This window comes from Macaca nemestrina, chromosome 9 (genome assembly GCF_043159975.1).
Source record: "Macaca nemestrina isolate mMacNem1 chromosome 9, mMacNem.hap1, whole genome shotgun sequence".
Lineage (NCBI taxonomy): Eukaryota > Metazoa > Chordata > Mammalia > Primates > Cercopithecidae > Macaca > Macaca nemestrina.
In genome coordinates, this window is record NC_092133.1 from 44,701,477 (window position 1) to 44,936,138 (window position 234,662).

At 38.9% G+C, this 234,662-nt stretch overlaps 2 protein-coding genes, 2 long non-coding RNA genes and 1 other non-coding gene across 10 annotated transcripts; 4 read left to right on the forward strand and 1 right to left on the reverse strand.

The window, feature by feature from the left end:
- The first annotated feature begins 29,532 nt into the window (after nucleotides 1-29,532).
- On the forward strand, nucleotides 29,533-29,633 carry LOC112426606 (small nucleolar RNA U13). Its single transcript, XR_003017983.1, has one exon. It is a non-coding gene; the product is annotated as a small nucleolar RNA U13 (small nucleolar RNA).
- A 45,212-nt stretch (nucleotides 29,634-74,845) lies between these two features.
- Nucleotides 74,846-216,232, reverse strand: STAMBPL1 (STAM binding protein like 1). 6 transcript variants are annotated; one of them, XM_024792418.2, is made up of 18 exons: nucleotides 216,094-216,232; nucleotides 192,746-192,828; nucleotides 188,797-189,014; nucleotides 185,401-185,476; nucleotides 182,854-182,949; nucleotides 180,317-180,470; nucleotides 178,909-179,033; nucleotides 176,809-176,946; nucleotides 172,259-172,371; nucleotides 171,215-171,314; nucleotides 87,487-87,652; nucleotides 83,046-83,183; nucleotides 81,885-81,993; nucleotides 80,277-80,338; nucleotides 80,063-80,125; nucleotides 78,806-78,879; nucleotides 77,523-77,544; nucleotides 74,852-76,778 (listed from the first exon to the last, which is right to left on the reverse strand). In XM_024792418.2, exons 2-18 carry the CDS (start codon nucleotides 192,773-192,775, stop codon nucleotides 76,447-76,449), a joined length of 2,016 nt encoding a protein of 671 aa, XP_024648186.2. In that variant the 5' UTR covers nucleotides 192,776-192,828; nucleotides 216,094-216,232; the 3' UTR covers nucleotides 74,852-76,446.
- LOC139356229 (uncharacterized) lies at nucleotides 99,279-133,583 on the forward strand. Its single transcript, XR_011607755.1, has 3 exons — nucleotides 99,279-99,570; nucleotides 106,442-106,575; nucleotides 133,379-133,583. It is a non-coding gene; the product is annotated as an uncharacterized lncRNA (long non-coding RNA).
- Nucleotides 145,055-158,517, forward strand: LOC105480757 (actin alpha 2, smooth muscle). Its single transcript, XM_011739934.2, has 8 exons — nucleotides 145,055-145,187; nucleotides 146,579-146,707; nucleotides 149,706-149,816; nucleotides 151,728-151,812; nucleotides 152,205-152,366; nucleotides 153,901-154,092; nucleotides 155,347-155,528; nucleotides 158,225-158,517. Exons 1-8 carry the CDS (start codon nucleotides 145,059-145,061, stop codon nucleotides 158,366-158,368), a joined length of 1,134 nt encoding a protein of 377 aa, XP_011738236.1. The 5' UTR covers nucleotides 145,055-145,058; the 3' UTR covers nucleotides 158,369-158,517.
- A 148-nt stretch (nucleotides 216,233-216,380) lies between the features above and the next one.
- On the forward strand, nucleotides 216,381-228,483 carry LOC105480717 (uncharacterized). The gene is made up of 4 exons (XR_986542.3): nucleotides 216,381-220,640; nucleotides 222,906-223,040; nucleotides 225,879-226,101; nucleotides 226,815-228,483. It is a non-coding gene; the product is annotated as an uncharacterized lncRNA (long non-coding RNA).
- Nucleotides 228,484-234,662: the final 6,179 nt, after the last annotated feature.

Genomic DNA, 234,662 nt, shown 5'->3' on the forward strand with positions numbered 1-234,662 from the left:
TACTCTTTCCATATCTTCTTATATGGGTGGACAATCTGTGTGCTCTGTGGGTGGCAACAGTTGGTATCTTTAAGAGAGCAGTACTAAATAATAACTTTAACCGGAACCGACAACATCTGTTTCTGAGGGCTGCATAGTGTAGCTGGGTGGAGGCAGTCGCGCTGGTGAGGTTTGATCTCCTACGTTCAAGGAAACGGGAAAAGCTTAGCAAAAAGCACTTACTGATTTGAATGAGTTCCAGTGACTGGAGAAAATAAGCATCTCTGACATCAGCTTTTCCCAGACCCACAGCAGTTTAGTCTTCATACGTTCTTCCGGAGACCAGAGCAAATGTTTGTTCCCACATTTCCAAAAGCACTTAGGGAGGGAGGATGCAGTCTGCCAGAAGTGGTTCCGCCTTTGGGACTGAGTCCCCTTCTGGGACATTTTTAGAACTTCTGCCTGCCATGTGTGAGGGTGGGTGGTGAAGTTCTGGTGGCCGGTTCTGAGGAGCTCACGTGACTCACTGCTGTGCCTTCTGTGGGTCTCCAGCTGCACTACCCACACCCTTGACTTGTATCATTAGCTGTCGTCATCCAAGAGGTCTGAAGATTCATCAGACTGTAAGCTCGCGCTCCATTTTCTTTTGATTGCATCATATCATTAGCTTACTGAGAAGACAATGACTATTTCCATGAGAAAGGTCCATTCTGCCACCACAGCTGTTACCAGTAAGCAGCTGGCACCCTGCTGGCAGGCAGGGTAGAGCCCTCTGTTGTGTATATAAGATGGTGGAGGAATTACCGAAGCAACTTCCTCACTTCAGGTTTCCTTGATTTTCATGATTACAATGGCCTTTATTTCCATTCTTCTCTGTTTTTCTATGGTCATACTTGTTCTTTACATCAACTGGAGATGTTCTACAGCAGAAACTAGTATACTATTTTCTGATCATAGCCTCTTCTCCTTTGAACTCTGTTGTTCATAAGATGTCACTTTAAGCAAATGAAGATTTCTAGTCCCTCTGCAACTGCCTTTTCTGTCCAAATGCCACCCCCTCCTACTTTACTTCTTTATGTGTGCAAGCCTTATCCATGAGGTATCGTTTAATCCACTTCATCCTCCTGCCAGAATCAAGCTCTTTTCTGCCCTAAACATCCAACTGTCTGCTTCTACAACCACTTATTGAAACACACACACACACACACACACACACGCACACAGAGTTATGGACATTGGTATTATTATAATTGCTTGTATCCAACTTGAGTGGATATTCACCACTGCTCCCCAATTTTTTTGTGTGTGAATGTGTGTGCCCCTAATAAGCTTCCTCTTTCAGTGCTCATAGTGGACATTCTAGTAAGTTATGGAATGGCGTACAAGGTGATGTTTCAATACAAGTATGTATTGTGGAATAATTAAATGAGTCAAATTGGCAAATCCATAACCTCATATATTTATCTTTTCTTTTTAGTGAGAACATTTAAAATCCTCTCTTTTAGCTGCAAGTGTCTCAGGACACTTGGCCTAGAGAATAATAATGACTATAGAGTCATGGGACAAAACTTCCTATCTTAGAACCTCTCTCCTATGCTTCCTCTTCAAGTCTCTACTCCTGCAGTCACCACTCCTTTTCTCTATTCTTAGGACAAGTTCTGATCTTCTCCCTATCCAGAAAAAAAATCTCTTTATCTGTCCTCTAGGCTCCATTCCTGCCTATCTCTTCCAGGACCTTACTCCATTAATTACTTCATTTCTCTTCTATAGTCAAACATTTTCTCTAATATCGTTCACTTTAAAATTTAAAAAACAAAACAAAACTTCCTTTACTCTGCATCTCCTCTAGCCATGCTTGTCTAGCAAACACATAAGGCATTTGTTCTGTGTCAGGGATTGTTCCAATTGTTTCACAACTCATTTAGTATTCATAGTGACACTATTAAACATTCCCTTTCTCAGTTTCATATTTGAGACATCTGAGATACAGAGAAGTCAAGTAACCTTCCTGAAGTTGCCTAGTTTATTAATTAATATCAGAGCTAGGAATCGAACCCAGGAAGTCTAGCCTAGATGCCGCTAGGCTGTTCTGTACTCCCCCTTCAACATTCTACCACCTCCTTTTACTTATCAACCAAGCTTTTCAAAACATGGGCACTACTTACACTTTCTACATTGCAAATTGTCTTCTGTTCCTGCAGTCCTCTGAAATTGTTGCTTAGGGTCACTGGTGACTAACTTCCGGCTTGCTTAATCCAAGAGACATGATTTTTCCCTTTCCTCCCCACTCTCTTGCCCTTTTTCTTGTTCCTTCAATGCACAGAATTGGGTCAGCCATAATCCTGGTTCATGCCATATTTATTATTGGTAATTCAATGCCCATTTACCTTTAGTTAATTTTGATAAAGTATTTTTAAAATATACCAGTGAAATAAAAGTCAAGGCCTCAAAAATAACCTACCCCTAACTATGCTCAAACCAACATTTCATTCCCCTTACTCCCTTTACCCAGACAACTCATTATATTAAATGCTATGTTCATCACTCCTTTATTTTAGTTTTGAACTTTTTTTTAAAAGAATATCATACTATATACAATTCTTCTAGAAACTGTTCTTTTCAGTTAATGTTATATTGCTAGGATTCATCCATACTGTTGCATGTCAATTGATTTCATTAATTTTTACTGCCATATAATAACTACTCAAATATATGCAAGTATAACACACTTTATTTATACATTTCCCTACTGATGGACATTTGAATAAAAGACATCTCTAGACCTTATGTTATTACTCTGGTGTTTGGTGATATTTGTTGATATCTCCTTCCTTTTTGAAAATCACCGCTCCTTTTTCATCTTCTTCCAGTTCTTCTTTAATGTGACTGTTTCTCTGTAGTCACCTTCATTGACTCATCTGTCTCCTCCTGCCACTTAAATGTTGATGTTGCTCAAAGTTCTGTCTTTAGTTCTTTCAGTTTCTATGTCATATATTATTCTGATGCAACCATGGAAAGTGAAAGTCTATAGTATCTGTGTGGGCTCTGAACTGCGAGTTTCTAAATTTATTTTTTTATTTTTATTTTTCGTTTTTGTTTTGGGTTTTATTATCTTTTTTTTTTAGACGGAGTCTCACTCTGCCACCAGGGTGGAGTGCAGTGGCATGGTTTACTGCAACCTCTGCCTCCTGAGTTCAAGTGGTCCTCTTGCCTCAGCCTCCCAAGTAGCTGGGACTACAGGCGCGTGCCACTTCGCCCAGCTAATTTTTTGTATTTTTAGTAGAGATGGAGTTTTACCATGTTGGACAGGATGGTCTTGATCTCTTGACTTTGTGATCTGCCCTCGTTGACCTCCCAAAGTGCTGGGATTACAGGTGTGAGCCACCGCGCCAGGCCTCTAAATTTATTTTTAATGCTATATACCTTTCCTGAGGTAGAGTCTTATATTAAACTACCCATCTGACTTGGCCTCAGTTTTCTCACTTGTAAAATGGAAGGGACTATAATATCCACCTCTTGGTGATGACAGTACTGAAGGAGATGGCCTGTAAACTATAGAGTATAGCTTCTAGAACAAAGAAGGGTTTCACAAATGAAAACTATTTTATTACTATTGTTCTGTAGTTTACCACATGTGCTCATGTCCTAGATTTTCCTCAACACAGACGACAGAAACGTAAGGGCATCATGCAGGAGTGCAGTTGAAGTGGATGGTCAGAGACTACTGCCTCAGTGACTAGTCTCAGTAATTGCATATGGGCTGCAATTCTGATCCCAAATGGGAAAATGAAAAATGCACTGTCCTTTAGCCAAGCTATTCAAGCTTGCATATCAGAACAGTGGGAGCCTCAAAAGGTGAAAGTAGTCTTTCCTTAATTTCCCTAAAGCTCAGCCCAAATTTTACCTGTGGAAAGATAGAATATTAGGAGATGCCAGCAACTGTACCTAGATTAACAGAAGAAACAAACTTGGATTCCAAATGCTTCAAATTATCTCAAAGTCATGACGTTTAACCATAATTTTCATAACCAGGCACAAGATGACTGAAGTTAAATTGGCCAGTGCTCCCATATCATTAGGTGCTAGCCAAGGAGGGTTATAAAGGATCTTTTCTCATTATTTCTTGCTATGAATTTGATGCTGTGAATGGATAGGCTACATTTATGACTTACCCATGAATAAGCGAGAAGACTTACCCATGAATAAAATTTAAAGGAGTATCTGCTATGCATTTCTTCTCTTTTCCCAAACTGAAGCCTGATGGGGCCATAGACTCTGGATGGGATGCAATATTGTAGAAGCCTAAGTTGATGGTCACTTGTCAAAGGGAATGATACAAAACATAGCAACCCGGTGATTTAAAAAAACAAAACAAAACAAAAAACACTTGGTTGACATTCACTTCTAAGACTTTGTCATAAGCAACCAATCAGAGATGGAGGCAAGAATTTACAAGCAAGCATGTTCATATCAGCATTCTAATATCAATAAATTGGTAACAGCCCAAGTGTCCAAGAATAGAATATAGATTAAATAACTTCTGGTATAGCTATATGACTGAAAAAGAATTGCAACCAAATGCTAACATAAAGACATGTCCTTAACTGTAGTTATTGCCATGATAAAATACTTATTATATAATCTTAAATAAGAAGAAAGCCATAAAGCAGAATGTAGAAAGTATGGCAGTTTGGTAATGAAAAAAAAGTATATATATATGAATCATTGGGGGATATAGCAAAATATTAGTAATGTTGGTCTCTAAGAGGTGTGATTGCTGGAGATATTAATTTTTTTCTGTATTTAAAATATCTTATTTACATTATTCATTAATATAATTTTGTAATTAAAATTATCTTCAAAATTAAAGTATGAAACATAATAAAGAAAATAAATAGCTGGGCAGAAGGTGAGTTTATAGGCACAAAACAGAAAGGATGAAGAGAGGAAAGACCTTTAAAAAGGGAGCACATTTCAAAGAGGCAGAAGTTGGAGCAACTTTCAGCTGAAAACAGGGTATCAGCAGCCTCAGCTGTAGTCAAGGAGGGGAACACCTGTTCATATTATTTTGCCAGCATATATGGGGGAATATCAGGTCATAGAATTTGACTGTCTAGAACTCCTATCAAAAAGTCTAGCCAGTGAATTGGAACATGTGTATGTGAGAGTTAAACAATATTTGCTAATAGCATACAACAGTATTAAAAGGACTTCATTTCTAGAAAAGGAAGGGGAGTAATGAGAAAAAGGAAGCACAATGATAGCACAACATAAAACCTGTCTAACATGAGTCATCCCAAATGCTCTCTAAACTTTCCAGAGTTAAAATTCGGTTTGTCCAGTGGGGAGGTATGTGTCTGTCTATGAGTGTGGATGTGTGTGTGTGTGTATGCGGATGTATTTGTGTGTGTGTGTGTGTGGATGTGTACATGCATTTTTTGGGGGATTATTTCCAAAACATCTTCTTCAGAGGGTAAGTGGTAGGAACAAGACCTTGAATGGGTGTAGCTGCCCAAAAAAGCGGTGTGGTTCCACTTATATCAGATGAAATAGACTTTAAAACAAAAATATGATTAGTGATGAAGAACATCACTATATACAAATGAAAGTTTTAAATTACTAAGAATATAGAGCAATCCTAACCATATATGCATCTAATAAAAGTATTGTCATAGATAAAGCAAAATTGATATAATTGTAGGAATAAAATTATTAACTCATCATAGAAGGTGATTCAACATGTCACTCTCCATTATTAAGTTAGACACATCAATCAGCAAAGATATAGAAGATCTAAATAATACAAAAAAACCATTCTTGATCTAATAGGCATATGTAGATTTCTACATTTGATAGAGAAAATACGTTTTTCTCAAGCACACATAGAAATTGATCATGCACTAAGCCATAAAGAAAGTCTCCACAAATTTCAAAGAATCAGAATCACATAGACCATGATTTTTGACCACAAGTGTAAATTACAAATTCATTTTAAATATATTAATAGGTAAACCTCACTTATTTAGAAAAAAACCAAATTTCTATATAATTCATGGTCTATAAAATAAATTATAATAAAGATTTTAAAAGGCTTAGTACTGTATAATATTTTAAAAGACTAACAAAATTTGTAGATATAGAAAAAAAATGTGTTTTGAGGAAAAGAGTAACCATAAATAATTGTATTAGAAAACTGAAGGAAGAATAAAAATATGAGCCAAATGTGTACGTTAAGAAACAAGAAAAAAAATAGAATAAACCCCCAAGAGTAGAAGGAAAGATATAATTAAAATAGCAGTAGAAATCAATGAAATAGAAAATAAATACATAATAGAAAAAAACACAAAAGCAAAAGGTTGGGTTTTTTTTCCTAAAAGAAACTAATAAAATAGACCAAACTCTGAGAAGATTAGTCACAAAAAATTAGAAAAAGCACACATTAATAATATGGGGAAAAAAGAGAATATGCAACTACAGATATAGCAGAGAGTTAAAAAAGATTAGGTCATATTATTAATAATTATAAGTGAACAACTTTTAAAACTTAAACAAAATGAAGAAATTACCAGAAAAGTATGATTAAACCAGAAATGACTCAACATGAAACACAAATGTTTATCTATTCCCAAATTGTTTAGGTGTGAGAGCACTTTCTTCCTACAATATCAACTCTGTTCTAAGTTTCTGGAGGGTAAGAGAGAGCTGTGAATGACTTAGGCCACAGAATAAAGAGCTATCAACAGGAGTCGGTAGATTGGGGGTTGGCGGTAGGTCCTAAGCAAAGTTTTGGAACATAGATGGGCATTCATACTGTAGGATGGTCAACAGGTGAGATGCTGGCTACCACCCATGGATGCTTCTTGAAGCAGTACAATGAAAAGGAAAGCCCATGCAGCTCCCCAGCTGCACACATGCGATGTCCTCAAATGGAGATCCTAAGGTTGATGGTTTCAAACTGAACCCCTACAAACTTTCCTGATGTTGGCAACTAGTGATGCTTAGTTGCATGAATGCATGAAGGTAGATTGCCTCTTCATGTTGACTTCACTCTTCTCCATTTATGCCTTTCCACTTTCTTGGAATCTCTCTTCTCTCCCCATTCTCCATTCTTGATCTAGTAGATGTTAGGAGAAGGAGGAAACAGTTCCTATATTTTTCCAAATCTTTCAGTTTACACCTTCCCCTCAGTTTTTAAATTCACAGCCCAGAGATCCTGCTTCTGTGTTTTTTCTCTGAGACTTTACCCTACCTAAGGCAACAGGTGACACATGATGTCCTAGGCAAGAACAGGATTGGGATAACCTCAGGATTTGGAGGGAGAGGAGGCAGGGGGAACAGAAGCACATCTATTAGTCTTTTGGAATAGCTTCCTGTCACATGTGTAAATAATAGCTAGAAGACGAAGTGTCATGTGCCATAACAGAAACATGTAAGAGATCATTTGGAACATTACTGAGAGAGCCAGGAAACATTAATCAATTTTAGTGTTTTAGATTTCTTTAAATGACTTCATCACATGCTACATATTAGGTCAAGTTTTAAGATCAATAGGCCCCCTTCAGTGATAAGACTGGAGGCCACTGTTCACCTAATGCAACTTTATCTTCATTTTTTTATTTATTGACTTATTTGTTTGTGTCTTTGTCACAGAATTAAGAAGACTGTTCTATTTAAAACTTGCTCATCAAGCAACTTGCTCATCACAAGCTTCTCTAAATGGATGGTACATCAAAAAACATTTATTTGAACACATTTATTTGGAGAAAAATTCTCTTTGGGAATTTGGAAATAATTAGATTTAGGTGCTAGGTATCTTGGGAATCTTAATTTTGGGAGTAAAACTTTCCATTTCTTGAAAAGAATTTGGCAAATATGCACAAATTATTTGTGATTTCACACATGGAGGAAAAATGTAAAATGCACTAAGTTATCTGAAATGTTTTCTTGGCATGGAGACAAAAATCTAGATTTGTTTAAGCATATGGATGACGACAAGAACTATTCATCTCCGTTGCAGTTATTCATATTATTCCTTCCTTTCACCACGATTCCTAATCACATTCAGGAGCTCAAGGCAAAGGCACAAAACTTGGTTAAGAGACATTTTTATGTGATTACGGTGGTAGTAATATGCCTTAAGAAGGGGAGAAGACAGAAGAGGTCTTGTCTGGGAGGTTCAGTAACTGAGAATGGAATACTGAATGCAGATTTTTTTCCTAAAGCAAGTTATATCCATATAAACTATGTAAGTTATTTTCTAGCCTGTTTCTACTTTTTTATATACTGCCATGACCTGCATTTTGTGTCAGGGCAGAATAATTTTTAAAAACACTTAGTGTTCAAGACCTTATTCTTGAATTCTTACTGCTCTGCCTTGAACCTGACAAACCTTATCTCTCTTTTTGAAACAGTTTTCTGTATTGGTTCCTCTTTCTAATGTTGGACTGTTGATATTCAGACTCCTCTTACGCCACCAGTTTTATTTCAGTTTGGTTTCCATACTTCCGACTTTAAAAACATTTTTTTTTTACCTTGGATGTCTGCTTTTGGTTTAATTATTCCATGAACAACTCTGTGAGTAATGATGTTTGTTTGCTTGTTTTGGTCGGGATTGAAGTCATGTCTCACTGTGTGTTGCACACACAGGCAGTTCCATGGGCAAGGCCTGGCCCTGAGCTAGGCCCAGGAATGGATTGTGCAGTGGTTGTAAAGCCGCCACAAGCCATTAACACTCTGGGTTGGCAAAAACTTGTTCCAAGAGATGAGGCACACCCATGGTCTGACTTTCACATGTTAACAATTATTTGCAGAGGAAACTTGCCCTAAGATGTGGTGCAAATAATGCTAATCTATATCAATCTTGGAAAAAAATAACTCTACTTCTACACTGGACTGAATATAGGTCAGTTGTCTGAACTTTGGCATTAAGACAACTGACAATTGAGGATTCAGACAATATGAAAATGGAGCAAATTCCAAACTCTAAATTATTATTTTCTGAGCTAAAAAGTTAAGATGCATATTAAAGCACTTCCCTGATTGATATAAGGAAGTGACATTGATTCTAGGAGAAAGAGAAGACCATCTTCTAGAGGCACTGGATATGCTAAGTGCTTAGATGTACATGTGGTATAACTTTAGCATTCATGACCTTAATTCCTACAGTTTTCTGCCAGAGTCAGTGACTATCCATCACATGTAGTAATTAAAAGTTTTAAATAATATGCTGGAGAGAATCACCCAGCTCTGAAGAGTCTGAGCCATTTCCCAGTCTGGGCAGCTTAAGTACCCACAAGAAAATAAGTTCTACGAGGACACAAACTGATTCTTTTTCATGATTTTATCCCTGGCACCCATCACAGTGTTTAACATGATAAACACCTGCTGAATAAAAAAGAATTCTGACGTTGCTGCTTATTGCTTACCACCATATAATTCTTGTTAAGTAATAAACTCTCTGTTATAAAAATGACCACGAGGTAAGGGGTAAAACTTGCTAAAATCAATTGACTTTTGTTGTGAAATTGCTCAGGAAACACTGAAGATTTTTCATGAAAATGTGGCAAGTTTACATTTTAGGCTTTCTGTATTTATACAATATTTATGACTTTGTCATAATTTATTTGAGAAGTTTTCTCTAGATGCCTCCTTTGTGTTAGGTATTATGCTAGGATATGGAGAAATAGTGGTGAGAGCATTGATTGTCTGCCATACTCCAAAAATCAGCAAGTCATGGATTTCTTCTCAGCTTAAGTTGACACTTGAAGGTTGTGTTAGTGTGTGTGTTGGGTTGGGGTTGGACAGTGGGGTGTGGGTAAAGCTGGCAAACAGGAAAGCCTTGGCAAATATTGCAGTTATCTGTTTAAACATGCTATGTGCTAGATGCACATGGGTTACTAGTGAGATTTAATTTCCAGATAGCACAGGTTATACTGCATTTCTGAGTTAAGGCTTGTGGAAGCCAAGTAAAAAGTCCCTTTCTTCCTTCAGGGAAGGATGGGAGAAGAAAGAGGAGAAAAAAAGGAAGGGAAGACAGGAAGAGGTGAGGGATTCAGTGGAGATGAGGGAAGAAAACAATAGAGAAGAGGGAGGAAAAGAAAAGAGGGTGAATAATTTATTTCTAGAGGTCAAAATTCCCACTCTCTTTATTTTGTTAACATTGTTAAAACTTTTTCATTGTGCTAAATAAATTGATATTACAGTTGACCATTAATCTGGGCAAAGCCAGAAGTCCAAGTAAAACAAGATTTTTTTTTGCATTTATTTTAAATTTTTATATTTGTTTGAAACATGTCTCACTCTGTCACCCAGACAGGAGTGCAGTGACATGATCTCGAATCCCTGAAACCTCTGTCTCCTGGGCTCAGGCAATCCTCCCATCTCAGCCTACCACGTAGCTGGGACCACAGGCTGTGTCACCATGCCCAGCTAATTTTTCTATTTTTTGTAGAGATGGGGTTTCACCATTTGCCTAGGCTGGTCTTGAACTCCTGGGTTCAAGCAATCCACTTGCTTTGGCCTCCCAATGTGCTGGGATTACAGGCATGAGCCATCACACTCCTGCGTTTTCTGCATTGTTATTCCTCAGAATTGCTTCTTTTTCTCTTGGTCTTTCTCAGTTTAGTGCACAGTAAACTTTTCCTCAAATTTTGCAAAAAGCAGAGCACCCACCAGGCTGCATCTCCTCACAGGGGAGGCCTTTTTGCCCTTGTCCCTTGTCTTGTCTCCATGTCTCAGGAGCAGCCACCTTCCAAGGGGCCTCCACTCTACCTCTCCGGCTTCTCCAGGGACCCCCAAACCTCCACAGCAAAATGAGCTCATCTCTGTGTTTTGAACTGGAAAAGAACAATTATTCCTTGCCTTCCTTATTCTTCCTCCGACTCCAAACAACCAGAAGAAATCCATACAATTTTAAAAAAACAAATAATCTGCGTAAACAAGGTACAACAGCAGCTGAAATGTCAACTTCTTAGAACTTTCAGTGCATGATCTGCCAGTCTGGGAAATCCACCTGATGACTAGGTCTATGTGTGTAACCAATAAGAAAGCAGGCATAACATGTTGAAGCTACTATTTCCAGGGAGAATGGGGAACAACAAAGAGGCTGCAGTTTCTACCCAGTGAAGAGCCATTTGGAGTGGGCACAAAATAAAAGTTGGCATTTTATCAAAAAGTCAAGGGCTTGTATATGTAGAAGTCTGCACATGACACTTTGAAATGTGGGTTATAGTGGTGGCCAGTTTCACTTTGCAGAGTATGTGGAAGGAGAGTAAGATTTCCTAAAACTCAGCATCACATGGAACTCTGCAGTAGCCAGAGACTAGCTACAAAGATGCTTTATGTAGCATCTGGTGCCTCTCTGCCATTTGTGGAAATGTTGAGATACTCCCTTATAGCTTGGTAGGTAGGTACTGTCCTGAGCCTGAACATTTGCATCATTCTAACACTGTAGCCCCCTCCACAGGACCTTTCTCTGAATTCTCTGAAGACCCAGAATATAAAGAAAGTACATCCAGATTAACAAGGGACACTCAGAATAGGGCTTCAGCTCCATGGCCTATGTCCCATTGTTGCCTGAGCTATACTGATTGTAAAATATATTTGAAAGTTATCCTGAAAATAATTATTCCAATGCAGATGGCTTGACCAAACTATACACAGAAGATACAAAAAGAGTTAGAAGAAAAGGAAGCAGAGTTATTTCAGATGAAACTAGGATCATTTCCCAAAGTAATAGCTCTCACCATTTCCCATCCTTAAGGAAAGATGATGAGGTAATTCCAGGGCCAGATTGCATATTATTTGATGTCTTTTAATAGTAAATGATACTACAGATATATACAGATATAGGTAAAAATAAACATATTTTTGATATGTGAAATGTAAACAGAATTTGTATAAATCAAATTATGTTTTTAAAGTAAGAGAAAGAGTCCTTTTCTAGGAAGGTATTGTGTCTTGCTTATATTGTGAGCCTCAGCACCCAGGACAGTGCCTGAAATGCAGGTGCTCAATAATTTTTTTAAAAGTTAATTAATGGATGCATATTCTTGTGGATCAACTAGGACTTTAAAAAACTTTCCTTCAATGCTTTCGACTCTTGTATTTGAGTATAATTTGCTCAGATTGTGAGAAGCAGAGGATGTTGTTATTAGGCTGCAGGCATTGTGTCTGATCTGAGCCTTCACTACTGACATACTAAAAAGTGTTACCATTTACCATTCAACATTCACAGCAACATGCTGAGCATCTTGGGCAGAATGGCGACCGCAAAGATGACATGGAGTGAAGTCTGACCTAAAGACCTGAAACAGTTTATATTTATATGTTATATACGGTTTGAGGTGGTGAAGAGTGAAGTAGTGGTATAACAGTAATCAAAGAAAATCATAGAATTCCATAGTTTTCAACACATCTGAGATCTCACCCCCTTACTAGAACTTGGATATCAGATTCTCTTCACGTACAAAGAAATTCCTTTAAATTGCTTTGGGATGAGGAAAATCCAGTAAATACAAAGCAACAACTTCTGAAAGACAATTTTTTGGTGCATCTTTCTTTTAAACTGCAGCCATTAGTTAGGGAAGGAAACATCCATGGATACATCCAGCCTGCTTCTTGTCCCAGCCTTATTTCTGACCAGTCACAATCAAGTTAAGGAAAATTTTATTTTGCTAGTAACAATGTGATCTCCTTCCCGGTCTCTATTCCCCAAACAACAAGCCCTAAGATTCCCAGATCTATGCTGACCTCCAATGTCTCCTTGAGCTTCAAAATTTTGCAAGGCCATGATTTCAAGCATGATTCCAAACAAAATTTTGATGGATAGGAATTCTGAAGTCTTAACAGACTCTTTTCCTAAATTAAACAATACTTATAAATGCAAAGTAGTAATCCTTAAAATAATTCATTCTCCAATTGAAAAAAAAAAAACTCACATTGCATTTCTTAAAGTAAGCCATACCTCAAGATGAGAAGAGCTTGTTACATGCTATTCACACTTCTCCACTCCATATTCTGGCCCTGAGTTGGACAGTAGTGAAGAAGTGATTTTTTTTCTCTTTCCTCAAAAAATCCAATAACATATGCCACTTTCTGTTATGATTTTGCTAGCACCATTGACTAACTACCTGAGCACCAGCTGTGACTTCCAATAAGAATCTCTTTTTGGATGTAACTAGTGAGCATGAGTCCAAATGAAATTACCTTTATTTGCTGTTTCCTGCCCTCTAACCAAATGTTCTGACCACATGTTTGGCTTAGAAAGGAGAGGCTGTTGCTTCACTCCCTAAAAGCCAGTTTTTGCTAGAATGATAAGTGTTCCCAAGGCCCTGGGTGGCGGAACCATTTGCCAGGTGTCACGTGCATGGCCATTATTTCCTTTCCAGGGATGTAATGCAATCTTAGCCTTTGAGTCATGAACCTTTTTTGAAACAACATTTTTAAATATAAGGAAACAGATGAAAAAGTACGTGTCATTTCAGTAAATGTTCTATTTTATTTTCTTTTTCTCTCTTGCCAGAAACAATAACCTTATCTGGGAGTCTCAGGCCAAAACTTTTACCCCGAAGGCTGCTGAGTTAGAAAATAAAAATCACAATTTGGTTGCAGATGTTTAAGGCTCTAAAGCTCTTTCCCAAGTATCCGTGTCCAGGATGCCATCCTGTCTCTTGAGACTACAATGCTGTCTTTAGCAAGGCTCTTTTCTTTCTGAGTCTGACCCCTGCCTTTTAGCCTTAAAGATGCTCTCCTGACAACCTAGTCTCCAAGACTTAATGGTGGTTCTTGGACTTAACCCAAAGGAAATTGCCATATTTTCTCCTGGCTAGGGAGTTTCATCTCCTTTCTCAGTTTCTTGAGTAGAGCTACCCAGGATAACAGGTGAACCTATCTCCTGGATTTTCTTTCCCCACTGCTCCTTCCTTTAATATTCTTTGCCACATCCATTGCCCTTGCCTTTAATGACAACAGCTACCATTTGTTGAGCTATTTAATGAGAGAAAATTTAGCATTGAGGTTAAACACATGGTATCTGGAGTAAGATTATCACATTGTGAAGCCTGAGGATGCGACACACAAACTGTAGGACTTTCATTATTTAACCTTTCTTGGCCTCAGCTTCCTCATTCATTAAATGAGGCTAATAACTTTACCTCCCTCACAGGACTGTGTGAGAATAATACGTACAGTGTGTTTTTCCTCGCAAGTGGTAAACCCACATTAAATGCTAGCTCTCTTATTGTTACCATGTTTGGGTACCGTGGTAGGCAGCCTCTACAAAGGGCTCCTGATCCCTGCCTCCTAATATTCATGTCCTTGTGTAATCTCCCTTTCTTGAGTGTCAGCAGGACCTAGTAACTCACTTCTAATAAAGAGAATATGGCTAATGAAATGGGGTGCCTGACAAAAGACTAATATCCAGTATCTACAAGGAACTCCAACAAATCAGCAAGAAAAAAAAATTATCTCATCAAAAAGTGGCCTAAGGACATAAATAGACAATTCTAAAAAGAAGATACACAAATGGCCAACAAACATATGAAAAAATGCTCAACATCACTAATTATCAGGGAAATGCAAATCAAAACCACAATGTGATACCACCTTACTACTGCAAGAATGGCCATAATCAAAAAATCAAAAACTAATAGATGTTGGTGTGGATGTGGTGGAAAGGGAACACTTTTACTCTGCTGGTGGGAATGTAAACTAGTACAACCACTATGATAAACAGTGTGGAGATTCCTTAAAGAACTAAAAGTAGATTTACCATTTGATCCAGCAATCCCACTATTGGGTATCTACCCAGAGAACAAGTAGTCATTATACAAAAAAGACACCTGCACATGCACATTTACAGCAGCACAATTTCCAATTGCAAAAATATGGAACCAGCCCAAATGCCCATCAATCAACAAGTGGGTTAAAAAGATGTGGTATATATACACCATGGAATACTACCCAGCCATAAAAAGGAATGAAATAATGGCATTTGCAGCAACCTGGATGGAATTGGAGACCATTATTCTAAGTGAAGTAACTCAAGAATGGAAAACCAAACATCCTATGTTCTCACTCATAAGTGTGACAAAACTATGAGGACGTAAAGGCATAAGAATAATACATTGGACTTTTGGGACTTGGAGGAAAGGGTTGGAGGCAGGTGAGGGCTAAAAGACTATAGGCTGGGTACAGTGTACACTGCTTGTGTGATGGGTGCACCAAAATCTCAGAAATCACTACTAAAGAACTTACTCATGTAAACAAACACCACCTGTTCCCAAAAAACGTATTGAAATGAAAAATAATAATAAAAACAAAAAATCTCCTCAGGTACATACAATGGCATATTATTTATAAAATTACCTTTAAAAGAAAGGGAATTGGCCGGGCGCGGTGGCTCACGCCTGTAATCCCAGCACTTTGTGAGGCCGAGGCGGGCGGATCACTACGTCAGGATCGAGACCATCCTGGCTAACAAGGTGAAACTCCGTCTCTACTAAAAATGCAAAAAAAAAATTAGCCGGGCATGGTGGCGGGCCCCTGTAGTCCCACCTACTCAGGGGCTGAGGCAGGAGAATGGCGTGAAAACTGGAGGCGGAGCTTGCAGTTAGCAGAGATGGCTGCACTCCAGCCCGGGCAACAGAGGGAGACTTCCTCTCAAAAAAAAAAAAAAAAAAAAAAGAAAGGGAATTCTGACACATCCTATGATATGGATTAACCTTTAGGACATTATGCTAAGTGAAATAGATCAGTAACAGAAAGCCAAATATTATATGATTCTGCGTATATGAGATACTTAGCATATTAAAATCCATAGAGACAGAAAGTAGAATGGTGGTTGCCAGGGACTTGGAAGAGATAAAAGGATTTCTTGTTTAATGAATACAAAGTTTCAGTTTTGCAACATGAAAAACGTTCTGGAGATTGGTTGCACATAATGTGAATGTAGTTAACACTACTGAACTGTACATTTAAAAATAGTTAAGAGGGTCAATTTTATGTTACATGTATTTCTATCACAAATAAATACTTCTAAAAGATAAAAAACTATGGTGTACAGTGATTAAAATCCATAATAAAGTCCTGTCTGTATTACAGAGGAAAATTCAAATGTTCATTGGATAGTAATGAATAAGTTTTCGCCTTCAGAGAACTTATATTTGGGCTAGAATCCTACCTCTAACAAAGAAAAATAGTATATTAATGAAAATATATTTTGGCTAACTTCAATTTTCTGAATATGGACTTTCCGAATGAGAGATTAATAACTTAGTGTATTGTTTGAAATGTGAATACCATTCATTTTAATTGATCTGAAAATGCTGTTAAGTAGAACCCATCTCATATATTGAAGATGAGAAAGACTGTGAGAGGCTGATGGAGGAGATTGTGGTGTGGGGGAAGGTGGGAAAGGAGAGAGGGGACAGAGGTCCAAAAGGGTCTTCCCATGACTGACATACTTGAGTTACAGCTGCTAAGATAGAGAAGAGGGTGCGTAATACAAAACATAGATGCCTTCAAAACAAATATTATATTTTGACTCGATAAAGAAACATTGGCATTTTTCAGCTTTAATTTAATTTATTACTCTCATGGAAATTTTGCCTCAGAATGCAAGTTCAGTTTCTGCACTCAATATGTTTATTCCTTATGCAGTAATTAAAGAGAAACATTGGCACTTTTTCAGCTTTAATTTATTACTGTCATGGAAATTTTGCCCCAGAATGCAAGTTCAGTTTCTGCACTCAACATGGTGGTTCCTTATGCAGTAATTAAAGACTTTTAGCTTAAATTAAATCCATCCCTGCAATATGTTCTGTGGGCTCTGGCATTAAATACAATGAATGTTATCTTTAATACAAATTAAGACCTTAAAATGTTTCATAAACTAGGCTAAAACATAAGCAATTCAACCTGAAAATAATCATTGTGGTATTGCAGCTGGTTCAAGCAGCTATATTAGAAGTGTCTACAGCTGGTCCTTTAAGCTACAACAAATGGGTTTGTTAAATACGTCATTTAAAAGTGCCCAATTTGACCTGTTTAATCACAGCCTAACACAGCCTCATATTGAAACGAAGGTACTCTCAGTCTCATTTAACAAATTTGCCTTCAGTGAGTTTGTAAGTTACAAGTGATATATTGAGTTTCCCCTGATAAAGTACCATTATTTGTGGACCCTCAGAATTCAGACATGTTTTAAGGGATCTCCTTTATGTGAAGGCCTTGTTGGGACTGGTGGCTGGATGTATGATGTGTATCATATATTAATATATATGGTAGGAAAGAGAGAGAGAGGGGGAGATTGAAAGAATTAGCTCACATGATTGTGGGGCTGGTAAGTTTGAACTGTCTTGTGTGGGTAGCAGGCTGGAAAATCAGGCAAGAGTTGAAAGCCTCTGTCTTGAGTCTAAAATCTGTAGGTCTGACCAGCAAACTGGATACTCAGGCAGGATTTCTACGTTTCAGTCTTGAGGCAAAGATGCTTATTCTTCAGTAACCCTCAGTTTCTGCTCTTAAATCCTGATTGAATGAAGCTCACTCCATTTTTCTGTAAAGTCAACTGATTGTAAAGATTAATCAGATCTACAAAACACCTAATTGCAAATCAGGCTAGTGTTCAACCAAATACCTGGGCACCATTGCCTCACCAAGCTGACACATAAAATTAGCTATCACAACTGGTCACTAGGACTAAAACCTCAAGTAACCAGGAAATAGCGGCTACCCCTTAACCCCTGAGACTGAACACCAGGTAGGCAAGGGGCTTATTTCTCAGGGACTCAGGGACTCTGTTAACACAATATGGCCTCCCAGTGTCCTACTTGAAATCCGGGGTTGGTCTCTGGGATCTCTTGCCACAGGTGGATCCTGTATTCTAGCTGTCTTATCAACACTTGGAAACTGCCCTAATGCCTCTCTGCTTCTCAGAGGTTTTCTGTTCAACTTCTTAGCCTCCTTCCATGTGCAACTTCAGAATTCAACAAATGTCTTAAGGAGAAAGATAGCAGAACACTGGACTCAGTTCGCTACCCTTTCCTTTTAAGGCGATTTCTTGGCCCTCGAGGTCTCTGATTTTTGTTAGTCTAACCCAAAGAGTCAGCCAAAAGCTTTGCTGGCTTTTCTCCTTCCTGGTAGGTGGCCTGAGGCTTCTATCCGCATACTCAGTTTCTTTCAGCAGCAAATGCCTTGAATGAAAAAATGGATTCAGAATGGCAGCCCATCTCTGTTGCACTGATCCCTTCTCCGTATTTTGTCTTAGGTTCCGGTTACTTTGAAAACTTTCTGGTGACTTAAAGCAGATGTTTTCTGCTAGTTTTTCTCTATTCTAATTGTTTTCAGTGGGAGTGTTTGTCAGCTATATACTATTCCATCATACTCCTTTTTATGTCTCTTTTGTAGCCTCTCTCCAACTTCTTAATACATTTAATCCTTCAATCCCTATCAAACTTGTTTTGTTTCAGATTAAGAGGTTAAAAAAATTTTATTTCCAAGTATCTGAATTCTTCAACATCATTTTCTCCCACTCTGAGCAGAATCACTATATCTCCATAGGTTCTCTTATAGACAAATTTCACTAATATTTTCTAGGTATTTTGTCATTTAGGTGTTGACTTTCATTTTGTTCCTAGATTTGAAGAAAGAGGGCTTTTTAAGAAAATTAATTTCCAAGTGATAAGCTTTTCCCCCTAGTTTTGTTTTTATGTTGTAATTTTATTATATTATGGAAATATCATGTGTCTGTTCTATTTGTTGGAATTTATTGAGTGTTATTTGTATCTTAATATATGATCTCTTATTGTGTTTCATAATCACTAAAAATATACAAATTCTGTGAATGTTTATGTGTTTGTGAATGTGTATGAACATATAATCTATTAAATTATTTTGTTCTCTATTTCTCAGATTTTTTAATTTGTCCTGTTGTAGGTCAATAGATACAAATTAACATCTTCAACTATGACTATATTTCTATTTCTTCTGTTTTCTACAATTTCACTTTATGAATATTGATGCTATTATTCATCTACATGGATTTGACATTTTATCATTAGATAGGGCACTTATTTGTCTCTTCTAATGTCTTTTGCCTAAAAATCAACTTGTCGCTGCAGTAGGTAGTGTTATCCTATTTACATTTTTTTGATAATACAGATATATTAGGTCTTAGTTTTGTTGTGCTTTCTCTTTACACTGCTTTAAAAAAAAATCTTTATCTGTGTTTGGCTTTATTTAGTGAAGATAACTAAAAGCCAAACACAATCAAAAAATTGTGTTTGTTAAATAAACATACATCTAATGTGTTTTTAATGGTCTTAATGGTTTTTAACGGTCTTAATGGTCTTTTAATGGTCTTTAATGTCCTATTGTGTTTCATAATCCTAATAAAAGAGCATTAAAAGAGAATTCTTTTAGCTATTAATATTACTTCTCCCCAGAAAACGAGGACAGCAATGTCAGAGTTGCTCAGAATTTAGTCTCTCTCCTTTCCCTGTCTCACTGACAGACACTTCCTACAAAGATTGTGGGTTTGTGTGTGTCCCCCTTCAGTTATCTCTTCTCTGCTCTTCCATGGAGCCAAAGAAGACCAAGGAAACTTCAGCTTCTGGCCCTCATGCCCCGTTCCGAACAAAGAATTGCTGACTTTGCCTCCTGGGTGGTAGGTAGCACTTTCTTTGGAGCCCCTTCTCTGCCAGCTTTAGGTATTCTCCTTCAGTGGCATTTCAAAGCTTAGCTTGATCTTCCCTACACTTGATAGTCTTTCTTCTGTAATGGCTTAGGTTACAGATTCTGTGTTTCATTGTCCCTTTTTTGTGATTTTGTATTGAATCACAAAGAAGGAAATGAATAGAATGTTAATCTGGAATCTTAAAAGAGAAAAATAATAGCTAACACTTAAATAGTACTCTGTATATGCCAGGTACTGTTCAAAGCATTTTTTTCATGTAATAACTAATAATCTTCACTTTGCGAATGAGGAAACAGTGACACAGAGAAGTGAAGTGACTAACCTTAGGTGAAAAATAATGAGAGTAAATAGATAAGCCAAGATTTGAAGTTAGGCAGGTGTGCTCCAGAGTCCACGGTGCACTTTGCTATACTGCCTTTCAATCTCATTTATTTAATAATTTACACTTTTCTTGCTGTTGTGTCATTTTCCTTTAATGTATATGTGAGTACATATACTCAAATTATTTTAATTGCTATCCTGGTCTTCCTGTTCAGTCATGAATCAGTGCCATTCTCTGTTTCTTTCTTTCTTTTGGTAGTTTCAAATGCATTTTAATACCTGTGAGGTAAATTCTCACTGTTTTAATTTTTCAATTTTGTTCCTAACTACTCCATTATCTTTATTTATACAGATGAACTTTGAAATCATTCTACCAGGTTTCTAAAAAATCATCTAGTGATATTTTCAATTAATTGTATTAAACTTGGAAATTATTTTGAGAAGAAATGATACATTTATAGGACTCTAGTTCACTACATTTATCCTTTTATAAATAGCATTCTTATTTATTTACAAGACTGATCAATAATAAAAAAGAGCAGGTATAAGTGAAACAGAGTGAAAAAGGATTTTGGACACAACACAAATTTAGAAATATTAAATGAGTACTATAAATAATTCATAAATATGGATGCTTATAAGAAGCTTTTGGTATTTAAAACTTGTAAGGGATTAATATCTGGAAAATACACGAAGCTCCTGCAAATCAACAAGAAAAACAATAATAGACTACTAGACAAAGGAGATGAGCAAGCTAATTACAAGAGAGGAAACACAAAAACAGATGAAGAACTAAATGCATTAATAGTTGGAAAAATTCAAATTAAAAAACATCAACTGTCACCTTACATGTTAGACTGGCCAAATTAGGAAGCTGGATAATATTACACGTGGGCACATATATGGGCATAGAATCACAACTGCTTCTGTGTGGTTGATGTTCATGCAGACAGCGACAGACAGTCATTCTAGGGAGCAACCTGGCATCCACATTAAATCAAATATATTCAGATCCTATAACTCAGTGTTCAATTCCTGAGATCATGTCCCAAAGAAATTTGCATACAGGTCCAAAAGGGGACATGTACAATGATGTCAATCTCAGCATTGTTCTTGGTGGCTTGGAATTACAGGTGACTTGTAAGTTCACCACTGGGGGATTTGAGAGGTAAAATGTGTGAGATCCAAACCGTAGAGTTTTAAACAGCAACTAGGACAGGTGCATCCAAGGCAACATAAATTTTATGAATGAATAAATAAATGTTAAGTAAATTAATGTAAACAAAAGGAAGATGTCTGTAAATAGACCAATAATGATAATGACAATATGGCATAAAGTGAAGACAATGATGGCTACAACTCTGCTCCTGAGATCCAACTCACCAAAAAACAAGTAGCAATAGAGAAAATCTCATGTCTGCTTGTGTATTGAGAAATTCCTTCCAAAATATAGCTTTGGTATTTTAGAGTCATACTAATCTTCTCCGTTCTGATAGTGAATTTTTATTATTTAAATTATTTTAAAATGTATAATGGGACAGTGAAACTTAAAAACTTATTAGCACAAAATGGCCAGGGAAATAATTTTGTTTTTTGAATTTCCAAATCTTTCCATCTCGAATGAGATAAAGTGGCCAGTAGTCAGGTCCACTCTCCTCTGTCTGTATTTTGGGAGGAAATATCCAAAGCCCCTCCTCCAGTTCTATTCCTATGGCCAGGAGCTAGGAAAAGTGCTGCAAAAAGACTGAGTTCTAGGCAGAGACCTTGTGTAAATCTTGTTTATTCACTGCATTCTTTAGGCCTGCCTGGATCCATTCTGGTAAAGTACAGGCCAAGTACCAAATATGGGAGCTCAGCCCAGTTTATTTCCAATTTATGTGTTTTGCTATAAGAATGTTAGTATTATCAGCAAATTGGAGGATTCGTCCAATCTCCAATCTTGGTTCTTTCTTCCTAATTATTTTATGAACAGGTTAAATAAAACCAGTCTCAGGTATGATCTTTATGGGGCCCCAACGCCTACCCTTCTCTTTACTTCTTATCTCAATCCACCACATCTATGTTAATGCTACAACCTCCTCTTATGAAGTGACATCATTTTTGTCCCCATCCATCCCCATATTGATTCCACACTTCTCCAAGCATGCACTATTGAGATTTAGATGTGATTTACTTTATCCCAAGTTCCAAGGTGTACCCTGGTTATATTAGGCCACTTAAGTCATTTCTGTCCTCTTCACCATAACGCTTGCCTAAGAGTCAATCTTGCAGGTCCAGTTGTGGTACTGCCTAGGACTTTGGTTTAATTGGGAAGAGATGCTCTCTCTGGCCTTGGATGTGAACAAGGAAGCATGTAACCATGATTTTTCTGGAACCCACGTTGAGGCATGGAAGAGGATATTGCTGAATTAATTTCAGAGAAATAGGGTTAGAGCACTGATCAAAAGATGCCTGAAGCCTGATTATCCACAGACAATTTTCCGTCATCATTTAAGTCATTTTGAGTTGGGTTTTCTATTATTTCATCCTAACAGATACAACTGCTTAGACAGACTAATCTTTATTTCCCAACTGACTTCTAGAAAAGGTCTCTAAGGATAACTCTTCTCTATCTGGGTTAAATGGTCTATTTCATCCCCAGACTTTGAAACAGGCAAGAAGTTCAGAGATTAAAAAGTCAGCAAGCCCAGATAGTAAACCATCTCTCTTGTTCAAAAACTCACTTCCTGGCTTTCTAAATTTCAGAGTTAGAGAATCTCACAAATGCAAGAGATTCAGAAGTCATACTTATCAGCGTGGTCGACTTGGTAATTCATGACTCCTGATTCAGCTTAAGGCTGGTAACCTCTCCTTCTTTATCTATGAAATTCTCTGGGAGGAGAATCTGCCCACATGTTAATACCAGATTTAAGGACCACTCGGGAGTTATCTTAGTTGATGGAACATAGTTTAATGCTGTAATACTATGAAATCATGGCAAATGTTTGTATAATGCCTACAATGTGCTAGACATGTTCTAAGCACTTTATATAACTCATTTAACTTGCATTTAATCCATATTACACCATTTCAGGTAGATGCTATTATTATCTACATTTTGTATATGAGGAAACTGAGGCACAGAGAAGCTAAGAAACTTAGGCAAGGTCAGACAGCTAGTAAGTGTAGACTCAGAACAAATCTTGAGAGCTGGGTTCCAGACTACATGCTTAATAAGTACATCAAGAGAGTAAAATGAATTCTATGTCAAGTATATAATGGTGAATTTTATAGAGATTACATAATCATAGAGTTCATAACTATGAGTTTTTGTGATCTCCTTGATGGTTTTGCAGTGATCCATCCACCTACTGTATTCCACAGTTCTTAAGAATGGCTGACCTCTATTTACAAGGTTGCTAGCAAACATTAGGTATGCCACTTCTGAAGAGGAAAATAATTATTTCATAGAAAGTTAACCCACTCATTTGTGGCTTCAGCCTACCTAAGCCTTGGTCTCAAAAGCTCTAAGCTGTGACCAATAGCTCACAGCTGTGCTGTGCTCAAATGTCTGCGTGAAGAATATGATGGTGGTTCATCTCTGTGGGAGTTTGGTTATTGATTCTAAAAATTCCTTCTCTGATTGCACTTCTTCAGGATCAGGATGATATATCACTTTTTTCTTCATACAAATAAATGTATTTGAAAATAAATACACATGAGATTTCTATATAATAACACTATATGCAAACAAGAATGGCTAATATTTAAAAAGACTGCTAATAGTAAGGATTAATGAATATGTGGATCAATCAGAATTCTCATATAATGCAGTTGAGAGTATATTTTGAAATAGCCACTTTGTACAGTTATTATTTATTATCTACTAAAGCTAAAGGCATCCTTATTTTTTGATCTGGCAATTCCACTTTTAGGTATATAACCAACAAAGTAACATGCGATATGCTCCTCAAAATACAATCACTGAAATGCATATTGCAGTATTAGTTGTAAAACTCAAAAACCGGGTGTGAGGGGGCAATCCCCAATACCCATCAGCATGATAGGTAAACAAATGTGATATATCCACACAATGAAATGTTACATCCATCTACAGATACATGCAAAAATATGGAGGAGTCTCACAGACATGGTGTTGAGCAAAAAAAGCCAGACCAAAAAAGAGCACATACCGTATGAGCCATTTTATATAACACAAAAACTAGGGGAACTCCTCTATGCTGCTAGGTTACCCTGGATGGGCAGTGCTGGAGGGAGCATGGGGGCGTTTCTGAGATCCTGTTGTTATCCTGATTTTTTATTTGGGTTCTGGTTATGCAGATGTGATTAGTTTGTGAAAAGTTGTTGTGCTGAACACTTAGGATGTACATACTTTTCTGCAGATATGTTGTACCTCAGTAGAATGTTTTTAAAGTACATGTATGCAGTTTTCCCTGCAGAGGCTCAGTGAAGAGGACAAACTGTCAGTCTCTCAAGACAGTGAGCTGTTTTGATCTTTCTCAGACAACGATCCTTGATTCCAGAGAAAAGCCTGACCAGATCCCATAACCTTTTAACCATGAAAGAACCAGACAGACCAAAGTGAATGTTTAAAATATAGTAAACCTATTTTTCAGATTTCTAAAATGGTTGAGTGGAAAAAAATCAATAGTATTTTTAACTAGAAAGATTGTCCCATGTTGACCTTTATATTAATTTTCTGAATAGTTGGATTTGGAATTTCAAAGCTTGTATTGGTTTTTTTGGGGAAAAATGTGAGTTTTCCAGTGATAGTGTTACTAACTATACAACTTGGAAGTCTGTGTCTATTTTGACAAAATAATTTGTGTTTAGTTTACTAACATTGTAACATATTCAGTTCTTTTTGGAGAAAGAAAAGAGACATATTATGGATAATTTGCATTGACTCTTCTCTTGAAGTTTTGCAAATGATACATGATCAATGTTCAAGATACCATTTCTGTTAGGAATTCAGATTCAACCATCATTGATAGAGAACTTCCTTTGCACAAAGCACCATTCTGGATATTTTATATTTTTCAATTAATTTAATTTTTATTTCAATTGTGTGATGTGGATATTTAACCCCATCATACGGATAAGGAAACTATAGCTATAGAGATTGATTTATCCAACTAGAATTCTGACTCTAAATCTAGGACTTTTAAAAAATCATGCTAGGTAACCTTCAGAGACTGTCTTCTAGAAAATGTCATTGCAGAGAAATCTAGGAGGCAGAGAGCCATATCCTATTGTCACCAAGGCATCATCCTATACTCATAAATCAGCAGATGTGAGGCCAGGAGAAGCAGGTATGGAGAAAGGAATACAGGCTCAGGAAGGTTACGGGCAGACAGGGAGAGCTTGCCAGGGAGAGCTTGCCAAGCATTTCCATTCTTTTCTACTTAGGATGAGGGCTAAACAAACAAAATACAGTCCACAGTTTTTTTCTCTGAATCAAACATGAGTTTGACTACCTTATTATAAGGAAATTTACCAGCCCTTTTTCATCTTTACCAGTTCTTTTTCATCTGCACAAGATATTGGGAAGGAGAAACAAACCACAGAGCCCTTTTGTCCCATGATCTTGACCTTGGAATTGCTAAAGAATGTGCTCATTTTTCTTTGTCAGAAGCTGTATTGGAACTGAAGAGTGAAGAAATTGAATTTTGTAAACAGAGTTCGGAAAAGACGCACTTTGGTTCCAGGAAAGAATTCACAGTGACTCCACTCAATGAGAGTTGAGTTGGCAGCTTCAACATCTTCTCTGGGAAGCCCCCGAGTAGCTTGGAGAATTGATGTTGCATAAAAGGATAATCACTGTCATTTAAAAGAATTAGTGTTTGGGTTCTTCAAGTGACATTGTGAGAAGAAAAATATTTATTAAAGATTGGCCTATAGAAGGAAAAACTAGATCCCAGAGACAATAACAAGAGAAAAGAGTAGTGATCTCAACTCTCCTCCTATTAGGGAAGAAAAAGCACACACACACAAAAAAAGTAAAAAAAAAAAAAAAGTTGGGGTGACTGATGTTTTATTCTTTATGCCTTTCCCTTTAAAACAAAAATAGACTTGGAAGTGGAATAGTGAGACCACTTAGATATGTACAAAATTTTGCTCTTAAAACTCTCCTTGACCCTTAGAACCTTAGCCCTAATTGCTATTTTCACTTCTAAATATCATTCTGCATGCATTCATTTATTTAATTGCTTGTGCCTACTGAGTCTTTTTTCTCCTATTACTCTATTTTGAATTTGAATTGAGCAAACACATAACTTTGGTTGGAAACGTCAGCTTTCAGAGGCTTTTAATTTTCTTCTAGATTCCTTGAATAACCTCTAAATTACTACCATAAAAGCCAATTGATGCACAGAAATTTTTCCAAAGAGCGGTCATGGTTTTGAAACTTAAGCCTAGGGCTATCATTTGAGCAAAATCTTTTGTTATTTGTGAATTTGTTTTCATTTGGTTTTCCACTTGAAATTAATTAAATAATTTAAATTGAAACAAGTTGAGGTACATGTGGAAAGAGCAGCTGCCAAATAAATGCTTGTTGAGTTAATAAATAAATGAATGAATGGGCTAATATGCTTAAATCTGATTCTGTCTCTGAATCTGAGGGAAAAAAAAAGTGGTTGACATTAACTCTTCCTTGATTGGTCCAAGACTTGTACAGGACACTGAAATCTCTAGTTACTTTCATCGTGAGGAGTCCTCTGGAATTTCTTTAATGAAGAGATCTTGAATATACAACTAGCCCTTAGAAGAGGTTACAAACTAATTGTCTCTGAGCTAAATCCAGCTCCAAACATATTTTATTTGACATTCACAGACTTTTAAATTGTTTTAATTAAAATTTACAAACTAGGAGATTTTACCTAAAAGCATAGGTTCTATCTCTTCTTGTATTAGCTCTGCACTTCTCCACAGTATCACACACATGGACGAGAATAGCAGCTACTTGCTGTAGATAAGGCATAGGCTCTACAACTTACTACAGTCCACGTTTGCCCTAAAAGGAATTACTATTAATAAGTATTTGCACTGTTATTTTTCATGTATGTAGTAAGCATATATTTCTCTGTGTTACAAACTTAGACTGAGAGCTATATAATTCTAGAAAAAAAATGGAAAAAATCATCTATTTTTCTTTTAATAGAAAAGTTCATTTTATATAAAAGTTAAACCTTTAAAAGAAAGTCTGCCTGGCTTCTTTGGGCATCTGTGCTTACAACTCTTGCCTTACTATCTTTTTTCTGTTATTCTTTGCTTTTTGTTTCTAACAAAGCAAATAATCTCTATCACAGAAAAAAGACAGTAAAGCAAAAGGTTTGTTTCTGCTTTTGTTTCTTTTATACAAGTCATAATGGAGAGAAAATTTATTCTTGTCTACAAAACAAACCTTTTCCAATATTTTGATTTTTTCTCTCAAGGTTTATCTGAAAAGTGATTTCATCAACCCATGTTGGAAGCTTATCAGAGACTGTTGGTGTGAGACAAAAACTGGGGAGATGAAACCATGAGTCGATTCAGACAAAAAGTCAGTCATGAACTGGGACCTGGCATCACACACTGGGGCTGAGCCAAGCTGGAGTCAGGCAGGAAGTCAAGGACCAGAGCACCAAAATCAGACAATTACCAAGAGGGGCCAAGTCAAGAACTTACTGGAAGAGCCAAGTCAGAGATCAGGAAACTTGAAGAAGAAAATATGTTTGGAACCTGTATCCTGTCTACTTCTTAAGACTTCAACACACATAGAAGCTTGAGGCCACATTGGGTTTTTGGCAAGTAGGTTTATCTTAAACTTAAAAAAATGCTTTTAAATAATGTTCTAACTAATTTTTCCACCAGGTAACTTGATATAAACATACAAATGATTCCTTTAGCAACTTCTTTTAAAGTATACATTTTATTAAAGTATAACACACATTCGAGTGTTCAGCTTAGTGAAATTTTACAAGTGAACATACTAGATAAACAGCATGTAAATCAGTACATAAAACATTATCAGTACCTTTATGCCCCTTACCAGGCACTACTCTTCCAAGGATAGCCACTATGCTCATGTACAACACACAGATTACTTTTTTCCTGCTTTTTATTTACACTAGTGAAATAATACAGTTTATGCTGGCTTCTTTTATTCAACATTATATTTGTGAAAATTATATATGTTACATGTAGCATTATTTTTCTGTTGTTGTAAGAAAATTCCACAATTTAGGCATTCATTCTATTCTTGATGGACATTTGAGTTAGTTTTGGTTTGATGTTAGCACAAAAAATTCTGCCATGCACATTTTTTTTCATGCTTTACGGTAATTATATGTATGCATTTCTTCTGGACATACGCTCACAAAGGAAATTGCCGAGTCATAAAGAATGCTCATGGTCGGCTTTCCTAGAAACAGTCAAATAGTATTCCAAAGTATTTATATCAACCTATATTCCCACCAAGAATTTAGGAGAGTTCTGTTTGATCCACAAAATCACCAACACTTGGGATTGCTTGTCTTATTCATTTTAGTCATTCTTGTAATTGTGAAATGATATTGGTTTCAATTAGCATTTGAACTTATCAAGTTGAACACTTTTCCTATGTTGGTTGGTCATTTGAATATCTTCTTTTTGTAAAGTGTCTTTTCATTTATTTTGCCTACTTTATCTATTATGTTATCTGATTTTTTTTCTATTCATTTTTGGGAGTTTTAAAATATACATTCTGTATATGAAATTTTTGGTGATATCTGTATTGCAGTATCTTTGTTCATTCTGTGGCTTGTCTTATCACTGCCTTAAAAATATGATTTGATGGACTCTCATTCTTAATTACAATGTCTTCCAATGTGTCTCTTTTTCTTTATGGTTAGTGCTTCTAGATTGCATCAAGGTCATAAAGACATTCTTCTAAGTTTTAACCTAGGAACTTCATTGTTTTACCTATCGTATTTCAGTCTACCATCTGTCCACCTGAAATTAATTTCTATTTACAGTGAAAACAAAAATTAGGAATGAAAATTTCTTTTGTCCAATATGTATATCCACTTGACCCAACATCATTTATTGAAAGCATCCTTTCCGTTCCCCCACTACACTCCAACAATCAAGTGACCTTGAATATGTAGGTCTGTTTCTGGACCCTCTATCTGTTTCATTGGTCTGTGTGTCTATTCTTGCACAAGTACCACACTGAAACTGCTTAATTACAACATTTCTTAATACCTAGTAGTGTATAAACCAGTAAGGTTTGTTTTTCCTTTGTAATATTATCTTAGTTATTCTTAGATTTTTGCATTTCTGATATAAATTATAGAGACATCTTGTTAATTTCTACATGTACACATTCACACACACATACACATACACACAAACTTGTTTGAAATTTTATTGAATTTTCATTAAATTTGTAGACATTTTCTCCATGTTGAGTCTCTTTATTCATTAGCATGGCTTTAGTACTTATTTATTAGGCTTTCAGCTTTTTCTCAAACTTACTTGTATTTCTCAAACTTACTTATATTTCTCAAAATAACACATTGATTCTTTTGTATCTCACACGTGTGACTGAGTTTTTAGGCTCATGTGTGAGATATGCTTCCCTCAAAAATTGTTATGACTGTGGCATGTTACCTGTGTGATGTGAAAATAAAAAGGCCACACCATCTTCCCTAGGAAATTTAAAGGAAGATCACTACTATTTTTAAGCTTTTTGCTATTTCGTTAATATATCCTTTGTCTCATTGCATAAGGAATAATTATTTAAAGTATAAAACTTTAAACTACTAAAAAAGAGGAGAGGAAGTCAATAAAATTTCATTCACGATCTCAACCATCTTGTATTAGTGTGTTGCATTACTATAAAGAAATACCTGAGACTGGGTAATTTGTAAGGAAACAGGTTTATTGACTCATAGTTCTGCAGACCGTACAACAAGCATGATGCTGGCATCGGCTTGGCTTCTAGGGAGGCCTTAGGAAACGTACAATAATGGAGGAAGGCAAACAGGAAGCAGGCCCATCTTACATAGCCAGGGCAGGACCAAGAGAGAGGTGCAGAGGTGCCACATACACACTTAACCAACCAGATTTCATGAAAACTCTCTCATGAGAACAGCACCAAGAGAGATGGAGCTAAACCATTGATGAGAAACTGCCCCCATGATCCAACCACTTCCCACCAGGCCCTACCTCCAATGTTGGGGATTACAATTTGACATGAGATTTGGGCAGAGTCACATATCTAAGCCATGTCATATCTTGTATACTCACGGTGAATATTTTGGTGTAAATATCTTCCATATATACCATTAAAAGGGTATCATATTATATATATATGTTCTTGTGTATCCTCCTTTGTCTCTTAACAATCTTTCAGAAGTATTTTCTTGCTCAAAAATTATCATTTAAACATGACTCTTTAAATTACTAAATAATACGATGGGTATCAAATGTGTGGGTATCAAATAAACTATTTAATAAAGTACTTATTGGTAGTTTCAAATTTTATTTTTAGATTATTTTTTCTATTCTGAGTAATGCTGTAGCAAACACCCTTGTAAATAAATATTTGGTTTTATGACTATTACAGCTTTCTAAAAATATTGAAATAGAGATGGATGCACTTCTAAATGTTTAATTCTCATTGCTAAATTACTATGAAATGTTAACACCAATTGATATAAACCACAACATTGTAAGAAAAGGCCCACTTCTCTGGAACACCAAATGGTGTTGGCAATAAACTACATTTGGTAATTTTCCCCCCAGAAATATAAAATGCATTTTTCCAGGTTTCCCCTGAAAACTTCAGTGCCACATAAGCTCTTTAGGAGATAGAGCTTAATGGTTAGTATTCCTCTAGTGTTTTTCTCATATTACAGTCATATGACAGGATGAAGATTTTAGGTATCTCAATCTTTATTTTTTCTCTCCTTTCAACCTTCAGACCAAAGAGGGCAAAACAGAAAAAATATGACTGATAATGAATAAAAAGATGGATTGCAACTCATAATGGGTAGGGTTGGGAAAACAAGCAGGTTTACTATTGGTGGAAATGTATATTGGTATCAGTTTGAAAGGCAATTTGGTGATGTCAGTATCTGTGAGCAGTTAAACACTTAAATGATACATATTCTTCACCAAGCAATTCCAGTTTTGTAAATTTTTTCTGAAGGGAAAATTACAGAAGTACACAAATACTCATAGAAATACTCAGTGCGGTATTGGTGAAATGAGGAGAAAAAAGAGAGAATGAAAGAAAAAAGAAAATGAACTACTATCATGTAGAGAATGCCATGCCATAGTAGATCCATGGCACAGAATACTGTATTGATATATAAAGAAGATGCTATATATATGAATGAATAGATAGTTAAGATACTCTGTAGCACAAAAAGGAAAATGAAGACCAATAGCTGTATCAATTAGGATTGATTCAAATCTAATACAGAAATCTACACAGGCAGGTTTAATTTCTTTTTTACATCGAGATACTCATACACAATTCTATTTTAATAAAGTATGGGAGGGGAGGGCTATTTGTGGACTGAAGAAGTCAACCAAGGACCTCTCTTCCCAGGCCCCCTCATCCTCTCTTTTACATTTCAACTCAGAGGGCTGTAAGGATCAATGTCTCTGCATAGCTGTAACCCAACTGTGGCCCTGCTATACATAATAAGACGTACTTTGCTTCTATAACAAGGAATCAAAGGGCAGAAACCCAGGGAGAACTCAGTGTAAAGCACCACAAATTTCATCAGGGACCCAGCTCCTTCCTATATTTCTTCTCTGTGCTCCTTAACAGGAAGCTTTGGTCATCACTAAGTGGTCACGAGTTTCCAGCTCTGGGTTTTCATTTTCCTTTCAGGTAGGAGGCAGAAGGAAAAATGAAGAGGCAGGGATGGCACCTACCTCAGGAGAGCAAAACTTTAGAAATCTTCAGCAGATTTCCGCTTCCATTTCATTAGCTAGAACTGTGTCACAAGACAATCCCTAGCTGTCAGTAAGGTTAGGAAAAGTAGTTTTTGAACTGGATACAAGGCTGCTTTGAACAAAATGGGAGTTTCTGTTAGTTAAGAAAAGGTAATAGACATTGAGTGGGCAACTGGCAGTGTCTGCCACAATATCTAGAATATTACTCCATTATCTTGAAAAAGTAAATTACTGTTTAGTTATACCAACACTTCTATATGTGATTTCATACACACACACACACACACACACACACACACACACACACACACAGAGAGAGAGAGAGAGAGAGAGAGAGAAAAGCCTAGAGGGAAATACAGGGGAAGTGGAATTATTGTTGAGCAGAGTGAACGTCTGTTTTTACCTTTTGTATGTTTTAAATGCTTTAGCTTTCTTACAGTGAACATTTATTTCTTTTATAAGGATACTTTTACAAATAAAAAGGTCACTCCTAAAATGAAATAAAGCAAAAGGGGAAGAAAAAGAGGTAAAAGCTACTAGGATTTCAGATTCAGATGTCAAGATGGTAGCTCTGTCATAAAAGAAAAAGACGGTCCTGGTCCGAAAGTCATTTATCTGGCACCATAGCTGTCTGAGCAGATCAAGTAAAACTTCGAGAAGCAAATTTTAAATCTTCAAGTGTTTGTATCTGTATGATTTCCCAAGTAGTTCAAAGAAAGCATTGGGCCAACCAACAATATAGAAAAAGCTCACATTCATCATCCACAATTTTTGTAGGCTCTACTAAAAAATTATACTGTGATATTCCATGGGAAAAGAAAGGACAAACAAAATGGCAAGATCTCTGCCTTCTAGCAACCAGTAGAAATGTTAAGGAGGAGACTTCCTGAAAAGGATCCATCTGGATAGGTTATACTGTCAGATATGTTGCTATTTCTGTGATGTGAAATGAGATGTGACATAAGTAATAATAAAAGTAATGAGACAAGTTAATATTTATTGAGTACTTACTATGTGCCAGGCAGTATGCCAAGTATAATGCAGGACTTCATTTGCTGTACTTTTCATTTTGACCTTATAGAAAAGGAAACTGGGAGAAACCAAATGACTTGCTGAAGTCCGCACAGTTAATAAGTGGCATATCTAGGATTTGAACGCAGTCCATCTGATGGGACAGCCAAAGTTCTTAAATGCTTTGTTCCACTATTCCTCCTCACTCAGTGAACCTTCTACACAATCCAGAGATAATCCTGCTTATACTGAACCGTCCCCAAAGACTCACACTTTTGAGCAGACAACAAAGTTGCTGGCCTTTCATTTGGAAGACTGTTGCTAAAATACTCTTGTAACCTCTGAGGAGAGTGAGGCCCTATGGCAAAAGTATAGTACCATGGATGAATTAAATCAGATTAGCCTTACTGAAGGCACAGAGAGATTGACTTAGATTGTGTAGGCCTGTAACAGGCCAAGTACCAGTGTTGCGGGGAAACTTGAGGGGCACGCAGTGAGAGACGGTAATCACAGAGCTGGAGCTATGCTGGGAGTGTTGGTACAGCTTAGGGATATAAGTTCTACGCTGGGGAAAGAACCCTTGAGAGAGAATAAATGGTTGGGTTTCAAGGACTATGGCTTAGTTACATGGTGAGCAGGCAGGACAGTAAATCCTCCTGCCTCACCTCACTCCTTTCTCTTTGAGGAAAAAGCAGCTGACAGGGCAAAGGACAACAGTGAGTCAAAGAGCTATGGAGCTGCTGTGGTCAAGGGTATCTGTGCTTTTTATGGAATATGGTGCTCATCTCCATGGGAGTTTGATTCTTCATTCTGAAAATTACTTTTTGCACTTCTTCTGGGCCTGGTGCCTAGGTTTATCATTAGTTCAGAGTTACCCTTCTGGGTGGGTTTATCATTTATGTATACCACATTCCACAGAATTATTTCTGAGGGATTTGTCTGGAATGGCATATTGATTTAATGCATATATCAACTCCTCTTGATGAGTATGGGTAGCTGGAGAACTAAGTTAATACACTGATTCCTGCTTTGTCAGAAAAGAATGCTAAGATGTTCATTATGGATGTGTGTTGGGGTAAGTACCGATTCTGATTCTGGGTCATATGTTCTTGTTGTTTATGGTACTGAATCAGAAAAGGCATGGGAGATAAGTGATAACCATTAGGAAATAAGTAGGGGTAAAAATTAGGTGAAAAATATTAGTGGGGAGATCCTGACTGCACGTTGGGCTGGCTGGATGTAAGAATGCTCCCTTGGACCAATCCATTTCCTGTTCTCTGAAGGACGTTTCTCCCAGCCCCAAATATGTGTCCTTAAATTGCTCCTGATTTTTTCGTAACTTCACCCTCATTTTCACTCCTCCTAGTCTTCTCTATTCTAAGAAGTTTACTTCCAATAAGTACATTTAAAGGGAGAAATTGCAAATAATAACTTAATTTAATTCAACACAATTCATTGGTCAGTTGAGGTGAATCAAATTCCTCTAGTTATAAATTTATAAATTTATAAACATTCACACAAGGTATACATACAAGCAAAAGCATATCAACCCTTTCTACCACTAACAGACAGTTTTCTCATTCACTAGTATGTCACTTTAAACTTTGAAACAAACAGCCTTATGAAGCTTCCTTTGTTCTTAAGCAGAAGCTTTCCTCCTCCCCCGGTGTTTTTGAGATGGAGTCTCTCTCTGTTGCCCAGGCTTGTGTGCAGTGGCGCAATCTCAGCTCACTGCAACCTCTGCCTCCTGGGTTCAAGCGATTCTCCTGCCTCAGCCTCCCAGGTAGCTGGGACTACAGGCATCTGCCACCACGCCCAACTAATTTTTGTATTTTTAGTAGAGACGGAGTTTCGCCGTGTTGGCCAGGCTGGTCTCAAACTCCCTGCCTCTAGTGATCTGCCTGCCTCTGCCTCCCAAAGTGCTGGGATTACAGGCTGAGCCACCGCGCTGGGCCCAGAAGTCCTTCTATTATATAATGAGAGAGCTCATCATGTACTAGATGTTGGAAGAATAAAGATGAATAAAACAGCCACTTCCCTTGAGGATCTCACAATATAAACTGAGTATTTCAACAAGTAAGATGAACAATACTATCATAAAAGCAGTCAACAGGGGGAGCATTTATCAAGAACTGTGAAGGATTTGGAATTTTATTTTCTTAGCAGGCTAACAAATTAACACAATTTCATAGAAGCTGGCAAAAGACACAAGACTATAGCATCAAAGACGAATAATTCTATTACTCATGACACAAACCTAAGTATCCTCTTTGCTTCAGTTCGTTTTTCCCAACCATTCCCACAAGAGCACTTTAGATAGATGTTTGACAAGCAGTAGATGTATTTCACAGTGGAGGGTCCCTGAGCTTAGGGAGCCTGCATCTTTCATACCATACGGTAAGGAAATCTGCCATTTCCTTCAGAGAGAAACATTACATCTATCTTCCAAAGCTATTTGCCATGTAAACATTCTTAAAAAGAAAGGACCAACAGGACAGCCGGTGCCTCACTCACAAGGCAGGCAGAAACACAAGACCCATGGAGAATTAGCTCTGCCTGGAAATTATGGAGGGTTTCATGGATGAATTGTTTAATTTTAAAAATAAGTAGGAATTCACCAGGTACAGAAGCAGAAAGAAAGATATTTTAGAGAGTGAACACTCAGTCAGCAAAGACCTAGAGATAGAATGACGAAAGGACAAGGACAATTTGAAATTACTTAGAGAGTAAAATAGTATTCTCAACTTCAAAGAGTTGACCACATTTTGATCTTTATTTAAATTTGTTTTGGCTATAAACTGATACCATAGTAGTCACAGCACTGTTTTTGAGACAAATCATTGAGCTGAACACAGTGAGACTTGGGTGTAGATCAGGATGCAATCTGCTGGGCTCATTGTGTTCCTGGCGCTGCACAGACAAATGCCCTGCCACCCACTCCAACTTCGCACAACATCGTGAGAACATTGGTTTAGCTATCTGAAGACAATGTTCTTCCCATGGTCCCCAGACCCTTCAGATCTGCCAGCCACTACACATATGTCTTGATTTTTTTTTTCCTGAACATATACCAGAAGTCATTGAGAGCTAGAAACTATTTTTAGGTAGTCATGAGTCTATCTTTTAAACTGTTGAAAATCCAAAAGGCTAAGTCTGTTGATTGCTTCTGGTTCTGCTAGAATTAATGTTGCCAAAGCAACCAATCAAATAGTAAAGATATCATATTGGCCGGGCGCGGTGGCTCACGCCTATAATCCCAGCACTTTGGGAGGCCAAGGCGGGCAGATCACCTGAGGTCGGGAGTTTGAGACCAGCCTGACCAACATGGAGAAACCCCGTCTCTACTAAAAATGCAAAATTAGCCAGGTGTGGTGGCACATACCTGTAATCCCAGCTACTCAGGAGGCTGAGGCAGGAGAATTGCTTGAACCCGGGAATCAGAGGTTGCCATGAACCAAGATCGCACCATTGCACTCCAACCTGGGCAACAAGAACAAAACTCCATCTCAAAAAAAAAAAAAAAAAATCATCCTACCAGCACAATTAGTATTATATGTGGCTTTGGGACTGACGTGGCCCTGCCAAGGAAAGTGCTGGCCAATGTGGAGAAAAGAATTATTGGTAGCCTGACAACCCTTCCTGAACTGGGGCCACCTGCATCAACATAATGGGCAGGGGAAAGAGTTGGGATTGTTAAATGCATATTCCCGGGTGATACTCCTCACAAATTAGCCCTCCTACGAGTGGGATCTGGGAAATCTGAATTTTTAAACAAATTCCTTTGGTGGTTTTTTTATGTATTCAAATATTAGAACACTCCTGCTAAAGATGGTCCTTGAGGAATGAGTCTGTTTGTTCTGAAGGAGTTAATAGACCTCTCTTGGGAGCAAATGCACTTCTAGGCCTTGGTGGGGAAATTTCCACAAACTCCTGCCAGGGACCCTCCAACACAGCCTCCCAGGGAAGGATAATTCATTCTCGGTGTCTCACCATAGGGTTGGGCTAGCAGCAGAGGTTGTTTCCTGTTATCCTGAGGGTGACTCACACAAGTGACCCAGGAGTACAGCCTATATTTAATCAGCCTGAAAGTGATAAGCCTCAGAAGAAGTTCCAAGTGGGTTGGCAGGCTCTGGCCAAGATACACATGGGTCATAGAGGTGAATGACACCGTGTGGTTGGATGTTTAGAGAAGCACACTGACAATAAAGTCCTAAGAACACCAAGAAATATGCATCAGGGTAAATGTCATGAAGGCAATAAATGGGGTACAATGAGGGAAGGAATAAAAGATGAATTGAGTTTATTTTCTTTCAAAGGCAAAAAGAAAGGTGTCTTGGGAATCCTAACAAAGAAAACACACTAAGTCTATGGAAGACGTAAAGGCAGGCAAATGCCTGTAGTATGTCCTGAAATAAACATATTATATGATAGATTATTGTATTTAACACAGTATGTCTCTTAGTCTTCACAACATTCCTCTAAGTTATGTACAATTACACCTGCTTAATAAATGAAGAAATTGAGACTCAGATGGTTTAAATTATGTATTCATGTATCCCACAAACATTCAGGGAGCACCTACTAGGCATCATATCGAGGTCCCATAACCAGTCAGTGACTGAACCATGGTTCCAAGCCAGGCCTCTGACTTTAGAATGTGGTATTTCTGCTGTCAAACTGCTCACAATACGGTTACAAAATGTGAAAATATAAGTTTTAATGCACTAAGTAAACTAAAATGTAAGATTTATCCTCCAAAAGTACATGATAAACTTCCAAATGAACTGTACAGATTAAAAATGTCAATGTCTGTGGTTTTGGAGGGCTTTAGAAGGCTTCATACAGAAGTATGGGCTTGAGATGGACCTTTAGGATTTAGAGATGGTCTCAGGAATAGAAAGCATTTGCTCTGAGTTAATACAGGAAGTTTAGAAAGAACTCATTGATCATGTAGATTAAAAATCCCAGTTCATTTAAGCAATATTTATTGATTCAATAAATACGATGTGCACAGTTTCTTAAATCAGTAAACTCTGAGACTCCAAAATCATAATAATACTCAGGCTCTTATTAAATAATTTATAACCCAGTTGAAGAGATAAGACAGGAAATTATAAAATGATTAGTGATGATACCTAATAGCATTATAAAGTTATGTAATAAACTATTTAACTGTCTAAATCAAGGAATATCGTAATAAATGATAAGGTGATGGTTGTTTAAACAGTAAGAGCCAAAGGAATTAGAAACAAAGTAAATTTGACCTCTTGATGATTTTGGAAGTTCCAGGAAGAAAAAAACACTGGAGCAAATTAGAGAAAGAGAGAGAGTGTGAGCGGGTGTGCGGGTGTGTCTGTGTATGTGTGTTTGCACCTCTATTGTTTTTCCAGGAAAGGTAGATCCAATATTGTGTTTTAGTGTTTCTGTATTTTTTTCAAGTAAATGACTTCCTAATACTCTAAGAGGAAACACATGCAATATTTTTCTTTTCTCTTAAGTATACAATTTTTAATAAGTTCCTATTTCTTAGAATTTTGTATTGTAATTGTCATTTTAATTTTTATGAGGCTGTAAATCTTAACTTCCTACTTGATTCAAGGCACAAGGATAAACTCTTAGAATGGAAGTTTTTGTGTGTTTTGTAAGTGTTTTTTGTAAGATGTGATCAATGATTCACATCACTTAGTATAATATCTTTATTTTAAAAAGTTTTGCAAATTACTTGGCAATTAAAATGGTTATTGTATATCTCTTCTTTGTCATTCATACAGACCAATACCTAAAAGTATAAAGAGCTAAGCCATTGTTGATGTACAGCTACTTAATAGAATATTACCAGTAGGATGATTATGACTTTTACTCAAAAAAAGAGATTCCAACCAATTGATGGAATGAAGAATGTGGCTCCAGAAAACATATTTCTCAGTACTGAGAATAAAGCAGAAGAGGAAAACTAAGTAAGACACTACACAGCCAAGCACTGGCCCCCAAACTCTAGAATCTTCCTAGCAGGGTCTGGAAATTTTAGTTTTAAATTGATGGTAAAGATGAAGACCTGTAAGGAATATGTATGTTTGCATTTTTATTCCTGATATTTTAATTTTAATAAATCTCTTTGCCATTAAAAGTTTACGTTTGAACCATTTTTCTTCCTAAAAAGTATATATGTCTATCATATTTTTTGAGTCTTTGCAAAATCTCGCAGACTATTCTTTTGTTGTCACCATAAATAAAATAACTTTAATTCTAATTGTAGTGGTTTTTCACTTGAAATTTCTATACTTTTAAAATTAGAAATTGAGTTTCTGATCTCCAGTTTTTGTCTTCGGAGGAAAGCTTTCAAGTTTAAATAAACTATTTGAAGCTACCTGAGTTTTAAATTAATATTCATTTATTATAGTAGAAATTTTAAGACCTAGTTTTTTTCAAGGTTTTATGTCTTTTGTCAATCTTATAAACTTATGTATTGAGTCAATGTTTTGCAAATAAGAACTATTACTTCTGGGAGAGGCTTTGATAAGTGTTCAATCACCTCAAGTTTTAAAAATTAGTATTTACAAATTTAGTAAATTAAATTATTTAAATATTTTAAATGCATTCCTAATAATTTTCTTTTTGAACACTTTAAAATTTGGAGCCCTATCATGTTTTTCCTAAATACTTAATCATACACTTAATAAATTAACTTACAAATATAGTTAATCTCAAATACCTTAAGCACACAATACAGTTTATTTATTTTGGCAAATTATTTTATAACATTCAATTTAAATCCAAAACTCTAAAATTAATTACATAGTTTATTAGGAATTGCAAGCCTTATACGTCACAATCTCTTAAATGCTACAAACACTTTAAATTCAAATATTAGGAGACTATCCCACTGATTACAAAACTTATTCTTTTTTTTTTTTTTTTTTTTTTTGACAGTCTCACTCTGTTGCCAAGGCTGGACTGCAGTGGCACGATCTCGGCTCACTGCAACCTCTGCCTCCTGGGTTCAAGTGATTCTCCTGCCTCCTTCAAGCTACAGGTGTGCGCCACCACGCCTGATTAATTTTTGTAGTTTTAGTAGAGAGAGGGTTTAACTATATTGGCCAGGCTGGTCACTTGTTCTTAAACCTAGCACATACAAGTTTGGCTTACCTTTTATTATTAATTTCCCAGGAATGAAAAACTATTTCCATAAAGAAAACCAGAGTAATACTATTAACATGACATTACCTGATAAGATGAATTGACACTACTTTCAGGTGGAATTGAAGTTACTGTCTTTGTTCTGGCTGCTATAACAAAGTAACATAAATTAGATGGCTTTCAAACAATAGAAATTTATATCTTACAGTTCTAGAGGCTGGGAAGTTCAAGATCAAGGGGCCAGCAGATTCAGTATTTGGTGAAGACCAGTTTCCTGGTACATAGATGGCCATCTTCTCCTTGCACCCTCACATGGTGGAAGGGGGTGAGAGAGCTCTCTGTAGTCTCTTTTATTAAGGGCACTAATCCTGTTCATGAGTGCATACTGTTATGACAAATACAGAGAATAGCACTTAGCATTTCTCTCTGCAATATTTATTACATTGTTTCAGAATTATTCTGTAATAGCAGGGGGTCAGGGGTTGGGGAATGGTCATAGAATGAGTTTAACCTGAGGCTTTCTGCAAAAGGCAGTGAGGGATTATTAGGGATTTGTTAGTAGAGGCATAAAGGAATCTGCCTTATATTTTAGAAAGACTGACCTGACAGCAGTTCGGAGAAAAGGGTCAAGTAGGGTGAGATGGGAGGCTAGCAGATCAGAAGGTCTGAGCATTTTGTCCAGAAAAGTGATGAGTCTGGACTATAATGAGACAAAGAACAGGGAAAGTATTAATAAGTTACATTGACCAGCATAGGTAATAAATAGGATGTGGAAGGTGAGAGAGAAAAAGGTGAGGATGCTTGAGTTTTCTAGCTTAAATAATTCCTCATTAAGATGAAACACACAGCTGGGATGTTTCTTTTCTATGTTACTATTTCCAGCTTTCCAGAGAGGCTAATCTGCAAAAGAGGTTTTCAGGAACATTATGAATAAGAAATGAGCTTTCTGTTAGTTTATCAGTTTGTGTCACGGGCCTTAGCAATTTCTTGCCTGAAATTGCATGAAAGCAATTTCATGCAATTTCATGAATCTGCATGAAAGCATCTTAGCCCAAGATGGGAAGTGATGGCAATATCATATAGACCTGAACTCTTCTGTAATGCATGTCTAAGTATTCCTGACCAGGCAGGATGTGCTCTGAAATGATACTGCCTACTGCTCCAAGGCAAGTGATGAAAATACATAAGTATTGCTCAGAAGGCATGTCTAATTGGATATTCTCCTTTTGGGTGGCAAGGAGAAACTATCCTGTAAGAAAATAGGATGTAGAGAGTATTTGTCTGCCAAGATTCTTCCCAACTGCTGTTTCCCAATGGTCAAATTTTTGTCCCACAAGGAGATAATGCCCCTGCACTTCTGGGTTGTGTCATCCAGTTTCTTCAGTGACATCTTGAGATACTAGGTCCCAAACTTTGCTGTGTAGTGTTTATTTAAAACCAGAACTGATGGTAAGAGCCGGAAACTCATGTGGTCAGCCAAGGCAAAAGATCCAACACACTCAGGGAAAGTTACTGAGTGTTCTCAGCAGCAGAACAATGAGGACTAAGGAGAAATTAGGGTCGTGACAGGTGGGGTAGTAGTTGTGAAAATAGGTGGAGTTGGAGGAAAATGAAGGGGTCAAAAGATTCTTGCCTCATACATAATTTATCCTTCTTTTTCACTGCCTGAGGTATCACACTAAGTGTTTGATACATATCACCTGACCTTCACATCAACCCTATACACATTTTACACATAAGGACATTAAGGTCCAGAGGCATAATATGTGTTGACAAAGGCCACATGGCTAGTAAGTGTTGAGGCTAGAATTCGAACCAAGTTTGCTTGGTTCTAACACCTGAGATTTTTCTATAGGTCACACTGATCTAGTAGATAACTAAAAGTTGTTTATGAGGCTTAAACTTCTATGCTTTTGTCCTCTTATAGGCTACATTATAACATACTTCCTATGTTAAAATTTAATGTCTCAGAAAACTAAACTAAAATCTCCTGCTCATTTTCATATATTTTCTACAAATGAAGTAGGTAGGAATCTACATAGTATGAATAAAAGAGTTACTTTACATATGCAATGATTCTTGGCTTCTGTAGTTATTAAAGAATTATGAAGCTAATGGTATCCCAAAAACTACACACAATGTTGAATCAGGAATAAATTGAAATCCCAAACAGAACAATAATGAGTCCTGAAATTGAATTGTTAATACAAAATCTACCAACCAAAAAAACCCTGAAACAAATCGAATTACAGCTGAATTCTACCAGACATACAAAGAAGAGCTAGTATCAATCTGACTGATGCTATTTCAAAAAATCTAGAAGCGACTCCTCCCTAACTGATTCAATGAGGCCAGCATCATTCTGATAGCAAAACCTGACAGAGACACAACAACAACAGAATAATAATAAAACTTCAGGCCAATATCTCTGATGAACATAGACACAAAAATCCTAAAAAAAAAAAAAAATACTAGCAGTCCAAATCCAGCAGCATATCAAAAAGCTAATTCACCATGATAAGTAGGCTTTGTTTCTGAAATGCAGTGTTAGTTCAACATGCATAAATCAATAAATGTGATTCATTACACAAACAGACCTAAAAACCAAAACCACATGATCATCTCAATAGACACCAAAAGGGCTTATAATAAAATTCAATATTCCTCTGTGTTAAAAATCCTCAACAAACTAAGCATCAAAGGAACATACCTCAAAATAATAAGAGCCATCTATGACAAACTCACAGCCAATATCATGTTCGTACTGAATGGACAAAAGTTGGTCACATTCCCCTTGAAAACCAGAGCAAGACAAGGATTTCCAATCTCATCACTCCTATTCAAAATAGTGCTGGAAGTCCTAGCCAAAGCAATCAGGTAAGAGAAAGAAATAAAAGACATGCAAATAGGAAGAGGAGAAGTCAAACTATCTCCCTTCACAGATGATATGATTTATATTTAGAAAACCCCATAGTCTCTGCCCAAAGGGTCCTAGAACTGATAAACAACTTCAGTAAACTTTCAGGATATAAAATCAATGTACAAAAATCAGTAGCATTTCTAAACACCAATAACATTCAAGTTAAAAGCTAAATTAAGAACAAAATTCCACTTACTATAGCCTTAAAAAGAACAAAATACCCAGGAATACAGCTAACCAAGGAGGTGAAAGACCTCAACAACAAGAATTAAAAAATACTACTGAAGTAAATAAGAGATCACACAAATTAAAAAACATTCCATATTCATCTATAGGAAGAACCAATATTGTTAAAATGGCCATGCTGCCCAAAGCAATGTACAGATTCAATGCTATTTCTATCAAATAATCAACATAATTTTTCACAGAATTAGAGAAAAAGACTCTAAAATTTATATGGAACAAAAAACAGTTCAAATAGCCAAAGCAATCCTAAGCAAAAAGAACAAAGCCAGAGGCATCATACTACCCAACTTCAAACTATGTAAGACTACAGTAACCAAAACAGCATGGTACTAGTACAAAAACAGACACATAGACCAAGGGAAAAGAATAGAAAATCCAGAAATAAAGTGATACACCTACAATCATCTGATCTTTGGCAAAGATGACAAAAACAAACAATGGGGAAAGAACTCCCTATTCAATAAATGATGCTGAGATAACTGGCTAGCCATATGCAGAAGATTAAAACTGGATCCCTTCCTTTCATCATATACAAAAATCATGCCAAGATGGATTAAAAAATTAAATGTAAAACCCAAGTCTATAAAAATGCTAGAAGAATATCTAGGAAGTACTATTCTGTACATAGGCCTTGACAAAGATTTCATGAAAAAGACTCCAAAAGAAACTGCAACAAAACCAAAAATTCATAAGCAGGACCTCATTAAACTAAAGAGCTTCTGCACAACAAAAGAAACTGTCAACAGAGTAAACAGGCAACCTACAGAATAGGAGAAAATACTTGCAAACCATGTGACAGAATAGGAGAAAATACTTGCAAACCATGTACCCAACCTACAGAATAGGAGAAAATACTTGCAAACTATGTATCCAACAAAGGTCTAATATCCAGAATCTATAAGGAACTTAAATTTACAAGCAAGAAAAAAAAAAAAACTACAACAACAAATAACACCATTACTAATGGGCAAAGAAAATGAACAGACACTTCTCAAAAGAAGACTTACAAGAGGCCAACCAGCATGAAAAACACTCACGATCACTAATCATCAGAGAAATGCAAATCAAAACCACAATAAGATACCATCTCACACCAGCCAGAATGGATATTATTAAAAAGTCAGGCCGGGCACGGTGGCTCATGCCTGTAATCCCAGCACTTTGGGAGGCTGAGGCGGGTGGATCATGAGCTCAGGAATTTGAGACCAGTCTGGCCAACATGGTGAAACCCTGTCTCTACTAAAAATACAAAAATTAGCTAGGCGAGGTGGTGGGCGCCTGTAATCGGGAGGCTGAGGCAGGTGAATCGCTTGAACCTGGGAGGTGGAGTTTGCATTGAGCCGGGATCGTGCCACTGTACTCTAGCATGGATGACAGAGTGAGACTCAAAAAAAAAAAAAAAAAAAAAAGGTCAAAAAATAGCAGATGCTGGTGAGGTTGTGAACACTTATAAATTGCTGATAGGACTGTAAATTAATTCAGGCACTGTTGAAAGCAGATTGGAAATTTCTCTAAGAACTTAAAACAAAACTACCATTTGACCCAGCAATCCTGTTACTGAGTATATACCCAAAGGAACACAAATCATTCTACCAAAAAGATACATGCATTCATATCTTCATTGCAGCACTATTCACAATAGCAAATACACTGACTCAATCTAGACACCTATCAGTGGTAGGCTGGAAAAAGGAAAATGTGGTACATATACAGCATATAATACTACGCAGCCACAGATAAAGCAAAATCATGTTCTTACCAGCAACATGCATGCAGCTGGAGGCCATTACCCTAAGTGAATTAACACAGGAACAGAAAACCGAATACCACATGTTATCACTTATAAGTGGAAGCTAAACATTGAGTACACATGGGCACAAAGGTGAGAACAATAGACACTGAGGCCTACTTACAGGGAGAGGGTAGGTGGAGGGTGAGGTTCAAAAAACTACCTTTCGGGTACTATGCTCACTACCCAGGTGATGAAATCATTTGTACACCAAACTATGGTGATACAAAATTTAACCGTCTAACAAACCACACAAAGACCCCCTGCATCTAAAATACAAGTTGAAAAAAAATAAAATTTGCTTGTTTTTAAAAAGTTATGCAGAAAAGGCAGAGCAAGATGGTCAAATAAAAGTCTCCAGCAATTAGTTCCTTCACAGGAGCACCAAATTTAACAACTACCTACAAATAAGAGCACCTTTATAAGAAGCAAAAATCAGGTTAGCAATCATAATACCTGGTTTTGACGTCAAATTAAGGAAAGAGGCACTGAAGAGGAGCGCAAAGGTAGTCTTGAATTGCCTATACCACCCTTCCCTGATTCCCCTACAGTGGCTGCATGGCACAGAGCCAAGTTCAATCTGCGAACTTAGGGGAGGAAGAGTATATGATTGGAGGACTTTGCATTGGAGCCCAGTGTGGACCTGTCACAGCGGAAAGCAATACCAGGCAGAACTTAGCCATCATATGCAGAGGAAGAATTTAGACCAGCTCTAACCAGAGGCAAATCATCCATCCCTGCTTTTGGAACCTGAGTTCTGTCAAGCCCTGCTACTATGACCTAAAATTCCCCAGGGTCTTAATAAACTTAAAAAATAGTCTAGTCCACAAAGACTGCAATTCCTGGGCAAGTCCTGGTGTTGGGCTGGCTGAGAGACAGTGGACTTTGGGAGCACACAACCTAGTGAGATACCAGCTGAGGCGGCCAAGGGAGTGCTTGTGTTTCCCTTCCCCAACCCCAAAAAGTGTAGCTCACAGCTACGGGAGAGATTCCTGCCCTCTGCTTGAGAAGAGAAATCAGAGAAAAGAGGACTTCGTCTTATAACTTGGATACTGACTAAGCTACAGTAGGATAGGGCACCAGGCACAGTCCAGGCCCTAGCTCCTAAGACAACATTTACAGATGTGCTTTGTGCCAGAAGGGAAGCCACTGCCTTGAAAAGACTGAAGCAATCCCGGCAGAATTCATTACCTGCTGACTAAAGAGTCCTTGGGCCTTCCATAATCAGCAATGGTAGCCAGGTAGTACTCGCTGCAGGCTTTGGGTGAGACTCAGAGCTGTGCTGGCTTTAGGTGTGACCCAGCACATTTCCAGCTGTGGTGGCTACAGGGAGAGACTCCTTCTGCCTGAGGAAAGGAGAGGGTAAAGGGGACTTTGCCTTGCAGCTTGGGTACCAGTTCAGCCACAGTGGGGTAGAGCACCAAGTGGATTCCTGAGGTCCCCAACTTTTGGCTTTGGTTCTTATATGGCATTTCTGGAACTGCCCTGGGTTAGAGGGGAGCCCATTTCCCTAAAGAGAGTCCCAGGCCTGGCAGCATTCACCAAATAATGACCGAAGAGTTCTTGGGCCTTGAGTGAACATTGGCAGTGTCGGGCAATACTCGCCATGGTCCTGAGTGGTGGTGGCCATGGGGAATTCTGCTTGAGGAAAGGGTAGGGAAGAGTGGGGAGGGCATTGCCTTGCAGCTTAGGTGCCAGCTCAACCAGAGTAGAATAGAGTGCCAGGTAGGTTCCTAAGGTTCCTGTCTCCAGGCCTTGGCTCCAGAGAGTATCTCCAGATCCATTCAGAGCTGGGAGAAACTCACTGCCCTGAAGGGAAAGACACAAGCCCGGCTGGTCTTGCCACCTGCTGATTGTAGAGTCCTTGGGCCTAAAGTAAACATAGGCAATAGGCAGGCATTTGTCACTGCAGGTCTTGGATGCATCCCAGTGCTGTGCTAGCTTTGGGTCTGACCCAGTGTAGTCCCAGGGATGGAGGCCACAGAGGTGCTGTGTCACACACTCCCACAGGTCCAGGCAGCTCAGCACACACAGAGAGAGAGAGAGAGACTGTTTATCAATAGGAAAGTAAGAGAAGAGAAGAAGAATAATTGTTGGTAAACCAGGCAATTATCCTGAATTTTACCCCAGACCACCAAGACAGTAAATTTATGAGTCTGCAAGAGCCACAGTGTTACAGATACAGCTGCAGTGGCCAAAACAGATACAGCTGCAGTGACCAAAGATTTCGATCACAACACCCAAGTCCCTTTAAATACTTGGAAAGCCTTTCCAAGAAGGATGGGTACAAACAAGCCCAGACTAAGACTACAATAAATAACTAAGTCCTCAATGCCCAGACACCAACATCCACAAGCATCAAGACCACCCAGGAAAACATAATTTCACCAAATGCACTAAATAAGACCTCAAGAGCAATCCTGGAGAGACACACATCTATGACATCTCAGGGAGAGAATTTAAAATTTTGAAGAAGCTCAATGAACTCCGAGATAATACAGAGAAGGAATTCAGAATCCTGTCAGATAAATTTAACAAAGAGACTGAAATAATTACAAAGAATCTTCATCAACACCAGACCTTTCCTACAAGAAGTGCTAGCTAAAGAGAGTTCTTCAATCTGAAAGAAAAAGACCTTAATGGGCAATAAGAACTCATCTGAAGGTACAAAACTCACTGATAATAGTGAGTACACAAAACACAGAATATTGTAAACTGTAATTGTAGTGTGTAAGTTACTTGTATCTTAAGTAGAATACTAAAAGATGAATCTACCAAAAATAACTACAGAAACCTTTCAAGAAATAGACAATATAATAAGATATAGAAAGAAACAACAAAAAAGTTTAAAAGTAGGGGGATGAAGTTAATGTGTGGAGGTTTTTATTCATTTTCTCTGTGTTTGTTTATGCAATCAGTGTTAAGTTCTTATCAGTTTAAAGATAGTATAAATTATAAGTAATCAGTTTAAAGATAGTATAAATAATAAGATAGCATAAGTTATAAGGTATTATTTACAAGCCTCGTGGTAACCTAAAATCAAAAAGCATACAACAGGTACATAGAAAATAAAAAGCAAGAAATTAAAACATACCAGCTGAGAAAACTGTCTTCACAAAAAAAGAAGACAGGAAGGAAGGAAAGAAGGAGGAGGAGAAGACCACAAAACAACCATAAAACGCATAACAAAATGCCACGAGTAAGTCCTTGCCCATCAATAATAACATTGAATGTAAATGTACTCAACCCTCTAATCAAAAGACATAGAGTGGGTGAATGAATAAATAAGCAAGATCTCATGATGTGTTGCCTACCAGAAACACACTTTACCTATAAATGCACACATATCTTTTGATATGACTATAAAATAGTTTTTGGTTTTTGGAAAAGATAAACAAAACCATAGAATAGTCATGCAAAAAGATATTCCACACAAATGATATTCAAAAAAGAGCAGGAGTAGCTGCAGTGATATCAGACAAAATAGATGTCAAGACTAACAGTATAAAAAGAAACAAAAAAGGTCATCATATAATGATAAAGGGGTCAATTCAGCAAGAGGATGTAACAATTTTGAATATATATTCACTCAACAGATATATAAAGCAAATATTATTAGAGCTAAAGAGAATAATAGACTTCAATACAACATTGAGCTGGAGACTTCAACACCCCACTTTTAGCATTGGACAGATCATCCAGACAGAAAATCAACTCATTTACTCTGATGTGATGATTTTCATGCATTGCATGCCTGTATCAAAATGTCTCATGCATCCCATAACTATATATACCTATTATGTACCCACAAATTCTTTTTAAAAAAATTAACCATGTGCACATACACACGCACACATACAAAATAAAGCGACAGAAGAAAAAAAGACTGAAGTTCAAATTCTGTCTTTACCTTATGAGCTATGTAACTAGAGGGGTGGGGGTTTCGGGAGAAGAGGAAATATTTAACTTCTCTAAACCTTAGTTGCATAACTTGTAAAATGGAGACATAAATACTTAGTTTACAGGTTTTTGTTGGAATAAGACAATGTATCTAAAATGTCCAGCTGTGGGCCAGGCACTTGGTAATTGTGCAGCAATATTTATTCTTCTTGGTGGTGATTTTTAACTTATTTTCAACGTGGATTTTAAAAAGCTGATGAACAAAATGCACTGCTTCCTAGACAAATTTATTTGCAAGCCAAATTTAATATATAATTTTAGAGGGTTCCAAGCTCCTTGAAGACCATCTACAGGTTCCTTATTTCTCAAGGGGTTATCAGTGGGAACACATTAGGGATTTAGATCTCTGTGCTGCACCTCTGCATTAAAATCTCAGGCATGAGTACAGTCCTCCATATTTTAAACATCCCTCCCACCAAGTAATTCATGCACACTCACTGCCTCATGTTAAATGACCACAGTTAAGATGCCCAACCTGCCAGCCTGGGTTGCTGCAGAAGAATGCTACCAACGTGCACTTGGAATGTGTTTGTATGTGCTTGGCTTGGCTTTTCAACCAGACAGCAAGCTCCCAAGTAGTGGAAACTCTCTTCAACATCTTCCTTTGCATGCACACATGGTATAGGTGCTCTGACTTGAGTGGCTTCTTCATTAAGGAGGTTCAGTTCTTGGTGTTGCAGGAAAATTAGCCACGTGTGATGGCTTCTATTAGAGTCCAGCAGATGCTGTCTGTATTTGAGTTTGTAATGAATGAATAGTTTGCAATCTGTTCCTTGGAAAAAATGCAGTATCTGAGATTTCCCAAGTCCCTCTGTGAGTATCAAATAGTTCCTGGTTAAGTCAGTGCTACAAAGTCAGAGACACAAAATCAGCAAAGTTTAAATCCCCTATAGATTTGATCCAACTGTGCCTTCAACAAATGCCTATGTACTTTATCTGCATAATAAATGCCTTTGAGGCACTATTCACAATAGCAAAGACTTGGAATCAACCCAAATGTCCATCAGTGACAGACTGGATTAAGAAAATGTGGCACACATACACCATGGAATACTCTGCAACCATAAAAAAGGATGAGTTTGTGTCCTTTGTAGGGACATGGATGCAGCTGGAAACCATCATTCTCAGCAAACTATCGCAAGAACAGAAAACCAAACACCACATGTTCTCACTCATAGGTGGGAACTGAACAATGAGATCATTTGGACTCGGGAAGGGGAACATCATACACTGGGGCCTATCATGGGGAGGGGGGAGTGGGGAGGGGGGAGGGATTGCATTGGGAGTTATACCTGATGTAAATGACGAGTTGATGGGTGCTGACGAGTTGATGGGTGCAGCACGACAACATGGCACAAGTAATATGTAACAAACCTGCACGTTATGCACATGTACCCCAGAACTTAAAGTATAATAATAATAAAAATAAAAAATTTAAAAAAATGCCTTTGAGGCCGGGCGCAGTGGCTCAAGCCTGTAATCCCAGCACTTTGGGAGGCCGAGATGGGCGGATCATGAGGTCAGGAGATCGAGACCATCCTGGCTAACACAGTGAAACCCCATCTCTACTAAAAAAAATACAAAAAACTAGCCGGGCGACGTGGCGGGCGCCTGTAGTCCCAGCTACTCGGGAGGCTGAGGCAGGAGAATGGCGTAAACCCGGGAGGCGGAGCTTGCAGTGAGCTGAGATCCGGCCACTGCACTCCAGCCTGGGCGACAGGGCCAGACTCCGTCTCAAAAAAAAAAAAGCCTTTGAAATATAATTCTTGTGGATATTGTTGGGATTCAGAATATACTGCCCCAAGATATGGCACCTTGGAACTTGAAAAAATAGCAGAAGCAGGAAGGTCACTCTCACCTTACACTGCCCTTCTCCCCTGAAGTAGGTCATAAGACCCTCATTCAAGAGGTACCTTCCCTATACCCAGAGGAAAGAAGCTTTCTTACCTTCAAAGACACAGAAATGTCAAGAGGAATCTGGACAAACAGGTTTTGCTAAGTTCTCCTCAATTACTACCGTTAGATCATACCACCATTGTCCAATCCTGCTTGCTCATGTCCATCCACCTCATCAAGCCCAGCATTAAAAATAAACAGGTTTACCTGTGTCTTTGGATTTTTTTTTTCTTTAGGACAGAGTCTAGCTCTGTCTCTCAGACTGGAATGCAGAGCTGCAATCAAAGCTCACTGCAGCCTCAAACCCTTGGCCTCCCCAGTGGCTGGGACAACAGGTCTTTGGATCTTCATTTCTGAAGGCTTCTGTGTCACATCAAACTTACATTAAATAAATTTGTAGTGTTTTTCTCCTGCTAATCTGTCTGTGTCAGCTCTGTCAGGGACCCTAAGAGGGTTGAGGAAAAACTTCCTCCCATATTATATAAATATATATGGAAAAAATAATCACACGTCGTTCCACTGCCTAGAGATAGTCACCTTTAAGTTTTCATGATTATCCGTTCGCGTCTATATAGAGATACATTTAGATATGGAAAGAAACATAGGTCATTTCCTCGGGAAGCCTCTCCCTGATCTTCCACCCACACCCCAGTCTAAATGAGGTTTTCCTGCTAGATCAGTTCATAGCATCTGTACTTTTTCTTGATATTCCTTATTAGAGTAGAAAATATTTGATTAATTATTATATTTATTTTCTGCTGCATCTATTCTTCGTGAGATAAACTGATTGTGGTAATGACATTGAGTATTGAGTACATGGCTATACGCCCAGCATTTAGATGAGTGCTAGGATACAGTTAGACAAATATTCAATACATATTTTTTCAGTTAACAAAATGTGACATTACGAGTGTGTACATATGTTTCTAAAGTCAGTGAGCTGCCATCTTAATCTTATTACCAAATGCCATAAAGAAAGAATCACCTGGAAACAAACGAGGCCAGTGTAGCTCTTGCTAGAAACCACTGGATCTTGCAAGCTTGAAACAGAATACTCAATAGGTACTTCACAACACACATGCACACACACACACACGCACACCACACATTTGTGAAAGACAGTATGAGGCACAGAAGGTACCTGGTTGACCTGACCCTGGTCTGTTCACTATTAAAAAAAGTATCAGTTGAGAACTGACTCAGGGTGGGGGACAGGCACCCACTCAGCTAACTCTAGATCTCAGGCCAGATGCCTGTTGGTGTTCAGTGAAAGTTCATGAGGCTTCCAGTGAAGGCATGACCATGATTTCCTAGAAATGACACTACTCATGATATTAGGAATCTCTCTGGAGTACAAGAATTCAGTTTGAATTGTTAGCAGAAAGACATGTGAATATGTGCAAGTCATCTTCCTGGAGCCTCAGTTTCTTTATCTTTAAAATGAGGGTAGTAAGACCCACTGCAAAATGGAATATATATATGGTACATGTAAAACACAATATTCGTCCTTGAGGATGCAAAGATGCCTTCAGCAAAGTCCTTGTCCTCCAGTATATACATATATGTGTATATTTATGTGTGTGTGTGTGTGTGTGTGTGTATGAAGTGATTTTATTATCTTGAATAATAGTATTATATTTATACTGCAGTTCAAAAAGGTAGATTAGTTTAGAAAGAAACTATTTTGTGGGCATGAAAAGCAAAACTTGATCCTTCTGTTGATATTAATTTATTTAACACCAGGTTTGTGCAAGGTGCTGTGATATATATGACGTATATTATGTCATATGATGTATGATATATGATGCATATTTAGATATATGTGTATGCATGTATGTGATATACAAGATACATACAAATATATGAATTATATATACAGATTAATATAAAAAGTTTATTGACTTATTTATATACACATAGATGGATTGATCTTCAAAACATCATATTGAGTGGAAATATCATGAGATATATTAACATACAATCAACCTGGGAGGCGGAGGTTGCAGTGAGCTGAGATCACACCATTGCACTCCAGCCTGGGCAACAAGAGCAAAACTCTGTCTCAGAAAAATAAAATTAGGTGCATAAGACAGCAATAAATAGTTCACATCACTACATACAAAGAGAAAGGTGCATTTAAAATACATTAGAATGGCTACCTATTAGGAATGCCAGTGGAAGTGGAGTCTGGGAATAAACTACATAAATGAAAAAATGTTTTCAAGTGTTCTTGCATGGACTGATGATAACACAGCACAAACTGAAGAAGAAGACAACCTCAAACCTCTCTTCACTCCCACCTCCCACAGGAAACCAGCACAGTAAACTTACCTCTTCTAACACTTGCTGTTATTAACAGTTAAGGACAGAACATGAAGGCTGTGAGGTGATCTATCAGAGCTGTTACTGATGTCGTCCATATTCTGCATCTCTATCCAAAACACACTGGCTCTAGGAAATAGAAGTCTGACAAGCATTATGTACATTTCATTTTCCTCATGTCATCTTCTTTGGAAGCTGAAGAAATCTTGAAAGCCTTGGACTGCTGCCATCAGACATAACTAGCTGCCATTGTATTACCTTTCTGACTACGCGGTAATTAAAAGTTGCGTCTTTACTGGATTGTTTTTAGAGTTAAGAAACGCATGTCTATGAATGAAACTGGACGCACAAGGCTACACAGAATAGGATTCTATTTACATAAAATATCTGGAAGAGTTTATCTCATTAAGACAGAAATCAGATTAGTGGTTTCCAGGGACTGAGGAGAGGGAGGGGTGAGGAGTGACCACTTAATGGATTTTTTTTTGAGGTGATGAAAATGTTTTGGCACTGGATGGAAGTGGTGATTGCACAACATTGTGAATGTGCTAAATACCACTAAATTGTATACATTAAAATGGTTAATTGTTATTTTATGTGATTTTCACCTCAATTGAAAAGAAAAAGGGGAAAAGGAGAAAGGGACTTTCCACATTCTGAGTTCTTAAGAAAGTCCTTTCTCAGTGAAAGGATGACTAAGGTGTTATGCATAGGTCAGTTGAATGCTGAGTGGGCAGGGGGCGGGGTGGAAAAAGGCCACAGGCACAAGTAGAATATGGGAGGATGGGGTGTAGAAAGTGCTGCAGTGGGGACCGTCCCTCATACTGATTCAGGGTCTCACTAATGAGCAAATGCTCTTCTGCAGCTCTCCGCACTGCAATTGAGTTCGGCATTCATGCCATACCCACTTCTCGTGAATTATCTCTTTTCCCAAAGGGGTGTCTATTTCCTGAAGGCTAGCCCTTCAGCTTTTTCCTGTGGCATGACCTCCCCCAAGGCTTTGTCCTATCCTGAGGCCAATCCATTTGAGCATCTGGTGCATGCGAAACACAACATTCGTCCTTGAGGATTCAAAGATGCCTTCAGCAAAGTCCTTGATCTCCAGTAGGACCAAGTCTATGTGGTCTGGATTCCCGTGATCTCCATGAGCTCATCCACTGCAGCTGTGCTGGCCTCTTTGCTATGCCTCCTGAGTGCCTGGCATGCTTTGGCCCTAGACCCTTACTCTAGTGATTTTCTCTGTTTGGACAACTGTTCTTCAAGTCTCTGTTCCAATCTCACAGAGGCCTCTCCTCACCATCCTATTTAATAATACACCTTGCTTCTTCCCCTCACTGACTTCTCCCCAATCTCCTATACGCTGCATTACTTACCAGATCATATATCCCTTCCAAACATAAAGTATTTTATGCAATCATTATGTTTATTATTTATCCATCTCCTGCTGCTAGAATCTCAGCCTCACAATAGCAGTCTTTGGATATTTTACTCACATTTTAATTACAGGTCTAGCATGGTTCCTGCTAAAAAAACAATTGCTGCTCAATAAATATTTGCTGAAAGATTTAAAAGCCCATGGTTCAATTTAAGCACTTTCTTTTCTCTATCAATGTGAAATTTGAATACAGCAAGTTTCTGTAGCTGCCTCTGACAACTTTGCTAACAGTCCTCTTTGCTGTTATCTAAGAGGAGATTTGAAAATCCACATCCAGGTGCTGGGGATATCACATTTGAGCTATTGCACCCTGGCCACAGGCCCAATGTGCCAGACTGCACATCTCTCCTGCTATATTCACCTTTAAACTATATCCTCTCTTAGGGCAACAGCTCAGCAGGTAGCACCCTCTAAGGAGTAAGGGGGCTAAGTCTCTCTTAAAGACCCTGAAAATGCTGCCAGTGCTGGTTGAAAAACCCTGGTGATCTGTGACATCTGTAGTGACAGAAAACTCTGGGAGGTTTATGGAACTTCATTGCTAAATTTCCTGCACAACTGTTTCAGCAGAGTGGAGCCCATGATTCAGCCATTACTAAATGGCACTGGCCACTTATTAGGTGACAAAAATGAGCCCATGGGGGTACAAAGGTAAAGCTCAAGTCAATTCTATTGAGTCTACTGGGTCCTATCACTAAATATCCCTATAAATGGAGTGACATTTCTAGGGATGCTCTACAGATTACCTCCATCAAAGATTCACATAACTATTGTTATCTGACTATTATCCAATTAACACCCCAACAATTGCTGTGAACATAAGGAGGTGAACAAAATATAGACTTCTGCCCTCAGTTAATCTAAGAGTAGTAGAGTGTTTGTAAAACTTTTATTCAAAATAGAGAAAAATAAATACCATTACATGAAAAGGTAAGAGAAACTGCTGTGCCTTAACCTCTCACCTTCTACTGGTAAGTATTCGCATAGTGTAGTTTCTCAGATTGTGGTCCCTGGGCCTTCATCATCTTGACACCTACAGATGAATATGTAGTAGTATACAAACTCTCAGGCATAGGCCTGGACTCCTTGAAACTTCTTTAGAAGATAGGCCTGAGGGTGTGTATTTTTAAAATTTCCTCATGTGATTCTTATATTAAAAGTTAAGAACCAGTGTTATAGCACATTAGAATTGATTGCAATATAGTTTATTCTTGTGCCTGACAATTATAAGAAGAGCAGGCGAGATGCATCTTCGTTTTGTGGATGAGCAAATTGAAACTCAGATATGTTAAATCCAGAGTTACACAGTTATTTCACGGCAGAGCTAGAATTAGAACCTGGACTACCTGATTTCACATTTAATCCTTGCCTTACCCCATGCTGGCCTGTTTCTCTGTTGGGGGGGCGGGGAAGAAACCAACATGTGAAACGACAGACATTATTTCCATAGGGAACAAGTCTTTTTTATACAAGCTGGGCAAATTTAGTACTAGGAGAAATACTGCCACCTTGTGGCCATCTGGAAGTGAAGCACAGCCCTTTCTGTCATTGGAGAAGTTGATTCCTCCCTGCCCCCACCCCCCTCGCCCCTGTCTTGGTTGCACTGCTTTCAGTGACGGATTTGTGTTGAGCTAACCTCACTCTCTACTGATGCAGCTGATGCGTCCTTTGGACTTTGGTCTTTGGTTTTGTAGCTAAGATTTTTTCTCCTAGCTGAAGCTAATGTACTCATTTAGGGCGCGGAACACAAGGTAATCATGCCATGTAACGGCCAGCAGAGCCAAGACCATTCATCTTGGTGGATACTTTCTGCAGCTGACATATGTTTAGATTTCTAGAACTTTGACCTTAAAATGAAAATTTTAAATATATATATATATATATTTCTATATTTTGTTACAAAATCTTCCTGAAGAAACCAAGGCTGATTTCAATGTTGGAAAGAGGGACCGCCCTCCCTTTCAATTCCGGGGAATATACAGAGATAAGAGGAACTCTTCTCCATTCAATTTCAACACACTAACCTCTGCAAATTCACAAGAAAATCTTCATGGGGGTTGCACTTGGCAGACACATGATACAGACCACAGAACTACATGGAGAGCCCTAAACACAGCTAGTGCTGTTTGGCTAGGCAGATGTGAAACATGAAATATTCAGCCTTCAAGATAACAAAAAAGTTTGCTCAAGCCATGCCAGGAATCTGTGGAAGTTGTCAGCTACTAATAAGTCCTCAGTTTGGGCAATCTTTACAAGTACTTCTCCTGCCTTGAATGGCAAAGCTCCCAAGCTGCTGTATAAGTGAAGCCACAGTCAGTGACCACCCCTAAATGCCCAGGCTTCAGGCTGTTCTTGATCGCCTTTCCTCCAGTCTCTGCTCCTCTTGCTTGCTCCTGCCAGGGAATCTTTAGCAACCTCTTCCTTTCTTGAGATCTCAGATCCTTGGTCACTTTCCTGACTTCACACACTAAGTCAAATCCTCCTGTTATGCTCCCGCATTACGTTTTCATCTAATGACATCTGTCAAAGTTGTGTTTAGCATTTAACTGTGTCACTATCCCATTAGTGTCTGCCTCTTGACTCATGGTTCCAGGAGGTAACCATGTATATAAGCCAGACCTAGCACAGCGCCTGGCACAGAGTAGAAATACAATAATCATTTACTGAATGAATGGAAAAAACCCATAAACAGGGCTAATTTTGATTCAATAACTTCATTTTTATTCCCCTCGAATCACATCTTCCAAACCATATCTTTGATAAACTTTCCGCTGCAGCCTCCAGAGTGAATCTGATATCATTTGTTGTTTAGCATCTCCAAGTTGCCGCTGAAGCTGTATCTATCAAACTCAAATCTCAAAGTGGGGAGAGGATACACACAATTTTATGTCCTAGAAAGACTTTAAAGATTGCAAATGTTCTTAACAATAGCCTCCTGATTTCTCAGAATTTTTTTTGTATAACTTTATACAAGTTAATTGATATTTTCAGCCCTTGCCTCCTCTACAAAGTGGGGATAACAGAACCATTGGATGGAGTAGTCAGATAACATACATTTAATTCTTTTCCATTAAGTCTGATGTTAGTCAATGGTTTTTCCTGGATGTTGTTCACCAAATTGAGAATGTTCCCTTCTATTTCCAGTTTCATAAAAATTTTTGTCATATGTAGATATTGAATTTTGCCAAATACTTTTTTGTGTAAGCATATACCATGGTACATAGTAGGCACTCAGTAAAGTTAATTTCCTCCCTCCTTAAGTACTTTTTTTTTTTTTTTCCTCCTCCCCATAACTTCCTGGCTAGCTGTTTGGCCAGTATTGAGTCATATGGAAACGACCTCATTCTGCCGAGAGCAGCTCCAGAACCTTCACCTTTGAACTTGGCTGAGGCTTATACTGGAAGTCGAGAGTTAGAGAGACCCAAAGCCCCAGACAGGGCCAACCCAAGTATATCTACCTAGAGAAGTCCATTTCAACATCAACCTGTTCTCTTTCATCCTTTGAAGAGCTCTCCCTTTCCTCAGCCATCTGGAGATACTCTGTTCACCTGAGCCTGCTAACATAGCAGACCTATGCCCAATTCCTGGGGCATTGCCTCCTTGTCCTCCCCCACTAAGTCTTTAGTTTAAGATTAAACAAGTCAAGTAAGAACTAAAGTGTTCATGACCTATAGTGGTTAAATGTCTTCACATTCTTTAATAACATTTATATTTCAACAAAATAAATTACGATAAGATTTGTATTTTACCAACATATGGTACCCTAAAGCAGTGAAATACTATGTACCAAAAAATAATATGATTGTATTACTCTGTTTTCACACTGCTAATAAAGACATACCCGAGACTGGGTAATTTATAAAGGAAAGAGGTTCAATGGACTCACAGTTCCACATGGCTGGGGAGGCCTCACAATCATGGATGAAGGCAAATGAGGAGCAAAGTCATGTCTTACGTGATAGGAGGCAAGAGGGTATGTGCAGGGGAGCTCCCCTTTATAAAACCTTCAGATCTCATGAGACATATTCACTATCCTAAGAACAACATGGTAAAGACCCATCCCCATGATTCAATTACCTCCCACCACGTCCTTCCCATGACACATGGGAATTATGGGAGCTAAAATTCAAGATGAGATTTGGGTGGGGACACAGCCAAACCATAATAATTATATTTAAAAGGAATATTAAAAAGAAATTATTTTTATTTACTAACATGGAATAGCAACCATAACCCATTGTTGAGTAAAAAGCATGTTTTAAGCACGTATGATGTGATCACCTTTCTTTAACTTTGTGTGTATGTAGATATCTAAAAATTCACAAGAGTTACCTTTGAACAGTGAGATTGGGATTAATTTGCACTTTAAAAAAAATAGATCTCGCTCTGTTGTCCAGGTTGGAGTACAATAGCATGATCTTGGCTCACTGCAACCACCGCCTCCCAAGTTCAAGCGATTCTCCTGCCTTGGCCTCCTGAGTAGCTGGGATTACAGGCACATGCCACCACACCCAGATAATTTTTGTATTTTTAGTAGAGACGGGGTTTCACCATGTTGGCCAGGCTGGTCTTGAACTCCTGACTTCAGGTGATCCACCCACCTTGGCCTCACAAAGTGCTGGGATTACAGGCATGAGCCACCTTGCCCAGCCTTTTGCACTTTCTTTTTAAAACTGTTTTGTATTGCTTGAATTTTCTAGATGACTGTGTACTGGCTTCATAATCAGGAGGAAAAACAATGATATACTTGCTGGGTTGTACTGCAGATTTAGAAACACACAGCACCAGAAGTCATTTGCACCTTATGTTGTCTCAGGGATGAGTTAGTTATCGTTTCGCTCATTAATTTATATGATCATTTGTACAGCGAACTTTTCTTGGATGCCTGGACCTATAAAATTAGTCACACGTAATTCTTACTCCCTTAAACTGCCTTTAGGATAATAAGCTCCATATATAATTAATTAGGATGAGAGTGATAATGACAATAATGTCTACCACTTTTGTGTAAGCCAGACACTGTTCTAGGTGCTTTTCAGAATTGTCTTTAATCCATACCACAAAAAATGAGGGAGGCATTGTTGGCCCTAATAAACAGATGGGGCCTGCAGTGTCTTTAGCCGGAGACACCGGAGAAGGTTTCATAAAGAGGTGGCCTCCAACTAAGACTTGAAAGAGGGGTGGCATTTGACCTTCACGGATGGGTAGAAGGGAATTCCAGGTCAAAAGAAAACGTATAGCGGAGAGGCATTCATGATGTCAAGTTACGAATCGTTTAGTTTGTTAGAATTGTAGGGAAGGCTTTCAAAAGAGACAAGGTTGTCGGGGGCAGATTGAGGAGGAGAAAGTTCCAGATTTAGGAAACAAATCTGAAATCCCTGCAATCCAGAGGTTAAGCCGTGCACTTTAGACAGAGGGGTTTGGATGGTTGGTGGGAGGGTGTCACACTGGAAAAGAAAGTCCATTTTGTTGTACTCACTTCAGTGTGCACTCACTTCAGCATCTTTTGTTTAGGTGACTAGGACACATTGCTCCCACTGATGGCCCTTTCCCGAATTGCTTGCTGCGGCAACATCCAGAAGAATGGAAGGAGAGCACACAATGAAGGGAGACTTTACCTGTGGCCATTTCATTTGTCATGACCTTTGAATGAGCCTTCTGGGTCACTTCCCTGCATTTTACTGCAGACTTGTGCTTTTTATTTATAAAGCAGATAGCTAGAAGAATTCTGCAGCTGGGGAAGTCAAGCCCAAAGCTCTGTATGAAATCTGATGTGTATTTGAACATCATTAGCTCTTTGTGTGTTCTCCTTAATCTACCAACTCTAGCATCAATGTCATACCATTCATGTGCCGGGCTGGGTCTGTGGAGCCCTGGGCGTTACTATAATTATAGGAAAGCTATATTTAGCACTTACCACGTGCCAAATACCATTCCATGTGCTCTAAGTGGAGTATCTCATTTAATCCTCAGAACAGCACTACATGGCAGATACTATCATTTTCCCTCTTCTAGAAGCGAGAAAACTAAGGTCCAGAGAAGGTAAATAAGTTGCCCAAGGTGACAAGGTCCCAAATCTAGGAATGGCAAGGATCCAAATGCAGTCTTCAGAGCCTACACTCCTACCCACTTTATGCCTCCTTTTCTGCCTTCAAGGACCTTACAATGTATATGGGGTGCAAGATCTTTACATACAGATCACAGGTCAAATAACATACGAGTGCCTGATGGAACGAGGACAAGCACAGGTGACCTCAGAGAGGACTCAGAGCTTTCAGAGAGTTGGTTACAGCCTACAGCCTCCTGTGGGAACTAGTGATTTTCCTCGGCCTGTGAAGATGGGTGGAATTTGGGTAGATTTTTTTGAGAGAGGAGAGCACAAGGTACAGATGATGAAGAGCAGGATTTGGACTGGGAGTAACAGAGTCAGAAACAAGAATGGGGGAAGCATGGAAGAAGAAGCTGGATATGACTGGAATTAAACACAGGGATGGGGGCAGGGAAACTCAAAGGAGCTTGGATACATGTGATAAATTAATGATACGATCTTTAAAAAAAAAAAAAAGTTCAACTTCCCTAACACTATGACTTTTCCATCAAATGCCAGTCATACAAGAACACAAATGACTACTGCACACACATGTTCCTTCATTAACTGATTCATCCAAGAAATGTTGACTGAACACCTATTCTGTGCTAATCATGATTTCTGCCCTCAGGTGGCTTATGGCCTAGCAAACGGGAGATAATTAAACACCTACAGAAGAGAATTATATGTGAGCGCTTATCAGAGGTGCATGGTTTAGATGGCATAAGGGTAGGAATTCCACAGGAAGTGGCCTTTGGACACCCACCAGAGTGGAATTCCCATTATTCCAAAGCAAGATGGTGGTTTGGACAATACGCATGTGTTATGGAGGAGAGGGGAGGAAAAGGGAGGAAAGAAAAGGAAGATTGGATGTCTGGATAAATCTGCACTATATTTTGTCACAGGGATGAGAGACCAGTGTTTTTCCAAGCTTTGTAGAATAGCTCTTTCAACTTTCTTTATTGATTTCTCTTTGCCTGGAACCCAGGCCTTCATCCATGGGCCAGAGATTTAAGCAATAGATGCCAATCTATACTGAAAACTAACGTCACCAACTAAAGTGTTCTTACTAAACAAAATTCACCATGCCCATTACCTTTTTCACGCAGAATGAGTTATCCCATGAGACAGCCCAGTCCTTCTATACTTAGACATCTCAACAGCCTGCTCTTTGCCATAGACACTATTGGACACTTGGTCATTGAGAGATCACCTGCTAACAAATGTGACACATGGCCTCCTGCATCTCTCTGCCTAAAGACGCCTGTCCTCAGGCTACCAAAACTGGAGGGAAGAAGATAGGCCAGAAGTATTAGGGAGTTAATGCCCTAGAAAGGCCCCTCAACCAATGAAAGACTGGGGTTGGTGTCAAGACTCAGCTTCCCTGTGCCTTGTTGGTGCAATGTGGAGGTTTGTCCTACGTAGCCTTTCAGAGGGACCCCAGTAGAATTGGGCCCCACTTGTCTATAGCAATAGCATGGTTATCAGGGCCTGCACTATGGGCTTTTCTTTATTCACTGTCTTACTTTACAACATCATCATCATGTTTCCTGGAATCACCTCTTAAATGAACCACGTGTACCCAAACTTTGCCTCAAGGCCTCCTTCAAAGATATCCAATCAAAAACATTTTCCAGCAGCCATGACTTGACCTAGACTCAGTTGAGAGTCATTTAAGAAGTGTAAAGATTCTTGAAGATCTCTTTACTTCATAAAAAAGTCCATGTGTCTATTTTGGGGGTTCTGAAACATAGTAAGGTCAATAACAATGAACTTCCTCTTGTCCTAGGATCCAGATTTTCTCTATAAGTGCTTACTCAACTTGTGAGGGACGTGGAGAATATGTGTAGTTGATATTGTTCATTCTTTTCTACAGAGGAAACTATCCAGCATCCATTTCACCCTTTTGTTTTCCTAGTAGAATTTCCATTTTGACCTACCTTTCCTATAACTCATAAAGCTTAGGAGAAACTGATCCAGTCCACAGCTCCAGAGGTGGCTCCTGAGTTGCCTAAGTCAATCAGTATATGGCAGACCACACAGGTAGGCAGATGACTAAATTTGGCTCAATCATACTAAAAGGCCAGGTATATATCTGAGGGAAGAATTTTTTTTTCCTGTTTTTCCCTCTTTTTCTTTGCTGTTTGATATGGAAAAGGAATCACACTGTTGATTCACTGATAAAGCCTTTGGATGACCGTGCAAAAACAAACAACTCTAGTCTAATGCCAATGTTGAAGCTACAGATTGGAAAACTAGAAAATAATCCTGGGTCCCTGATAATATCATTGAGGCACTGAATCAGCCACCAACCCTGACTTCTGCCCAGTAACCAGTAACTGTCTTTGTGGGGGTCGGGGGAGATTCCTGATCTGTAGCCTTTGACAATTTCTCTTGTGTAAATACTCCCAGTATGACAATATCAAGCTATCAACGATTTAACAACTGGCTTTCAAAATTCCTAAGAATGTAATAATTGGCTCTTGTGAGCTGGTACAAGCAGGCTTCAGTGAGCCACACCTTTGAACTGCCTGTCATATGAGGTAATACATTTTTTCTATAGTTTAAGCCAGCTTGAGTACCTAAATACATCCTGACACTCCTACCCAGAACCCTCTATCATCCTCTTAACAGAAGTCCTCCTGCCTCCCCACTCTTAATCTTTTGACACTCAGGGGAAATTGATTCTACCCCAGCCTCCAAGAATGAGGCCTGTGGATTAAGCCAATCAACTTATCCAATTCCCCAATCATAAGTCATTAATTCAGAGGCTGTTTGTGATCTAAACAGTTCAATAATAATGGCTCTCAGAAGCAAGGACCAGCAGGAGCAAGGGTCAGGGGAGGTGCTTGGAGGACTAGGGGCATAAGTGTCATTTCTTCTGGACTGTGATATGTAGATAGGTCGAGAATGGTTGCAGGCACCTTGTCACTATCAGTTTGGCAAGCAAATATATGAAGAGATGGACAAGAAGTAGATAAATGAAGAGGTTAGATTCAAGAAAATAACAAGGAATCTTGACTGGAGGCACTGGTTTAGGTTAGTCAAAGCCACCCCATATCTGAACACCTAGTAAGATATGTCGATAAATTTCCATTTTGCTTAAGCATCTGAGATTTTTTATTGTTGTTGTTACCATCTATCAAGGTCCAGAGCTAAATACTATGGTAGATACTTTATATATGCTTCAATCTTCACAAAAACTGAAAAATGTTGAAACATTTTTTTCCATTTTATATATAAGGAAATTAAGACTCAAAGAGATTAAGTCATTTGTTTCTACCTTTATGAAGAAAGTAAATATTTGATCCCAGATCTGTATGACTCTCAATTCACCACTATCATAAGACGCACATCTATGTGGGAAACCCCACAGTCTCTGTTCTTGTCTCTTGAGTCCTGTATTAGTCTGTTCTTGCATTGGTATAAAGAAATAACTGAGACTGGGTAATTTTTTGTTTATTAATTTATTTAAATTTTGAAATGGAGTCTCACTCTGTTGCCCAGGTTGGAGTGCAATGGCACGATCTTGGATCACTTCAACCTCTGCCTCCTGGGTTCAAGCAGTTCACCTGCCTCAGCCTCCCGAATAGCTGGGATTACAGGTGCCCGCCACCACACCCGGCTAATTTTTTGTATTTTTAGTAGAGATGGGGTTTCACTATGTTGGCCAGGCTGGTCTCAAACACCTGACCTTGTGATCTGCCTGCCTTGGCCTCCCATAATGCTAGAATTACAAGCATGAGCCACCTCACCCAGCTGAGACTGGGTAATTTATAAATAAAAGATGTTTAATTGGCTCATGGTTCTGGAAGCTGTACAGGAAGTATAGCTTCTTCTGCTTCTGGGAAGGCCTCAGGAAACTTACAAACATGGCGGGAGGTGAAAGGAAAGCATGCATGTCTTACATGACGAGAGCAGGAGCAAGGGTCAGGGGAGGTGCTACATGCTTCTCTTTTTCTTTCTGAGATGGAGTCTCACGCTGTTACCCAGGCTGGAGTGCAATGGTGCGATCTCAACTCGCTGCAACCTCCGCCTCCTGGTTTCAAGTGATTCTCCCTGCCTCACCCTCCAGAGTAGTTGGGACTACAGGAGTATGCCACCATGTCCAGATAGTTTTTTGTATCTTTAGTAGAGATGGGGTTTCACCATGTTGGCCAGGCTGGTCTCGAGCTCCTGACCTCAGATGATCTGCCTGCCTCAGCCTCCTAAAGTGCTGGCATTACAGGTGTGAGCCACTGTGCCTGGCCGGTGCTACACACTTCTAAAACAACCAGATCTCACACTCACTCACTCGCTATCACAAGAACAGCACCAAGGGATTGGTGCTAAACCATTAATGAGAACTCCGTCCCCATGATCCAATCACCTCCCATCAGGCCCTACCTTCAACATTAGGGATTACAATTCAACATGGGATTTGGGTGCGGACACAGATCCAAACCACATCAAGTCCTGTCGAAGGGCCCTATATAACTGAAAAACAACTTGATCCTTAGTTTTAATTTTAAAATGTAAAACAAAACAAAACAGTTTCTAGTTATCTAATGGAGCCTGGGGTTAATACAGAATTGTAAGTTCATTTCTTGAGGGCCACCTCCTACCAATCTGAGCAAATAGCAATGATACATAAAACATCTTTAAAGGAAAATAAAAAGGCATAGCCAAGCTCAAAAATAAGATCAATCCTTTCATGCTATAAGAATAGAAACAACTGCAAGATGATGACTTGGGCACAAGCCAAAGCTTAGTTGGATCAATGCTTGGAAGCAAAGCAAAGACTGTTTTTAGGTTTGGTAAAGAATAAATGTGCCCCACCTGAGGCAGAACAGGAACCAGGCTCCCTTCCTAAAACCATGGGCTGATGTAGAAGTGTGCAGTCTTGCCAGTGCAGCACAATGTTTCAGTCTTGTCTGAGATAGTACCCAGAGTTCTTTGTCTCATGACCAAGAAATTAAAGAGCCTGGACACAAGGGTGAGGTTGGAGTAAAAGTTTAATAATTGAAAGAAGAAAGCTCTCCACAGCAAAGAGGGGGCCCGGAAGAGGGTTGCCACTTTTACCGTTGAATCCAAAAGCTTTTATAAGAAAAAACTCCTTTCATCTCTGTAGCTGTTTGTGTAACTTCCCTTAACTGTGTAGTAGCTGCCTGTGTAACTCTCCTTACCTGTGCAGCTGCATGTATGTCTTAGGTAAGCACAAAGTATAACTTCTCTTGTTTGTGAAACTGTAGGTATGTTTTAGGTAAGCCCCTCTCCCTGTGCAAGTTCCCATGGAGCCCATCATGTACATGTCTGAAAAGGGGAGGAAACTTTTTCCTGAGAGCCTGCTGATTATCCAAAGAACAAAGATTTCTTTGTCAGGCCTTGCTCCCTTATCTCTGCAGCTAAATCTTAATTTTTCCCCAGGCTGCTCTATATGTGCCTGTAGCTTTGATATGTTTTTTTTCAGGCTATTTCTCTGTTTGAAGGAATTTTACCAAGGACCCATCCTAACTGTCTGCCTAACCAGTTTCTTTTCCTTCTTCTCTCTTAGAACTTTCTGTCTTGTGGAAGATGGCTAAGAGCTACTGCCAAACACTCCCTGGGACTGTGGCTTCTAGAAAGCTACAGGCCTAAGGATCTGGGAAGATTTGGCACAGCCTATGACCAGTGGCTGAGCCAAGCTGCCCCCAAATGCATGACTGAATCTGTGATAGTCCTGATATCACCAAAATGTATGAGCCTCAAGATTATCTCAGTAAATCCTGGCTCAGAACTGGTGACTCTGGAAGAACTGGCAAAAGAACACACAAAACTATTAGATAAGGAGAAGTGAGTGCAGACAGAAAAAAAACAGACTATTCAAGATGAGCCTACAAATTTCAAAAATTCATGAGGAAAATCACATGAGGAAAGCCAGGTTACAAAGTCAGCATGAAATCACTGCAGTTAAAATTAAAATAATAGAGCAACTCTAAAAAATACTTTAAAATAACTCAGTAGGATCTTCAAGAAGATAAATAATGGAATAAAATATATTAAACTATGATAAACTGTCAATAAAATAAAGAAAGTGTGTTGAGTCCCAGAGAACTAAATGGTGTGGGGTGGGGTAGGAGGTGTCTAAAGGATATGCCTAAGCCCAGGCCTCACAAAGTTGTCTCTCCCAAGTGGCTAGAGTTCCCTGCCTAGGGACTGGGGAAGGAGCAGTATAAACCCTTCAATGAAGTGATAACATTAGAGTTATGACAAGAGGAGCGAGAAGCAAGGCCAGCCCTGAGCTCTCCATTCTCATGTGTTTCAGGTGGAACAAGAGAAACTGGTCCAAGTCAGGCCCCATCCTCCTAGGGCCCAGTGAGGGCAGAAAGAGGAAGGGACAGATCCAGGCACTGATCCCTTCTGCCTGCTCTGTGGGCACCTCTGCTGTACTAATAAAGTCTGTCTGCATTGCAAAAAAAAAGAGAGAGAGAGAGAGAAAGAAAAAGAAAGAAGAAAAAAATTTAAAAAGCAGGAATGAAACATATGCAAGTAAAAATATAAAAGGGGCAATAAGAAATATTAAGAATGAAAAATACAGAAAACAAAATACATACCTCAGTGGATACACTATTCTAGCCTGGTTTAGTAAAAACTAAGAGTTAATTTAAAGAGGGTAATGAGAAATTCCCTAAAATGCAACATACAGAGACAATTATAGTTTAAAAAGAATTAAGAGGCCTAGAAAATAACTCAAGAAGTTTCAACAGATAATAATAACAGTTTCAGAAGAAGAGAATGAGAATGGTAAAGATGCTCTATTCAAAGAGAAAATAGCTGGAATTTTTACAGAAATGATGAAAGCCTCTGCCTTTCTAATTAAATTAAATCTGATTAAATAGATTAAGTAAAACTAAATCCACATTGAAAGTCGTTGCTGTGAAACTGCAGAACACATAAGAAAGTGGTAGGGGAAGCTTTAAAAATTACCAGGGGAAAAAAGTTAAAGATTACCTACAAAGGAATGATATTTACACCAACAGCAAACATCATCAATAGCAACAGATGTTAAGAAAACATAGTTTAACATTTTTAAAGTGCTGAGGAAAATTACAAATGGCCTGGTATAGAATTCTAAACCAAAACAAATTACCATTCAGGAGTGAGCATAGAAAAAATTCTAAATTTCATTAATTATGTGCCTTATTCAGATAGCTGTACAGAAACTGATGATTCAATATCTAAAAAGCATCTGATCTAATCAGAGGTCAGAAGACCCTGTGAGCGTGCCAATAAGGAAGACCAAGATGTTTGAATATGCAATGCTTTCAATGTGATCTGTGAACTCCTTCTGCAAATAGCCTTTTTTCTGAAGCTCATGGGTGACCTTTGAGTGATTCTCCTACCCAATATGCCCACCACAAAGAGAACCAGGTTCACCAGAATGAGGATGATTCTGGACCATGAGGTCACCTCAACTCGGGAACATGGCTGTGATCACTGACATGTGAGAAGTCATGCTTGGGGCCACTAGGTGAAGCCATGAGGAAAAAAGCCACACCACCAAGTACAAAGACTTCTCCATTGCCCTTCTCCCAAAGGAACTAAAAGTTCTTGCTTTGAGTTCACCAAAGTGGAATAGAGTGTTCTCTAACTTAATTTTGACTTGCAAAGTAGAACTTGCACTTCTGGCCATGAAGAATAACTAGTACCTGACGTGCCCTCCTTCTGTCTAGAGATACAAAACTGGAGAGCAGGCAGCACAGACTGTGATCGCTCAGAGAAGAGAAATTAATGAGCAAACCCTGTGATTGCTCAGACTTTCTGCCTAAAGACACTTTCCAGACCATAACACAGGAGGGAACCGTAAGCAAAGCACAACTATCTCACTGACATGCCTACATGTTGAAATGATAATACTTTGGGACTCATGGGTTAAATAGAATATATTATTAAAATTAAATTTTGGAAAAGAAAGTTGGCCTACTGGCCAGCATGTAGTTAGAATGGATAATATGCAGGAAAGAATATTTCAAAATCCACGTTTGGCTTCCTTAACAATAAAACTGAGGGGCAGTTCCAAGATGGCCGAATAGGAACAGCTCCAGCCTCTAGCTCCCATCGTGAGCGACACAGAAGATGGTGATTTCTGCATTTCCAACTGAGGTACTGGGTTTATCTCACTGGGGCGTGTTGGAAAGTGGGTGCAGGACAGTGGGTGCAGCCCACCGAGCGAGAGCCGAAGCAGGGCGAGGCGTCGCCTCACCTGGGAAGTGCAAGGGGGAAGGGAATTCCCTTTCCTAGCCAAGGGAAATTGTGGCACACAACACCCAGAATATCAGGTCACTCCCACCCTAATACTGCGCTTTACCAAGGGTCTTAGCAAACGGCACACCAGCAGATTATATCCCATGCCTGGCCCAGAGGGTCCCACGCCCACGAAGTCCTCCCTCATTGCTAGCATAGCAGTCTGAGATCCAACTGCAAGGTGGCAGTGAGGCTGGGGGAGGAGCGCCCTCCATTGCTGAGGCTTGAGTAGGTAAACAAAGCAGCAGGGAAGCTCGAACTGGGTGGAGCCCACCACAGCTCAAGGAGGCCTGCCTGCCTCTGTAGACTCCACCTCTGGGGACAGGGCACAGTCAAACAAAAGGTAGCAAAAACCTCTGCAGATTTAAATGTCCCTGTCTGACAGCTTTGAAGAGAGTAGTGGTTCTCCCAGGATGGAGTTTGAGATCTGAGAACGGACAGACTGCCTGCTCAAGTGAGTCCCTGACCCCTGAGTAGCCTAACTGGGAGACAGCCCCCACTAGGGGCAGACTGACACCTCATATCTCACAGGGCCAGGTACCCCTCTGAGATGAAGCTTCCAGAGGAACAATTAGGCAGCAACACTTGCTGTTCAGCATTATTCACTCTTCTGCAGCCTCTGATGCTGATACCCAGGCAAACAGGGTCTGGAGTGGACCTCGAGCAAACTCCAACAGACCTGCAGCTGAAGGTCTTAACTGTTAGAAGGAAAACTAACAAACAGAAAGGACATCCACACCAAAACCCCATCTGTATGTCACCATCATCAAAGACCAAAACAGTGCAGAAAAGCTGAAAATTCTAAAAATCAGAGCGCCTCTGCCCCTCCAAAGGAACGCAGCTCATCGCGAGCAATGGAACAAAGCTGGATGGAGAATGACTTTGACGAGTTTAGAGAAGAAGGCTTCAGACGATCAAACTTCTCTGAGCTAAAGGAGGAAGTTCGAACCCACAGCAAAGAAGCTAAAAACCTTGAAAAAGATTTGATGAATGGCTAACTAGAATAACCAAAGTAGAGAAGTCCTTAAATGACCTGATAGAGCTGAAAATCATGACATGAGAACTATAGTAACTGACTTGATCAACTGGAAGAAAGGGTATCTGTGCTAGAGGATCAAATGAATGAAATGAAGCGAGAAGTTTAGAGAAAAAAGAGTAAAAAGAAATGAAGAAAGCCTCCAAGAAATATGGGACTATGTGAAAAGACCAAATCAACATCTGACTGGTGTACCTGAAAGTGACTGGGAGAATGGAACCAAGTTGGAAAACACTCTGCAGGATATTATCCAGGAGAACTTCCCCAACCTAGCAAGGCAGGCCAACATTCAAATTCAGGAAATACAGAGAATGCCACAAAGATACTCCTTGAGAAGAGCAACTCGAAGACACATAATTGTCAGATTCACCAAAGTGGGAATGAAGGAAAAAATGTTAAGGGCAGTCAGAGAGAAAGGTCAGGTTACCCACAAAGGGAAGCCCATCAGACTAACAGTGGATCTCTCGGCAGAAACTCTCCAAGCCAGAAGAGAGTGAGGACCAATATTCAACATTCTTAAAGAAAAGAATTTTCAACCCAGAATTTCATATCCAGCCAAACTAAGTTTCATCAGTGAAGGAGAAATAAAATCCTTTACAGACAAGCAAATGCAGAGAGATTTTGTCACCACCAGACCTGCCCTACAAGAGCTCCTGAAGGAAGCACTAAACATGGAAAGGAACAACCGGTAACAGCCACTGCAAAAATATGCCAAAATGTAAAGACCATTGATGCTAGGAAGAAACTGCATCAACTAACGAGCAAAATAACCAGCTAACATCATCAGGACAGGATCAAGTTCACACACAACAATATTAACCTTAAATGTAAATGGGCTAAATGCTACAATTAAGACACAGACTGGCAAACTGGATAGAGTCAAGACCCATCAGTTTGCCGTAATCAGGAGACCCATCTCACACGCAGAGACACACATAGGCTCAAATTAAAGGGATGGAGGAAGATCTACCAAGCAAATGCAAAACAAAAAAAGGCAGGGGTTGCTATCCTAGTCTCTGATAAAACAGACTTTAAACCAACAAAGATCAAAAGAGGCAAAGAAGGCCATTACGTAATGGTAAAGGGATCAATTCAGCAAGAAAAGCTAACTATCCTAAATACATATGCAACCAATACAGGAGCACCCAGATTCAAAAAGCAAATCCTTAGAGACTTACAAAGAGACTTAGACTCCCACACAATAATAATGGGAGACTTTAACACCCCACTGTCAATATTAGACAGATCAACAAGACAGAAAGTTAACAAGGATATCCAGGAATTGAACTCAACTCTGCATCAAGCGGACTTAATAGACATCTACAGAACTCTCCACTCCAAATCAACAGAATATACATTCTTCTCAGCACCACATTGCACTTATTCCAAAACTGACCACATAGTTGGAAGTAAAGCACTCCTCAGTAAATGTACAAGAACAGAAATTATAACAAATTGTCTCTCAGACCACAGTGCAATCAAACTAGAACTCAGGATTAAGAAACTCACTCAAAACCACTCAACTACATGGAAACTGAACAACCTGCTCCTGAATGACTACTGGGTACATAACGAAATGAAGGCAAAAATAAAGACGTTCTTTGAAATCAATGAGAACAAAGATACAACACCAGAAGCTCTGGGACACATTTAAAGCAGTGTGTGGAGGAAAATTTATAGTACTAAATGCCCAGAAGAGAAAGCAGGAAAGATCTAAAATTGATACCCTAACATCACAATTAAAAGAACTAGAGAAGCAAGAGCAAACACATTCAAAAGCTAGCAGAAGGGAAGAAATAACTAAGATCAGAGCAGAACTGAAAGAGATAGAGACACAAAAATCCCTCAAAAAAACAATGAATCCAGGAACTGGTTGTTTGAAAGATCGACAAAATTGATAGACCACTATCAAGACTAATAAAGAAGAAAAGAGAGAAGAATCAAATAGACACAATAAAAAATGATAAAGGGGATATTACCACTGATCCCACAGAAACACAAACTACCATCAGAGAATACTATAAACACCTCAACACAAATAAACTAGAAAACCTAGAAGAAATGGATAAACTCCTGGACACATTCACTCTTTCAAGACTAAACCAGGAAGAAGTTGAATCCCTGAATAGACCAATAACAGGCTCTGAAATTGAGTCAATAATTAATAGCCTACCAACCAAAAAAAGTCCAGGACCAGACGGATTCACAGCCGAATTCTACCAGAGGTACAAGGAGGAGTTGGTACCATTCCTTCTGAAACTATTCCAACCAATAGAAAAAGAGGGAATCCTCCCTAACTCATTTTATGAGGTCAACGTCATCCTAATACCAAAGCCTCACAGAGACACAACATAAAAGAATTTTACACCAATATCCCTGATGAACATCGATGCAAAAATCCTCAATAAAATACTGGCAAACCGAATCCAGCAGCACATCAAAAAGCTTATCCACCATGATCAAGTGGGCTTCGTCCCTGGGATGCAAGGCTGTTTCAGTATATGCAAATCAATACATGTAATCCAGCATATAAACAGAACCAAAGACAAAAAACGCATGATTATCTCAATAGATGCAGAAAAGGCCTTTGACAAAATTCAACAGCCCTTCATGCTAAAAACTCTCAATAAATTCGGTATTGATGGAACGTATCTCAAAATAATAAGAGCTATTTATGACAAACCCACAGCCAATATCATACTGAATGGGCAAAAGCTGGAAGCATTCCCTTTGAAAACTGGCACAAGACAGGGATGCCCTCTTTCACCACTCCTATTCAACATAATGTTGGAAATTCTGGCTAGGGCAATCAGGCAAGAGAAAGAAATGAAAGATATTCAATTAGGAAAAGAAGAAGTCAAATTGTCCCTGTTTGCAGATGAAATTATTGTATATTTAGAAAACCCCATTGTCTCAGCCCCAAATCTCCTTAAGCTGATAAGAAACTTCAGCAAAGTCTCAGGATATAAAATCAATGTGCAAAAATCACAAGCATTCTTATACAATAATAACAGACTAACAGAGAGCCAAATGGTGAGTGAACTCCCATTCACAATTGCTTCAAAGAGAAAAAAATACCTAGGAATCCAACTTACAAGGGATGTGAAGGACCTCTTCAAGGAGAACTACAAACCACTGCTGAATGAAATAAGAGGACACAAACAAATGGAAGAACATTCCATGCTCATGGATAGGAAGAATCAGTATCGTGAAAATGGCCATATTGCCCAAGGTAATTTATAGATTCAATGTCATCCCCATTAAGCTACCAATGACTTTCTTCACAGAATTGGAAAAAACTACTTTAAAGCTCATATGGAATCAAAAAAGAGTCCGCATTGCCAAGACAATCCTGAGCCAAAAAGAACAAAGCTGGAGGCATCACGCTACCTGACTTCAAACTATACTACAAGGCTATAGTAACCAAAACAGCATGGTACTGGTACCAAAACAGAGATATAGACAAATGGTACAGAACAGAGCCCTCAGAAATAATACCACACATCTACAACCATGTGATCTTTGACAAACCTGACAAAAACAAGAAATGGGGAAAGGATTCCCTATTTAATAAATGGTGCTGGGAAAACTGGCTAGCCATATATAGAAAGCTGAAACTGGATCCCTTCCTTACACCTTACACAAAAATTAATTCAAGATGGATTAGAGACTTAAATGTTAGACCTAAAACCATAAAAACCCTAGAAGAAAACCTAGGCAATACCATTCAGGACGTAGGCATGGGCAAGGACTTCATGTCTAAAACACCAAAAGCAATGGCCACAAAAGCCAAAATTGACAAATGGGATCTAATTAAACTAAAGAGCTTCTGCACAGCAAAAAAAAAAAAAAAAAACAAAAAACCACACAAAAAACTACCATCAGAGTGAACTGGCAACCTACAGAATGGGAGAACATTTTTGCAATCTACTCATCTGACAAAGGGCTAACATCCAGAACCTACAGAGAACTCAAATAAATTTATAAGAGAAAAACAAACACCCCATCAAAAAGTGGGTGAGGATATGAACAGACACTTCTCAAAAAAAGACATTTATGCAGCAAACAGACACATGAAAAAATGCTCAGTATCACTGGCCATCAGAGAAATGCAAATCAAAACCACAAGGAGATACCATCTCACACCAGCTAGAATGGCGATCATTAAAAAGTCAGGGAACAATAGAGGATATGGAGAAACAGGAACACTTTTACACTGTTGGTGGGATTTTTGTGGAAGACAGTGTGGCGATTCCTCAAGGATCTAGAACTAGAAATACCATTTGACCCAGCCATCCCATTACTGGGTATATACCCAAAGGATTATAAATCATGCTGCTATAAAGACACATGTGCACGTATGTTTATTGTGGCACTATTCATAATAGCAAAGACTTGGAACCAACCCAAATGTCCATCAGTGACAGACTGGATTAAGAAAATGTGGCAAATATACACCATGGAATAGTATGCAGCCATATAAAAGGATGAGTTCATGTCCTTTGTAGGGACATAGATGCCGCTGGAAACCATCATTCTCAGGAAACTATTGCAAGAACAGAAAACCAAACACCACATGTTCTCACTCATAGGTGGGAACTGAACAATGAGAACACTTGGACACAGGAAGGGGAACATTACACACCAGGGCCTGTTGTGGGGTTGGGGTGGGGGTAGGGATAGCATTAGGAGATATACCTAATGTAAATGACGAGTTAATGGGTGCAGCACACCAATATGGCACATGTATATGTATGTAACAAACCTATACATTGTGCACATGTACCCTAGAACATAAAGTATAATATAATAATAATAATAATAATAATAATAAAACTTACCCCTTGAAATTTATACTTTCTTATCCACATTCCAGTATCTGGAATATGACGCTGTTTGACAAATAATCATGTGCTGTTTGGAAGAGGTCTTCTTGGCAGTTGCAACTTATGGAAATAATTATTTACCTGCTAAAAGTGTTCAGGTTAAAAAGGAAGTATCTTCTAAGAAACCCAAGAAGCATTAAAGATTCATAAACAAGTTATATTTAGCAGCATTTAGAGAAAAGGAACACAAAACCAAAAAGCAAGCCCCTACCAAAAAAGAGAAAACCAGAAAATTTTACCTATATTTTATAATTCCAAACACAAGGGGCAAAAAATCCTCTATAAATGGAAGTTCTTTAGGTGGTTCTAGGTATCTGCTTCAGTTTTTAACTCTCTTCACAGTTTACATTTATAGAAATATAAATATTATTTCTTAAAATTCACATTTAATACAAACTTTCAAAGGTATATAAATGTAGGATAGCAGCAATGAGAAGGCTTTTAAATCTAAGAACCTACAGGGCATGACAAGAGCAATTCCTAAATCCAGATAATGATTTTACCATTGCTATGTATAAGCTGCCATTTGCAGCAAGTTTTACATGGGACATTATTGAACATTTTGGGGAGTGGGGGAAAAATAAGAATCTGCTTTATCATCTTTGATTGCAGACATGGGTTCATGACATGTCACAAAGCTACTTTCTCTGAGAGCAGTTAGTATCTCCAAACCAGGCTAGAATTTCTAAGGGTAGTCTTGCCTTTTGGTGGATTAAGTAATTTTTTGATGATACTTCCATGTTTGGGGGTACATTGGGCCATTAAGATGAGCACCAAGGAGAAAATGGAGAGGTGGCAAAGCTCTAGCAATACTCTCCTGCTCAAAATGCTTTTGACATCTGAGAAAGAAGTAGGTGGTTTTGAGCCGGTAAAATGCATACACATACATAATAGTAAAACATTATAATTTAATGTTTTCTATGGGAATTCACAATTGAAATATTGTATTCTATGATACGATTAATCTATGCAAAATTCTTTGAGGTAGAGCCTTATTTAAATTCTTCATTCGAATACATATACTTTACATAAATATGATCCTCTCAGAGTTGTAAACAAAGTTTAGAAATATGGTAAAATCTCTAGAATGATCAGAGGTAATTTAGAGGCACAGTGGCCTGTTCAGTAACTGACATTCCAACAGAAGGTCATAGCTTCTTCTGTTGATTCATGGAATGGGGTTAGCCTGTGGATAGACATTTGTACTAATATACACTGATTACATTCATACTACAGAATCATATGTTAGATACCAGAAGATAATCTTAATCTTTCGTCCTCTGCATATACTCCTATTTGGGTAGTTAGCATGCCACTGCATTTACTCTTGATGACACTTGTCTTCCCAACTAGATTTTAAATATCCTTGGAGGCAGAATCATGAGATATTAAAAATCTATAAATATGTTGGCTCTTCAGAGCTAATAAATGATAAAATGTACCCAGTAAGAAACCAAGCAGTATTTACAGCCAGCTATTAAGAATCTTTTCAAACACTAATTGCATATACTCAGAACTGAATTTGTTGTTTTTTGCTCTAGACCAAGTTTTGGACTTCATTTCCGAAGTTCGAATTTTCTGTGTCACTAGTAATGTCCTTGAGGATGACAGCGTGAATTTTCTCTGCAAGAGTACAAAGATCGGCTGTTTTTAGACCTTTAATCAATGTGTCACATGCATCTTTCTTTCCATGAAGTTGATACCAATTACGAAGCAGTTGAACTTTTTGTTCTGCTGTGTCTTGGACATTGTCATTCTTGATCTCATCTATTTTGGCTTCACTGACACCATTCTTTCGAACAAAGTCTTTAACTTGACTTAGTGTCATGGCTCCAGCGATAGTGGTGATATATTTACTCAAGTCAACATCTGAAAAATAGAAAATAGTCTAAAAATTTGTTTTTCTAAATGAAATTCCCATTACTGAAAACCATGTTTATTTCTCTTTTTATAGTACTTCAGAATATAGCTAAGTCCTAAAGATCTGTGAAGAGCTGACTGCGGGAATACAGAAACAAGGCAATCTTGAGTTCTAACTCCAAATCCTGCCATGTACCCGGTAATTTGTTAAATAACCTGGGCACAATATATAACATTTCTGTGTCTTCTCATTTTTAAAATAAGAGGATTGGAAAAGATCATCTATAACATCTCTCATGGATCCAATGATCAATGATCCACAAATCTAAAAGTATAAGCAAAGAGTTTAAGATCATCTTATCCCTAAATCACAGATCAAAGAACAACTGAATGGAATCATGTATGTTGTTACAGAGTTGGGTACACCGATAATACCTGAGTCTACAGTGCACTTTAACCTCTAGATCCGTTTAGGCAGGAGTTCTGTAATACATCTCGCTGATTATGTAGGAGAAGCTTCTTAAGCCTCAGACTATTGTGTCCTATTGTTACTTGATTATTTTATCTATGAATATTCATTATAAATTTAAACAAATTGCCTGATAAATGCTTTATGCTGAGCACGTAAAATTGTATGAGAAATAACAAGATCCCACAATATGTCACTGAAAGTAGCAACATTATTTTACTCTGAAATTGGCCTATTACTCTAAAGGAAGCCATCTCTATGAAATAAAACAATAAAAGCCTTACCAGATAAATTTATTGCTGTTTCCTAGAAAGCAAAAAATGGAAGCAGAGAAAGACAAATAAAAATATATCTTTAGCATATTCTAAATGTAAACTTCTAATTTTTCCTTAATTCAGAAAGAAGTACAATCAGTTGCTTGATGTATAAAATTAGGAAGCTAGATTAAGTGATTAAGAAGCATACTTTTACCATTCAATTTTTATTCTGAAAGGTTCCAGCCTTGCCAGAAACTGAGCAATATTGTCTCAGTTTTTAAAGGCAAGAAACCTAAAGAATTCATAAAATAGGTTGAGGTTATTTTTCATGTAGACTTATTAAACGATAAACATAACCACTCTAAAATTTTCTTCCCTGTAACTATTCTTATTTTTAATACCAGAAAATGGCTCAAATTGAAATTTTTTTTACCATATTAATTTAAAGAATCCTAACTCCCACTGAGCCCTGGTCCCAAATAAAATAATTCCATCAAGCGCACCTGGTTTCTTTTCTCGGCGTATTTCTTGCTATCTGAAATGTATTGATACTATGTTGGGAAAAGATATGGTGAGACATAAGGTCAACCGGCAGCCAGAGAAAGTTAAGCCTTTATGACAAACTTTAAGAGCAATCTCTTTGCTCAGGCTTGGATACTGAACCCATGCCTGGTAAAGGCTGTTTCTCTGCAGGGATAACAACAACACGGACCATGGAGGTTGGCCATGTTTTTTTTTCAGCTCATTTTCAGCACACTCTCAATTCCCTCCTTTGTTGATTCTTACGGTTTTTGTGTAGAAGCTTACTTTTAAATTGGGTACCATATCATAATTCATCTGTGAGGCCCCTTTAACCTATGCACACACAAACACAAGCAATGTTTAAATAAAAAAAGTAACAGGCCAGATGTGATGGCTCACACCTATAATCCCAGCACTTTGGGAGGCTGAGGCAGAAGGATTGCTTGAGGCCAAAAGTTTGAGACCAGTGTGGGCAACAAAGTGAACCCTGTCTCTATAAAAAATTAAAAAACAAAAAATTAACCTGGCATGGTGGTGCATGCCTGTAGTCCCAGGGTCCCAGCTGAGGCAGGAAGTTCACTTGAGCCCAGGAGTTTGAGGCTGCAGTGAGCCATAATTGCACCACTGCACTCCAGCCTGGGCTATGGAGCAAGACTCCATCTCAAACAAAATGAAGCAAACAAACAAGAAACAAAAAAGTAAAAGGAAGTAACAAAAAGCCAAATCACTAATTTCTCTATTTTTCTTTTTTTTTTTTAAGGAAAGCTGATACCTATTTCAATACCTACAGGATTTAAGGTTGTAGATTCATGAGGACCTTGGTTTTCCTTTCTGTGCTTTCTGCATGCTTTCTTTATCACCACTGAAAGAACAAAGACATTTTATCAAACTCAGGTCTCAGCCTTGTAGAATGCATGTGAGAACATACTTTCATACTAAGAGAAGTATAAGGGAAAAGGAGAAATTCATTGAAACTTAAAAGTGGCCAAACACCACAGAAGGCAGCTGATTTTGAAACTTTCGTACCACTAAGTCAAGTGTTCTAGCGAAAGGACATATCTTAATTAGTCATCTAATTACCACGAGCTGGCCTAGCATGAAGATGGTTTTTGACTTATATGGCAAGCATCACTCCCTGTCCAGCAAAGATGTGGACGGCAAGACTATGGCAGGACACAGAAGCTGCAGAACAAGCAAGTCAACATCAACTTACTATGGATGCCCAGAAATTGAAATACACACACAAATAACTCAAGTATACATACTCAGTAGGTGTATGCATTAACGTCAACGTGAGATAGAAGAATCTGTATGTCTCTGAGCACAATTAGAGTGTTTAAATATCCCAAATGTATTTTCAGCTAAACAACTGCTAATGGCAAGGCAAACTTTCTTCTTCAACTGAACCGAAGAAACAGAGAATTGTTCTGACAGAGAAGGGAAAATTGGATATTTCTAAGTTACCGAAAGTTGGTGTGACCCTGTAGTTGATGAATGACTTAAAGGGATTTTTCTAGACTAATTATGATTATACCTAATTTTGGCTTTTCTACTGACTCTACTGAGTCACCTTTGTATAACATGTGTTCCCATAGTATTTTAAGTTAATGAGGAGAAATAATTAAAAACAAGCCATTAGGCCAAGGAAGAGGAGGCAGAGAAGTACAAGTTTTTTAACTGTTCCCTGCAATGTGTTTCTTGGGAATGCCTTTGCTTCTTGTGTTCTCTTTTTGCATAGGGAGATCTCAGTGAATAGTGAATAATTACTTCTGATTTTTGGCCAACTCCACTGCTGCAGAGAACCCTTATTCATAGGAAGGATTAGAATACCACTCAATGCCCCAAAACCGTTGCTCAGAAACTAGCTGAGGGATAATTTCATTTGTTCTTATCTATCAGCTCTCAAGGCTGCATTCGGAGGCAAGAAGTTAACAATACATAAATCTACCAAACTGGTAGCTTTTTATAGGTAAGAATAAGGCAAATCTTTGTGAACTACTTCCCAAGTTATTTCAATCTGCAGTTTGAACAAAGCAAGAACTTACCATAAACAATTGGTGGAATTAGGAGAAGAAGAAGACATAACCACGGCAAATCAGATCTGGAATCTGAAGGTTGGAACATTGGACATTTATATGAAAATAAGCAATCTTTAAGATTAAACAAAGGACTCTCAAATAATCAAGAGTGATTGGTTTTTCTTCACATCTTTCCATGGGGATGAGGGAAAGGAGAATATAACCGTCGAAAAATAATTACCTTCCTCTTTGCACTTGGTGTTGCTGGTGAGTGTGCATTCCTCGATGATTCCATGTTTACACCTAGAAAACAAAATACAGGGGAAATTCAAAAGCCTGGAGGAATGATTCCTTGATCATTTTCAATGGCACGTTATAAATTAGGGGCCATTTTATTCGTCTTTGCATCTCTGGCAAACATATTCCCTCAAATATTTCTAGAGTAGTATCTAAAGCAGGCACAAGTTGATATAATTTGGATGGCTGGATGAAAAATATCATAAGGAATGACTCTGTTTTAAGATTTCAAGAGTTAAAGAAAGATAGGAAAATAGTGACACACAAGAGAGATGAAGTAGACACAAAAATAAACTTAAACCTGGTAATAAACCGAACACATAAATCCTACAGCTTAAACTAGCTCTTAAACTGCCAAGAGTAATTCCAAAAAATTCCCATAGCTGAGAAAATGGCCAGGTGATAGCCATGCCCATGATGCGGCTCAGGGAGGGTACTCAGCTGGCCCTTAGAGGCTGCTACTTTTAGCATACGGTGGTGATCAGGAGACTCAAGAGGTTCATATGTGATTTCTTTCAGACAGACAGACATTCACAGTCAGGTTGTCTGAGTTCACAGCCTCTGCCCGTTACCTGACTAGGTGAGCTTGGGAAGTCAGACTGTCATGAGCCTATTATCTCATCAATAACACGGAAGTAATATTATCTATTTCAAAAGGTTATGATGAGAAGAAAATTAAATCAAGATTATGAAATATTTGGAACTACTATTATTGTTATTATTTTACTAAGTCAGTTGCTTCCCAAGTGCCTACCAAGCCTGTCATCATAGGGGCATTCTCAGACACTTGGGGCCAGGGGAGAGCCTGGGACAACTGTACATAAAATTTTCCTAGCAAATAAAACATAAAGCATCATGCCCTTAATTCTTAAGCCTATTAGCTTCCCAAGATGAATTACAAGTCAGGTTCTCTAATTTTGGGTCAAAACCAACTTCTTTAACCTGAAAGACAAGGCCCTTCATGATTCAGCCCTGACCCCTTCTTAGTCTTTCCTACACTCCAGCCATGTACTCTGTTTTCCTGTGCTTCCTTTGTCTCTTTGCAGCTGCTGTTCCCCTGCCTATAATGTGCATTCCTTCCGTGTGCACCTGTTAATGCTCTTTCTTTTCTTTCTTCAAGACTCAAGCCATGAGACACATTTATGTCTTCACCTCCATCTCCTCAGGCAGAGCTGAAAAGTTTTCCTGCATAATTTGTAACACCTGGAACATAAGTCTCTTCTGATGCTATTCTCATGCTGCTGAAATACAATAGCCATTGCTTTTCTTGACTACAATAATAGTAGTTCCAAATATTTCATAATCTTCTGGACTGACAGCTTGATACCAGGCATGTGTCTGGCTCACATCTTTAGCTTAAGTGGCCAGCAAAGTGTCACCTACACAGGAAGTGTTCACTAATGTTTAAATGAGCAAACAGTCATCTAGTTGCTTGGTGGCAAAGCAAGACTAGAACCCTAATTCTTAACTCTCAGTCAGTGTTACTTCCCTAGGAAAATGATAACTCTCATGTTATAGCTAGTGGTTTAATCAGAAAAAGACTACAACTTACTTGGTGCAAGGGTCACAGTGTTCACATACAGCAGAGTTACAAAAAAAGTTTGGTTTACATCTGCACTTGGTATTCTGGGTCCGGGTGCAGTTTATTTCCACTTCTAAGCCTAGAAAATCAGTTTGGAAACTATTAGTTATAGCGGCTAATTAAAAGTGGACTATGAAAATGGTGGGCAGGAGCTGCATGCATTTTTGAGATCCACTGCTTATATCAACAGTCACAGCATGACACCAGTAATACAGCTGGTGTTTAAACACAGAACAGGAAACCCCAGGTTGAAATGGCCAGCAATCATTTAGCAGACAAACCAAGACAAACCTCGCCATTGCTTAGATGTCTCCCCTGTTCCTCTAGTATCCAGCCTTAACACTCAATGGGTGACTTGGGGACTGGCAGCATCAGCATCACCTGGGAGCTTGTAAAAATGTAGAATGTTAGGCTCTACCCTAGATTTACTCAATCAAGCCAATACCAAGGCCCTCACTCAGAGACTCTGATGTAATTGCCTTGAGGTGGGACCTAAACATGAAACATTTTTAGTAGCTCCCAAAGCAATTCTAATGCACTGCCAGGGACGAGAAACACTGCTTTATAGGCTGAACAGGGAGGGGAAAAGCTTTATGTCCAGGGGTTTCTCCATGTCAAACAAAACTAGAAATACTTGTGTTATATTTTAATATGGGCCCTTAGAATACATTGGGATATCCATGAAAATTCAGGTCCCCAGCTGGAATTATCAGAACAACTAAATCTCCAAAGAAATGGGGAGCATTCCTACCCAACTGTTGGATTTCTATGTCCTTGTATCTGCAGGCTTCTGAGCTTTTTCTGGTCGTGAACAAGCACTATTATACAAGCATAAGTCAAGGCCAGAAACAAAATAATTTCTGAGATTTTGATTTGAGCTGATGAACCCTGTTCCTAGGGTTCATATTTAGTCATTCTCCTATATCTGGAAGAATTGCCTAGACTTACTCATAAAGGTCTAGACCAGTAATTAGCTCGGTACCTGGTCCTGCGGTACCCTAGTTACCTGTCCTTCCCTTTCCTGTGTGTCAACACAGCACCACAGTAGGCCCCAATTTCAAATTGTCTTATAAATGGTTCTACATGGAATTCCAAGATTGATCTCTTTCAATTGCTTTTTAAGACTCTTACCATGTCCTTCATCACACAATCTACATCTTCTGCATTTGGAAGAAAAATGGCCTTTGTCTGTGTACTCCTTCCCTTCTTGGCAGGGCACGCAGTCTGGTTCATCCTCATTGACTGTGCAGTCCCTAGCTTTCTTTTCACCTGCCCAAGGGAAAAAGGAGCAAGTGTATGAACAGGACATAGGCAGGTAACAGGGTGGGAAGTATGCAGGGATGATAGACAATAAAACTCTTCTAAAACACAAGGGGAGCGGAGTAGGCTAATGATATATAAATACAATGGGGGAGAAGATTATTGTAAAAGTCATGTCAAGAGCCAGGAAGTCTCCCAAGACAAAAGCTAAAAGAGTGATGAAAGCCCATAGAAATAGGATGATTAGCAACAGGAGCATACAAAACCAAGGAAGGTTAGAATGACAAAGTGCACTGCACGAAATGCCTTTGCCAACAACCAACTTCCTTGGAGAAAGGGGAGAGGTTGGTGGGTATATATTCAGAGTGGGGATAGCTGTTACTGGACACTGAGATTATCAAACTGACTCACATTGCTCTGACTTTTCGTTTTACTTTCCAAAGTCCACAAACCCTGATAAGAAATAGTGTAATAAGGAAAAGAACATTTGAAGTTTTAAAGGCCTTGGTCAAATCTTGAAGAGCTATAAAATCTTTAACAGTGTTGTTTTCGCCAAGCCTAAATTTCATCCTGCATATGACGGAGATAGTAATATTTCTCTTGCATTGCTGTCAGAACTGCACTCGGCCTGCCTAGTGAGCATGACAGTTCTCTTTGTTCTCCCCTTTCTATTACTTTTTCATCAAAAGACAGGGTATGTACTGATGAGTTTTGACAAGCATTAACATATTTATACCAAAATTTATTATCTATCAGGCTTGCTATCTTAAAACAAACAATTTTAAATAATATACACATTTGCATTAATTTACTTTAAAAATAAAGTGAGTCACTGTATTGCTATTAGTAAGTATCATGTAATGTGTTCTCTTAAAAAATTCATTTATCTGATAGGTGTTTATTAAATGCCTATTGAGTGCTAGGAACTTTTTAGAAGTTTAATATTATGCAGGAAATAAGATAAAGCCTTCATCACCAAAGACTTCACCTTCTCAGGATGGAGGCAGACAATACACAAATAAATATATTGATATCAAGTGCTAAAAAATGCTAGAAAAAGAAAGCTAGATGAAGGTAAGGTTATAGAGAATGAAGAAGAAAGTGACAGAAAATACCAAGAGAAGTGTCTGAGAAAAACATTACTAGTGACTCTAATTGTTAATGGTATAACTAGTTTAAAAAAAATAAGCAGTTTAATCTGCTCTGCTCACCCATACAGCAAAATTAATTTCTGCTGTGTTTCCTAGGAACATGAATTCCTTAATAACTTCATATATTCTTTTTTATTCTTTTTGACAAAATAAAATATTTACTACATGAGCAAATTATGACATGTAAATATATATGCTATTTTAGTAAATAAAGACAATAGTCTGTCAATAGAAAAAAGACAAACTGGAGATTCCCAGAACAAAATTCAAAAATAGTGCATGGGGCTATATAACATTGTAGCAATATTTAAAGAAAACACAGCCCAAGTCCAAGTATAATTTTATTTTTTGCTAATGGTATTATACTGGTCTCTGAATGAATTGGCCTCTTTAATAAATTATCTTGCAGAATGTGCCTAGCACAACATCCTTGGTATAATGGAGAGACAATAAACCACAAGTTCTTTGGTTCTGCCAAAGTATGAAAACAAAATTTATTAAAATAAGAAAATAAGTAGTTGTTTTATTAAAATCAGATTTTAAAATACTTTTTTAAGTATAATGGTACATATGCTTATTATAGAAATGTTGGATAAGGCAGGAAAGTATAATAAGAACTTAGGTATCAGGCCGGGCACAGTGGCTCATGCCTGTAATCCCAGCAGGTTGGGAGGCCAAGGCAGGCAGATCAAATGAGGTCAGGAGTTTGAGACCAGACTGACCAACATGGCAAAAACCCGTCTCCATTAAAAATACAAAAAATTAGCCTGGCGTCGTGGTGTGCTCCTGTAGTCCCAGTTACTTGGGAGGCTGAGGCTGCAGAATTGCTTGAACCCAGAAGGCAGAGGTTGTAGTGAGCCGAGATCATGCCACTGCACTTCAGCCTGGACTACAAAGTGAGACTCCATCTCAAACAAACAAACAAACAAAAGACTATATATCAACAACTTTGAGATACTGCCTGTTATTTTGTTGCATTCCTATGCATATACATACATACATACATGTATATGCATGAGCATACACATAACAGGTGTGTGTGTATATATATGTATAATGTGTATATATGAAATACGTAGGCAGTATACCACAGAATCCTTCTATTGAATATGATGATGTGGGGAAGACTTCTTTGATCATTTAATCAAAAATGTCAATTTACATAGGAAACAATTTAAAAATACTGTAAATATTTTATTTTAATTTATAAAATATAACTTTATAATCATTTGACAATTTTGTGATATAGAAGTTATTAGAATCCCAGTTTCTTTCTTACTTAAGTCACATCCATAATGCATCACTTATAATTTCCTGTTTGTCTGTTTTTCTCTTCCTTTCTTTGTTTCTTTTATTCTCCTCCCTCCCTCCCTCCCTCCCTCCCTGCCTTCCTTTTTGATGAAATGAAAACATAGACATACCAATAATCTGTATGAATGGCTTTAGAGATTTTTGTGATTTTTCTTACCACTTAACTTTTATTTTTCTCTCACAAAATTCATCAACAACATTTTAGCATCTCATCTTTACTAAATTCTCCAAAGCACTGAACCTAATTTTCATAGAGATAAAATCTGTCTTTTCTCTGTATTTGTATTTCATTAATTTATATAATATTCAATCAAATTACATATGAATATCACAACACCAATGAGCGTAAACAGATTTGGAGCAACTTAAATATTGATAAGCCTAAAATTCAAAAAAAGGGAATTGAAGTGGGAAGAGTATTTAACATGGTTGGATGCCATCCAGGATATTTTATAGAGGAATCAGGGAGAATCAGTGAATCCAGCCAGATCAGTTGGAAATCACTTAAGAAGATTTATATAATTGAGGATTATGTTAGAAATGTATCAGAAAATATGACTTTGTTTGATACATACTATTTCAGTCTTTAAATATTCCAAAATTTACCTAAGGAATCCCACATCATATTGATAATGAAATATCATGTGTACAATATTTTCCTTTATTTTTGATTACTTTCTCAAGGTATTTTCTTAAAATTTAATTGCTATCTTAGCGAGTCTAAACATTTTTAAATTTTTGACTCATATATTCAAATGTCTTTCTTAAAAGTTTATAAGAATTTACTTCACTTCTTAAATGAAAATAGAACAAAGCAAAATCAAAAAAGCAATAGACAAAAATCCTTGACAGTTTGATGTGCAAAGCATATTTTGCTCATTTTAATTTGCATTCTAGGTTTTAAAATTATGAACAAAGATTTCGATTCATAGGGCAAATTGATTGTGCTTAGCAGGTCATAATAAAGCCAGGAAGCCATTTTTTATTTGTGTCGGAGAAGATTTAAGTGTAAATGGATTTAAGTAAAACGGGTTGGGTTACAAAGGAGATATTTCCATAAGGGTTATTAAAATCTGGACAGGAAGCATAGGGAGACTGGTAGAATCTTTTCACAAACAGGACCCATCATGTTTTGCAGCTTGAGTGCTGGAAGCCTGGGAGGCCAACCATGAAACATACTACAGTCCTTTTTTTGTTCTACTAATCTATCACATGAACCCATGTGCTATTTTCCTTTTTTCGACTCTACTCAAAGTTGAAGAAATGTTTGCACAATTGTATTTTGCTTAGCTTTTAATTTACCAGTGTTTGAAGGATTTCTCATCTGAAATTAGTTTGCCGTTCAAAGTATTGATTTTAAAAAAAAAAGCTGTTGGTTTCTGCCTGTTGCTTTTCTTATTCATCTAGTTATTCAGCTGCAAAATGCAAATATATTTTGCAGGCTTCAGTGCCAGGACAGCTTTCTTAGAGACCTTCTGATTGAAGGGAAGTGCTGAGACATATCCCTTAAGAGTAGAAGTCTCTTGCTTTCAGAGTTCCACTATTGTTATGATAGATGCATCAGTTTTGACATGATAAGCTTTCATATTCACAAATGAGTCATTTTCTCTTAGGAAAAAAATGGAGCCAAATAGACCACTTGTAAATTAAATTTATCCATAACCACATCAAATAAGCATGCTAAATATAAATAAAACTCATCTTTGGAAAATAATTTCATAGTTGTTTTTCTCTCAGTTATGCTATATAATACAGGAGAACCAAAATCTGTAAAATTATTATAGCCATGACTATGTGCTATTCCTAACTGTGACTTTCACTGTAATCTCTGGATGTTTTGTGTAATATACCTGGAGGACAGGGGTTACGGCAGAATTGGCCCTCGTGATGCAGGCCTTCCAAGTTCTGAGTCTCAATTGTAGTAACGATCTTCCTCAATTCAAATCCCTTGGAGCTGATATCAGTCACTTGGGCATTAACACATTTGGACAATAATCTAACAACAGAGGTAAGAACCTGTAAAATAAAAGCATGAAGAGAATTTTATTGATTTCTGAAGTAAGCAACATGGTAAACAAGTTTTATTGATTTCTGAAGTAAGTAACATGGTAAACAAGTGTAACCCGCCCAAAATTGGCGGTATCTGCTGTGCACAGGCAAAGCCAATGTGAGGGCTCTGTTGTCTTTCAGATTTCTCTCCGAGAAGGCAGCAGGTCACCTGTATAGCAGTTCAGACCTCAGGTTCTGAGGGCGAGAAAAGATTTGTCCAAAAACTCACAGTTAAGAGTGGCTAACAAGAGACTCAGAGCCAGGACTTCTGGCCCAAATCTGGGCTGTTTCATATTTATAGAATAGTTTCCTAAATATTTTACTCCACCTAGGCATGCAAACAACTCCATTTGTTTATAGACAATTATTGGCAAGAAGACTGCAAAGAACCTTCAAAACAAATGGATACTGGGGAAAGGGGAGGTGTTTGGCAGGAATTCGCTAAGAACCAGAAGTCAGCCGGAAGACCTCCAGTCTGGGAAAACTGTAGCAAGACTCCTAAAGCCAGGGCTCTTGCTGGCAGGGAATGCAAAACTTGCCAGCCGCGCCCAGAAGCTTGGGAAGAAGCTGAGTTTGCATTTCCCTCCCTCCAGTTTTGGCACTGAATTTCTCAGAACAGCCGTGACCATGATTGTAACCTCTGGCAGGGGTGAGGAAATGGAATGCATAGACAAATAGTTAGAAGCTGGAAGTCATCCTATGCCAGAATCTGTGCATTCCCTTTGAACCTCTCAGAAACAGGGACACATGAGATTTGTTCTTTGTATCCCATGACAAGAAACTCAGAGAACAATTGGATATTCACCCATTGCCTGCAGCATCAGTGAGGAAGAATTACTCTTCATAGCCAACCAGGTTACAGAGTAGAAGAAATGATGCAAGAATTAGCAGACACAGAAGATAATGACTGACGCCCTGCCCCAGCACCATGCCAGTCTAAAACGATCTCCACACTTTCTCAGGAATGGTCAGCCCCGGATCTAGCATGGCAGTTACAAATACAGCAACAGCTCAGTGACTGAATTTAACTACTGGAAGAAATACAGACCCCCATTCAGGGCTTATTCCAGTGTCAGTGTGGCAAATGGATTTAAAAAGGAACCAAAAGAAGAAGAAGAAAAAAAAACAAAAAATAAATAAATAAAAGTATATTACCTTCTTAATATACTTTTTTTTAAAACTGTTCTTACTGAAGTTCAAAGCAAACAGGAAAAGATTTTTAAAAAGCAGAAAAAAAAAAGGCATTCAGCGGTGAGAAATGACAGCCCTCAGCATGGCAAGAATGAGTAGACAGATGCCTGGAACAGTCAGTGAGAATTCTCAATTTTGAGCACAGCATCAGACTGCAAACAGTTTGTTGTGACAGAGAGAGGCAAAAGCAAGCTTTATAGTCATCACCGTGAAGAGGGTTTTACTTTGGTGTTTTTTGTTTGTTTTTGTGGGTTTGTTTTTTTTTGTTTTTTGTTTTTTTTTTTTAGACAGAGTCTTGTTCTGTCACCCAGGCTGAAGTGCAGTGGCACAATCTAGATCTCGGGTCACTGCAACCTCTGCCTCCAGCATTCAAGTGATTCTCCTGCCTCAGCCTCCGGAGTAGGTGGGATTACAGGAATGCGCCACTATAATGGCTAATTTTTTGTATTTTTAGTATAGATGGCATTTCACCATGTTGGCTAGGCTGCTCTCAAACTGCTGACCTCAGAAGATCCTCCCGCCTCGGCTTCCCAAAGTGCTGGGATTACAGACATGAGCCATCACACCCGGCCAAGAGGATTTTACCTCTAGGCAAAGCCCCACAAGAGAATTTCTTCAATATGACCATTGTGCTCAGCTACTGCAGGAAAAAATGCCCTCTTGATGAGGGGGTATAACGGTGGTCCAGAAAATTCAACACTAGAAGGTTAGGGATTAAGAAAACGAAAAGCAAAAGAAAAGAGGGACATTTCAAGAAAAAAAAAATTCAGCAGTATATTATCTTTTAATACACAGAAATTTTAATGGTGCTTATTTCTAGTTGCTAAGACTATTTTTTTTTCATTTTGCTTAACTCATCTTTTCTTGATAACGCATATGTGTTTGTTGTATAATGAAAAGATTTAAAAGTTAGCAAGGTTGTGTTGAGCCTAAAGATCTATACTGATTTATCATAATCACCTGTGTTATTATTTTTTAGTAAAATGGAAAATAGGGGTAATAACGGTAGTAAATCTATAACAGCAACTTAGTATTCGAAAGGTGGAAAAAATTCTAAACCTTTGAATTATTAACATTTAATTCTTTATATAAATTTTGGGTTCTTTTGCTCTTCTGGCTTTCTTTGGTAGTCTTATAATTTTACTAAATCAAACATCATAAATATTAACCTTTGTTTAATCGAATATATTTTCTTAAACCAGCATAATCAAAGCCGTTTTATTTCTCTTTGGTCCACTAGGACTAAATATATCACCACTCATTATAGCAACATTGTTTGATGGTAAAGAAAATTCTCTTTTGTTTTTGAAGTAAAATTATTGGACACAAAAATGTTACACTAAAGAGAACTTTTTAATTTTTGAAATCAAAAGCTCAGTTATACAAATCACCAGAAACTGGTAACTACAGTTTGCAGTAATTTTTGTCTCTGATGAAATCTTGGTTTATTTTTTCTTAGAGAATACTTACCATGGAAATGTACTTTATTAACCACACCCTGATAGATTCCCATGTCAAAAATGCAACAGGAGTTGCTGGTTGCCAATGAGACAATAAGATAAACAAAAAGTGCTTCATAAATTAGCATCTCATTGTGCTGTTACTGAACTAGGAATAAACAGATATATCTCTCAGAACACTGCCTATTTTTATACTTCTAGAGATGACATGGGCTAACTTTCTTGTGTGGCTTATAAACTGAAAAAAATCTAATAATGCAGTATTGTTTAGGCACCCATAGAGACTACTCTGGGGAGAAAGACACATATAAGTTCTAGGAGGTTTGTCATAAAATATTATGAATATTATTTTATATTTGAACTATTTTTGAAAGTGCACTTTATTATATAAGTATAATGGTTACCCTTCTATACAAGCTTAATAAAATAAAATGCTTAGCTTAAAAGTCACTTAGAAATGTATGTTAATAGATTTATCTGAAAGTTAGACATCTCAAATTGAAAATGGACATTTTAACCCCTGGCTTTGAATTTCAAATAGATTGATGAAAATAGATGGGTTATGGGGTTCTACAGGAAAGAGTGCTCCCCACCCCAATCCTCTCAGAATGCAGCAAAGAAGTAACAGAAGGCAGAGGGGTACTTGAGAGGACAATAGAAACAAAAAGTGAGAATTTTTTTTTTTTTTTGAGATGGAGTCTCCCTCTGTTGCCAGGCTAGAGTGCAGGGCGTGATCTTAGCTCACTGCAACCTCCGCCTCCTGGGTTCAAGTGATTCTCCCGCCTCAGACTCCCGAGCAGCTGGGACTACAGATGCTCACCACCACACCCAGTTAATTTTTGTATTTTTAGTAGAGGCGGGGTTTCACCATGTTGGCCAGATGGTCTCGATCTCTTGACCTCGTGATCTGCCTGCCTCGGCATCCCAAAGTGCTGGAATTACAGGCATGAGCCACCATGCCCGGCCGAATTTTTTTTTTTAAAGGGGGGTGTTGACACCAGCAAAACATCCAATTAGCTTCTAAAATTTTAAACAATTAAACTAAAAGTTGGTATCTCATTATATTTACAATTTAGAGCAGAAAGGACTTTATAGATGACCTAGCCCAAACCCCTTTTCTGATAGAGATGGCAATGTCCCAACTGGTGAAGTGACTGGCCCGCAGTCATGCATCCAGCAAAGGAGATTCAGGACTGTCATGGGCTAAATCGTGTCCTCCCCCCACTCCCAAATTCATACATTGATACTGATACCCTAACTTCCTGAGCCTCCGAATGTGACAGTATCGGGAGATAGGGCCTTTACAGAGGTGATTAAGTTAAAATGGTGTTAATAGGGTGAGCCTTAATCCAATGTGACCTTTTAAGAAGAGGAAATTTGGTATATACAACTTCCAGAGCTCTTGTATTTGGAAGGCTGGAAGGGTCCAGACTTTGGAAGAGTGTCTTGGCTTTACTGTTTTTGTTTTGCTTTTTTTTCTATTTTTAGCTAAAGCTATATAAACCTTGTAGATTACACAGTATACACTTCTAAATTTAAAAAAGAAGATGACGACGAGGAAATTTGGACACACATACAAACAGAGGAAGATAATGTGAAGACACATGGAAAAGAAGCCCATTTACAAGCCTGGAACAGATCCTGCCCTCGTGGTCCTCAGAAGGAACCAGTCCAGCTGGCACCTTGATATCAGGCTTCTAGCCCCCAAAACTGCCGACCCAGTCAGCAGTCCTAAGAATTTAATATAAGGAATGAACTACAGTCTCTTGATTCTCTTGGATTCTTGATTCTCTTGGATTCTTGATTTGTGAGACATTAGTGGTACATATAAACTTGGGATCCCTCACAGCTGAGCCCAAGAATTTTCCATCTTGGATGATCACTGAGCTAAATAGGCAAGAGATTTCCCATGGTGTTCGGAACTAGAATTAGCAGGTGCCAATATGAACTGGAGCTACTTCTTTCCAGACTTATTGGTCCTGCTAGGCTGGGTTGAAATCTTACCACCCTCTACTGCTGAGGACAAAAACGGAGCAAGAAATGAAGTTCCACTGACTAATTCTTCTTGTCTGCTTGTAGACTTTCAGGTACTTATCAACACTTGAGGAAAAAGAAATTCTAAAAGACGAATAGTTTATTATTGAATAGTTTAACATTTCCAATAAGATCTCTAATATATCTGTGTAAAAAACAGGGATATAGTGATGCCATCTTGTCCTACTACATTACCAAAAACCTGAAATAGAAGCGAAATAAATTTTTCTACATGAAAGAGATAAGCAAAGATCCCATTTGTTTATATGTTTTTTAACATGTGTACATAAAAATATACATGGTAGTCTTATCCCAGGGATGTCCTCTTTCTTTCTTAAAGCGAATCTCTGGAAAGTCCAGGACAGAGGTAGTTGAAGCAACAGTTGCAAGTTACTGATTAGATCCATGACTGGCCAAGCCATACATAAAACAAAACGAATGAGCCTAGGAAATTCCATCTGAAATTACATTTTGATTTTAGTGCTAGAGTTAGAAAAATAGTTCTCAAGACCCCGACAGACATCAGAATCCTGTAGTGATGCATTATTTATTAAGGCCCCCACACAGACCTAAGGAATCAGGATCTCTGAGAATGGGGAAGTACCCTTGGTGATTCTGATGCTCATCACAGTTGCAGGGCAACTAAGTTAGAGGAAGCAAAATCTGAGGTTAGCAGGTTACTACATTTACATGTGAGAATATGAGTTTTACAGACTAAAGGCATCTGTGTTCAGCACTTGCAAATCAGAATTTGACTTCTCATGAAGAAATAATGACCCTTCCAAAAATAAGCCGGTAAGAGAAAAGAAATGATCTTTGGTAGAGGAAATGGGTAATGTGAGGGCTATAGAGCCCTAAAATACAGCCCCAGAGTCCTTACAAGCCTAGAGGGGCCACCTGGGTCATACAAGAATAAAGCAACCTGGGATAAGAGACTACCGAGAGAGGAGGGGCAAAGGAGCAACCATTGCTGAGCCCCAGGGGAACAGGGGCCATGTGGTATGGGAGCCCAGATCTTCCATTTTTCAAGTGAAAGCAAAATCCCCCAACACTTAGACGGTGGTGACTAATACTAAAAATAAATAAATGCACGTGTGCATATACACATACACGCTTTATCTGCAGGCTAACAAGACTGCCTGTAGGCAGTATAGGTCCAGGGTTTTTTTGTATTGTTTTTTATTTGACAAATAAAAAATTGTATATATTTATGGTATGTAACATGATGTCTTGAATTGTGTACATATTTTGGAAGATAATTAGCTAAACTGAGCTAATTAACATTGGGCATTCCTTCACATACTTATTCATTTTCTTTTTTTGTGTGTGAGGAGAACACTTAAAATCTACTCTTAGTAATTTTCAAGTATACAATACTTTAATATTAGCTATAGACATCAAGTTGTACACTAGATCTCTTGAACTTATTCCTCCTAACTGAAATTTTGTATCTTTTTGTATCCTTTGACCAATATCTCCCTAACTCTCCCAACTTTGCCCCCTACCAGCCTCTGGTAACCACTATTCTACTCTTTACTTTTATGGATTCGAATCTTTTAGATTCCACATATAAGTGAGATCATGCAGTATTTGTCTTTCTGTGAGTATAGGCCCAATTTTTAAAATCAAGCCTAAATCCTTACAGACATTCATGTGAAAAACAACAACAACCAGTTAATTAGGACCAATGATCTCTTTGTGAGAATGGCTAAAAACCAAAGCTAAATCCTCAGCAGAAAACAAGAGCCTTCACCCTCATACTCTGACTTCCTCTCACTCTCTTCTTCAAGATCTCTGCCCTCACAAATAAAAAGTATTCACATTTCTCACATCTTATATTTTTATAGCCTCACAAAACACAGAGGTGAATAGAAACACAATGCTGCCTGACTTCATCGAAGGACAGGCTGTCATTAATGAATCCAATGTCAAATTGTCAAATTTACTCTAATTTTGCTTGTTTATCCCAGTCCATGCCTTAACACAACCTACAGTAAGCTTGCTCACTTTGCTGGGCTGAGTATATCTGCTGATTGAATTTGTAGTCAGATTTGCTAATTTACAAGGCTGGCCTTGCTCTAAAGATACAATTTTTTGTTTGTTTGTTTTCTTTTTAGATGGAGTCTTACTCTGTCGCCCAGCCTGGAGTGCAGTGGCATGATCTTGGCTCACTGCAACTTCCGCCTCACGGGTTCCAGCAATTCTCCTGCCCCAACCTCCCGAGTAGCTGAGATGACAGGCATGCTACCACACCCAGCTAACTTGTGTATTTTCAATAGAGTCTAGTTTTCACCATGTTGGCCAGGCTGGTCTCAAACTCCTAATCTCAACTGATCCATGATCCAACCACCTTGGCCTTCCAAAGTGCTGAGTGACAGGTGTGAGTCAACTGCCCAGCCTAAAGGTATAATCTTATACTAAATTCACTATCATTTCTACTTAGTGGGACTCAGGCAAGTTGTCCTATATAACTATGATTGCTATTTCTAAATGCCTAAAGATGGGGTGACTGGGCTGTACAACAGTTTATTTCAAATCAAGAAAGCAGTTCTGATCAAAGGGAAGAACCACCTCATTTCCTTCCGGGGAAGGTGAAGTTACCAATCTTACAAAAGTCAACTTCTCTCTGATTTGGGCTTTACTACTCACACTGTCGTTTCAAAGACAATAAAGGTAGGCAAGTGGACTGAAGATTTGTTCCTGCTTGAGACTGAATTGAAGATATTTAATTGGTGTTAGAAGTCTAACTATATAAAAAGCTAAAGACTTTTTTTAAAGCAAGGATTTTCCAGAAAATAAAGAGGATTTATTAGTTAAATGCTATTTTTCCACTTTTATGAATACATATATAGCAAAAAGAAAACTATACACTAAGGTTCTTACAGTGTTGTACCTTATAAGGAAGTACAAGATACAACATATAATATTATGTTGCTTTTTATCAAGTTTTAAATTGTCTTATTTTATGATTTTTCATCATAAGTACTACAATTTTCATATGTAAGTTCTATGAGTAATTTTTGGGTAACAAGAAAAAGTCATATATATATATACACACACACATATATATACACACACACATATATATACACACACACACATATATATACACACACACACATATATATATCAGTACATTCAAGAAATGCTTTTTTCTAATAGTAAATTATAAAAATAAGTAATAAATAAATTAAAAAGTAATAAAAATTATAGTAATCCCAGCTCATTTAATAAATGCTCTCTCTATAATGTATCCAATAAAAAACACAAGATAAAAATTATGCAGAAATAGAAAAAGGTTTGTGTAACATTCAAAGGAACAAAAAGCAGACTATATATAGCTCAAATTAAACATGCAATTATGTATATGTGTAGACAAGACTAGGAATTTATAAGTCAAATCAAAATTCTTTACATTAGTTGGGTGAGATAAAGTATAAATGTAGTTTTTAAATATTTGCTTTTTATTTTACATTGTCTGGTCATTTTTTCTACATTTACCTATTTAAAAAGAAGAAACGGATGGGTTCACTGTCCTAAATTTGGTTTCAAGTTGCTTTTTGTCAATTTCAAGTTTTAAGTGGTGTTATTTCATTTTTCACCATAAGTCATTAGTCTTTAGTCCCTATTACAAAACATGTGCTCACCAAGGGACTTTTGGGGCCTAAGATAATTCGCCAAAAGCAATTAACTTCCTAGGGGCTTTCAAGTGGGGGGATTTCCTTACTTAGGTTTCAGACCATCTCTTAACAAACAGTTATTCTCTCAAACTGGCGGTTTACTCTGGTAATTTGGCACCCCTAAAGCATTCTAGTAGCCTTCAAAGAGGTTCCTTTGAAACATTGTCACTTCTTCTATGTGTTAATTTGAGAGTATTCAGAAGGAAATTACTTGTCCAGTGTCTCAAAGACCTTACTCAGAGACAACGTCTAAATTCCAGATCTTCTTTGCCTCTAATTATTTTATCTTTTCCCCTCTCTAAAGTCAGTGCAAGAAATTTTTTTTTTTCTAAATTAAAGTCTAATTTGCCACTAAGGGTGGTAACTGTATTTCAGGCACGAACATTAGAGGATTTTTCATTAGCCTAACTGTAGCTGGTAGTGGGGGTGATGCCATTTATCAATTTAATTTTTGCTTGCAAACCTTGCCATCATTTATAAATTTGGGTTTTTCCATCCTGGTTGCTAATGTCTTAATTCACATTTATTATTTTATTGTATTTATAAGACTTCTCAAGTCCTTTGCGATGTAAGTACAGCCCATTAAAAATGAAAATAAATAGCCCAATTTATGTTCATCAGGTTGGCTTAAGAAAAATTATTAAATTACAAATTAAACTACAAAAATGATTAAATAGTCCGTTTTATGTTCATTGGGTTGGATTAAGAAAAATGATTAAATTACAAATTAAATAACTTTCTTTGTTTTCCCCACAAAACTATTCTGTATGACTACTTGTAAATATACAGCTTTATTTTCCAAAGGCCCTCTCCCTTCCTTTGACCATAAGATAACCATTCTAAAAAATGTAAAGGAGATAAAACTGGCTGTCCAGTGATTGCCTGGCCAATGTCCTAAATAATGCAAGACAAAACCTGTTGGGGCCCAATTAAATAAAAATCCATGGACTCTCAGAGGCTTCGGAATTCAAATGAGCCTCATGGATCCACATCCCTTCGATTAGGCATCTGCAAGCTGGCATTTCTGAGTGAGGGACTTTCCAAAACAGGCTGCTCAAGTTTCTTGGCCAATAACAGGGTCATGCACAATTAAAAAAAAAAAAAAAAAAGCAAACACAGCTATTTCTCAAACAAATTTGTAAAGTAAGTTTGACTCTTTTTCTGTCTCCTTTAGAAATTTGCCAATATTTTGGGATTTCGAACTTTGTTATTGTTAAGTGTCGAAGTGAAAACACTGAGAAATAGGAAAGAGAAAACTAATACCAGGAAGGTTGAGAGAAGGAAAGAGAAAGAGAAGCAAAAGGGGTTAAGGATGGGGATATTTGTTGACTGTAGTTATCATCAGAGTCAGAGGACTAGGGAAAGAGGGGAAAAGCAGAAAAAAGCTCCCCACCCATCTACGTCCAGCCCATTAATAGAATTTAAAATTTGTTTCTGTATTCCAAGTAATTAGCATTTTGCATCCATTTTATTTATTGCTACTACTAAGAAAGCACTAACTGTGAAGGCATAAAAGCAAACATTTTCTGGAGACACATGAGGTGACACAAGAGTGTCGAAACTTCTTTAAGGATAAAGGCCTGATGTTAGGCATGTCCTGAGTGCAAAACCAATTTCTGTGTAACTAAATTTAAAAGAGTTCTATTAAAGGGGATAAATGGAAGATATACCGCAAAACGTAAAAAATGATTACTTAGGTGATAGGGTTATGTCTGATTTTTGTATTTGACTCATCTGCATTTATAAATTTTATTTAATAAGCCTTAATTTCCTAGGCCATATATCATATACAAATATTATAAATTACACCTAACATAGGTATTACAATATGTATATATACATAAATGTATGTGTATTTATATATGCGTGTGTGTGTGTGTGTCTGTATTCTTTCAGAAAAGCAAAGTTTTCTTTGGGCTTTAAACACACGCAGCCTCTGGTAAAGGTGCTATTGGTACAATAGTTCAATAAGCATAGCTCCAAGCTTTGGCAATTTTCTTACACTTTGCTAATACTGCTGTCCATGAACTAAGAGATTTTCAAAGCAGCCAACATTGCATTAGTGCAATGGTTAATAACAAGGGAGAGAAGAGTGTGGTCTGAGATTGTATAAATGGTTTCTCAATCTTGAATCATAAATTTTCTCCAAGGAAGTTTCTAAAGAAGCCCAAATAGTGCACATTATTTCTGAAAGGCACAGGAGGATTTTTTTTTTTTTTTCTAATCATAAAATGGACCCAGACATCTCAGCCTTTTGGTGTAATCTGGATATCAGTAATCTGGATATCAGATGCAATCAGGGAACAGCCTGAGTTTTGGAGTTAGATCTGAGTTCAATCCCATATCTGCCATTTACTAGCTGTGTGATCTTGGTTGAATTACTGAAGCTCTCTGAACCTCATTTCGCCATCTGTAAAGTGGGGATGTGGTCATCTTCCCTACTACATGGCTCTCCTGAGAATCCACGGAGAGCACATTTGTAAACATTTCTCTTGCTATGCTTGGCACTTTGTTGGGGCCAAAAAAAAAAAAAAAAAAAAAAAAAAATTCCATGGACTCTCAGAGGCTCCGGTACTCCAATGAGCCTCCTGGATCCACGTCTCTTCCTTCAGCCATCCGCAAGCTGGCATTTCTGAGCGAGGGACTTTTCAAAACAGGCTACTCAAGTTTCTTGGCCAGTAATAGGCGCCAGGTTCTGTGTGGTGGGAACGGGTACCACCCCAGCAGGAGACCAGGCAGAAACTACCATGGGAGTGCAAGCTAAGAAAGGGCAAAAGAAGAAAGAGAAGGGCAGAAAAACAAAACAAAATGAAACCACTCAGGCAGCGACTTACAGTGTTAAGGAGAGAATTCCCGGAAGGGAGACGACAGTTTCTTTTTCTGTATGACAATAAAAAAAGGTAAACAAGCCTCCAGAAACTCATTCAGCCCCCATATAACTTTTTCGAGAAAGAAACGGTGCCGTTCTTCCGAGCCCTCCGGTTTAACCACTGCTTCGGGGCTGACTTATTTCCTACGTCTGAGAACTGCCAGAAAATGAGCAATATCTGTTCTGAAGGCTACAGTCTCTCTCCCCGCCCCCGCGGGGCGGCGCGCGCTCACCCACCAGCGCCGCAGCGGACCTTTGGCTTGGCTTGTCAGGGCTTGTCCAGGAGTTCCGCTCCTCTCTCCAACCGGGGTCCTCCTTCAGGGACCCTAAAGCTTCCCAAACTTCCGCTTCAATTCCTGTCCGCCCCCCACACCCACCTCTACGTGGAGCACAGTGGTCTCCGAGGAGTGCCGGAACTGCCCCGCCTGCCCCGCGGGGTCAGCACTTTGCATCAAGTCCCTAGAAAAGCGAGTCCTCCAGCGTTCTGAGCACCCGGGCCCGAGAAAAGATCCCAACAGCCCCCGGGAGCCAGTCTCCAACGCCTCCCGCAGCAGCCCGCCGCTCCCAGGTGCCCGCGTGCGCCGCTGCCGCAGCAGTCCCGCACGCGTCCCGCGCCCACCCCACTTTGCCTATCCCCGGGACTAAGACCGAGTAAGCCTCCACCCGGGCAGGAGAGGGCTCACCAGAGGTAGGAGGGTCCAGGTGCCCAGCATGGTTGTTGAGCAATCCTCCGAAGTGAAAGAGCCTCCCCAATTCCGCGCTGAGCGGGTCCACCAACCGCGGGAGAAGCGGCAGCTCCGCCTGGGCAGCCAGGGCTGGCCTCAGGGTGTGTTCCGTGCCAGTGCCCGCCCCTGGCGCTCCAGCCAAGTCACTCGTAAACCGCTTCCCTCACTCCCCAGAAGCGTCTTTGAACACCTGTGTGTCACTCTTGCGCGAGATCAGAGACGAGCTCACGAAAAGCCCCCGTGGTCAGGAGGATGGGAAGGAAGCCTCGCTGGGGAACGCCCGGGTTGGGGAGGGCTCCATTGATTCAGCAACTTGGCCTGCGCGCGGATGGGGACGGGGAGAAGTCAGGGTGAGGAAGGAGTCAGGGTTTGTTGCACAAATGGGCATTCCCCGTCCCGGGGCGTTCCTGCAGTGGCTGGCAAGCTCACTTCAGGTGAGGACCTCGAGAGCCTGCCTGCTGACCCTTCTAAAGACTTCCGCTGCAGTTCAACCTGGGAATTTGAAGACGTCTTGAAGGAGAAAGCAGCTCAGAGTGCACAGGTCCTGCCTGGGTGCACAACCTTGGCTAATAGCTGGAGTCAGTCAGAGGAAGACTTGCGGGGCATTTGACTGAGCTGTCCATGTTGTGGCTGCAACAGAGGCTCACAGACGTTCCTGCAATGGACAGGTCGCCATATGAAAAAGTACAGATATTGCGCCATAGGGCTCTGAAAAGGGAGGGCCCCTTTTTATTTCTCAAGAGGAAAACAAAGCTAACAACTTAAGGCAGATTGCACAGCCCCAGCTATATTAAACATTCAGAATTACTTCCTGTCCTTCGTTACTCATTATTTCCTGGCCAGTTTTCTTTAAAGAAAAAAAAAAAACAACTTCTAATTCTTTCGTGCTCTGGTGAACACTGTTCAAAGTTACTATTCTTTTGGAATAGTAGATAGCTCTTAGGTAGTTTTGCATGAATTTTACAGAAGGTATGTTTGGATAATACCATCATTACTGAACCTGAATTTGGACACACTGAAGGTTTCAGTATTCCTTTGGCATCATCCACCAAGCTGTGCACCTCACTCTGCCGCCTCTCTCCCTTCCCAGTTAGATTCAACCCATTAGTAACACATTAATAACCCTTTGCTTGGCTCACTGTTCATCCTTCAGGCTTCCTCTTAGTTGACATTTTCTTCTGGAGCCTGTTCGGGCCCTCAAATCTAGGTTAGGTTACCCTCCTGAGTGCTTTCCATCATCCTGTGTTTTGCATCTGTCACTGCACTTACCAGCAGTCTTGTAGGTAAGTTTAATAACTAGTTTGTCTCTGTTCCACCCTTCAGTAGACTGTTAGTGCCATGAGGAAGACCCTGGGTGTGCCAGCCTTGTGCACACACTCTGAGCATCTAATAGGCACAGAAACAAGTGGGACAGGGAGGATGGTATATGGGCATTCTCTGTATTATCTTTGCAACTTTTCTGAAATCCCAAAACTATTCCAAAATAAAAAGTTCATTTAAATAAAAAATGTAAAAAGAAGGAAGGAAAAGAGGTGGGAAGGAAGAAAAGGAGAGGTAAGGGAAGAAGGAATGGAAGGAGGGAAGAGATTAAAAAGGGGAAAGGACAACTGACAAAATCAGTATCTCTTGAATGTGAATTATAAGCCAGAAACTCGCATATGTGGATCTTCCTTACTTAATACTTATCATTATAGCCCAGTGAGGTGAGTGATTATTAAACTGACTTTACAAATAAAAAAAAAGTAGCCAAAAAAAGCTTCAGCAACATTGGCAACGTTGGTTAGTTAATAAACAGCAGAGTCAGGAATTAAACTTGGTTATTCTTGCTTCCAAGGTCCTGCTCTTTCTATGCCATACCCCCTTCCCCTACCTCCTACCCTTGTACATCTAATTATCCTCAAGTTCAAGGAGATAGGAATAGGTGCTGTGTGGGGAGAAATATGTTTCATGGTCAAATAATCTTAGAAAATTCTGGGTTAATTTAATTTGAAAACTTTCTTAATCCAAAACTTCTCAGGGCCTTTAACATGCTAATATTAAAGGGTGGGGTAATTATGTATACTGTTCCCCAAACTTCTTTGTCTATGGAACTCTTTGAAGAATCTATTGAATGAACACCTAATAAATGCTGGTGTTTCTGGGGAAAACAGTTTGGGCATCTCTAAAGGTTATTTTTATTTTGCCAGCATATTCCTGAGAGTCCTTCAAGGGCAAAGTAATAAAATCTTAATAATAGAATTTCAGGCACTCTACCAGATGTTGGAGATTTTGGACAATCATCCTTTTTCAAACCATACCATATAAGTATGGTTTTTGTTTTTTTTTTAAGTCTTCAACTAATTGGATAAGGACTGTTGACATTATAGAAGGCGAATGTTTTACTCAGAGTTTAAAGATGTAAATGTTAATCCCATCCAAAACACAGCTTTACAGAAACATCTAAGATAGTGTTTGACTAAATAGCTGAGTTCCATGGGCTAGCTAATTTGATACATAAAATTAACCATCACAGTGGCATTGGTACCAATCCCAGGGCTTGGGTATACACGTAGGTGGAGGGAGGTAGTAGGTGGGAAACATGACTTGGCTTAAGTCAGTCAGCACATCGCATTCAGTTGGAGTAGATTTTGGGACCGTTATGGAAACACTGGGACACAAACCCTTTATTTTTCACTGGATTTGAAGTAGAAATATGTGAGATGTGAAACTGATGTGGTTGGTTGTGAAGGGAGCTTGTGGTCCTGCCAGAGCTGAAAACAGTCAGCTCATGCTGAGAGGAAACCACACTGAGAGGAAACCATGCTGAAAGATCAAGGTTGGTAGAGTCATCCAAGTTCTGGGTGCATTTGGTTCTGAAATTGAACTCTGGACCCCCCCCACCCGCCACCTCCCCTCCCCCCGCCACCCCCACCCCCTACCCAGTTACCCAACTCTACAAATTCTTAGTTTTTGCTTAAGCTAGATTCTTACAACTAAAAAAATCTTAACTGATAAATTATCAGAACTTTGATCTGTATAATAATTCTTTTGTTATAAAAGTTAATTGTTACAAATTAGCTACTCTAGTTTCAAGCTCAAGTGAAGATAATTGCATAAACAATCCTGTAGACGGCTGAGTATCTAGGGACATTACTTCTCCTACCAAAGAATTTTTCTGTCACTAGAGGGCGTCAGAGCCCACAGCAGCCAAGTGACAAAATCTATTAATAATTGTTTCTACCGATTAACAGAAATGTGTATGGGTTCTTGGGAAAGGAATAGAGAGGAGGGAGATCTTAGATTTGGATAGGTAATCTGTGAATCTAATCATATAGACATTTTCACTTCCCAGAGAACATATTCTTTCCTACAGGATTAAAGAAATGACATATGCAAAGCACCTAGTACACACAATAAATCTATTTTTTACTTTTACATTGCTTTTCCTAAATGAAGTGCCTTCACAAAACAAATTGATAATTTGGGGTCACAGTTCAGATGGAAAAAAAAGTAAGTTAAATGGCTTACAACCACTTTTCCTGAACTACTTCCTTCCTCCACTACTTCCTTCCTATACTTCTTCCTTCCTGCACTACTTCCTTCCTGTACCACTTCCTTCCTTCACTACTTCCTTCCTACACTACTTCCTTCCTGTGCTACTTCCTTTCTATACTACTTCCATGCTCACATTCCTGAAGGCTAGGGCAGCACAGGTCTAGTAAAAGTGTCCTAAAGCCTAACTGACCAGGGCTGGAAAGCTTGGCCACCAAGATATGGAGCAAATTATTAAGTCTCCTAATTTTTCCCACTATGAAAACTGGTATACGAACCTACCTGTTGAGCAATGGCTGAAAAATGCAATGCAGTAAAGAATGTTTAGACTGTGGCAACTAAGAAGCAGAGAGCAATTGGGTTAGTAGGGTGAAAACATCTGTTCTGTGGACCCTGGCTTCTTAATCCAATTGAGTACCCCTCCCCTGACATTTTTGCATATGGTGGTCCCCTGAAAACACAGATATTCTATGAAACCAAACATGAGAAGCATGCCTACGCCCTGGATGTTAAGAACTGACACAAGGAAAGATAGGGACCACTTTTCAAGAGGTGTTGATTTGGGGGCAGATAAAATTTAATCCTGAGTGGGCTTAGCTTAAGGCAATGTTTCTTCAACTTCAGTCTATTTTGCCATTTCTGTAGTCTACTTGTATATACTAAATATATATTTAACTAATATGTATTTTTAAATCAACTTATTTTGTTCCCTAAGTCATTTTGTTTTTAAAATAAAACATTACATTATAACCATAAATGGAAAATCAGCATTCCTTGCCAAAAATAGAAGGTATCCATAAAAATAAATATGCCACTATTGAAACAAAATATTTGCCTACATGCCAATAAAAATTGTTTCCCAAACTACTAGTGGCAAGGGCATTATACTTCTGGAAAGGTTGGCTTAAGACATGGCAGCGCCTTCTCTCTGCTTTAGACTTCCTCCCTGCCCCCAAACAACCTCCAGAGAAAAGACTAGCTAGTGTGGGCCTCAGGCCCTCCTCATGGGACTGGAAGGGAGGTGACTGGAAGGAACAGAATGAGGGAGGGGCAGTCATTGTCTCCCAAGCCCCTCTGGTGCTGGGGAGTGGGATAGGGGTGGGGGACTCTTTACCAGGGCACCAGCCTTTCCTTGTTAGAAAAGGCTGAGGGGACAGCTTGAGGGAGATAATGGATGGGTAGGGAGGACTACAGGGAGTCCTGCAGAAATAGAGAGAGAATGTGGAATGGGATGTTGGAGGAGAAAGGGCAGGGGAGCCCAGAGCACTTGGGTAGAAAGGAGACATAGATGGTTTTCTGCAGAAGGCAACCTTAGTCAACTAATACAATAGTGGTATTAATATCTAGTTAAACTGAGAAAGAAGAATGGGGAGTAAGAGTTTTTATTTGGATAATGTGTGTATATGAGCATATAGACATTTTCCTCTCCCTGAGAACATCCCCGAATTAGCAACTTGTCCTATGAAGGATAGCATCTCTAGATATAAATCCTAGTTCAGTTACTTCACTAGATGTGAGAAGCTGTGCATAATATTTAACATCTCTCAGCCTCAATTTTCTCACCCGGTAAATATAAGTCTCTCCAACAGTAATGATATGCCCAGATAGATTCTGGAAAATAAACTTGGATATTGTTATTTTATTTATTTTATTATTTTGTTGTAGCAATTTGCCAATGGCCCCCTAAAGACCATCACCAACACCTTTCATAGGTGACAACTGATATAGTCCCTGCCTATATTGCCAACTAAATGCCCTTTTATTTACCCATACTGCTTTCCTCCTCACTAGGCTAGACAGCATAAGCATTGCCTGTCGCCTAACATCTTGGCTTCTCCATGAAGAATACCATATTTGTAAAACTTTCCAGAAAATAACTAAAAATGAATCATTGGATCAGTCTCTCCCCTCCCATGGTCTCCCATTATTGCCTCTGATCAGGTCTGAAGGTGAGAAGGTGTCTTTCTCTCTCTCTCTCACTCTAGCTCTTGCTCTTGTTCTCCCTTTCACTCTGTCTCTTCCTATATGACTTGCCCATTTAGACAGGCCCAATGGTTTCATGAATAACTAAACACAAGAAGTCAAGAAAGGCCTGGCTCAGAGAGCATGGACTACGTCAGTCTTTTGAAGTTCCCTTAGTGTATTAAAGCAAAACAAAAATCAACACAATATTGAACCAGTTTGCAAACACTGTGGGATATCTTGTGTTTTCATAGAGCAAATAGATGCATTTAATACTTAGAACTTAAATGCAGAATCACATTTGGTGCTAGTGTCGTTTGCCACTTGACATATGACACTAGTGTGCTACTATCATTTAAGGCCCTTCATGGATGTGAGGTGTAACCCATTCCTACTCACTCTTAATAGATTCTGACCTATACAGGCAGAAAAGTAGTGTGGGAGACACCTCTGGGACCATAAGATCAACACCTCCCACTTCAGACTCTTCTCTACAACAGCCCTAGGAGACTATGCCAGCCTTAGCTTGACTCCTTCCAGCACTGGCTCCTACTATTTCTCAAGGCAATTTATTACATATCAGAACACTTTGCAGTGGTTAGAAATTCTCCCGATGTTATAACTTCCTATAGTTTGACAAGTGTTTGCTCAACATCCACTATACAAAGAACACTACTTATAAACAGAACCGGAATAGCTCCCCGGAATAGCTCCTTGTAAAAGGAATGATAGTAACCCTCCCGTCACCTGACGTAGGAAGAGGCATTTTACCGTCTGAAAACTCCCCACAAACTCTACACAAACCTACCTCTAAAGAGTTTTTTGTCCAGGCAACAAGGATATCTAGGCAGCCTGACTCTCTGATCACAGTAAACTGAGGGAGAAATTGAGGCCTTTACCAGCCTTTACACTGAGGAAAGACACTAAGCAGGCATTCCTCCACCTGGCTTTGACATCCTCTTAGAATTTCCAAGTCATTCAATGTGTTTATCAAAGTTCTTCCTGAAATTTCCTCAAATTTATTTTTATTTAAGTCAAGTAAATCAAATAAATGTTGAGAAGAATGGTTTAAAGGGACAGATATTTAAAAATAAACAAAAATAAGATATCAGTAATATCTAATGTTTACATAATGTCCAGAACATTTGTGTGTGTGTGTGGTTTTTGTTTGTTTGCTTGTTTTGGCATACCTGTTAACTTATCTGAACCTTACAACTCCCCATAAAGCAGATACTGTTACCATCCTATTTTATAGAAAAGAAACTGTTTTATAGAAAAGAAACTGTTACCATCCTATTTTACAGAAAAGAAACTTGGAATGACTTGCCCAAAGTCACACAGTTACTAGGTGACAGAGGTGAACTTCCAAAGCCTGTGCTGAATCCACTTCCTCTTCAATTACCTCAGTGGCCTTATCATCAAGATGTAAACTCCCTAAGTAAGTACAAAGCTTTCTTGCTTTGTTGTTCTGTTGAACACACGGTTTCCGGTTGATTAACACCATACTCTTGTCATATTATTTTCTTAAATTCCGGGTCATATTGACCAAGATCATAATACAGTGAGCTAAGGGAACTCTTTCTTGCACTGAGTAAGTCTGTTAAGTAAGAATTTTTGCTGTTAATTTTCACTCCTCTATCTAAGAATCATAGCTCACATAGCCATGCAAATTGGATTGAAATAAAGATAATCTAATTAAGATAGTGTGGCCATAACTCCACACTCTAACTCAGTGCATTTCAAACCTCAATATGGATATAAACTACCTGTCAATATTATTAAGATTAATATTCTGATTTGGTAGGTCTAAGAAGCGTGAGGTTATGAATTTCTCACCAGCTCCCATGTGATGTTGATGCCACCTTCTGGAAAGGACACATGAAGTAGCAAGAGTCTTTGCTCAGGGAAACCACCCGTCAGTTCAGTTGTTTACCTCAAACAGATAAGGACAAACCAACCCCACTTTTACCACTTTGGCCAGTTTTATTATTATTACAGCACTTCTTTAGTGGTAGTAGATGGGAAATGTGGGGAAATCAACAAATTCAATAATCTCATTATAAACATATTTGTATCCAGTTTCAATTTAGCTTCATATTATACTACTTAGGCCGAATTTTTTCTTAGCAGAAACAAGTCTTACTTGACCACATAAATACATTTTCCTATCAAGAAAAAAAAAAAAAAAAAAAAAAACTTAGTTCATTTTCAAAGACACTGAGCTTTTATTTCTGTGAACAGCAAGAAAACTGGCTAGAAGCCTGCTGAATTCCTCAGCCAATCAGGATAATGTGACCATAAATGTCCATGAATTTCCCCCCTCAGTGAATCTCTGCCTTTTTTATTTCTGTCGTGGGACATGTATTTTACAGTTCTGTACCACATATTCTGCCTTTTATGTCTTACTTTCCTCTTTAAAAAAAAAAAAAATTAAGCTCGGTAAGATCTCTCATCAAATAATCCATTGTCTTTTATGTTAAAAGCTGTTCACTTCATACACATACAACTTTTAATTGCTTCTTAATGATAATACCTCTCCATTTAGATCACTTAATATGAGCTGGGTACCATTTAGTGGGTATTATAAATATGATTTCATTCAATGCTCATAAAAATCTTGGGAGGTAGGTCTTCTTATTGTGTGCATGATATAGATGAAACAATCATGGGCCCAAGCGCTTAAGGATCTTGCAGTAATCACCCAACCAGTAAGCAGTAGAGCTGGGATTTGAACCAAAGCAATTGCTTCTCACATATAACATACTGCCTTCTTGAACCAACACATACCAGTTAATCGAGCATTCACTATGTGTTAGACCCTTTTATATATACTAACTTATCTAATTCTCATACCCACACCTATAGGGAAAGAATAACTTTCCTGATTCACATAAAGAGGTTACTCGATCAAGTTCATGTGTCAAGTAAAGGTATCAAGATTTGCCTGACTCTAAAGCCTGGGCTCTTTGCACAGTATCATGATAATTCCTATCTTTTTAGTGAATGGGACAGTTTGCCTCATTGCTGTTTTTCATAGAAAGCCCATCTGAAACATTTACATACCCAGCACAGACTGAAACACGTAGTTTCTGGGACTGGTACTAAATTACTTCGCCCAACTTTTTATCCACCGTTTCCCCCATCCAGCCTCTCTCTCGCTCCCCACAGTGTTCCTTTCCCAGGACATGATGCATCTCCCACCCTGCCCACCCCACTGCCTGTGGCACTGTTAACAAAGCAGCTGTTGGATTGAATTGGGAACTGTCCCCCTTTTGACCTTGGTTTTTCACCTGTCCTAGGATCACACCTCTTCAATTTGCCTTCCTTTCCATGGATACTAGTCTAGACCTCACCCAAAATGAATTTACTATCAACTTTTCCTGGTGTGAATATAATTAAAAAGTATAAATCACAATGATGGAAGATAAAGCAATGGCCAGTTCTTTAAAAAAAAAAAAAAAAAAAAAAAGTCATTTCTCTCTTAACCCCATGGTTAATAAGTAGCTAATATTTATCAAGGGTTTAACTGCACTGGAAAAGTGCTTTATGCATACAATGTCTCATGTGATTCTCACATAATCTTAACATCTAATATTATCCTCATTTTACAGATTAAGAAACATAGGTTGGGTGAGTTTAAGTAATTTGCACACAGCTAGTATGTGGCAGAGCTTGGGTTAGGACACAGGTCTGGAGGCTCCAAACCGAACATCCGGTAGTCTGGCCCCGCTCTCTCTTGGATGTTGCTGGGCCTGCCCTTTGCTTGTGCTGACTTCCTCGCAGTTGGCCTCCCCATGCCCTGTTCCTACTCTGTCATTCAAACATCCCCTCTGGAAGGACCCTCTTCCTCCATAGTCCAAATCCCACTTTTCATATTAGGCAAAACCAAAGCCTCCTCTGACTCACTTTATTCCTTTGTGACCTTTCCAAATTTAGAACTTTCTCAGCACTTTTGAGGAGGGAGTGAAACTGATTTAGCATTTGGAGTCTGGGAAAATTATCTCTCTCTTTTTAAATTTACACATCAGATAAATCCAGATGCATTTGGAATTGAGCTATCCCATTCTTTCTTATCATTGCATTGTAACTGTACTTGACTTTATATGGCTTGAGTCTCATTCCTAATCAGAATGCAACTTGCTCCAGAGGGGGGACATACTGGTCACTTTCTTTGAATGGAGGCTTCGAGCTTAAGTCTAAGATCCCAACAATTTTCCTTAACTAAACGAATACTTATGAGTACCTACTTTGTACCATGGACTGTGTTAGGCATCAGGGAATAGCAGTAGGCAGGATAAGAACATTCCTTGCCTTCCTGGACTCTACAGATTACTGGGAATGACAAATTAGATTAATTATAAGCATCAGGCCTGGCCTCTCTTTGCCTGTGAAATGCATCTCTCTTTTGACTCACCAGACACCACAGTTCTGGCTCTCATTTATCCCTGGCTGTTGCTTCCGTGCCACCTTCACTGTGGTTATGTTCAGTGTCCTGATGCTTCCTAAAGTGCTCTCCTTAGTCCTCAGGTCTCCTAGCTTCAAAGATGGCCTGAAGTGCCAACCATCACCTCTTCCCAGATGCTCTTCAAATCTACACCTCATGCCCTGACTTCTTAGTTTTACATTTAAAGTGCATTATGTTTAATTTCTGCTCATGTTCCACTCACCACCTTGAATTCTTATCGTGCCTAAAACTCAACTATTTCATTTCTATCCAGACCAGAAGGGTGAGAAAAGTAGAAGTGGTGAACAAAACTTAAAAATTAATAAATGAAATAAAATTTCCAGTGGAAAGAAGTCCACTTTATCTTTCGGCTCATCTGGCCATCTTCTGAAACTACAGACTTTGCAAATTCGCTTTGCCTTTTTCTGCATCTGTCAAGCTCCATAAATAGCTTGGAAGCTCTTTGAATGTAAGAACTATATCTTCTATTATTCCATTTTGCCAGGATCTACCCCAAAGCCTTCGTACGTGCTTTACACACGTGTGAGGAGGTGTGTGGTGAGGACACAGGCACTAGAAATGACTTTTGCTGTTGCTCTCTCAATCCTCCTGGCGTTTGATTAGAGAGTCAGGACTAAACACATGGCTAGCAAATTATACAGTCAAGCACATGTAACCTTTTCTGATTGAATTGAGTTTGGATTTTGTCCTGATTTTTGATAGAAAGATCAAAACCATAGCATCTATGCTGTCCTCACCCCATCTCTCAGGATGTATAGACTTGTTAAGGAAAAACAACGTCATCAATAACAATTAAAGAGAGGGAGAGTGAGAGAGAACAGCCCTAGTTTGAGACTCACATTCTCTTTCCCCATACTTCATGAGGGTTATTGCTGCCTACGCTTATTACTGTTTAAAATAATCCCAAGATAAGTAGCCTGCATTTTAAGGGTTCTTGACAATTATTTGGCCAGACTCCCATCTCTCCCGAATGCTGGCATCTTCTGCTTGTGAACATCTCTCTTTGAAGGCAGCAAGAATCTGGTCTGTGGTAAGTCACAAGCCTTCCCTTCCTAGGAGCCAAGGCTGGCAAGGCACCCTGCTGCAGAGCCAGGAAACTCACTGACCCCATTTTTTTTTACTGCATTTTTACCTCAGCGCTCACTTTCTTCCCTCCCTTATCTCTTCTCCCCAGACCCCTACACTTACACACAACATCATAACCCATTAAAACTTAAAGCTTAGTAGAAGCTAAAGAATCTATGCTTTTAACTGTACTTAATTTTTATCCATTTTTTCAGTGTTTCAGGCAGTGGACAGTGGTTCTAAACATAAAAAGGTTTTCTGAGCTTTCATTTTTCTGATTTGTAAAACAAATGTTAACAGAATAAACTTTACATGCTTATTAGGAGGATTAAAGGAGGTAATTCATAGAAAAGATGCTATGCAGTGCCAGAAACAGTAAATTTTCGATGAATATTAATTCCTATTAATAATAATAATAGAGAAGAGATCAAATTCAAGGACAGAAAGAATAAGGAAGGTTGCTTCTAATAGCTTCAGGTATTATAGAAGGCTTTTTGGAGAAATTACTGTTAGACGTGGAACAATTTAGCATGAATTTGTAGAAGAGAGGACTCATTTTAATAAACTCCCCCTCTCTAGGTGACCCAGACACCTAGACATCTTCGGTTCCCTGAAGTAGAGTGAGCTGGAGCCCTGGTGCAAATGAACTGAGCCTGGCCCACGAGTAGGCCCATCTCTCAGCATGAGCCTGACTGGTTGTCACTTCTTCCTGTTGAGATTGGCTTTCAATAGAACAGAATCTTTTCTCTCTCTTACCATTTTCTGACAGGTCAGAGCAAGGGTGATGAAAGCCCAAGCAGATTAGCAGAGTACAACAAATTTACTCACAGTTATGTTTTCTCAACTTCACCCACTTATGTGAAAAGAACAGTCAAGAGCTTATTTTAGATTTTTTAACAATTCAGTCCACACAACCGTTAATTCATTAGATGTCAAAAGAGCAGAAAATAAGCTTCTCCTTTGGGATATGTAGGTATACATTTTACTTCGAATCTAAAGGAATCTGGGGAATGTGGGCAAAAATTACCTCCACCAGATATAAGGATCTCAAGCACCATGCAACTTCTCTACAAACATCAGCATTGGTTTGAACCTCTAAGAAGTTCTAATAATATTTAATGAAAGAATTATTTTATTCAATTTTCAAACTTCAACTCTACCCAACACCTGGCACTTTACATTTGGTTTTATTTAGTAAAAATATTTTCAAGAAATGCTGTTCAACACTTTATTTCTATCATAGCTTCTTAATTATGAATACAATTGTGTTAATTTAAAATTATAATCAGTCTCAATACTTGGCATATATTTTAAAATAACACAATATCACTGAATTACTGCTCATTATGTTCAGGGTACGTTAGAGATATATTAGTCATTTTCAATTTAGTGGAGAGGAAGTGGGTTTTTGCTGTAAAACTACAAAATTTTAGGGTCAAAACACTTGAATTAGTTCAGTACAATGGAAGGACTTTTCAAATGTAATTAATGTACTGATTTTCTCCATTCTGCATGATCCTCATAATGAACTAATATATTTTCCTTGGCCATATCAATCCTTTTGTTAGAGACGAAATAGTTTCCCCTTGTTTACTCTGGCATTTGTGATAATATCGATATATTAATTATATGTTATCCATTACCCCAAGCTTGTCCAACCCATGGCCCGTGGGCCACATGCAGCCCAGGATGGCTTTGAATATAGCCCAACACAAATTCGCAAACTTTCCTAAAACATTATGAGATTTTTGGCTTTTTTTTTTTTTTTTTTTTTTTTTTTAAGCTCACCAGCTGTAGTTAGTGTTAGCATATTTTATGTGTGGCCCAAGACAATTCTTAGTCTTCCAATGTGGTCCAGGGAAGTTAAAAGATTGGACACCCCTGTACTATACATTATATTATCACTATAATTAATTGATAATAGAAATTATGGTTGGGTCTTAATCTGGATGGGGCATAAGATTCAGTGGCTGGGTCATTTGATCTTACCTCAAACTTGAGAGATACATCAGATTTTGGTGATCATTAATTTGTCAATCAAATGAAGAGGGACAAAATGAGGCTTCTATTAATCTCACTGCATAGCATTATGGTATAACACAATGAGAGTAGTACTATATCCTAACAGTGCACTAAAAACTCCCCAAATCTAAGCGTAGAGGACAGATTCAATGGAGATGAGCCTCAAAAGCTCAAGTCACCAAGGCACCTCCTGCTCTGTCAAGTATCTCCTAGTTTGTGGCCTTACTTTAATTCTCGAATATTTATTAAGAGGCCACTATGTGCCAGGCACTGTTTTATGACCTGGAGGTGCAGCATTGACCAATATTGAAAAAAAAAAAAATCCTACTCCCTTGGAACTTACGATCCAGTGGAAAAGTAGTCAGGGCCCCATTTTCCTAAGCCCAGAGCCCACACATTTATTTGCTAATAGCTCCCTTTGCCCTCAATGCCCCTTCCTATACCCTCTCTCCTGCTCCACCTGATTCTTTACATATTGGAGCACTGGGAAAGCAGGAATGACAGGAAAATTTTTATTATGTCTAGTCTGTAAAAAGAAAAAAACAAACACTTTCAGTACTTTCAGTTTTTAAAAAGTATGACATTACTATTTTCCTTCTCAACTAATTTTTCTGCGTGGAGCTAATACCTCATTCAAATGCACATGCTGCTCTGTACACGGTTTCTTCCACCTTTAATTTATCTCCTTCCTTTTGTATAAATTTAGCAATGTTTTCTTCACAAACCTTAAAATAGCCAAGTGTTCAAAGATTTGAAAAATGTAGAGGCAGTGTCATTGTCTGCTCTTGCTTGAGAGTTTTTTTTTTTTAATCGTTGACAGCATTCTGGTTCTACTTTCACTTCAGTTGGTAATTTAATGTGATACTAAAACAACCTGTAATAACAGTTAAATGCATGGAGCATGAACTACATGCTAGAAATTACAATAAACATTTTCATCATCTAATTGAATTCCAAAAATAACCTTATTATTTTCCTCACTTTAAAGATGCCTTTTGAGAGGTGAAGTAAATGACCCAGAGTCACAAAGTCAGCAAGTGGCTGATCTGTATAGTATTACAGTGGATCTAGGATTTAGGAGTTAGAGCTCTGTATAGTACTATAATGATCTCAGTTCATCTAACTGCAGGGCCACATTCCACATATTTTTTGGCCCCACAACATTAGAGTATTAATCAGGTTCCCAAAAATGCTTCATAATTAATGTGAAAGAGATTTATTTTGCCAAACAAAGTCTTAAGTGAACTATGCCAAAGTCAATGATCTGGTGGAATTCACAGAAATGTTTTTATTACTTAATAACCAGTAACTAGCCAGGCATGGTGGCTCATGCCTATAATCTCAGCACTTTGGGAAACTGAGATGGGAGGATAGCTTGAGGCCAGGAGTTCAATATCAGCCTCCGCAATATAGCCCAGGCTGTTTCTATCAAAATAAATTTTAATCTTGTTTCTATTAAAATAAATAAATAAATAAATAAATAAATAAATAAATAAATAAATAGCTGATCTCACTGGCTGCAACAGGAATTCATTTTTTAAAAGGCCACCAACTTAGATCAATATCCCTGATGAACATCGATGCAAAAATCCTCAATAAAATACTGGCAAACTGAATCCAGCAGGACATCAAAAAGCTTATCCACCATGATCAAGTGGGCTTCATCCCTGGGATGCAAGGCTGGTTCAACATACACAAATCAATAAATGTAATCCAGCATATAAACAGAACCAAAGACAAAAACCACATGATTATCTCAATAGATGCAGAAAAGGCCTTTGACAAAATTCAACAGCCCTTCATGCTAAAAACTCTCAATAAATTCGGTATTGATGGAAAGTATCTCAAAATAATAGGAGCTATTTATGACAAATCCACAGGCAATATCATACTGAATGGGCAAAAACTGGAAGCATTCCCTCTGAAAACGGGCACAAGACAGGGATGCCCTCTCTCACCACTCCTATTCAACATAGTGTTGGAAGTTCTGGCCAGGGCAATCAGGCAAGAGAAAGAAATGAAAAGTATTCAGTTAGGAAAAGAAGAAGTCAAATTGTCCCTGTTTGCAGATGACATGACTGTATATTTAGAAAACCCCATTGTCTCAGCCCAAAATCTCCTTAAGCTGATTAGAAACTTCAGCAAAGTCTCAGGATACAAAATTAATGTGCAAAAATCACAAGTATTCTTATACACCAGTAACAGACAAACAGAGAGCCAAATCATGAATGAACTCCCATTCACAATTGCTTCAAAGAGAATAAAATACCAAGGAATCCAACTTACAAGGGATGTAAAGGACCTCCTCGAGGAGAACTACAAACCACTGCTCAGTGAAATAAAAGAGGACACAAACAAATGGAAGAACATTCCATGCTCATGGAGAGCAAGAATCAATACCATGAAAATGGCCATACTGCCCAAGGTAATTTATAGATTCAATGCCATCCCCATTAAGCTACCAATGACTTTCTTCACAGAATTGGAAAAAACTCCTTTGAAGTTCATATGGAACCAAAAAAGACCCTGCATTGCCAAGACAATCCTAAGCCAAAAGAACAAAGCTGGAGGCATCACGCTACTTGACTTCAAACTATACTACAGGGCTACAGTAACCAAAACAGCAAGGTACTGGTACCAAAACAGAGATACAGACCAATGGAACAGAACAGAGCCCTCAGAAATAATACCACACAACTACAGCCATCTGATCTTTGACAAACCTGAGAAAAACAAGAAATGGGGAAAGGATTCCCTATTTAATAAATGGTGCTGGGAAAACTGGCTAGCCATAAGTAGAAAACTGAAACTGGATCCTTTCCTTACTCCTTATACGAAAATTAATTCAAGATGGATTAGATACTTAAATGTTAGATGTAAAACTATAAAAATCCTAGAAGAAAACTTCGGTACTACCATTCAGGACATAGGCATGGGCAAGGACTTCATGTCTAAAACACCAAAAGCAACGGCAACAAAAGCCAAAATTGACAAATGGGATCTAATTAAACTAAAGAGTTTCTGCACAGCAAAAGAAAAAGAAACTACCATCAGAGTGAACAGGCAACCTACAGAATGGGAGAAAATTTTTGCAAACTACTCATCTGACAAAGGCCTAATATCCAGAACCTATAAAGAACTCAATCAAATTTACAAGAAAAAAACAAACAGCCCCATCAAAAAGTGGGCAAAGGATATGAACAGACACTTCTCAAAAAAAGACATTCATACAGCCAACAGACACATGAAAAAATGCTCATCATCACTGGCCATCAGAGAAATGCAAATCAAAACCACAATGAGATACCATCTCACACCAGTTAGAATGGCAATCATTAAAAAATGAGGAAACAACAGGTGCTGGAGAGGATGTGGAGAAACAGGAACACTTTTACACTGTTGGTGGGACTGTGAACTAGTTCAACCATTGTGGAAGACAGTGTGGCGATTCCTCAAGGATCTAGAACTAGAAGTACCACTTGACCCAGCCATCCCATTACTGGGTATATACCCAAAGGATTGTAAGTCATGTTGCTATAAAGACACATGCACACGTATGTTTATTGTGGCACTATTCACAATAGCAAAGACTTGGAATCAACCCAAACGTCCATCAGTGACAGACTGGATTAAGAAAATGTGGCACATATACACCACGGAATACTATGCAGTCATAAAAAAGGATGATTTCGTGTCCTTTGTAGGGACATGGATGCAGCTGGAAACTATCATTCTCAGCAAACTATCGCAAGAACAGAAAACCAAACACCACATGTTCTCACTCATAGGTGGGAATTGAACAATGAGATCACTTGGACACAGGAAGGGGAACATCACACACCAGGTCCTATTGTGGGGAGGTGGGAGCTGGGAGGGATAGCATTAGGAGATATACCTAATGTAAATGATGAGTTAATGGGTGCAGCACACCAACATGGCACATGTATACATATGTAACAAACCTGCACGTTGTGCACATGTACCCTAGAACTAAAGTATATTTAAAAAAAAAAAAAAGACCATCAACATTTAATAAATTGCATTCTGTGGCAATCGCTTTTTCATATTTTCCAACTATTGGGTAGGAATTTAGTTTCAATATCACTTTTAGTAAATAAAGTACCAATTTAAAGTGCAAAATCTTTCGACATCTATTTTGGGGAAAATGTCAAGAACATTTTTCTATTTGTCATCGGTTCACTAAATTGAGTCCTTAAGAACCTGATTTTTTTTTTTTTTCCACCAAAGAGTCAAGCCAAATGAAATTCCACCGACTTTAGTCAGGGTATATTTCTGGGTTCTCTCAATGTCTAGGTTAGTCCTAGTTTTAAAATTTAAGAATTTAAAGCTCTGGAGACATGTATTTATGTAAATACACAGAACAGGGGCAGGGCACAGAGGCTCATGTCTGTAATCCCAGCACATTGAGAGGCCCAGGTGGGTGGATCACCAGAAGTCAGGAGTTTGAGACCAGCCTGGCCAACAGGGTAAAATCCCATCTCTACTAAAAATACAAAAATTAGCTGGGCGTGGTGGTGCATGCCTGTAGTCGCAGCTACTCAGGAGGCTGAGGCACAAGAATCACTTGAACCTGGGAGGTGGAGCTTGCAGTGAGCTGAGATTGTGCCACTGCACTCCAGCCTGGGCAACAGAGCGAGACTCTGTCTCAAAACAAAAACAAAAACACACAAGACATAGAGGTAAATATTTATGTACGTAAATATATATACCTGTTAATATTTGGCCTGGCAGAAACTAGTTTGCTAGATTATTTTTTGGGAAAAGACTGGTTCAGTAGCAGAAATGAATATGGGTGTTAATCAAATGTCTGTAAATTAATGAGGGCCCTTTAAGGTTAGTTCAGCTTAAGCATTTTGAATCTGAAGAATGAATGGTCTATGTTAAAGACACTTTTGGGGAATGGGGAGTGGTGGCAAGCACAACACTGCATCCCAAACAGAGCCAAGGTGACAGGGTACCTGGCCTCACTTCCATGAGTACTTGAGAAATTGATAATCAAGATGAAACAACGTGTTTTTCTTTAGACAGGAAAGGCAAAGATAATGGCTAACAAGAAAGAGAGTGTTTCATTGGGAACTCTATGAAAGGATTTCACAATTTTTCCCCTGGTAACTCTGGGATTACCTAATCACCTTCTCCATTCCACTTCTTGTCTCTCTCAGAGCTGTTCAGATGGTGATGATGACCTAGAAATCCCCAAGAGTGTGAATACATTTGGTCCATAGCCAATTTTCAGGGGCTCTGTCTTCAAAGCAGTGCCAGAAATTATCCCAACAAGGAATTTCTGACTCTATGGGTCACAAAAAAGAAAGGGAGGGTGGGAGGTTTGGGAGGCAAGGCCCAGGAAAAATTAAAATAGAAAAATAAAACATAGAAGTTAAAATTATTTTTTGAAAGACTAAGTACTGACAAGGTTAGCTTTTAGAATAAAACAACTACAAACTCCATATGGTTTCAATTTTGCTTTAGTATTCTGCAATGCTTCTTTTCAATAGATTGACCCGACATATAAACACATACACATACACAAACACAATCTTTGTATTTGCCATCGAAAACACCTAGTATCCTACAAAATTACCTGTAAGAGTCTCAGTTAAGTAGACACTGGAAAAACAATCAGAATCAGATTAAAAGATAAATGGGGTCTCACTTTGATAGCACATATTGTTAACTAGAAACAACGCAGAGAATATTAAAGTAAAAATCATCCCATTGTATGAGGCTTATAATATACATTATAACAGAATGAACAGGGATAAAATCGATTTATACATTTGTAAAGTTACAGTAATTTCCATGAAGTAGATGGTGAGTATTTAAGGATGTATATTGTAATCCCTAGAGCAACTTTGTAAAAATAATGCCAAAAGATACATTTAAAAAGCTAATAGATAAATTACAGTGAAATTTAGAAAAAAATTTAAACAGTATAAAAGAAGGCAGGAGAGAAGAAAGAGAACAACAAAAAAGGCAACAAATAAAAATAGATCAAAGAACAGTAAATCTAAATCAAACAATATCAAATATTACATTAAATATTAACAGACTAAAAATAAAAGATCATTTTTTCCCTTAAACTCCCTGTTCTCAAAACTCCTGTGACATCAATTACTATTACAAATAACAGTTGCCAATCCCTTAATTTCCTGCTGCCTGAAGAGCAGACAATACACTCCTCTCCCCTTAATCGTTAGCAATGAAGGACTTTGTTTCATTTCATTTTAAATGGCCAGTTAATAAGTAGTTCCTGGCTGGGCGCGGTGGCTCACACCTGTAATCTCAGCACTTGGGGAGAATGAGGCCGGTGGATCACAAGGTCAAGAGATCGAGACTATCCTGGCCAACATGGTGAAACCCTGTCTCTACTAAAAATACAAAAATTAACTGGGCGTGGAGGGGCAAGCCTGTAGCCCAGCTCCTCAGGAGGCTGAAGCAGGAGAATTGCTTGAACCCAGGAGGCAGAGGTTGCAGTGAGCTGAGATCAAGCCACTGCACTCCAGCCTGGTGACAGAGCAAGACTCCATCTAGAGAAAAAAAAGAAAAAAAAAAGGAGTCCCCTTGGACAGCAGCCTTCTAGCGCTTCAGAAACTATAAATTTGGCTTAAATAAACTGTTAGGCAAACTGTAGCTCTGCTCACCATCAGAGCATCACCCTCTGAACACCAATTCCTGGCTGCTTTCTAGGGGGAAAATATGCAGGAGGGACAAAAAGAGGGATATTGCACAAATTACTAAAGCCATTACATGCTATGACTCCTATTTGTACTATAGTCTTACTTTTACAAATGTCCTATTAATTACAAAAAGGTAGCAACAAAAAAGAGCAGCAAAAGAACTCTTAAAGTGGTTGGCATTATGACTTTTATTATAAGAAAAAAAGGCAAAATCCAAATCATCTAAAAAAAAGGAAGGAGTTAGTCAATGACAAAATCTGGATCTAAACCTGTATCAGATGGGATTTGAGGAAATATGTCTGCCACTCATTCTTAGCTTATTCTGTTTACCCAAACACTCAGATCCTAACTTGAATTTAAATGGGCCAAAGACTGCAACAGAATCAGATGGCTCCATGCCATTGACACCCTTTACAAAACATACTGCATGACGTTTTCTCATATTGTGCCTGTGTTTGTCCTTAGCTGTACTTATTTTATCAAGTTAACTCTTTGAGGATGGAAAACAGATACATCACCTGTTACTTCACACACTTGGAGATGAGATACCCATTCAAGTAGCAGAAGTTGTGAACTTTAGGAAAAGTGAGGTCAAGAAAAGTATCTGTCTTTTCCAGCTCAGATGCTCGGCACAAACCTTTTCTGCCCAAATCTACAGTTGGCTAAGCATTGCTTGGAAATCAGACTCCATTATTCGGGAAAATGTCTATTATTTGTGCCCTCTATAGATCGTGACAGGAGAAGACAAGGTTTGTCTTTACGTTTTAGTATTATTTTATTTATTGCCTTTGGGCAGAGGAATCCGAATGCCAGACATGAGCTCCGACATTCTTTTTGTTAGTTTTTGGATGTATAAATATTAAATGGGGAATTTTAATGCTATGCAAACTGTCTAATTTATGTACTATCTAAAATGCAATTTTAGTATCCTGGTCTAATGTCCTTCTTCCTACCTCCTAACATTCACTACCTCTCTGAGTGGTGAGTAGCTAGAATCAGACCTATTCACATAGTCTCAGCACTGCTAACTGCAGGGGCCTAAGCTCCTATGAAGCTGGATAACAGTGAAATGGAAGTCAGAAAAGTGCACAGCAATTTGCTGCATTCAAAAGGAACTCAGTGAAGAGGACAGACAATCAGGTCAATAAGACTTTACTGGAATTTCTGGGTGGTTTTGGAAGGTGGAATACAAGGCAGAGATTGAAGAGATGTTTCTTGGATGGAAACATCCCAAGACCTACTTAAACAGGGTAGTGACTTTGCCTATGAGCAGAAAAAAGTTGGTAGGTGCCTTGATCCAGGTACAGCAAAACCTTTCTTTAGGTATCATATCCTGAATTTTAACATTAAGTATAAGGGATTTATGGACTGCCTGAATATATTAGAAACATTGTTCTATCTTTATAAACCCATCTAAATTCATTTTTCTTTCCAGTTATCGGTGTGATTACATCTGAGGTCTGCCATGAGCATACTTTTTCCAAAAAGTGTTTATTTTATGAAGAGTTAGAGGCATTCATTCATTCATTCATTCATTCAACATAAATGCCTTGGCAGAGTTTACAATTAAACAACATCCTCTCAAGAGATATTTATCGAGCCCCTCCTATCCCCTAGGCACTGTGCTAGATACGGGGATACAATGGTGAACAATCAGAGTCCCTGCCCTAGGCTGGTGAGGAAGATGTATACAAAGGAAATAATTGTATCAAATGTATTACTACAAACTACAATAAGTACTATGAAGGAAAGATAGAGTGCTATTAACGTATATGAAAAGATACAGTTGGGAGGATGGTATGGTGGTCAGAGGAGGCTTCTTTCCTTGAGAAACTGGTTATCCCAGAGAGCCAGAAACAATTTGAGTAGGAGTAAACCAGTCAGAAAACAGTGGTGCTTTTTTGGTTGATGCTGTGAACATAAAACTGATTAAAAAAAAAATAGTCTGCTTGAAAAATGATCATGACAGATGGAGCCTAAAACTCTGAAAGTCTCCTTTGCACAACAGAGACTATGCCAATGGGGGCACGCTTTCTTTGGATTTATAGGCTTTTTCAAATGGAGACATCAAAAGCAGAGTGACCATTCAGCCTTACAAGCATGAATTTGGGCACAGCTGATGCCCTAAGGCATAGCAGAACGTGAAAATACTTCTTCCAAAGATTTTTTTTTTTAATGGAAAAAATTGATACTAAAGACCTTTTTCGGGAAAGGAAAGAAATGGCAAGGTAATTTGAACATTACAAAACTCTATGCTGATCCTATGGAAATAATAATGTGCTCCAACTTCCCCCATTCTCACTGCTTAGGATTATACTTCTTGCCTCAATATAATCAATAATAATCAAGATCCTACTTATAAAAGTATTATAAAATAATACTTGTCTTAAATATTATTTAATGAGAGAGAGAGAGAAAAAAAAAAAAAACCCACAAAGTTGTAATACAACCCAGAAAACAGCTTTCCAAACCCTTCCTTCTTATTTAGGAGGATCTTCTACCTAAACACATTTTTCTTCTCTGTGTAGTATTGCGGGGCAGAGGATGGGGGGGAGACATCAAATAATGTAATGTTTTATGAATACCAAACCTACACAAAGTTCTGAAAGACAGAAACTTTTCCAAGTCTAGGACTTCCTCCACATCTACTTTCCAAGAAGAAGGCTTTAAAAGGGGTAAGTAATGTATAAGAGACCTGCATAATCTCCTTAACATGCACACATTATGTTACTAGAAAAGAGGACAGAAATGCCTATATCAACAGCTGCCCAGAACATTTTTAGCAGAGCGTCATTCCAGGCCAGCCAGCGAGAATTAAGGCGGAAAAGCCTTTCAGTGATTCAGAAGCTGCCTTCCCTTATAAAGTCAAGGTTCTCTGGAGTGGTATTTTGACTACTTTTGGAGGAGGGATTGCCTACATCCACTTCTCTAAAGAAGCCAGAATTTTCTCTTCCTCTCTACCAAAAAAGTACTCTACCGACAAATATGTGTGCAAAATGCAGGCCGTGCCTGCATTCTTTCAGGTCAGCAGAGTGCCCGTGTTACCAACATTCACAGCTGGTTTTGGGATAAAGTTATTGTCATGGATTCAGGAAAACAAACATGGTTTTAATTGTTCCATTATGAGTTTTAAACCCAAGATGATAAAAAACCCTGCATATAGATTTGTCCAGCTCCCATCGCTGAAAGGAATCACCTGTATTACATATCCTGGCTACAAAATAAGAGCATTCATTAAATGCATAGCTAGGACCACTCCAAACATAATTAGGTGTCTGGTTAGTTAAATGTTCTGGATAAATGAGGATGTCTATACCTAACATTTATGAGTTATCAGTTTTTAAGTATTTAAATACGAATTAAATATGCAAAACACAAGTTAAATACAAATAACTGCAAACACAGAAACTGCTGAATTGAATAGTTTGTTTCTGCAGAAGTGTGAAGACCGTGACAACACACCTTAAGGTCACAAGCAGAAGACTCCAATTTTTGTTATATGTTACAGAAAAAAAAAAAAAGGAGTTTTATCTGGTTACTATAGTTGCTTGATTTCTGGATAAGCCATGAACGTTCAGTATGATAGTCATACTAACAAACTCTTGAGATATCATTCATGTAAAATTCAAATTCGTATGTATTTCAAGTAGTTTCTCCAGAGGAAGAAAGGGAACAGCTTTGCCAACTATTTTCCTGTTTTAAATTTAGTGATGATTCAAATGAGTTCAGGTGTGTGAGCCATCATTGCTTCTGAACCTACTGATGTAATTCACAGAGATTCAGCCCATTTTCCTTGTATTGGCCTTTACCAGACAGGGCTTACAGTAACAAAATCATGAAACAAAATATTCTGTTTTATATGTTTATCTTCTGTCTTTGAAAGTTCAAGAAACAAGTGCTCTGATACCTGATTTGGTTAGTGTTTGAAGGTTGCCAAGCTGTGTTGCATTTAATAATTTGGGCTTAGGTAATGTGGATTGTCATAAAATGCATGTAAGCGTGAGACAGTGCTGAGTAATAGAATATTGAAAGCCAGTATTCCACTGTATTTTCCCATCTGTCCTCATCACCACCTGATGAAGAAGGTGTTACATCCTTATCATTTTATAGTTGAAAAAACCAAGGTGAGATGATAGATGATTTGCCAAGGGACTCAAAATAAATTGTTGAAAACTGGGATCTGAATCCAACCTACCTCCAGAGTCCATACTCTTGCCCCTACCTGACGATGCCTTTTATTATAGATAATAAGAGTCTTGTCCTGTTCCAACTATCTCAAATTCCAATCAGGTTTAAAGAAGTAGGAGCTCTTCAGTATAAAATTACCCTATAGGGTCTCAATTTTGTTGGAAAAGGAAGTGAATGCTTTGAATTCCAAGTTGCAGCTTTTAAAATTCTTGACGCATCCAAAGATATCTCAAGGGTCTCTTCCTGTTCACTTTCTTTTCTAGGGGCTAAAGTATGTCTGATGCTAAAATAACTGTTGTGTAAACTCCCAGGCTGATCTTGGCACACAGCCTGCCCTCTCGGCGCTGTTCAAGCCATGTTGTTCTTTATGGGATCTTCTCACTCAAGCCTCAGGATCTCCTAACGTTATCCTAAGCTTCCAGTGCTTCCCATGTCACTCTGGACAACAAGGATTTAAACACCACCTGACACCTGATATTTGCCCTAATTAATCCAAGTTTGAGTGACAACTGATAATCTGATTGGCACTTTGTAGTTTTCAAAACATTTGAGCAGGTTATGTCTTTGACCTGCTCAGGAGCCCTGAAAAGTGGTGGCTGGCAAGTGCCATCGTCATTTTGCAGATGAGGAAACTGATATGCAGGTGATTGGCCAAACACAGACAGTCAGTAGGCAAGGAGGCCCTGGTTCCCGGGACACAATTTTAGGCACTCTATCTAAGTCATGCTTTCCTTTTGTGAAGCTATCAACCTCTTCTGCTTATTACCTCACAGACATCACAGATAAATAGAAGAGTTTATACTGCCTATTTATATTTTCAAATTCAGTATTCAATCAGAAATTATTAGAGGTAGACAGGATATTAAAATAATAGGCCCACACACTTATAGATTACAAAACGAGGGCCAAAGGGCTTAGTGAACTCTTCAAAGCTACACAGTCAGAGGCAGGGCCTAAAATAGACTGGAGACCCACAGTCCTGTCCAATCCACTTCCCTGTCTATAAATCTGCTCTCCATTCTGTTCTCTGAGATATAAGCCTGGGATCCTATAATGTAACAAGAAAAAGCTATGATAATATTGATGAAGATCATTCCTCACTATTGTTCTGTACTTTCAAGAGTTCAATATCACACTCCTTTGTTACCCTCTGTCCAAGTGCTTCTGTGTGGTTCTTGTTTAAATGCAGATCTCTTTATTTCTTTCTTTTGCCTGATTGTCCTGGCCAGAACTTCCAACACTATGTTGAATAGGAGTGGTGAAAGAGGACATTCCTGTCTTGTGCCAGTTTCCAAAGGGAATGCTTCCAGCTTTTGCCCATTCAGTAAGATATTGGCTATGGGTTTGTCATAAATAGCTCTTATTATTTTGAGGTACGTTCCATCAATACCGAATTTATTGAGCGTTTTTAGCATGAAGGACTGTTGAATTTTGTCAAAGGCCTTTTCTGCATCCATTGAGATAATCAGGTGGTTTTTGTCTTTGGCTCTGTTTATAGGCTGGATTATGTTTATTGATTTGCATATGTTGAACCAGCCTTGCATCCCAGGGATGAAGCCCACTTGATCATGGTGGATAAGCTTTTCGATGTGCTGCTGAATTTGGTTTGCCAGTATTTTATTGAGGATTTTTGCATCAATATTCATCAGGGATATTGGTCTAAAATTCTCTTTTTTTGTTGTGTCTCTGCCAGGCTTTGGTATCAGGATGATACTGGTCTCATAAAACGAGTTAGGGAGGATTCCCTCTTGATAGGAATAGTTTAAGAAGGAATGGTACCAGCTCCTCTTTTTACCTCTGGTAGAATTCGGCTGTAAATCCGTCTGGTCCTGGACTTTAGGAAAACAGGAAGTCAAATTGTCCCTGTTGGCAGATGACATGATTGTATATTTAGAAAACCCTATCGTCTCAGCCCAAAATCTCCTTAAGCTAATAAGCAACTTCAGCAAAGTCTCAGGATACAAAATCAATGTGCAAAAATCACAAGTATTCTTATACACCAATAACAGACAAACAGAGAGACAAATCGTGAGTGAACTCCCATTCACAATTGCTTCAAAGACAATAAAATACCGAGGAATCCAACTTACAAGGGATGTGAAGGACCTCTTCAAGGAGAACTACAAACCACTGCTCAACGAAATAAAAGAGGACACAAACAAATGGAAGAACATTCCACACTCATGGATAGGAAGAATCAATATCGTGAAAATGGTGAAAATGGCCATACTGCCCAAGGCAATTTACAGATTCAATGCCATCCCCATCAAGCTACCAATGACTTTCTTCACAGAATTGGAAAAAACTACTTAAAAGTTCATATGGAACTGAAAAAGAACCCGTATTGCCAAGTCAATCCTAAGCCAAAAAGAACAAAGCTGCATCATGCTTCCTGACTTCAAACTATACTACAAGGCTATAGTAACCAAAACAGCATGGTACTGGTACCCAAACAGAGATATAGACCAATAGAACAGAACAGAGGCCTCAGAAATAATACCACACATCTACAACCATCTGATCTTTGACAAACCTGACAAAAACAAGAAATGGGGAAAGGATTCCCTATTTAATAAATGGTGCTGGGAAAACTGCCTAGCCATATGTAGAAAGCTGAAACTGGATCCCTTCTTTACACCTTATACAAAAATTAATTCAAGGTGGATTAAAGACTTAAATGTTAGACATAAAACCATAAAAACTATAGAAGAAAACTTAGGCAATACCATTCAGGACATAGGCATGGGCAAGGACTTCATGTCTAAAACACCAAAAGCAATGGCAACAAAAGCCAAAATTGACAAATGGGATCTAATTAAACTGAAGAACTTCCGCACAGCAAAAGAAACTACCATCAGAGTGAACAGGCAACCTATAGAATGGGAGAAAATTTTTGCAATCTACTCATCTGACAAAGGGCTAATATCCAGAATCTACAAAGAACTCAATCAAATTTACAAGAAAAAAACAAACAGCCCCATCAAAAAGTGGGCAAAGGATGTGAACAGACACTTCTCAAAAGAAGACATTTATGCAGCCAACAGACACATGAAAAAATGCTCATCATCACTAGCCATCAGAGAAATGCAAATCAAAACCACAATGAGATACCATCTCACTCCAGTTAGAATGGTGATCATTAAAAAGTCAGGAAACAACAAGTACTGGAGAGGATGTCAAGAAATAGGAACACTTTTACACCGTTGGTGGGACTATAAACTAGTTTAACCATTGCGGAAGACAGTGTGGCTATTCCTCAAGGATCTAGAACTAGAAATACCACTTGACCCAGCCATCCCATTACTGGGTATATATCCAAAGGATTATAAATCATGCTGCTATAAAGACACATGCACACGTATGTTTATTTCAGCACTGTTCACAATAGCAAAGACTTGGAACCAACCCAAACGTCCATCAGTGACAGACTAGATTAAGAAAATGTGGCACATATACACTATGGAATAGTATGCAGCCATAAAAAAGGATGAGTTCATGTCTTTTGTAGAGACATGGATGAAGCTGCAAATCATCATTCTCAGCAAACTATCACAAGGACAAAAAACCAAAGACCTCATGTTCTGTAGGTGGGAACTGAACAATGAGAACACTTGGACACAGGAAGAACATCACACACCGGGGCCTGTTGTGGGGTGGGGGGAGGGGGGAGGGATACCATTAGGAGATATACCTGATGTAAATGATGAGTTAATGGGTGCGGCACACCAACATGGAACATGTATACATATGTAACAAACCTGTACGTTGTGCACATGTACCCTAGAACTTAAAGTATAATAAAAAAATTTTAAAATAAAATAAAATTCTGGAACAGACAAAAATAGTAGTCACCTAGGGCTAGGTGAAGAAGGGGATGCAAGGGTCAAAATAATTGTAGAGTTGATAGAACAAGATTAAAAAGATAAATGTTTATTGCTTAGCTACTACAAAAAGTAACCAATAAAGGAATTATAACCTTTTGGGAGGCGGGGATAGAGAAGCCTATCATGAGAGCAGGAAGTCTAGTGGATAAGGTCCAACACTGATAAGCAGGAAATGGTGGCAAACCCATGTCAGGTGCAAAATACAGAAAGTCATAACCACCAGAAGAAAAGACCAGAAGGGCTAGAAGCAGCCGTCTCTGAGGATCAGGACTGGGGAAGGGAGGGAGGAGGCAACAGGATTGCTTTGCATCCTAACCCCTCTGTTATTTTTTATTAACTATACCATTTTTATTTATTATGTGCATGTATTATTTTACCAAACATTAAAAACTACATTTAAGACAACTGTGCATGGTGCGTGAGTACCAATACTGTAAACCACATACAAATAAATTCACACAAAAAAACAAATGCAGATCTCTAGGCCCCATCCCAGAGAGCCTGGCTCAGGTGAGTCCCAGGAATGTATTAGGACTATTACTTTCAATGGCAAAAACCGTGATTACTTTTGCACCAACCTAATAAATGTTAACAAATTGCCCAAGTGATTCTGATGACTATGGTTCTGTAAATTCAGGCCATGCTTTAGGAAACTCTGCCCTAACTCACTATTTTCAAGGACTGGAGTGGAAAAAACATTGGTGTACCTCATTTAAGGAATATTTATTTTTGGCAGGGCTCTCTCAAAAGTTAGTCATTATAGTGATCAATAATTAGTTAAAAGCAAATCAGCCCAAACCAGCAGTGGATCATAAAGTTGACACTTCCATGGAGTCTGCTGTTTCTTTAGTAAGGGGCTCTTTGCTCAGCAATTCCTCGGAAAATCTGTGCTTTTCCAAAAAACCAGGAGGAAGCATGATGGTCACCCTTGGATCCTTTGCTTAATGACTTGACCTTGCAACTATGGTTCCACCTGCTTGCCTGAGGACCTCTGTTCTGTGCATTGGCTTTTGGTGGTCGATATGTTGATATACCTAATGTGTTTGACCTCCTAAAGCAAGTACACTAGGCAGCTGCATGCTGCTTAAGGAAAATAGGGCAAGGTTTTTCTGTTGTAATAATCCTGAAATGTGCTAAAGAAAGTCTACAGCCAGAGAACGTCCCTTTTCTTATGCATCTTATCTGTTCTTTCCTTAAAATAGATTAGGGAAACTTTCTGAAAATAACAACGTCTGAGATGGTCATTGCAGACAGCTCATTTAAGGTTTGGGGAAAATAGAAAGTTGTTTAACTAAATTCCTGAGTTTCTACTATATGCAGAAGGGCAGGGTGCCCTAAGGGAAAAATGAACACACTGGCTGCCTCCAAAAGTTTACAGCCTAGTGGTGAATATACTACAAATGTGAGAGAATATAAGAGCTTACATCAAGTAAGTGTGCTGATGAAATCACTGGAGCGATTGGAGAATTCTCCCTGTGGAAAAAATGCATCTAAGAAGGTTTGCCGTAGATGAATTTTGAGTAGGCTTTTAAGATAAGGCAGAAACATGGTCTGGCAGAAGAAGAAGAGGGAAGCTATCCCCAGCTCTGGAAATAGAATACACAAGGGCTGGACTACATGAATTTGTGTGTTGTGGGGAAGGAGGAAACTTAAGACACTAAAAATGTTTGTAAAGCTTGGAGTGAAGGCTGCCAAGGAGCAAAACAGGAGGGCAAAGGAAAAACAGGCGAGCAAAAGAAAGTTGCAAAGGAGCAGCAAAAAGGATGCCTCCTTTGAATGTTCATGCTTTCCTAATAGTTTAATTTGTATAGCTGCAGACAGGGAAAGAGACCAGTTGGTACAAGATATGTATACTATATGCTGAAGGGGTAGCTGAATATGTCACCCCAAAATATGCCTTTCTGGCATAAGGATTATTTTGAGCTGAAAGCAATCGAGAAGTAGATACAAAAAATCTCTCTGCCCTACCCCTATTTGCTTAAAAGCAGGACGTGCACTTACAAAGGTGTCCCTCCTTCCCTCTCTACCAAGAAGGACAAAGGTTGATCACCAGGGATGACCTCAGGCCCTTGCTTGCCTGAATATGGCAAGAGGAACAGACTTTACTATATAACCTTTTGTCTACCATTAGTTTCCCATGTATTTGTTTTCCCACAATTTGCCACCCCTAGAAACTCAATATCCTTTCCCCTTGTCTTGTCACTTCCCAACCAATCTGTTGTTCTTTGTTGACAATGCCATATAAAGCAGAGTTCTAAGTCACCTCTTTGAGAATTGCTCATTCCCTGGGTACTTCCCATATATATATATGAAGCCTATTTGTTAATAAACTTCTGTTTGCTCTTTTCTTTTTAATCTGCCTTTTTTTGCAGGGGTTCCAGATAATAATTCAGAAGAATAGACTGAGAATTATTTTTTCCTCCCATACAATGCAAAATAGATGAAACTAAACTAAAATATACTAAACTAAAGTAAATATATGAAACTTAATTAAAATAAAAAATATAACAAAAAATAGAAATTATAAAATAAAGTAAAAATAATATAAAAACATATGAAACTAAACCAAAGTAAACTTAACTAAAATACATAGAACTAAACTTAGACAGGGCCTGTTAGGAAAACTAGGAATACAAAATTAGATGCCAAAGTAGGAAAGAGCCTTTTAGTTCTAGCTAAAAGATGATTAGAAACTGTAGCATTGTAATAAAGTGTGGACATGCAGGAAAAAAGAGAAGTTTAAGACAACCTGCCAGAATGTATAGCTAAACGGAGACTGTACATCCTGGTTCCTTGAAAGTCAAACACGGATATCAGTTTGATTACTCCAGAACCTACTTCTTTTTTGACCCAAAATTGTAATGCCCAAGCTTGTCAACTCACCTTCTTCACTAGCCTCCAATGAGAATGGCATTTGTCTGCAGACAAAAATCAAATTCACCCTCCAGGGACAGAGACGTGCCAACACTACAGTGATCTGAAAGTATTTGCTATTGGTTTAAATAGGTCCAGAGATCCAAGCATTGGTAAGCATTGCTGAAACTGCTTAACTTCCCAGAGTGACCTTTAGGAGAGGGACAAAAATATCTTGATTAAATAAAATAAGGTGAGTGCAAAAATTTAAAATTTTCATGAGATTCTAGTCATTCTTTTCCTAGTAAGTCAGACTTACTGTTTAATCCCTTACTCCTGAAGAGTAAGAAATAAACTACTTTATTCATCTTATTATCTATGTAATAAGTACTATACTTGGGGACATGGTAGGCATTAAATAAATGTAAGTTCCATTCCCCTCTGAGAATCTCTGGAAATAAATTTACACTAAGACATTAGTAGGCATTTGCTCCAAACCTATGATCCTCAAAAGCTTCCCAGAAAATTTGCATCCTGGAAATTTCCCCAGATTTTCGTATTGATATGGTTTGGCTGTGTCCCCACCTAAGTCTCATCTTGAATTGTAGTTCCCATAATGCCCATGTCATGGAAGTGACCTGGTGGGAGGTAATTGAATCATGGGGGTGGGTCTTTCCTGAGCTGTTCTGACAGTGAATAAGTCTCACGAGATCTGATGGTTTTGTAAAGGGGCGTTCCCCTGCACACACTCTCTTGCCTGCTGCCATGTAAGAAGTCCCTTTGCTCTTCCTTTGCCTTCCACCATGATTGTGAGGCCTCCTCAGCCATGTGGAACTGAGTCCATTAAACCTCTTTCCTTTAAAAATTACCCAGTCTCAGGTATGTCTTTATTAGCAGCGTGAGAACAGAGTAATACACTTACAAAGTTTATTCCACATCATGGTAATCACGTGCTGATAAAATGGTCATTTCTTTTTTAGACACTGAAATAGTGTGTGACACTCTTATGTTAATACACTTGGGATATAACACCATCTGTGGTATTTGTCACCAAAGACAATTAGCCAAGAGCTTTTGTTACTACTTCCTTCCTAAGCGAAAGTTACAGAACCACATCTAAGAAGCTGATAACCAAGTAATGCAGGAAGATACCTGTCTGAAATATTCTAACTGAGACTATCTCCTCTCATCAATGTCCTTGATGACATTTCATACTTTTGTTTTCTTGTTATTTAATTACCTATTGAAATACTGTAGGTTGGGGTGTCAGGGAGCACTGGAGCTGTGATTGGATTGGATGTTATTGTTGTTTGTAGATCAGAGTTTACAAACTGAAGACCCAAAAAAACATTGATTTAGCCTGTTGTCCTCTTTTTAAAATGTTAGCTAATTGCCATCATTTTAAATGAAGGGATTTTTGCATAAAAGTTACAATTTCTTCCTTCTCATAAAAAGTGGAAGATCTGGCAACTCTTAACTAGCATTACAACACCAGATGGGGTTGAGTGGTGACCCATCCCTTGCAGGAGACCTAGGTCCTCTGTTTATCAGAAGTACCACTTGGCCTTTTCAGTTATCCCTGCTCCAATAGGCATCTGAATTTGTAAAACTTGTCTTAGATTTTGGAATATAGATTACTGATGCATGGCAAAAATATCATATAAAGGGTGTACACACTTAGAGAAGTTAAGAAGTAGAAAGGCAAATCAATGCAGCCATAATAATCCTGTCATTTATATTTTCTAAGGCACCATCAGTAAACACTAAGGTTTGTGATTTTCATTGAATAATAAAGACTAGCGCCTTTTCACTGAAACCTAGCAAACACCATTTAAGAATAAGGACAAAAGAAAGACTGCATAGAATGTCAGAACTAGAAGAAAACTGAGAGATGAATTAGCACAAAGTCTTCATTTTTGGAAAGATTATTGAGATTCAGAGATGTAAAGATCTTGTCCTCTTTCATAATAGCATCTTCATGGCAAAGTCAGGACTGTGGATCTCTACACTGAGGGTCTCTCTCTTACTCTGTGGCTATTCTTGCCTAAATTATGTCTTCCTTGATGTGTATAAATCAGCCAGTTTAAGAAAAGCATCACACTCTTCTAACTGCACATTGCATATGTGTAACAGCTGACATTGATGAAGAAACAGAGATGAGCAGTGACATCCCAGACAGTTGGCATGGTGTCACTCATCCTCTATCAACAGGATGGAAAGTGAAAGAATTGAAAGATCCTTAAAAGTCTCTTCACATTTTCTACATAGTACACAAACCTTTTCAACAATAGCCCTGAGGTCATCTTGCATCCACTTACTTAATTCAATAGACAAAACACTCACTATCCCATAAGGCAATTTGTCCTCTGTGCTGCTAGGTTGTTAGAAACTTTAACTTACGTTTCTAGGTGAAGGTGAAGGTGAAGGAAATCTATTTCTTTGTAGACATAACCCATGTGTGCTACTTATATTTTCACAGGGAACATGAAAGATGCTCACTTTTCTACCTCACATCGCTTCAGTGCATTAAGGCAGCCTTCGTGTCTCCTGGAAGTTGTCACTTCTGACGAAGCATTCTCAGTTACTCAGAGCTGCTACTGTGTGTGGCCAAGCTTCTGAACCTCCCACAATTCTCAACACACACTCCTTGAGTATTAAAATTGAACAATGCACTAATTAATGTTCTGAGAAACCAAAAGGTTGAGTCTCTAACTGTAGCTTTACCAAAGCCAAGCAGGGATCCAGAGAACAGAGACTTTCTGCGGCTTATAAACAGCAATAGTAAAACACTTTCCCCTTGGTAAGATAGCTTTGTTACTGGTTCAAGGAATCCACTAGTGACAAATGAGTTTCTGAATCACCCTTTACACTATAAACTAACTCTGCTAACGACTTAGTGAATGTTTGTCATTGTTGTCAATAATGGTATTGTAGCTCTGAAGTGTCCTGTACTGCCAATGGGTCATGGTGGTCCTCTTCACATGGCCATATATATCCCAAGATCCTTTGGGCCACCAGTTGCCTAGTTCTCTACCTGATACTACTGATATTTTTTTTCTTTTTTAGGGAATGCCTCTTGGTTGCTGTGATTTTGGTCCAAAGCACTATATGTATCCTTCTTGGTATGGCTTTTTTTCTCCTCCAATATGCTGGATTCCAACTCCAAAACACTCCTTGGTGGTAATATCAACAATTCTATATTTATTCACTGTTTTGTGTTTAGATGAGCAGTGATCTGGTTTCTAGACTAAATAAGTAACTATCAGCTAGTCTTCACAGAAGTCTAGCAAATCCGCCAGTTCACCATGTCATCCACACCCAGAGAATCAGGGTCAAACTGGATGTCATGTGGTTCTGCCTCCTTCAGCTGTTTGTCTGAGTGATTCCCAAATTTTGTTATGAATAAGAATCATTGAGGATTGTATCAAAAATAGATTTTTATTTTGGATAATTTATATAAATACTCTGTCTTCAAGGGGGTGAAGTGTAACTCCCTGTTCTTTAAGTGTGTACTGTACTTGTAACTTCTATCCAAAGAGTATAGTATGGAAGATGCTGACAGAAAAATAATTTTACAGTAGAGAAACGTGGCAAACATTAGTCCAGTGATTAAGATGAACATCTACAGTGATAAGTCATTCTGGTAGCATCTTGTCTTGATATCAAGGGATGAGAATAGCAACTTACCTCTAGGGTTTTCTTTCCAAAAACATGTGATCTCAGTCCAATCATGAGAAAAACATCAGACAAATCCAAACTGAGAGACAGTTTACAAAACATCTGACCAATACTCCCCAAAACTGTCAAGGTCATTAAACATAAGAAAAGTCTGAGAAACTGTCACAGCTAAGAGGACATGGCTAAAGAGACTTGACTTAAATGCAATGTGGTATCCTTGAACAAAAAGGAACATTAAGTAAAAGCTGAGGAAATCGGAATGAATTCTGAAGATTCCTTAATAATGTGTAAATATCGGTTCACTAATTATGGAAAATGTACCACAGTAATGTGAGATGTTAATATTAGGGGAAACTAGGTGTAGGGTAAATGAGAACTCTCTGTACTATCTTCACAACTTTTCTATTCTAAGATGAAAAGTTTATTTTGGAAAATTGACTCTAGGGTCTTCTCCAGGGATTATAATTATAATTTAGGAGGTGTGTTTAAGGGGAAAGAGAGTCAGCTCTGCATATTATTAATATACTCTTCTGTTGATTCTGATGCAGTCAATTCATAGGCCATATTTTGGGATCCCTGGTCTATTCCGAAGGTTCTTATTCTTGGATACACATTAGACATCTGTGTCCCATCTAAGATGCCCTGATTTAATTGATCTAGAGTGTAGCCTCTGCACTGGGATTTTTTTAAAGCCCCTTAGGCAATTTCAGTTGCAGCCAAATTTAAAACTTATTACTCCTGTGCTGTCCAATATGGAAGTCAGTAGCCATATGTGGCTATTCAAATTAAAATTTAATTAAGATTAAATAAAATTTAAAAATTCCTATAGACATTTCAATGATCAATAGTCATATGTATTGGACGGTGCTATTGAATTTTCCATCATTGCAGTAAGTTCTGTTAGACAACACTGGTCAATACCATTGGTATAAATGGCTGTTTGTGGTACTCTTCAAAGGCTTCTGAAAGGAAGAGTCCCTATGAGTAATATACAAGACAGGCTGCTCTAATCATTGGTAATTATTCAAATAATCAATTTGTCCTGGATTTCCTGGGACTTTTTAAGGCACTGCAAGTCCCATATCCTACCTTCCCCGCCAGGACCAAGGAAACCCCTTGGGTACACCAGCAACCTTGGTCATCCTGTAGATTCAAGGTCTTTTGTGAAGGAGAGCTTCTATCAGTAGGAAGCTGGGGCAGTTTGGTCTAGTCAGCTTGAGAGAAAAGAGCTAATATTAGGTTCACTTGAGCTAGCTGGTGCTAATATTGTCTTGTGTGCCCAGGCTTTCATGAGGCTGGGATGTTGAATAGTGAGGTAATCGGCTTTGGCTTGATGATTTAACCTCATGCTCCCTACCACCTTGGTGGAGCCTGACACACAGGCCACTACCCACACCTCTGTGCATGTGCTTGAACTCAATCTCTGGTGTCAGATGGGTCTGGGCTTGAATCCCTGCTCTACCACTTACCAGTTCCGGGGCCATGCAAGTTATTTGGCTTATTTGAGCCTCCATTTCCTCATCTGTAAATGGGAAAAATAGTATTCCTTATGGCTGCTCTGAAGATTAAATGAGTTTATGTATTTAGAGCAAATAGCTCATAGCATTGTCTGATAACTGTTAGTTGATTTATTTTTATTTGCCCTCTCTTCAGAACATCCTAGACTATTTGCTAAGCATTTTCTGCGCTTAATTCAGTTCAGTTCAAGAAACATTTACTGAATGTTCCAGGCTCTAGGAATGCAAATATGAAATCAATTTAGTCTGCCTTCAAACACATTATAGTCTAGCATAAAAGTTGGACATATTATTATAGAACAATATAGTGAGTGCTATGAGAGAGGCAAACACAAAGTAGCATGGATAAATATAGGAGGCACCCTTAACCAAAATGAGTGGGGTAGAAGTGGGTAGGGAGTCACGTCTGTAATCCCAGCACTTTGGGAGGCCGAGGCAGGCACATCATGAGGTCAGGAGTTCGAGATCAGCCTGATGGTGAAACCCTGTCTCTGCTAAAAATACAAAAATTAGCCAGGCATGGTGGCAGGCACCTGTAATTCCAGCTACTCGGGAGGCTGAGGCAGGAGCATTGCTTCAACCCAGGAGGTGGTGGTTGCAGTGAGCCAAGATTGCACCACTGCACTCCAGCCTGGGTGACAGAGCAAGACTCCAGCTCAAAAAAAAAAAAAAAAAAAAAAAAGGAAGTGGGTAGGGAGGGCTTCCTAGGGGAAGGGGACACTTAAACTGAGTTTAGGAGGATATGTAGAGTATGCTAAAAGAAGAGATGGCATTAGGAAAGGAGTTAGAGGAGTGAATGGGGGAAATATTGTTTCAGGCAGAGGATCAGCATGAGCAGAGGTCCTCGGTTATGAGCTTGTCTGACTTGTTAATGGGAAAGTCCATTGTTCCATATCACTGGGGCAATGTTGGCACATATGAGTTCTGAGTTGGAGTAGATAAGGTAGGTGAGGCAGGAAAAAAATGTAAGTGCAATTGACAAAGGAAAAATAGGTATTATCCTTCTTTTCCAGGAATTTAAAACATATTTTAAAGCTCTCTGTTCTTCATGGTTAAACCTAATTTCTCAAGTTATCTTTGGTGACAAAGAGGATGTTAAAAGTTGTTCTGTTTCTCAAATCTAACAGGTGCTATTCTGCAATCTGACATGTAATTTTGTTCTTTCATAAACAAAAATAAAATACAGTAAAGCTCTTGAAAGTGCCTTGTGAATCTTATAAATGCATTACATTATCTAGACACTCTGAAAAGCATAAAGGAGGGATACAAGTTTATTCCACTTTCCTAGTTGGCCATTACAGGATTATGGGCCTGTAGCTTTACAGTTTTCTGATCCCTTTCCTAAGATAAGACTTATGTACCATGTCTTAAGTGTCTGCTATGATCTTACTATGTCTTCCAAAATTCATGTATTGGAAACTTAAACCCTAGGGCAACAGTGTTGGGAGATGAGGCCTAATGGAAGGTGTTTAATTGATAAGAGCTCCACCTCCATGAACAGATTAATGCCACTATAAATAGGACTTGTGGGAGCAGGTCCATCCCTTTCTTCCACCATGGGATGGCACATCAAGAAGGCCCTCACCAGATGCTGGCTCCTTGATCTTGGACTTCCCAGCTTCCAGAAATGTGAGGAATAAATTTCATTTTTAAATAAACTATCCAGTCTCAGCTATTTAGTTACAGCAGAATAAACAGTCTAAGGTAGTGTTTATTAAGTGTAGTAAGTACATCTGATGCTAACACCATTGGTAGAAATACTTTTTGGAAACTGAGAAACTGGTATAAATGCCTTGACATGTAATGGCAAACACATTGAGTGGTGAGATGGGAGTATGTAATAAGTGGGATAATGAACCCTTCCCGCAAGATGTTCAACTACTAATCCCTTAAACCTGTGGATATGTTACCTTACACACAAAATGGTGACTTTGCAGATATGATTAAATCAAACTCTTAAAATGGGAAGATTACAATGAACTATCCTGGATTATCCATCAGAGTCCAATATATTCACAAAGGTCCTTCTAACAGGAGGATTAATGTCAGAAAGAGAGTTTGAAGACGCTCTGCTGCAGGCTTTGAAGAAAGAGGAAGCAGCCATGAGCCAAGTGGACTCTAGAGACTAGAAAATACAAAGACATAGACCCCCACAAGAGCTTCCAGAAGGAATGCCTTGATTTTAGCCCATTGAAAATTTGTTTTGGACTTCTGACCTCAAGAACTATAACAGAATACTTTTGTGCTGTTTGAAGCCAGTAAGTTTGTCATAATTTGTTAGAGCAGCAATAGGAAACCAGCACAGGGTGTCACAGTCTTCTGGGTAAGAGTTTACCTCTGCACTTTTGTTGTCTGAAAAAGTGTCTGTGTCACCTCTAGAACTAACTTCCTCATTACTGAGCACCCGACGATAATAATAGCTAATAATTACATCGTGCTCACCATGGGCCAGGCAGTGTTCTAGGTGCTTCCCATTAACTCCTCATATCTCATTGCCACCTTGTGATAAGGCATGAATATTAACCTTATTTTTCTTATAAGAAAGCTAAGGCACAGAGGGGATACAGTGGTAGTAAATGATAGCTTTGGAATTTCAACTCTGAATCATAACCCCCGTGTACTGATCCAAAATGTTTGCCTTTACACAAAGTAAAGGTCTGAGGGCCAATTGTCACTGCATTCCTTCCTCACATCCTCATGTTGCATGGTTCTTCTCACATTTAATATACCATGTATCTTCTCTCTGATCCTCTCACATTTTGAAATAAATGAAAACATGAAAATAAAACCCTGAAATACCAGCCTTTACACCCTCATAGAAAGTGTCCAATCAAATTTCCCATAAAGAATATTAACTATGCTCAAATGAGGGACAGAGCAGAGCCTGGTAAATCCCTGCAAATGTGGCGGGATGGCCATTGTGCCAGCATAGACTCCATGCCTTTGTTTTTGTGGGCTGTCTTAGGAGAACTGTTTGTGACTCTCCTGGAGAATTTCAAAGGTGGGAAACGGAAAGGGTGCCTTGCTCTCATTGTGTCTTCTCAGAAAAATGAATTTTATGAGCTGAAGAAAATAGTCAATGAGGATGATCAGTCTAGAAAAAAACAATTTCTACAGCCCAATTTTTCAGCACCAGCAGAAAATCATTTTTCTTACCAGACATCAATATTTTATGGATATTTGTCAGTATTTACATGGCCTAATCTAAATCTACACAGTGCTGCACCAGTGCTCAAGCAATTTACAATAAATCATAATGAAATAATCTTACTAAGATGGTGCATGATGTTTGTAGAACAACGTGTCTGGAAATTATTCTTGGATATGTGCTTTAGCTTGGAATTTATTTTATAGTGTCCCTGAACTGCAACCAAGTTACCAGACACCACTGTTTTTCTTTCTTTCCTTCTTCTTCTTCTTCTTCTTTTTTTTTTTTTTTTTTTTGACACTACTGTTTTTCTAACTGTTCCATAACTCCCTGGATACATGGCTGCTGGCCCCAGGAATTATCTGGCCGCTTGACTGGAGATATCTTTGCACACACACTCATACCCATACAGTGTTGGTTTCTCTCACTGAAGAGATTTGGGTGGGATGTGAAACTATAAATCTCAAACCCAGGCAATAAGATCATTTAATCACTTACTCAGAAATTTATTTTCAATTATAAGTCTTTCCTGGTTAAGCATCATAGATTATTTGAAAAAAAAAAAAAAACTTGCAAGAAAAACTAAACCTTGAGTCCTCTTTTAGTATGTCTCTTTATTTCATCATAGTCTGATTATTATCAGTGCTTTGGATATACACTACCATAATCAAGGAAGAAATGATGTAAGAATCATAAAGGTGAATGCAAAAACTCTTCTCTTTGGTGTTTAGATGAACAGTCACTTCATAAAGATCCCAAGGACTACACAGACACTGCGTGAGTCAGAAACATGAGGAAGGGGAATCCTTCCTCCATTCAAATTGCTCTCCTACACAAGAAAATATGGAAATTTTGCTTCACATGATTCCTGGGATGAAAACTAATGGATTAACCCCAAATGGCCAACTTTATGTTATACTGTGTAGATTTTATATTTTAACATTCAATGGCTGTGTTTTCTGGTTGGTAAAAGTTAGACAAATCCCAAGCAGTATAGAGAAATCCTGTTATGATCTAGTCTTATGCTGTTTAAAATTTTCTAATAATCAATAGTGCAATCTTCAAAGATATATATGTATGTATATGTGTGGGCACCATTAATCAAACAGATCTGACATAGTAATATGAGTGAGCAGCTGGTCATGGCTGTAAAATAAAGCCACTCATTCTGGGATTTTTCTCACATGTCCACAGTCCAGATACACTCATAGTGCCCACAAAAATATTTCTTTATGAGTTTAGTGAGAACCTAGTAGACAAATACAAAATCATCGAAGCTATTCATTGATGCTTGAGATGAGGGCTTATATCTTTGAGAAATGACAGGATCACCTAGTATCTTAGTCCATTTTCACACTGCTATAAAGACATACCGAAGATTGGGTAATTTATAAAGAAAAGAGGTTTAATTTACTCACAGTTCTGCATGGCTGGGGAGGCCTCAAGAAACTAAACTCATGGCAAAAGGGGAAGAGGTGTGTCTTACATGGCAGCAGGTACGAGAGAGCAAGCAAGAGCAGGGAAAATTGCCTTATAAAACCATCAGATCTCGTGAGAACTCACTCACTTTCATGAGAACAGCGTGGGAGAAAACGCCCCCATGATCCAGGCACCTCCCACCTAGCCTTTCTCTGGACATGTGGGGATTATGGAGATTAGAATTCGAGATGAGATTTGGGTGGGGACATCGAACCAAACCATATCACTTGGTCTCTCTACTTCCTGTCAAGTAGGTTAGTGGGCAAAGAGGAGGGCTAGAGAGGCTTCCTTTGAACAATCTCCTTTCTTTTCCAAACTACTTCTTTGACCGGCTGCTGGGTAGACTCTTTCGTCAAAGGATGGTCCCTACTTATGTTGCTAATTTGCTCAGTGACAAATTAGTAGACAAAGCTAATGCACCAAAAAACAAACAACAACAACAACAACAAAATGAATGTAGTTATAATAAAGCTAACAACCAAATTCCTCTTTGTAAAACATAGACCTGTCAACCTTGTCTCTAACTTCAATTCCTACTTCCACTCACATCCCTCAAGAACTTGATTTATAAACAGTGTGCCTACCATAAAATCATCACTCCCTCTATGTATTTATAGACGACTGAAGGAATATCTTTCTTCCTTGCATGCTATCATGGTATAAGAGTTTTAAAAGTCCGTGCTAGGCAGAGGCAGCCCTTTCTGCCCCTTTCTGTTCTCAGTTTATTAGAAAATGGCCTGAAATTCCAGCATGACGGCAAGCTGGCATCCTCCGTGGAATGTGCAAACCATGCCTGCATCTGCCCATTACCCTAACTCAGTGTCTCTGGGCATTTCTGCAGTTGTTCTGAAGGCTTGGCGTGTTTATCTCCCACAGGCAGCTGAGCCGCCTCCCGTTTCACGAACAGAGCAGTGGAATGCAGTGGAAGAGACCCAGGCCTCCGGCCACCCAGATTAGAGAGTTTTGTGCTGAGGTCCCTATATGGCTGTGTTAGACTGACGACAGGCTCAAGTCTGTCTTTGTTCCTTGTTTGGGAAGCAAGTGGGAGGAGAGCAGGCCAAGGGGCTATATAACCCTTCAGCGTTCAGCTTCCCTGAACACCACCCAGTGTGGAGAAGCCCAGCCAAGCACTGTCAGGGTAAGTGGCGCCAGCCCAGGGATATGACTTATAGATTCCAGTGGCTCTTTTAATTACCCAGAATAACAAGACATCATCTGCAGGGATTTGGCTGGGTTCATGCACTGATATTTCTGAATGAAGATTGTTCTACTAAAATGATTGTAGCTTTTGGCTTCAATGATCTAACATTAAAGACAAGGCTAATATGTAGTTTGGTATGATGGAAGGGGTGGAGAAGAATATGAAAATTTTATTAATGCATGTCACTTACAAAACGTTCATACTAAACAAGCAGCCCAGATCTTGCAGCACAACACAGGTATGCAGGTTAGCTGTGTGCAGTAAGTTATACATTTATTTGTATTTAGGCACTGGAAACTCTGAGATTTGTTTTTGGTTCTGATTTGGTGTAGGGATTTTTTTCACTGGGCTGTATTTTTGGTGCAGCTAAGGTGTCTGGAAGTGGATTTCGGAAGTGAACAGAGAATAGTTGCCTAGTCTTTGCGCCTGAATTTGTGTATTCACTTCTGGGTTTCCCTGGCTCTAACTGGTAGTGTCTTCTGTTGGAAATGTATATCTCTTTTTTGTTGGAAATGTGTATGTGTGACCTTACATGTTCGGATCTGCATCATTGGTCATTTGCAGCAGAGCACAGCAGGTGACCAACTGAATTTTTCTCTGGAAAGAAAGAGGGAGGGAGCAGAGTCTGCATCTGACAGCTGTGTGTGCCTCCCGGCGGGATATCTGGTTTGCATCTCTCTCAGCTTAAAGCTTCCCTCAGCCTGGTGAGGCAAGTGTGACTGTGGAGCCAGCCCTGCCACCCCAGGCTGAGCTTCACTGCAAATCAAGGCTTGGCAGCTTCAGCCCAGACTGGAGTTTTCATGCTGAGATTTTCCTAGCATTTTGTGATTCATGACTAAATATGGTTTGCGTTTCAAGACGAATGAGCTGGGAACTGTAATCTTCTTTCCCCTCCCATCGACGACTCATTTTTGGCACAAGATGAACTCTAGTCAGTTGGAGCAAACCCCCTGACCTGGGTGCAGTTCCAAAACCAGACACTCAAGCGTGTTTTACCTAATTAGGAAATGCTTTGCTCCAAACCGAGCTGCTCATTCAGGTTAGAGAAGAGTTCCAAACCACTGAGCGGACTCTTTCCAGGGACACAGTGACTTCTTCAATGACAGTGCTCCTTTTGGACATTATAACATTCTTCCTGGATTTTCTTTTTCTTTTCTTTTTTTTTTTTCTTTTGGCCAAGTAAAAAAAATTTGCTGAATTTTGAGATTTATTTTTCTGCATTCTTGCTGATGCTGAGAGTCAGCCTACTTTTTCTGAGTATAGTCAACCCCTCCTCCCAAGCCATCACTGCCCAACAAAACAGTTATTAAAAATATCCCAGCATTCATGGTCACCATACCTTCCCATTTTCAGAGACCATCCTAATTTGAAATGTTTTGTCCTCTTTTCAGCCCTTACTTTTGGTTTGGAAAGTGCACTCAGCACATCCATAGAGCGCCTGCTTATCCCCTGGGGCTGACTGCTTCTAACAGATACCCCAGGCTCTTAAGCTTCTTCCCTTTTGTCTCCTTTACAGTTCTCGCCTCTTTTCTAAAGCTTCTTAATCTGCTATGGGGGAAGTCAAATCACAGGAATGTCAAACATAATTCAGCATCTGGAAAGGGAAAAGAAGGGTGGGAAAGGAAAGGGCAAGCCATTCCTAAGTCCCATTTCCATTCTTGCAAGTGGAATCCACACGTTGATTATTTGTATTCTAAGCCTGGAGCAGTGTGGAAAGAAAGCAAAGGTTAGAAACAAAGAGATCTGGATAATGAAAATAATCACACAGTGATAGTAATAATAATATGATAAAATTAGTATTTATTGAAAACTTAGAGCATCTCTGCTGCTATAAATTATTTTAAATACTTTAAAAATCCAATCTCCATAAGAACTCCATGAGGTATGTCTCGATATCATTACTGTTTTATAGCAAGGAAATTGTGGTTTAGAGATGTTAAATAACTAAAATCACACAGCATCTAAGTGTTGGAGCCTGGACTCAAATCCAGGCAGTCTGTCACTGTGATCTGAAATCTTCGTTGTCCTAAATGTATCAGTTCAAGGTTCTTGGACAAGTAATTTAAACCAAACCTTAAGGCTTGGTTTCCCTGTCAGTTGAATACAATATTACATGCCTTGACTTTAAAATATGTCATCTCAATTGCAGTTTTATGTTCTTTGCAAAGAATTATTTTACATGAAGCACTGCTAAGGAAGTTTTAGGCCTTTGGCAAGACGCAGGTTTGATTTTGTGGGAATGGTTTGGCAGAACTCCAACTCTGTAATAGCTATTTTATTTCCCTACTTCTCAGACGTATCCTTAAAGAACTGCCTTTTTTATATATGAATTTGGAGGTGCAATCAGTTCACCCATTTAAAAGAAGAAATTTTCTCAATTTGAAATCCTAATTGAGATCTCAGTGCCAGGCAGAAAACTCTGGGTGTCCTTCTCTTAACGGAACATTTCAACCTAATTGTGATTAGAAAACTGGAAGAGAGCTTGAACTGGAAACCAAGGGTGGCTAAAGGGTACCTGATGTCTGGTTGGAGCTCTGCCTGTAATGCCCTGTGTGCTCTTGAGCAATCAATTCCTGATTTCCTTATTTGTGAAAATGAGAGCATTGGATGAAAATGTCCTCTAAAATGCCTTCAATTTCTCAAATTTATAAGTTGATATGCTGCTGCAGCCCTTCTAATTTTACAAAAGGATCCAAGTATAAAGTGGGTTATTTAAAATTTTGTTTTATTACCAAAGAAATACACATTCAATATAGAAAATTTTAAAAATATGACAGAACCAAGGGAAGATAATTAAAAACACCTACGAAACCCACCACTTCATCACAACCCCAGTCAACATCTTGCTAAATATGATTAATCTTTTTGCAATGCATAAAAAATACATTTTTAATGAGATGTACAATGTTACTTTTTCTAACCGATGACTTACATAAGAACTACCTTTTGCTTATCCTCTTACTCTACCTTTTTAATGGCAGTAAAGTATTCTACCATATGATATATAATCCATCAGGCTCACCCTCACTTGTTGAACTTTTAGTTTAACAGTGACTTTTATTAATGGTGGATAATTGCAGCCCCTAAAATTTAAAGCACCTTCTCCGAAAATTTTATTTCAAAGCTTCTCTGAGGGTAAAGTAAAAGTCCTTATGATTCAAAAAGCTTTCTCCATTAAACACTTGACATTTTAACATTTTTAAATTTTTACATGCTGCCTCTCCCTCAAAAATCTAGCTGTTTGAAAAAATTTCAAAAAGGTAAAGCATATCTAGAAAAATGTATATTTGGGTTGATACAGACAGGACAATCGAGATGCTTGTTTAACGTAAGGTAAGCAACTCTCTGCAAAGATCTGGTCTCAGAGTCTGGAGTTCCCATCTGTGCTCTGCAGTTTATTCATTCATTCACTGGCTCGGTCCACCTTTAAAGTGCTCACGAGAACACATGAGATGCCGGTCACTACACTAAAGTTGTATAAACACAGAAGTCAGTTTCGGAAGTCAGAGTTTCACCTTACTGAAACCTTACAGTCTAACTAAAGTACTTCCAGATAAGTGCTGTATTAGATAAGGGTGACGGGAGAGCACTAGGAGAACAGAGGAGGGCCCCCAAACCCAGCCTTGGAGGTGGGAGTTGTCAGGTAAGTGCCACAAATGCCCAATTACAGCTGAGGTTGCTTCCTCCCTGTTTTCAATAGAATCCTGTGAAGCAGCTCCAGCTATGTGTGAAGAAGAGGACAGCACTGCCTTGGTGTGTGACAATGGCTCTGGGCTCTGTAAGGCCGGCTTTGCTGGGGACGATGCTCCCAGGGCTGTTTTCCCATCCATTGTGGGACGTCCCAGACATCAGGTGAGGAAAATTATGATTGGAACATAACAGGGCACAGAGCAGGTTCCTCTGTGCCCATGTTTATCCACAGATTGTCTATCTCTTTCTGCCCAGAAGTTATGTATCCTTGTTAAAAATATACCTCTCATGATTAAGGTCCAGGAGTAAATGCCAATTTCACAAACAACGTAGACAGATTATCTGATGGGTGTCTATCAGATACAAAATCTGCCCCTTTTTCATGTGTCCTTTTTGTCTAAATATAGTCATCATCATCATCAAAATCATTTCCTCACCATCAGAAATGCTTATACATTATCCTGATGCATACCAAAGCTACTGTTTGGAAAGAAACTACAATAAAAGTCCAGGTCACTTAACCATACAGAGTTGATGTTAGATGGATACCAAATGCAATTTTACATAATATTAGCTGTCAACAAAATATATTTGGACAGCCACATGGTAATTCTACATATTATGTGTAAACAAAGCATTGGTGGCATCACATGGTAAAAACTCAGTAATTTCATCTCAGAAAATCTCCTTCACATCAGAAATGTATTTTGTGCATTGGGGCTATCTGATTGATGTTTATGCCTCTCTGCTTGGGATATACTCATGAGAATAAATAATAGAAACCTCTCCCAATGAATGCAGTCTGTCTGAATTCGTTGATCTTTATGCAGTGGAGATATTCTGCACAAGTCGCTCTTTTAAGGGTCCCTAGTAGCCACGGCTGTTTTGTAGTTCTGAAATAGTCACTCCAGTGCAATTTAAAATCTAGTAACAGTAAGTTTTTAAGAGCTTCACCATAATGATTTTTTTAAAAATGCAGCTGACTAATTTAGGCAAATGTCTTCACAGTTGATTGGTATGAACTTATCCATTAGAAATCAAGCCTCAAGTGGTTGTAGATGCAATGCTTTTGCTTATAATAGTTAGAAAATAATACTCATATTCTTTTGGGTAGGTGATGACTTTAAAAGTACAGTTTAAAGGATTTATAAGACACAAAATGCAATTTAACAAATATGTAAAATTTTAATCCTTCTCTCAACAAATAATTATTGAGTGCCACAAATATGCCATGCAATTTGCTATAGTGATGGACAAGACAGACATGATCTCTGCCCTAAAAAAGCTCATCAAGGAACATAGGAGATAAAAATACAAAGTAAAGTTGACTTTCCCCCAACATCTCCTTTTATTTGAAGGCAATTCTGGTCTTTTTCCAATCAACTACAGAATGTTGCTTAAGAGCATAGTGGCAATGAGACTCAATATGTTTATTGTTGCTGATAATCAGAAGAGAAACTTTCCATCTCAATGATTTAACCTTTTGTGGCTTGACTGTAATTAATTCACAAGTTCTAGAAGATGCTGACTCATAATGTGTTGAACCTTTTTAGGGGGTGATGGTGGGAATGGGACAAAAAGACAGCTACGTGGGTGACGAAGCACAGAGCAAAAGAGGAATCTTGACCCTGAAGTACCCGATAGAACACGGCATCATTACCAACTGGGACGACATGGAAAAGGTATGGGAGGTTTGCTGCAGCTTGGGCCCTCAGGATACATAATCCCTGTGTTCCCTGATACAGAACACCACGCTACTGCTGGGGAAATAACTGGCTCACATTGTTCAACTTTACTTTTACTTGTTAATGTTCATTGTGGGTTATTACCCATTGAAAAAAAATTCCTGAAATGTCTCTTTAAAAAAAATTCCCTTGCCAGGCACAGTTGCTCATACCTGTAATCCCAATACTTTGGGAAGCCAAGGTGGGAGGATCGCTTAGCCCAGGAGTTTGAGACCAGGCTGGGTAACATAGTGAGATCCTATCTCTACAAAAAATAAATGAAATTAGCCAGGCATGGTGGCACACACCTCAGTCCAAGCTACTTGAGAGATTGAGGTGGGAGGATCACTTGAGCCTGGGAGATGGAGGCTGCAGTGGGCCAAGATCCTACTCCAGCCTAGGTGAGGGAGTGAGACTCTATCTCAAAAAAAAGAAGAAAAAAATCCTGCAGGGCACAGTGACTCACCTGTAATCCCAACACTTTGGATCACTTGAAGCCAGGAGTTCGAGACCAGCCTGGGCAACATAGCAAAACCCTGTCTCTACTAAGAAGAAAAAAAAAAATGTTTAATTAACAGTGTGTGGTAGCATGCAACTGTAGTCCCAGCTACTCAGAAGGCTGAGGTGGTAGGATCATTCAGGCCCAGGAGATCGAAGCTGCAGTGAGTTGATCATACCACTGCACTCCAGCCTGGGCAACAGAGCAAGACTCTGTCTCTAAAGAAAAGGAAAAACAATGTCCTTGCCTATTAGGGTTTATTAACTAATTAGTGGATGACAGTTCTGTAGATGAGAAGAGTAGCCCTTTGCCACTGCAGGGAATTAATCATCTGTTGCTCATGTCAACTCGGTTGCCCTCCTCGGACAAGCAGTGCATGAGCAGCAGCTCAGAGAATAACCCTCCTTTCATTCTCATCAGGGGCTGTATGGCTATGCCTCTCAGTGCAATACAGCTAAAGAGGGCTTGAAATGCTTGAAATGCTGGACCTTAAACAGCCCATGCTTGAAAGGTGTTCATTAACTCACTCTAAACATCTAAATTAAAAATGTTTTTGTTTTCACTATAGTAAACAGGACTGTAACATTGCAGATTTGTTACATTTCTGAATGTCTCGCCACACACTGAAGCACAATAGCCACTGAAAAAAGCTATATGACAAATATTTTAAAAATTATTTCTCTGTGTTGTATTACATGAGGCCTTATCTCCCAAACACTTATAGAAGAGCTAATGAGAAGAAGAGCTAAATTCTAAGATTTTGATGTTTGGTCATTAAACATTACAGATACCAGTGATCAGAGAAAAAACAGAAGAAATAATGAGAAAGTGACATACAAATTTTAAATGCAGCAAGATATATCAGAATCACAACATCTGGCCTTTTATTTATCTATCAGCTCATTACTACTACTACTATTACTACTACTACTACACACACACAATTTGTCACTTAAAAAAAAATACACAATGTTGTCAGAATTTATCAGCAGTAATGCTCCAAGCTCCATCTTTCTACAAAAATTTCCTATCAGTAGGTTTGCTTAATTGAGGATTCTAGATTTGGTAAGATTGCAGTTTGCACAGAGAAAAAGATATCAATATCAACAGGAAAATATTATTTTAGAATTTCTCCATGGAGCTGACAACATCTTAGAATGTATCCTCCTAGAGAGAGACTATAAGAACAAAAAACTTCCCTTAGTTCTAAAATTTAAATTCAAAGTATCTTCTGGTGGGGGTGAAGAGAAAGCGAGAGAGAAGGAGAAGGGTTGCTTGTTGAGACTGGCAGGATTTTTTGAGCAGTCTGCTGCTTTCAATCCACTAAAGAAACAAAACTTTGAGAAGTTTCATTTCCTTTCCATCAACCACAAATCCAAAACAAAAGAAAGTGGAATAAGATAGTCTTGAAAGCTAATTTTGCTTTTGCTAATTTATAAGCTTTCATCAGCAGTTCTTGTTTTGCTCTGTTTTGATTTTGGGTGAATCTCATATTCATGGCTCTGGTGGAGAATTTTCAAGCTTTTAAAGATTAATCAATTTAGTCCTTTTTGCAATGGTTTGTTCTTTTCGGCATCTAGGAATTAAAGAAAGTGCTCAACCATAAAGCAAATGTAGTTATGTCCAAAGTACCTTCACATAGACACACTATACGTAGGTGTGGGCCTTTTGGAAACAGCTGAAGGCCAAAAGTCTCACTGTGAGTGAAAGATCCAGAGTGTGCTGATAGAGGAAGCTTTTCTCATCCCTCGAGAGCAAAAAGGGTGATGGAGGCAAGAGTCAGGGAGCCCTGTTCTCTTCTTCATATAACATTGCAAAGGGCAACTTCTCTAGAAGCATTAAAAGTGTCAATTAGGTTTCCAAGTAAGCGTCATTTATTCATATACACATTCATTTGTCTTTTTATTTACAAAATTAAATCATTTTCCCATGAACATTAAAATGGAAAGAGAGAACAAAGAAAATAGAGTTGAATGATAATAACATTGATTCTGGGCCAGACACTGGGCTGAACAATAACTCAAGGGTTACCTTATTCATTTGCACAAAGACCCAATGAGGTACACACTAATTATTTTCATCTCCCTATTACCAATCATGGGACTGATGCTGAGAAGGGTTAAAAACTTGCCTAAACTCACACAACCAAGAAGTGTCCGAGCTGGGCTTTGAACCCAAGGTTTGATCAAGGGTTGTGCCCTTAACCAGTATACCATCCTGCCTCACAGATCTGGGTTAGGGATTCTGCTCAGTCACTTACTAGATGTGAATCATTTGGGAAAGTACTCACACACTTAGACCTTCAGTCTCTGCATCTATAAAACCATGGACACATGATGAGTATTTGTAGCATTTCCTTTGGGCTTGGTGTCAAGTAGCTTCTGGTCCCTTTTTGGGAAATGCAGGGCTTCATGACAGCACATCATTGTGTTTCTTCTCTGTCCCCCAACTCACTAGATCTGGCACCACTCTTTCTACAACGAGCTTCGTGTAGCCCCTGAAGAGCATCCCACCCTGCTCACGGAGGCGCCCCTGAACCCCAAGGCCAATCGGGAAAAAATGACCCAGGTAAGTATGCTACCCCAGCACACAACACTTTGGGGTCTGGGGAAAGTTCTGTTAGAAGGAGGCTATGCAGGACAGCAGAGAGAAGGCCAGAGCTAGGAGTCCACCAACAGACTGATAACCTTCAATGAACTCAGGGATCCCAAAGGACAGGAACAGCTTGATGGTACTTGCATCCTTCCTGCAGGGACCAGCCCTTTGCCTCCAAAAGCAATAGGAAATTTAAAAGATTTCATTGAGAAGAGGCCATGTTTAAGTTAAAATGTCTAAGGAGAAGTCACTTCAAAATGCAGCATCACATACATTAGGAATTTGGGTTCGAGAGTCAGACATATCTAGGTTTGAAAACTGGATCTGCCACTTATCAGTTATGTAACCTTAAAGAATTCCGTTAATTTCTCAGAGCCTTAGTTTCCTTGTCTATAAGTTGGAAGTAATATTAATACTATTATTTTTCAAAAAGATTGATGTGAACATTAACAACAAGGTGAAACGACAGATGTATATCATGGTTCCTAATAAACATCCAACAAATAATAGTTATTATTGTCATTATTATTACTTGTTTGAAGCTAAAGACCTTATGATAGAATCCCATCCAGTCCACCAGACAGAGGAGTTTTCTAGTTTGGATGAGCTATTAAATAACAACATTATGGTCAGGTACTAGGCTCAGCATTTTACATTCATTGTCTCTTTAAGTTCTAGCAATGTGAAGCAGGAACAATGATTATATTGTTTATATAAATGAAGAAATTGAGGCTCAGATACATTAAATGATTCTCCCAGGGTCACATAGCCAGAACTGGCAGAGCCTGGGATTGATCCATGATCTTCCAGCATTGGAGAATCACAAATGTAAATAACTGCAAGGCCTTTTCCTCAGAAGAGCTCCTGGTGCTTGCACCAACCCACTAGCACTTATTCTCCACAGGGAAACATCTGTAGGCCTGAAAATCACTGCATGTCGCAAGAGATGTTGCTTCTGATGAATTATTGTTCCTGTCAATGGTGTGAAGGCAAAAAAAAAAAAAAAAGGTTGGAAATTATGGCTCGCTAGTGAATGATGTCAGACAGTTTGGTTAATAGAGTAGGAAGGGTCTTACAGAGGGAGAAATGAAGACCCACAGACATCTCCTGATGCACAAACTTCTCACAAGTGACCTGGAAGGGCTTGGTTCTAATCTTGTCCCTGGACTGCACCAACTGGGACACTGACATTCTATGTGGTCCTCTATTACCCGTGGGCAGGTCCTGTCTTCCAGGAATCAGGGCCTCTCCCACTGCAGCCAGAATGGCCTCAGATTCTAGGGTTAGCATTGACCCAGCAACTACATAAAAAGGTGGAATCGATTAAATGGAACCTCAGGCAAATCACAGAAATGGGGCTAATCCTAGCCAGCCTGAGCTTCAGATTTAAAAGTTTTCTTTCTTTATACCAGAGAAATCAAAACCTGAATGTTGTCTTCTCTTTTTCTTCTGGCTTTGACATAGTTAATAAGCCCTAGACTGTCTGCACTGGAAAAACTGGAGATCTCATTTAGTCCAAACTCCTCCTCTGTTTATAGTTAAGAGACCTGGAATGAAGCCACTAGTAGTCAACTATTAGTTTGGTGACTATTAGTCAAAGCCAAGACCACAGACAGAAGCTAGACTTTCCTTTCCCCTGGCCAAGCCTTGTGTGCACACTGCTTCTTCCCCTCCCCACCCTGTCAGGCCACTGATGTCATGGCTCCCCATTCACACCTTCATTTCTCCTCTTTATGTGACCAGGGCTGTTCTGATCCTCCTTACTTTGGCCTCCTCTGCCCAGAACAGGTCAGGCCCCTCTACATCCATCAACCAGGTGTGCTCTCCTGACCATTCTTTGTCAGATGGGCACCTTCACTAACAGCTCTTTGGATTGCTTTGCAGATTATGTTTGAGACTTTCAATGTCCCAGCCATGTATGTGGCTATCCAGGCGGTGCTGTCCCTCTATGCCTCTGGACGCACAACTGGTAGGTGACTGGGAGGGGCAGGAAGTTGGTCGGAGCGCACCACCAGAGATGGGACTGAATGGTCATTAACACGTGGGGGTGATGGACTGGGGCTGAGTTAGAATGGACACGGCTGAACCCAGCCCTAAAACACCTTCTCATGTTCAAAATAAGCCCTCGACCTCATATTTCTAGCAGAACTTTTTTCTACTGTTTTCCTCTTCCTGTTCTTCCCTTTTTTTCATCTTCCCCAAGCCCTGTCCCACCTCACCTCTCCTATCACATGCCCTCTTTTCTCTTCTTAAATAAGAAGCTCAGAAATTCCCTCTCCCCAAGGCTTCCCTCTACTTGGCCAGCAAGTAACCACATGCCAGCTGCCATGGTCACTTCTATCATGCCCAACTGTCTCCCAGGCATCGTGCTGGACTCTGGAGATGGTGTCACCCACAATGTCCCCATCTATGAAGGTTATGCCTTGCCCCATGCCATCATGCGTCTGGATCTGGCTGGCCGAGATCTCACTGACTACCTCATGAAGATCCTGACTGAGCGTGGCTATTCCTTCGTTACTACCGGTGAGGCCTGTGGGAGATAAGGGGCAGAGGGGATCAGTGTGTTGCTCAGCAACTTCCAGGACAATCCTCACTATCCAAGGAGATGATGGGATGAAGATTTGCAAATGGCAAGGCCTGGCTCTAATGCACAGAGCAAAGCACATCTTTCTTTGCTATGTGAAGTTGCAAAATGATTACACTATTTCCTTGAGGAGAACAGTTATAGACACCCAGTGTTATGCATTAGTCAGTGTTGCATACTTGATCTTTTTTAAATCCCCTCCATTAGCAAATAGAAGAAGATTGTGCAGAGACTGAAGATGGCACGGTGTGGTGATTGGCAGGAGACATTGTGATAGGACTTGAGTCCCAACTCTGCTACTCAGTAGCTCTGTGAGCTTGAACAAGTTAACCAACCACAGTCTCTTTATTTGTAAAATGCAGATAATAATAGATCCTGTATCACATGATTGTTAGGAGTATTAAATGGAAGAATGCATGTGGAATACTTGACATAGAGTAAGTATTCAATAATTGTTAGCTATTACCAGTGATACGTGTTAATAGCTAACACAGTGACACATATGTATTCAGATTCTAAGCCGGTGCACCCAGTCCTCCCTCACAAGAGGAAAGTGTCAGCATTGCCAGAAACATGGTATGTCCTCAGTGCTGGTGGCTCCAGCTACCTGCCCTCCCCTTAGCAATTTGGTATTGTCCACACGTTTAGGTTTCTGAATGTGCCTGTGGCTTACTTTATGCTCCAAATTTGAGGCTTGAAACTTGAACCCTGCCACTGTTAAAGTCTCCACTTGCAATATGAAGTTGAATAATTGCATTCCTCCTCTGCTCCCTACAAAGAATCTCAAGATGCCTCAAAAAGGTTCCTAGAGCCTCAGATAGAATTAATAGCCTGTAACTTGAGAGAGCAGAAGTCTGAAAGGTCTCTGCCTGCCCACCTCTTCCGTATCTCGTACAGGATGCACTGCTGAAAACCTCCGGACTGGGCCTGGTCCTGAGACAGCACCACCTCTTTCCTGGAGGTTGAGAAATGTGCCAAAGGGTTGAGCTGCTATTTACTGGCCCAAGCAACATGATCTCAGACTTTTAGAAAATTCTGGGGCCCCTGCGGAGCTGATTCAGCCTAAGACTTCCTGGTTAACTGAAAATACAATGTAACAAACTTTCTGTTATAAAATAATTATAATAGAGAATAGTTATCTTGCAAAAAAAAAAAAAAAAAAAAAAAGTTATGGTAAAAAAGGATCCCCTACTGTGAGCCTTTCTCTAGCTAGCTCATTTTATTCTTGTTATACATTTCCCAGACAACGCATACTGAGGGCCTACTATGCATGAGACAGTGTGCTAGGAACAGAGGTGATTCCCTGGTGGCCCTACTACGTCATTGTCATCATGGATTTTGGATTGAAGAATATTGAACTGACACATTTTTTGAAGGTGTATATCTTGAGGGAGAGACTGAAGTAGGGTAAGTAGATCTTTACCACCTGTGCAGACCCTAATGTTTGCCACAATGTTTGTATCTGGCTGACAGCTGAGCGTGAGATTGTCCGGGACATCAAGGAGAAACTGTGTTATGTAGCTCTGGACTTTGAAAATGAGATGGCCACTGCCGCATCCTCCTCCTCCCTTGAGAAGAGTTACGAGCTGCCTGATGGGCAAGTGATCACCATCGGAAATGAACGCTTCCGCTGCCCAGAGACCCTGTTCCAGCCATCCTTCATCGGTAGGCAACAAACGCCCTTTTCCTGGGAAGGGGAGTCATTGTCTTCTCCCGTATCAAGCCAGCCTCCAGAACATGGAGACAAGTGACGGTTGCCCCAAGACCAAAAGCATTTCTAAACCAGAAAAAGGGAAAGTGCCACATATTCAAGGTGAGAAGACATAATGAGGCCAGGAAAGAAGTTTTCTTTCGAAGAAAACAATATCTACGTTGCAGTTAAGCCCAAAGCATTCTTGGTGTATGATGAAAGAATTAAATAATGCCTATGCTTTGGAGACAGTGGAAAGGGTAGGGAGAGTGTGCTGAATGCTGAGAATTTGGGAATGCTGGGGGAGAGAAAAATAGAAGAGCACTCAAAGTGAGTCTGTTCCTACATCCACATTGTCTTGGAGAGACAGGTTTGTATAGTTGTTTACATAGGCAGGCTCTGAGAGGGATGAGCCTGGGTTTCAGTCTTAGTTGTCTTGATCTTGGGAAAGTCACAACCTTCCCAATTTGTCTCCTCATATATAAAGTGGAGACTGTAATATTACTTATGTCCTAGAATGGCTGTGAGAATTACATGAGATAGATAAAGAACATTTAGCCCACTGCCTGGCAAAAGCAAGCATTCAATAATTATCAGATATCACTAGTAATTAATAATCAGGTAGTGCTATTGTTAACGTTATCATTACATCACAGCACCGCAGAAGATGAAGGGGCACCTAGAGATTTTTTTCAAAACACCTGCATCAGAAATTAACAAAAGTCCAGACCCGCCCCCCAAAAAAATTTTAGCAAGATTGGAAAAAATGATCCTTTGTCTGAACAGGATAGAAAATTTTCCTGATAATCCAGCCCCATTAGCTTTGGGGGCTGGGGTAGATGCAAGGTAGCTGTCAAATGGAGACCTGGGAGAGCTCTGAAGAGTGGCTGCAACATTGGCTCAGCAAGGAAGCTTTACAGGGAATCGGAAGGCTTCACCCCTGATTTAAACCACATGGAGTGAGTAGTGAGTCTGTTAAAAAAAATCAGTGATACCGGTTGTAGCCTGTGCCTCAGGATGCTGCAGCAGGCCTTCCTCATCAGAAGGGAGTCAGGAAGACATAGAGCGTAACAAGACCCTTTAGTCTCTCAGACAGGTGGTTCCTAGATTATTATGTCATCCCAGCCTCAGTCCACTGCAAGATCATCCAGATGCTCAAGTTTGGTCTTCCATGTCTAGCCTGGGTTTTACTCTCCACCTAAGGACCATGGCCTGTGTCTCTTTTCCAGGGATGGAGTCTGCAGGCATCCATGAAACCACCTACAACAGCATCATGAAGTGTGATATTGACATCAGGAAGGACCTCTACGCTAACAATGTCCTATCAGGAGGCACCACTATGTACCCTGGCATTGCCGACCGAATGCAGAAGGAGATCACGGCCCTAGCGCCCAGCACCATGAAGATCAAGGTACTGTTCAGTGACAGACTCAGTGGCAATGATGCCAGCAGTGTCAGCCCTATAACCACAGACTAGAACTCTTCAGAGACTGTATTTTGGTGACACGCAATTGTGGGTTTTAGGGGTAGGTAGTGGACACAAATCCCATATTTTACAGGATGTAAGTCAATCCAGTTCATAAGAAAAATTGCGTGACTTTATACAAAATTTGATCTCTGTTTATCCTTATCAGCTACTTTCAGCAGCTGCAATCAAGATCAGCAGAGCTCCCCACATGTTCATATCTCTTTAAAATATGCATTTTGTTTACTCGACACAAAAAATAATGCATCGTGCATGTAACACATTTTAAAAAAATACAGATGACCTAGACTTATTTCTGAAGAACTTTAAACACTGTAGATTCAGGAGCGTTATACTCTTCTTCCATTACTAACCCCAATCCCGTGGCCAGGAATTCGAATTTTATCTTCATTCCTCTGTCTAGCACATCTTTTGATACAGGCGCTCAGAAGCACTGAATGACTCCAGGATGACCAAGCTCAGTCCCTGAGCCACCCAGGACCCCTGTATGTGGTGTGAATGTTGAGCCCTAGTGAAGGGAACTCAGGGATTAAATGGAGATAATTCTTTGGAGGCAAACTTAACCTGTGGCTGGTCACTTCTCAAAGGCTATTATCACTCTCTGAAGTAAGAAGGCCACACTTGGGACTTTCTGACTCATGTCACAGGAAGCAGAGGGGCAATTCTAGTGCAGTTCACACATGTGGGTATTTAAACAAATTCTCTCCTCTTTGCACTCCCTTCTGTTTTTTAGAAGGAGTATGCAGCTAACATTAGAGAGTGTGCTAGACTGAAACACGCACACTTTCTCTCTCCATGACAGGCTCTGACTAGTCCTGCCCTAAAACACTTCAGCGTGAGAGAAGAGAGACTGTTTTCCAACAGGGTTTGTGTTTCTTGGATGCCGTTCTGATCAGCTCTTACCTCCCTCTTATTTTCACAGCAGAGGGAGGAGAATGAAGCCAGCAGCTGGGCTCACTACAGAATTAATCTGGTTGAGGGTCGATAACAGAAAGAGGCTATTGCTAGAGTTGGGCGGTTCCTAGTTCTCTAAACTTAGTTTCTTGAATAGAAATGAATGTGAAACTCTGGGCCCCAATGTAGTGAGATAGTACAGAGCACCAGGAAAAACCTGGGACAATAAGATGATAACATTTGGTGAAAACGGAACTGGATGAGGGACCTATGGGAACTCCCATAGAATTTGCCATAGGCTGTTCTTGCATTGCTATAAAGAAATACCTGAGACTTGGGTAATTTGTAAAGAAAAGAGGTTTAATTGGCTCACAGTTCAGCAGGCTGTACAGGAAACATAGCTCTAGCATCAGCTTCTGGGAAGGCCTCAGTCTCAGAAAACTTCGAATCATGGTGGAAGGCAAAGCAGGGGCAGACACCTCACATGGCAAAAGCAGGGGTAACAGAGAGGGCAGGGGTTGGGGGGAGGGTGCCACACACTTTGAAATGACCAGATCTCTCATGTGAACTCGGAAGAAGAGCTCACTTATCACCAAGGAGATAGCCTAAGCCATTCATGAGAGATCCACCCCTGTGATCCAAACACCTCCCACCAGACCCCACCTCCAACACTGGGGATTACATCCCAACATGAGATTCGGAGGAGACATCCAAACTATATTAAATTCTTTACAACTTTTCTGAAAATCTAAAATTATTTCAAAATAAAAAGGTTATTTTTAAAAACAAAACAAAACAAAAAACCACCTGGGAGAACCCAGGTTTGAATATTAGATCTGACACTGATATAACCAGTGTTACCTGGGTCAGTTACTTAAACTGTCTCAGCCTCTGTTTCCTCATATGTAATATGGGAGTAATTTAAGACTTATTCTTCAAGATATTTATGAGAATCAAATGAGATAATACATGTAAAATGCTTAGCATAGTGTCTGACATATAATTACGTGTTCAGTAAATATCAGTACTTTGTATTAAGAAGTACATGCTCAAGCAGAGCTCAGAAGATAAAGATTAAACTGGTTAACCAGTTTTCACTGTTCTCTGTGCCTAAACCATTCATTTATTTAAGAAACATGAGCATGCCTTGCATGTTAGGCCTATGCACTGGGAAAGGCCAAACAGTGCAGCTTAAGAGGCACCTATTGCAAGGGAATGTCCCCAGCAGGGGACCCTGAATCCCCCATTGTTAAACAGAGCATCTGGGTGAAAAGTGGTAGTTCGCTTCACCAGGTCGAAAAACATTTGTATAGTAAGTCCTAGCACAATTACAACTTCTCCTTTGAATAGCCTAGAGTTTCTACAGAAAGTGTTTCGTGTTGAATTCTGAGGCTGAGTTCATGGAAATCAGAGGCATTGCCAGGGTTCTTAAGTGGGGGCCATGGCTAGATTTGCAGCCAACTCTGTTTGCTCAATAGTGTGGTTGAGGAGTTATACATGAGAAAAACGAATGTGCTTACTGAAGAATTTCTAAACCCGTGGCTCCCTCTGGCGGTCCTGCCAAGAACATGACACAATTAGGACACAATTGGCATCTAACAGACAAGCCTGTGTCCCTGCTGAACAAGAAACTACGCCATGGTAGAACACCCAGGCTCTGTCCTATCGCACTAACGACTGCACTCATGATGACATTAATGACCCTTCTTTTTCATCTTGACTGACAGATCATTGCCCCTCCGGAGCGCAAATACTCTGTCTGGATCGGTGGCTCCATCCTGGCCTCTCTGTCCACCTTCCAGCAGATGTGGATCAGCAAACAGGAATACGATGAAGCCGGGCCTTCCATTGTCCACCGCAAATGCTTCTAAAACACTTTCCCGCTCCTCTCTGTCTCTAGCACACAACTGTGAATGTTCTGTGGAATTGTGCCTTCAGTTCTTTTCCAAGTCATTCCTAGCCAGAGTTCTGACTCGTTACCTATGTGTTTTTTAATAAATCTGAAATAGGCTACTGGTAACTTCTAGCGTTGGCCTCTGATCAATACCCGACCGAGATCATGTTAGGTTGACCTCACCCGTTACAGGATGGCTCCCTCTAGTGGTCCAGCTGAGCACATGACAATTAGGATGGATATGTTTCTCAAGCAAAGGGTAGAATCACATTACCTAAAGTGGGGAGCTGCATTTCGGTTCTGTAAAGAGGAATAATTTGAGAATACATTGGAGATTTTAAAAAATAACATGGACTACAGTGTATCAATGGGATAATCTACAGTACCTCATAACTTGCAAAGTGATTATATTACTTTACACTCATAACCCCAGTACTGGTAACCTGATGGGCGAAAACAATTACACATACACACACGTGTATATATATACATATACACACATATATATATGTGTGTGTATATATATACACTATATATATTAGAGATAAGGTCTCACTCTGTCGCTGGAGTGCAATGGTGTAATCATAGCTCATTGCAGCCTTGAACTTCTCGGCTCAAGCAATTCTTTCCTCTTGGCCTCCCAAAATGCTGGAATTATAGGCATGAGCCACTGTGCCTATGTATCTTAAAAGTAATATCTTGTATATTAAAAATCACACCCACATATACATTTCCCATATGTATACACATGTATGTGTGTGACTTTTAATATACAAGATATGACTTTTAATGCATACACTATGTATTAAACATATATATATACACACACATATATATGTACATATAGAAACAGGTCTGACTTCTATGTTCATTGAGGGAAACATGGATTTTTTAAAAAACATTGAGAAACACTGCCTTAAAATCTCACTACACATCTGGACCATCTGTTTCCCTTCTCCTGATCTCTGTCTTTGAAAAGGATACTATGGATATATTCATGCCAGAAGGAATGAGAGAGATAACAATACTTTCCAAGGACTATTAGCATCAATCATCTGGCGAAGGGTTTTACACATAGCATCTCTCAGCTGTTCTTCACAACTATCTAGGGAAGTATTACTATCAGCCCACTTTATAGATGAGAAGACAGAGATTGCTCTAGAAACGCAACTGGATAGGAGAGTTACCAACTTCAGCTGTTCCTTTGCCCATTTGGCCTGAGGCACAAGGATATAAAAAAATACCAACCCTGCCGTTCAGGGTCTTAGCCTCAGACCACTCCTTGCCCAGGCTGTTCACCACCCTCAGTTGCTCCCAAGCTGGGAGCTGCTTGCCCTCCAGTGCATACAGTGTGTGTCAGCAGCTACTGGTTGTCCTGAGGAGCGAAGGTGGCTCTGTCCGTGGCAGCACCTCACTGCAGAGACCTCCAGGCCCAGGACTGAGTGTCTGTTTGGTCCAGAAAACCCAAACTTCCCTAGTATTCTCTGGCCCTGTAACTTGCAGATAATTAGGGTTAATACTACAAATAATAAGAGCTAGGATGTACTGGTGCCCGCCATGACCACAGCCTGTATCAAGCTCTTTATATGAGGATCTTATTTTCTCCTACAACAGCCCTATTATTTTGGTCTGCCTTTAAAAAAAAATAGAGATGGGGTCTTGCCATGTTGCCCAGGCTGGTCTTGAACTCCTAGGCTCAAACAATCCCCCTGCTTTGGCCTCCTAAAGTGCTGGGATTACATGCATGAGGCATAGCACCTGAACATTACTGCCTTTTTACAGAAGAGTAATTGAGGCTAGCAGCAGCCCAATGTCATGCTGCTGGCAAAGATATCAGCTTGCTCCTTCTTGTGCTTGGTTTCCAACTTATATTTTTAGCCAGTAGGCCAGCATCTCCCAAAGAATAGGCTATAGGGACCAACCTCATTGGAAGCTCATTTTAAATGGGTAGAGTCCTGGGTCACATCTAACACCCGCTGAGCTAGAATCTCTGGAGTTGAGGCTGGAAACTTGAACTTCAATCAGATTTCCCTGGTGATTCTTATGCACATCAAAATTTAAGAACTACTGGAATATGATCGAGGGAAATCTTTCAGCTGCAAATTCATGCTTCCCAGGCAAGGACACCTCATAGCCACTAGATTTAAACTTAAGGATTAGTGTGCAGATACTTGCCACCAGATCACTTTCATAACTGAAGCAGAAATTGCCAACCATTGCTGTCATCTCTACAGGGTTTCCTTGGAGTAAAACTGGTCAGTTGCACTGCTGTACTTCATATTTACCACCAGGCAGCATGAGCGCTCTAGTAAAGAAACATTCTTGGAACAGCCTCTCAGACTGAAACAGCCATGCCCAGAGGCAAAAATCAGGCAAACCAGAAGCACCCACTGAATATGCATTAGTGAAATGGTCTGTCCTTGTGAGCCACTCAACTGCAGTGCCTAAGCACCCTCCTCCCAGTTATCCATCAGTAATTCCTCCCCTGATTCCACTAGATGCCCAGTGACTTAAGAGGCTGGGCTTTGCACAGGTGGCTGAGTCCCCTTCATGAGTGTCACACCAATCTCCAGAGGAGATAAAACCAGCAACATATAGGTTTGACAGCCTTCGGAATCCTCTTCTCTCCTCTAACAATAGCAAACCACACTCTCAAAGGAGAGGCACATCCTGCTATGACTACCAAGTTTTTCCATGACAGGCTTCTGCAACTCTGGAGGACAGCATGGGTTTCTAATGACATTAATTCACATCATGCAGCCATTACTGTGAGCAGATGTGTGGGAAGAGGCATTATTTACTTAAAAATAATCCTCTGTTGTCTCAGGAGGCCGAGGCGGGCAGATCACCTGAGATCAGGAGTTCAAGACCAGCCTGGCCAACACGGTGAAACCCCATCTCTACTAAAAATACATAATTAGCTGGCCGTGGAGGCATACACCTGTAATCCCAGCTACTCAGGAGTCTGAGGCAGGAGAATTGCTTGAAACCCGGAGGCAGGGGTTGCAGTGAGCCAAAAGCGTGCCATCGCACTCCAGTCTGGGCAAAAAGGAGTGGAACTCTGCCTCAAAATAATAATAATAATAATATTAATAATCCTCTGTTGTCAATGTGGTATCCTTTGTGCAGCTAGGAAATTCTCTTTAGAAGAATTTCTAACACAGAACATCTGACTGTAGTTAGGGAGGAGGCTGTCTGGACCAACATACACTTGCAGTCCAACCAGAAGCCATTGCTGTAGTTCAGCTTATTCAGAAAGAGATAGCGCCCCCAAAAAAAGAGAGAGAGAGAGAGAGAAAATGGGGCAGCCTGAGATAGGGTTCTTCCTTATCAGAGTATGAAGTAATGCTTATTCCTGGGAGATCAGAGTCAACTTAAGTAATGTCTGAAGAACACTATGAGCTAGGACAGACAGCAGTGTCAAGGAAATAGAACTAGGCAAGGTTCTGCCTGGATGGAACCCTCAGCCAAGTGAGGAAGATGGGCATTAAATAAGCACTTGGGCACGTTGTAAGGGGTTCAAAAGAAGAATTTTATGGGGTACTGGCTTTTGTAGCCATGGGCTCTAACTTGAGCCAGGGGCTCAGGAGAGGCTGCCTCTCTGAGAAGATAGTGCTTAAGCAGAGACTTAAAGAGTAAGAATTGAGTAGACCATAAAAAGGGCTGGGGGCTAGAGGGGGTTGACGTTTGGGAAGGGGAAGTAGGACCTCCATGGGACATGTTCCCAGCAGAGTCCCAGAGATGTAAGAGTGCTGCACAGCTGGGAAAAAGGGAACCCCAAAGAACTGGACCACATACACAAGTGTGACCACGACTTCACTATGATTTTCCAAAGTAATATTCATAACATTTTTTCTATGAAAAAATCAGATACCAATTTCAAGCAATGGAGGCAATGTTGAATGAGAAGTATGGCATCTCTGGACCACCTGCTTTTCCTGAGCATTTCACCTTTCAGGTTAAATTAATCATCTTATATCTGGGAAATGAACATGCAAACTTCGCCACCTCTCAGTCTAATTTATTCATGGAGGCTGTAGTTCTTCCAGAATGTCCTCCTTAGAGCAATTTCTAGCCCCTTCTGGGCTAAAGGGAATAAAAATGATTACTACTTGTCTGGGTTTGAAACAATGCTGTCCTCAAGGAAAACTGACGATGGAACAGGCTTCCGTATCATGAGGTTAATGACAGTTTTCCAGAGGCCTAAAACTCAGGGGTCCTTAAGAGATTTCCTGATCCTAGGAGAAAAGTATGTGGTACTGCAGACATACCACGTCAAAAGAACTACTCTTCTTAGTTCTTGCCTTCTGTTTCTTCCCCTCCACATTTAGTTTTGAGACTTAGTACCCTATCCTTTCATTGAATCAATTATTTTTCCTCCTTTAAGACCTCTCTGCATATGCCACAACCTGAAATTCCCTAAAAAATGACCTAAAATCATGTAATTTCAGGCCTTCCTTTAAAAAAAAATAACATCCCCTACTCAGGCAAAAATATATTAAACAGGTAAATTATATTTTTCAAATTTAGAATGAGCCCTTGCTCTTAAAATTTAAAAAAGTCTGTGATTTCAGAGAGATGCCTCAACATAGTATTCTTCCTTACGAATGCTTAAACCACTGACTTTGATGGAAAGCAAGAGTAGTATTCTAAAGTGCTATGACTAGTGCCTTTTGTTGGTTGCTCTCTTTTTGTATTTCTAATCCTACCCAGCTGAAACAGCTGACCTAACCATCCTTGATAAAAATAAATTCTCCCTCTAAACATGGTGGTAGTGACCTTGATAAGGACTTGGGACTGGTGTCCCACAACACTAAGAGAGTGATGGGAGTGAGTGAATTCTGGAGGCCTCAGACATCTTCATCATCAACTTTATTTTACTATTAAAATTTGACTTTAGAGGAATTAAGCTGACCACACATTGCTCTGTCAAAAGGAGAATGAGATGCTACCTTTTTACTAGGATGGCTATAATAGGATGTAGATTAATCAGACACTTTATATGTTGCTGTTGGGAATATAACATGGTACAGCTGTTGTGAAAAACAGTTTGGAGGTCTCTCAAAAACCTAAGCCTAGAGTTACCAGATAACCCTGCAATTCCACTTCTAGGTATAGATCCAAAATAATTGAAACAGGTGCTCAAACAAATGCATGTACAAGCATGTTTAGAGCACTACTACTCACAATAACCAAAAGGAAATGCCTTTTTGTTTATTGTGTCCATTAATGGATGAACAAACAAAATGTCATCAATATCCATCAATGGATGTCCATCAATGTCCATAAATGGATGAATAAACAAAATGTGGTATATACCTAAATGGAATGTTATTCCATAAAGATGAATAAAGGACTGATACATACTACAACACGGATAAGCCTTCAAAATGATACACTAAGTGAAAGAAGCCAGACACAACAGCTAACATATTGTACAATTCTACTTGTATGAAATATCCAAAATAGATGGATCCATATAGAATGCAGATTGGCAGTTGCTAGGAGCTGGGGGGAGAGGGAGGGAAGGGGAGCAACTGCTTAGTGGGTGATATGGTTTGGCTGTGTCTCCACCCAAATCTCATTTTGAATTGTAGCTCCCATAATTCCCACCTGTTGTGGGAGGGACCCAGTGGGAGATAACTGAATCATGGGGGTGGTTCCCCCATATTGTTCTCATGGTAGTGAGTAAGTCTCACGAGATCTGATGGCTTTATAAGAGGAAATCCCTTTCACTTGTCTCTCATTCTCTCTTCTCTGCTGCCGTGTAAGACATGCCTTTTGTCTTCCATCATGATTGTGAAGCCTCCCCAGCCAAGTGGAACTGTGAGTCCATTAAACCTCTTTTTCTTTATAAATTACCCAGTCTCGGGTATGTCTTTATCAGCAGGGTGAAAACAGACTAATACAGTGGACAAGGGGTTTTACTTTGGAGTGACAGAAATGTTTTGGAACTAGATAGGGATGGTAGTTGCACAACATCAAATGTGCTAAATGCCACTAAATTGTTCACATTAAAATGATTACTTTTAAGTTACGTGAATTGAGCTTCAATAAGTTATTTTTTAAAAATAAAAAACATACTGCCTTGGGAAGAACCTTGATAAGTACAAAATTTTATTGCTGAAGAGAGCCAGATGAATCAGTTGATTCACATGCCTTATTTCTGTAGGTAAGGAAATTAAATTCCCTAAAAATGATATAATTTGCCCATGGCCTTTCCCAAAGTCAAGAGCACAGCAAATCTCTTCTAGTTGTTTGCTTTGCTTTCCTTGTCTGTGAGCCTTTATATTAGGAGGAAACATAATTGAGCTTTTTTTCTTTTTAAATCAATCTGTAAATGCCTTTTTCTCTTGGAGAAAATACAGAGGATAATTTTTAAACATCCTCTTCAGACTCAAGAATATGAATTAACCATGCATTCCATTGGTACATCTGGGACCCAGTGAGACAATGACTAATTCATGTAAACAACTGTAATTTTTCACTGCTAACTCTTGTTTACCTGATAGAGATGCACGGGTAATCCTCCTTGATAGAGAAAAAAAAATCTAATTATCTCCATTTGGTTTTAGAATGTCTTGTGGTCCAGATAATGTCAAGGCATTTACTTCTAGCAAACAAATTAAATAAAGACAGTTTGCAATGCTCTTAATCTACCTTCCCTCCCCCAGGGTCCTGCTCTGTTTTCTCCTCTCTCATCTTCTGCATCTCCTATCCCCATCCTGAAATCTAGTAAGCTGTAGTGACAGACCTTAAGAGTATCACAGGTTTCCTTTCTAAATAATGTTCCCTTCCCTGGATTTTCTTTCCCTTTTCCATTTCTGTATCTCTGGTTGTTCAAACATATACAGGAATATGGATTTTACTAAGTCCTTTAATTATAAAAACATTGTAAAATTAAAACATTATAATTATACAGCAACATTATTAATATGAAAAGATATGGCTTTAATTAAGAAATTATTTTTGTCAAAGAAATTTGTTTTTCCATGAGGCAAAATTTAATACCTAGTATGATTTAATCAACTGGCAATTCCTTTTGCAAAATATCCTTTTAATGAGTAATTTCTTAAATCTATTTGAAAGCATCTTCACACTAGATCAGAGGTAATATAATAAAAGCTATTCACATTCTCATTGGAATGTTACTTTTTAATATAGTAACTATGGGATCTCAGAAGATGTACAGCAGAGCCTCCATATGGCACAGAAAAAAGACAAGAAACTAACTAGTTGGCACTCGCCTAGTTATGGACTGAATGTTGGTGCCCCCACCATTAATATGCAGAAACCTCATCCTCATTGTGATGATACTTGGAGGTGGGGTCATTGGGAGATAATTAGGTCATGAAGGTAGAGTCATACCCTCATGATAGGATTTGTGTCCTTATAAGCAGAGACATGAGAGAGATGATTTCTCTCTCCCCCATTTGAGGGTAGGGCAAGAAGGCAGTCAGCTGCAAATAAGGAAGGGAGTTCTCATCAAGAACTGGGCCATGCTGGCACCCAGATATCAAATTTCCAGCCACCAGAACTGGGAGACAGAAATACAGTGTTGTTTAAGTCATCCAGTTTATGGCATTTTTGTATAGCAGTCCAAATGAAGACCTGTCTTTTGATACTTTAAAAACAACAACGTCTTCTTGGACATCAGTATGCTAAATCTCTAACAGCCACTAAATCGTATTTTTGTCAGTTGTCCTTGAGAAAGTATATTCTGGCCTTATGAAGAAGCAAAAGACTAGAAAAGAAAACAAATTTCTTAAAGGAGCAGAAAAGCTCTTTGCATCTTAGTTGTCTTCCCACTAACTAACAAGCCAAATTCTTTTAAGAACAAAGAGTTGAAGGTTTACCTTTCTTTCTTAATCATTGCCAAATGCATGACATTTCTCAAGCATTTTCTTCACAGAAGATATTCTCTTGCCAGATAATTCTGCAAGACATGCCAGAAGAGAAACATCTGCTTTCCACATTTAGGACCTCTTCAGCTGGTTTTGCAACAGAAACCTCAATCTAAGGTCAAATCATTGTAATAACACAGTCTCCAGCACAGTTGATGTGGTTGCAATGTGAAATGAATTGGGAGAAAACAGAAGTGAACCAGTGTGGCCTCAAATAAAATGTCAAATTTCCACAAGCAAAATCCTACTAAAAAAAAAAACTAGGAACAATTTGAGTAGCTGAAAATAATCTGCAAACATTCTGCTTTGCTCTTCTACAACTGACAAGGTCTATGGAAAGCATGATTTCTGCCCGGCATGACAACAAAGAAAGCCATTTCCAATTCAGTCTGTAAGGAAAAAGGAAATAAACAACTTCAGCAAATATTTATCGGGTACCACATTAGTTTGTGAGGGCTGCCAAACAGAATACCACAGACCGGATGGCTTAAACAACAGAAATTTATTTTCTCACAGTCCCGGAGGCTGGAAGTCTGAGATCTAGGTTTTGGCAGGGTTGGTTTCTGAGATCTCTCTCTTTGGCTTGTAGATGGCAGTCTTCTTTCTATGTTTTCCCATGGTCTTCCTTCTGTGTATGTCTGTCCTAATCTCTGATTATAAGGACACAACTCATACTGGATTAGTGCCCACTCTACTAGCCTCATTTTAACTTAATTATTTATGTAAAGACCCTATCTCCAAACTTGGTCATATTCTGAGGTACTGGGGGGTTAACGAACTCAACACATGAATTTGGGGGACAAAATTCAGCCTATAACAAATACATATACAGTGTCAGGCACTGTATGCAAACCAATTAGCATTGAAAAATCAAAGGAAGTTCTTAACTGTTTCATTTTTTTCTACGGAAACACAAATCTGAAAAGAAATGAAGAACCATCTTTGCCTTAGGATGTGGCAAATGGAGCTTTGGAACTGATGCATATTCAAAAGAAGGATCTCCTGCCCTAGCAACACAGCAAGACCCCATTTCTACAAAATAGAAAAAAAAGAGCCAGGTGTGGTGGTGAGTGCCTATAGTCCCAGTTACTCGGGAGGCTGAGATGGGAGGACAGCTTGAGCCTAGGAGATCAAGGCTGCGGTGATCCATGATTGTGCCACTACACCCCAGCCTGGGCGACAGTGTGAGACCTTGTCTCAAAAAAAGAGAAGGTGCTCTTTGCCTGTTGTGAAAGAGACCTTCCATAGATAGCTTATCCAATGAACACTGGTGCTCATGCACATGTGTGTGTACTGGCATCTCCAGGTTGGTTAACATGGTACCTGCCTCGTGACCAGTTCACTACTTAGTGATGTGGTCACATTTCTGTTGGTTCTTCTTTCAGACACAGCCCCAGGGCCTCATTCTGGCAGCCAAAGTCAGGTCCCTGGTTTGCCGCCTCCAACAGTCCCACTCTGTGAGATCCTGGTTAATTTGGTTTGTACTTAAAAAAAAAAAAAACCTACAAAAAAACTACAAAAAAAGTGCCAAGAATGTCTCCCTTATTTATGAAATGCAATATACTTTCTTAGTGAAAAATGGGTTCTCTTCTAACTTGCTATTCAGAAGGGACATAATGGTTTTGCATACTCATAGCTTCTCTTTCTAATCTTTCTGGAAATCTAAGATGCTAAATGTTCTTGGCTCTCAACTGAGTCCTTTCTATCTTTAGGCACCATTCAATGTCCCCAGCTTTTTCATCGGACAACTCTCATTTTATATCCTCTTAGTGTATTACTATAATTTTTAATTCTATACAGAGGATCTCACTCATTTCTCAACTATCCATTGTCCCAACAATTATTTTTACTTGAATAAAGTATATAATATTTTCCTTTGATCAAGTATATCAGAATATCATGGTGTGTTTAAGTGTTAAGACACTGAGGACAGCACCACTCAGGAAAAAGTGAGGTGTCTATGGAGCTAGCCTTGCAGAGTTAATCTGCTCTTAACTAGTGGTGGCCATAGACTAAAGTGTCCATGCACAAGGTAAGCCAAGTTCTACTTCTGAAGTCTGAGACCTAAGCTCTCCATAGCTAGAAGATGCCATGAAACAGAAACAAGCCATTCACCTGCCCATAGTAGGTGATTCTGTATAAATGAGAACAGGAACAGAATTCAGGTGACATGGTACCAGAATTGAGGACTAGACAAGCAGGGAGGGATGTTGTATTAGTCCATTCTCATGCTACTATAAAGAACTGACCAAGGCTGAGTAATTTCTAAAGGAAAGAGGTTTAATTGACTCACAGTTCTGCATTGCTGGGGAGGCCTCAAGAAACTTGCCATCATTGCAGAAAGGGAAGCAAAACACGTCCTTCTTCACATAATGGCAGGAAGAAGTGCTGAGCAAAAGGGAAAAAGCCCCTTATGAAACCATCAGATATCCTGAGAACTCTCTCACTATCATGAGAACAGCATGGAAGTAACCACCCCTATGATTCAATTACCTCCCACCAGGTCCCTCCTACTACGATTTAAGATGAGATTTGGGTTGGGACATAGCCAAACCATATCAGATGTTAACCCATCCAAGCACAGTGTACAGGAAATACCACTCTTTGGAATGTGGAAATCATTGAACTAAGCAGTGGAAGCTAGTACATGGAAACATGAGTCGTTTAGGCAACTCAGATACAATGTCATGAGGAAAGCAAAGGAAGGGATAGCTGAGGCTGGCACAGAAGACAGTGGGAAGACAGAAGGTTACATAGTTAGTTTGGCCCTGTTGAAAAGTCATGGAGATCCAGGAAGAGGTGGCTGGAGAAGGAAACTCAAGCGCTGAAAAGAAAAAAGAAGAAAGCTGGACTAGAGTAAGGTAAGGCCCTAAAGGATGAGAAGAGAGATTAAGAAGTGATCACAAGTTTCTTGATCAAGGAAAGGGTTGTCAGCCCAGGATTTCCCAACATGCCTGGGAGCAATGTCTTCCAAGATAAAGATGTCACCTGCAAAACTAGTCTTCAGTGTCCTGAAGGACCTATTCTCAAAGAACTCAACAATATCACTTCCATTCTGCCCTCTGTGTATCTGCAGCTAAAATTTCTCCACATTGTTTCCATCCTCAGGTTTTTCCCACCAATTCAGCTTGCTAACAGAGTACCCAAGTTTCTCATTCCTTCTATTTAATCTGTCTCTTTTTATCCAGGTAAATGCTTGTACTATCTAGGTAATAGCCACAAATGCCATTTCACACCTTACTAAAACATTACATTTATGTCACCCTATCAGTTTCAAACTTATTTGATTCTCTTTCTCTGGGGACTAATTTATATAGAGATACCTTTAATGACAAAACTTTCCAAACTATTTTCTGATTCAATCTTTTCGACTAAGAATTACCAGTTATTTCTTATGTCTCATTTCTTCTTCCTATCACCTCTGTCCATGTTCACAGTAACAGGCTTTGTACTTTTATCTGAGCCCTTTTTAAAAAATTCCTCTCTCAAGTTTCTCTACTTTTAGTCTTCTAAATCAAGTTAATGAATTGTCTGCTATCTCAGGCCCTCTGACACCTGATCCCCTGAGTAGAAGCCTGTTGTTCTTGTATCTTACACAATGATTCACTGCAGAGATGTCTCTCTGAGCCTGGGATTTCATGACACTGAAAACACAGAACGAGCTTTATAAATGGCAGCCATATTTCATCTACACACGGAAGCTGCTCACCTACCTCAGGGGAAGGTTTCAGAAACAGATGGTCTGCTTTGGGGACTACATACACTCAGAATTTCTTATTTGGAATTACATTTTACATGAATAAAAAATACAGTAAATCATCTAAAGCTCTAAAAGTGTATGCAGAGACCTCTATAAATACCAGACATGTTGTTTGCAGCACAATTTATTATCTGGTCATAGTATTTGGGCACATTATTAGGTACCGATTTAACACCATGTAACCTCTCTTGACACAGAGCAACCCAAAAAGAAAACTTCAAAATGTGCAACAGCAATAAATATCAAGCTTTCTGATCTAAAATGTATAAATATAAAATATCAGTCATTTCTGGAAACATCTTAAGAAAATCCGGCAACCACATGTCCGTGAGTAGGTGTCTGATGTTGATGGTGCTTACATTCAGAACATATCACCTCAGATCCAACACAATTATTTTTATGTCTTTTACCAACACATGTTTGCATATCTAGGAAAGAAAAAATTGGTTTTACTATATGTTTGATTTTAGCATAATGTTTACCATATGATTTTCTTTAGGGAGGGAGTACAGATTTCCTAATTTTAAATTGTTCCTGATTTTTAAAATATTTCCAATCAGAACAAATACAATCACATTTATTAATTTCAACAAAAACAAAAATATTTACAGGGGTTGCCAAATAATTTTCATTTTAAGTAAATGCTAATTTCAATATAATGTTCTCTGATGTTACAGCCACAGAACCGCCAAAAAATTAGGGGAAAAAAAAGGCGTAGTCAAATGTTTCTTCTGGACTATGCAAAAGTAATCAAGAAGTATGATCGTAGTTTTCATACAATTGCTATGAAAAAACTAATTTGGCCATATCAAGCAGAAAGAATTCATGCAACATTTTAAATGCCATTTTCTATGATAATTGTTTACTTATTTGGACTCTGAAGAAAACTTTTAAATATCATACATATATATAAATGGAAAGGTAACTTTGTGCACCATTAATTCTGCTATAGAAATATTGATGTTTCCTTGTAAATACAATTATTTTGAGAATAAATCAGAAATTAAGTATGCCGATAGATTAATTTTCTGAGATAAAACTCCAAACTAAGCAGTACAGTATTTTATCTCATATTAGACTGCTACTATTTATTTAAAAACAGGTTGCGGGGGCAGTGAATAAGAAATACCTGGAAAAATAACTAATATGATGTACTCACACTGAACAGCCTGGGCTCCTTGGTGTGTGGATGAAAGCCCTTTTTTTTACAAGCAGAAACCTCAAGCATGCCAGCATTGGTGAGCCTGAAGATGCCAGTGCTAAATTTCAGAGTGAAAACAGGTAGAAAAATTAACGATCATTTGGGCATTCCAGATGCTTTATTTGAACAGCACACACATACATATTCCTCAAATGGGATTGAGAACTCACAAACTAGGAATTCCATAGGGATTTTTTTTTTTTTTTTAACCAATGACTGGCCCAGAGGAGAGAAACCCAGGAGGAGGCAATGCTGCTGCTAGGAGCCTGCAGGATCGTTAAGGGGACAAGGCAAATAAGCTATTGTGTGTGACCTCACAGGAAAGGCCAAGGCCCCACCAGAGAGTCCTACGAGAGGAAATTACAAGTGGCAGATATTTCGAATTCTTCTAATAATGTTAATACAGATTATAGCAATAGCAAATAGGTATTGAGTGCCTGCTGTGGTACCAGGCACTATGCTAAGCACTGTACATAGGCTATTATCTAATTTCATCTTTACATCCATCCCTGATGGGCAGGTATGAGGGATGAAGAGGCAGAGGCCTACAGTGGTCAAGTATCCTGCCTAACACAACACTTGAGGGGTGAAGCCATGATTTCCATATGTTTGTTTGATTCCCATGCTCATAACTACTCTACAATAATCAGTGTCCCCAAAGCTAGAAAGGTTTTTTCTCAGCTAAGGCTAGAACATTTCTTATGGTAGAACATAATACAGTAGAAATGAGTCCTAAAAAGGCTAACTGGGATAGCATCCTTCTTAAATGTTATTCACTTCAAAGTCACGCTAACTGAAGAAAGAAAATCAGTAATTCTGCCACAGAATGGACCTTAAACTGCAGAGCTACAGGTCGATGGCAGCTGACTGCCACCCATCTCTTTTTCCCAAGGGTGTTGTGTGCTTGTCAATCCAAGTACCACAACCTGGTGTCTGGACACACAGGAACCCAGCAGCCCTAGACAAAGCCTTCTTTGGGCTCCCCTGAAGAGTCACACTTACTCTTTATGCTTTGGTGAGCAAACAATGGCAATGGCCTCTGGTAACATGAGTTGATAGGAACAGTGAGTGTGAAGATCAACGCTGGATAAGAATGCAGTTTGAGTGGGATGCGTCTATAAACACAAAAGAAGACAATCTTACTAGGATAGCTGTCTTAGGCAAGGCCACAGCTTATTTTAATAGAAAATTCTGTTTTATAAAAAATTATTTTTAACCATCAATCAAATAAGGGATTTTTAAAAAGGTTTTGCTGACATAATCCTTCCCTTTATGCATTCCTATTATTTGCTATTTTGGAATAACTATGACTTTGAGAAGAGGCTCCTAGAAGTGTTGGTGTCCTTTCTTCTTTTGGGGAAAGAGCGAGCTGGAAATTAATTTGCTAGGGGCTTTAAATAGATTCTCATATAATTATCACAACTCATTTATGAGATACTTATTTTATTATCTGAATTTTACATACAAGGATCCCAAAACTAAGGGAGGTTACATAATGCGCCTGTGGTCACACAGCTGGTAAGGAGCAGAGCTGTGATTGGAAACCCTGGACACAAGATATGTATATATAACATTAGGAACATTAAAAGGAAGTTTTCACTAAATAGACCACATGTTGCTGTGTATCGTTTTGTGGATTGCCATTTCCTATAAATGGGAGAATGGGAGACTCCAAGTTGTTAAAGGTATTTGGGACTAATCTTGCATAGCAACTAAATATATGGGGAGGAAAAAAGGGGGATTATAAATTAAAAGAAATCTGCCAAGTTTCTGGCTACATGCAAATGTGTTTATGCATGGTCAATCAGAGGTTCATATTTGAATATAAAAAATAAATGCACATCTAGTTATTTTAAAAATTCATATTAAACCCTAATTACTCTTGAAAAAAAGAATGTGACTATTTTAATCATGAAACAAAGATTCTTGGCACCACTGTCTAGGTCCTGACTCCATTACTCGCTAGCCAGATGACACTGTGAAGATTACTTAGCCTTCTCTTGCCCATTTCATCATCTGTAAAATTGGGATAATATTTTCTGCATGGGATTGTTATGAAGATGAAATATGACAGTCCATTAAAATTCTTGGAACAGTGCTTAGCACATAGAAATAAAAGTCATTGGCTGTTGTTATTGCTGTTGTTATTCTAATGTCTTTATTAACTAAAAGGCACAGATCCATAGTAGTAGCTAAATGTCTTTACACAAAACTATATTCTATTAAAGAAATGTAAGATTTTAAAACAATTTTTAGGCCAGGCATAGTGGCTCATGCCTGTAATCCCCACTTTGAGTGGCCAAGGTGAGAGGATCAGTTGAGCCCAAGGGTTCAAGACCAGCCTGGACACTATAGGTAGACTCCATCTCTACCAAAAAAAAACCAAAAAGTTGTTTTAATTAGCTAGACATGGTGGCATGTGCCTGTAGTCTCAACTACTTGAGGGGGCTGAGGTGAGAGGAGCACTTGAGCCAGGGAGGTTGAGGCTACAGTGAGCTGTGATCACTCTACTGCACTCCAGCCTGGACAACAGAGCAAGACTCTGTCTTGGAAAAAAAAAAAAAAAAAGCAAGAAAAAGTTTTTTTCTGCTTTAATAGAATGAAGGCAAAATCAGATGATTATTTACAGAAAGCTACATGTTCTGCAAGGAAAAAATAACACTTGGCCTATAAAAACTTAGATCAACAAAGGAATGGAAATTATCCTAACTTTTAAAATGCAAATCTTCAGTAGGGGGTACGAGTGGGAGTATCTGACAGCCTGTTATCTTACAAGGAACACCTTCTCTTTGTAAAATAGAGGCTTCTATGTCTTTGTGAGAAATTAAAAATTGTTCAAAGAAACTATAGTGCTGTGGAGGCGGCAAGCAGGTTATCATACAGACAAATCACTCTGCTTGTCAATTTATTTCCACACGGAATGCACACCACATGACCTGAGTCCTTCATTTCTGCCAAAAGGAATTATGTCTATTCCAATGAGAACAGTTTTCCCATGGGAGAATGAGGCTCCCATTCCCTCACTCTACGGAAATGAAAATGATGATGACAATGATAACAATGGCAGCAGATGCCATTTATTGCAACTGTATAATGTGAACTAATCACTTTCCATGAGTCATATCATTGAATTCTCACAGCAACAAGTGCTATTATTATCTCCATTTTGCAGGTGAGGAAACTGAGGTAAGCAAGAAAGTGAGTAACTTGTGGATGCTCATAAAGCTAGTTAAACCAAAAAGTCCAAATTCAAATACATGTCTGTCTGATTATATTTCAGACCTTTTTTCCCGATGACTAATTTGTATTTGAAAAAAGCCAGCTCTGGAATTTGTTGCTATTATTACACTTGATAAAAAACATCATAAAGAGTCATTACAATCACTGAGGTTTAGAAATGTAACATTTTTGTATTTTCATCCAACCACAATAATTTGATATGGTGAAATGAGTTTAACAAAAAGTCCTAGAATTCAAGAATTATGCTAAACTTATTAAACAACTCACTTTCATAATTGCATGCATTCTGTTCACAGTACCTCATAAGGGGAAAATTTTTGTTTCTAATTTGGAAAATGTTTTGTTAGCTAAGCTAACATTGACTTGTCAATGTAAATGCATAATTTAATGGACTGTCATTCTTGCTAGAATTTGTTTTGCTTTAAAATGCATTCTTGTTACAGAAATCATGTTAAGCTAAATAAGGCCTTCTTTTTACAGAAATCATGTTAAGCTAAATAATATAGCAATTTCCAGGCAAACTGTAATGCATATTACTTACTGTTAAGTAAAGCAAATACACATATGTAGAGTTTTACCAACTCTTCATTATAAATAATTTCTTGCATTTGAGAGGCAGTTTATACTTTTCAAAGAGTTTTCACACCTGGTATCTTGTTTCCTGTTCACAGAAATCCAGTGAGGAGAGAAGGCATTCATGAGCCTCACTCAGCCAATGAGGGAATCTGGAAACTAGGCAAGAAGTCCTGACTGATAGAACATAATAATTTACAGGTGGAGTTGGGACTAAAGTCTCCTGTACCCTCCAGAACTGCATAATACCAAATGCTTAGGAAGTGTGTGTGTGTGTGTGTGTGTGGATGCTGCCCCTCCCCAGTGCTTCTCTATAAAGCAAGTAAAAATGATCATGTATCATTCCTCAAGGGCACTTGGAGGTCCCCAGAATGTGTCCTGGAAATTTTCTTGGCCAGTATCCCATCTTAGAGGGATGGCTTATCCCAGCCTGCTATGGTTTGAATGGTGGGGTCTCCACCACTATTCATGATGAAACTTAATCCTCAATGCAACAGTATTAAGAAGTGTGGTCTTTGGGAGGTGAGTAATCACAAAGGCTCCACTCTAATGAATGGTATTAAGACCCTTGTGAAAGGGCTTAAGGTTGAAGGGAGTGCTCTCTTGCCCTTCTGCCTTCCACCCTGTGAGGACACAGCAACAAGGTGCCATTGGTGTCTAGTGAAGGCTTCTTGTGGAAGCTGAGAGCAGCCCTCACTAGACACCAGTGCTGGTGCCTTGATCTTGGACTTCCCAGCCTCTAGGACCAGACAAAACAAATTTCTGTTCTTTTTAAATCACCCTATATCAGGCATTTTGTTATAGCAGCAAAAACACACCAAGACGTTATCCCAGATCCAGCTTATGTGAGACTGAATGGAAAAAATTTCCCTCAGCTGGATTGCACTACGGCTAGAAAGGATAGATTATTATCACCAATTATAACAGGTACAATTTTCTGAGTCCCTCAAAAAATGTGCTGTGAAATTCACCAATAGTATCTCATTTAATATGAAATATCCTATGAAGTCAAGTATTATGATCTCCATTTTATGGATGATAAAACTGATGCTCAGATTGCTTAATAACTTGCCAATGCCCCTACAGTAAATTCTTAGCACAGCCAAGATTTAACCTCATGTCTATTTGACTTGCTCCTATGATGGCCTGGTGGATGTTGGAATTCAATGTTTTGGGCCCTATCCTCTTGCCTTACTCTGTGGCTGTTTATACAGTAATGCATACATCATTTGCCTATCTGAGGGGTGTCAGGGAGTGTAGCTGATATATACAAACACGTTTAAAAGAAACATTTTCAGATATTTTCTTAAAATAATCTAATTTAGACCCACATTAATAGTTGTGTAGCCAAATCAGTTAACAATTTGGCTAAGCCTTCACTAGGCTATGTAAAATCATCTAAAACAAATCACCTGATTTCCAAATGTTACTCTCTTTCTTCCTACTTCTTTTAACTTTAGATGATACGAAAAAGCAAAAGATACACGTTCTCCAAATCCAGATTTGACAGAGTTAGACACAATCTAACACTGAAAAACATGCCATAATATGATGAACTTTATTTTTTTAAATATCTGTTATTCTTTTCTTTTTGCTTGAGAACCACTACTTAAATGATGACCTTTATTACATTTGAAAAATTTAAAAAGAAGAAGCTATTTAAATGAAGCTAAACTTTTTCAAGGAGGAAAATAGCATGCCACACAAAAATAAACTGAAACCCAAAAGGTCAAACGTACATGAATCCATCCTAGAGTGAGGAGATCGTGTTGATCCTGCACATTGAATAATTCCTCTACATTCTCCACGTCACAATAGTCTGGTCCCGCAGACTGCTTTGGCACAATTACATGAGTAATAGTAAATTCATTATGTGTCTAAAAAACAAGTAGCAGAAAGAATGACATGCATCTGACACACACACACACACACACACAAAAAAAAACAATGGAACAGGAAGTGCAATGTTTAAGACTAAAGAGTCCGCCAATAGGGGTGTGTGTCTAGGTACAGAGACCACTTACATTATCCCTCCCTGTACCGAGACACACAACCGTTCCCAATTCAAAAACAAGTCCCAACAGTAAAAATGGATTCTTTGCCAAAAGTTTGAGACTCAGTTGTTTGTAGCTTGAAACCCACTTTCACAATAGAAAACATAACATAAATAGGAATTTGCATGCCAGGCTTCTGTGGAAGTTTAGTTAATAAATGATGTCTTGATATAGCTGTAATGGAAAAACTGAACAAAACAAGGACAGATTTGTTTGGAGGGGGAGATACTAGTTAAATAATTTTGTGGTGTTACCAAAAGGCATTTCTTAGGGTTGTGAAGGTTGATGGTTTTGTTTTTATATTACTAATTATATTGAATGTCACTTCAAGATTTACGACATTCTTCGAATGTTGCGAGGATTCACTAGGATCTTCTGTAATTAAGATAATGTTTTGGATTTGCAATCAGATAAAGAGAAAGGAAAAAACAAATTATTCCTCTTAGGCAAAAGGTAAGAGTTGAGAGGAAGAGGGTTGTGAAGTGCCATGGGATCCTGAAGGAAGAGATGTTTGTGCAGTGAGAGGCTGTCTTCCCCCAGGCAGGCTGGCCTTTCTCTGTCCAGAGGACCATCCTCTCTCTAGCCTTAGGGCTTTCCGGCACACTATGCACTGCTCCTTCGCCCTGATTTCAACTCTTCCCTCCATCCAACCTCAAGGTTAGATTTACCAGTTACACACTCCCATGATTCCCTGCACTTGCACAGACAGCACTCAGCCCCACTTATCATTAGTCATCTGTCTGGGTCTTCACAGCATCATAAGTATCGTGAGTCAGGCTGTTGCTGGACACCCACTGCTAATACCCAGCACACTACCTGGCACATTTAGATATTCGGTAAATGTTTGTCTGACAACGGAGTGAATGAATCACAAATGAATCAATAAATCAATCTGAATACAACACAGGATGTGCGGGTGGATGTTTCAATAGCACACTGTCTCCTTAAGTGCAACAGAGGTGACTGTAGATGCCCATTCTCCTGTGCTTGCCACCAATGGCTTCCTCTATCTTGGAGGGAAAGAGATGACAGAATACTGGAATGCAGGAGGAGATTGTGTATTGAATACAATGTAGTATTATTCAATAAAGCAGAGGTTCCTAAGCTAAATTTTGAGGACTGAAAATATACCTGGACCCAGATATATAAACTAGCACTCAAAACAGACTATGAAAGGACACGCCCAAAGAAACATTATTTATCTTTGTTGTAGATAGGAAATTGAATGCATCTCCTTTCTTTCATCTCCTTCTATTATGACATTGTCTTTCATCACATACTTATGATATCTTCCATAATTAAATATGTCCTGTGCCTATAGGCTTTTGTTGAAACTACTGCCTTAAACTAAAGGAAACAACAAAATCCTAGTTTTATTCCATGTGTTTCTCAAAAAGGACAGCAAGATAATACATGCCACAGATTAAGTTAATTATACGAATGTATGTGAAGCTAACAATTGCAATGAAAATTTGATTTGGCAACCAGATAGATTTGGAAATCTGAAGACCTATATTTCATACCATTTTTCTAATCAAAGATTTGATTTATAGGTTGATCTTTAGGACAAGTTTTTATAGAGTCTCTGAAATTTTACAATCTATTTTCTAGAAGGATCATTCCATTAATAATGACAGTAGTTTTATAAAGTTAATTTGCGTAATGTTAATTTCATAATACTTATAACTCTTAGCATGCTTTTATTCTGTTCCACTTATCGGAAGAAATCTAGTACTATTAAAAGTATCCTGTGCAGATACATATATATAAATATAAGGATCATACCAGTTTTCCACAGAGTATTCCACAGGTTTCTATTCCTCTCACTGTATTAGATTCCGCCAGCTGCAGAAATTTGTGGCAAAGATCTTTTGGCAAAACTGCACATCGCAGTCCTTCAACCACTAAATCTAAGAAACAAAAAAGGGAGAAAAGGCTAAAAAAACAAACTGTATGTCCCATCTTTCAAAATTGCTATTGGCAAGCAGTCGCAGTTGGACATAAATTTCAAAAATAAAAGTATCAGGTGTTCTACTTTCCATATTTTATTTTAAAACTCTTAGAAGTAAACATTAACTAGAAGTAAAATTAAATTATGTATATAAATTATTTTATAAGCAAAGTGAGGAGGTACCAGCACTTTTACATGTTTGTACCTTGGGTCAACTACTTACATGTTATTTTATCTTTTGGCATGAAGTAAATATAGGGTTAAATGCATAGGCTGCGTAGAATGCATCTCATACCCCATAAGACATATGATAAATATTGTGTTTACCATGTTACTTATATCTTTATGAAAGTTGGTGATCAGCAAGTCAAAGCACAACGTTTTGGTAAACAATTAGCAGTAAAGTAACTTTAAGAATGGTCGCCTATTATCACTCATTTCAAATAAATGGGAACACAAATTCCATCTGACAGTGTCTGTGAAGAAGAATTCTGTATTTTGGAAACCTGCCAGCACCGATCTGGCAGTACGGAGCAGCACTAATTCTTGCAGAAACACACAGGCCATTTGGAGGTTAATTATCTATGTGTATGAGATTCTCTCAGTCCAAGGATGATGCTAAGCATACCGAGTATAAACATTTATTGCTGAGCAAAGGTCTGGATAAACAATTTTCTCAACACCTTTTCTCTCCAGAAAGATGGATGTATTTAAGATGTATGTATTTCTTAGTTAAAATACATAGAAGACAAAAGGACTTGAAATTCTTCTCATTTAAAATCTCTGTTCAATGACAAAATACTTCGCATTTATGACAGAGTCTCTGCTCTATCGGGGGCATCATATTTCCTGAATTTTAAGGTTATATATAGTAAAAGCCAGAGAGTATTGAAAGGTTAGTTCTGTCATGCATACCATATTATGCAGGGGTCCTACTACAATTAGTAATGAAATGAGGAGGACCCTCCCAGATGCTATAGAAATATGGTTCCATCCGATGAGCCTCAGTGTCTCACGGGGGTGCATTTCATCACTTACTCTGAACAGCACTTAGAGTAGCAGCTGGCGTTAAGGCCCTGTTTACAGGAGGAGAGTGGCTAGCATAATTGGTTGCATCACTTTTATTAGGTTGATCTGCAAATACATTCAGCAAGGAATTGTTCTGGTGTGTGGAAAAGCAGGACAAAGCGCTCCCATCAATCTGCTCCGACAGCCCCGAGGTTTGCTGACTTCGCATCTGACCTCGGGCTAACTCTTGCTTCTTGAGTTGATCTTCGAAAAACAGAAACTGCTCCGATTCTAGCTGCTGCTGGCGCATCTGAGCAATCCGCTTCCTTTCTGCCTCTATCAACCTCTGATGCTCCAGTTTTTTGAGAATTTCAGCTTTATATTTGTTCTATAAAGTGTGGCAGCCAGAAGAGAAGGTTAGTGTCCAAGGAAAAACATTGAACTGGAATTAGACATTTTCAGTCTTCAAGCAGACAGAGAAAAGGCTAGATACTGTGATATACCCACAGGGACACTCAGGGAACAGTGAGAGAAATACATAACATCAGGGCAAAAGCCCCTTGATCTGATTAATGCAGCAGTTCTAAATCCACTGATATTTTACCAGAGACAGGCCATGACAATCAGGATCCCTCCATTCCCTTATGCTTGTAAATACTGGAAAATCAACGTTAAGGTTGTTTGCTCAGTCAGACCGACAAGACCATATGAAACAAAATACCTCACCCCTACTGCACTTTCAATATAGTGACCACTGGCCACGTGTGATTATTTGAACTTGATTAAAATTAAACAAAATTAGAAATTCAGCATCTCAGGCACACTAGTCACATTTAAGTACCCAGTAGCCACATGTGGCTAGTGGGTACCATATTGGAAAGTGTCAAACAGAACATTTCCATCATCACAGGGAGTTCTATTGAACAGTGCTGCCCTAGAACCTTTTGCATTTGACTCTAGAACTCATACTCTGCTGGAAATTTATGGATAAGAAGGAATCACTAAAAAGAATGGTTATTAAGGCCAGGCGTGGTGGCTCACGCTTGTAATCCCAGCACTTTGGGAGGCCGAGGCGGGCGGATCACAAGGTCAGGAGATGGAGACCACGGTGAAACCCCGTCTCTACTAAAAATACAAAAAATTAGCCGGGCGCGGTGGCGGGCGCCTGTAGTCCCAGCTACTCAGGAGGCTGAGGCAGGAGAATGGCATGATCCCGGGAGATGGAGCTTGCAGTGAGCCGAGATGGCGCCACTGCACTCCAGCCAGGGGGACAGAGCGAGACTCCATCTCAAAAAAAAAAAAAAAAAAAAAGGTTATTAAAATATGTTCCAACCTTCTCTGTCACCACTAACGAAGAGTTTTGCTAAAAATGAGGAGTCCCAAGCTCTCCAGTCCTAACAAAATATTCAGGCTTATTAGGTCAGATAATATGAAGTATTAATGAGCCTTTCAAGTGATTTTGATAGAAGCTAGATTTGGGAGCTACCGTAAGATGGCGGTAGCATAGGGGACACAGCTGATAGCTGCACATTCAGGTGCATACAAATCACCCTGGGGCTAATTGCAGTTGCAAATCCTGATTCAGAAGGTCTGGGATGGGGCCGGAGATTCTGCATGTCTAACAGTCTTCCAAATGATGCTAATGCTGGCTGAAGCGAGGGCTCACAGGCATCGCTGTTCATCTCTCCTAGGCTCAGTCCTGCTATTCTAACCCCACAGAGATTTCTACATGGGACACTACCGTAGGCTATGAAGTGACTGGTATCAAAGGCAGAACATGCAACAGCTGCACAGCCTGTTCCTCCCAGGAAGATCATGAAGAGGAAGATCATACACATTGCCGACTGTGGAAGGGAGACTTGAACTGGGCTTTCGTCTGCCTTGCTGTTGCTTTGTCTTACCCTCCAAGATCATTTCTGTCTTTCATATTTCAAGTCACATTATTAATATACACACTTCAGGGACATTTCCAATTTCAACATTCCCTCTACCACTTCGTTAAAACTTACCACTCAAACTAGCCTTCCACCTTTGCCCATAGAAAGTCAAAAAGCTCAATGAGCATTCTCAGAGCTGATGAGATTGAACTGAAGTGGGAGTCAGTGAAGGTGGTAACTTCCAAAGCAAATAAAACACAAACAAAAAAGCAAAATAGCTTTATAATAATGCTATGTTGAATGTGAGTATCCGATACACTGACTGGCCAATTTCTTCTTCCAATGCCTTTCTGCCTCTCAGACATTATCATAATGGTCACTGTTTATTAATAACAACCCAGAAGCCACCACTTTTGGGTGATACAATTACATTTCAACCACATGGTTAGCTGTTATTCCATCTCAATGCAATCCTGACTATAACATTCTAAGAATCAAATTCACATTTCTAAGGCCTACATCATTAGGCACATCAAAAACCATATTCTGTTCTCCCTACCTCCTACTGGCTGTTCATCTGGCAAAAGAGCAGCCATCTGGCTCAAGGTTATATTGGCAAGAGTCGATCAAAAAGTTCTACTTAAATCGCTGTAGGAAATCTCTTTTCTAACACATTGCTTTGTTAGATGTTGTAGGGAAACAGAAATACCACATTGTTGGTGCAACTGCTTAACCTGGATATCAGCATAAATTTTGTATTGGTTTCACATCACTGCATCTTTAATTTTTAATTTAAATGCACAGAACATTTCAAAAACTCATCACATAAAAATGAAATTCAAAAACCACTTGTACATAAAATAGTCATGAAATAAGTGTACCAAATGAACTTACTTTGCTTTGCAAATATTCTTGGTATTCTACGTTATATTTCTTTAAAAGGTCGTTTTTCAATTCATCTGTCCTTGGGAATGCAATTTCCTTCAGTTTCTTTTAAAAATATATATACATATTGATTAGTGGGATTTTTCAATACACTCTTTCAGATCCTCAGGTGAGAAAGAAAAACAGCTGGTAGGTGTGTTGCAAATAAAGTCATGAGTAACCAAAGATGATGGCAGAAAAGTAACTCTTTTTTATGGGTCCAAAATATAACTTTCCAGCAGAAAAGAAACACTATTATCCCTTTTGTAAGAACTTTATTGGCCCCACTGATTAGATAAGCATTTCGTTATAGCCCAATGCTATAAAAAATAGCTAGAACTTCATGGCTACCTTTGTGGTACCCCATTTTTAGACAGTGAGTTTGAGATCAATCATTCGTTCTACAGTACATAAATCATGTAGCATCCGAATTAGAAGGGATGTGAGAGAATATATGGTGGATAGGGATTTCTACACATGCTAGACTGTAAAAAGAATAGCTGGGGCACTTTTTATAAAAATACAGATTCCCAAGCCTAATCCAGATCTACTGAATTAACACCTAGAGAAGCGGTCTGGGAATCTGGATCTCAAACAGCTTCCTCAGAGATTCTTAATGGCAAGAATATCTGGGAATTCTTATAAAGGCCAACTACCTCTTCCTTTTTAGAGGTGAGAGAGCAAAGGCCTGAAGAGATTGAAATTCCTGTTCGGTATCATGCAACCAGCCAGCAGCCCATTTAGGACTGGAACTCAACTCTCCTGACTCTCTAGCTCTTTCACCAAATTTCGATTCTCTTAATCCTTTGTCATTCATTTATGTATTTATTCATGTATCTATTCAATAAGCATAAACAAGAGAAATGTATATGGTTTTGCAGAATTTTTCTCCTACAAAAAAAAAAAATAATAATAAGCATAACCCTAAATTGAAAGTCACCTTGACAGCCTGACACCTTTAGTTTCCAAACAGAACTCTCTGAGGTTGAATGAACAAGAGAATTGAGGGGGAGTGCTACACAAAGACATGATAATAAATGATACTTCAGGTAAGTGACTGTAGACATTTAAAAAAAGTTGACTGGGCGTGGTGGCTCATGCCTGTAATCCTAACACTTCAGGAGGCAGAGGCAGGCAGATCACCTGAGGTAAGGAGTTCGAGACCAGCCTAGCCAACATGGTGAAACTCCATCTCTATTAAAAATACAAAAATCAGGCTGGGCGCGGTGGCTCACGCCTGTAATCCCAGCACTTTGGGAGGCCGAGGCGGGCGGATCACTAGGTCAGAAGTTCGAGACTATCCTGGCTAACATGGTGAAACCCCGTCTGTACTAAAAATACAAAAAAATTAGCCAGGCATGGTGGCGTGCAACTGTAGTCCCAGCTGCTGGGGAGGCTGAGGCAGGAGAATGGCGTGAACCTGGCAGGTGGTGCTTGCAGTGAGCCGAGATCACACCACTGCACTCCAGCCTGGGTGACAGAGTGAGACTCTGTTTAAAAAAAAAAAAAAAAAAAAATTAGCTGGGCATGGTGGCAGGTGCCTGTAATCCCAACCACTCAGTAGGCTGAGGCAGGAGAATTGCTTGAACCCGGGAGGCGGACGTTGCAGTGAGCTGAGATTGCGCCACTTCACTCCAGCCTAGGTGACAGAGCAAGACTCTGACTCAAAACAAACAAATAAATAAATAAATAATGTAGATGACCATCTGACAAAATCTGCATTTTGCTTATGCATCCTCAGGTCTGAAAAGACTCATAGGAAAGCCTTTATTTCATTATTTGGTAAAGTGTTTTTCAAAAGTTATTTAAAATTGCATGCTACAATTGGCTTTGTGTACATGATTTTATCTTCCTTCATATAAGACCAACACAAGCTATTAAAGACAAATAAATGGGAAATATTGTAAATGTTTATTTAAAAGAATATATTCACAGCTAGACATAACCAAAATTATAGATATAGCAATTATTGGTGATAAACAAATCACTTAAAAAATGATGATAAATTGCAACACTCTTTTTCCTTGATAGTATTTTAGCCTTCCACCTCCTGCTTCCCCCACAATACTTTATAATCTATAGTTACAGTTCTATAAGATGTAAATAGCTAGAACTTTGTGGTTGCCTTAATAACTAACACTAATTTTCAAACAGTTATTGAGTTCAGGGCTGTATAAAATAATCAAAAGCAGCCAAAATGTCTGAAAAAAGTTTGGAGAAATACACAACATTCTCTTAATCTCCGGGAGAGATTATTGTAAAATAATTCCTTCTTCACACCATTAGGTAACGTTTTTCTTTCTTTCTTTTCCCCCAGCATCAATTAGACAAACCACACTGGCTCAATGATGATCATTAAACATCTAAGAAAAAAATCGAAACATCATGGTTAATGGAATGAATTTCTCGTGCTCAAACTCTCGAGAGAAAGAGAAAGCGGAGGAAGGGGAAGAATGAATCAATAATGGATACTTATAGAGCATTTGATTCCACAGTGGATAAGCAAACCCACAATACCTTCATAATATCCTGCTTTTCAGGTACTGCACATTGCTGGTAATCTCGATGGTTAGGAAGCTTTTCTACAAACAAGCTAAGAAAGAGAAAACATGTTCTTAGCATTATGTAACAGCAAAAGTTCAATCATGGTTTCTAATAAGGGAATGAGCATCTTTTTTCAAAAATCACATGTTTAATAACTTATTTACCTACAGTCTTTCTATCTGCCTTTTCACTAAAGTCTGGCATGAGTATTATTTTGGTATTAACGGTTAAACTCAACAAACTAAGCACCAGAGCTAACAAGGTTAAGGTCAGGGTACTCTCTAAACAGATCAAGTCGTTTGATCTTTCTCAGGTACTGCATGCTTAACCCCAAAAGAGCACCATCTTACTTTTGTGTACTGCTGGCAACACAGAGAATCACATAAAAATATCAGAGCATGGAAAGAGTGATGTAAATTCCTTCTCACTCTTGAAAAAAACTCAAATGACCACTGATGAACCAGCAGCGCCATCGTGTGTGTATCAAAAAACTCTTAACTGAAAACTTGTAACTAAGAAAAGTGACAACCAGAATCCCTAGTGAATTAGGAGGTGCTAATTAGGAATTCATTATTTTTCATCACCATTTGAGGAACAAGAGACAGCAGCAGTGAAAGGAAATTCCTACAGGAAACCCAGTGCATCGCTTCCAGGTAAAGTGAAGAAACTGCTACCACAAGGGCAGGGAATTCTCTTTTTTATGCACCGATGTATCCTCAGCCTGAAGAATAGAATCTAGCTCATAATAAGTGCTCAATAAATATTTGCAAAATGAATGAATAACCCTTCCTTGAAAAATCATAATGAGCTGTAAATGCTGTTTCTGATCAAATAATATGCCTTATACTTACTGATTCTGTAAACCAAATAATACACACATATACTCATCATTTAATTTCCTCTGACGACAGGCTATAGGTTAGACAGAAATGTTAGAGTAATTCCCATTTTAAATGAGAAAATTAAGGCTTAAAGAAGCTTTAAAAGTTGTTAGCTATCTAAGCCTTTATAAATAGAATAAATTCAAAGACATTTAGAGCAGAGGGGACCTCAGAGATTTTCTCCCATAAATCTTTCATTCGTAGATGATGAACTAAGGCCCAGGAAGAATGAGTGAATTACAAATTATCACACAAGAGAATTCAAATATTTTGATTACACAATAATTCTGAGATATAGGGGCCTTTTCCCTTTCACCAGGCTCACAATTACATAGGAGCATACGCAAGATCAGAGCAGAAGGTGAAAAAGAAATATTATTAATTGGTAACTTATTCAGAAACAAAATTTATTGGAAAAGCTTGGCTATCAATGGTGGAGAATAACTTCCAATTTCATATTTATTACTTAACTTTCTAAAAACAAGTGGTTTTCCCAGGTAGGGTAAATACTGCCAACCATTCTCTAAATTTTCAAGTTCAGTAACTTGGATAAAATGCAGATCTCAATTTGTATACCATGTAAATCACCTTTAATTTTGCCCTTGGTAGAATCATGGAAGGCAATTTTTTTTTTTTTGTTCCTGAGACGGAGTCTCGCTCTGTCACCCAGGCTGGAGTGCAGTGGCGCAATCTCGGCTCACTGCAAGCTCCGCCTCCCGGGTTCACGCCATTCTCCTGCCTCAGCCTCCCGAGTAGCTGGGACTACCGGCGCTCGCCACCTCACCCAGCTAATTTTTCGTATTTTTTAGTATAGACGGGGTTTCACCATGTTAGCCAGGATGGTTTCGATCTCCTGACCTTGTGATCCACCCATCTCGGCCTCCCAAAGTGCTAGGATTACAGGCTTGAGCCACCGCGCTGAGCCATGGAAGGCAATTTTTAAAATATTGTATCTTTCAACTTAAATGTTCTCAGGCTAAGCCCCTGACTAAGCTAGTGAAATTATATGTGAAATAAGCCAGGCACAGAAACACAAACACTGCATGATCTCACTTATAATTTAGAAGGAATCTAAAATAGTTGAATTTATAGCAGGGCAGACAGTAGTAAGGTGGCTATTAGAGTTCCAGTGGGTGAGGATAAGGGGTGAGATGTTGGTCAAAGGATACAAAACTTCAGTTAGACAGGAGGAATAAGTTCAGGAGGTCCAGTGTATATGATGATTATAGTTAATAACAATGTATTGCATAATTATGCAGCTTGGGTCTGGCACAGTAGCTCATGCCTATAATCCCAGGACTTTGGGAGGCCAAAGCAGGAGGATCACTTGTATCCAGGAGCTGGAGATCAGCCTGGGCAACATAGTAAGATCCCGTCTCTACAAAAATAAAAGATTAGACGAGCATGGTGACACATGCCTGTACTCCCAGCTACTTGGGAGGCTGAGGTGGGAGGATCACTTGAGCCTGGGAGGTCGAGGCTGCAGTGAGCTATGATTGTGCCGCTGCACTCAGCCTGTGCAACAGGGAGGCCCTGTCTCAGTAAAAGGTCTGTGGGGTAATAAATATGTTAATTGGCTTGACTTGGTCATTCTACAATATAAGCATATATGTATCAAAACATGTTGCACACCCACAATATATATATAATTTTTGTCAATTTAAATCAAATTAATAATAAGCTAGCAAAAGTAATCGACACGTGACTTTCAATTAAAATAAAAAAATAGAAGGTTCAGCTTAGAAGATATAATTATTGATAACAGGACATCCTTTCAACTAGTAAGTTACCAGATTTATAGTAAGGCAAGTCCAAGTCCAAGTCCCACTTCTGTTAACTCTTCAACTAGGATATGCCACTAGCAAATATCTGTCTAATAGGAAATTTGATAGTTTGATATGGCTGTTTTGATGTAGCCACTTTTACTCAACATTTTGACAGCTCTTTTGTACATAGTGCTCTTCATAGCCAAATAAAATGTTTTTAAAAAAGAAATAATAAATGCTATATGAAACTTGAATGAGTTTCCTGAACCTATCCCTGAACCTGAATCAGATCTTTCCTGTGTCTCCCAACTTGTCCCCCAGACTCAAACCACCAAATCAAACTTTTTTAATGTTGATGACATGTTCTAGGTGCTTTAAGTGGAGCTACACTGTAGTTCCTGCTCTCATAAAGCTTCAGTTTCTGTTGGGGAAAATCACATGAAAAAATAAATTACATTTATGAAGAGTGAAGCATGTATTAAATAGATTATTGTGCTGGCCTTGGAGCCTCCTGCCTTCCCTGACCCTAAGCATCAGAGATGGTGTTGGGATGCCTGTGAGTACATTAGTTGGTAATTTAAAAACCTGAACATTTAAAGCTCCTAGAGACTGTGCAATTGGTCTGAACATGAAAATATTACTGATACCCAAACTGCCACATCAAAATAACTATGTAAATATTTTTCCAATTTTCTCACTTCAGAGGCCTTTAAAAAACTTACGTTATAAATTTATTATAAAGAACAAAGGCATTTTCCAAATTTCCTTCTTCCAAATACACAGACGCCATCCTCTCCATCTCTACTCCAGACCTAAAGTAACGTCGTGGAGTGATGTCTTCACTGATGGTGATATTACAACCAAGTTTGCTTAGGGCACGGACTCGCTCTTCTGGGCTTAGGGAAACATCTGTATGGTCAGGCATAGCAGCTAACTTTTTCTGTAAAGCAAAATTTAAATCTCTGATTAATTGCTGATTATAGTAAGAAAAGGATATGACTAATATTACGGATGTATTTTCTTTATGAGGAACCTAACACTATCATCTAAGGAAATCTTTTCATAAGTTAATGATATGATCAAAGTAAAGCATTTTTGCGTAAACATGGTTTATACAACAAAAAGACAAACCTCCGGGGTAAACATACAGTTTTATTGGAGTGGGATCTCACTTTAGGTTTCAGGGTACAATTATCTGGAAGTTCCAGGGTATGCAAATGTTTCAGGTCATGTTAGGTAAAATATCATTGCCCCTCATATCCCTGTGCATGCTTCTATCTGGGATCATGTGAAGCAGGTCATAAGATGAATTCCTGCCATTGTAGGGTTCATGTCAGTCTACTCTGAAGGGTCTCCAAGGAGGTAACTTGGATTCAAGTTACTGTAAAGATTTAGTTCTATTCCAGAATAAGTGTTGTTTAGTAAGAAGTTTTCAGGGCCTCTCTGCATCTTCGTTGAGTTAAAAAAAAAAAAAAAAAAAAACCAAAACCAAAAAACACAAATAAGTCCTGGAGAAGCCTTTTCAAGCATAAGGATGCCCCTCCCATTTTTTTTAAACATAAAAAGAGTCTCAGACTTCCGTATAATAGTAATTACACTGTTAAGTTAGTCCTTAACCAAGAAAATAATGATATGTTACTAAGAAATGTCAGTGATAGTAATTTGGATTTTATTAATAAAAACAGCATCTATACACTTTTGGTAAAGCACAGAACATACACAATTCAGAATGATTATTCAATAAAAAGTCAGTGCTTCAGAAAGGAAATTTTCTCTGTTAAGTGCCAGATAGCAAGTGTCTTAGGCTCTGCTAGCCATATGGTTTCCATTGCAACTTGAATTCAGCTCTCAGCATGAAAGTCACCATAAACAATATGGAAAAAAATGACCCTGGCTGTGTCCCCCCAATTTTTATTTATAAAAACAAGCAGGTGGTTTGGCCCTTAGACCATAGTTTGCTGACCCCTGCTTTAGATCAGCATATTTCAAAGCATGGTCCATGTAATAGCAGCATCAGCATCAACTGGGAGTTTCTTACAAACGCAAATTCCTAACAGGTCTCACCTCAGACCTATAGTCAGGATCTCAGGACCTCTGGAGGTAGGCTGGAGAACCAATGTTTTAATCCGTCTTTCCAGAGGTACTTATGCATGCACAGTTTGAGAAGCAAGGCTTTAGACCAACCACTTCTACCATTGCTGGATGCTCCCAGAACAGAGTGAGCCTAGAGCAAATTTAGCCTCTCAAGGCCTCCTTGGTCAGTTAAGGGTAGGTTGCAAGTCTGACTACTGTGGGGGTGGAGCACTTAATTCAGGTCTGCCGAAAGCTATGAAAGAAGTCAAGGTAAGCATACTTTTAGTCTGGCCGTGAATTACTGAGCCAACCTTCAGGGGTAGGGCATAGTGAATTAGATATCTGGAGTTCTTCCAATGCCATCTGGCCTACTTTGGTGGTAAATGTATAGCCAATAGAACCCTAGAGATCTGAAATGATTCTTGGTCCTAAAGGTTTAACATGTAACCAGAGACCCACGAACTTGTTTCTCAAGGCTTCATTAAGTAAGAACCATACCATTTCCCTTGTACGTTTTATTATATGGCTTCACCACATCAAAGACAGAAATTGGAGTTCTGAACTTTGAGCCTCAGGCTTCAGTATATGGTCTTTTCCAGTTGAGATGTCTCAAATCCTACAGCAATCCATCCGCTTTTCCCTAACCACACTCACCTATAGAACTGAACAGCACTAAAAGAAAATATTGTCATTTGACCACAGATAATTGCTTCAATGATATCAGAAAATGACTAGAGAAAAAAATCTATGAAAATCAGAATGTCTTCTAAAGGGGGTTCCAGCCTCTCATATGTATAAAAGTAATGTGTTCATATTTTACTACTATATAGTCCACACTGAGTTACAATTATTTCTGTACAAATGTGTCTGATCCCTTATGAACTCCTTGGGGTTTTAAAAGGGATCACTTTCCATTTATCTCTGTTCCCTGTAGCATCTTCCCTGCCACATATGTGATAATAAGTATATCAAATAAAAGAGACAAAGAAGTGAGAGAAGGAAGCAACAAGAGATTATAATTAGTTTTTTCCCTGAAAATGAAAATTAGATTATTTTTCCTCTTCTAAATGGTCCTATCCTTCCCAAATTTAAAATTGATTTCAAAGATAAGCTAGAAAATAACCTAAAGTCTTCATCAATCTATAGTTTTTTTTTGTTTGTTTGTTTGTTTTTGAGACAGAGTCTCACTCTGTCGCCCAGGCTGGAAGTGCAGTGGCACGATCTCGGCTCCTGCAACCTCCACCTCCCGGGTTCACGCCATTCTCCTGCCTCAGCCTCCCAAGGAGCTGGGACTACAGGCGCCCGCCACTGCACCCGGCTAATTTTTTGTATTTTTAGTAGAGACAGGGTTTCACGGTGTTAGCCAGGATGGTCTCAATCTCCTGACCTCGTGATCTGCCCGCCGTGGCCTTCCAAAGTGCTGGGATTACAGGTGTGAGCCACCGCGCCCGGCCAATCTATAATATTTCATTTGCATGCAAGCTTCTTGGATGAAAACACAAATTTTCCAGATACATAGCCTTTGTGTTCATTTTTACATGACATATACAATAAAAATTTTAATTATTGTTATATAATGTTCTAGAAAAACACAGAAGACATCTCATAAGGATGACTCCTTCCTCTGAAGAGGTGGAAATGGGTCAGTATTTATTAACCATAGTGGAACAACAACATGGGGACAGAAAATGAAAACATTTCTGCAACTGTCTACTTTCCAAACATACTCTGAAGACAACTAAGCTCTGTGAAGGACTTTCTTGGTCAAGAAAAAACATTAGGTCACAACCTATTTCAGTACAAGAACCAGGCTCTCTCTTTCTTTATGTCCTGGTGCTAGTCTCTGTGCATACAGGGTATTTAGTATACTGCACACTGGTACAAGGTCGCTGTGAGTGGTTGGGAAGGGTCTTCGGGAGGAGGAAAATGGGAATGACAGTTTCCATTTATCGTACCATCTTGGTAGGCTAGGAGCATCAAAAAATATTGTTTCCAATTGTCATTGGGCAAAAAGTACAAAATTAGGGCCATGGAGATTACATAATGTGTCTATATTCACAGTCAGAGACTGATCTAGGACACAGAATAAGCCCATGTGATGTAGCTAGAGAAAGTGTGCACAGTGCTGGGCAGTGAGGGGAAAAGTGAGAAGAACAAGAGCGTCAAGTACAAAGACATTTACACAAGGATCCAAAGCAATACCTAGGTGTTATGTATGTTTTTCTCAGCTAACACCACACAAGGTGAGCCTCCAATTTTTATCTATATAAAGAAGCTGAGACACAAAGAGCTTTAAGTAGCTCCTCAGATATCAACTCTGAAATTCTTCTCCCTGGTGTTTTGCCAAAGGACTACACTCCTGGAATCTAGCTAGATAAACTAAAATTTTAGACTTTTGTGGAAAATAAAATGTATTTTTAAGTCTTACAAAGATAGCTTTATTAGTCACTTCCTCAAAGGAGACAACCACACAGATGGATGAGAAACTACAAGTGCTAAACTTCTTAAAGTAATTGTGACTCATTTCACATTTGTATGTTTCTGTTCTTCTTTTTGGGCTTTCCAACCAAATGTTAGATATCAGCTGGTGCAACCTACCAGAGAATTCACAGTAAAAGGCTGATCCATGCTGTCTTATCTGTGAAATGAGGATGTTCACTGTTTCTTCTCAATCACTTCATCTGTTTCAAAAACAAGAAGCAGAACTAAAGTTATTTTTTGAGACTCAAGTTTGAAATCCCAAATCCCAGGGTTATCTCTGCCTCAGACAAACAGGAACAAATGGAAATAACTTATATAACCTTAAGTTATAAGTTCAGAGTGTTCAGAGAGACTGTTGGAAATCTCTTCCTGAAAATATAAAACTGCAAGTGGTTATGGTTTCTCGAAGCTGACCTTTGAAAGTGAAGGTGTGAAAATAATTAACATTTGACTGGCACCCAGTATGAATCTTCTGGGGGATACCTTACTTAGAACTCTCTGCAAGGTTATAAAGTAGGTTCGCTTTCTTCAAAGGAATAAAGAGGATCATATTGATTATGAGCATGGACTGTTAAACCTAGAGCCGGTCTGGATTTAAACTCAACCTTAGAACTATGACAGGCAAAATTCTAAGATAGCTCTGTGATTCCTGCGTCTTGATATCTGTCGGTTTGTGTAATCCTCTCTGCCTGAGTATGGTTAAGACCCGTAATTGGCTTCTAACCAATAGAAGATAGCAAAGGTCATGTAATATTATTCCCATGATTATGTTGAATCATATGGCAAAGATGAAGAGATACTGTAGATATATGAATCCCCCCTAATAATGTTAAGTTAATTAAAAGAAAAATTATCCTGAGTGGTCTGGATCTAATCAGGTAAGACCTCTAAAAGAAGCAGATTCTCTCCTGCTGGCCTTAAAGACTCAGCCACCACAAGTTCCAAAGCTGCAAGGAAATTAATTCTGCCAATGACCACACAAGCTTGGAACATGACTCCAAGCCTCTGATGAGACTCTAGCCCATGTCAACAAGTCAATTGCTGCCTTGTGAGACCATGAGCAGGGAACCTAGATAAGCTGTGCCTAGATTCTTGACCCAAAAAGCAGCAAGATAATACATGTATATTTAAGCCATTAATTTCATAAAATATGTAAAGCAGCAATAGAAAACAAATACGCTTAGCTGTGTGACTGCAGGGAAGTTATATAGACTTTCTGCGCATCTACAAAATGGGAGAAACAGTGGTTCCTACATCACGTGGTTGTGCTAGGATCAAATGAGTTAGCACATAAAGTCCTTAGAGTATCAATAGCTCCTAGCATATAGTCAATATTTTATCAATGTTAGCTATTATTAGAATCTTTATTTTATAGTTGAGACAACTGAGGCTCAGAGAAGTCAAGTGAATGTACCCAAGTTCAAATATTAATTCAATAAATGTTAGTAATTCCCATCCTTTTTATGCTCGTTTAGGTCAAGCTCTGCATCACCACTTTCCACTTCTAAATTTATTTTGTCCTTTATACCCCACGTATCACTTAGATGACTTTGAACATGGATCTTCTCCTGACTTCCTCATTAAGGAAACAAGGGGTTAAGATGGATTATTTTCAGTTATAATATTCAGTGATTCTAGAAATCTCAGAAGTAAATCAATCAACACCTCCAGTGCTGTTTTCTGGCCTAAATCCATGGTGGAGGAACCCTTCAAGAAAAATTACTCTTGTATTCCAGTCTTTCTCCTCCATTGTCTCCAGTAATCCCTGGGGTAAACACTGAGCTCTAAGCCTGCAGGCTACAAAAATGCCCAAGAAAGAAAAAACATGGTTCATCACAGTGCAGTTTAGAAGTCGAGTTAACAATTTTGGCACCACTTAATGTAGGCAATACCAACTGAGGAATTAAAACTTCTCAGTGAGAAGAAGTAAACCAGGAAAAGACGTTAAAAGAGTTAAAAAGACAGAGCAAAGGTTTATGGGGAATGTGAAGCCGGGGAGGGAGGGGAACAAGGAAACACTAGTAAGTCATTTATTAGGGCCTTATAAAAGAGTAGAATTGGCCAGACACAGTGATTCACACCTGTAATCCCAGCACTTTGGGAGGTCGAGGCAGGCGGTTCACCTGAGGTCAGGAGTTCAAGACCAGCCTGGGCAACATGGTGTAACCCCGTCTGTACTGAAAATACAAAAATTAGCCAGGCGTGGTAGTGCACACCTGTAATCCCAGCTACTAGGGAGGCCGAGGCAGGAGAATTGCTTGAATCCATGGGGCGGAGGATGCAGTGAGCCGAGATCGCGCCACTGCACTCCAGCCTGGGTGACAGAGCAAGACTCCAGCTCAAAAATAAAATAAAATAAAATATAAATAAAAAAGAGTAGAATTATTTCTTTTAATGATTGCTCAGATTCATAAAGAGAGAGCATAGACTTTAAAAAGTTGAAAATACTAGGATAGGGGTTTTTAAACTTTACTGCATCTAAAATCACATAACCCTGAGATCTGTTTAAAATGCAGTTTCCTAAGACCCACTCTAAGGATTCTGAATCCATCGATTTTAAGCCCACAAGTAGGTATTGTCAGATATGGCCCAGTGATTCCAACACATGAGGTTTCCAAACAATACTTTGACAGACACTACATTAAGCAGGATTCTTAGTTGCAGGCAAAGGTCTGACTCTTGAATTCACAGAAGGATAATGAAGAAACACAAACTTCTAGGAGGGCCAGAGAAATCAGGTTTGGAAGCTACATATCCAAGAACACTGTCCCAGACTACACAGCAGCATTGGTCTGGTGAAAACACCTCTGCTATCTCTATCACTTGATGAACAGGGGATTCTACCGCTTCTACTACCAACACCAGCAACTCCAGCAACTAGCTGCTGCCCTGGGAATAATGTGCAGCTGCCATGTACTTCTCTATGTCTCTAGTTTCTATTTCAAAGCATGAGATGCAGGTGTCTGACTGGCAGAGTCTGGGTCCCATGCCTGCAGCCTGGCTGAAAAGATGGCCGAAGATGTAAATATCTAGCACTTTATCCTCTTGTAGGAGGCAGTGGGATATGCCAAGAGAGGAGAGGTGGATTCAGGGCTGGGTGACCAAAAAACAATGGTAACTGTGAGCAGAAACAATGAAATAAACATCTCCGTAATGAGCTTCCATATGTATGAAATGTTTAAACATATTTTAAACATCAGAGTTTATTAAACTACTATAGATAAAAACTATTCACTCCCACATATGAATATATTCAAAATTCAGAAATAGAAGCCAACTCCCCTCAAATCTAAGATGAAAGAAGTTCACAGACTGGTCAGTAACTATTTTTTAAGCCATTTATTACCTGATGGTCTTGCCTTAATTCCTTTATTTTTTGCCCCCAGTTCCGGCACTTATAGTTGCATTATAAAGAATTGCCAATATCAACAAACACAGGTATGTTTTCTAGTTCAGTGGCTCTCCAAATATGGTCAAGGTTTCCCACAATCCTGTCAGGGAGTCTGTGAAGTCAATATTGCTTTCATAATATTACTAAAACATTATTTGGCTTTTTAAATATCAATCTTTCACAGTTGTATAGTGGAGATTTCCAGAGGGTACAAGAGTTAATGGAATGCTTACTTGCATACTCTTATAAATGTCTGTTTTGATTTTTAATACAGTAAATATAAATAGATATAACTCACATAAACAAAGTCTTTTAGTGTCCTTAGTACTTAAGACTGTAAAGGGGTTCCAAGACCAATAAAGTTTGAAAACCATGGCTCTAGATCAACAATGCAAAGAAATAAAATAAAAACTCACCATGCTACCTCAATCTAATCAGAAATAAAGTGGGCCAGGAGAATCTAAAACAGGGAACATTAATGGCAAGTACCACTTTCCATTTGTGCTACTGTGGTCTTACTAAAACAATTAGAAAATTTGAACTGAGGGTACAGTAAGAGGTACTTCACCTCATAGTACTTGAGATCCACAGATGCTAATTAATGGGAAGTATTCAGTATCATGCAAGAATAAAACAAATTCCCCCTCCAAAGTGGAGGTCCAAAGTGCTATAAAGCACATGGTGCAAACAGCCTTTGGAGTGAGATAAGCCTGGGTGTGAGTCTAGGCTCTATCATTTGCTTGCTAAATATCCTTTACTGAGCCCCCTCCAAGGTTTACTTTCCTCATTCGCCAGGGGGCTTGTCAAAGCCATGCTTTCAGCGTGGCTTAGAACTAATGGAAAACATTAATCAGAAATGCCTGTTTTAATCTCAGCCTACTCCCTAACCTCTACCTCACATTCTTGTGGTTTGATAACATCTGAAGATCTGAACTGCAGCCTTGTGATCTATTTAACCTGTAAGATACCTCTTGAAAGTTCTTGCTTCAGAGCTCTTGCCTTCTTGCTTTTATTGCTAGCTCCTTTTCCTGACCATAACCTCCAAAGACATCATCATTTTTTTTTCTTTAATCTGTCCTTTTATAGAGGAATAGGGGAGTATCTGATTTCTGTTAATCCTGACTCACAAGAATGAGGGGAATCACGTCAGAATCCTACATATTCACAGTGAGCACATGGAGGCCAACTCCTGTCCCAGAGATTCAGCTAACAAGTAGCTCCCAGAACCAACTGAGCAGTCGACTGTGCCCAGAGGGGATGTGGCAAAACTGCATTCTCATCCATGAATGGCCTGGGAGGGGGCAGGTATCCTCTCCAAATTGATATTTTACAGCTCTGAGCTTGTAACAGTTTACTCTCTATATAACCATAGCAAAATCCTCTTGGCTTCTGTGTCCCTACAATGTCTCCAAGTCTGAAGTCCCCCACGGAAACATGGAAGAGTCTCAACAATTCTGCCCTTTAAAACTAGCAGCAAACAATGCAAGAATGAACAGAGGAAAATATCTGACCCAGCATGGTGCTTATTTTGTGATTTTTTTCAGCCTTAATTTCTTTAACTCCTTCTTTCTTTCTTTCTCTTTCTTTCTTTCTGTCTCTCTCTCTCTTTCTTTCTTTCTCTTAAAATAGTGTGTGTGCGTGTGTGTGTGTGGCAAAGTTCAGAATCCTGACCCATTTTCATCCACAGATAAATATTTTCCAGAATTCAGAAAGGAGGTGACTACTAGGCAGCGAACAGTCTCCTAAGAGACTCAGCATACAGTAAAAAGCCAGCGAGACCATCACCCAAATGTGCCATTTTCTCCCAGGCACTTGAGTGCCCTAGTGACCTGGATAAGGAGGTGTGGCCCACTGGCAGTTAAGAGGACAGAGTACCTTATACCTCCTCCTGGAGTCTCATTTCTAATTGGCCAAACCAACAGCCACTGGGTTAGTGGTCATGTTTTCCAGGAAGAATATGGTGCAATTTACTCAGTTGGAGATAGATAAAGAAAATTATTGTAACTCAGTCTACAGACTTCAATGACCTAATCTGATTTAGATAAAGGGAGGTAAAGGGTCATTCCCAGGTGTTAAATGACAGAGACACAAAGAAGGATCTCCCAAGTCACAGCCTTACAGATTGAGCCGTACTTCAGGAAAAATAAATAAATCTAGGCCCACCCTTCACTTCCCTTTTGAAGGATTTTAAAAATTCAGCCATCCAGAGACACAACAAAAAAAGAGAATTTTAGACCAATATCCCTGATGAACATCGATGCAAAAATCCTCAATAAAATACTGGCAAACCGGATCCAGCAGCACATCAAAAAGCTTATCCACCATGATCAAGTGGGCTTCATCCCTGGGATGCAAGGCTGGTTCAACATACGCAAGTCAATAAATGTAATCCAGCATATAAACAGAACCAAAGACAAAAACCACATGATTATCTCAATAGATGCAGAAAAGGCCTTTGACAAAATTCAACAGCCCTTCATGCTAAAAACGCTCAATAAATTCGGTATTGATGGAACGTATCTCAAAATAATAAGAGCTATTTAGGACAAACCCACAGCCAATATCATACTGAATGGGCAAAAACTGGAAAAATTCCCTTTGAAAACGGGCACAAGACAGGGATGCCCTCTCTCACCACTCCTATTCAACATAGTGTTGGAAGTTCTGGCTAGGAAAATCAGGCAAGAGAAAGAAATCAAGGGTACTCAGTTAGGAAAAGAAGAAGTCAAATTGTCCCTGTTTGCAGATGACATGATTGTATATTTAGAAAACCCCATTGTCTCAGTCCCAAATCTCCTTAAGCTGATAAGAAACTTCAGCAAAGTCTCAAGATAAAAAATCAATGTGCAAAAATCACAAGCATTCTTATACACCAGTAACAGGCAAACAGAGAGCCAAATCATGAATGAACTTCCATTCACAATTGCTTCAAAGAGAATAAAATACCTAGGAATCCAACTTACAAGGGATGTAAAGGACCTCCTCAAGGAGAACTACAAACCACTGCTCAGTGAAACAAAAGAGGAAACAAACAAATGGAAGAACATATCATGCTCATGGATAGGAAGAATCAATATCATGAAAATGGCCATACTGCCCAAGGTAATTTATAGATTCAATGCCATCCCCATCAAGCTACCAATGAGTTTCTTCACAGAATTGGAAAAAACTGCTTTAAAGTTCATATGGAACCAAAATAGAGCCTGCATTGCCAAGACAATCCTAAGCCAAAAGAACAAAGCTGGAGGCATCACGCTACTTGACTTCAAACTATACCACAAGGCTACAGTAACCAAAACAGCAAGGTACTGGTACCAAAACAGAGATATAGACCAATGGAACAGAACAGAGTCCTCAGAAATAATACCACACAACTACAGCCATCTGATCTTTGACAAACCTGAGAGAAACAAGAAATGGGGAAAGGATTCCCTATTTAATAAAAGGTGCTGGGAAAACTGGCTAGCCATAAGTAGAAAGCTGAAACTGGATCCTTTCCTTACTCCTTATATGAAAATGAATTCAAGATGGATTAGAGACTTAAATGTTAGACCTAATACCATAAAAACCCTTGAAGAAAATCTAGGTAATACCATTCAGGACATAGGCATGGGCAAGGACTTCATGTCTAAAACACCAAAAGCAATGGCAACAAAAGCCAAAATTGACAAATGGGATCTAATTAAACTAAAGAGCTTCTGCACAGCAAAAGAAACTACCATCAGAGTGAACAGGCAACCTACAGAATGGGAGAAAATTTTTGCAATCTACTCATCTGACAAAGGGCTAATATCCAGAACTTACAAAGAACTCAAACAAATTTACAAGAAAAGAACAAACAACCCCATCAAAAAGTGGGCAAAGGATATGAACAGACATTTCTCAAAAGAAGACATTCATAGAGCCAACAGACACATGAAAAAATGCTCATCATCACTGGCCATCAGAGAAATGCAAATCAAAACCACAATGAGATACCATCTCACACCAGTTAGAATGGCAATCATTAAAAAGTCAGGAAACAACAGATGCTGCAGAGGATGTGGAGAAACAGGAACACTTTTACACTGTTGGTGGGATTGTAAACTAGTTCAACCATTATGGAAAACAGTATGGCGATTCCTCAAGGATCTAGAACTAGAAGTACCATATGACCCAGCCATCCCATTACTGGGGGTATACCCAAAGGATTATAAATCATGCTGCTATAAAGACACAGGCACACGTATGTTTATTGCGGCACTATTCGCAATAGCAAAGACTTGGAATCAACCCAAATGTCCATCAGTGACAGATTGGATTAAGAAAATGTGGCACATATACACCATGGAATACTATGCAGCCATAAAAAAGAATGAGTTTGTGTCCTTTGTAGGGACATGGATGCAGCTGGAAACCATCATTCTCAGCAAACTATTGCAAGAACAGAAAACCAAACACCGCATGTTCTCACTCATAGGTGGGAACTGAACAATGAGATCACTTGGACTCGGGAAGGGGAACATCACACACCGGGGCCTATTGCGAGGAGGGGCGGGGAGGGATTGCATTGGGAGTTATGCCTGATGTAAATGACGAGTTGATGGGTGCTGACGAGTTGATGGGTGCAGCACACCAACATGGCACAAGTATACATATGTAACAAACCTGCACGTTATGCACATGTACCCTAGAACTTAAAGTATAATAATTTTAAAAATAGCAATTAATAAAAATGCTGATTAAAAAAATAAAAAATAAATAAAAAATAAAAATAAAAATTCAGCCATCAAAAGCAAAGATTACATTGATTTGTTTTTACACTTATCTTCTGTAATATCTGCAATCAACAATATGCTGTGACCTAGATGATATATTATCTGTACTAAAATATTGATAAGATAAAAATGAAATGATCATAATATTAGAAATAGCCTTTATTGGATTTTTCCCCATAATTGTAAGTACTATATATGATCACTTACTAGGTGCCAGGTGCTTGTCTGTTACTTTTAGAGGTATATTCCACATTAAATATACCAGTCACAACAGAATGGTTTCTATCAGATCAATGAGCAAGAATGCAGTTGTTACAGGAAAGATGATTAAATAAACCACTCCTGATGTATGTGTTAAATTACTTGGAGGTAGATCTAGGCTACTCTGAGGGCAAGCAAGTCACACACTGGGCCATAAAATAATTATTTTGCATAGCGTAATACAAACTTTTTATCCAGCCACCAAGATGAAGTGGTTCGGTGCCCTTAGCATAAAGATCTCAGGTTTGGGGACCATATACTACTTTAGGAGGATCCAGTTTCTATCACTAGTTGGGAGTGTTACAGCAGCTTATTTAACCTTTTTGTGCACCTTAGCTTCATCTATTAAATAGGGCTAACAACAGCTTTCCAGAAGAATTCAACTAAAGCTTAAATGAGGTAATACATAAAAGTTCCATTATAGTTCCCAGCTTGCAGGAAGAAACTCAAAGAAAATCAGATTCTTTCTCACAGCAAATGTTGGAGAGGTGAGGTTAATGACCTCTGCTAAAAGTTGACTTATATTACAGATATCAGATGGTTGGTTGATGTGTAATTACTTGCTTCTTTGCAATGAGCTTTTGACAACAGTTATCTATCCCCTAGCCACCACTACTTCTTCCTCGCCAGCAGGGCCCAGTCCCACTAGAGATAGTCACTTTCTTCTCAGTCTCCCTTGTAATCGGGACTTGGCTGGTTGGCAGGTGACCAAATATCGGACAATGAGACCTGAGGGGAAATCTGTTGGGAGGATTCTGTGAGAAATTTCCATCTCTAATGCAAAGAGACAGCCTCGGGAATATATGCCTTTTCATCAGCTGAACATGTGACTTCACATAAGTCTTAAAAGGCAGCAGCCATTTTGCAACCTAGAAGGGTCAAGCCCAAGGACAGCCAGTGTCTGGAGGATGGCAGAGCCCAAGGGTGGATGAGCCCGGCTCCTTGCTCACATGGCTGGGCTGCTGATCTTACCCTGCAACCGTTCTCTTCTAAAGTGTGATTATATAAGATTTAAAATGCCATTACATAAGACACTTAGGATTCTGTAATATGCTCCCTAATTAGTATAGGATTCCTCTGGAAATACAAGAAAATCTTTAGCTATATGAATCCCATGACAAAAAAGGTGATTCTGAATAGTAAAATAGTAAACAATAATAATAAAATATTGTGAGATTTAAATATTTTTGAAGGGAAACAGTTCTAAGATATATTATTTACTCCTTAATATAGAAACATTAACCTTTTCTTGATAATTCAACATTTTATTTCATGTACCTGCCAATAACAATGCTTCCCTCCATTTCTAAGTTGCTCCGTTTAATCTGTCATTCATTTAGAAAAAAATCAATTAAAAGGCAACTTATTTACTAAACTTCTTGACTTCGGTCTTTTTCCTCCTTTAATCTATTTTCTCTCACTGATAAAATTATTTGAGACTATTTATGAATTAAAGTGTAGACTCGGTGTGCATCAGGAGAGATCTTCTGTGTGAACTACCTGCTGGTTACAGTGAATGTGCTACATGATTTCTAATTTTGCTGCTCAAAAAGCCTTTTATCTTACTTGTTTTTTTCCCAGACTGTCTTCTAGGTAAGAGCGAGCTGAATTCTGAGCAGGTGAGGTGCTATGTCGTCTTCAATAGAAAAAGATAGCAAAAACAAACAAACAAACAAAAAATGAGGCTATATAATAATAACAGGTACCATTAACAGAATGCTTTCCTTCCCTGGCTAATGGATGCATGAACACACATGATCTCAGTTAGCCTTTTCCAATAGGAGGCAGTTGAGCCTTGGGATTAGACACGCAGTCTCCAGGGTTAGAACATCTGAATTCAAATTCTGGCTCCAAGAACCACTAACTGCAGAATTGCAGCTTCCCAAACTGCAAAGGAGGTTGATAATTGTATCTAATGAATAGAGGTACAGAGAAGGTGAAGTGAGATAATGCTTGTAAAACATATAGCACAATGCTTGGCGACAGTAAACAGTCAACAAATGATTACGACCATGATTTCCATTTTACAGATAAGAAAACTAAAACCTAGAAGAGATAAGTAACTCAAGCAAATGACAGAGCAGGGACTCCAGATGCGCAGGAGTCCAGAGCTCATACTCACAGTCATACAACAACACTAACGACTGGCCTCTCATAGTAATCGGGAAAATCCAAGAGAAGGTCACATCCTTGGGCCTTGGACAAGAATGACAAAATTTACTGTGGAAATGAAGATTTCAGTTCAGCATTACAAATATCTGATTCATAATCTCCTCCCTGCCAAAGAAATAAAAGGAAATTCATTCCCTTCTTTTTTTTTTTTTTTTTTTCTTTCTGGAGAGGGAGTTTCACTCTTGTTGCCCAGGCTGGAGAGCAATGGTGCAATCTCAGCTCACTGCAACCTCCACTTCCTAGGTTCAAGCGATTCCCCTCTTTCAGCTTCCCGAGTAGCTGGGATTACAGGCATGGGCTACCATGCCTGGCTAATTTTGTGTTTTTAGTAGAGACGGGGTTTCACTATGTTGGCCAGGCTGGTCTCGAACTCCTGACCTCAGGTGATCCACCTGCCTCAGCCTCCCAAAGTGCTGGGATTACAGGCGTGAGCCACCGTGCCCGGCCCCCTTCACTTTTTTCATCGGCAGAATGACTTCGTGTCTGTGGACTGACTACATGGTATATGTAGTTAAGAAATTCAAATCCATAATTATTCTACCTAGACACAGTTCAATTCAAAATATTTGCTGGTTTTTAATATAAATTCTACATTTTTGTGGTATATAAAAGGCATTTCATATGCTCATCATTGTACTCATTTTAGATTCTTTTCTAAATGTGATGATTCAATTAATATGCATCACAAAACACTTGGCAAATGAATTTGAGGTGCTGGAGAGAGATTCACATTTGTACACAGGTATTTTTTCACCATAAATTCATATGAACTTGCTAACTGTGCTCTCCTCCTGCTAAAATACTTAAAATTCTTGGAAATAATGCATTTCTAAAGATAAGCTACCCATAAGGCACTAAACTTTAATGTACATTTTAATATACTTCCTTTTTTATTGCAATTTGCTTTTAAGAAAATATTATCCAAAAAATACTTAGGTCAATGAAGTATAATGAGTCCCAAATAAATGTTTTAAATAGCATCATTATCCTGCCTGCCAGTTGCCTGAAAGCTCAGAAATGGAGTTAGTCCTTGGGCATTATTAATCAATTTTATTTAAGTTTCATAACTTTCTTAAGGACAGTAGTTCAACAAAATGAACTGAGTCCAGCACTATTATTCAAAAGCAAAAGAGGGCTATCCTGAAGTACTTCTCATTCACTGCTTCTCCACTGTTCTCCAACCATAAGAATCTTAACTGTTTAACATGTCCCAATGGAGGCTGTATTCATATGTTTGGTTGTGCACTGGACAATCTCTTCGATGCAGTAGGCAGAAGCAGAAAAGACAGTTTCCTTCTTAACTTTCCCTGGCAATCCATTTTAAAGAGTTTTCTTGAAGAGCTCCTTATTCTGGCAAAGTTGTTAGCAAGTGGTCATCTGCTGTTCCTATTTGCTCACCACTCATCCGCTTCCTACCTTCCTACCCTAGAGCTGACATCCCCCTGATTTTTATGCCATGTTCCCTCTGGGAGTGGTTCCTGGATAACCTGCCTGCATTACAATGACTTGGTGGAGGAGAGGTGTGCTGGCCACACACACACACACACACACACACGCAAGCAGACACACACACACAAACCCCACAGATTTCTAGGCCCCACTGAATCAAAATTTCTGGGAAGGGTGCCCCAGGGATCTCTAGTTTTTGTCAAGCAGCCCAGGATGTTTTTATGCACACTAAAACTTGAGACTCACTGCATTAAACAGTTACAAACCCCCACGAGGCACCTGGCCCTGAGCTGCTGAACATTCCCTATTTAAAATCAATTCCTGCCTTGGCCTCTCTGAAGTGGAGGTGTTTCCTTTCTCCTCCCTCACCCTGCATCTCAAATATTAATATTCCATCTTTTTCTCTTGATATATCTTTATTTTACAAGACACTTTTTTTTTTTAAATTGTGGCTTCGGCTTAATTTGAGCTTTAGCATTGTACCTTCAAATGTCCTCCATCCATTTCCACCAGGACACCCAACTGTGATTTTTCATTTGATACAGTCCAAGGCTAGATGGATCTTTCCTGTAAATATTGATAGCTCCAAATAAATTTATTCATTCATTCATTTATTCAATGTTACTTATAAAGCCCCTACTCTGTGCTTTTATGGACCTTACATTCTGCTAGGGGCCTGGAATGGGGCAGAAAAGTGTAAAAATAACAAACAATTATGTACACAATTATCTAATAAAGATTGTGGTAACTGTGACAAAGATGAAATACAGAAAACAATGAGAGTTATGCATTTTTTTTTTGGCAAAAATACCTTATAAGTGATGGTGTATCCTTCATAATGTATCAGGAGACATATGTTATTGATTTGTTCAATTATTGATGTTAATCTTGATATTTAAGTTATATCTCTCAGGTTCTTCCCGATACTATTTTTCTCTTTACAATTGAAAAGTATCTTGTAGGGAGACTATGCAAACATACCATTGCCCACTAATTTTAGCATCCAAAGATTTTTTTTCCCCAAGACAATTATTGTGGTGTTTGAAAGTGGCCATTTTTCTATTTCCATTATTCCTTCTATAATTATTAGTTCAGTTGACATTCGTGCTTGAAAGTTGTTTAATTTTTACATAGAATTTTTAAAATTTAAGCTTTCAAGTGGACCTATTTTCTTTATGGTATCTAGGTTTCTCAACATTCTTTAAAAGGTCTTGAAATAAATATGTCTACCAATCTTTTTTCTGGTACTTCTGTGGTTAGCCATTTTTGGATAAATATATTTGATCCGTGTGGAATTTATTTTTATGTAAAGAGTGAAAGAATAATATGGACCTTTCTTGACCGCTAGGCAGAATGGCCTTTTTCCTTCTGCCTCAATTATAACTGGGAATTGACTCCAGTTATCTAAAATATACTTAACTTACTTAATTCCCAACTCTTCCCAACAAGGTGATCTGCCCTAACGAGGCACTTAGTACATAATTATTAAATGCAAATACTCTGGAAGCGATGGATAAAGTTACAGAGAAGAGAGGAATTGGTAGCCCAGAGAGGAAGCAAGTATGCAACACTGGAATGAGGAAACCCTTGTCCAAACTGAAGAGCAATGAAAGAAATGGAGAAGGACAAACAGTTATTGGGGAAGATTCTGAGGAAAAACCATAGAACTTGGAAGCTAAGTGGCTGTAACGAGACACAGGAGCATAAATAAGCAAAGATATTGTAAATGTTGACATCTAAATGAATTGGAGATGGTGATGCTTCTGACTTCACTATCAGAAGGTGAAGAATTGTCTCTTTCATCTCCATGGATGGTACCAACATCCAGTCATTTACACAAAATCTGGCAAACTCTGATATTAGCAATCCTGCACCTACCCTTTCCCTTAACCCCACATCCATTCTACCATCTGCATGTGCAGATTCAGACTCGCCTTCCAAAGCATCTCTCAAAACTGCAGGTTTTCACCATCTTTGCAGGGAGGCTCTTTAATGTACACCCCACCCTTTTCTCTGCCTGCATTGCTAGAATTGCCTTCTAATTGTTGTATTTGTTTCTGTCTTGCTCCCCTTCGATTAATTCTACCTGGTGAAGAAACTACCTGTGGTGATCTTTAAAAAATCTGATTCAGATATTGCCATTCCTTTGCTTAAAGCACTTGAATGATGTTCTATTGCTGTTAATATCCTATATCCTTAATGAGTCCCACAAAGCTGGGTCTGACCAGACTGCCTCCTTAGAGCCTTCTTTCACACCACCTCCTCCACTGGCTTCTTTCAGTTGCTGAGATGCACTATGCAAAGTCAATGCAAAGGCACTCCATCCTCAGTTCACACTTCCACTTTCTACCCATCTTTGCAGTGTTAGCTTAAGCATCTCTTTTTCAGGCAACTTATTTTTGACCATCATCAGACTAGGTCACTCTCTTGATTACATACTCATGAAGAAACATGAAATAAACCCAAATCAAGGTGTTTTCTACAAAACAATCAGCCAGTGCTCTTAAAAAGTGTCAAGATCATGAAAGACAGAAAGACTTAGGAACTGCTGCAGATTAAAAGAGACTAAGGAGGCATAACAAATGAATTCAATGTATGATCCCCGACAGGATCCTTGCCCAGAAGGACTTCGGTGAAACTTGAATAAGATCTGCAGATTAGACAATAGTACTGTATCAGTGTTAATTTACTGGTTTTGACAACTACTGTGGTTTTGCAAGGTGTTAATATTTGAGGAATATGGGTAAAGTTTGTATAAAAGCTTTGTGTACTATTTCCAAAATATTTTGAAAGTCTAAAATTATTTTAAATAAAATATTTTGTAAATGCTTGAATAGTACTTTTAAAAATCTTTTCAACAAGAATAAAAAAGTTTGCACCACTGACAGCTATAATATCTATTATCTCTAAACTATAGGAATCATTTGCATAACAGTAAGAAAGAGTTGAGTAAAACGGGCAAGTGACATGAGCAAGTAATAAGAGAAATATAAACAGTTAAGTCACAAGAAATAAACATTTAAATTCACTAGTAATTAAGAAACTGAATTTAAGCCAGGTATTTAATGTATCTGATTGATAAAATTTACATGATTTGTCCAACTCAGTATGGATGAGGATTGAAAAAATTGTCAAGTTTTAAAATAATATGCACTCATGTTGACTAAGCAATTCCAATTCTAAGATCTCCCAGTAGATTTTCCTGACCATTTAATATATACACACACACTACAGCATGGTTTTAAAATATGAAGCTGTTAGAAATGACTTACATCTATTTGTACTGAACCAGGATGTCATCCAAGTTACAGCAGTAAGTGAAAACAGCTAGCTATGGAATAACATATAAAACATAGCTCCATCCTTATAATATGAATACACATGTATTCATTACGTATACTGGAATTTTTCAAGAAACAAGTCTGGAACAACATTAATGAATTTTTCTCAGCTGTTCTCTCAAGGGTGGGATTATGAGGGACTTTCACTTTTTATTTGTTCATTGCTATACAATTTGTTATAAGTATGTATCACTTTGTAATCAAAGTATACTTTTTTAAAAAACCTACAAGTTTTGAATAGGTTGCCCTGAATTTGGATCCTAGCCCTGCCAATTTCTACATGTGTAAATTCTGGTAAATTACTTAACTCTCTGAGTCTATTTCTCTGACCCAAAGTTAAGAATAATTGAGGTTTCCTTGCCTCACAATATTAAGGTACTGGTAGTTGTAGCAATTATTCAAGGACTTCCTAAATCCTGGCGTGAGGCTGAGCTGGGTGGTCTTCATGTACACACCATAACATCAATAGCAGAAAAAAGCAATTTACCAAAAAGCTATAGACCTTCAGGAATACAGAGTTGGAGAACCCTACTGCATAAACCCTTGAAAATCAGTCCTACCAAATTCTGGGCCCCAAGTCCTCACCCTTGTTTCTTTCTGCCTTTATGGTGACAAACCCGCCTGCTTCACCCACCTGTTCCTTGATCCTCTGTTTCTGGACCAGGTACTGTGTGTCTCTAGCTCAGGTGTGCACTTGTTTGCATCCAGTTTGTCCCCTGCTCAAAAACTGCACTACAGCAACCCAGTGCCTGCCAGAAGAGGTCTAAACCCTCGTCAGCCCTTCAGTGGCCTCTGTTATCTGAGCCTTTCCTCTTCTCTGTGTCTTCCACTACTCATGTAAGAATATGTTTTCTCTTACATTCGTTTGATCAAAACCATCTCTGCCCTATCCAAGTATCTGCCACTCAGAAGAATGTACATTATCTCTAAAAATTCCCACCAACCCTGTGGTATCTTGATTCCACCCATCAAAAGATAGATCATATTAAGACTAGGAAAGGCAATATATCGTACCTTCATGAGAACTCCAAGGCAGCACTGACATATATGTTATTACAAGAAAATGTCTATCGAAATCAGGAGGAACAAATGCTCAAAACATAAAAGTAGAAGAAAGAATTTGAATATAAGATTAGATTTAGCTCTTAAGTAGATTCTTCTCAAAAGGGTGGTTTACTGAGCACCTGCATCAGAATCTCCTGAGAAGATTGCTAAAAGGAAGGCTGCTGGGCGCGGTGGTTCACGCCTGTGGTCCCAGTACTCTGAATGGTTGAGGTGGAAAGATCACTTGAGCCCAGAAATTCAAGATCAGCCTGGGCAACACAGTGAAACCTCATCTCTACAAAACAAATATTTTTAAAAAAATAGCTAGGTGTGGCAGCACACACCTGTAGTCCCAGCTACTTAGAAGGCTGAGGTGGGAGGATCACTTGAACCCATGAGGTCAAGGCTGCAGTGAGCTATGATCACACCATTGCATTCCTGCCTGGGTGACAGAGCAAGACCCTTGTTTTAAAAAGATAAAAAGGAAGGCTGCCAGGCTCTACCCAAATCTTTTGAATAATCATCTCTAGCGGTGAGATGGGGGACATTTTCTTATTTTGAGCCTAGTTTGAGAATCACTGCCCTAGTTACCTAAGTTATTCAATAATATTATATTTGACAAAAGAAAAATAACTAAGTGTGCCATAAGAATATGATAGTTATATTTCTTTCAAGATCCACATTTTAATTTATTGAATTTTTCATGAATTGAAAAAAAAAGTTCTACACCCACCAATGATTTTGAGTGATTTTCATCTTATTTATTAATTAATTTATTTAGCTTACTTTATAGATTAAGTAAGCAGTTTCTTTGCCCAGGTTAATGGGAACATTAGCACAGGAAGGGCATATTTCAGGCCTCTCTTTCCCAATCTCGTTCCATCCACCATGTCCATTTGTTCCTATAGTTAAAGAAAACTTATCTTGTGGAACAATTTATAAACCAACCTTTCAAGGACAGAACAGATTGGGAAAAAAGCCAGAGTCAACCCACCAGAAGACCGAAGCATGGGCCCAAAGGCAGAACGACTTCTCTGTATTTCTAGTGTTAAATGATAGTTGTAGTGACAGGATAAATAGAATCACAGGGTCCTTAGATGAGCCAAATTTAGCCATAATCATCATTCCTGGCTATAGTTTTTCCTACACTTTTAATTAAACGTGCATAGCTGATGAGTGCACTAGCCAGGCAAGTTTGAAATGTAACACCCTCAAAGTGAACCTGCAGCTGAGCCTGTCTCTGAACACAGGCAAATGCAAAACAGGCAGGCAGGGTTCACAGGGAGCTAGAAAGGGTTAAAAATGAGTCATCATTGGCTTCCTGTTTCTAAATTAACCCAGAGAAGCATCAAATCACACAATTAAAATGAATAACTCCTGATGGGCCTCTTAACAGTTATCTCTTGCATGAGCTTTTGCTGAATCTGGTTCAGTTACTGTGATGCCACTGAAACCTAAGTATCGCAACAGTTTAAAAAACAAAGAGCCAAATTCACCAAATCTCAAATTCTTTCATCTTTTATCAGATTTAGACTCATGAAATTTAAAATCTTTCTTTAAAAAGAATTGAACTTTTGCCAAATAATATAATGTGTAATTTACACAAAAAGGTAAATTAAAGGATGCAGAGTATATTTTTGACAGTGAGATTTCAAAATTTCCATCAACAAAATTATTAGTGTTTTATACTTGCATGCTAGGTACCGAGGATAGCGACTGGAGCAAGAAAAGTGGGGGCCTGCCCTCATGGCACTACAGGGTTCCAACCATCTCCAAAGTAAATCTCAAAGTAAATCTATCATCTTCAATGTAAAATTAGTACCCAGAGGATTGCTAGTTTTCCTTGACGTTTTGGTATTTTGTAAGCAATGCTTTTATTAAGTTCTTTATTAAAAAGTGCTCCAATTTGCGTTTTCACATATGCTTTAAAAAATTGATTATTTTGTTTTTGTTTTGCCTAACACTGTTGGCATACACAACACATATATCTCTCCTTATACTCAATGATGCTTCGCTGGAGGCAAATTCAACTTTATACAAGACCAAGAAAAAGTCTCACCTACTTAGATGAACACAATACTAGCTATAGATTTCTCAGAGTTATAAGAACAAACGTTTGTAAGAATTAATGCAATAAAGTCAAAACACGGGAATCAGTGATGGCAGATTCCATCCTAAAGCTCTGAAGGAGTTAAGAATTGCTTAGTCTTCACTGCCACCGGAGTCTTCCCACCTATAAATAAAATCTGGCTTCTTATAACTAGACATAATTACTTCAACAAGTCAAAGAATAACTAAAACTTGCTTTGCCATTACTCTCTAAAATATTCTGAATACGCTGAATTAAAAGATGGTTAGAAATGTCATTCTCACTCCACCACAGCTTACAATGGGAGATATCTGAGACTCTGGGAGTGTGGAGGTAAGTGGATGGCATATAAGCTTTTCAGAATACTAAAACTTGCCCCAGAATCTGATACATTATATGAGGGAGACATAAGAAACCTTGAGTATAAGGAGAGACATGAGTATTGTATATGCCAACTGTGTTAGGGTAAAGATCCAGAAAATAATCCATTTTTAAAGCATATATGAAAACACAAATTGGAGCACTTCTTAATAAAGAACTTAATAAAAACATTACCTACAAAATACCAAAACATCAAGGAAAAACAGTTATAATCCGGCTACTAATTCTACATTGGAGATGACAGATCTACATTGGACAGGACTGGAACACTGAAGCTCCATGAGGACAAGCCCCTACTTTTCTTGCTCCAATCAGTATCCCCAGCACCCGGTATGCAGTATAGGAGACAGGGATCCATACAAGTCAGGACAAGAGGTGTTGGAGTCACACTGCCTGGGTTTGATGGCCAGCTCTACCATTTACCAGCCTATGATGCTGAGCAATTCACATAGCTCCTCTGTACATCCATTTTTTAAATCTGCAAAATGGTACTTAGGCATAAGGTTATTTAAAGAATAATAACAAGAATAACAACGAACACATATAGCACTTAATTTTGTGCCAGACATTGTTCTAAACACTTTGTATTTACAGCTATTTATTTAACCCTCCCTAAAACCTTCTGAGATAGAAACTAATATTTCAATTGAAAAGCAAGGAAACTGAGACTCACAGAAGTCAGTAACTTGTCCAAGGATACACAACTAGAAAGTGGGGGGAAAAATCCTGTTTCCAACCACTCCATCACCATTGAGATAAACTTGTGTTAAAGCAGTACAGTGCCTGGCATATAACACATCTTCAATAACGAACGGCTATTAATAAATATTTGTCAAATGTTTGCAAGATTCTGAGGTTACACCAGGGCTCCACAGGAAAGAATGCTGTAATCCACTGGTGATGTCCCTGTGGGTATGGAAGGTATTAATGCTCACACTTGTGCCACAGGTTTTCTATCTCTTTTACATAAAACAAAGAATCCTGATATCTGCCTGAGGTTTTCTTTTCTCCATCGCAATGGGATCTGAGATCAGGCTGTCACCATCAGACACTGGATTGTCGCCTCCACTCGCTAATACTAATCCACTCTCCACCCAACTGCCAAAGAGTTCTTCTGGCAAGAGGCTTTTCACACCTGCTCCCTTTCAAGGAACCTACAATTGGCTACCACCTCAAATCAAAATTCCTCCCCCAGCCTTAATACGACATGGAGGAAACCTGCTTTTAACTCCTGTTCAAGTGCTCAAGAGCCTACTTATCAAATAAATACTTGATAGGAATGGCCACGTTTCATTATGCAGAGAAAAGCAGTGTTTGTGCTACTTCAGAACAGTGATAAGCAGTTTTTTATTTTACATAATATTTTACTTTTATGTATTTATCTTTGGACATAGCCCAATTTTTAAAAATAAATTGAGAATCTTATTTTACTTTTGTTCAGAATGAAACAAGCTTGATCAGAGAAGGACATAAAAGGAAGAATTTCAAGAATAAGATTTGCATTATTATTATCCACTAGAAAGTTAATATCCAGGTAAATTTCAGATAGCTTTCTAATCTGTCATCCTGAAACTGGAACCTGAATAACTGGGAGACTTTCTAATGATGGGAGATGGAAAGTCAGAATTAAAACAAACAAAAAAAAGGAGTCATAACATCCTTAATATTCAAGACAATGGACCCATTTCCAAAAGAGTACCTTGAAAGGTTAACTAGAGCAAATCAAGACATAAGAAGTACTGGTGTTTATATCAACGGGCTTCTTTTAATAAACACAAGTTACTAAGTAACCACCAAACACAAGTTACTAAGTAACCACCAGTCTAATTTAATGTCTCTAAACCAACCACATCAATAGAAAAAATAATATGGATTTAATTTAAAAGTTAAAGAATCAAACAATATGTGTTTTGAAGACTCAGCAATATGCCAAATGTTAAATTGGCCTGTCCACTTGACATGCAGAGATGCAAGATTGTACTAGAAGTTAATCTGATTTGCTTAGAAATGCAAATAATTTCTGACAAAAGCCACATCCAGATGTAGCTACATCCAGATTATTCCTGAGTTGAACATTCTGATGTCAACTCAGGATTTCTGAATGTACATTCACACGTTCAACTGGACAGTTCACATGTTCAGATAGCTGGAATAAGCAAGTCAACAGGTACCAATAGTATTTTTTGTTTGTTTTTGTTTTGTTTTGATGTTATTATTGTTTCTTCAATCGAGGATGTTGGCCTTCTTAATTGATTATATGAACTGGGATTCAATTTGATGGAATGTTTGGTGACTCATATAAAGTTATGATTTAAAAAATCAATAGCAAAAGAGGTGATGTAGTTTGGTTAGGAAGACATTCTAAAATTTTTCATTTATGTAGCAAATATTTATCAAAGAGCTGCTATGCATCAGCTCTAAGGAATGGAAAGCTGGCTCTAATATCTTCAGGGATAACCATGAGTCATTTCCTGTAGTTTCAGTTGAAGCCATCTATAAATCTTTCATAAGGTCAAGAAAAAGATGTTAGTAGTAGACAGAATCGCAAATCCAGTAGATTAATTAAAATGTCTCTAATTGGTAAATGTACCCACGAGGAAAGCACCTAGCACTTCCTGGACGGAATCTACATTATTTTATCTCACATTCCTTCTACTTCTCATGTTTTGGGCAAGAATTATCAGCCTTCTTTTCGTGTAAAATGCAATCTCATTTCTTGGATTGTAGCAGTAAATTCTTACAGCTGGGAAGGGTCCTAAAGGAAGGAAATGATCAAATGGTGTTAATTAAGTCCTATGTGCTGAAAGTAAGAAGAGGGAACTATTATTAACAATCCTTTATAATATTTTTATCAGTCCTTCTTAAGAACCAACCCCAAAGACACTCTCTCCTCCAGAAGCAAATCTCTCTACTGAGGACATCCTTAGGAAACAGCTCCCTCATTACTCCCTTCAAGCCTCCCACAAACCGTAAGACTCCTATGAAACAGGGAAAGAGTACCAAAAAACAGGCCTTGAAGGTTGAGATAGGGGTAAAGGACTTAGGTTATCTGCCTTATAATTTAAATTTTGGTGCTTACTTTACAGGTGGGGATAAGAAAACAAGTTTCTTCTTGAAATTCCCAAGAACCAGTTGCTACATAAATTACAGCCAAAGTATATGCAAAAGCAGATTCTCAGTGGCAATTTGCTGTATGCGTTTCTGAACAGAAAACAATCAGCCAATTCATTTTCCAGGTAGATTCCAATAACATTTTACGCCTTTGAATGGAGAAGCTCTCATGGTGCAAATGGTAAACAAAAAGAGTCTACTGCTCAGCGACACTAACTTGTATTAAAAATAAAGATATGGATAGCGTAGTTACACAATGCCCACTATAATCCAGTAGCAGAGTATATTTTTGAAGTACAATGTAGCATCCATCCTGAAAACACAAAATTTCCAATGGAAACAAGGTCGGGATAAAAACAAAACACGGTGGCTTAATTTCTGTGTAAAACAACCGTCAAAACCCGCCCTCAAAAATATTGACACGGACAATCAAACATTCAGGTATAATTTATCAGCTGGAACAAATCTACGTTAATGACCTTGACAGGGCCTTAAATCATGAGACCATAAACCAGCATCCTAGTGATATCTATTATGTCTTCGGAAATAGCTTAAAATCCAGGACTTCATGTTATTCTCAGTAATGAGCAGGATGTTTGGAAAGCAGTGTGCTCACTGGGGCTTACTTTGAAAGCTGTCTTTTTTACTTACTACGGAACACAGATTTCCAGGAAGCAGGCCACCCCACCCCACTTCCCAGGCACTGGATTTTTTTTTTTTTTTTTTCAAACCTCTAGATTGGGTTCCGTTTCCTGAATTACTTATTCCTTGTATAAATTTTCTTTTAAACTTCAGCAATTATGGCACCTTTGGCTCTGGGGTATCAGCAGCGTGAGTTGTTTTAGAGAAAGTTCTGAAAAAAATATGTTTTGGAGACATTCCATTTCTTTGTGCATCTCACTGGGGGCTTTAGGTGAAGGCTTTAAGTGATTCAGGTGCGGCGCAATGTCTTAGTCGCTCATAAACGGCACAAAAGTAACATCATCCGGAAAGGCATGGCACCTGCTCGGCCAGGGTAAAGGTCCGTTTTTCTAACCCTCGCCCTTCCCTCCTCCACACCGCGCCGCTAGAGACAGTGCAGTGGTCTCTCCCAAGGTCGACATCATCTCCAGGGCTGCAACCCAGGGCTGAACCAGAAAAACAGGCGCACCCACGTATAGGTCAGGCCAGAGTCCCGCCCCGCCACCAGCAGCCAGGGCTTCCTGCCTCCCTATCAAGGTGAAACTAACCCCGAGGGCCCCGCGGAGCGGCGCATGCAGGCGGCGCCGATGGAGGCGGCCGATCGCAGGACTGGCAGGAAGGAAGCGATCAGCCGCCAAAGTGCCTTTTTCCTCCCCCGGAGCCAGCCCGGGACCGGACGCTGCCAGCGGAAGGGCCGGCGCGCGCCAGGCCACGAGGCACACGCACCCGCCGCGCGTACTTCCCCGTCCGGTGCGCGCTCTCACTCAAGCGCGCGCGCCGCTACTCACCAGCAACCCTGGGTGTCCGCAGCGCGCGTGGGACGGCGACTGCGACGGCTGCCCCCGCGCCTGCCGTGTGGCCTTGGCATCCGTCCGGCCGCTGCAACCCGGGCCGCGGTGGCTTTTTCTGGAAGGCGTTGCAGCAGGGTGATACCGGCACCCGGCGACTAGGCGTCCGCTCGTTTGCCTCGGCCGTGCCTCCTCCCCCTTCTCCTGTGCCGACCGATGGAGCTTTGCTGGTTCCACTCGCGCGGGCTCCGTGCGTCGCTCTCCTCCTCACTGTCGGACACCTCAGCGCAGGGGATGAACAGCTTCCTCGCAAACCCACGCGCAGGCCGGCCGACCTCGAACCTTCAGCAGCCGTCCCTGCTGCCGCTGCTGCAGGAAAATAAATTGTCACTGCGATGGTCCCGGCCTCCCCTGCCCCGGCCCCTGGGTGCCGCCTCCGCCTCTGCCTCCGCCCCCTCCTCCCTGGCGGCGGCAGCTTCCCGCATTCTGCAGAAAAAGTCCGCAGGTGGAAGGAAGCAGGGCCCCTGCGGATGGCCTAGAGCGAGAGTGAAGCGGTTGGGTGCCACTTTCGCATCTGAAAGCCTGCACGTCTTCTCCCCAGCCCGGAACCACCTAAAGTCCCCTTTGCTCCACCATCAATTTCACCGAGATAGACAGGAGTGGTGCCTTTGAAGACTGCACAGTACACAAGCCTTGATGCAGCTGACCGTTAAACTGTCACTGGAGTCTGGGGAAGGATAGGGTTTTGGTTGAAAATCCCACTTATACCTCATATCAGGAATTCCTTTTTGATATTTATTCACAACTGGCTACGCCCACCATGAAGCACCTTAGTTCTTCCCCCTACCCCCAATTTGTGTGTACTTGGAAAATACGAATTATTAGAATATCTCTTGGATGTTATGGTACTATCACATGCAGTGTTCTTACTACAGTTCTGGCACTGTGTTAGGCAGTCGGTACACGAGATCTTATTCCATCTGCTACAACCTATATATAAAAGGACTCATTTTTTGTTTTTGTTTTTTCCATGAACGAGAGACAGAGAAGTAAAATAATTTATCCCAGGTTAATCACCAAGAAAGTAGTAGAAGCTTAAATTTTAACTCTGATCCAATACTGAAGGCTGTTTCTATTGGCTTGGCAGGTTCTATTAATTGATAAACATTTTATGAAGGTTGCTGCTGCTGGATGAAATAGAGTCGCTTTTGTTGAGCTTGGTTGGGAGCTTACCTCCAAGTGAGAGAAATGGCTGCAGAGTGGGGTGGCAAAACACTGGCTTTTCTTAGTTAGTCTTTCCTCTGGAAACCAAAATTCTAGCCCTGGCTCAGCCACCAACTGAGTTGTTTGGTCTCAGGCATTTCACCTTCTTAAGTCTCATCTTCCTGAATTCTTTTCTTTTAAATGAGGAGGTTTGATTGTTGGAGGCAGCCTGCAGCCTTGATTTTTAAGAAGCAACAGTGTTGTTTTTCTTAGTTTGAAGTTGGTTCCAAATGTTGAAGTTAGGAGACTTCACAGAAATTCAGACTTTTCACATTTTCTGTAAAATTGTAACATCAGATATTTGGTCCAAGGCGAGTTCTAGCAGCCATCAGCTGGAGCTGAATAGCGGGTGTCCCCTTTAGACTGTGAAGACACTCTTCAGTTTTCCACAGTCCCCACCACTCCCATACACCCCCACCTCTCTGACATTTGAGAATATGGTAGGCATTTGAGTTTGCAGTATTGGACCAGATAATCTCATGATCTCCTGGACAATTTAAAATTCAGTGATAATTAAGAAGGTTAGCCAGATTCCTAAAAAGCATTATGAAACAAAAAATTCCACATACATGTTTAGAGCAGTCATTGATCCTGGTCTTGCTATCTGGCATCCAAATTTTTATAAAAGCCAAAATGGCCCAATACCCACCGTCTCCCGCTCGCTGGCAGCTAGAGTATCATTTTGTGACCCAACACCAGCCTCAGAGACTCCTGTACCGTTATTTGAGTCTGGATTATGTGTTTCAAGAAGAAACATTTTAGAAATGTCTCCATTATCTGTGAAGTGGGTTTTGTGTTCAGAGACAGTAGTGCCAGAGGTGACACTGTGGCAATGCCAGTGGTGTCCTCAGTGAGCTGTTTGAATGGTGTGATGACCCACCTGTTCTAATTTCAGCTGCTAAGCTTCCCTTCCTGTGGAAGGAGCCTGATTTGCCAAACTTCCTGTCTCTTTGGTATGCTACTTAATGACTTTCCAATATATTTCTCTTCTGGTTCAGTCAGCCAGAAATGATTTCAGTGTTGCGACCAAGAACTCTGATATAGCAACTTTACGTATGATTTAAGTTATTTCCCTTTTATTAGTTGAGTTAATGAAGAGCAAGCACCAGTGTATTTATACAACATTTATCTTAGAGAAGTTTTAAGTGACCTATAGTTTTACTTGCATTTTTAAAGATTCAATCTCAGTAGTAATTTAAAATCCAGATTTTTTTTTTGCTCCAGAACCTTTATTTCTCTTATTTTTGAGAAAATTCTACCCTACTAAACCTTGAATGAAGATTTCAAATATATATGCAAATACACATAAGCACTATTATTTTGCAGATGAGAAAATGACGGCTCAAGTTACAGAATACATGAAGGCAGAGCAGTGAGGAAATCCTGGGCTATTTTCTGATATGGTAGAATAGGGTTTTGGAACTCCTGAATTCAGCAAGGGTATAATTTGCAAGTAATTACTCCCTTGCAAATCAGAGTTGACCACACTTGTAGTGAAATTCATTCCTGATGGTGCCTGCGGGGTTCCACTCCAGTACTGGAAGCTGGACTGGAGACAGTGACCATATTCCTTCAAGGATCCTCAATAGTGTGCACAGGGGAAGCCTGCTTTCTGAAGGAGCTAAGCTTTCTGTGCTTGTATCTAGATCTTCACAGTGACACGACATAACCTCTCAGAGAGCAGCATGCCACCATTCAGTGATTTTAGGGAGGAAATCAAGTGTCACTGTAGTGTCTGGTGAAGTGTGATGCCTGTTTTTAGGGAAGCCAATAACTCACTAGAAGCAGGTCCTTCATACCCACGGGTGGACTGAAACTAGGATTTACTCAGCCAGCAGGGACTAGCAGAGAGGGTGAAGGTCTAACTGGTGACCATCCTGTTGTTTTACGGCAACATGTGGGATTTCCCGTCCCTTGCATTTTTAAAGGGATGTCGCAAGGCAGAGGATCCAAAGTGTAAGTGGTGACCTGGACAATGACATGCAGTTTTCCATACATCTCATGATATCTGGCCACAAAGACGAGCGCATCTTTCCCTTTTTTCCTCACTTTGGCCAGCAGTTCCTCTGAGAACTCAGGCCTTTCAACGAATCTTGATACACTTCCTTCTGCAACACCCTTTGTTATCTCTATCACAGTTGCTAACATATTTGACTGGATATGGATTATCATATCTAAATTAGTAAACTTTATGCTTTCTGGATTCATGATGTGAGAAAAAAATGGGCATAGCTTTTGCCACCTGGTTCTAATGCCACAGGAAACAGGATGCTCTCCTGGAGAGAACTCTTTTGATTGGGGCCTCATTTCTTAATGTAGTACAGACTTTGAAAGATTGAGAGCTATTCATTTTGTAGCCAATTGCAAAAGCAAGAACATAGGTATACTGGTGAACTTCCCATCTGGGTTTTTCATCTCTGTCAGTATTTTCAAAGCACTTATATATTTGCTTTTGGTAAATAACATATCCATCAAAATAGTAAATTGTGTGGAGTCTGAGAACCCTTGTAAATGCTCATCTTTCATGAGCTCCATTGCAAATTCCTCAAGATTCGAGTCATAACACAGTCTTATGAACAGTGGTCCAAACTTATAATCCACCAAAGTGACATTTCTGTTTTCTGTATGGTACTTGCAAGTGACATTTTTAGCCAGTTCGACGTGGTCCCAGGACTCACGCAAATGAAGTAGGGTTCTTAACTTCCCCTTCAAGATGAGCTTGTTCTAGGTCAGTTTCTCTTCCAAGTTTCTAAAACAGATTTATTTGGTGCCAGGAAGATTATATGCAACAACCATCTTCTTATGCTGAAATTCTTATAATTTCACAATATTATCTGTAAGTAGATATCTTTTAGCTCCAAGAGGACAGTGGCAGCAGGTGGAGGCGGAGCCTCTCATGCCAGGATACACTGAAATCTGCAGCTCTGGCAGAAGAACTTATCTGAAAGACCAAAACGCCGCAGCCGTACTGTCTCAGACTAAACCAACTCCAGACTTTTTTAAAACATAGGGTTTTTTCCCCCTTACCAGTAATATTAACAAATGTTGCTTATCAATAAACATCTCTTCATTATTGGTGAGGGTCCAATGAAATCAGCCCTCTTATCTGGTGGTGTGATTTTGCTACACTGCTGGAAAGCAATTTGTCAGTGTGTCAAGGAACGTTCTAAAATGTACTCTTCCCATTGCCCACAGTAATTCCACTTCTAAGAAGCAATTTATCCTAAGGAAATCTGAAATAAAGAAGAAGATTCCTGCACTGAGATATTTATCACCAACTTTGGGTATTAAAATTATGTTTATGATGGACTTTTAATGACGTTGAAAGTGCTTATGATACAATGTTAAGCAAACAAGGATACAAAATTGCGTGCATATATATCTCAAGTATGTAAATCTCCAATGGATAAGAATACAGGAGCAAATCCAGGATAAATTATTTAAATGGCCTCCTAGAGATTGGTTATGGGCAATTATGATGGACTTGTTTCTACTTTACTCTAACTTTAATTTTTCTATAAAGGACATACTTTCCTTTTGTTTTAGAAGAAAAAACATTTAGTAATTAAAAATAAACAGGCCTGGCGTGGTGACTCACGTCTGTAATCCTAGCACTTTGGGTGGCTGAGGAGGGTGGATCATGTGAGCCCAGGAATTCAAGACCAGCCTCTAGTAAAAATACAAAAAATTAGCCAGGTATGGTGGTGCACGCCTGTAGTCCCAGCTACTCAGGAGGCAAACATGGGGGAATCACCTGAGCCCGGGAGGTTGAGGCTGCCGTGTGCTGTGATAGTGCCACTGCGCTCCAGCCTGGGCAAAAGAGTGAGACCCTGTCTCCAAAAATAAAAAATGGAAAAAAAGAGAAACCAGATTTGGCAGCCAGATAAATATGAGCTGGAATCTGCTACAGTACCTCATTCATGATGGGTACAATTTAAGTATTTGAGAAAAGGACAAAGGTAAGAATAAAGAAGAGAGGGACGAAGGAAAGGCACATTATTTCATAAAGAAGAGTGATGAAGTGAGTGATGGTGACTGCCCTGTCATTTGCTTAGTTTATGCCATACCTAGGAATAGGCCATTACATTCTAAATTGGTTCATTAACTAATGCTGTGTTTGAGTATTTCCCAACTGATGACAAGTGACAAGACATTAATACCTTTCTCACTGAATGGGGAATATGGAGCCAGCACTCAGATTTTATTCTGTTTCACAACGTCAGAGCTAGATCTGTTCTGAGAAGCTGGCATAGCCTCAAAGTGTTGGTATTCCAGACAAAGAGGACCTTTCCTGCCTCTGACTGGTCTTAATATGGAGGTCTGTCACTCTATCTTTAAGGCACCCCGAAGGCCATGAGCTTGGAGTAATCTCTCATCTCCCCATCTGGCAACGCCCGACTAGGATCTTATTTCTTAGAACTGACGGTACAAAAAGAGAACATTTAGTGTTGAATTTACCTTAATCAGGAGATTAAAACTATTTTCATATACTGTTTTCATATATTCCAACTATTTTCATATATTCCATATATTTTCATATACTGGAGTTGTTTGGTGTATGCACACAAAGTGGTGTTCTCATTGACTGTTCTTCCTGACACTAGATAGGCTGGAGTCCTTGTTCTTTGTTTTAAATTTAGAATTTCCTGGCTCTGAATTATCTCTAAAGACAAAGCATCCAGGGAAAGAAAAGAACTAGGACTCAAATGATTATATTGGAAAAAAAATATCCTTCTCAGAGATTATTATGCACTTAAAAGTATGTATGTCAGAAATTGTCATATTATTGAAAACACATGTTCTTAAAATTCTGGCTTTGTTATTGTTTATACCAGTAGTTCTCAAAATATGGCTCAGGGATTCCTGACAGCCTATAAGATCAAAACTATTTTAAAAACACACAAACACATTATTTGGCTTTTTCACTCTCATTCTCATGGATTTGCAGTGGAGTGTCTCAGCTACATGTATGATATCACCACAGCTAGAACGCAAATGCAGATAGGAGAATCCAGTCATCTCTTAAGCCAGACTCAAAAGATATTTGTAAAAATAGAAAGCAATGACAGTTTTCTCACTAATTTTTGTTTTGAGAAATAAATTATAATAAAAATGTGAATATTTAGTTTAACATGTCATTAATTTACTATTTTTTAATAAATTAATAAAATATTTTTAAAGTTTTTGCTTTATTTTTCAATGCAGTAAACATGGGTAGATACAACCCATGAAAACAAAAGCTCTCTGGAATTCTCAATCATTTTTAAAGATAGTTTTTAAAAACATAAAGAAACCTTTAGGCCAAAATGTTTGAGAAACACTGGTCTATGCTATTAAAGAGTAGTAAGTTCCAAATAACCTGTTCTTTTTATTTGAGGAATTATAACTATGGTAATTTAGCCATTGTCATTAAATGCAGGAAGCAACTGCTTCAAAACTGGAAACGGCAGGCATGGTTGATTTTTTCCACTCATGTGATTTATTTTGGTGCTTTCTTCCTGTTACTTTAAACTAAGACAATTTTGTATCCATTATGTCCCCATATCCAGATACTGAATGAGGTTTGGGAAATACATGGAATCTTTTCCTCTGCTGCCATTTACAAATTATCCTGGACCTAATCTACCTGAGCTTTTTTTTTCCCATTGGAAAACAGGGAATAATGGCTCTAGATTGCTCTTAAGGTAGGTATGAAGGAAGTGAAAAAGCATTCTGAAAAATTATAATGTGCTTTGCAGGTATTAATATAAGGCTTACTACTAGTAAACATTTCAATATACAGAGAGACATTTGATGAAAAATGTAAATTCTCTTTTCTGCTGATATTATTTAACCCCTTTGATTTAGGTACATAAGCCATTGGTGAATGTGGAGCAAATACTAATAGTGTTTGGGGTGTTAGATTTTTTTAAATACTTTTTTTTTGCAGGCTGATTTACAAATGTAAAATATATGTTTACAAGGGCAGAAAGGTGGAAGGAGACCTGGTGGGAGGTCATAGAACAGCATCTAATCCTCACAATCAAAATATATAAATATATTCTGTAAAAATTGCATCTCCCCTGGGGCTGCTCCAGTGCAATAGAAACCCTTCCATCATAGACTTTTGCTGTTATTTAACAGCTTTATGGTAGGTTTGAGCAACTTCCTTTTAAAGAAAAGTGGTAGATATACAAGATGGTACTGTATTGGTATTTAAATTTTCTTTGGTCAGGAAAAAAAATTCTGTTTAAAGAAAAATGTGACCACTGGATATTTCACTGGAGTAAATAATACTATCTTAAAATGCAACGCTTAAATTTATCTATGGCTATATCAGCAAAGACATGACCTTTCCAAGGACAAATATTAAAAATTGCAAATCCCTAAGTACATATTTGGGCATGTGCTTCTGGGCTTAACACTTAGGCTCATAATGCTGTAACACTATGTCTTAGTCTGTTCAGGCTGCCATAACAAAATGTCACAGACTAGTTGGTTTAAACAACAGAAATCTGTTTCTCACAGTTCTGGAGACAGAGAAGTCCAAGGTCAAGGTACCTGCTGATTCAGTCCTGGTAAGGGTCCTCTTCCTGGCTTGCAGATTGCTGCTTTCTAGCTATGCCCTCATAAGGCTGAGAGAGAGATCTCTGTAAGGTCAGCAATCCTATCAGATTGGTACCTACCTGTATGACTTCATTTAACCTTAATTACCTCCTAAAAACCTTTTCTCCAAATATAGTCACATTGGAGACTAGAACTTTAACGTATGAATTTTAGGAGGTTACATGTCATTTGCCATTTGAAAGTAAGTACAAAATAGACTTTGGATGAAGCCACATAGTTTCATGCCAGTGTCTGAGGAACTACAGCATTACAAAGGAGTGTAATCATGGATTGGTCATTTTATACATTAATTTATTCCATTTTTCTGATTAAATGCCAAACTTTGTCATCATAATTCACTCTGTCATAATATATTATTTATATTTTCAGAGGCTTGAGTGAACACAAATAAATGCATGCCCCTCTCCAAAAAGGGAAGGAGAACTTCTAATAAGTTGTTGATATTGTCTTTCTTTGACTTAATAATTTTATTAAGAGAAACTACTATTGTTCTTTGAGGTAGAAAACAAGGTGCCCTCTGAGCAAGAAAAAACTTCTAGTTTTAGTATCAGATGGTATCAGAAATATCATTTAGTCCAATTTCCTTACTTTATAAAAGAGGAAACAGACCTTGAAAGTGCCAATAACTTATCCAAGTCATTGAAGACTGTACTACAGCTAGTTATCTGTTCCATTCTGATCAGGAAACATGATTAGCTTGCTATTACCTAGGTTTCTTAGATTCTACTTTTACTAATTGCACATTACTTTCCCAGGCATGATATGAGTTGGTTCCCTTAATAATCTTGGGAGATAGGAAGACACATATTAGGCCAAAGGATGAAGGATTTTGTTTCTAGAAGTGGTACACAGAAAGGAATTTACGAGAAGTAACTGCAAATCTGTAAAATGTGTGACAATAAGGGTTAAAATTAAAGTGGAACTGAAATGCCATGTGAAAGCAAATGGGCATTATTTACATATTACAAAGGAATACATGATTATGAAAGTAAGATATCAAGTGGCAGAGTAAGCACAAAAAGTGGGCACTTTTGGTTGAAAGGATTGTAGTTTAAGGGTAGGTTAATTAGTTTCTCTAAGTTTCATTTTTTTAATGAGTAAATACAATAGAACTCTCATGCAGATTAAATGAAATCACATTTATAATGCATCTAGTACTATGTCCAAGTGAAGTGAAGTGAAGGAATCCAAGGTTTTTGAGCCCAGACTACAAAAGGAGTGGTATTATCTTTATTAGAAATGAAAAAAAAAAAAAAAAAGCCGAGTGTGGTGGCTCATGCCTGTAATCCCAACATTTCGAGTGGCTGAGGCAGGCAGATTGCTCAAGTCCAAAAGTTTGAGAGCAGCCTGGGAAACATTGTGAAACCCTGTCTCTATACAAAATACAAAAATTAGCTGGGTGTGGCAGCATGCACCTGTAATCCCAGTTACTCAGGAGGCTGAGGCGGGAGGATCGCTTGAGCGCGGGAGGCAGAGGTTGCAGTAAGTTGAGATTGCACCACTGCACTCCAGCCTGGGTAACAGAGTGAGACCCTGTCTCAAAAACAAACAAACAAACAAAAAAAGATATCAAGCAATAGTATAGGCTATAGTGAGATGGTGATGTATTTGAGATGAATGCAGATGAATCAAATGGAAATGCCTAGTAATCCTGAGAAATTAATCTCATGGTATAAATTTAGGGTCATCTGCTGAGCGGTGATAGGTAAAACCAAGGTAATGGATCAGAGCCTCAAGGACAGTAATTGGGGAAGGCCTGAGCACCAAGGATTGAACCTTAACAAATGCCTATCTGTACCAGGCAATGGGAAAAAGAGGGCCCAGGAAAGTATGATCTCAGTAGTGAGCCAGAAATAACTGAGGATGGTAATAGTAATTACAGTTGCTAACCCTTACTGACCCTTCTCTTTGCCCAGCACTATGCGGAGGGATTTGCTTGCATCATCTCACTTAGTCCACACAATCCTATGAGATAGATCATGTTATCCCATTCTTCATTTGTTCGTGAGATAATGGAGTGATGCAGCCATAATGACAGCTGGTGCTCTGAACCACCAGAGGGGAGAATCTCAGGGAGAGGGAACGATGAACAGGGCCATGCGCTGCAGAGATCACAAGAAGAACAAAGTCTGAAAGAAGGTAATTAGATTTGCAATTTACTGGTCATGGAGTGTGAATTTTCAGAAAAGGAGTGGGCTCATAAGCCAGTTACAGGGAATTGAGAAATAAATTTTGAGAAGGAAATAGGGGTGACAACTGCAGGCCAGTAATCCCAAAGGAAGGTGAGGACTAGATTAGTCACCGCGGGGCCATGAGGGCAGAGTAGCTTCTTCCTCTGGGTGGAGAAGCAGAGGAAAGGGGATGGTAGAAAGCGGGAAACAGAAGTCTATAGCAGGTGGATAGAGACAATGAAGAAAGTAAGAACCTCAAGGAGGCAGGACAGGATGGGATCAAGGGTGCAGGAAGGAAGATTGGTTTTTGGGAGGAAGAGGAATAAACTAGAGTCAGTTCTGCTACCTTGTAACTTTTTCTTGGCACACTTTTTCATTCAAGAAATATTTATTCAGCATCCAAACTTTAGAGAGCAATGTAAATTTTACTGTGTGTCATAAAGATGCCGAGGAGCGTGTTTGTGTAGTGCTAAATTTTTTTAGTATCTTATCAATGGCAGCGGCTCCAAAGTTTTTCTTGTATTCCTCCCCTACTCCAACTTTACCAATATCTCTCAAACACAGCCTGTGCAGGGTTGTGTGTGTCTGTGTTTTCATCTCCCCTTTCTGGTCTGACTCTTTATTATGTAAATCAGTGTAGCCTCCTAGACTTATTTTCCATTATCTGCTATCCTTATCCAGGTTTTAAACAAGAAAGGACCAGAAATTAGGTCAGCAAACAAGAAACCTCTCATTGCCTCCTGCTACTCTCCGAGTCCAAGAAGAGAGTGGACAATTGCAAAAATGTATAGACAGCTAAGTGCAATGGCATGCACCTTAGTCCCAGCTACTCAAGAGGCTGAGGAAGGAGGACCATTTAAGCCAGGGAGTTTGAGGTTACAGTGAGCCGTGATCCCACCACAGCACTCCAGTCTGGGCCATGGAGAAAGACCCTGTTTCTTTTTTTTTTTTTTTTTTTAATGTATAAACATGTATCCTTGCCACACATATAACCAAAGCAGAAGAAAAGGATGAAAAGAAAAGTGCAGAGCCAAAAGTATGTGTTGGTATCCATTCCAATATGAAGTTCTTATATCTGAAATCTCATCAGTAAAGGCTGAGGGGAGACAGAAGTTATCTTACCAAATTGCTCGTATAAAAACTACAAGGCTACAGTAACCAAAACAGCATGGTATTGGTACCAAAACAGATATATAGACCAATGGAACAGAACAGAGACCTCAGCAATAACATCACACGTCTACAACCCTCTGATCTTTGACAAACCTGACAAAAACAAGCAATGGGGAAAGGATTCCCTGTTTAATAAGTGGTGTTGGGAAAACTGGCTAGCCATATGCAGAAAGCTGAAACTGGACCCTTTCCTTACACCTTATACAAAAATTAACTCAAGATGGATTAAAGATTTAAACTTAAGACCTAAAACCACAAAAACCCTAAAAGAAAACCTAGGCAGTACATTCAGAACATAGGCATGGACAAAGACTTCATGACTAAAACACCAAAGGCAATGTCAACAAAAGCCCAAATTGACAAATGGGATCTAATTAAACTAAAGAGCTTCTGCACAGCAAAAGAAACTATCATCAGAGTGAACAGACAACCTACAGAAAGGGAGAAAATTTTTGCAATCTATCCATCTGACAAAGGGCTAATATCCACAATCTACAAAGATCTTAAACAAATTTACAAGAAAAAAACAACCCCATCAAAAAATGGGCAAAGGATATGAACAGACACTTTTCAAAAGAAGACAGTTATGCGGCCAACAAATATGTGAAAAAAGCCTCATCAACACTGGTCGGTTGAGAAATTCAAATCAAAACCACAATGAGATACCATCTCACACCAGTTAGAATGGCGATTATTAAAAATTCAGGAAACAATAGATGCTGAAGAGGATATGGAGAAATAGGAACGCTTTTACACTGTTGGTGGTAGTGTAAATTAATTCAACCATTGTGGAAGACAGTGTGGCAATTCTTCAAGGATCTAGAACTACAAATACCGTTTGACCCAGCAATCTCATTACTGGGTGTATACCCAAAGGATTATAAACCATTCTACTATAAAGACACATGTACACGTATGCTTATTGTTGCACTATTCATGATAGCAAAGGCATGGAACCAACCCAAATGCCCATCAATGATAGACTGAGTAAAGTGTAGCACATATACAGCATGGAATACTATGTAGCCATGAAAGAGAATGAGTTCCTGTCCTTTGCAGGGACATGGATGAAGCTGGAAACCATCATTATTAGCAAACTAACACAGGAACAGAAAACCAAATACCGCATGTTCTCACTCATAAGTGGGAGTTGAACCATGAGAACATATGGGCACAGGGAGGGAAATATCATACACAGGGGCCTTTCAGGGGGAAGGGAGCAAGGGGAGGGATAACATTAGGATAAATACCTAATGTAGATGACAGGTTGATAGGTGCAGCAAACCACCATGGCATATATATATCTATGTAAAAACTTGCACGTTCTGCACATGTATCCCAGAACTTAAAGTATATAAAAAAAATTCAATAGGCACCTGTATTGAACCAAACAGCCATTATTGACCCCAAGAAAGTGAATTTTAGGTCATCAGGTATGATCTTTAGAAAATTAAGATTGAGTCAATGACAATGACCCTTTACACTCTCTTGATCCAAAATGTTCTTCTGTACTTGGATTATTGGAACCATGAGCACAAGCCACTTTGGCAGAAAATGAAGCTATCTACTCCAACAGTTAAGAGAAAAAGCTCTGTAGCCAGATAGACCTGGGAAGCTTAGTTTGCCACTTTGCAGTCGTGTGGCCTTTAAGCCAGTAAATTAATTTCTGTTTCCTCATCTATACAACAGGGAGAATAATCCTACTTTAAAGAGAGTTTGTAAATATTCGTGAGCTAGTCCACTAAAGTACTTAGCCTGTGTGGATACCCAACAAATTGTCATCATCATGGTTAGTAGTAAAAGACAATTCTCAATTAGGAAGTAGTAGTTAAGGCTGAAACACATGAAGAGATACCTCTGAGCTATCCCGTAAGTTCATAAATTCACACATACAGCAATAAGAAGTTGTGTGTGGTGGGGGAAGCAAAATCTGTCTTTGTATTTACAGGGCATTTAGCATGCAAATTTCCAAGCTTACTTTTCTGGACAATGATGCACTTTACTTAAGTATTTCGTTTCTCTTTCAGCCCTGATGGCAGGGCCGAAAAGAGACATTTTCAATGCAGGCTAGGAGATGAAACAAAATGCATCTATCAGCACATGTTTCATTAAGATTTGATAATAGCTTGATTAAAATCTGTATTGACTTAGCCTAAGGAAGCTTTTGCAATATAAATAACTTCCTTTAGCATTATCTCAGTGCCTGGAGAATGATTTGACTTTTAGAAGCTCTTGGATGGTGGGGGATGGAATTATATGAGATCTTCAGTTTCTTCTTTTTTTCTTTATTTTTTGAATGGTATTATTTCTCTACTTTTCCAATATTTCTGAAAAAAAATCTATTATTTGTATAATGATAAAAATTTTAAAAGTTGTAAAAGAAATACATCTTCTCTCTTACTAATACACCTCTGTAAAAGGCCATTTTGAAAAGGGCTTCAGGCCACTGTGTTCAAGATGATTTGGAGAGGAGACAGACTCGAAGCAATCATCTGGGCTTAAGATGGTAAAACATTAGGTCTTTCCCCAATATGTTCTTATTTTGGTCTTCCTGCTCACTGTAAAAAAAAAAAAAAAAAGAAAAAATATATCATTGAAGAATAAAGATATTTAATGCTGCAGGAAACAAATCTACATCAGTAAAGACACATAAAATCTAACTTTACATTTGATCATAGCCATACACACTGTATGCCTACCACTCCATTCAAATCTAAGGAAGCCCAATTCAAACTTGCTTTTGGGAAAAAATTAACGACAGACTATTCATATGAAAGTAAAAAATAAATTTGAAAACAATTTAATATCATACAATTATTTCATAAAACTTAACTTTTTTGTGGTGTTTAATACTGTGTCAACTTGATTGGATTGAAGGGTGCAATATTGATCCTGAGTGTGTCTGTGAGGGTGTTGCCAAAGGAGATTAACATTTGAGTCAGTGGGCTGGGGGAGGCAGACCTAGCCTTAATTGGATGGGCACCATCTAATCAGCCACCAGCAAACATAAAGCAGGCAGAAAAATGTGAAGAGACCAGATGGGCCTAGCCTCCTAGCCTACATCTTTCTGCCGTGCTGGATGCTTTCTGTCCTCGAACATCGGACTCCAAGTTCTTCAGTTTTGGGACTCAGACTGGCTCTCCTTTCTCCTCTGCTTGCAGACATCCTATTGTGGGATGTATATATATATCTCTCTCCTATTAGTTCTGTCCGTCTAAGAGAACCCTGACTAATACACTATTCTCACCACTTAGGGGAAAGAGGGAGAACATCTTCACATCTTTAGAAACATTGGCACTTAAATAACAAAAAGTGACATGCAGCTTAGTGGTAAAACAATCAAGATGTAAATGAAATATGCATTTTAAATCAAAGCATGTGAAAATATACAAAGAGAGTAATAAAATGATTGGGAAAAATACACACAGTTATTGATAGTGAATTTTCCCTGAATGAGTTTTTAGAATCATGTTTATTTTCCAATTAAAAAAATAAGCAAGTGTTACTTTTTTGCTTTGATTAAAATATAGCAAATGTTATGTTTAAAAAAAAATAGTAGTACAAATAAGAATTTGTAACATGTGGAATTCCCTCCTCCTTTTTCAATTGAGCAGTAAACCAGAAGATGATCCATAAGGCCCCTTCTGACTCTAGCAGTCTATAATTCTTTAAGAGAGTGCAATGTGACATTTAACTAATGTAAACCATAGAAATGGGAACATAATCAAAGCAGCTTATCTTCGAAGGAAGATGATATAATATGTACAATTCACTTTGGAAAATTGCTAAAAAAATATTATTTTGTTTTACTATAAGGATGAGGCAGAACACTTTTCGATCAGAAAGTCTATATTATGAACTTTTTGAGAAGCAATCCTTCAGATATAGCACTTTATTTTATAATCTCAGCATTGAAGTGTACATTAAACAAGAAATGTTAAAACTTAGATCGTTACCCAACTAGTATAAATGTACTTGTATAAATCAAGGAGCAAAAATTGTATCTCACAAGAACTGAGAAACACTATTCTAGGAAGCCTTGTTACAGAGTAAGCAACCAACCAACAGTCACTGTCATCCGTGGTCCTCATGAAAAAGTGTTTTTTTCATATAGATTCAGATAAAACCTCTAAGATTCTAGAAACTTGCAGGTGAGGGATTTAACACTTTCAGAAATTATATTATTTGAAGATTTTACCCCAGGTCCAGGCCTTCTGGATGGTATAAATACCCAGTTCCTTTTTCTTTAAGACTGAACCCAGGATAGATCTTACACCTGGCTTTAGCAAATGGGAAGGCAGATGATTTACCCAATGTCTAAGAAGCTAAATGAATCAACCAAAATAAAGGACAAGAAATGAGTGTGTATAGGCATTTTCTAAGGAGAAGCAACCACTTCTTTAGTGTTTTAGACAGGATTAATAGTCGTGAATGAAAGAAACCAAGCAGAAAATATTGGCTAGAGCTCCCAAACTCCAGATGAGTCCAAGAATCAGGTTTGAAGACAATGCAGCCAGGGCCAATGATGAAAATTATGCGGCAGAACTGGTCTGGTGGACACACCACTGGCACCATTGTCAGGGTGAGTCACTAATCATTGAGCCAACACTGGCTATTGAAACCTGTCTTAGGAGACAATTCTTCACTGGTGTCTTGCATTTCTTCACATCTTGCAAGCAGAAGCAGAAGCACTGGTTTGCCTTTGTTCCAGATTAACTTTTCAAGTATGTTCATGTAGCAAAAGTCTTGGAAGATATAGTATTTTCCTCCAGAGCAAAGGGCAGACATGCTTACTGCCCATTTTAAAGGATTCAGGTTCCTCTTTTGTAACACAGCCATTGTGTGTTCAGGCATCTCTGTGAGCCCATCCACATCACCTCTAAAAGAATGCAGGTCAAGGGCAACAGGGTACATGCTGATGTTCATATAGTTTGATGTGCCTTGAGTAGTAGAGACTTTTTTCTATGACCCATGGGTCTCATGTCTTCTACCAGCATTCCTTAAAATGGCAGATTAACCTGGTAGCCAGCGAGTAGTGTAAAATCTCAAAACCTTCACAGTTTTTGCACCTTTCTGCTAGAATTGTTGCCATTACTGCTTTTAGAGATTAGAGGCAGACACTGGAATGGAAATGGCAGAATATCAACTTCTTCTCTTCTGAGTTTCTAATGCCATGCTCAGACAGCAGGTACTTCTAATTGTTTTACAATGTTGGACACCAGGTCATATGTCTAAGGTGAAAAGGAGTCTGAGAAGTCTAATTTTTTTTTTTTTTTTTTTTTTTAGAATTTCCATGGTAGGAAATTCTCCAAACATAGCTTGCTTGTGACCACAGCCAAAATCATAGACAAATGTCTACTGTTAGTAGTCTTTCTGTATTTTTTAAATTGATACATAATAGGAACTTGACTCTGTCAAAGGCTCGTTCCAACAACAATAACAAAAATAGGTCTATAACATCCCTCAGGGAAAGGCCTTAAAGTCCATGGCTCTTAGCAGAGTTGTTTGTGTCACTTGGCAAAAATACACCAGATGGCACTCTAAGTTGTAATTCTACTTCTGTTTTCTTCTAACTAAACTGAATGAAGTGTTTTCATCCCCCATAGCCTATTGATAGGAGGGCAAGTCAGTGCACATCAGAGTCCAGGAAAAGTAGGAAAAGTAGAGGAATACATCCCAGTTTTTCCTACCATGCTTCTTAAATAAGATTGTTTCCAGTGGTGCCATAGGTGATTCAGAGCTTGGATGAGGCATGTGCTAAGGTTGTCCATGCCCTTACATAACCATAGGTGGGACTGAGCCACTACTACCTGGGACAGCAAGAAGATGGAAAGACTGAGAATGGGAATTCTCTTAGAGGATGGTGAGTTAGTGGGAGTGAGAAAGCAGCATGCAGGGGAGAGGGTCCTAGAAAATCACAGTTCTTGGGAACTAATTTTAAGCCCATTTGTCCTGCTCAACCTGTGTGTGTGTGTGTGTGTGTGTGTGTGTGTGTGTGTGTGTGTGTGTGTGTGAGAGAGAGAGAGAGAGAGTGTGTGTGTGTGTGTGATTTTAAATTTAAGAGTAACATACATATAGAAACATATACAGATCATAAGGTCAATTGATTATCCTACAGTGAATATACCTATAAAATCACAACCCAAATCAAGAAATAGAAAATTGCCAACACCCCAGAAACTCCCTAAAAGCTGTTCTCCAACTACCATCCCTTTTCATTCCTCAAAAGTAACCACTACTCTGATTTTAACATCATGCATTAGTTTGCCTCTTCTAAAATTTATCAAAATGGAATTATATCTTCTTTTGTGTCTGGCTTATTTGGTCAATATTACATTTGTGCAATTTATCTATGCTTTTGCAGGTAATAATAATTTTTAAGATTTTATTGCTATGTAGTATTTTCTTATGTTAGTGTATCAAATTTTATTTATCTGCTCCACAATTGATGGAATTGGGGTTAAGCTAACATTTGTCTATTGCAAATAATGCTACTTGAACATTTTTGTATGTCTCGATGCAGGCATGTTTATATTTTGATTGGGTAAATTCTACCCAATCAATTGAGAGGGAAAGAATTAATATATGAAAGTAAGTAATTTGTTCTACAACAAGTGGACTCAACTCTGAGTTCAGACCATGTGCTTTTAATTTCTACACTGTGCTATTGAAGAGAAGTGTTCAATTCAGTTTTTACACTAATTGATGAAGCTCCACCAAGATTAAGATACATAAAGAGCTATTGAGACAAGAGATGAATGGAGATTGGAAGGAGAGGAGATCCATTAAAAGGAGAATCCAAATGTTTTTCTGGGCTCTCTGAATCGCTGATGTATTGATGCAAATTAATTAGTGGCAGTTATTTCAACCAAGCATGTTGGACGTATCATTTAATATCCTGACTACACCATATGGATAATCCAGCTCTGGGTCCAAGAAATTGAATTAAGAGCAAAAGAAACATTCAAGGTCAGTGAGTTACCCCATCTAAGGCTGGTCCCTTGTTCATCCCAGGTTTAACCTCTTCTTGAGTGCAGAGAACTCGTATTAAGTGCACTTAATCAGGTTGGCTTCTCCCTCTGTTTCCAGGGTATGTTGTATCTGTTGAGAAATTTTGAATATACATACCACAGTCATATCCCTACTTTCTCCTATTCTGATTATACGGGAAAAATTTGGAGGACAGGGAAAAATAATGGCCACTCATCATTTAGTAGCCTATTCTGGGTTTCTTTTTGTGGTGGACGGATTTCAAAAGAAAGTAGAAGAGAAACTGGCAAACCTCTTAAGACTTAGGTGCAGAACTCGCATACCATCCCTTCTGGCACATCCTAGTGGTCAAAGCAAGTCCTTCTG

Bases quoted from the DNA above. Each gene is read 5' to 3' on its own strand.
- LOC105480757 (XM_011739934.2), top strand. From the start codon at position 145,059: ATGTGTGAAGAAGAGGACAGCACTGCCTTGGTGTGTGACAATGGCTCT. The intron at 149,817-151,727 runs GTAAGTATGCTA...ATTGCTTTGCAG, and splicing joins ATCGGGAAAAAATGACCCAG to ATTATGTTTGAGACTTTCAA. The intron at 152,367-153,900 runs GTGAGGCCTGTG...TCTGGCTGACAG, and splicing joins CTATTCCTTCGTTACTACCG to CTGAGCGTGAGATTGTCCGG.
- STAMBPL1 (XM_024792408.2), bottom strand. From the start codon at position 192,775: ATGGATCAGCCTTTTACTGTGAATTCTCTG. The intron at 80,339-81,884 runs GTAAGTTGTAGT...TTTGTTTTCTAG, and splicing joins CACTGTGACCCTTGCACCAA to GTGTAAACATGGAATCATCG. The intron at 80,126-80,276 runs GTAATTATTTTT...TCCAACCTTCAG, and splicing joins CACCAAGTGCAAAGAGGAAG to ATTCCAGATCTGATTTGCCG.